Consider the following 288358-nt stretch of genomic DNA (forward strand, 5'->3'; position numbering starts at 1 on the left):
GATTAGCTACAATTTGCCCACCAGCTCAACAGGCCCATGGTAGACATCATCTCCCTGGTCCAACGTTCATCCCTGGAACATCTGGATAACAAAGACACCTATATCAGATTCCTATTTATTGACTTTAGCTCTGCCTTCAACACCAGATTTCCAACAAAACTCATCTCCAAACACCAAGATCTAGGACTCTGCTCCCCATCCCGTAACTAGATCCTTGACTTCCTGACCTGTAGACTGCAATTATTAAAGACAGTGATAACACATCCTCCACAATAATCCTCAACACCAGTGCCCGCAAGGCTGAATACTCGGCCCCTTACTATACTCCTTAAACCTGCACAATTGTGTGACCAAATTCAGCTCTAGATACATTTGTAAATTTGTTGACGCCACCACTGTAGTGAGTCAGGTCTCAAACTACGACAAGACAGAGTACAGGAAAGAGAATGAATGTTTAGTGGCTGTGGAAATAGCGGAGGCTTTAGTCGTGATCTTGCAAAAGTCATTGGAGTCAGGGAAAGTCCCAGAGCATTGGAAAATTGCTGTTGTAACCCTCTTGTTTAAGAAAGGATCAAGGCAAAAGATGGAAAATTGTAGGCCGATTAGCCTAACCTCGGTAGTTGGTGTAATTCTAGAATCCATTGTTAAGGCTGAGATTTCTAAATTCCTGGAAGTGCAGGGTCAGATTAGAACAAGTCAGCATGGATTTAGAAAGGGGAGGTCCTGCCTGACAAACCTGTTAGAATTCTTTGAAGAGGTAACAAGTATGTTAGACCAGGGAAACCCAGTAGATGTTATCTATTTAGGCTCCCAAAAGGCCTTTGATACGGTGCCTCACGGGAGACTGCTGAGCAACGTGAGGGCCCATGGTGTACGAGGTGAGCTACTGGCTTGGATTGAGGATTGGCTGTTTGACAGAAGGCAGAGAGTTGGGATAAAAGGCTCTTTTTTGGAATGACAACCGGTGACAAGTGATGTCCCGCAGTGTTCAGTGTTGGGGCCGCAGCTGTTCACTTTATACATTAATGATCTGGATGAAGGGACTGGGGGCATTTTGGTGAAGTTTGCTGATGATACGAAGATAGGTGGACAGGCAGGTACTACTGAGGAGGTGGGGAAGCTGCAGAAAGATTTAGACAGTTTAGGAGAGTGGTCCAGGAAATGGCTGATGAAATTCAATGTAAGTAAATGTGAGGTTTTGCACTTTGGAAAAAAGAATACAGGCATGGACTATTTTCTAAATGGTGAGAAAATTCTCAAAACAGAAGTACAAAGGGATCTGGGAGTGTGGGTCCAGGATTCTCTAAAGGCTAACTTGCAGGTAGAGTCCGTAATTAAGAAAGCGAATGCAATGTTGTCATTTATCGCAAAAGGGTTGGAATATAAAAGCAGCGATGTGCTTCTGAGGCTTTATAAAGCTCTAGTTAGGCCCCATTTAGAATACTGTGTCCAATTTTGGGCCCCACACCTCAGGAAGGACATACTAGCCCTGGAGCGTGTCCAACGGAGATTCACACGGATGATCCCTGGAATGGTGGGTTTAACGTATGATGAAAGGTTGAGGGGAGATCTAATAGAAACTTACAAGATAATGTATGGTTTAGAAGGGGTGGACGCTAGGAAGTTGTTTCCGTTAGGCAGGGAGACTAGGACCCGTGGGCACAGCCTTAAAATTAGACGGGGTAAATTTAAAACTGAAATGAGATGACATTTCTTCAGCCAGAGAGTGGTGGGCTTGTGGAATTCATTGCCACGGAGTGCAGTGGAAGCCGGGACGTTGGATGCCTTCAAGGCAGAGATCGACAAATTCTTGATCTCAATAGGAATCAAGGGCTATGGGGAGAGTGCAGGGAAGTGGTGTTGAAATGCCTATCAGCCATGATTTAAATGGCAGAGTGGACTTGATGGGCCGAATGGCCTTACTTCCACTCCTATGTCTTATGGTCTTATGGCATGGCATAAAGACAACATTCTCTCCCTCAATGTCAGTAAAATGAAGGCGTGGATTGGAGGATGTGCCCCTGTCTGGATCAATGATGCTGAGGTGGAGATTGTTAAGAACTTCAATTTCCTAGAAGTAACTGTCACCAACAATCTGCCCTGGTCCATCCACATTGACGTTATGGCCAACGAAGCCCACCAATGCCTCTACTTTCTCAAAAGGCTAAGGAAATTTGGCATGTCCACAATGACTCTGACCATCACAGTCTGGTATGGCAACCACTCTACACAAGATTGCCAGAAATTACAGAGAGAATAGTAGGAACTGGCTGATGCTGGAGAACCAGAGATAACAAGATGTGGAGCTGGATGTGCACAGCAGGCCAAACAGCATCAGAGGATCAGGAAGGCTGATGTTTCCGGTCTGGGCCCTTCTTCAGAAATGATTTTTCTGAAGAAGGGCCCAGACCCGAAATATTAGCTCTTCACCTTGTTATCTAAAAAATTACAGAGTTGTGAATGCAACTCATTCCTTCTTCAAAGTTTTCTATCCATTAATTCCATCTACTTTTCCTCTGCCTTGCGAAAACTACCAACATAATCAAAGACACCTCCCACTCTGGTTGTACTCTCTTCTATACCCTTCCATTGGGTGGATGATACAGAAGTTTGAAAACATGCAGCAATAGATTTAAGAACAACCTTTTCCTTACTGTTGTAAGACTTATGAATAATCATCTCATACATTAGAGTTGATCTTTCTCTGTACCTTCTCTGTATCTGTACTAATATATTCAGTGTTCTGTTCTATTATCCTGATGCATTTATGTAAAGTATGATTATGCAGTTAGCATGTAAAACAATACTTTTTACAGTATCTTGGTATATGCGATGAGAATAAGTCAAATCAAATCAAAAACTATACAAGGCATTAGTCAGACCACAGCTAGAATTCTGTGAACAGTGTTGGGTCCCTAATCTAAGGAAAGATATGCTGGCATTTGAGGCAGTCCAGAGAAGGCTCACTAGGCTGAGCCCAGGTATGGAGGGATTATTTTATCAGGAGAATTTGAGTAGGTTGAAGTATAGACATATGAGAGGCAACCTTGTAGAAACATAAAGATTCATGGTGGACTTAGTAGGATGGACATGAAAAGGTTGTTTCCTCTTGTCGGAGAGTCTGGGAGCAGAGGGCATATTCTCAGAAAAAGGTGGGGGAGGGTGTGGGCGCCACACATTTAAGACAGCAATGAGGAGGAATTTTCATGGAATTTTATACTTAAAGGGCTGTCAATGCTGGATTTTTTTCTAGTATACTCAAACTGAGATGGACAGGTTTTCAATCAGTAAGAGTATCAATGCTTATAGGGGAAAAGCAGAAAAGTGGCATTGTGAATTATCAGATCAGAGCTGATTGGAAGGGCTGAATGGCCTACTTCTGCTCCTACATCTTACAGTCTTATTATTAATCTTCAATTGCTTCATCCTGACCTGGGTCTCCTTCATACCATCAGGAATGGGGTTCCTCATTGATCAATTTAGAATTCCTCTGCAAATGAAAGAGCGTACAGCAAGGCGGGAAGAACATTCAGACTTGGGCTGAGAATCTCTGAATCATAGAATCCCTACAGTGTGGTAGCAAGCCATTTGGCCCATCAAGTCCACACCAGCCCTCTAAAGAGCATCCCATCCAGGCCCAATCTCCCACCCAATCCCTGAAACCCTGCATTTCCCACAGCTAATCCACCTAGCCTGCATATCCCTGGACACTTGTGGGCAATTCAGCATGGCTAATCCGCCTAACTTGCACAAGTTTGGGCTCTCTGAGTGGTTTCATGAATGAGAGGATTTATTTTGTACTATCAACTGTGTATGATTGAGAGCTAGAATTTATTATTTGATTTTTTTTTCATTTCCATTTGGTCCCTGAGGTCTATCCTTGGCAGATATCGAGTAAGCACCCATGGGGATAGCAGTGGGATATGAAGGAGCATGACATAGAGGATCCATGTGATGCATGAGTTTGCATGGGAGTAGGTGGAGGTGAGGGGATGTAATTGACAGGGACTAGAGTCTAACAACTTGTAAGACAAATGAAACAAAATCCTGGAGAACTGAGATATCAAGATGTAGAGCTGGATGAACACAACAGGACAGGCAGAATTAGAGGAGCAGGAAAGTTGATGTTTCAGGTCTGGACCCTTCTTCAGAAGTGAAGAACTGAGGTGGGCTTTCTAATCAACTGGCCTTTGCACTTCTCTACTTCCATGGCTGCCTACAATCTGCTGCTGAGGTTGGAACACCTGACTCTCTCCTGCTTCCGCCACCCCAAAGAGAAAGTTGAGTCTAAGAAGGCCTTCTAAACTGAGGTAAATCTGATGAGTCAGGAAATTTCTGTCTTGGCATCAAAAATCCTGGCTCTCTGTGATTTTGAAAGTTCATGGACTTTATTGCCTTTATTAGTACAATAAAATTGTTTGACTATTTACTTGTGTCTATTTCATAGACCAGCTCTATTGACTCCAAAGTAAAGTTATCAGTGTTTGAATGTTTGGCTGTCATTAACTGATAAATTATATGCTACAACTGGGTATCTAAAGACAAAAAAAAGCAACTTATAAGTTTACAACAGGCACTTTGACATTTACAATGAGATGAATGCATGATGATGTGGATAGACTCGATTGCTGTGTTTAAAGTATGTGGACAAAGAACAAGGCCAGATGCTGCTGTTTTGCTACCTACCAGTATTTATCAATCTTACTTGAGATTGGAAGAAAATTATTGACTATGTAAAATCTTGAAGCTGTGTTCCTCTTGTCTACTTTTAAGCAGGGAAATATTGGCCAAGAAATTCAATAGTGTTTAAAAACAGGTGTAGACAATTACACCATAAGATACAGGAGCAGAATTAGGCCATTTGGCCCACCAAGTCTGCTCTACCATTGAATCATGGCTGATATGTTTTTCAACTCCATTCTCCTGCCTTCTCCCCATTACCATTGATCCCTTTACGAATCAAGACCCGAGCTAGCTCTGTGTTAAATAAACTCAATGACTTGGCCTCCACTGCTCTCTGCAGCAAGGAGTTCCACAGATTAACCATCCTCTGGATGAAGGAATCCCTCTCACCTTACTTCTAAAGAGTCATCCCTTCACTCCCAGGCTATACCCACAGGTTCTAGTCTCTCCTACAAGTGGAAACATCTTCTTCTATTTGCACTCAATCCAGGCCTCTCAATATTTTGTAAGTTTCAATCAGATCTCATTCATCCTTCTAAACTCCATTGAGTACAGCCCCAGAGTCCTCATATGAGCCCTTCATCTCTGGGATCATTCTTGTAAACTTCCTCTGGTCCCTCTCCAATGCAAGCCCATCCTTCCTTAGATATGATCCCTGAAACTGGTCATAATATTCCAAATGTGGAATGACCAGAGTGTTATACAGCCTCATCAGTACATCTCTGCTCTTGTATTCTAGCCCTCTTGAATTGAATGCAAACATTGCCTTCCTAACTGCCAACTTAAGAGAATCCTGAAGTAGGACTGACAAGTCCCTTTGTGTTTCAGATAGCCAAAGCTTTTCCCTGTTTATAAAATAGCCTTCACCTTATTCTTCCTACCAAACTGCATAACCTCATACTTTCACACATTGTATTCCATCTGCCACTTCTTTGTTCACTGTCCTAGTCTGTCCAAGCCCTTTTGCAATCTGCCTGCTCCCTCAACATTACCTATCCTTCCACTTACGTTTGTGTAATCTGCAAACTTAACAACAATGCCCTCCATTCCTTCATCCAGATTGTGAATATATAATGTGAATAGTTGAGGACTCATCATGGATCCCTGTGGGACTCCACTATCACCAGTTGCCATGCTGAAAAAGACCACTTTATCCCACTCTCTGCCTCCTGCCAGTCAGCCTATCCTCTAACCATGTTAATACCTTACCCCTAACACCATGGGCTCTTTCAAAGACCTTCTGGAAATCCAGATAGATCGCGTTCACTGGCTCCCCTTTATCTAGCTTGGACATTACCTCCTCAAAAAATTCCAACAGATTTGTCAGGCATGATCTCCCCTTGATGAAGCTATGCTGACTCATCCCTATTTTACTATGCGTTGCCAAATACTCTACAATTTCATCCTTTTTGAAAGAATGTAAAATCTTGCCAATGACTGGGGTCAGGCTAACCAGCCTCTCAGTTCCTGAGTTCTGCCGCCCTCCCTTCAGAAATATTAGCCATTTTCCAGTCCTCTGGGATCCTCCCTGACTCCATTGATTCCTGAAGGATCACCACCAATGCCTCTTCAGTCTCCTGAGCTATATCCTTCAGAATCCTGGAGTGTGGTCCATCTGGTCTGGGTGATTTATCCACACTCAGACCTTTCAGCTTCCTCTGCACCTTTAATTAGTGATGGCCATTACGTTCACTTCTGCCTCTGAATATTTTGAAGTCCTCATAGAACATTACAGCACAGTACAGGCCCTTTGGCCCTCGATGTTGTGCCGACCTGTCATACCGATCTGAAGCCCATCCAACCTACACACTATTCCATGTACGTCCATATGCTTATCCAATGACGACTTAAGTGTACCTAAAGTTGGCGAATCTACTACTGTTGCAGGCAAAGCGTTCCATTCTCTTACTACTCTCTGAGTAAAGAAACTACCTCTGACATCTGTCCTATATCTTTCACCCCTCAATTTAAAGCTATGCCCCCTCGTGCTTGCCGTCACCACCCTAGGAAAAAGGCTCTCCCTATCCACCCAATCTAACCCTCTGATTATTTTATATGTTTCAATTAAGTCACCTCTCAACCTTCTTCTCTCTAATGAAAACAGCCTCAAGTCCCTGAGCCTTTCCTTGTAAGGCCTTCCCTCCATACCAGGCAACATCCTAGTAAATTTCCTCTGCACTCTTTCCAAAGCTTCCACATCCTTCTTATAATGTGGTGACCAGAACTGTAGACAATACTCCGAGTGCGGCCGCACCAGAGTTTTGTACAGCTGCAGCATAACCTCTTGGTTCCGGAACTCGATCCCTCTATTAATAAAAGCTAAAACACTGTATGCCTTCTAGTATGCAGCTGGTGTCTTTCATTGTGAATACTGATGCAAAGTACATATTGAGTTCTTCCACCAATTTTTTTCTTCCTCATTACTACTTTTCCAGCCTCACTTTCCAATGGTCTAATGTCCATTCTTGCTTCTTTCTCTTACATTTTATATATTGAAAGAAAGCTCTTGCAATCTTCTACTATATTACTAGCTACCTTACACTCATATTTCATCTTCTCCCCCCATTGCGTTTGTAGTTATCATCTGTTTCCCAATCTTCCAGCTTCCAGCTAATCTTCACCACACTGTATGCTTTTCCTTTTGCTTTTATGCTGTCCCTGACTTCCCCCGTCAGCCATATGAGCGCCATCTTCCTCTTAGTTCATTTCTTCACCTTTGGGTTTTTTCACCATTTCTGCTGTGTCTCCTGAATTACCCTCAGAAACTCCTCTCATTGCTGCTTCACCGTCTTCCCTGCCAGGTCCCCCTTCCAATCAACTCTGGCCAGCTCTTCTCTCATGACTTTATAGTGACCTTTATTGCAATTGCAGTACCGTTTCATCTGATTCTAGCTTATCCATCTCAAACTACAGGGTGAATTCTATCATGTTATGGTCACTGCCCACTAGGGGCAGCTCCCTAATCAACTCTGCCTCATTATACATCATCAAATCCAGAATGGCCTGTTCCCTAGTGGGCCCTACCACAAGCTGCTCCAAAAAAAATTTTCATTTACATTCTATGAATTCCTTTACTTGAGATCCGCTACCAACCTGACTTTCCCAGTCCATCGGCTCATTGAAGTCCCCCATGATCATTGTAAAAGTGCCTCTTTGTCATGCCTTTTCTATTTCCTGATTTTTTTTTCCTCCACATCCTAACTGCTGCGAGGTGGCCTGTACAAACTCCCATCAGGGTCTTTTTCCCATTGCGGTTCCTCAACTCTAAGCACATAGATTTAATGCCTTCTGACTCTATTATTTCTTGCTTTCAGTTTATTTCTTTGCTAACTAGGTCACCCCCATCCCCTTTGCCCATCTGCTTGTCCTTTCAATAAAGGCATGCACCCTTGGATATTTAGTTCTCAGCCCTGATCCCCTCTGTGATACCCACAACATCTTACTTGCCAATTGAAATCTGAGCCACAAGCTCATTTACCTTGATTTGTACACGGTGTTCATTTTGTTTAGGTTAAAGCCCTATCCACAGCCCAAGTTATGAGATTCCAGTAATCAGCAAGACTCTGGTCCTGTGACTCAGGTACTATCCATCCCATCAGAACAGGTCTCACTTTCCTCAGTACTGGGTGTCAGTGTTTGATGAATTCGAATCAGTTTCTCCCACATCAATCTTTCAGTTACGTGTTTACCTCTTTAGTTTTGTTGACTCTGTGCCAATTAGCTTGTGGCTCAGAGATTATTATCCCTTTTGGCTTCTGCTTTTTAATTTAGGCCTTAGCAGCTCAGCAGAAACTCTTTCCTCTTTCCATCTATATCAGCGGTACCTGCATGGACCACAATATCTGGATCTTTCCCCTCCTACTCCAAGTTCGTCTGCCACGCGGATGAGATCTCCTAAACCAGAGCACCAGACAAACCAAGCAGGGGCCTCTTGATGCTGACCACAGCGAACAAAGATGGCGTGTGGCTGGGCTAAGAAGCCTAAAGCACAAATACTTTGCAGACTGCTGGAAGTTATCTCCTGTGGCTGTATCTGAAGTATTGTCAGTTGAAACTCTGTAGCCTTCCACTGCCCAAGATATCACCACTGAGGTAAGAAATCCAGGACAGGTAAATAAGCATAGAAGCATTAAGGTTTGTCCAGGCTGTTTCTTAATTATTTGCTCTAAATCTTACAGACTTTTGGAATTAGTTTGTTAGATAAATAATGTTTTCACTCATTGTTTGTTACTAATTACATGCACTGGAATTAAGGAAGACAAAGAGATATCTGGAGCAACAGCAGTGGTAATGATTGTGGGACAGATTATATAGGGAATGGGAGGGATTGTTCACATGAAGTGTTCGTCAGTCAGGAGCTGCCTGTGGGCTCCAACAGCCATAGCAATGGGAGTTGATGCTAATCCTCCTTCTCGTCTTCTTGCTGCATGTCTTAGGAAAATGGCCAGAGGAGGCCTTTGTCTTGGTCATGAAGTCTGTGACACCATTCACAGAGATTGTGGCTGTTCTGCGACCAACCTTTATATCCTTGTGGTTGCTGTTAAGATTTTTGACTAACAAACATCCATCAATCTCAAATTTAAGATTTAAAATGAACCCCACATCAATTTCTATTTGTAGATGAGAGATCAAACTTCCATTGTACCTTGTATGAGGACGTTTTTCATAATTTCACTCCTGAAATGTCTTGCTTTAATATTTAAACATTTCCCTCTTGTCTTAAGTACTCCAGTTAGTTGAAATTGTTTCTCTCAGTCCACCTTGTCTCTTCCCCTTGGTATTTTGAACTTCAATCAGATCCTCCCTTAATTTATCAAATTTCAGGGAACATTATCCTAGTTTGTGATTTTTTTTTCCCATCTAAATTAACCCTTGGAGTCTAGGTCTGGGAAACATATGCTGCTTTCCTCTAAGGTTAATATATCTTTCTGAATATGTGCTGTTAAGAACTGCTCACAGTATCCAGGTGGGGTTTGGCCATGGCTTTTTATAGCCGAAGAATGACTTCTATTCCTTGTATTTTATTCGTCTAGACTTAAATCCAACCTTTCATTAGCTTTTCTCATTAGTCCTTTGCCTTAGCATCACATTTTAATAATTTCTGTACATGGATTTGTATGATCAGCCGCCAATAGCTGAAAGCAAGCAGGCTGTTCAAGGAGTGGGATCTTTTTCTGTTAAGCACAATGCAGGATGGGAATGGAGAAAATTCTAAGCATTGTATGGAGTCTGCCCCTGATGGTGTAGATAGCCTTGGTTAATTTCATGAAAGAGTAATGAACTGCAAACTATGACATGTTGTCCCATTGGGGAACATTACATCCTCCACAATCCTACTCTCCACTTTGACTCTCCTTTATTAATCTGAATTCGCTGCACTTCTGACCTCTGTAAACATTTCTCCCGATATATGTTTTAGTTTACCGCATTTGTTTTAAGTAACCTCGGAATGACAAACACCTCACCTCAAGTGAACATAGACAAATTGGCAAAATAGGCATTTGGACAGCAGAATAAAATGAATGTAGGGAAAATGAGGAGCGATGATATCTATTCAATTTTAAATGAATACAGTAACAGAGAGACCTGGGATGTATTTACATTGCTCTTTGAAAGTAGCAGCACAAGTTTGGAAAGCTGCTAAAAAGTACATTGGATTCGACTATAGTGAGAGAAGATAAAAAAGAAAGGAAATAATAAATGTTTCATAAATAACTGGTTAAACCTCAACTGAAATTTTAACATTGAGACTTATATGCAGCAGCAGATGTTTGCAGATCAGGAAATAAAAGATTTGAGATCAGACTTTCCTGTGCCTTTTGACCCAGATATGGCAATAGCATCCCACTTCTGGATTTCCCAATCAAATAGAGTGGCCAGACAGAGTGATGACTCATACCTCTTTGTCAAAGGAGTTCTGTTTAAAGGGACCCTGGCAATTCTAATTCATTAAGTGTCCAGGTGCCAAAACACATTAACTTGCTGGTTTGTGATGCAGTGGGAAAATTGACCACTCACCATAGGTCTTGGACATATTCACTGAAATGATACTGCTGGCACTGAGGTCCACAGAAATATATTATTCATGGTGACTGGGAAGAAGAGACCAGCATTTGTAGGTGACAAGGTGTAGAGCTGGATGAACACAGCAGGAAGGCTGATGTCTTGGGCCTAGAGCCTTCTTCAGAAATGGGGGAGGGAAAGGGGGCTCTGAAATAAGTAGGGATAGAGGGGTAGGTGGATCGAAGATGTATAGAGGAGAAGATAGGTGGAGAGAGACAGACAGGTCAAAGAGGTGGGGATGAAGCCAGTAAAGATGAGTGTAGGTAGGGAGTTAGGGACGAGATACGTCAGTCCAGGGAGGACGGACATGCCAATGGGGCAGGATGAGGTTAGTAGGTAGGAGATGGGGGTAGGGCTTGAGGTGGGAGTAGGGGATAGGTGGGCGGAAGAACAGGTTAGGGAGGTGAGGACAACCTGGGCTGGCTTTGGGATGTGGTAAGGAGAGGGGAGATTTTGAAGTCCAAGGGAAGCTTGTGAAGTCCACATTAATACCATTGGGCTGCAGGGTTCCCAAGCAGGAACCCCATCTTCAACCATTAACCTCAACCCAGCCGCTTGACCTGTCCATCCTCCCTGGGCTGACTATCTCCTCCCCAACTCCCCACCTACACTCACCTTTACTGGTTCCATCCCCGCCTCTTTGACCTGTCTGTCTCCTCTCTGCCTGTCTTCTCCCTTATCCATGGTCTATCTGCCTCCCCCCCTCCCTATTTATTTCAGAATCCCCTTCCCCGCCCCATTTCTAGAGAAGAGTCTAGGCCCGAAACATCAGCCTTCCTGCTCCTCTGATGCTGCTTGGCTTGCTGTGTTCATCCAGCTCCACACCTTGTTATCTCAGATTCTCCAGCATCTGCAGTTCCTACTATCTCTGAAGCATTTGTAGGTAAACGGGTATGGCTGGAAGTCATAGAGGTGTTAAGTGGTAAGAATGTACTTTGCTTCATTTTATTTGTGCTGGCATCATAAGCTAACATCCATATTCCACCAATGTTTCTAGGGACTTCGCTACTTAAATCAGGTAAAACCTGCTGTAATTGTAATCCCAGATAATGCGGATTTTTAAAGAGAAATAATCTTGAAGATTTCAAGTGATGTGACTGACTATTTCCTTTGACAGCTTGTTCCATTCTGGATTGATACTTGGGAAGAAAAATTGTTGATACACTTCTGGAATGATAGAATCCCTACAGTGTGGAAGCAGCTCATCAAGTCCATGCCAATCCGCCAAAGAGCATCCCATCCAGACCCAGCCCGTCCCTGTAACCCTGCCTTTCCCATGGCTACTCCACCTAGACTGCACATCCCTGTAACCCTGCCTTTCCCATGGCTACTCCACCTAGCCTCCACATCCCTGGACACTATAGGCAATTTAGCATGGCCAATCCACCTAGCCTGCACATCTTTGGACAGTGGAAAGAAACTGGAGCACACAGGGAGAATGTGCAAACTCCACACAGTCATCTGAGGGTGGAATTGAACCTGGGTCCCTGGCACTGAGAGGCAATATTATGAACCACACTGAGCCACCATTCTACCCTGCAATAAATAGTCTTTGCAGATTGTGTGGCTGTGTACCCTATGTTTTCTCACTGCTGGAAGCAACAGATACTAATTTGTAATAATTCTCACTAGTCCATTCCATATTTGATAGAACATTATCTGTCTACTTTTCTCCCACTTTTTCTGTAGTTGTTCCCATTTCAACTTTGTGATTAAGGCTGTGACATTGCTGCATTTCACATACTGATCCATGTAGAATCATGCTGCATCTGTTTGGATCACTTCAATCTTATTTATAGCTCTCACCAGATAAGGACTTCACAAACATGTTGCATTCTCCAGAACTGGACGAACAAACCATTGATGAGCTATAAATCTGATATTTTGGTTGCACTACCAAGATGTTCATTCTTAGAAATCCAAGAACCCAACTTCCTTAGATGTTTTGCACTGAATGTAGAATCAAAGTACACTGGAATTATTTTTTCTTCTATGTGAATCACTGAGGTCTGAAAGCGGAAACCGACGCATTGGCACACTGAGCAGTGTGTAGAACCTCCAGCGGCTGTGCATTCAAATATTCAGGCATTTTAGAGACAACGCTGTGTGGTACCATTACTGAAGATTATATTTCAGTGAAAATCCCTGGTAAAATTATGCACTGATCAGGGAATTTATTACAGAACTTTTTAAGTTGTTGTTGCTTATTCATATTATGTATCATTTTCTGACATTGAGTGCCATCGCCTATTAGAACTGCAATTTTTGCAGTTTCAGAAGATTAATTGCAGAGGATGGATATAAACTTAAGATTTTCCTGATTATTTATCCAGAAACAGCATAGAGATAAAGTGCCAAAAGATTGAAACCGTCAGTTTAGAAAAAGTGAGTGGCATGTGTTGTGAGGATTTATAACGTATTTTTATTACTTGGAGGTCTTGGGTTTTAAAGTAAAGGAAAATGAACTTTAGTTTTTCAGGTATGTGCAGATCTGACTAAGTAATTTTGAAACAAAAACAGAAATTGCTGGAAAAGCTCAGCAGTGATGGCAGCATCTGTGAGGAGAAATCAGAGTTAACATTTCCACTCCAGTGACCCTTCCTCAGAATATTTGAGCAGAGTTTAAATCAGTATTTATATTAGTTGCGTGATTTCAGCCAAATGACTAACAGGTCAGATGGGCGTATAATTGCTGACTTGAGTTTTATGAAACAGAGAGGGGGAGGGGGGGAGGTGAGGGGGTGGGTGGGGAGGGATTAAAAGCATATGTGGGAAGAAGTCCAAAATAGTAAAGTGCTGTCATTAGCAGTGTCCAAGCAAGCAGTCAGGCCTTGGAGAAGTCTTGAGATGCTAAGAGGTCGCTGAGAAATAAGATCCAGAAGCAGAAGGTTGTGGGACTGTTAGAGAGACAAAGTTGTCGAAAACATCACAAATAAATAAGAATGGGCTGACTTAGCAGGTTTGTTTTACGAGCCCTCGGGTGTTTACAACAAGACCCCAGGCAAGGTTCCCAATTTGTTACAGTTCCAGATGGGACACCACAAATCATTAAGCTTCCAAACATGGAGAGATAAATTGGTTCTCCTGGGTTATTCAACTGTCCCCTCAGTAGCTGGCAGCAAGGTTAATGTCAAATTTCAAAAGGATCCCTTCCTTTGTGAATACCTTTCTCCCAGAACCAATGAACTTATGTTTAAAAAGCTGTCAATTTAACCAGGTTTCTTTGAATTGTCAAAAAAGACTCAATAATTACTAAACATGAGAAGAAATAGTAATGTAGCACACTTACAGAATTGACAGAGGGGAGTCCTCTCTATATTCCAATAGTAGATATGCTTCCTGAGTACTTGAGAGATAATGGGAACTGCAGATGCTGGAGAATCCAAGATAATAAAGTGTGAAGCTGGATGAACACAGCAGGCCAAACAGCATCTCAGGAGCACAAAAGCTGATGTTGCGGGCCTAGACCAGCCCAAAATGTCAGCTTTTGTGCTCCTGAGATGCTGCTTGGCCTGCTGTGTTCATCCAGCTTCACACTTTATTATCTTCCTGAGTACTTCATTGGTTCTAATGTGCATTAGGGAAGGTACCATATGATTATTTGTTTCTTGTTTAAAGGAGAGGAGTTTTCTGGCAGCTCTCACCCCCTGGCAAAAGACCTTCCTTTAGCCATTGGGATAGAATTTCAAAGTATCCTATGCAAAGGCTGGAAGGGACGCCTAATCCTGGATAATCCATAGGAATAGAAATAGACTATTTAGCCCATTGAGCCTACTTTGCAATTTAACGTAATTGTAGCTGATCAAATATTTCAATACTCAATGTCACTTCTTAGGTCAGTTGCACTACCCTGGAGCAAGTCTGGTGACCTTTCATTGCACTCCCTCTATGGCAACAATATTTTTCTGGTAGTCTAGGTCATGTCCAACCAAGACGCTACTAGGCTGAAACAAGTCTTCAGTATTCATATAATTAACCTTCCTAACAGCTTGCTGCACTTGCATTTAATTCATGTGCGTGATGTATTGACAAGAACATTTAGATTCCCTTGTACAGCTACACTCCCCAGCTTCTTGTCATTTAAGAATTACTTTGCACATCTGTTCGTTCTACTAAAATGGATAATGTTACACTTTTGCACATTATACTACATCTGCTTTGTTCTTGTCCATTCACTCAGCTTGTCTAAATTCTCCTGATAAAGCTGAACATCTTCCTCAGAACATACATTCCTGCTTAGCTTTGTATCTTCTGTAAATTTGGAAATATTACATTTGGTTCTCCACCTCCAAATCACTGATACTTATTGCAAAAAGCTGGAGCCCAAATACTGATCCTTGTATTACCTCATAGGTCACAGACTGTGAATGACCCATTTACTCATGCTCTTTTCCCTCTGTTAGTCAATGCTTAATCCATGCCATTGCATTACTTGTGAGGAATTTTATCAAAAGCTACCTGAAAATCTAATATCTTTCTCAATTCTTTTAATAACAGCCTGACAAAATTCCAACAAGTTTGTCAAACATGATTTCCATTCACAATCCATGTTGACTATGCCTCAATCAGATCATTTAGATAAAAATGACCATTTATCATGTCCTTTATAATAATTCTAACATTTTCCCTATTTATTACATAAAGCTGACAGATCTTTAGTTCCCTGCTTTTTCCCTTTGCTCCTTATTAGATAGTGGGGTAACCTTTCTGCACTTCAATTCTGCAGGAATCATTCTAGACTCTGAAATTTTGCAAGATGATTACCAATGTATCATTATCTGAACATCCACCCCCTTTAACATATAGGAATGTAGAATAGGTCACAGGGACTTCTCAACTTGCAGATCTATTATTTTTTCCACAACTTCGTGACTAACTTCCCTTCAACTCTTCATTCTTCCTAAGCACCGAGTCATGTAATTCTGGGGGATTTCTGGTATCTGCCTCAGTGAAAACACACAAAATAATCTCTTATCTCAGATTCTCCAGCATCGGGAGTTTCCACTATCTCCAAAGTAGTCACTTAGCCTCTGTACCCTTTCTCTATTCTCTATTATAAATTCTTCTGCTTTTAAATGGACCCACTTTCATCTTAGTGAAACATTTCCTTTTCACATACCTGTAGAAGATTATAAAAGTATAATTTTATGATTTTTTTTGCAAGATTGCATTCATATTCTATTCCTTATCAGTTTCTTGTTGCATTCTTAAAAACTTGCCAATCTTCTCAAAACTTTAAACTTGCCAATCCTCAGATTTATAACTATTTCTGGCTACTTTATAAAATTGTTTATTTTTATGTCATACAGTCCTCAACTTTCTTTGTCAAGCATGGTTGACTGAAGGAATATGTAGTTGTTGGAAGTTATGTAATAGTTCTGTCCATTGCCTATGTACCATCATGACTTTTAATGTATTTCCCACATCTAATTCAGCCAACTTATGGCCCCATGCTTTTATAATTTCCCTTTGTTAAATTTAATAGTATCCCACATTCCCAGCATCTTGGAAACTTCGTGAACTTTTGTAATTTGACATGGCCAGTGATAAATGGTATACCCACCTCAAGGATAATAGTATAAAAGGGATTTACTTTTGTTAGTCCAGGCCAAGGATGCTGTCAGATTTCTGAAGGATTGGCAGGAAATGAACTGTTGAAACATCGATTAATTGTTTCTGGGAGAGCGAGGCTATGTGTCCGTGTTCTAAATGCCCTCATGTCATACAAGCACCCGGACATTTACCACTAATAATTCCCACAACTGACAGCATCAGTGAGGTGCCAGGTGAGAGTGATCAGTGTAACTGTTGCTTTTTGGCACCACTGGACTTGATACAAATTTGTTATCATGAAAATTGTTATAAGTGTCACACTGATGCTTTCTTTTAAATCCCCAGATTACTGTTTTTATTTTACAATGAAAATTTGAATTATGCAGTTAATTTCACAGTTCATATCATTAGAACAAACTATCATATTTTTGATTGTATGGAGACTTTGTTGTTACTTTGGTAATGCCTCAGGAATTTTAATTTCAGTTATTACTATAGTGTGTAATCATTCCATTCCCTTAAGAGCAACACACATCCACCAAATGCTATTCATTGTCTGAAAATACTGAGCACAAATTGGGAAATACATTTAATTGTGAACATTTCCAACACAACATGACCAGAAAAATGGGTTTCATAATGCTTTATTGACTACTGCTTTAGAATATAAAAGCAACAAAAGAATAAACTCAAGCTTTTAAAACACAAGGAAAATAGAAAATATTTGGCTGAGGAATTCAAACACCTGATGGTAATGCATTTGTTTGTTAATAAGGCACACTAGTTTAAAAAGTCTTGTTCTTTAACATGCCCCAGACCAACATTGAGTTAAAACAATGCTGTCCGAATAAAATGGCCAAAATAGATTAGCACAAGTTTGGATCTTAACTGACATGCTTTACAGGCCCCTATCAATAGCAGACAATCAATCAATATTTTGGCCTTGTTACAGCATCATTAAGTCCTTCTTCATACAAAGAGAAGCAAATAAAAATACATTAGACCTTTGCACTATCTGACACAAAGTGACGCGAAACCCTTCGATTTTTTTTCAAAGAACTCCCCCACTTCTAACTGGACTAGAATGTGTCTTGCGAGTTAAATAATATTTTATTTAAATACATCTACATTCTTTTTTTTTTACTTAACTGGGCTACAAAAGACTATACAGAGAAGCCAGACTCAGTAGCCAAATAAAGGTATTTTGGAATAAAAGGAATCTCAAAATCTCACCATTCCCCACTCTCTTCATAAGATAATAAAATATCTAAAATATATACTTTTGGAAAACTCTTTCTTGCTCTTAACTAGTGGTGTTACCCTGGATACTTCGTATGTTAATAAAAGGTATATTTATATATATACCTCATTAGTAGTATAAAGGAACTAAGTTGCTTTAATTCAAGAAAGGGTTACTTTAGCATTTTCTAGCAGCAGTATCCATTTTGTTGGAAACCAAATAAATCATTTTTTTAAAAAAAAGTGTGCTAAGTAAAATGCAGGGAATTTTCCTGAAGGTTGGAAATTAAATCCAATATGGAAAGTCTGGGAACAGAAGGCAACGTTGGCCAATAAAATTATTTTTAAAAACCGATACTGAGTAATGCCTGAAGGTTGTAAAGTTTTATTTTTCTGAATTTTAGGCACACAAATCCACTAAAGGGAACAATTTGCTCAATGGTATCTGCAGGTATTCAAAAGCATTATTGAATGAAATAACAGGAGTGCTTTCTTCAGTGTGGGAGTGTTGCTGTTTCCTGCCTATGTAAAACAAGTTATGACTTGATCTTACAATCCAAGTTTAATTTTAATAGCTACAGTTTCTTAGCATTTTGAAGTGAGCTTACTGTCCTCCTATTAGTGTAACTGGAAATAAGGTCCATTCCTCATTCTTTGCTTGGTGCTTCCTGGTACCTACTGGAGTATTGGAACTGGGAAGCAGGTTTCAGGCAACCAGAACTCCTGTATTTGGTCATTTCTAGTGAATTGTACACCCTTTGTCAAAAAAAAAAATCAGGTGGAGGAAATTAGGCTGAATTTTTGCTTTTGGGACAGAAATCTGGAGCCCCATCCTGCTCCCAAGGGAATCAACCGTAGTCTGGGATTTTGACTGGAATGCCCTCTTAATTGGCATGGAAACACATTTCCTGTCCAATTAAGGGCAGTGGGCAGGCTCTTGAATCCGGAAGACGAGAGGGTCTCAGTTTCAGAGGAGCAGTGCCTGTAATTAACAGCAAATAACTGAGCGGATGCTTCAATATGGGTGACCTTGTGGTAACAATTCTTTTAAACATTTTGTGTAAAGCATCCCGGCCATTAGAGTGGAGATGGAATCTTTCTGCAGAGTGATCTTTGTTTGCATCCTTACCCAGGCAGTTAGAAAGGGCCTATGGATCTGTTTGGAGGGATTACACGGTGGTCTGTTACTAGGCCCCACTACCAGGCAGCTGGAACTGTCCCCATCAATCCAGGAACTGCAACTTTCCAGCTGGTCTCCATTACCCACCCATAACACTTTATTAAGCAGAATTGGTTTCCCATCTTCTGGGAGTTACCATGCCCCGAACCCAGGAAAGGGCACATTTGCACTGGGAAATCGACATTTGGCCAGTGCAGAAATCTTTCGGCCCTAAATGTCTCATTCCTGACCTTGTTCGGGTCTGGAGTCCTGCTCAATGTTGTGATAGATTGTACAATCAGTTTAAAATCAGTGATAACTGGATATTCTGGTGAGATTCTGAGAACAACAAACAAAAAGGTGAGACTTGCAAAAAGCAAAAAACAATTGCTGTCTGGATGTCTAGAATGTGCATAAAAATTGAATGTGCCTCATTAGGTTTTAATGAAGGAGCAAATTAGTTTGTTTCATTAGCTCTCTGGGTCATCAGAGCTGAGTAATAAAGGCAATACTGACATATGGAGCAGCTGCCTTTCTAATATCATGATACTGTAAATGGAGTATCCTGGCAAATGAGAAGGTGACAAAATGCAAAACGTTAAAGATTGATCGATTTTAGTTCATCTACAAAATGGTGCCTTAACCAGTTTTCATTAGTGTTTGTGGTATTTTATCATTTACATGCAAGCAGTACAATGTGGGACTTTCTATTCTATAGACAGTAGCAAGTGTTAAAAGTAAAATGGCCAGAGCTGTTACCTAAAACCCCATATTAATCCGCAGCAGTTTCAACAATAATTTTCCCCAGGTTTAAACTTTGAATGTAGCTCAACTGGATATCAGGCTGTCTTCAGCAGTTTCTTTTGGTCAGCCCAAAGCAATGGGGTCACATTATGCAGGTTTTACTGAGTATCACGACACTATTTAAAATTGACTTTTTCTCGAAAGCCTTTAAACAGGCCATTGAAACACTGCAGCAACATTATTACTTCCTACTATAATATAAGATTTCTTCCATTTCTTCAACAGCATTTAAAGAAATTGATAAAATTCTGTGGTAAACCACATGTATGCTGCTGCACCATAAAAGCCATGAGCTCATAAATTTATATTAAAACATAATATATATACACACTATCTAATTTGTTACACAGAACCAAAATATAACATCACTACTACCCAACTACATTACCACCTCAAATCAGCTAGGAATTCTCTTTAACATGATAAAAGTTATTAATATAGCACTTCATGCCAACAAGGCCTGCTTTGGTCCTTGTTCAAAAATCCAGCATATGGCTGAACGTAAAGCAGAACAGAGAAAATAAAGAGCATTGCAAAGGAAAGTGAAACTTAGTCTACCCGTTGAAGGCACCACTGAAGGTTTATCTTCTACTTAATGTCATACTTAATGTCCTTTTATTTCAGTCCCCTTTTTTTTAAAAAGTGATAATAATTTACCCTCAAGGGACTGTATAATGCTGCTGTGGTGATTTCTTTCCCTTGCTTTCCCTTCCTCTTTCAACTTTATCAATATCAAAACCCAAGAGATAAATCCACGTACAGTTTCTTCCATAGTCTTGTGGCACCAACCTGGGATAATTAAAACAATTCCATCAAAGTCAACACCACCATCAACCAGTCTGAAGCTGATGAAATTCAGCCTCTAAGTAGCCAAATTGTGAAAATTAATAAGCTAAAAGTCAAATTCCAGTCTCATAGCCGACAGTACAATTCTTTAACATTATAGTTCTGGACTATCCCCGCAGAGGAACAATTTGTATGAGTAGGTCTTTCCAGCATCATACACAATTCTTGGTAACCAGTTAACAAACTACAGGCCTAAGTTTGGTTATTCAGTAAAAGGGTTAAATGTTGACTAGTATTATTTACATGTACTGTAATCCCGTTAAGGCTGATTTTCTTTCTTGAAGGCACCAATAGGCTAGATAACTGGAGTGAATAAGTCACATGAACCCTTCATAGTATTAACATCTCAAAATCTACACATTTTTCTGCTTTGTAGATGTTCACATTCAAAATGTTCAAACCTTACGGACGGGAGATTTTTAAAGCATCTGTTAAAAGTAAGGCTTTTTAAAAAGTGTTTCCATAACCAAAATGCATGGAACTGTTTCTACCATAGGTTATTAACCCTTAAAACATGCATTTCAAAATATACTAACAAACAGAATTTTCTAAAACATTTGCCTCTCTTTCACATAGCTTTTGGTGTGAAGATTGCTGAAGTCCTAAAAAAAAATCCATGTCAAACTATGTTTTGTTTTCTTCATAAATACCAGTGTATTCCTTCACTATGATAAAGTCTTTGTTAGAATATCCTAATAAGTTTGGTAGAAATCATGTAGAGGAACTTGAAAAGTTGCTGTAGGAAATGCCTGTGGTACGTAGCCGGCGTATCCTCCATAGGCAGCCACAGCAGCAGCAGTGGCTGCGTTCTTCTGCAGTGTTGCCACGGTGGCAGCAGAAGCAGGAGCTGCAATCGGAACGTAACTCGCTCCGTAGAATCCAGCCGCGGGAATTCGTTGGATATTGGAGGCCATTGCATATACTGGAGTTATTGGCCGAGTCTACAATGAAACAAAGCACATGATAGCATTGCAATATCATTTTTTTTAAAAGAAAAGCTATTAATAACAATCTAAAAATGAATACTGATAACAGGAAATGATAGAATGGTCATGACTATTCCTGACCATGTGGATTTTAAACCAGCTCATTGCTTCAATCACAGGACAAGTATATTACAGTTCCTATTATCATCCTTTCATTCATTGTGGGTGTCATTGGCAAGGCCAGCATGCATTACCTATCTGTATTTGGCCTTAATCTGAGGAGGCCATTTCAGAGGCCAGTTAAGGTCAACTACATTGCCATGGGTCAAGGGTCACATGAGGGCTTGACCAAGTGAGGATAGAAGATTTTATTCCATAAAGGACAAGTATAAACCAGTTAGGTTTCACAGTGATTCACAGCTTCACCACAGAGTCAGAGTCGCAATCATACAGCACAGAAACAGATCCTTCAGTCCAACTCATGTACGCTGACCAGTTTGACCTAGTCCCACTTGCCAGCATTTGGTCCATTGCCCTCTAAACCCTTCCTATTCGTGTACCCATCCAGGTGCCTTTTAAACGTAATTGTACCCAACCTCCATCACTTCCTCTGGCAGCTCGTTCATATAAGCGTCACTCTCTACCTGAAAAAGTTATCCCTTAGTTCCTTTTAAAATCTTTTCCTTCTCACCTTAAACCTATGACCTCTACTCCCCCACCCTAGGGATGAGACCTTAGCTATTCAATCTATCCATGCCCCTCATGATTTTATAAACCTCTGTAAGGTCACCCCTCAATCTCCAATACCTCAAGGGTAAAAGTCCCAACCTATTCAGCCTACTGAGACTAGCTTTCAATTCTGGAGTTTATTAACAGAGTTTAAATTCCACTAGTTTCTGTTTAGAGGTTTGGTAGGTTTCTGGACCAGGGCCAGTGAGATTTACGTTATATTACCATCTTCCTGTGTTTCTACTCTGCTCCGGGGGGGCACTGGATACGAGTATGAAGGAAAGACTCCCGACATTATAATTTCCCATCTTTAGCACAAGGTAATAATCATTCACGAGTGTCCATTCTTAGCCGTTTCTCAAATAAAACACAATCCTTCCTTGGCTGGCTCCATTTTAGGCTAAGCAGCCCACAAACCAACTCAGCAAGTAAGGAGTGTTAATCACGGAAAGCTATACAGAAAATTAATGAATATATAGTGCTTTAGGAAAGTACACGTTTTTTAACCTGAAATGGTGGGGGCGTGGAAACTGATGGTATGATAGTTGCTCCATTTGGATCAGTTTGCACAGCGATAGGATTAAGAACATGCTCCATTGGATGCATTTTGCTATCTTCCATTAGTTTAGTGCCTGGAGCTGCCTGAAACACTTGATATTGGGTTCCAATGGGAGGGATGGCTACTGAAATCAGAGAAAAGTACAAATTAATAATCTGTAATCACACATTTATAAATTTGAACGACACTGTTAAATAGTCTGAGGTACTTCTCAGGCACATTATAAAATGAAATATGACTCTGAGCCATTAAGAAAATATTACATTAGATAACCAACAGCTTGGACAAAGATAAGTTTTAGAGAGTTTATTAAAGAAGAAAACAAGGTAGAAAGTTGGTGCTGGTCTCAGGGAAGATCTCAGTTGAGTGGTGGGTTGCAACCAACATTCCTTGAAGCTGCACCATCTTCTAAAGCCCCCATAGACTGTAGGAGCACTGCCATCTGGAAGCTTTGCTGCTCGGCTGTGGAAGAGAGAGGAGGCTGGTACTCATCTTCTCAGAGAGGGACCTGGAGGTCCTCACGAACAGGGAGGCAGAGAGGAGAGGAGTCCTTTTCTTGGAGGACTGATAGGGAAGGCCATGTCACTGTAGCATGCCAGTGTGGTCAGATAGATATTGACAGCCAGGTCAGTCCCCCTCTCCAGGGTGCAAAATCTGGGCAGCAGTACCAGAAGGTCAATGATCTTCTCTAGACTGTCAGGGTAAGTGCAGTGCTATAATCTCTGCTACCTCACGCCTCTCTGCATCACTGCACCAAACTCCCATCAATGCTTCTGCTAACAGCTTCCACTACATGCAACACACTTCCTCACCTGATTTTGTTACCCCCCCCCCCCCCACACACCACTAACCTCAATGCTCTCCGCATGGCCTCCTAGTTCCCTCAGAACACCTCAACACCTTTGCCCCACATGCACTGACACTAATCGCCATGTCAACTTCATTTGGTACTTTTCTGTCCATTACAGGAGAAAAGTAATGGGCGGGGGCTGGTTGGGGAGAGAAGGGTTGGTCGTGAGCTGGATATCCATATCCTCACCCCAAGGATTCTGGTTCTGGCAGGAAAAGACAGGGACTGCTCCTGCAGGGATGCAGAGACATCTATGTCCCGACACCTAAGTGAGTAACACTGCAACAGTCACATTAACCAGGAACTGTCAACCATAACAACTAACTAATGGCTGACATGCCTTCTGCCTCTATCTTCCAGGCGCATCCACCTTCCCAAGGATTATTCTGTGGGAGAAAGGTGAGGGTTCCTCCATCTCCCTGACGACAGTGCAGACATATTTGAGAGAACATCGTCTACAATTGTCCTGGCAGCCTCAGCAGCACAGATAAGGACACCTCATTGGGTGCAGGGAGGGTATGCACATTGATTCCAGGCACCAACAGTTCTGCAGAAGGCGGTGATAGAGGGAGAAATGCCCGGTGCCGTTGGCAGTTGGTGTACTTTGGAGACCAAGCAGCTGCTAAGACCCCCCAGAAGACCCTGTGGTCTGGACAATCATGAACCTGATACAGATACATAGGGAGGAACAGCAGCAGCACAGGCAGGTAACAGAAGGCACTGGTTTTCGGTGCAGTAAAGCAGCATCAGTGCACTGTGTGTCATTATGCAGCTGCAGCAGTGCAGCTAGTCCTGCAACTGGCCACCTGCTTCAGGCTGGAGGCCGAACTGTTAGGGTCTGCTGGAGACTAACAGAGTCCTAGAGTTCTTGTAGCATGGAAATCACACTTTTTCAGCAGCTGGCTCATAGCCTTGTATGCTGTGAAGTTTCAAGTGCTAATCTAAATAGTTCTGAAATATTTCAAGTGCTCCTGTCTCTACCACCCTTTTAGGCAGTAAGTTCCTAAATACACAATCTTCTGGTAATTTTGTTTTTCTCAAATCCCCTCTAAACCTCCAGCTCCTTACCGTAAAATTGGTTGATTCCTCCATTGAAGAAAAAAGTTTCTCTCGATGTACCTTTCTATGCCCTTCAGAACTTTGTGCATCTCAGTCAGGTTCCTTAGACTTCTCTGTTCTAAGGAAAACAACTGCAGCCTGACTGACCTCTGTCAACAGCTGAATTGGTCCAGGCCGGGCAACATTGTTGTGAATCTCGTCTGCACCGTCTCTGGTGCAATCACCCTTCCTATAGTTGGATGTTCAGGACTGCACATAGTAACCTACACGTAGCATGCCTAACATTGTTATACACAGCTTCATTACCTCATTGTTCATATTCAATGCCTTAACCAATAAAAGACAGGTATCCCACATGCCTCTTAATCCTACAGATCATCAATGTACACTGCAAGGGATGCAACATCAAACCCTGTGTTACAGCACTGCACATAAGCTTTCTGTCGCAAAAAAACACCCTTCAACCATCTGCTTCGGGAAAGTAGGACCAATCTGAAATGAGGAATTAAGAGGGCTAAAAGGGGTCATGAAACATCTTTAGCAAAATCCCAAAGCCTTTTATTCGTACATATGGAGCAAGAGGATAACTAGGGAAAGGGTGGGCCTACTCAAGGACAAAAGAGGGAAGTCATGCAAGGAGTCAGAGAAAATGAGTGAGATTCTTAATGAGTACTTTGCGTCAGTATTCACCGAGGAGAGGGACATGATGGATGTTGAGGTAAGGGATAGATGTTTGATTACTCTCGGTCAAGTTGGCATGGTGGGGGGAGGGGCTAAGTGTTGGGTATTCAAAAGGCATTAGGGTGGACAAGTCCCCAGGTCCGGATGGGATCTATGACAGGTTACTGAGGGAAGCGAGAGAGGAAATAGCTGGGGCCTTACCAGATATCTTTCCAGCATCCTCGAGCGTGGGCGAGGTCCCGGAAGACTGGAAAATTGTTAATGTTGTCCCCTTGTTTAAGAAGGGAAGCAAGGATAACCCAGGAAATTATAGAACAGTGAGCCTGACGTCAGTGGTGGAGAAGCTCCTGGAGAAGATACTGAGGGATAGGATCTATTTACTTTTGGAAGAAAATGGGCTTATTAGTGATAGGCAGCATGGTTTAGTGCAGGGAAGGTCATGTCTTACCAACTTGATTGAATTCTTTGAGGAAGTGACAAAATTGATAGATGAGGGAAGGGCCGTGGATGTCATATACATGGACTTCAGTAAGGCATTTGATAAGGTTCTCCATGGTAGACTGATGGAGAAAGTGAAGTTGCATGGGGTCCAGGGTGTGCTAGCTAGATGGATAGAGAACTGGTTGGGCAACAGAAGACAGAGAGTTGTAGTGGAAGGGAGTTTCTCAAAATGGAGAACTGTGGTGCTCCACAGAGATCCATCTTGGGACCACTGTTGTTTGTGATATACATAATGATCTGGAGGAAGGTACAGATGGGTTGATTAGAAAGTTTGCAGATGACACTGAGATTGACAGAGCTCAATCCAGACAAATGCGAGGTGATGCATTTTGGAAGATCCAATTCAAGAGCGAACTATACAGTAAATGGAAAAGTCCTAGGGAAAATTGATGCACAGAGAGATCTGGGTGTTCAGGTCCATTGTACCCTGAGGGTGGCAACGCAGGTCAATAGAATGGTCAAGAAGGCATACGCGGTCAGACACTGCTGGTTGCTGGACCTGCTTGCCCATGCAGGATGCGGTGCTAGTGCACTGGAACATAATCAGGATGGTGGCGATGACTCCCTGAAAATACAGTGCTAATGTCCACAGGTAGATGGGTGGGTACAACTGGTGCTAACAAATCTTACCCATTACCCCAGTTAGTCCAGAGAGCAGGATAGAGCTTGGTGGCTTGTTTATATGAGAATTTGGTGAGATTGCAACTTATGATTGATCTGTGAACAAATTATTTGAGAAACACGAATAAGATGCAGCGAGATGCTCTCAGCATCAAGATAGGCATCACCGAATAGGCATCACTGACCCTATTCTGGCACTCATCTTGCCACCGCCCGGTAAGATCCCTGCACTCAGTTAACATTTAAGAGTCCATTACAACTCTTGTCAGAATTCATTGGCTGAGCTACAGTTCCTCCAGAACTTTGTTTCTTGAACATATATACACACAAAATTTTTAACAGGCTGGTAAATCAGTAAAAACTTTACAAACATTGGAGGTTAAATTCAGCATGTGTAGGGGTTGAATTGGATCAGCTGCCCATTATATCCCCTTCTGCCTTGACACCTAGATTCACTGCTATCTAATTTTCACCCAGTCTTTGTAAATTGTCACTGTCATTAAAGTCTGTAGTTTCTCAAAGGATTACACAGGATTATTTTTAATTGTTTACTTTACGTTGATTAAAGTTACACAATTTGTTTTAACCCAAAGTGAAATGATTTTAGTCAAGGCTAACTTAGTGAAATCAAATGGGAAAGTTGCTAAGGTACTGTCATCTAATAGTATGATACAGTTTAATATTTTATTAAAGAATGAAAGGAAACAGACAAACATAAAAGAAGAGTCAAGTTAGATTGAAATAGGAATATGCAGTCTGTTGCAACCAGGATTTAGAGGAACGTACATTGATTAGAATGGCTACTGTGACTTAAACTTGCTGATGCCATGCTTTCCTGCAGTTTGCAATTTTAACCTTTTCATAAGAATAGCCCATATAGGCATTCTCCCAATGCAACGTGCATCTTCTTTGAACATACAGATTAATATCTGACAGAATCATCAGGCTGTATTGCAAATTTAATCTGAAATTCCTTGGTCAGTGCTTCTGGCAGTCAGTGAAGCCATGGACAAATGAGGCTCAAAAAGTTACATGAGTTTCATTTTATTTTGTTTACCTATGATCCAAGAGGAGCAGGGCTCCCTACCCCTACAGCCTCACTCCAGCCAACCCCATTTCTAGCCGCTTGACTGCCATGAACCATTCTTTAAGGTTCATTACAATGGCTCTCTGACAGTAAAAATCCTTCTGGTCAGCCAGTGCTTCCTGCAGGATTTCAGCAGGAGTTAAAAACAATCCTAAACAGGACTGGACCAATTCTTCCAACTGTTATGACTTGGTACAACGCTACCTTAATGTTGGTGATCCAAGTTTTTGGAGTTCAACAGTCCAACTCCAAATTGCACCAACATTAAAATTGTAAACATGTTATCAGTCTGTATCCTTTATTTCTGTTTCCTAATTCCATTACAAAAAAAAAAATTGGCTTATTCATTACCTTGCAAAAAGCTGAGTAAATGTGGTTTTAAAAAAGTAAAATACTTAAGAACTTCACCTGGCTTTAGCAGCAACTCAAAAATTTCCAGTTTCTCATTGTTTATTGGAATTATATACATCCTACAGGAATATTTCAAAATCCTATAGGTTTTCAAGGAGAACTCGAAAACATCAGCTTTGCATTCATATTTTTCTTCCTTTTTCCTAGTTGTCAAGGCAAATGTTTAGCAAAACATTTCCTTTACTAACCTGCACCAGGTTTCATAGCGACTGGACTGACTGTAGCCAGATCTAAGCTGGGTATCAGTTCATACGCTTTGTCCTGTTGCTTGGCCTTCCCTTCATGATATCTGCTGTAAATACCTCTGCCTGCAGAATATCCACCCAGGTACGATCCTCGAGGTCCTGCTGCTCTGTTGCCAGCTGCCCCTCTACCTCGGCCGCGAACAGTGCCTGCTTTAAAAAGAAAATCTAATTTTAAAAATAGGGCTATTAATGTATTAACGTGTTTTAAAAGCTACCAGAATTTTGACAGGAATAGAAATAGGCGATAGGCAATTGTAAAAGACCTCACATTGGAGTTTTCACATTTGAAGCGAACCAAACAACACAATTACGTTTGGCATGTTTCTGCAGGATAGCAGTTAGTACTAAATAAATACAATGGCCATCGGTCTCTCAAAGGAGTGATGGGGGCATTTAAACTGATGAATTAACAATTTGCAAACATTAAAATATCCAAATTAGTTTCAAATAAGATATGTTGTGGAAAAATATTGAGTAGGGTTCAAAATCAAACATGCAGATCATGATGTATGACCCAGTTACGGTAATGCCAGCAGTGCTCAAACTATGTTGACAGCTCATCATGTTGATGGCATCATACAACCCAGAGTTAAATGCATTGCCAAGAGGCTGCTTGCCTCAGCAGGGGACCAGATTTGTGTGAAGTAACATTACTTTCATATAAATTCTGTACAGACTGATAAAGTTCAAAAATTTTTTTTAGTTCTTTTAATAACTGAAAGAACAGAACAACAATTGTTCATATTTAAGGCATTTACTGTAATAACTGACTAACAGCACTAGTAGCTAAATACTAAATTTTATAGGCAACTTGTACCTTAAACCACACAATGGAATATACCCTTCTCCTTAGCCTGATCAAAAAAAAACTACTTCACAGCAATATTTTACACTATACTTATACTGACACAATGTTTTCCTTGGGTTTCTCCTGTTCTGTTCTTTTCTCTGCCTGGTAGTTTGAAATTTTACAACTGTCTTTCACTGTGGGGTTTTCTTTCAAAGACTCTCCCGACCCCAGGCAATGTAATCCTTCCAGTCTCATTTAAATTCTCTACTAAGTTAGTCTTTTCAATCCAGGCTGGAGCTCTCACCTACTCTGAACAAAATTGGAGAACTTTTTTGGTCTCTATACTCTACATTTAGTCCCTGCACTTTATCTCCTGGATCAAGAAAGTCTAAAAAAGACTACCTGTGATATTCTAGGAGAACTTGTTACCTTATCTTTATGCTGGCTGCCTGTATATTATTTTGTTTTAACCTGAATCACATGGGCTTTGTATCTAGGTAGAAATGTTTTCTGGCAATTCTTGCAAGTTCAACTACATTCAATCTTGTAAGCAATTTAATAGTTTAAGGCATATCTGTTTCCAATGCAATGTTCTCAACACCATTTTTGGAACTTTGAAGTCTCAGTCTACATTGTGATTCACAGAGATGCCAAGGAAGCTCCCAAGGAAAAGTGCCTTGCAATTTCATTACAGTAAAACAACACAAGCTTATCCTCTTTGGCACACTTCAAATCAGATCATATGACCCCTTCTGTTTTTACCCTAAATTTAGAGGCATAGTCTCAAACATAACCTTACAAATGTCATATATTTGTAACAATTTAAAACAAGCCTACACTGCTTAAAGCCCAATGGCATATTTTAAAAGGAGATGGATCCTGGCTGCTGCAAGTGACTGGGGAAGGCATTCTGAGCAGGACGGTATAAATGGTGCAGTAGATCACAGCAGGTGCCCCAAGGTTCTTTGATACAACACTGAACCTCTTTATGCAGGAATTGGATAGGGGCAGAGAGCCCTTCTACTACAGAAGGCCCTCTGAACAGATACTAGGAAGACAGTGGGAACAAATAGACATCACTGTTAAGACAAGGAATCTAGCTCTGAGACTTTGAATGTAGTGGGAAAAAGTTTAAGGAATTCATATTCATTATGAATTCATTACGGCGGCACAGTGGCTCAGTGGTTAGCACTGCAGCCTCACAGCGCCAGGGACCCGGATTCGATTCCAGCCTTGGGTGACTGTCTGTGTAGAGTTTGCACGTTCTCCCTGTGTCTGCATGGGTTTCCTCCGGGTGCTCCGGTTTCCTCCCACAGTCCAAAGAGGTGCAGGCTAGGTGAATTGGCCATGCTAAATTGCCCGTAGTGTTCAGGGGTGTGTGGGTTATGGGGGTGGATGGGTCTGTGTGGGATGCTGCAAGGGGTGGTGTGGACTTGTTGGGCCGAAGGGCCTGTTTCCACACTGTAGGGAATCTAATCTAATCAAAATATCAACATCAAGATTAGTGAATGGAGTTTCAAATGTCATCTTCACACAGACAAATCACTAGGCGCACACACTGCTTAATTCAATCACCTGACATTCACTATCAAGCATAACTCCTATCCAGCATCCATCTCTCACCTCAGCCTCATATATATGGCGCTGTTGCAAGCCTCGCACCTATATCTCACAATTTGAACAGATTGCCAGCCTTTCAATTCCAGCAGATGTATCATCCAAATCACATTGCACCACAGTCACTGACACTTTTCCTCTCTTTTGCAGGTGGCACATTACCAAAGGCATTAGTACCTAGTGGAGAATGAGCATATCCTCACCCACATGAACGAAACTGAGACGGTGATCAAAAGGAATGGCCACAAATGAACTTCCTATGGCCAGCTGTGGAGCTGAAGTTATCCAGTACAACCACAGAGAATATTCCCTCATCCCTTTAATGAATTCTTAGAAATCATAAATATGGGAAAGATGCATTGCTAACTATGTATAAACCACTGAGAAGGTTTCACTTAGAACTGCTGTAGAGACTACGCAGCTTTTCTCATTAGTTGGAAAATGAAGGGCTAAGGTTAGAGAATGTCCCTCACACAACCAAGCAGTTGTGCTTTTCTCCTGTATTCGCTGGAGTTTAGGAATTTAAAAAAATCATCTCATCGAAAATACAAGATTGACAGGGCTTTACTGCATTGACACAGAGAAGTTGTTTCCCTTGACTTGAAATTCTAGAAGATGGCAGCTCAGTCTCAGGGTAAGGGATTGATTATTTAGGACTGAGAAAAAGAGAAATTTCTTATTCAGTGAATCTTTGTAATTCTGTCACTGAGGAATCTGCATTTCCATCATTGAATATATCCAAGGCAGGGATAGATATTTTTCAATAATAGCAGGGAATTAAGGAATAAGGAGAATAAATGGGAAAATGAAATGAAGGCAGAAGATTGTCTATGATTGTATTGAATACTGGAAAGTCTTGAGGGGTCAGGCGGTCTGTTCTTTTCATGTTTTACAATTTCAATATATCTTGAAATGAATCTAAACATATATTCATTTATGGATCGTCTATGTTATCCTGAAAGTGAATGGATGGATACATCCTGCAGAAAGCCCTTTACTCCTCTTCCTTGCTCTGCCAGCAACTTGTCTATTTCAATGCTGCATTGGTCCATCTGTTTCTCATTTGGTAGGCCAAAGGGAATGGAAACCCATGTCCGGAAGTAAGCAATCTGACCAGAAATCTTGAAGTCAAAAGCAAGGCCATCTCCTGATGCGACACAACTCCATCAACTTCAACTCTAAACAACTCTTATGAACTGTGCAAGCTATGAACTCTCTGACAAATACAAGAAAGTGACATGAACAAGTATCATGGTCATAGACCTCACCAAGGCATTTATAACTGTGAGCAGACATGGACTTCCAAAAATCTTTGTAAGATATGGATGACCATCCAACTTCCTGGCCATAGTGAAGCAATATCATGAATGTCAGCATGGACAGTCAAACAACTTTTCATGTCCCCTCTGAAGCTCCAGTGGTTTGAAGTGGGGATGTGTGATGGCCCCAAGCCTATTCACCATATTCTTCAGCATCATGCTACAACAGGCAGTAGAAGACCTTGAGGAGTGAGGTTATGTATGGCTCTGAACTAATGGAGGTCTTTTCAGTCTCAGGTGTCCCCATGGCAACACAAAAAAACTTCATGAACTTCTTTTCACTGTTGACTGTGCTCTTACAGTCAGTTAAATCTGCCATGTATGACATTATTTTTTCTAAGCTGGCACAACTGTTTAGACTAAAAACCAGTTTAAAGTAAAAGTGAACTGCTGCATCAGCCTGCACCGCAAGCAGAATATAGATCACCAAACACTGTCTTTGAGAGAACCAAGCTGGAATCAATTTATCTATTTGGAGAGTCTTGTTTGACACTGCCAATGGCAAGCAGTTCGACAATTGGCTTTCAAAAGCAAACAACTCTATAAACAAGTGGGGGCAAATGGAGTCTCAGAGCTCAGCTAGAAATCAAAAATGTAGAAAGTCAAAGTCCTCACCATCCTTCTGTATAACACTGAGTCGTGGCTTGTAGACCAGTTACATATACCAAATAGAGCATTTCATTCACTGTTACCTCTGCAGTGTCCTCAAGATCCACCAGAATGACCACTTTACAAACATTGAAGCCCTGGAAACAGCCAACATCCCAAGCATCAAAAGGTATCCTCCTGCCAAGCCAATTGCTTTGTATGGGCTGTGTTTGAATAAACGAGTCATCTGTCCAAGCTTATTTTGTACAGAGGGCCCATCACTGGTAAATGGGGCAGAGTGGCCCCAAACAAAATGCTTCAAGGACTCACTAAACAAGTCCCTCTCTGTGTGCCACATCAGCTACACTAGTGGTGAGGTCATGATGTGGGGACACACTACATCAGGAGTGGTATAAACATCAATGGGACTGAGTGAAGACGCAGAGAAAACAAGGAGAAGGACATATCCAAATGTCAGCAGCTACAATGCTTTCACTTGCACCCATAGAAGGAGAATTTGCTGGTCACAGAAAGGCCTGGCAAACAATCGACAACTGACCAGTACAACCCTTCTCAAATCTTCATCTGTGAAGAACTGTTAAGTAGAAGGCACTTTCCTGCTACTGAATGTATGTGCAGATGCATGAGGTTAAGGGAGGGAGTTGGCTGGAGCAACCAGGCCAAAATTAGCACTGTTGATGCAACCATTTTCTACCATCCCCACCCCCCATCATCCCCTACTCTTCCACCAACTACAAGGGCCTGATTGGCCTGGGCAAGCTCAATCCTTTTACCTTGGTTTCAAGGTCCCATCTGTGATTGTAGGTGCCAGTCAACCGCAGTACTGGAGGGGCCACCATTTGTAATAAATGCTGCTGGGATTGAAGAGCTGCTTGTCCTCCAAAATTGGTCAGCAGCTCTTGGACGCAGGACCGTCACCCTTAAAGAGACAGAAGTCTCAAAACCAGGCAAATAATTGGTCAATGGGCTAAAACTACATCAGAGCCCTAGAAACAGCCTGCCAGAGGCTACTACTGCTGCCAAACAAATTCAGCTGTGTGTGTGCTTGCCATGGCCATCATTTTGGAACACAGCCTGCAGCACCAAACAGTAGGTGCAACAGAGCTGAACTTTGTTGCCTCTTATAATATAAATTTTATAAATGCTGAGGGGAATGAAAATAATTTGGATGGAATGGAAATTTAGCGTAATAAAATTACTGATAAGCATGCAGCATTTCAACAGTGGAATATATAAAACAAATCCCTGGAATACTGCAACTGGTTTCTTTATTCACTGTAGCTAATATTACATTTTCTTCATGAAGATGCACAGCATGTCCTTGAAAATGATAGAAATGTGGCATTGTTAAAAGGTAGCAATTAGAAAACTGCAATTCATTTGTAAAGGCAAAATGTCATGGATGTGCTGTGACAGAAACACATTTTAAATACAACTCAAGTTATTCGTTATATTCCGTCCTTGGCAAGCAGGTAACAAGGAGATTTGTCTGGGTCCCCTAATAGTTTAGCGGGGTAATTGAATTCTACATCAGGGCTGCCAACAATTTTGACTTTGTTCTGCTTTATTCTTGGCTTTGACAGATTTTGACATTCATCAACCTCTGCTCAACTTGCTCTTGCTGCAGATCCGTGTTGAATGCACAAGTCAGGTTTACCACAGCACGGAAAATGTGTCAATGTCTTCATCAGCTGAATTTTTATTAGTTTATTTTCTGGAAATGTGCTAATAGATAGATTGAAGTTATAAGATTTAATTGTTATCCTGGATTGTATCTTTAACGTCAGGTAATCTACAGTTGTTCAGGTCATTTGTAATCAACAGTCTGAATAAATGACAGAAATTGCTCGAGAAGCGGTTTCAGATCTCCAGGATCCACAGTTCTTTGTTTTACTTTAGTCTGAAGGAAAGGGTAGTTTTATTTCTGAATTTTTAAGATTGTGATATTTGTTGCTGGACGCTCATCTGATAATAGTAGAAATCTGTTTTGATTGACACTTTAAACATTTTTTACTGAATAAATAGCTTTGTGTTGAATTCTTCCTCATCTTGACTTGCTGCTTTCTTATACACATCCTTTTATAGAGTCCCAACTATTTCCCAAAACCTGCTGGAGTCATTAATCCATCTTACCAGCTGTCTGAATCATTTCTTCTACTTTTAAAGCTTAAAAGCCCACATTTTCCCAGCCGAAGGTGCTACAGAGCAACCTAGATAGTTGCAGTCTTCTTTCTAAGTGTGATGCTTTGTGACCCACACAACATGCCTGCAGAGACTCGGATGTAATTTCTTCCAAAGTCAAGACAATATCAATTGCCTGAGATGTGTTCATACTGAAGAACTATTATTCCAAATCTAGCACCAAGGTGACGATTTTGCCTGGGCTGCTATATCATGGCCCATATTGAGGGGAAGAGCAGAGAAATTATTCTTTATGTAACTAAATGTGTTTGGTGTTTACTGCCAGAATTTTCAAGACGTGGTTTGAAAGTCCATGTTTATAGCTAACCTGCACTTCTGTATTTATGATAAGGGAAATTTTATCTAACAGGACAGTTGATAAGTATCACTTTCATTAGCATGAAAACAGTAGGAGTTCTACTAGGAGGGAAGGAGAAGGTGATAAAGGGAAAGTGTGAAATGAAGTGAGAGGAAGGAAGGAAAAACAGTGGGAGAAAGAAGGAAAATATTTTCCAGAAGCAGCTGGAAAGGAGCATGGAATGGGACAAAGGAGAACTAATTGCTACATACCCATGTTAGAACCAACAACATGCAAGTATTATGGATCAGGCTAGGCCCCGTAAAAATATATTAAGAAGTTAGTCCAGCCCCTAACGTTTTCTTATTTTAAAGGTAAATGTGAGTACTGGTGTTCAGATGCAATTCGATTGGTCAAACTACTCAACATTAAGCAAAACGCAATTTATTCAAACATTACATTAAAATACAACAAAAGAAAGAGGAACTTGGAATAACAACTCTTTTGGAAAACTTAACAGAATAACAGATTAATTTACTACTAAATAGTTACTGTTCCAATATACTAACTTCCCTCAAATACAGTCTTGACAAAAGGCAAATTCAGAAGCCAGATTGTCTCATATGTATCAGAGATAATGGGAACTGCAGATGCTGGAGATTCCAAGATAATAAAATGTGAGGCTGGATGAACACAGCAGGCCAAGCAGCATCTCAGGAGCACAAAAGCTGACGTTTCGGGCCTAGACCCTTCATCAGAGAGGGGGATGGGGGGAGGGAACTGGAATAAATAGGGAGAGAGGGGGAGGCAGACCGAAGATGGAGAGTAAAGAAGATAGGTGGAGAAGGTGTGGGTGGGGAGGTAGGGAGGGGATAGGTCAGTCCAGGGAAGACGGACAGGTCAAGCAGGTGGGATGAGGTTAGTAGGTAGCTGGGGGTGCGGCTTGGGGTGGGAGGAAGGGATGGGTGAGAGGAAGAACCGGTTAGGGAGGCAGAGACAGGTTGGACTGGTTTTGGGATGCAGTGGGTGGGGGGGGAAGAGCTGGGCTGGTTGTGTGGTGCAGTGGGGGGAGGGGATGAACTGGGCTGGTTTAGGGATGCAGTGGGGGAAGGGGAGATTTTGAAACTGGTGAAGTCCACATTGATACCATATGGCTGCAGGGTTCCCAGGCGGAATATGAGTTGCTGTTCCTGCAACCTTCGGGTGGCATCATTGTGGCAGTGCAGGAGGCCCATGATGGACATGTCATCAAGAGAATGGGAGGGGGAGTGGAAATGGTTTGCGACTGGGAGGTGCAGTTGTTTGTTGCGAACTGAGCGGAGGTGTTCTGCAAAGCGGTCCCCAAGCCTCCGCTTGGTTTCCCCAATGTAGAGAAAGCCGCACCGGGTACAGTGGATGCAGTATAGCACATTGGCAGATGTGCAGGTGAACCTCTGCTTAATGTGGAATGTCATCTTGGGGCCTGGGATGGGGGTGAGGGAGGAGGTGTGGGGACAAGTGTAGCATTTCCTGCGGTTGCAGGGGAAGGTGCCGGGTGTGGTGGGGTTGGAGGGCAGTGTGGAGCGAACAAGGGAGTCACGGAGAGAGTGGTCTCTCCGGAAAGCAGACAGGGGTGGGGATGGAAAAATGTCTTGGGTGGTGGGGTCGGATTGTAAATGGCGGAAGTGTCGGAGGATAATGCGTTGTATCCGGAGGTTGGTAGGGTGGTGTGTGAGAACGAGGGGGATCCTCTTGGGGCGGTTGTGGCGGGGGCGGGGTGTGAGGGATGTGTCGCGGGAAATGCGGGAGACGCCCTTGACCGCGCCCTCCATCCCCACCCCTGTCTGCTTTCCGGAGAGACCACTCTCTCCGTGACTCCCTTGTTCGCTCCACACTGCCCTCCAACCCCACCACACCCGGCACCTTCCCCTGCAACCGCAGGAAATGCTACACTTGTCCCCACACCTCCTCCCTCACCCCCATCCCAGGCCCCAAGATGACATTCCACATTAAGCAGAGGTTCACCTGCACATCTGCCAATGTGCTATACTGCATCCACTGTACCCGGTGCGGCTTTCTCTACATTGGGGAAACCAAGCGGAGGCTTGGGGACCGCTTTGCAGAACACCTCCGCTCAGTTCGCAACAAACAACTGCACCTCCCAGTCGCAAACCATTTCCACTCCCCCTCCCATTCTCTTGATGACATGTCCATCATGGGCCTCCTGCACTGCCACAATGATGCCACCCGAAGGTTGCAGGAACAGCAACTCATATTCCGCCTGGGAACCCTGCAGCCATATGGTATCAATGTGGACTTCACCAGTTTCAAAATCTCCCCTTCCCCCACTGCATCCCTAAACCAGCCCAGTTCATCCCCTCCCCCCACTGCACCACACAACCAGCCCAGCTCTTCCCCCCCACCAACTGCATCCCAAAACCAGTCCAACCTGTCTCTGCCTCCCTAACCGGTTCTTCCTCTCACCCATCCCTTCCTCCCACCCCAAGCCGCACCCCCAGCTACCTACTAACCTCATCCCACCTGCTTGACCTGTCCGTCTTCCCTGGACTGACCTATCCCCTCCCTACCTCCCCACCCACACCTTCTCCACCTATCTTCTTTACTCTCCATCTTCGGTCCGCCTCCCCCTCTCTCCCTATTTATTCCAGTTCCCTCCCCCCATCCCCCTCTCTGATGAAGGGTCTAGGCCCGAAACGTCAGCTTTTGTGCTCCTGAGATGCTGCTTGGCCTGCTGTGTTCATCCAGCCTCACATTTTATTATCTTGTCTCATATGTAGTTCTCCAATCCAGGAGGAATGAACATCAAAGGTCAATTCTGAGAAAGAGAGAACTTCAGTTTTTTTAGCTGCAGCAAAGAGAGATGTTGCAGCTTTCTCCGCAACTCTAGCAACTTCTGCCACTGAAAACAAAACCTTTAAAAAACCTGGTTCTGAGGGTAGGAGAATGACCACACCCATTCAGGCTGCTTCTAATGTTCCAACTTTGCAAAAAAAAAACCCAAGGCCTCACAAGCTGTTCATCTTCCTATAGACTGCTTGCTAACTGTCCCCCAATCTCTGTCTAAAAGAAACCAGAACAAAACACACTTCTTAAAGCCATAGTATAAGCACAAATAAATAGGTAGGAGGTCCTGATAAACAAGTTACACAAGCAACAAGCTAAACCTTTAACAAATTACTTTGGAGGGTGGTAATACTGGGATTATTACCTAATCCATATTAATTGGCATAGAGACAAATGGATCAGGGAAGTAAATATATGGCTGAGCAAAAGAAGAGGTTTCATTTAATAGGAAACTGAAACCAGGGCTGGGATAGGAAGGAGCTGAAATGTGCTTCACCCAGACCAGGCTAGGCAAAGGTCTGAAAAAAATAATTAGGGCTACAGAAAGGATTTTGAACTAATGAAGGGAATTGAATGTTCAGAATTTACAGCAAGAATGACAGTAACTTATAGATATCAGAATGGTATGACAGCAGAGAACAAAGTAATAATTGTTACAAGATAACTTAATACTCCAGGTAATGAAAGATTTTAGGATGAAATAATGAAAGCCTGTTAAAAGTAAAAGCAAGCGTGATGAAATATAACAGTGTATTAAATGGCTGGTATAACAATGCACAGAACAATAGGAACAAATGTGTGGCATATCAAAAAGTGTTTCAAAGGCATGTGAGCAATGGCAGAGGGGGAGGAAGGGGACACTGACCTGAATAAGTTCTTAAACATGTATAAATGTACATAGCATTAGCAACAAATATGTGAGGGATAAACAAATTCATTTCAGAGTGTGATATTGGTATCTCAGATCCCCTGGTCTATCCAAACTTGCCAATAATTCCCCTTTTAAATAATACTCTTCCTTTCTGTTTCTCGCACTGATGTGTGTAACTTCTCATTTAGCGGCATAGTGCTGCATCTGCCATGTGTTTGCCCACTGATTCAGCTTGCCTAAATCATCTTAAAGCCTTCGTGTATCCTTCTCACGACTCACAATCTAGCCCAGGTTTGTGTCATTTCAATGAGATCACTTCATATCCTTCCAAATTCCAAAGAATACCCACTTTTGGAATACTATGTGCAATTCTGGTCACCCTGGAAGGATGTTGTGAAACTTGAAAAATGTTCAAAGATGATTTACTGGAATGTGCCAGGGTTGGAGAGTTTAAGCTATAGGGAGAGGCTGGAACGTCAAAAGCTGAGGGGGCGACCTTAAAGAAGTTTATAAAATTGTAAGGGGCATGGATAGGGTAAATAGACAAGTATTTTCCCTGGGGTGGGGGAGTCAAAAATAGAGGGCATAGGTTTAAGGTAAGAGGGCAAAGATTTAAAAGGGGCCTATAGGGCAATATTTTCATGCAGAGGGTGGTGAGTGTGTGGATTGAGCTGCCAGAGGAAGTGGTGGAGGCGGGTACAATTGTGACATTTAAAAGGCATCATGGGAATATGAATAGGAAGAGTTTAGAGGGATGTGGGCCAAATGCTGGCAAATGGGACTAGATTTATCTGGGATATCTGGATAAGTTGAACTGAAGGGTCCATTTCCTTGCTGTACATCTCTATGACTCTATGTCTCTAATGCAGATTGATTTCACTGATCTCAGTTTCACATCATGATCAGTACAAGGTTGGAACCTGCAACCTCTAGGCTATTACTGCCAGTCTTTTAAGGACTGCACTATCATACCCTCATAAGCAGCAAGTGTGGAAATTTCCAATGCAATGGTCATAAAATGAGCCGCTAATTTTGTCCTATAATTGTACCGATAATAATAAGAAAAGCAAGAAGTGTAAAATATCCAATTATTTCAAAATTGCTTTAACTAAGCTGAAAAAATAAACATCCATACTATACTTGTTTTTGTCTGGATATCTGAGATTTTTAAGCCATTATATATTTAAGATTAATCGGTAATATCCTGAATAGAGCAGCAGTGAATACAGAAGAGTTTTTGGGCCTAAAAGTCCATACACTTCAATCTTACCAAAACTGAAATATACCATTGCTAATGGTCCAAGATTCAGATCTTCCCAATAGGAAATCTATTGTTTCTATCCTTACTAAATACCTTCAGATATAAACCACAAATATTTTAAATATGTACCTCTTTTGTAAATTTAGATGCAATATGATAGCCAGGATACAATGGAAACAAAAAATGGGGGAAAAATATAGAACAGGCATGTGGCTTGTGATAAATTGGTTTAAACTAAGTCAGAAAAGCCACATTTCACTTTATTGCAAAATATTCAATTTGTTCAAGTCATAATATTATACTAACCTTTGGCAAAATATTCTCTGTTCGGACCAATTAGTGTGTTGTAAGGATACCCATAATAGGCTAGTGTGTAGGGATCACACGAGTAAACAATGTTTGCTTGAGGTGTTTCTGTTGGTCCCCCTTTTGCTGCTTTCTGGTAACGACTATATTGCTCTTTGTCCACAGGCTTGGCAAGGGTTACCTCAATGTAGGAACCTTCAAGGTCAATTCCATTTAATTTCTCCATGGCATGGACTGCATCTTCCCTGGTGGTGAAGTGAACAAAAGCATAATCGCGAATTTTCTTCACTCGCTCCACACAGCCAGGATTAAACTGACTAAAGACCTTTTTAATCGTATCCTCCATGGTTTCAATCATCAGATTCCTCACGTAAAGGATTTTAACAGTTTCCATCACATCTTCGTCAACATCTATCTCTGGTTCAGCCCAGTCAACTGCAATTTGGTGACCCCACAGCTGGATTCTCCCAGGCATCAGTTTTCTTCGTGCCATGGCAGCTGCTCGGTGACTTTCATACTCGACAAAAGCAAATCCTCGGTTCTTCATCTTGTCAGCTGCACTGGCATAGACAATCACATCTAACACACCTTCTGTTACTTTAGAAATCTCTTCTAAAATCTCCTCTCTTTTTTTCATTTTTGGAATGCCCCCAATGAAAAGTCTGCAGTTGTCCACACTGCTGCAGACACCCAGCAACCTCCCAGGGCGAATCTCGTAGTTATTAAGCTCTCTGACAGCTCGTTTGGCTTCATGCTTGGCTGTAAACATGACAAAGGCATAACCTCGGTTTTTACCATCAAAGTCCATCATCAGGCGCATCTCATACATTCGTCCCACTGACTCAAAAACAGGGACAAGCTCATCTTCATAAACATCACGAGGAATTTTGCCAATAAAGACCTCACACCCACGGGGTGGAGGATGTCCCTCCCAACCAGGGGGAGGGCCACCATATTTACGTTGGCCATTTTCTTGAACCATTGTGTAGCCTGTACGTTCCAAAAGTGCAAGCAAGGTAGCTTCATTAGGGGCACCAGCAACACCTTCATGGGCTTTAGTTGAAGACATGTTGCAAGAATCTGTACTCATCATGGTACTGGAGTCTTCAGCTGTCATTCTGTCAAAACCATCCAAATTGTGCTCAGACCTGAAGGCAAACAAGGGAAATCTTAGTTGAATGCTCCAACAAATGGACATTACTACAATGCATTCTAACAATAGAAAGATACCTCACAGCCAACATAGTACTGTTGAAAATGTGGTCAATGCTGTATTGTAGGGAAACTAAACAGCAATTTGCACACAGCAAGTTTCCAAAAAGCAGTGATTTGATAAATGACGAGATAAACCATTGTTTATGCAATTCAAATCAAAAATGTCACAATTTGAAAATGCCAAGGAACATTCAGTACTGTGACCATTTGATTTCCGATAATACATGGCAATTGTAGGAAGAATTTATTTTTAAATTTTTCAAATTTGGTTTCTGACATCATTTTGTGAAGAATTTGAGAGTTTTGACCATGGATGCAATGTATATGTGATATGTCCCATGTAAATTGAAAAGATGAGTGTGCAATGTAGTTAGAATGGCCAGCTATTTGAAACAATCTCTGGTTTCAGATTGTCTCAGGCCAAATTGCTCTTCTGATTATGGAAATTACTTGCTCATCCCTCCTAGCAACAATTGTTATGATGGTGGCTTTGGAAGTTCTATCACAGAGCAATGGTTGGCAAAATGAATTTGGGTAGAAACCTTTTGTGGGAAAAGGGGAACATTTTCTGCCAACACTTCTTGCATGGTACCTCTACATAACTTATTAGTGGCCTAACATAACCATTAGTGCACTAGTCTTTAGCAAATGAATACAACACAGCAATGACTACACCTTAAAAAAAAGTGCACATCATTGTGAAGTGTTTTGTGATCCACTGAGGTTGTGAAAGGTACTATATAAAACAACACAATACCATATAAATGGTTATTGGATTGTAACGTTAACTTGTTTCTTTCTCCATGGAAGCTACATGACATGCTAAGTGTTTCCAGCATTTTTTACCTTAATTCCTGATTTCTAGCATTTGTAATATTTTGCATCAACATGTTATTATCATCCTAAAACGGTCTAAAATATAAAAATAGGATGTGACATATCCCCTTAACACAGCACTGCACTTGTTGTTTGATGTGATATTCATTATTGGAACATAATGTTACATGAGAGATGGCAGATTAAACTTGGACAAAGAAGATACTCGTCATGATCAGATGGCGTAGGGACGAATTTCCATGTTTGATTGGAAGTAGCGTCAGCAAACAACTTCATATGCTGCCTAATTTTCCTTTCAAGCAACTTCATTGGATGAAAACTGGGTGGACAGTCTGTTACAGCCCATTTTCCATTTGGCAATAAGTGAACAATCGCCCCACTGTATATACTTGAGTGTTTTATGTATCTCATTAGCTACTCCTCAGTTCTGATGAGTGCTTCACTTCAATCAAAACAATTTTCTTTTTATTATGCCATCATAGGAATAGGAAAAGCTGATTTCCTTGTTCATGTTTCTTAACATGAAGCATTTCCTTGCTTGACACTTTGTGTCTTGGGTATGATCTGAGTTTGGCAATAAGTTAGAATGGCAAACAGAAAAAAGTGAGCCATTGTTTGAAAAACATTCTTATTGCATTTTGGAAGAAACCATTTTCTCACAAGCAAAAATACTGAAATACTATATACTAAGTGGGCACCCGGATTACTACATTAATAGGATGTTAACACTCGTCTGGAGTTGGAAAAGTTCATTGATTTTGCTTCCAATTTCCACCGTGCCCTCACTTCCGCCTGGTCCATCTCTGACCCTCCCTTCCCTTCCTCAACACCTTGGTTTCCATTTTTGGGGATCGACTGGACACTAGTAGCCACGATAAACCCGCTGACTCTAACAGCTACCTGGACTATACATCCTTGCACCCTGCTTCCTGTAAAGACTCCCTTCTATTCTCCCAGTTCCTCTATCTCCATTGCATATGTTCTGATGAGGCCAACCTTTACAAGGGAGCCTCCAAAATCTCCATCATCTTCCTCAACCAATTATTCCCCAGCTCTGTTGTTGACAGGGCCCTCACAATGGGATCTGTACTCACCCCCTCACTTCCCTGCCACAAAAGTAATAGGGCTCCCCCTTATCCTCACCTACCATCCACATCCAGAAGATTCAGATGCCATTTCTGCCACCTCCAGCAAGATAGCACCGTTAGACTTATTCCCTCATTTCCCTGCCTTCTGCAATGACCATTCCCTCTGGGACACCCAGGTCCACTCTTCCTTCACTCCTAACAACCACCCCCAAACAACCCCACCAGACTGTCCCCTGTAACCGGCGAAGGTGTAACACCTGCCTGTTAACCTCCCCCCACACCCCCCCAGCTTCAGTAGCCAAGGCCCCAAACTTACCTTCCAGGTGAAGCAGCACATTACTTGCACTTCTCACAATCTACTGTACTGCATTCATTGCTCACAATGTGGTCCACTCTACACTGGGGGAACAAAGCGTAGACTGGGTGACTGCTTCACAGAACATCTACGTTCGCCCCACTAAAAAAGTTCCTGAGCTTCCAGTTGCCAGCCACTTTAATACACCATGTTCCCTGGCCAACATCTGTGTCTCAGGCTCACTGCAGTGTTCCAGCAAAGCTCTGCTCAAGTTGGAAGAACAGCACCTCATTTTCCGCCTGGGGACCCTGCAACTCTCCAGGCTCACTATCGAATTCAATAATTTTAGGGCCTAAACTCTCCCATGTCCTAGCCCCCAGGCCAGGGTATCGCAGTGGCTTACAATAGGTAGTGTGTACTGGCAGACTAACAGACCACATTAACAACTATTTACCCTCCTAGTCAGATCGTCATCCACAACTTTGTGTGTCAACTGTTCTTCACTCTCTTTGGGCTCTAACCTCACCTATTGTTTACTCCTGTTTGAACCCTCTCCCTACCCCATCTTCTGCATATAAACTGACATTTTCCTAGCTACCATCAGTTTTGAGGAAGGGTGACCGGAGCAAAAGCATCAACTCTGATTTTTGTTCACAAATGCTGCCAGACCTGCTTAGCTTTTTCAGCACCTTCTGTTTTTGTTCAGGATTTCAACTTGCTGATTTTCAATCCCCTACTAAATCATAACAAATCTCAAAGTCAACATTTCAAATTCTACATGTACACAATACAATATTACCTTTATTTAGTTTACTATATTGGCATTTTCAACATGTCTATCTTTATGAATTGCTTACACCTGTAGTTGAAAGCTACACAATCCGTAATGTTTCAACAACACAAAGCAGGCACAGGCAGTACTGAACATTTTCACAGCATGGAGTCTAGTTTGAAACTCAGAACACTAAATGTTGTTATATTATGATATCAAAGTTAATCATTTGCTTTAGTGATAATGGGAACTGCAGATGCTGGAGAATCCAAGATAATAAAATGTGAGGCTGGATGAACACAGCAGGCCCAGCAGCATCTCAGGAGCACAAAAGCTGACGTTTCGGGCCTAGACCCTTCATCAGAGAGGGGGATGGGGTGAGGGTTCTGGAATAAATAGGGAGAGAGGGGGAGGTGGACCGAAGATGGAGAGAAAAGAAGATAGGTGGGGAGGAGAGTATAGGTGGGGAGGTAGGGAGGGGATAGGTCAGTCCAGGGAAGACGGACAGGTCAAGGAGGTGGGATGAGGTTAGTAGGTAGGAGATGGAGGTGCGGCTTGGGGTGGCAGGAAGGGATGGGTGAGAGGAAGAACAGTTAGGGAGGCAGAGACTGGTTGGACTGGTTTTGGGATGCAGTGGGTGGAGGGGAAGAGCTGGGCTGGTTGTGTGGTGCAGTTGGGGGAGGGGACGAACTGGGCTGGTTTTGGGATGCGGTGGGGGAAGGGGAGATTTTGAAGCTGGTGAAGTCCACATTGATACCATTGGGCTGCAGGGTTCCCAAGCGGAATATGAGTTGCTGTTCCTGTAACCTTCGGGTGGCATCATTGCCACAATGATGCCACCCGAAGGTTGCAGGAACAGCAATCATATTCCGCTTGGGAACCCTGCAGCCCAATGGTATCAATGTGGACTTCACCAGCTTCAAAATCTCCCCTTCCCCCACCGCATCCCAAAACCAGCCCAGTTCGTCCCCTCCCCCAACTGCACCACACAACCAGCCCAGCTCTTCCCCTCCACCCACTGCATCCCAAAACCAGTCCAACCAGTCTCTGCCTCCCTAACTGTTCTTCCTCTCACCCATCCCTTCCTCCCACCCCAAGCCGCACCTCCATCTCCTACCTACTAACCTCATCCCACCTCCTTGACCTGTCCGTCTTCCCTGGACTGACCTATCCCCTCCCTACCTCCCCACCTACACTCTCCTCCCCACCTATCTTCTTTTCTCTCCATCTTCGGTCCACCTCCCCCTCTCTCCCTATTTATTCCAGAACCCTCACCCCATCCCCCTCTCTGATGAAGGGTCTAGGCCCGAAACGTCAGCTTTTGTGCTCCTGAGATGCTGCTGGGCCTGCTGTGTTCATCCAGCCTCACATTTTATAATCATTTGCTTTAATGCTTTCTATATGCTAAGCAAAAAATCAACAGGCTAAAAATTAACGCAAGCTTAAAAAGTACAAATTAAACTCTTCATAAACAGTGATACGTGTATTCAATTTTTAAGATCAGTACCTGTGTACAATGATACTTAATATAGAGCTCCTATCATCAGACTGAAACTCAAAAGGCAAAACTGGGTGTTCTCATACAGAGTCCTGTATGCAGTAACACTGTGTACTTTCTGCATAAACAATAGTTCATGGTGAAAATTAGAGATAAGAACAGTTTTATTAGCTTTTGTGCAAAATGGTTCACGGCGTAGTCATTTGCCTATAGGTCACCAGATGAGGTCTTTGTTGCTTCTATGTTGGTTGTTCCACCACATTTGTGGTCGTCTGCCCACATCTACTTTCCATAAATTTGAGGTCATCAAAAAGTCTGCTTTTCCTGTCCTTAACTTGCACTAAGCCTGGTTCATCACTCAAAATCTCTGATCAGCATTTGCTCCTGGTTAAACAATTTAAAATATTTTTTTAAAAAATCACTTATTAGACACAGACATGATGGGCCAAACGTCCTGCTCCTGCACTGTTACCATCATTTTGAATTGGGTCCTGCAAAACATCTGTGCTTCTCTAATTCTGACCTTTACAAGTTTTCCCAATTTTAATTGTTCCACCATTAGTGATCCTGCCAAGGCAATAAGCTCAGAAATTTCATCCCTAAACCTCTCCAACCCCATACCTCTTTAGAAGCTGCCCCTTTGATGAAGCTTTTGATCACTGGCCTTAAAGTCTTATGTATTTGACTGTCAAATAATACTTCATATTGCTTTTGAAACATGTTTTGGAATGCTTTGACATGTTAAATGTTGTTGTTGTAAGATTTCAGCACACACAAAACTTCAGAATATCCCATCTATCCAAGTAGCTCATTAAACACTCGTGAATTAACAAGGGTTTGGTGTCTGCAACAATAATTACTAATTGAGTTCTTTTAGGGGCAAGGGGAGAAAATCAGAAAATAAATCAATTCAGTGAATCTGGAAACAGAATGGTTGGAGATTCTGTAGAGTTCTTCAATTCAATGAGCACCACCATTGATTTTCTGTTACAGGAGAGACGTTTTGAAAATTATGATAATGACAACTGAAGTCTTCCAGTAATAGGTTAATAATACAACCGCGCAAGTAAAATTTACTAATGCCCTCGGGTAAAGTATTTATTAAAAAATGAAGGATTTCAGGCACTTTGATTTTCCTCTACAAGTTTTGCAAGTAACATAACATTGTCTCATGTGAAAGAATCATGAAAATATTCTGGTATTATTTTATTAAAAGTAGTGTCAAATGAGGTGGCTGATATGACATTGTGCAATGGGAAGGACCTCAAACTAAGGAATTATAACTATTCAGCATGTCGAAAGCTTCTCCCACTATTTATCATAGCTGATCAAACACAATGCCTTTTACTTGCTCCATTCCCATTATCCTGTACACTGCTGGTAATCAGTTATTTACCTTAAATATTCAATACGCAAAGAGTCACCCTCCATGCCTTCCAGTTTTAGGTAGAGTTTTGAAGTGTCATACCTATTACTACCAGTCACGTAATGAGCTATATTATTATTTAGTTATGAAAGGTCTCCAAATAAATGGGGAGGCAATGGCCTAGTGGTATTATCACTGGCTGTTAATCCAGAGACCCAGATAACGTTCTGGGGACCCAGGTCAAATCCTGCCACAGCAGATGGTGGAATTTGAATCCAATAAAAATCAGGAACTAAGAATCTCATGATGACTGTGAATCCATTGTCAATCATCAGGGAAAAACCCATCTGGTTCACTAATGTCCCTTAGGGAAGGAAACTGCCATCCTTACCTGGTCTGGCTTACACATGACTCCAAACCCACAGCAATGTGGTTGACTCTTGACTGCCCTCTGGGCAATCAGTGATGGGCAATAAATGTTGCCTGGCCAGCGACGCCCTCATCCCATGAGTGAATAAAGGAGAAAAATATAATGGATTATTGGTGTCATTTTTATATTGTTATTGGGTGGATTCAAATCTCCTCCCACAACAGCCCCTCTCACAATATGTTTCAACGGGTTGACTAATACAACTACACCTGACAGTGATCTGAAAGTGGCAGGGTCGGGTTAATAGTTAACTATCACAAAGGTGCTACAAATCCCAAAATACCTGTGAGCAGACTGCGGCTATCAACCAGCAATAGGAAGTTACTATCACATTAACCAAATGTCATTCTTGAACTTTTGCAAGGGAATTGATTTAAGAATTGATCAACCACATATGTCCTGAATTTCCATCAAAATTGTCCCCATTTCCCATTGATGGAGGGTTTGGCTGGAAATTCGTGGTGGTTGCGGAGGGTTGCAGTATCTCAGGTATTCTACTGAACTCAATTTGAAGTTACAACAGGAGAACAGTCCAAACCCTCAGGAAATTCTGTGTCACTGTTTTATGCATACCCTGGGAACTTAAACATTATTACAAAGGTCACCTTTTGATGAGCAAACAGGTCAGTATCACGTTAAAACAAAACGAGAGTTGATACTCCATGTATCTAATAGTTTATTTCGAAAATGTAATAAATATTATTGCTATTTTTATTTGATACAGCTGTTATATTCAGATCTTAATTTTACTGCAATTTAAGAAGACGCATGTGAGCTTATTAAGTGAACAACTTCTGTACAAATTTTCTTTATTTGCTGCGCAATGTGGTGAAATAACATTATCACATTATAATTAAATCAACCTTATCAAGGGAAAAAATAAAATCGCTGCTGCAATGAAAACACTGTTCTCACTTCCAGTGACCTCAACAAAACCTTTTTCAAGTTCTTCCAAAGATGGATAGAAGTGACCTAATACAATTTTTAAAAAGTGCAACCCATTTAAAACTACATCTTATTGATTGGTTCTCCTTTGCATGTGTAAAAGGAAATGGTTGTGGAGGAGGATCAACATAGATAAATGCTGGCCAAGCACAGATGTGATTTCAGAAAGGCTGAATTAGAACTCTTTGTACAGTGATATGAGATTCACTTACTTGCAATCTTTCAGTGACAAGTAGTAATTATTATTATCTACCATCTCTGTGTGCTGTTTGGAAGAGTGGTTGACATACAAGTAATCTCATGAACTGAACTAACCTAATACAAGGCCAAAACAGATCAGCGTGTGAAAGAGATAAATCCTTTAATGTTTCGGGTGGGAAACTTCACTACAGCTGGCAATGGGCAAACATAGCAAAACAAAGAAAGCTCCTTCTTTATCTGGGTCTGCCCCATAAAAGGGGCTTCTATCCTGTGTGCAGGTTCTAATGAGCCTCAAGGACTAAAATATCTCCATCCTGTAGGCACTCAGGAGACGTATGGTAGCCTGGTTGTAACAGTCGTGGTAAATTAGTAAAAGTATAACGAAAACTCCAGTTAAGGAGTTCTGAGCGCCTATTATTCAGAGACATGTAAAGCACTGTCGAAAGCACTGGCCCATTAGCAACCTTCTTACTCGCTGTTCTGCATGCATGAAAATTCAATGCTGGTTTGGACATAGAAGGCTACATTTGGTGACAGGGGACAAAGGCCAGACTTCATTTTGGATTATCATTCAGCCAGATATCAAAATAGTCCGATTACTTCCTATAATTGAAACATACAGATTCCAGCAATGCACATTAACACTTTGAAGCAGATGGCACATCAAAAGGTCACAAAAATAATCTGCAATATTACAAAACATTGCGAGAAAGCTATAACTTAGTTCTTCAAAAAGTAGGGAAGTCATAAGCTCACTGTGCAAATGAACCCAGGAGAATATTAACATAGTTTTCTAGGCTGAGATTGGAGTAACCTCAGAGGTTTGTAATATCATGAGGAGCATGGAAAGGTTGAACAGCGAAGGTGTTTTTCCAACGGTCGAGAGAGTCCAAAGCTAGAGGGCATAGATTTAGGGTGAGAGGGAAAGATTTTTAAAAAAAGGATCTGAGGGGTAACTTTTCATGCAGAAGGTGGTACGTGTATGGAACGAGCTGCCAAAGAAAGTGGTGGAGGTGAGTGCAATTACAGTATTTAAAAGGAATTTGGATGAGTTTATGAACAGGAAGGGTTTAGAGGAACATGAACAAATCCTGGCAAACGGGAATAGGTCAGATTGGGAATGTGTGGTCTGTGCGGACAGGTTGATCCAAAGTGTCTATTTCCATACTGTATAACTCTAACTGACTTTTACTCATAGGCTTCCTGAATCTGTCAAACGAGTACAAAAGTTGGTGAAGATTTCAGAGACCAGCGTACAGTTGTTTTTCCAATGTGGCTGCCATCTAAAGTATAGTACAACATGCCACAATTTTGGATATTCTCCACAATTTCTATACATTTCTGCATTTGCTCAATACATAATATGCAAACACACACAGAGCAGGTGTAGATCATTCAGTCCTTCAAATCTGCTGGGTCACCTGATAAGATCAGATCTATCCTGAACACCCTTTGTCTCCCTTGTCAGTCAAGCATCAAACACAATCCTTAAAAGTACTCAATATCGCAGCCTTTGATGCTCATTGGTTAAGAGAACTACGTTATCTAATGACCACTGGAGAGAAAATAACTCTCCACCTTACATGGGAGACCTAGTACTTTAAAGTAGTGTCCCTTAATTCTCATCTTACTCTCAAGAAGAAACATTGTTGTAAGATAAATACTGGTAGGAATCTGGTGGTATGGATTCCTCAAGGGCTATGCATTATTTATTATGTTTTATGAGTGCCCTTGTTATTTCATCAGGTTTATCAAATGAATAACAGCGGTAACTAAGATAAGAAACACCCAAGTGTGATTCTTATCTGTGTTAAATCAGTTGGTGCTAGGTTGTGCAGCTCTTAAAAAAATGCATTCTGAGGAAGGGTCACTGGACCCGAAACGTTAACTCTTTTCTCCTTCACACATGCTGCCAGACCTGCTCAGCTTTTCCAGCAACTTTGTTTTTGTTCCTTAAAAAAAATACAGCTCAGTTCGGTACAAAAACAGAAGTTGCTGGAAAAGCTCAGCAGCTCTAGCAGCATCTGTGAAGAAAAGATCAAAGTTAACATTTCGGGTCCAGTGACCCTTCCTCAGAACTGACCTGAAATGTCAACTCTGATCTTTTCTTCACCAATGCTGCCAGACCTGCTGAGCTTTTCCAGCAACTTCTGTCATTGTTCATGCTTTATAGAATCCGCAGTTCTTTCAGTTTTCAGTTCAGTTCAGTGCCTGGTTTAGAAAAATCCACTACAGTTCTCACTGTTCGTTGCTCTACAGAACTGCATGCTGGAAATGGGTGTGCATTGATATCAGGCGGAGAGAGAATCAGGCTGCCTGACTTTTGTCAAGGTTCATCTGTGACTAATTGAGATACACAAGGCCCCAAGCAAGAAAATCAATATCTTCAAGATAGTAGGGGAATAAAAGCACAAAATTAGAAAACTTTTTTCCTCCTATGTTAATATATTTGCAATGCAAATGGGTCATGCAGGAATTCAGTGCTCATTTAAAAGTGCCCAAAGGGCAACTGCTGTATCTCAGTACTTCTTGTATGATGAGGAGATCTTGCTTTTCTAGCCATTGGACTAGACTTTTATCATTTTGAGGAAAGTTCAAATAATGTTTGCATTAAGATTCAAGATCATGACACATATGAATATCAAATATACTATATATTCAAATGAGGTACAGTGCACGATCTCTACAATGACCTTGAGGTCTCTTTAATGTCACAGCGCTGCAGGAAACGCAGATGTCACATTCTGACTGAAAAGCCAGAGATGGTGATGGTCTACTATTTGCTACATTAGTAAACTCAAAAAATATACTTAATTCCTAGCTTATGCTTAAGATTGTCAAAGGATTAGACATCAACCATTCTCAATGCTTCATATGCATTTGTCAGTGGTAATAAAAGAATAAGTACTACAATTAGTCTCGTAACGGTACAAATCAGTCAGAAAACAAACCTATTTAAGGATCTACATTGAACAAAACATGAACAAATCCTTGCATTTTACAAAATTCTTGCATTAGCAACATTAGAATACTCAAATACTTGCATTAAGAGTTTTTATTCTAAATGTTTGTAGAGAGGGCTTTGACCAAAGGAAGCAAGTAGATATTGTCAAACTATTAGGAAAATGCTCTTACATACTCTTGATTAGGTGGGACTTTAACAGAGACCTCCTGGTTCAGAGGTAGGGACAATATAACCATGCCACAAGAGCCAGAGGGACTTAGTACATATTTTTTCTCCACTACAAAGAAAGCCCCAACATAGCCAATTGAATATGTTTATAGAATCATAAGGGACACAGATAAGGTGAATTGCAAAAAGTCTTTTCCTCACAGTAGGGGAGTTCAAAACTAGATGGCATAGGCTAAAAGTGAGAAAGGAAAGATTTAAAAAGGCCAGAAGGCTGGAGTTCAAGTCCCACCCTGCTCTCGAGGTATGTAATGTTCCAGGATACAGAAGCTACAGGTGTGTCAGAAGTGGAAGTAAGCAAGGAGGGGGAATTGCCCTTTTGACAAGCAGGACATAACAACACTGCATAGAGGGAATATTCTGGGACTGTATTATAAACCCCCAAATAGCCAGAGGGTACTAGAGGAGCAGATGTATACACAGATTGCAGATACCTGTAGGAATAATATTGTAGTTTCGGTTGGACATTTTAATCTCCCTGTATTGACTTGGCCACCCAGAGTGTAAAAGACCCAGACCGGGTGGAATTTGTTAAATGTGTCCAAGAAAATTTTCTAAGTCAATATGTAGATGACCCTACTTGGGAGGGTGCAACACTGGACCTCTTCTTAGGAAATAGAGATAACAAGGCGTAGAGCTGGATGAACACAGCAGGCCAAGCAGCATCATAGGAGCAGGAAAGCTGACGTTTCGGGCCTAGACCCTTCTTGAGGAATGTTGGGCAAGTGACTGAAATGTCAATAGGAGAGCACTTTTGATCCAGCGACCATAACTCTTAGTTTTAACATAGTTATGGCAAAAGATAGGTCAGGCCCACAGGTTAAGGTCCTGAACAGGAGCAGGGCCAATTGTGGGGCCATTAGGCAGGATCTAGCAGCAGTCAACTGGATGAGTTTGTTTGAAGGAAAAGAAACAACTGGCAAACGGGAGGTTTTTAAAAGTGTGATACCAAGAGTCTAGGGACACTATGTCCCCATTAGGGGAAGGGAAAAGCTGGCAGGTTTAGGGATCCCTAGCTGGTGACAGATATTGAGGCTTTGGTCAGGAAAAGGAGAAGGCAGACATTGGGTTTAACCTATCAGGCTCAATCCCTAGATGACTATAAAAAGCGTAGAGCCTACTCAAAAGGGAAATCAGTACAGTAAAAAGAGGGTATGAGATTGATCTGGCAGATAAGCTTAAAGATAATCTCAAAAAGATTTTATATAGTTATATTAAGAGTAGAGGGTTGCCAGGGAGATAATAGGTCCCCTTAAAAGATCAACAAGGCCATCTATGTGTGGAGACACAAGAGATGGGGAGATTTTTAATGAATATTTCTCCTCTGTGTTTACTGAGGAGGGAATCATGGATGGTAAAGGAGAAAAGGGAAACAAGTGGGGATGTTTTGGATCGCATGTACATTAACCAGAGAGGAGTGTGTAACCTTAAAGTGCATTAAGGTGGATAAACCCCTGGGCCTGATCAAGTCCATCTTCGGTCATTATGGCAGGCTAGGGAAGAAATTGCAGACATTCTTGCTTCACCTTTAACCTCTGGTGAAGTTCCAGAAGGTGGCTAATGTTGTTCCATTGTGTAAGAAAGGTAGCAAAGGCAAGCCAGGGAACCTGACATCAGTGGTAGACAAGTTATTGGAAAGAATAATCGAGGGACAGGAGTGACTAACATTTGTATAGTCAAGGTCTGATTAGGGATAGTCAGCTTGGATTTGTGTGCAGGAAGTCTGACAAATCTTCTAGAATTTTTTCAAAGAGGTAACCAAGAGGATGAGACAACAAGGTGTAGAGCTGGAGCAACACAGCAGGCCAAGCAGCAGAGGAGCAGGAAGGCTGACATTTTGGGCGAGACCCTTCTTCAGAAACCAAGAGAACTGATGAGGTAGGGCAGTGGGTATTTTCTATATGGACTTTAGCAAGGCCTTTGACAAGGTGCCGTATGGCAGGCTAGTCATGAAAGTTAGGTCACATGGGATCCTGGGAAAGCTAGTTTTGAATCCAATTGGCTGTCTCGATGGTAGGAACAGAGGGTGACGGTTGAAAGTTGTTTCTCGGACTGGAGGCCTTGTGACTAGTAGTGTGTCACAGGGGACAGTGCTGGAACCTTTATTATTTGTTATTTACATAAAAGATCTGTACAAGGCATGATTTAGTAAGGGTGCAGATGATACAAAATTAGGAGTTATCGTTGATAGTGAAGGAGGTTATCAAAAATAACAGAGGGATCTTGATCAGATGGGGAAAATGGGCTGAGGATTGGCAAATGCATTTCAATACAGATAACTGAGGTGTTGCACTTTGGAAAGTCAAACCAAGGTAGGAATTATACAGTAAATGGTAAAGTCCGGAGCAGTGTTGTGAGACAGTGGGGCTTAGGAGTACAAGTACTTAGATCACTGAAAGTGGTGTCACAGGTGGACAGGGTGGTGAAGAAGGCATTTACCATGCTGGCCTTCATTGGTTGAGGCACTGAGTATAGGAGTTGAGATGTTCTGTTACAGTTGTACAAGTTGTTGGTGAGTCTGCACTTGAAGTATTGTGTATAGTTTTTGTTTGTTATAAGAAAGACATAGTTAAACTAGAAAGTGTGCAAAGCAGCTTTACGGGATGTTGCCCAGACTAGTAGGCCCGAGTTGGCCAGGATAGGACTTCATTCCTTGGAATATAGGAGAACGAGGGGTGACCTTATTGAGGTATATAAAATCAAGATGGGTATAGAGAGGATGAATGCATACAGAGATTTTCCCCCAGGGAGGGAAATTGAAAACTAGAGGGCAAAGGTTTAAGGTCAGAGGGGAAAAATTTTTAAAAAAGGACCATCACACAGAGAGTGATGCGCACATCGAATGGGCTGCCAGAGAAAGCAGTTGAGGAAGGTACAATAACAACATTTGGATAGGTACATGGATGGGAAGTGTTGAGGGATACAGACTAAATGCAGGCTATTGGAACTAGCTGTGTGGGCACCATGGTCAGCGTGGAGTTTGGGCCGAAGGGGCTGTTTCCATGCAGTATTACTCTTGACTCAATGACTATCTTCGAACAGGTTGATGAGAAAAAGATAACAATGAGATCTGATGGACTCTTGCTACAACCTCTTTGCTCAGTGGTGCAAAAAAGTGTGTTTGCGCCTTTCAGAGAGAAAGTTAAATATCTCAATATCAATAAATTTGGCAATAATTTAAAATTACAACAAAACAGTAATTTGATATAACTGTAAAACTGCAGCTGTCTCTGGATTATGGGCAGTGAGATTAAAGGCTTTGCACATTGGCATACAGTGCATTACAAACTATACTGTATGCAATGTGAAACAGGGCATTGTGATATTGTTAAAAGTGAAAAATAATGAAAATGCAATGGTGCAATTCCATCACAGTTTCAAAAAGGCCAACATGACAGTCAAAATCACTTTCCACAGTAGGTCATACCTGCCTGTTCAAAAAAAAAGTACTGTACTCATGACTCTGTCACACAACAGCAATATAACCAAGTTAAAAAGCGCAGCTAGCCTCTCAGTCCACTGTACCTGTGCTGGTTACACAAATGAACATCCGACTATCTCCTTGTAACCCTGCACATTGGTATTTGAAAAAGAGCAAACTAACTCTCTGTTGAAAGCCTCCACCATACCCTCATCCCCGATCCAAACTGCTCATTCCACGTAGAAGCTTTAACTTAAATCACATTTTTTGCTCCTTTTGTCAATTACTATACAAATGTTAAAGTATACATGTTGCATGTGCATAAAGTACAGTGCAGTCTGTGCTAAAGGTAAATTTAACATCAGTTGGAGTTTAATGTATTTAATATAGGAAAGGTTCTTCTCAGAAATATAATTGGACAAAAAGTGACAGAGTCAAAAGGAGGAGTGACTGGAAAAGACGGTTAAACCATGTGAAAAAGGGATGGATTTTAGGAGGTGTATTAGAGAATTAGATAATGATGAAAGGAAGTATTCAGTCCTAATTAGCTGAATGTCCAGCAGCCACTGGTGGGGAGGTGACAGGGTGGAGGACACGTAAGGAACCAGTTTTTGAGGAATGTAAAGTGCTTGTGGTATCCCTGGAGGATGTTAAGAAGATGTAGAAGGGTAAGATTTGATTTGATTTATTGTAGTCATGTGTACCCAACTACAGTGAAAAGCTTCGTTTGTGAGCAACACAGGCAGATCATAATGAACAAGGACATACAGACCTTAGGGGTGCTTAGACAGAGAGTGAGGCATAGGAGGTTACAGCTGCACAGGAGGTGCACAAAAGCAAAAATCAACATTAACTTCAAATAATGCTGATCTTGTTAGAGAGGTCCATTCAGCAGTCTAATCACAGCAGGGGACAAGCTGTTCTTGAACATTTTAGTGCATGTGTTCAAGCTTCTGTATCTTCTGCCTGACAGAAGTAGTGCAGTAGAGCGTTACCGGGTGGGAGGAGTCTTTGATGATGTTGCCCACCTTTCTGCAGCAGGGAGCCATGTAAACGGAGTCTATGAATATGCATTCTGTATGCAATAATCAAGAACACTTTCCAGTCGCTAACCATTTTAACTCACCCTCATTCAACTCACCACTCCCTTGGTAACAATTGCATCCTGGGCCTCCTCCAGTGTCACAATGACACCACACACAAACTGGAAGAGGAACACCTCATATTCTGCCTCGGGAGCCTACAGCCCGATGGCCTGAACACAGAATTCACCAGTTTTAAAATCTTCCCATTCCTGGCCTCATCCTACATCCAAACTCCCTCTCATCCCCACCCCCTTGATCCAATGCTACATGTCCATCTTCCTCCCCACCTATCCACCCCACCCTTTCCACTGGCCAATTCCTACTACACCCTACCACCACCCTGCCTACCTTCCCCCAGCCCCAACCCTCCTCCCTCCATTTATATCCCAGCGCCATTCCCCTTCCCAGTTCTGATGAAGGGTCCTGAAATGAAATATTGTCCTTCCTGCTCCTCTGATGCTGCCTGACCTGCTGTGTTCCTCCAGCTCCACACTATGGCTCCGACTCCAGCATCTACAGTTCTTGCTCTCCATCCATGGATGGCAGGTTGGCTTCCGTGATGGTCTGGGCTGTGCACACAACCTTCTGCAGTTCCTTATGGTCCTGGGCAGAGCAGTTGCTGTACTGGGCCGTCATGCACCCGGATAGTATGGTTTCTGTCTAACTTGGTGAGGGACCTTATGGACGTGCCAAATTTCCTGAGCTGCCTCTGGAGCAGGAGGTGCTGTTGTGCCTTCCTGCCTGTTGCATCAATATGGGAAGTCCAGGACAGGCTGTCAGTTATCAAAACTCCGAGGAACTTGGCGCTCTCAACCCTCTCAACCTCCACTCCATCCATGTACATGGAGGCATGTTCTCCTCCTTTCTTTCTGAAGGAAACGATCAGTCCTTTTGTTTTGCTGACATTGAGAAGTTGTTGTCAGTGCACAATGAAAGGATTTGATCACAGGAATAATTCTTATTGGTGGAAAAAACACAGGTAAGCAGGCACAGACATGATGGACAAGAAGGGCTTACAGCACTATTGGATATGGTCAGCAATGTTTTTAACACATTCACATTGGTGGAGGCTGAAGAATGGGAAGTCAGACTGGATAACATTGGAATACTGAAACCTAGGAATTCAAAAAGGCATGGCTATGTGTTTCAGCAGCAGACAGGCTGATGCAGAGGTGAAGATAATCAATATCATACAGATGGGTCTTCTTGAAGAGGGGACATATGGTCTGAAGCCCAGTTCAGGGTTAAATAGGCAGCCAAACATTATGAGCAGTCTGGTTCAGTCTAACTGAGCAACTAGGGAATGTTTTGGAATCAGTGACAACAGCCAAAAGATCGATGCAAAGGCTTCAATTTTCCCAACAATTAACAGATGGAACTTCCATTCACCCTGAGTACGTTGCATGACAAGCAGGCAGATAATGCAGAGGCAGTAAACGGCAGAAAGGCAGAGCTGGAAGGGTCAGCAGACATGGTGAACTTGGCACTTTTTGAGCTGAGAGATAGTAAGAATTGCTGATGCTGGAGTCAGAGATAACAGTGTGGAGCTGAAGGAACATAGCAGGCCAGGCAGCAGCATCAGAGGAGCAGGGAAGTTGACATTTTGGGTCAGGACCCTTCAGAAGAATTTGGGACTGCCAGCCAGTCGCAGTCCACTCACTCAGTCACATTGGGCTTTACACGATCCCTGACCTGCATTCAAACCTGCCAAGTATCAAATCAAGACCATGCATTCAGCTCAGCAGGGGTTGCTCACACAACAGTCAGGAAGACTTCATGAGTTTATTTATCTTGACTGTTTTACAACTGTTAAGAGGGTTTTTTTTAAAAGTAGTTTTTGAGTTAGTGTTTATCTTGACAATTTAATGAGCATCTCAAAGATGTGTCAGAATGTTATTGTGTGGCTGAAGAATGGTGAGAGTAATGGGTTCTGGGTCAGAGGACTTGGGAGAGGCACTACATGAAGGGGTGAGAGGAGCACAGTTGGATGTAGAAAGCATAATCAGTGGTATAGGCAAGACATGGAGGCAAAATGGAGGCAAGGAATATATGCAGATGCATGAAGACAAGGTAGTCATAAGACTACTTTATGACTATGAGGTAGTCATAAGGAGAGGAAATGGGGGCACTAGATGGGGAAATCATGTTGAGTGAGAGGTGGCAGGTTGTGTTTTGAGGGATGCATAAGGGATCTCAAAAACATCTCCAGAGGTGGACCAATGTCCCATAAATAAAGCTGGCCTACTAGCGTAGTGACCTCATCATTCACCCTTTTCCATTCTTGTTTCCACTTGCTTCAGGACATGGCAACCCCATTCTGAGGGGTGAGAATACAACGGGCAAGAAATTCCCAGAGTCCTGATTCCCACCTCAAAGAGGAAAATCTGCTCCCATGATGTCATCTATGATGTCAACATGGGATCCAATGATAGATGCTTGAAGGACCGTGGAGGTGGGTCCTGTATATACATTTTATAACTCTCATAATATATTCCTGTCCAGTTCTGGAAACTACACCTTAAGGAAGATGTTCAGGCTACAGGAAGGGTACAGAGGAGACTGGTACAGTGGATGAAGGGGTTCACTTCTGTCGCAAGACTACAGGAACTGGTTGTGAACACACAAAATCTGCAGAGGTGTTCAAATTTAGGAAAGGTTATGAGACCTCAGATGAAAAGTAACTGTTTGCACCGGCAGGAGTGTTAGCCATTAAAAGAAAACACTTAATTGGAAAAAGAACCTTTGGGCAACCAGAAGAAGATTCTTTTTACACAGTAAATTGTTATAATCTGGAATGTACTACAATACTATAAAAAGAGTGGAGGAAGTATATTCATTTGAAACTTGTCATATGAAATTGAATAAATACTTGTTAAATACAAAATGCAGGCTATGAGGAAAGGAGCAATGGTATGGGACTAATTGAACAGCTCATTCAAAAAACAATCAACATGATCACAATGGGTCAAATAGCCTCTTCCTGCACCCTGTGATTCTAAGATTCTATTTAAAGGAGGTGAAGGACCACGTCTGTACATTTGGATTAGGGATGATGATCTCTAACCGGGCTGCAGCCAAACATTACATCTTTGGTTTTTATTTCACTTCCTTCCTTGCACTATGTTCAGTTATCATTATCTACATAATTTAGAAAGTTAGTCAAAAAGTTGGAGAAGTAGAAGCACAATGATCGCTAAGAAAATAAATTAAATATTCTCTCTTTAAGCAATGAAAGAGAGTTTCAAATTACATGTTTTTGTAACAAAACGCTAGTGCAGCCTCATTTGGAATATTGTGTGCAGTTCTGGTCACCCCATTACAGGAAGGATGTGGAAGCATTGGAAAAGATGCAGAGGAGATTTACCAGGATGTTGCCTGGTCTGGAGCGCAGGCCCTATGAAGAAAGGCTGAGGGACTTGGGTCTCTTCTCATTGGAGAGAAGGAGGCTGAGAGGGGATTTAATAGAGACATTCAAAGATGATCAGAGGATTAGATAAGGTGGGCAGTGAGAGTCTTTTTCCGAGGATAATGACTTCAGCTTGTACAAGGGGGCATAGCTACAAATTGAAGGGTGATAGATTTCAGACAGATGTCAGAGGCAGGTTCTTTACTCAGAGAGTGGTAAGAGCGTGGAACGCCCTGCCTGCCAATGTTGTTAACTCAGCCACATTAGGAGCATTTAAACAGTCCTTGGATAAGCATATGGATTATGTTGGGATAGTGTAGGGGGAGGGGCTTAGATTAGTTCACAGGTCGGCGCAACATCAAGGGTCGAAGGGCCTGTTCTGCGCTGTGTTGTTCTGTTTTCCAGACATGAGCAAAATCTGTTTTCCTTTTGAGATCTTCAAACATTACTAACCAAAAACCTAGCAGGGACTACATTTTCCCATAAGAGTAAGTTATTTTTGCATCCTATGAGCAATTTTTGAAGTTTGTGTGATAAATTTATAATTATATTTTGACAACGTTAATGAATTATTAAGCTTTTTAGTTAGGTGTCACACACCTACAAACACTGGTAACTCTTTTCGATTGACAGTTGACCTCACTCTGCAGAGTACTTTGCACCAAGGAAACCTGAAGCAACATCAAGTTACTGATTAACTAGCAGTACCACCATCTGACTTGCACTAATCACAGCTTTCTACTGCTTGAATTTGCCAGTCTGAAGAAAATCACACCAATGTCATATCTGAAAATTGTTCTATCTGCATAATAAAACTGTATGATGAAACACTTTGGACTTGATCCCTGATCTTTGGAACAGGCCTGGCCTTTTGGAAATTCTGAAGCAGATGAGAAATTAGTCAATCGGTTTACTGCTGGGTAGAACTGCACTTTGACGTCTTAGTTGAGTTAATAATTTAAAGAAAAAAAAATGAACAGAATGGTATTAAGGATCCGATTTTAGAAGCAAATATTAACCCTTAAGTTTTATTCATCTGCTCATTCTAATAAAAAAGCAGCAATAGTTCATAGGTTTGCATCAAGAATTAAGTTTACTTTGCAGTTACATTGAAAAATGGACATTGATTGAAAGATACCTAATGATTCTAGATGATATTAATCAAGAATATTATAAAAACAGAGAAAAAAGTATAGCATACACAATAAACACAACTTGGATAAGTTTACTTAGCTGTAAGACTGCATGCTCTTAAGTTCAGATTTGAAAACATGATAAAATCATCATTACATAAAATTGCATCAAAAACTGTACTGATTTAGCAGTTAGGCCTCTACTTATTTAACATTGAACTGAACTCAAAAAAAACTATGGTATAGTACCAGATTATAAACCTTGTTTATCCAATACATGCATATCCATAAACCTGTATCTTCATTATCACCTGCTATTTATCCTGAAGCAACATATCAAACTAACTTCACCCATTAATCTGCCATATTTATATTATGAAAGCAGCCTCTTTTAAAAAAAACTTATTGCGAATTCTTAACTGCAACAAACTGAACAAACAACAAATCGGAGAGCAAGCTCTCCAGCTATTTTCATCGCTGACAGATAAAACCCACTTAAAAACTTATATTGACATAAAAAGTTAAGGAGAAGGTTTTTCGCAGAAAATAAATTAGTTCATTTACCATTATCCTCAGAACAAAAAATGGCATTGAAAACAAATGCTTACTATAAGAAACAACACCATGACCTCCTACCTGATTTATCTTATAATGTTATATTCTACTGTTGCAAAGAGAAAGCCTAGGTTTTGACAAGTGGGGTTAGCACTGATGTCTTGGCCAAACAGCAACCTTTCCTCCAGATCATGTGGATTGTGCAACTCTGATATACTGTAGTTATGTCTCTTCATTGGTCAATAATCCCCAGTGGTTTAAATTCCTGTGAAGTCATTTGCTGAGGGCCATTGAAAAAAAAAGTTGGTGGGTGGGGTTGACTTTAAACTACCTGTTGCTGTAAATAGATAATCAGTTTGAAACTGATAGTAACCCAAGTGTGTAACTAATGGACTTCAGAAACATCAAGTCAAACCCTTGAGAAATGAGAAAAGGGGAATGAAGATTCAACACTTTCGCAATGGTAGCATTTTTTAAAAAAAACAGTTTTGTGAAGGCATCAACCGGGGGAGGAAATTATTCGTATGTAAATAGCCTCACCCTTATACACAGTGCAAACATACATTGGAAAGAATCCAACAAGGAAATTTTTTATATCAAAAAAATTATGATTCTTTAACCACTTTTTGCTTACATTCCACATTCATTACAATGTTCTTTCCTACCTTCATTTTATGCCAGTGTATTCAGTTGGGGAACTGAGCACAAGTCCTGTGTAGCTTCAACTTGATAAATTAAAATGCTACAATGAAACATTCTTGTAGTAAATCAATGAGCTTATCTGTGTGTTATGTAGTTTCACTAATAAGAATTAGTTAAAAACGAACTGTTCTCATTTATAAACTGAATTCAATAGTGGGTAGGGATGGCAAAAGAATGATTCATGTTGTTAAAAACACACAGTCTGTACATAGTGATAGTAAAACGGTATGTGGGAACACTTGGGCAAAGCAAACAGCACACCTTTTTAGGCAGCTAAGAGTTGAAGCAGGCCTAAGATATAACAACATATTTTGTTTGGGACACAAGTCACAATGCTCCTGTAATTCCATCGCCTGCCAAAACAAAAACAAGTAACCTAGAAAACTATACTTGCTTAAATCAAAAATGGTGCATCTAAACCAGGTTGTTACTTAATCCACTTTGAGTGAGGTCTCTGCGCATTATGCTTATAAATTCTGTGTCGGTGTACCTCCTCTTCCACACTGCACCTGAGGAAGGAGCAGAGCTCCGAAAGCTTGTGTTTTCAAATAAACCTGTTGAGCTATAACCTGGTGTGTGAGATTTTCAACGTTGCACGTTTTAAGAAATAGAAATTAATTATGGTGCAGCACTCAGATTTCGCTCAATTTAATTTGAAACAAATACATTAGAATATACGAACATAAAGTATGGGAGGAGGAGATGGCCACTTGCCCTCTCATCTGCTCTGACAGTCCCATTAATGGTTGATCTGATTGTGCTTGTTCCTCCTGTCCTCCATTGCATCTTCCTTGTAGGTTAAAAATCTTGAATATATTTAATGAGCCAGCCACGACAACATAAGAGACATAGGAACTGAAGCAGGTAAATCAGTCCATCGAGTCTGCTCTGTCATTCGATGAGATCATCACTGACCTGATAGAATCACATTACAGAAGTCCTTCAGCCCGCCAACTGCATACTGTGAGAAAATAGCTAGTTCTACTCTTGCCCTACTTTCCCACACTTGGCCCATATCCTCGAATGTAAAGACTAATCAAGCATTCATCTAAGTATTTTGAAAAGGCTGTGAGGTTACCACCTCAAGTATCCTCCCAGTCAGTGGATTCCAGAACCCCATTACACTCTGGGTGAAAACATTTTTTCCCTTCAAAACCTTCTGACTTCAAAGTGTGCCCCCTTTATTTTGACTCTTCAACTAAGCTGCTTCTATCCACCTTCTGAATAGAACATAGAACATTACAGCACAGTACAGGCCCTTTGGCCCTCAATCTCATACATCTCAACTCCACTTTCCTACCTATTCCACCAACCCTTGGTTGCCTCAAGTGGTTAAAAGTTTGTCGATTTCAGCATTGAATATATTATATAACACAGCTTTGACAGCTATCTGTGGTAAAGAATTCCAAAGAATCATCTAAAGGAAAGAATTCCTCCTCATCTGTCTTAAATGTGTGACTGCTTATTCTGACATTATGTTTCTAGTCTTAAACTCTCCCAACATTTCAACACCTAAGAATCTTGTATGTTTCAATAAGGTCCCCTCATTCTTCAATGAGTACAGGCCTAAACCTTTCCTCATAAAACAGTTCAGGACTATCTCCTCTGTACTGCTCCAACACCAGCATGTCTTTGCTTAGATAACGGATTGAAAGTATTCACAAGGTTCACAGTATTCCTGCTGTAGTCTGACTAGTGTCTTATATATAGTTTCAGCAAAAGCTCCCAACTTTCATACTTCATTCCCTTTGAAACAAAGCCAAAAGAGAAACACCAAAGATGGACAACCCTTACAACACCTTTATTCTGAAACCATGCACCCTAATTCTAGATTTCCTCACAAGTACAAACATTGTCTCACAATCTACCTTGTTAAACCCTGAGAATCTTTACATGTTTCAATAGTGTCACCTTTCATTCTCCTTCAATAAGTACAACCCTAACAAAAACAGAAATTGCTGGAAAAGCTCAGCAGGGTCTGGCAGCAGCTGTGCACAGAACTCAGAGTTAGCATTTCGGGTCCTGTAAGCCTTCCTAAGACCAGGCCTAAACCTGTTCAACTAAATTTTCTTCAGATAATACTTTCATCCTAGGACTCAGCCCAGTGAATTCCCCTGAGCTGTATCCAACGTAAATATATCCCTCCTTAAATAAGAACAAAAACTGCATGCAGCATTTTAAGCGCTTTCTCACCAATGCGTGTACAGGTACATCAAGACTTTCTTATTTTTGCCTTCATTGCAGGCATATTGGGGGGGTGCAATAGTCTAGTGGTATTATTGCTGGACTGATAATCCAGAGACCCAGATGACGTTCTGGGGACCCTGCATCACAAAACCAGCCCAGCTGGTCCCTGCCTCCCTAACCTGTTCCTCCTCTCACCTATCCCCTCCTCACCTCAAGTCGCACCTCCATTTCCCACCTACCAACCTCATCCCACCTCCTTGACCTGTCCGTCCTCCCTTGACTGACCTATCCCCTCCCCACCTATACTCTCCTCTCCACCTATCTTCTTCTCTATCTGTCTTCGGTCCGCCTCCCCCTCTCTCCCTATTTATTTCAGTTCCCTCTCCCCATCCCCCTCTGATGAAGGGTCTAGGCCTGAAATGTCAGCTTTTGTGCTCATGAGATGCTGCTTGGCCTGCTGTGTTCATCCAGCTTCATACTTTGTTATCTAACTATTCTAATCCCATTTTCCAGCCCTTAGGCTATAGTTTTGTTTTACAATAGGATGTGTAATGAACCTGCTGTATACAAAAATACACTGGTCTAATCTAATTATGAGACAAGATTAGGTGAGACATTATGTTGGATGCCAATTACCTATATCCCTGTAGGTAAAGCCCCAGTAGTGGGTGTGAGAGAGGCAAGGTGCCACCGTCATTGTATCAATTTTATGCCCAACTTCCTTCTCCCTCCACTGCTAGCATGGAGCTTGGCTCTGTAAAGCTCTGACAAGACTCTCAATACACTAGTGCTAATGGAGCCACTCCATTCAACACCAAGAGCAAGGGAGCTACAAATAGTGAACAAAATTATTTCTTTGGTCAGTGGATCACTAAGATGTAATTCTTGAGGAAAATGAAGTTCTGTCAGTGGACTCATTATTCCTAGTATGTACTGGCTATTTGTCCTTGTGAGCTAATTTCTCGTGGCCCTGAAGATCAGATTTGTTGAAGCAATAGTTCTCAAATTTGGGGGGAGGAGTGAGGGAGTACTCTCTCAGTTGTTTCTTTCTTTGTTTCAATGTAATCAGGTTCACTTTTCAGTTTTCAACATTATTTCAATATTTAGTACCTTTTGTAAATCAAGTCACACTCAAGGGATACAAAAGTTAGCCTTGACTCAGGGGTTGTAACCTCACTGCTGAATCAGAAGGTCACGACTTCAATTCCATTCCAGGATTTCAGTTTATAATCTAGGACAACATTTCAATGCAGCACTAAGTCTTTAGGATGAGATGTTAAACCGATGCCCCATTTTCTTTCTCAACAATTCAACCATTCAAAAGAAGTGTGATGCGGTTATTCTAGTGCCCTGGCCATCAAACAACATCATTAAAAACACATAAGTATTATTAGTATCCTACATATGATCATAATACAAAATAATGACTAGCCAGAGAATTCGAAACATCAGTGACTGAGGGAAGAGATTCCTCTGCATCTCTTAAATACCTCTCCTACCTCTAAAAATGCTTTGAAACTATGTCCCTTAGTTCTGCACTCCCCAATGAGGGGAAACATCAGCGCTTACTCTTTCAAATTCTCAGAATACATCTCAATAAAGATAACCCGTTATTCTTTTAAACTCCAGTGACTGTGGCTGAAGCTGCCCAACATTTTTTCAGAAGACAAAATCTTTAACCCACGAATCAGTCCAGTGAATTTTTCTGAACTGCAAGTGCAGGTCGGTCTTTCCTTAAGTAAGGTGACCAAAGCTGCACAGAGTACTCTAGGTGTGGTCTCAACGTCCTCCATAGTTACTTGTGGCAAGACTTCCCATCTTTATAATCCATCCCTTTTACAATAATGGTCAACATTGCATTTGCGTTAATTGTCTGCTGTAGTTGCATGCTCGTAAGTTTCATTTGGTTTATTATTATCATGTGTACTGAGATACAGTAAAATGTATTGTTTTGCATGCCAACCAGACAAATCATACCTCACATAAGTACATCAGCGTACTAGAACGGACTGCAGAATATCGTGTTATAGCAGAAAATGTGCAGAGAAAGATCAACTCTAATATATGAGATCCACTCATAAGTCTGATAACAGTGGGGAAGGTGTTCTTAAATCTATTGGCCCGTGTTTTCAAACCTTTGTATCTTCTGCCCAATGGAAGAGCTTATAATCGGGGTGGGAGGGGTCTTTGATTATGTTAGTTGCTTTCCCGAGGCAACAGGAAGTGTGGACAGAGTCATTGGAAGGAAGGTTTGTTTTTGTGATGGACTGGTTTGTGATTCACTTCTAAGGATCTTTTTGAAAGGCGATGAAATTATCAATTTTAAGCACCTTAACTTATCCCCTTTTTTGCTTCTCTTTCCTAATGATTAGCTTCATGTGAAAACTAATCCACAGAAATGAATAATCTCCTATCACTGGGAGCAGGACTTTCAGAACTACATCTCATTCCTTTACAGGAAACACATTAGCTTTTCTTAAATTTGTAAACATTTATGGATAATTGTACAGCTGTACATATGGTTCCAACATAACCATGTGGCGTTTGTTTTTACAATAAGCAACAAGCAAGAAATTGTAATATAAAAATCACAACATGCTTGTAACACATCTGTTTTTCTATGGAATATTTGGACAAGTCACCATTTCCCATCTCCCTCAACCACAAAAGTGGTCCCACTGTACTATGAGGTCAACTCAAGAATTTAAAATAAAATTCTGACCTTCTAATCTTTAGGATCCAAGCTCTAACTCCAGCTGTCCCCCATCTCTCCAGTTTTAGAAACAGGTTCACTTAGTGAACCCATGTCAATTCCGTTCTTGGTTCCAACAGATGGCCATGACATGAAAACCTAGTGATTTGTTGACATCTTGCTCACTTACACCAATTGCTTGGTAAAGTGGAATCTCTTACCTCATTCCACAAAACTGGACTCCACCAGGCATTATACCTGGGTCCCAGCCAGATTTATAGTAATTTCAACTGAGCAAGTTTGGGGCTTAAAAACTTTAGTCAGAATATCAGCCAGAAACTTGCTTTTATTTCTCTGTGTGGAAGCGGTCTGATTGGCTGTGTATTTCCAGCAGCCACAACAATTTCACTTTTCTGAATGAGCTAAAGCTGCTGGGCTGGGACAGTTGGAGAAAGGGGTTTGAACAACTGTGCTCGGAGTAGGAAACAGGTAATCAACCACTGCTGCTGGTTAGCTGTCAGATACAACATGGGGTTGCTAATAAATTATTGTACAACTGAACAAATCCACAGCAGAAAATTGCTGCAGCCGTACTAAGGTTTAATAGATGTAACAGACATCCAGCATCACATGATGTAGTATTCTTATCCTTATAAAGAAGAACGTCATTCAGCTCACTGTTTGCATGGGACATGAGAGGGCCATTTGTTACTTCTTAAAGTTTGTAGGTATTGTAAACCTGACTGAAATTAAAATAAATGGGGAGGTCTTAAAATGGTGCATCACTGGGCACACATGTGTAAGGGCAGAAAGACAGAAATACACGTGCCAATTCACCAGCTAACATTTTTTAGTAGGCTTGCAGAAGGAGAGACCAAAATGATGAATTACATGTCCAGAGTACTGAATTAGTGCTTCTGTTTTAGTTGTGGCAGCATCACAGATTACTATCTGTTTTCCAGCTGTGTGTATATGGGCAGCAGTTAAACTAGGTATGAATTACTGAAGTGGTAGTCTTAAAATGGTAGTCTAAAGATGAGATCTACCTTCCAATATAATTAATGCACTGGACAGCCTGCTAATGAGTGTATACAAGGGGAGTGGCCTAACTCCAGATTGTGGTGACTTCATATGGAGCATGGAGAACATTCTTTCAAGAAAGGAATGAAAATTAGCAGCAACAACTTTGTCATGTCCTCAAAAGGAAGATCAGCAACTCCTCATCTCTTAACTTGTACCCAGTGGAAACATATTCACACTTTGTAGAAACATTAGGATATCAGCCAAGAAGGCAATCACTGATAGTTTACACTAGGATGAACCTTACATATTTAACTGTGTACTAATATGAATCGATTCATTTAAATAAAATATAATTCTTGATTTGGACGCAATGCTATTCAAAATTATGAGGGTGGACTTCAGGAAATCATTTAGATGGTAGCTCGGAAGACAGTGGCTGCAAGGACGGTGAGAAAGCTAATCTATTGGCAATAGGAGAAATTATTTGAATAAGATGCTTTTATATCAGTTTTTCACTGAAAGCTTTGACAGCTATGGTACTGCTGATAAATTTTGATCCTGCTCTTCTTCCTCTTCCTTCACTTCTCTCTACCCAAGTGCTGGAAATAAAGTCACTCTGAATAGCAACATTATGCAGTCCTCAATGCATCATTACAAATTTGGAGACACTGTCATAAATATATTACGGTGCCCTTCCAAAACACTCCAGAGAGTGGAACCACATAGTAGCAAGCTGAAAGCCTGCAAAATGTGGCTTTCATTACAATCTGAAAAAGGCTGCATTACCAGCAAAAGATGATTGTTTTCTTGTTCTCCTTCACATGGTCCATGGTGAAGGGGATATGAGTATTTCTCCTGGAGAGGAGAGTTATTAGAGCAATACTGAACAGAAGCTGCACCCAAGCTACTGCCTTCATTTACTGCATCCTGGAATGACCCTGTGACATAGCAGATAAAGGGGTACAGTCACTATGACACTGGCTTGGGAAGAATAGGTGACTCACATATAACTCCTAGGTCACTGAGTTATGAACATTGTTATGTGAAGACTCACAGTGAGTAAGGCATCTTGCACAGTGCCCTCTTGCTTCTCTCTTCTGCTACTTCCCCCTCCTTGCTGCTGTTTCCTTTTATGTACCTCCTCTCCTTCCAGCCACAACTGCCAGAATGAATGAGTAAACAGTTGCAAGGCAAACAGACAGGTACAGGTCCCTGAATTGTAATGAGCTTCATGCACGGTTGTAAACTCCTGTACCGGATGCCTACGGAGGGGTCCAGCAAAATGGCAGTTGGTGAAATTTTCACACAGGAGAGGGGTGCATGGGCTGCCCACTATATTCTTAGGTCCCTGAAAAATGAGAGCGTACTAATTTAGAGGTCCATTTTTCTTAATCACTCAAGCATACCCCAGGGAGGAGATTTCTTTAGAGGCCTGGGAGAACAATATAGTAAAAGGCAATTCACTTTTTGTGCTTTCATAAAGACCAGTGTTAATACATGTTCACATATGGAACTCACCTGTCAGTTTGCTTTAAGAATGAAATATCTAAATGAAGCCGATTAATTGTAATATTCTTGTTTTGCTCTGTCCATTCCTCTGGATTCCTTTGAAGATTTAATTTAGACATTGAAAACAGATGACATCAGCTGGAGAGTTGGCATAAAACAAAGTACTAACCCTGACACACTGAGGAAGCTGAATGAAAAACAGTTGACAAAGTCCATTATATATCACCCCTTCAGCTCTTATTATATTTGGTGTGTATTTAAAGGGCACCATCTTCAGAAATGAGCCCTGGAGAGACATTTTTTTCATTTATTTCTGAGCCTAATGACATAAATAGTCTTCAAACGGATTGTTACGTTACCTGCTCATGACATCATTGTGATGACATCATGATGATGAACATAATGCACATCTGTTTCTCCCCTCCCCCCCAAAAAAATCACTTACATGTAGCTCAGACCCCTCTAGCTGGTTACCCTTAATTATAAAACAGCATGAAAAAATATTTTTAAATAATAAGGGGAATAGAAACATAAATTTAAAAATTCATTGTATTTGATTTTCTCTTTGTCTTCTGGAAGTACTCTAATTCCATGTGCAATAATAACCCTCCAATTAATTACATTTGTAAATATTTTTTTCTTCGACCATGCAGCGAACACCAACGAGTTCTAAGGTTTTTAAGTAGATCTGTAGCTCAGGTTGTGGATACTGTGGTTGGTTCGTTAGTTCACAGACATTTCATTACCCTGCTGGGTAACATCATCAGTACTGTCTCCAATGGAACGCTGTTGTGTTTTCTTGCTTGTTATTTAAACTCTGGGGTCAAACGTCAACCCTACACCAACTGCTAACTCGAACCAAAGACCCCTTACCCACTATGGACAGTACCAACATAAAATACAAAATTCCACATAAGGACTGCAACAAACATTACATTGGGCAGACGGGAAGAAAATTGGCCACAAGGATACATGAACATCAACTAGCAACAAAAAGACATGACCAATACTCACTGATCTCCATTCACATGGATAAGAGGAACCACCAGTTCGATTGGGACAACGCCAGGATCCTGGAACAGGCCAGAGACAAGCATGGGAATTCCTACAAGATCTGGTTAGCCATTAAAGAAGGCCATCAATAAAAACATCGAACTAGACTCTATATACATACACACCACTGAGAAGGAAAACTAGAAATGAGGTAATCAAATCCAATGGATCCCAGTGTTTAAATACCAGGCAGGAAAACACAACAGCGTTTCATCAGAGACTGCACTGATGTTACCCAGCAGGGTAACAAAATGTCTGTGAACTAACAAACCAGCTCGACAAGCAAACCAACCACAACACTAATGAATTATTTGTCTGCAGGAACCACTGTAAAATGAGGCATTAAGGAGCTCTTGATTTTTAGCCTTCATGTTTTAAACTAGCAAAAGGATTTTGGGTTGACAAGTGGCAAGTGACATTCACACCACACAAATGCCAAGTTATGATCATCACCAATAAGTTACAATCTTACAATCTAACCACTTGACATCACTGAATCCCCCATCTATCAACATCCTGGGGGTTACCTTTGACCAGAAACTCAACCGGACTCACCATGTTAACACTCTGGCGACAAGGGCAAGTCAGTAGCTGGGAATACTGCGGCGAATAATTCATCTCCTGACTCCTCAAAGCCTGTCCACCATCTACAGGGCACAAGTCAGGAGTGTGATGGAATACTCCCCACTTGCCTGGATGAGCGCAGCCCCAACAATACTCAAGAAGCTTGACACCATCCAGGACAAAGCAACCTGCTTAAGTGGCACTACATCCACTCCCTCAACCCCCAATGCTCAGAAGCAGCAGCGTGTACAATCTACAAGATGTACTGCAGAAATTCAAAGATCCTCAGACAGCACCTTCCAAACCCACGACTACTTCCATCTAGAAGGACAAGGGCAGCAGACATATGGGAACACCACCACCGGCAAGTTCCCCTCCAAGTCACTCACCATTCTGACTTGGAAATATATTGCTGTTCCTTCATTGTCACTGGGTCAAAATCCTGGAATTCCCTCCCTAATAGCATTGTAGGTCAACCCACAGCAGGAGGACTGCAGCGATTCAAGAAGGCAGCTCACCACCCCTTCTTATGGGCAACTAGGGATGGGCAAGAAATGCTGGCCAGCCAGCGATGCCCACATCCCACAAAAAATGAATATAAAAAAGGATTGGCTCACTTCATGGATTCCTAACATGTACAATAGAGAATATATCCCACTTTCTCTTTCATTCAAATAAAAATAATTTTAGGTAGATGAACACAGTTTCCTTAGGTAAAACTTGTTGTTCATCTTGCAGTGTGTTTCTTTCATTTCTACTTTGTAAACTGCTTTCTCTCATCTTTAGATCCTGCTGGAAGCACACACTGTTCTCTGAGCAAAATGACTGTTCCCAAGCCTCTGGTATTTCTGTGCCAGCTGGCTGATTGTGTTTGCAAAAGTGATGTCGGTTGACCCTCCAATTCCTCCACCCTCCCTTCAAAAGCAGTGCCTCTGTTCTGTCTACTACTTTGTCTGGATGACCTGCCTCCACCAGGAAATGCAAAACATTGGGGAAATTGAAAGGGAAGAGCTACAATCAATTTCTACTGCTTTTTATATGATACACTAATATCCAGCATGGTTTCTAAAAGCAACAAATCTTGAATTAATTTCAGACATATGCATTACATAAATTACTACCTGCAACCGGAACAGAGCTACAATGGCCCCTTACACCCCTCTGCAATGCTGGAAGACATCTGTCTAGAAATAATTTAGCACAGACTCCAAATAACCCCAGCATAACCTAATCTGGAGAATGCAAGGCCCCGCATGTTTTAATATAGCCCTTGGAGGATTGTGTGGACCTGGATACTGCTGCTAGCTATGCTGGGTTCCTATTAACTTCCAGTGGCTAGCCAGGAAATATTACAGTGCTGTAAACCAATGACACATGTAAAGTTACAACTCCAATGGGTGCAAAGCTAATTTGCTCTCTTACTACTATCTGACACTTCTTCTCAAACATATTTTTCATATCCTTTAATGCACCCTTTCTAATGGGCCCACATCCACATCTAATGTACCATTACATCCAATAACACAGCCTGCAGCTCTGCAGATACAAATGATGGAGAAAAGCCTCACTGTAACATCAGCCACTTGAAGTAGCCATACATTGAAGTTGTGAGCTTTCCTCCAATTTCCTCACTTCATAATGCGTTGGATTATTGAATAGACTCCAAAATCAGGGATGGGGTACTCAATGTGTAGTGAACCTGATCCCATTCAAAATAATGTAGATAGTATGCAGATGTTCCGCAAACTGCCAATTATAATTGTCATATTGCATTGAGGTCATAGGCTTGGAATCCTGCAATGAGTAACTTACCTCCTGACTCCTCAAAGCCTGTACACTATCTAGAAGGCATGTCAGCAATGTGAAAAAATACTCCCTCCTTACCATTATAAGTGCAGCTTCAACAGTCTGCACAACACCACATTTACATCTCTATTTCTCTTTCACTCCAACTTACAATTCCTTTGTCTTTTGCACTGGACCTCTACACCATGTGTTCTCCTGGCTCCTCCTCTGCCAAGTATATTAAAACAAAAACACCACTTCCCAAAGGCTTTCAGTTCTGAAGAAGTGTCATATCAGATTCAAAATGTTAATTCTGTTTCTGTGTCCACAGATGCTGGCAGACCTGCTGAGTCTCTTCAGCACTTTGTGTTGGTGGGGTAAGAGCGCTTGTCTGAGGTTTCTCCAATGCAGCATTGAGGCCATGGGGCTCTGATCCCCAGGTACTGATGGGTAAGGCGATGGCTCTCAGCAGGTTCTCTCTTTCTCTATGCTGTGTCCCACAATCCAGCAATGTCAACTGTTACCGAGGGACATTGTCCCCAGAAGACTGCAAGCAAACACATCAAGGTTTTCTTTTGGACTTTGCACAGTGAGTTGCCAGAATACTGCGGTATAAATACAGTGGGATAAAGCTCTTCAGTTAACATTAACTGCACTCTAAGTCGGGGCACCTTCTGATACAAGTCTAGGGGCGTGGACATGATCAGTCAGCCATTCAGGGTGGTGAAAGTCATGTACTCTATACATGAAGGTCGGGAGGCCAATATTGGGCAGTTCACCACCTGTCTTGACTCCTTCTGCCCTACTGGGGTCAGTTTTCCTTTTGGTATGAGGCAGGTACTCTGGGAGATGCAAGTGCTCATGGCATGTGGGGTTAGTGGTGTCGCAGGGTAGGGGAGAGCAAGAATGGAAGATCTTTCTTTCTACATTGCTGGGCATTCCTGCAGTCAGCTGCAACTGTACTGACCCAGGGAACGGGGAGGGCCCAACGTTGGTCCAGACTGGCATAGTCTGGTGTCAGGTCTCTTCCGCTGGTCCTGGGGTAGAGGATATCCCTAGCTGTGTACCACCCTGTCCTGCAGGATCTCCTGATCCCTGCCCACAGAGAGGGGTGCCAATTTCACTTCATTTGCCATTGTCATATGTCAGGTACTCAGCCCTGACTGAGTGTGTTTGTGTGGGTGCACAATGGCCTTTGAAATATGGCACCTGCAGCAGGGATGCTGGCCTGTTCCAGAGTTGCTCAGCAGTGGTGAGTTTTTCCAGTTATGGAGTGTGACAAGATGGGGCTAGAATCAGACAAAGGAGTTTCCTTGGGGTGAAGCAGGTAGTTAATGAGACTGGTTTGGTAAGATACAGCCTCACGGTGAAAGAAATCCACCGAAAACCTAATGTAACTCGTGTTTGCCAAAAAAAGTAAGATCATCCTCAAACTGAAAGGAGTCATTGCAGTCAATAAAGAATGTAGTAGGAAGTAGCTGGGAGGACATAGAGCTAATAGGAAACGAGTTAAGTGTTAACTATTCAACCACAAACAACAGCGTGACTAGTAAAACAAAATACTAAAGAGTACTGATATCTCTAAATGTGTGAAGCTGGATGAACACACCAGGCCAAGCTGCATCTCAGGAGCACAAAAGCTGACGTTTCGGGCCTAGACCCTTCTTCTGATGAAGGGTCTAGGCCCGAAACGTCAGCTTTTGTGTTCCTGAGATGCTGCTTGGCCTGCTGTGTTCATCCAGCTTCACACATTGTTATCTTGGATTCTCCAGCATCTGTAGTTCCCATTATTTCTGATAGCTCTAAATCATTGTTATGGCAGAAGGGACAGCTTTGGTGGCTGTGGAGTATGGCATGTCCTGTAGCCATTCATGAAATCAAAGAAGCTGCGGCTGGAACAAAAAGTGGACTACACTGTGCTAATTGTAGCTTTGATTGGAGACCATATTTTGAAGGGAGTACTCATTCCTCAGAGGATCAGGTCAAAGGAAATGATGGATGACTAATCAAAGTACTCAACAGTTCCACAGGATACAGAAATGGGGTCTCCAGTCGAAAGTCCATGCCAAATATCACAGTGGATTGGGCCAGGACTTTGAAGCGAAGACGAAATGTGCAATCATTCCCTGCCCATACACGTTAGCTCATATGCAGACAATGGAACTCTCCAGGGCTTTTAGCTTAACTTGCACCTTTAAATGAGGTTTTTTTAAAAAATCATGTTTTCATATACTTGCTGCCCTTTCAGTGTTCAAAAAAAAATGAGTGTCCCTGGCATTGTAAGTAGTAATTACTGCTGTCAAAAAGGAAAATCAGATTAAAGAAATTAGAAAATATGGATTCTGACCCCTCTTCTTTATAGCAAAAAAAACTCTTATGAATAAGCAGAAATTGCTATAGGAATTTTGTTGGTGAACCACTGATATAATTTGTTTTAATCTGTTAAATTATTTGTATAAATTACATGATATTTTTTTTCAGCTCCACCTCTCACCACAGATCTCACACCTGCTCCTACCAACTCAGGGGCAATGATTACGTGATTTTATTATTTAGCAGTAGTTACAGTATATCACACAGGTACCGTGAAAGAGGCATGGGATTATATCTCATCTGATGGGTGCTACTAACAATTAAAAGCAGTTTCAGATCTATTCGCCTGTTCATATTTAAAAAAAGACACTTTAAATAACAATCTTTACAGAAATCTGTAAACGCCACCATGACAATCCTGAATAGTAGTATTAGGTCAGAAAATAGTTCAAAATAAGGCATCTTACCCAACTATGAAATAGTAAAATTTGCTGTATAAAGTTCAGATCAAGATGGAATCATGTTGTTTTGTGCCTTTCTGGTTCGGTGAGATTGAGTAGTGAAGGCACCCTGCTGTCAGTCTTGCTTGTTGGCTGAATTCTGTGCAGCCTGGACATTATCTGATAAATGTTAGAATGCTGGACCATTCTTCATGTGCAGACTGGGCTTTAGAGACTTTGAGACCTCAAAACAGCACTGGCTTAATTTCACAGAACCACAGAACTGCTATAGCACAGGAGGTGGCTATTTGGCCTATTGTGTCCGCATCAACTCTCCAAATCAGCAATTTGTTTAGTGCTATTCTCTCACCATCTCCCCATGACCCCTCACATTCATCCTTTTCAGATGACAGTTTAATTCTCTCTTGCATACTTCAATTGAACCTGCCTCTCCTGCACTCCGACAGCACATTCCAGACATTATTCCCTTGATGTGCAATGGCTTTCTTCCGGTTGCCTTTGCTTCTTTCACCAATTAGTCTAGATGTGTGCCCTCACATTTTTGATCCTTTCACGAATAGAAACAATTAAAAAAAATACACTTCAATTCTGCAACATTTACAAGGCAGAATTCTTTTTTAGAATGGACGGTGAAACTGTGGAAAAGAGAAAACAGCAACCATAAGTTGACAAAAATGTTACAGGAAAAAGGGGATTTTTTAAAGTCAGCAGCAAGGCAATGGAAAGAGTTAAAGAAGAGTAAAGAATGTAAGATCTGGCTGGTGCTGCTTTCTCTCCACCCTTGCTTTGGATCAGGAGGTGTGCTTTGTCCTACGCCGAACACTGCAAAGAGGACAGAGCTGTCACTTCAATCAGGTGAACAAATTCAAAATAGCAGAGATAATGGGAACTGCAGATGCTGGAGAAGCCCGAAACGTCAGCTTTTGTGTTCCTAAGATGCTGCTTGGCCCGCTGTGTTCATCCAGCTCCACACTTTGTTATCTCAAATTCCAAATAGCAGCCATGGGCAGGGGGGGGGGGGGGGGGGGGGGGGGGGGGGGGGGGTGGGAGATAGTGGGTAGTAACACTGAAATCAAAGATGAGGTGTTTTAGAATATAATTGTTCTGCCTGTTGTCCAAATGAAATCAATATCAAAGATAATGGGAACTGCAGATGCTGGAGATTCCAAGATGATAAAATGTGAGGCTGGATGAACACAGCAGGCCAAGCAGCATCTCAGGAGCACAAAAGCTGACGTTTCGGGCCTAGACCCTTCATCAGCTCTCTGATGAAGGGTCTAGGCCCGAAACGTCAGCTTTTGTGCTCCTGAGATGCTGCTTGGCCTGCTGTGTTCATCCAGCCTCACATTTTATCATCTTGAAATCAATATCAAACTTTTTTTTAAAAAGGAAGGAAGCCTTTGTACACTCAGATCTTCTTGGGAGAAATCTTTTCCTATGGTCTTTCGCGGGACTTGTTAAATGCCTTCCTTGAAACATATTGAAGATTGTACTATTATAGTATTGCTGCATAATTTTGATGAGACTTGGAAAGATGAGCAGACCCCATACAGACAGACTTTGCTTTCTCTTGGTACTTACATAATGTCAAACCAAGAACATATCCTACTGATAATTCTCTTGATCAAACTGAAGAAAAACAAACATTCATGTACAGGTAGCAGGCTCTATTACACAATAATTACACTTAACTAGCCACAGCAAACTAATTTTTCCTCAGTTTTTACGATCAAAGTATAATAAGTATAATAAAGTATAATAAAAGGACAGGTGGAATTTTCATTTCCAGCAGTGGGTAATGAGATATAACCAATCACCTGGATTACACTAGTCAGTCAAGAAATGAGCAACCCACACGGATTGGTCTGGTTCCCATAGAGATGGAGGAGTCCGAAAAGCCTCGCTCATTTTAAAAAGCAGGCAAATTGCATTGGGATTACTCCAAAGTGGCTCATTGTTTCATGTGCTCATATTCCTCTGGTAGTGCCACATTTTGGCACTCCACGAATGACACAGCTTTCATCAGAGGACAACTATACAGTGGATTTTAGACTTTTGTTTCTTCCCCCATTAATCGTTTTTGATTTGTAGCGATAACAATCCTGGAGAAGATACCATGAAGCAGAAATGCACTGATCCCTCCAAGTTAGACACTGGCACTTTTAGACAGAAAGTAATCATAAGCTGGAAAAGAGCTTATAGTCACTGGAAAGACTAAAATACTTCTAATGCTTGTTGCAAAGTATATGACTGAAATAACCGCCATACTAAACATGAATCTTTTATGCCACATAAAAGAGAAGTTAAAGGGATAACATTAGAGACCGTCCAAAATCAGAACAGGAGGTGCTGCAGACACATGATGAAAGGTAGAACAGAAAGATCAGGTGGTCAATGTCAGGAATGCAGCCTCAAGAACCTGAGTGCAATGGAATTACCTCATAAGTGGTCAAGGTCACCTTCAAACGCCACTCCTATCAACTCTATCACCAGCTTAAGCCACAGTTCAACTCACCACACCATCATCACTCAAAAGCTTCAGTTAGGAATCATACCTAACATTCACATAACTCACTGCACTGTCAAACAATTAGTATTGTCGCAAGCTTCATACCCACATCGCACAGCTTGTATGTTCTGCCAGATATTCAACCAGCACAGCAAATTTACCCAGATCATATGACACTCGCTGACGTCCTTCCCCCTCTCCTGCAGGATAGGCTAATGCATAACTGGTGGCAGCTGGGTCTAACTAGAGGGTGACATGGCATGCCTGGATGTCCTTACACTCATGGAGGAAATAACAGCCATTACTGGGGAAGGGCCATTGTTGAAATTGTGACCACTGACTGGCCTGAATGTGATGAAGAGGATGCTACCCGCATACTTAATCTCCCTTCTCACACTCTACTTATCAGAGAATCACAGAATCCATACAGTGTGGAAGCAGAACATTCAGCCCATTGAGTTCACACTGACACACAGAAGAGCACACCATACAGATCCCTATCCCACAACCTATGCCTGTAATCCTGCATTTCCCATGGCTAATCCACCCAACCTACTCATTCCCTCATTACATACATTCTTCTATCTTAGCAACTGCCGACAATGATTTATGAATGCACTTATACTTTCCTATCTCCCCTCACACAACCATATCCTTTCCCCTTCCTCCTTTGAGAGAACCAAAAACTCCAATCTGATCTGGAGGCAAGATAAAGTGGTAAAATTGTTGAGCCATAATATGAGTTGATTTGATACTCACAGCCACCAGCTCAGATATATATCCAATATATAGGATAATAAAATGTGAAGCTGGATGAACACAGCAGGCCACGCAGCATCTCAGGAGCACAAAAGCTGACGTTTCAGGCCTAGACCGGTCTGAAATGTCAGCTTTTGTGCTCCTGAGATGCTGCTTGGCCTGCTGTGCTCATCCAGCTCCACACTTTATTATCTTGGATTCTCCAGCATCTGCAGTTCCCATTATCTCTTATCCAATATATAGTCATGTCTGCATGTGTTGAGGCTCAGAAATGCCATTGCCAGGGCAGGTGTAAGGATAGCACACGTGCCAATCCAACAGGGGGAGGTCATATACCAGTTCTACTGTAGACGACTCAAATGACGACTGTGATCAACTAGATTGGAGAAGGTGGCAGCCAACAAAATACTTGCTGCCTCCAGAAGCCAGAGTTTAACATCAAGCAGCACACAGGAGTAAAGAGCCCAGCACCAACTTGTCACAGGGTTTTGTGTCCAGTTTGGAACCAGTCTTTTCAGTGTAGAAACGTTAACTCTGATTTTTCTTCAGAAATGATGCCAACCTGCACAGCTTTTCCAGCAACTTCTGTTTTTGTTCCAGTATGGTACTGGTGGCCAAATTCATCAATGGTAGATGATCTGGCATCAGGTTCTATTCCGGCACAAACAGCTTCCACCAAATGATTGAGAGTCTGCTTGAATGGAAGCTTACATTGAAACCATGTTAAATTAAAAATATTACAGGTAAGGAGCCTCTTGGGAACAATGACCATTATGTGTAAAAGCATATGCTGTACTTGAAGTATTTAGTTTAGTCTAACCCTACTGCCTTCAAACTGAACACGGTAGACAATGTGTGTATGAGGCTGAGTTGGCTGAAGGGATCCACATCAAAAGAAACAACAGAAAAGCAGTGGCTGACTTTGAGAGAATTAATTCATTCATTTAAGGCTCAAGTTAAAAATAGTAAAAAGACAAAAAAGGAGAAGCTTATAATGTTGTCAAAAATGTAGTAAATCTAAAGCTAGGATTAGATGGATTTTGGAAATCAGAAAAGGTTGGAGGTGATAGCAAGAACCATAAAAAACATTGTAAGCATTTCTGTACGATATATGAATAGACATATACACATTCACACATATAGAAACCCATGCAGTGACAGGTGAAATTATTTTGGGGAATAAAGAAAATGACAGCAATATTAATCAAATATTGCAGAACTGTCTTCATGGTAAGAGACAAAAAAAACTTCAGAAAAACTGGGGAACCAAAGACTTATAGAAAGTAAGAAACTTAGTGCAATTACGCTGAGGATATTGTTAATAAGCAGAAAACAGTAACATGACATTTTGGCATTTTTGGGCCAGCAGCAATTACGTTGAGGATATTGTTAATAAGCAGAAAACAGTAACATGACATTTTGGCATTTTTGGGCCAGCAGCTGGGTCCTTACAGGATCAAGCTTTGGGCCTCAGCGATTTATAATCCATATTAATGACTTAGTTAGGGTTCTGAACGTAAGTGTCCAAGATTGCTGATGATCAAAGTTAATTGGAAAATGAACAAGTGAAGACATGGGAATAAGCTATAGAGACAAAACAGGCTGGTTGGGTTCTGATGAAGAGGCACGCAAAATGTTAAGAGATAGCAAGAACTGTAGATGCTGGATGAACACAGCAGGTGAGGCAGCAGAGGAGCAGGATAGTTGACGTTTTGGGTCGGGACCCCTCAAGAAGTTGTCCAGCAACTTCTGTTTTTGTTTCAGATTCTCAGCATCTACAGTTCTTTGTTTTATCTCTGGATCATATGGATTTCAATCAAGTTGCTTCTCATATTCAAACCTCAGGTAGACACAAGCCTAGCCTGACCAACCTTTTCTCATAATACAGTCCTCTCTTTCCAGGTATTGGTCTGGTAAAGCTGCTTTGAATTACCTTGGATAAATTTAGATCCTTCCTTTAAATAAGGTGGCCAATACTGCACGTAGTACTTCCGATGCAATCTTTATGATGTCTACAAATTTGACATCCACATGTTCTCTCTCTTCATTTAAGTCATTCATGTAAATTTCAAAACGTTTAAGTCCCAGCACCAATTCATTGTGGCTTACAATTCATTACATGCTGCCAAACCATAGAAAACATTAAGCCTACTCTCTGTTTGCTATTAGCTAGCCAACCTTCAATCCATGCCAATGTGCCACCCTACACCATAAGCTTTTATTTTCCACAAGAGGTGTGGAAAATTATAGCAACAGCCTGAAGAAATCACCTGGCACTTAATCCGTAAGTAGTTGATGGTTTCTTTAAATGGAACTGCGGGGGTTCTTTTTCGTGTTGCTTGCAGCATGTAATGCTAAGTGAAATCATCAGGTAGAGATCCAAAATGCCAGTACCACTGTCAACATCTTGAACTGTCTACTCTGCCATACTTTTCAGAGCCATTTATTGCACGGGGTATTAACCTGTTTATAAACAGGTTGTTCTTGGGTGCTTTATAATGAGAGTTGCGTGCACATTCTACAGACAGCATCTTGGAACCCTAAGGGCATTCATTGCAACTATAAGTGGTCACTGCCAAGCCTGCTTCACCCTCTCAGACTTATAACTCAAAAAATATTGATGAAGCACATTTTGTTCTCCATTCAGGTTTCTGTCGTGGGGCTTGGTTATTCAATAGCCTGGATGTTAGAGAATGCTAGAGAATGATGCTAACGCCACAGGTTTCAATCTCCATACCATCTGTGGTAGCTCATAGACGCCTGCTGCTTGCCTTGGCTCATTTTTAATGTAGCATGATGCCCTCAAGCCATGCAAGCACTGTCTCTCTCTTTCTAATAGAGCAAGACAGCGAGAACGAGCGAGAGAGAGAAGTCTGTAGTCCTGTGTAGACAGCACCCTAAGTTATCATTCAGGCTAAAAAAGTGAACAATACAATCTTCTTTTGCTATTAAACCTTGGACAACAGATTAACCTAATTTAAACATCTTCCTAAATAGATTTAACGCCTGGATGCTCAAGGATTAAATAGCTTAAATGCTTAACTTCTATCCCTGAATTTTGGGATAGAAAAAGCACACAATCTTCTAATATCTCTACAACTGTGTTTTGTGATGTCAGAATTTGGCCTCTACTCTGCAAATAGTTTTACAGACTATTAAGATCTCAAGTCCCATAGGCACTGCCATGTTGGCATTGGAAGAGACCTGGCATATCCTGATTGGAGATGGCAGGATAATCTCTTACTAATGTGAAAAACATACTCAGCTGTCTCTTGGTTCAATTGCAATGTACCAGGTTTCAATGTCTCCAGCTTCTAACTTCTGGTTCAAATAATAACTTAATTAAATGAACTTAGAACCTCAAGGTTTACACTCGTACTTACTGGGTATACTGACATAAGTATCCATAGCATTGAAAAACTCACAGCTTCTGTGTATTTAATTTTAGAATGGCTACGCAACTATCAGCAAAGAAATGGGTGAAAATTTGGAACATCAAATCTTTGCCCACTCTGAGCTGTTGCAGTTTCTGACAGGTAGGGCTAAAGGTGGAAAAACTATAAGAAAAACAGTTCATTTGTGTGTTAGTTCAAGGAACCTGTCAGATCTACAAGCGATTCATCATCAAACATTAACCATATTAATGTGGCACTACCACCAGCAGTTTCCAGTGTACACCCTGAAGTTAAGGAAGGACAAAACACTATGACAAGTCTACTTTTACTTTAAATTATTTTTCTTTTGATAGTTAAGTGCTTAAGACTCTGTGCTAATTTCAGTGAATTATCTTTTCTTGAGAATTATGACCAACAGCAATGCTGCGGTCTAACGTGTTTGGAAGAGGAGTAAGATGTCGCAGATTACACACGAGACTAAGGTTACACAAGAGCTGCTCTGAGTTCACCTCCTGGTAGCCATACACCTTATCTGCAAACAGCAGTGAGCAGAGATTGGTTGTTGCTTGTGGAAACTCTCTTTCGCACAGGAAGCTTGGACAGCAGATGTGTATCTGTTTGACAAATCATAATTTGGGAAGTTTTCTTCAAAGCATCCCATTTAAATCAATAACCTTTTCTATTTATAAAATGCCCCCAGATTATAGAATAACTTCTGAAGCAAGTTGGAGAGCCACAATTTAAAAAAAGAAAATGGATGCCAAAATAAAGGAGAAATTACAGAGGATAAAGGGCTGGGTTTTATGGACAGTCTGAAAAGGAGAGTGACTGGAAAAGCAGAGATTTTCAGAGGATACCTTAGAGTGTGGACCCATCTCACTGAAGACACAAAATGAACAAAATTACACGTGAAAGAAAAGATGCCAGGTAATCAGAAGCCAGTTTGCCCATGGAGACAATAAGGATTGCAGATGCCGGAAACTAGAGTCTGCAAGAGAGAGGCTGGAAGAGCACAGCAGGTCAGACAGCATCCGAGGAGCAGGAATGTCAATGTTTCAGGCCAAAGCCCCTTGTCAGGTCTCAGGCTGAAATGCTGACTTACCGGCCCCTCAGATACCGTCTGACCTGCTGTGCTTTTGCAGCCTCACACCTATAGATGCCAGTTTGCCCGTTTTGATCTTACCAGAAAGATGCCACTAAGCATTTCTATAGCCACGGTGCACTGATCTGGCAATGGCCAGTTTTCTTAGTGTCATATCAGCTGTGATCTAGATGCAGAGCCATTTTGTCTGCTGCAAGGAGGTCTGCAGCCATCACCCAGGCACAACCAGTGATGGGTACATCAAGCAGTGCACTGAAACATGGCTCCAGTCCTTGCAGGGACTTTACAATGTTCACTTTTGGGTACAGTACCCAAGAAAAGGAAACCAGCCTTGTTGCACCTCTTGGAGCACATCCCAAGGTCAGCCCCATGTCTCCCATCAACATTCTAATGTTTCACCTGGACTTTGAAATTAAAGGAGAAACGGGAGTTCCTTAGCTCCTAGACAAGCAGAGGTCCCATGACTGGAAATCCAAACTGAGCAGGCAGGTGGTAATCTGAGGCAAGTGGGACTAGTTTAGTTTGGGATTATGTTCAGCACAGACTGAAGGGTCTGTTTTCGCGCTGTTTGACTGTATGGAACAAAAGTTGAGGCTTTGCACATTTAGATTCTAGCTTAATTCAGGACTCTTCTGCCACATCTCCAGTGTTATGGGGTGTGTGTCAGAAAGAAAGAATGCAGATTTTCAGCCTGAATATTTGTTTGGAAGCGGGATTTGCAAATAAAGGTGTCACCTATAAAAGTCAAACTTCCTACTTTGCTCAACGGTAGCTATGAAATACACGTAAGGAATTCCAAGAACAAGATCATTTGAATATCAGTATATATCTGCTTCATTAACTGTTTCATCACTGGGGAACCACTGGACTTCCTCAGTGACACCTCGTTGTTTGTTAGAGTTATCAGGAGCCTCGGACTGTCTAACCCCTGTATTCAGTTTTCTTTGAATGTTGCTCTCATTGTAATGCTGATCTCACGATGGCAATGACCTTATGTATTGATGACTACTTAACTGTGTAATTGAGGAGCCTACTAATGACTACTATACGCTGTATGCAATTGACATTACAATAGTTAGAGAATTGGCAGGATTTCTGGTGTTCTGTTAGTCTTGCTTATAACAATGACCTCATGGGGTAGGAGTGTGGAGCTGGATGAACACATCAGGCCAAGCAGCATCTTAGGAGCAGGAAAGCTGACATTTCGGGCCTAGACCCTTCATCAGAAAAGGAGGATGGGGAGAGGGTTTTGAAATAAATAGGGAGAGAGGGGGAGGTGGACTGAAGATGGATAGAGGAGAAGATAGGTGGAGAGGAGAGTATGGGTGAGGAGGTAGGAAGGGAATAAGTCAGTCCGGGGAGGATGGGCAGTTCACAGAGGCGGGATGAGGTTAATAGGTAGGAAATGGAGGTCCCCAGCACCTCATTTTCACCATGGATATCCAGTCCCTATACATCTGCATTCCCCATGCCTTAATGCCCTCTGCTTCTTCCTGTTCCGCAGACCCGACCAGTCCACCCTCATCCGCCTAGCTGAACTCATCCTCACCCTCAACAATTTCTCTTTTGATTCCTCCCACTTCCTACAGACTAAGGGGGTGGCCATGAGTACCCGCATGGGCCCAAGTTATGCCTGCCTCTTTGTAGGTTACGTGGAACAGTCCCTCTTCCGCACCTACACTGGTCCTAAACCCCACCTCTTCCTCCGTTACATTGATGACTGTATCGGCGCCGCCTCATACTCTCAAGAGGAGCTTGAACAGTTCATCCATTTCACCAACAACTTCCACCCCAACCTCAAGTTCATCTGGACCATCTCCAACACATCTCTTACCTTCCTGGACCTCTCAGTCTCCATCTCAGGCAACCACTCACACAGCCATGTCCATTTCAAGCCCACCGACTCCCACAGCTACCTGGAATACAGCTCCTCCCACCCACCTTCCTGCAATAATTCCATCCCCTATTCCCAATCCCTTTGCCTCCGCCGCATCTGCTCCCAGGATGAGGCATTCCACTCCCACACATCCCAGATGTCCTCGTTCTTCAAGGGCCACAACTACCCCCCACACCCCACCCACAGCAGTGGTCGAGAATGCCCTTGACCATGTCTCCTGCATTTCCTGCACCTCATCCCTCACAATAACTGCCCCAACAGAATGCCGCTCATCCTCACATACCACCCCACCAACCTTCCGATACAACGCATCGTCCTCTGACACTTCCGCCATCACAATCTGACCCCAACAAAGACATTTTTCTCTACCCACCCTTGTCTGCTTTCCAGAGGGACCACTCTCTTTGCGACTCCCTTGTCCACTCCACACTCCCCTCCAACCCCACCATACCCAGCACTTTCCCCTGCAACCGCAGGAAGTGCTACACTTGCCCCCACACCTCCTCCCTCAGCCCTCCCCAGGACCCAAGATGACTTTCCACATCAAGCAGATGTTCACCTGCACATCCGCCTATGCGGTATACTGCATCCGCTGTACTCGGTGTGGCTTTCCCTACATCGGAGAAACCAAGTGGAGGCTTAGGGACCGTTTTACAGAACACCTACGCTCGGTTTGCAGTAAACAACTGCACGTCCCAGTCGCAAACGATCTCAACTCCCCCTCCCATTCCTTAGACAACATGCCCATCCTGGGCCTCCTGTAGTGCCATAATGATGCCACCCGTAGGTTGGCGGAACGGCAACTCATATTCCGCTTGGGAACCCTGCAGCCCAATGGTATCAATGTGGATTTCACCAGCTTCAAAATCTCCCCTCCCCCCACTGCATCCCAAAACCAGCTCAGCTTGTCCCCGCCTGCCTAACCTATTCTTCCTCTCACCCATCCCCTACTCCCACCTCAAGCCGCACCTCCATTTCCTACCTACTAACCTCATCTCACCCCCTTGACCTGTCAGTCTTCCCCGGACTGACCTATCCCCTCCCCACCTATACTCTCCTCTCCACCTTCAGTCCGCCTCCCCCTCTCTCCCTATTTATTTCAGAATCATCTCCCCATCCCCCTTTTCTGTTGAAAGGTCTAGGCCTGAAACATCAGCTTCTATGCTCCTAAGATGCTGCTTGGCCTGCTGTGTTCATCCAGCCCCACACTTTGTTATCTTGGATTCTCCAGCATCTGCAGTTCCTATTTTCACATGGGGTAGGAGTGCTGTGTGTATACATGGTGACAGCAGAAGAAAACTTGTCCTTCTGCAACTGCAGAATGAACAATATCAGCATGAAACATAAGATGTGGTATCACTTACGGGGCCATCATTTGTTGTCCATCCCTAATCGCCAATGAACTGAGTGGCTTGCTATGTCATTTCAGAGAGTGATTAAGAATCAGCCACTTTTTGCTGACAGTCTTGAGTTGTACATAGGTCAGACTGAGAAGGATGGCAGATTTCCTTCCCTAACTGGTACTGGTGGCTCAGATGGGTTTTTACAACAAATGAATATAATTGTCCTGGTCACCATTGCTGAGACTAGCTTTCAATCCCAGAGATTTATTCATTGAATTTAAATTCGACCAACTGCCATGGTGGGATCTGAACCCATGTCCTGAGAGCTTTAGCCTTGGCCTCCATAACTGTAGAGAAATTTAATGGCTTCAGATCATAAATAGACTGACAAATGTAACATGGCTACAATGTTGATCAGATACAGCAGATTCAGCTTTGTGTCAACTTGATCTTAAGTTATTAATAATTCAACATATATTAAATAACCAATAAACAGATACAAAAAACGGTAGCTATGGACATGAAATTAATATCTTTGGGCAGGGCATTATATTGAAATAGAGTAAATGGGAACTGTAGATGCTGGAGAATCCATGATACCAAGGCGTAGAGCTGGATAAACACAACAGGTCAAGCATCATCTTAGGAGCAGGGAAGCTGACGTTTTGGGCCTAGACCTTTCAGGAGACGTAGCTAGCTGTAAAGCATTGGAAGGGCAAACTAATAATCAGTGCAGAACTGCAGCACCTAGTGAACCGAAATTGAAGGCAACTGCTTAAAACAGGAACTAATAATGTTTATGTCAACAAGCAATTTCAATTCTCCCAACTCTGAATTTACAATATAAATTTAAACTTAAAAAAGGAATTAGAGTGCAAACAACTCTAAATTTTTAAAGCAACACCTGATGTGATCATACAGACTACCTTGCACGCATCCGACTGAACTAACTACTTTCGTGAACATTGTTGTCAGCACCACCCCCGTGTTTTCTTTTGTAAAGGGAGATAATGACTAATGTGGCAAAAATTCCTGACAGACATTTCGTGATCAGAACGGGAACATAAATCAATGTGCCCAACATGCAGATTTCAGGATGTAAGGAAGCATACATGAAGGATGAATTGTGTGGTCTATCATGTTCTACAGATGAGAGCTTTACTGATATTGTACAGTGCTTTTGATCTGAATATAAATGCTAGAATCTACCAAAACAGCCATCGACCCTGACCGCACTAGAGTTAGATTAGATTTTAGATTCCCTACAGTGTGGAAACAGGCCCTTCGGCCCAACAAGTCCACACCGTCCCTTGAAGCGTCCCACCCAGACCCATCCCCCTATAACCCACAGACCCCTGAACACTATGGGCAATTTAGCATGGCCGATCCACCTAGCCTGCACATCTTTGGACGGTGGTTGACAGGTTACTTACCAAGGACAGTGTTTGTAAACCTACACCCACTAAAGGCCACGACTCGGACACCTGGAAAATAGAGGGTGAAAAATATAGCACGCAGTGTTGTATCAGCTTGGGGAAGCCACGGGACCCTACTGCATTTCAACTTCCCTCAGGAAGGGTCCAGAAACGGTTGCCAATATTTTAAACTTCCAGAAACCAGCCCCCGAGGTCTCATTCAGAGTACAGGTCTATCGATCCTGTACAGGTCTGGCAGCATCTGTGCAGAAGAAAACAGAGTTAATGTTTCGGGTTCTGAGGAAGGGTCACCAGGCCCAAAACGTTAACTCTGTTTTTTCCTTCACAGATGCTGCCAGACCTGCTGAGCGTTTCCAGCAACTTCTGTTTTTGTTCCTGATTTACAGCATCCACGGTTCTTTCGATTTCTATTGATCCTCTGTCAGGCTAAAAGGGGAAATGAAACACTAAGCCTGGGAATCTTTGCCCTGATTACCTCTTTTCTTAGGCCTTCTTTGGGTGGGTCACTCTTTCTTTCAGAATGCAACTCCTTCAGCCATTCATGAGCAGTGACATCAAACCAAACTCAACTTCTCTTCTCAGACAACACCCACATGTTAGCATTGAAATGATTAGGAGTTGGAACAGTGGCTGGATTTTTCAGAATCTCTCATTCAAGATGCAGGCATCAATTAAAAAAGGTGCTGAAAATATTCAACAAGTAGCGTCTGTGAACAGTCAAAAAATTAATGGGCAAGGGTTTTGCTGAGTGGGATTGATTCAGGAACCCTTTCCAAGATTCCCAATTCCAGGATTTCTGGGTTCCATTGACACTAAATTTATTTCCAGACCCTCCACTGGTTCTGCATTATTCAGACTATAGTGAACTGGTTGAGACCCTATCTTAGAAAGCCACAATAATCAAGGATACTACTCCATGGGAAGTGGACATGTTTGGATTACCTCTTAAGGATTTGAGCTAGTTTGTGTTACACACTCACAGTCAGCACACCTTTCTCGGCCAGTTTCATCGCAGGGCAGACATGTCCTACTCCTCCACAACGTCCAAAAAGTTTTGCCTGATTTGGAAAGGATTATGGCTCACTGTACCTCAGAGATACCGTGAGCCACAGCCTGAATGAGGGTACCTAGTTTTTTTTTGGAAATGTGGGTTCGAAAGATTCTCTCATAAGTCGCCCATGACAAGGTATGGCCCCCTTAAAGTTTCTTAATTATTCCCTCATTGCAAGAAATATCTCCTCCAATCCCCTATGACCCCTCTTGACCCAGTGCCAAGATGTACCCCTCAAACAACATCGAAGACTTGGCATAACAGGTGCCATGGGCTGGAAGGCTTAGCACACAAACACAATGGGCGACCAGGCCCGATTAGGGACAATGAGTTGAGAGTGGAAGGGTGTCCAGGATAAGGAGGGCGAGAAGGTATGGTAGCAAGTGAAGACTTCAGAGCCTTTTGATATTTTACAAAAGACCTCTAAAAACAGCCCACCCTGCAGCTCACAGCCTGTGCCTGTCTCTGAGCTCATGTTGGCCTGACCTCAGCCGGGATGCATGCCACCACCACCATCCACTGCCCCATCAATGAAGTTCCCACCTCTGGAGCCAGTATTTCCCAAGGTGGATGCATCAACCCAAGAATTTTCCCAACTCCCGCTATCTACCTCAATAACAAAAACTTGGCTTAGCATTTCGTGTTGATTTTCTGACTAAAGGTCATCAACCTCTGTTCTTCTGTCCGCAGATGCCCCCAGAGTTGCTAAAACCTCCTAGCATCTTCTGAACTGGAGTTAGTCTGGTTCTGATTTGGTCTGAATTTAATTCACTGTATCTGACAAGTCTCCATTTTTAAAATTGGTGTGAGAAATTGTGAATCAATAATGACCTTTATCCTAGTTGTAAACGAACTGCATAGCTAGCATGCCATTATTAAATCTCACTAAGTTTCTTATTGTGCAGCATTTTTAATTGAAAGGCTCTTTGTATACGAGGATTTCTGTAGGTTTCCTCTGCAATAAAGTTGTCAGACCAATTTCTGCAAACTTCGAAATTATGTAGCTCAAAAAGCTTTGATAGCACCGTAAGCTACAAAACATACAGTGTGAACTAGCACGAAGCACTGAGAATTAGGAGTATTTTTAACTTTTATGTTACATTCACAATCTGAAGGAATTGACAAAAAGATTAGGATTGTTGCCATATTCTCAAATTAAACAAAAACAGAAGTTGCTGGAAAAGCTCAGCAGGTCTGGCAGCATCTGTGAAGAAAAGTCACACTTAACATTTTAGGTCCGGTGACTCTTCCTCAGAACAGGGCAGTCAGCCCAACAAGTCCACATCGATCCTCTGAACAGCATCACACCCAGACTCATCTTTCTACCCTTTCCCTATAACCCTGCATTCCCCATGGCTAACACACCTCATCTACACATCCCTGAACACTATGGGCAATTTAGCATGGCCATCTTTGAACTGTGGCAAGAAACTGGAGCACGCGGAGGAAACCAAAGCAGTCACAGGGAGAATGTGTAAACTCCACACAGAGTCACCCGAAGGTGGAATTAAACCCAGGTCCCCAGTGCTTCGAGGCAGCAGGACTAACCACTGAGGCACTGTGCCACCTTACTCAACTTCTAAACCCCTTCCCTCTGGACAAACACCCTACTCAACTATTTCCAGCCAGGTACCTGGGCAGATTTTTAAAATACAGACATTCTTACAATATTCATGAGGCTGATATTTCCCAAATTTTGGTGGCATGTCAACTTCAGACAGTGCTATGGAGGGTTTCCTTGTGTGGGCCCTAATGACGTTTCTAATGTAATATTCCGCCGCCCACTTTATTACATATGCTATCTTCAGTAGCAGAAGCTCTTGCTAGTTTTAGGATCTTACTGCATTCATGCTGCATGTGACATATTTAAACCCCATGACAAAGCTGTGTTACTCCGAGGGTCTGCCAATATCGCTCAGCAGCTGACCACCATATAAACGCATTGATTTCTGGTTTCTCCAGCTACTACCATGCACAGGCCCCATTGGACAGCATTGTAGCCAGAGAAACAAGAGGGACTGTAGGAGGCTGGTGGGGATTTGTTGATGTTGACATTCGTGGATGGATGATGCAGGTGGCCACTGCCCATGGTTAGTGCCCAGAGATGTTGGGGAATGCTGGCTAACATGGACACCCAGAGAAAGTGCTAATAAGCCTCTACTACCAGCTTGCTCTGATCTTTATGTTGAAATTGGTGCCAATGGTTTCTGCCCAATTGCTGGGAGAATAACAGCCTGCATACACGCAAGGTGAGACTGGGTAATAGTGAAATGTTAACATGTACAAATAGGGGCCCTTGTTGTTTCCTGGTGAGAATCTCATCTAGCTGTTCAAATCAGAGTCATAGAATCCCTGCAGTGTGGAATCAGGCCATTCTGCCCATCAACTTAACCCTCCAAAAGAGCATCCCACACGGAGCCAACACCCTACCCTATCCCTGTAATTGTACATTTCCCATGACAAATCCACCCAATCTACACATCCCTGGACACTATGGGCAATTTAGTCTAGCCAATCCAACTTGCATATCTTTGGACTGTGGGAGGAAACTACAGAACCGGGAGGAAACCCACGGACAAACACAGGGAGAATGCACAAACTCCACTCAACAGACATTCCACCTGAGGGTGGAATCGAACCCAGGTGTCTGGCCCTGGGAGGCAGCAATGTGAACCAACGAACCACCGTGTCACCCTGCGATGTTAAGGGGAAAATCAGACACTAAGAGAACAATGTCAAGAATCTCAGTTTTTAATTCATATTGTACTCTCCCAACTATCATTGCCCACTAGGCAAATACCTCCCATAGCTTTGGTTCCCCAACCCAATTTTTTTTAGTCATTTATCTTTGCATTATATTCACTCTTACATTTTTTCTTATTGTTATAAAATACTTTGAAACTTTATACGTGTATGGAGTGCTATATAAATACATAATATTCTAGTTGTTTTATGGTGTACAGTTTTTGACGCCTTATCTCAGGAAATGTCTTATTGCCACAGAGGGAGTGCAGTGAGGATTCACCAGACTTGATCCTGGAATGGCAGGATTGACCAATGGAGAGAGATTGGGAAAACTGTGCCGGTATTCTCTAGAGTTTTGAAGAATGAGAGGTAATCACATTGAAACTTACAGAGTACTGAAAGAATCAGACAGGATAGCTGCAGATAAGATGTTTCTCCCAGCCTGGGGACTCTAGAGCCAAGGGAACATAATTTAAAAATAAAGGGCATGCCACTAGGTCTGAGAAAAGAAGAAATACTCAGGAGGGTTGTGAAACTTTGGAACCTTGGAGGGCAATGGGAGCTCGGTCTTTGAGCATGTTTAAGGTAAGAGATTGAGAGGTTTCTGATTACCAGTGATGTACAGGGTTATGGGGCTGGGGTGGGCAGAAGGCATTAACGTGTTCAATCAGCCACGATCATGCTGAATAGTGAATTCATCACTTTAAAACAGCTGCAGGAATATTGAGTAAATTTAGAAAGGAGATAGACAGATGTATAATGAGTAGCGGGTTGAAGGATTATGGAGAGGGGCAGGAAAATAGAGTTGAGGCTGAGACAAGATCTGCCTTGACTGAATCAAACGCTGAATCAAATTCCAGGGGCCTAGCTGCCTCCTCCTGCTCCAGGTACTTACATTCTTGAGGAATTTTTCTGCCAAATCAGGTTCATTAGGTTGATTCTGGAATTGACAGAATTGGCTTACGAGGACAGATCGAGTAGACTGGGACTATACTCATTGGAATTTAGAAGAATGGCGGGGGGGGCTGTGGAATATTACAGAAATTATGAAGGGGATCAGTAAAATAGAAGCAGGCAGGGTGTTTACACTGCTGGCTGAAATTAGAACTGGGGGCATATGCTCAAAATAAGGAGCAGTAGATTTAGGAATGATTTGAGGAAGAACTGCTTCACCCAAAGAGTTGTGAATCTGTGGAAGTCCCTGCCCAGAGAAGTAGTTGTGGCTGCCTTATTGAATGTTTTTAAAGCAAAGATAGATAGGTTTTTGAACAGCAAAGGAATTAAGGGTTATGGTGAGTGGGCAGGTGCAGCTGAGGCCAGGAAATGATCAGCCATGATCTTATTAAATGGTGGCACAGGCTCGATGGGCCAGATGGCCTACTCCTCCTCCTGGTTCTTATGCTCTGATATTCTAAATCCAACAGGGTCACCTGACTGTTTACGTTGATGTCAAATTCAAACTAGGTTCAGGTTTGGATTTTGTTTCAGCAGTTGAGATTGTTTTGCTGACTGCAACTTGTGGGATATAGACAGCAAAACATCAGCTGAGATGATTGAGGGTCAGGAGATGACATCAAAAAGACCCAAAGCAGTTGTTTTGTGCTTTTGTGTAGGACCATTCTTAATTCTCTTGATCCCAAAAACAAAAAACACAGCATTCCTGTTTCATTTTTTGAGTGGTCTCCAGCTCATGTTCCCTGATTTTAACCAAGCGGTACAGAGATGCAAAAGATTGTTGGAAAACTAAAATAAAACTAGGAATCATTCAGACGTAGCATCTTCAACTTCCATTGGATGAAGGAGTGGAAGGGCGGATTAGCAGGTTTGCGGATGATATGAAGGTGAGTCGCGTTGTGGACACTTCTAGGGGGTTCCAGGTTACAGAGGGACATTGATAGGATGCAAAGCTGGGCTGAGAAGTGGCAGATGGAGTTTAACCCTGAAAAGTGTGAGGTGATTCATTTTGGAAGGACAAACTTGAAAGCAGAATACAGCATTAATGGAAAGATTCTTGGCAGCGTGGAGTAGCAGACGGATTTTAGGGTTCATGTCCACAGTTCCCTGAAAGCTGCCATCCAGGTGGATAGAGTTGTTAAGGAGGCATATGGTGTGTTAGCTTTCATTAATAGAGGAACTGAGTTCAAGAGCCGTGAAGTTATGCTCCAGCTATACGAAAGCCTGGTTCATCCACATCTGGAGTATTGTGTCCAGTTCCAGTCACCTCATTACAGGAAAGATGTGGAAGCGTTAGAAAATGTGCAGAGGAGATTTACCAGGATGTTGCCTGGAATGGAGGGAAGGCTTTGCGAGGAAAGGTTGAGAGAGCTAGGGTTTTTCTCTCTAGATCGACAAAGAATGAGAGGTGACTTGATACAGTTGTACAAAATGATCAGAGGTACAGATAGAGTGGACAGCCAGAGACATTTTCCTAGGGTGGAGGTAACTATATTATGAGGGGGCATAGTTTTAAAGTGAGTGGAGGTAGATATAGGGGAGACGTCAGAGGTAAGTTCTTTACTCAGAGAGTGGTAGGGGCATGGAATGCACTACTGGAGAGGGTAGTGGAGTCATACAGTTCTATGTTCTTTGTTCTATGTGTCTCCTTGCAAGTGAGTAATGTTAATGTTACTGGACTATTAAGCCAAGAGGCCCTAGCTAATACTCTGGGCACACTGGTACAAATTCCCCTACGGCAGCTGGTGGATTTTAAATTGATTCCAAAATCTGGAATTAAAATTAGTCTCAGGTGAGTGGTGAGTATGACAACTTTAGTCAACTGTCATAAAAACTCATCTGGTTCACTATGTACTTAAGCGAGGGAAATCTGCCATCTTACCCGGTCTGGCTCATATGTAACTCCAGACACATAGCAGTATGACTGACTCTCAACTGCCCTCTGAAATGGTCTAGCAAATCCTTCAGCTTAAGGGTGATTAGGCATTAGGCCAACAAATTCTGGCCTTGCCAGTGATGTCCTCATCCCATGAAAGAATTTAAAATAAAACACGCAATTGAGCAGTCAGCTTGAGATGATAAATCATGCGACTGAAGTCTGTAACACTCCTAAACAGCTGGCTGTCTGCCATCAGTGTAAAGCCTCAGAGGGTGTGTAGCTGTAAAACAGGTGAATAGCACCGAACAAGAAAGAAGCTGTTGAGAAAAGCTCCTTATTTATTCCAGTCAGAATAAAATAATAAATTGAGTGTGTATCTGGTTACCAGTCATCAAAGGTTGATCCAGTTGAAACTCCTGCAGTGATATTCATTGATAGCCCCACCTAAGAGTTGGCACAAATCACCTTAGTCAGTGCATATAAAAATAAGCCCTCACCATTATGTCGGCAACTGAATTCATTGAGTAATTGGCATCAATTCAAATTCTGGAATTTTCTATGCAGGAAGATGCCTAGCAGCCCGTTTTTAATGAAATGTATTAGATAATCTCAAACGGAATCAGGACAAGTAGTCAGTTCAAAATATTCACAGCACATATCCACGGATTTCTCTTCCTTCATCCTGGTGTCTGGCTGTATGTAGACTGAGCTCCACTTTATTCCATTGGGATCTAGTTGCTATTTTAACCATGGGCCTGAATGGAGCAACTGCTGTGGTTTTTCCCTGGTGTGGAAATAGGAGCCCAGGTCCAGAGGAGGTTCATGGAGGGAGCTGTGTGTTTTTGCTTTCCCCCAAGAATTTCAAGGATTGTGAAGTTAGGAAGGGCAGGCAGTTTCCTCCAGGACCCCGAGGGAAAGTTCAGCACATGCTCACTTCAACCAACCCTAGCACCCTGATTCTAGAACCGGGGCCATAGTCTAAGAATTAGAGACAGGCTATTCAGGAAAGTTGGTGGAAAGTACTCCTGCGCAAAGAGTATTGGAGGTCTGGAACTCTTTTCCTTAGCCAGCCAATGCATATTCAATTATTACATTTAAATCCGAGAAGACAATTTTGTTTATTAAGCAATGGTATCGTGGAATACGGGCCCAAGGTAGGCATATGAAGCTAGGCCATGGATCAGCCACGATCTTACTGAATAGCTTGGGAGTAGGCCATTAGGATCTGCTCTTCCTATATTTCTATGACTCAATTCGGCCTCAGCTGGAGTATTCATCCACATGTTAGAAATGATGTGAAGAAGAATGTGCAGAAGCAAATTTGAGAATGATTCCAGAAATGAGGACCTTCAGTCCTGAGGACAGGTTTGAAACAGTAGGGCTGTTCTTAAAAAAAAAATCATGAAGAGTAGGCTGAGAGGAGCTCTGATAGAAATAATCAATATCATGAAGCATCTGGACAGAGCTGTTAGGGAGACACTGTACCAGCAGCGCAAGGATCTAGGATGAGAGGTTGGAGGTTTAAGGCAATTGGCAAAAAAAAGGAATTGTAACATGAGGAAAATGTCTTCTCACAGCGAGAAGTTAAGAGTTGGAATGCACTATCACAGAGAATCAAAAATGTGAAGGTGTAGATTTACAGTGATTGACAAAAGAAATAAAAGCAAATGAGAAGATAACTTCTCTGTAGAGAGTGGTTAGGATTGGGAACACACTTAGAATGTGGTACAGGCAGCTTCAATGGATACAATCAAAAGGGATCTGTTATCTGAAAACAAAATGTACAGGGTTACGAGGAAAATGCAGGAGAATGGCATTGTGAAACATTCATTGAGAGACCAAATGCTAACATAATGGGCCAAATGGCCTCCTTCCATGACGTAATAATTCCGTGATTCTGTAACTTGTGAGTTACTGCTCCTGTTGTAAGTCAGTTGGAATACGTGAAAAATCTGGACTCTTGAAACTAAATGGAAATTGCCACCGCACCGTACAATTTAAATTAGCTATTAAAGTATTCTTTAAGTAACTGGATATCAGGAGGTAAATATAATTATTACTGTATTACAATGTCTACTATTAACTGCAACTTGGGCAGATAGATACTTAAACATCCATTTGCTGCCAATTACAGCCAACAGTGACATTCAATCAGACTTTGGAAGCAATTATTATGCCTTAATTCAGACCATTGCCACAGACACCAATAAACTTCCCTAAAAGGAGAAGTTTTGTCACGAAGAGGGGAACTCCACAGTCGACAGAAGTAGATTATCTTTTGATGCTGCTCAGGCATTAAAAAGGATCTAGTGATAAAGGGTGAGAATATATAAGTAAGATGGTCTCTAGTTGTGTTTCTGGTCAGTACTGAACTGGGTAATTTCAGCAAGGGTACTTGCTAACATTCATTCATCTTGGTGTTCCTGAACTGCATAAGTTGAGAACACAGTCATGGTTTCCATTTGTGATGCAGTCCAGTGCTGTCTAATGCACATGGGCACATATCCTGGTTGAGGTCAAGATTGAGGTTGACTGTGATCCCCTCACTGTGGAACAAATTACACTTCCTTCATGTTGAGCTTCTCTTGAATGGGCTACAAAGTGATCTTACTGCACCTTAACTGGCAATCATTTTGAGGTGGGGGTGCTTGAATATTCCCGAACATTTTTTAAACAGGGAAGGAATTTCAGCATGGACCACCAATACCTTCTCAGGAAGGAACTAGGACTGAGAAATTTGTACTGGCCTTGCCTTCAACCTGGAGAATGAAAGAAATAAATCTGATGATGCAGTAACTTGGATGAATGAGATATTACTGCAGCATTTTTCCAGATGCCTACTCCTGGTGCTTTGTGGCTTATTTGCTATTTGGAACTGGGTAAGGGATCTTTGAGGTAGTTTGCTGCCATCAATCCTCCTTCATCTCTACTTGGTCATGAGCCCATCTAGTGATTAGAGGTAGAAAATAAACCATCATAGAGCATTTACATTTGAGGCATTGCTCTTTAGGTGACAGATGTTTTATTGCCTGATGTTCGAAGTGCAACACCATTTAGTCAAACATAATTACTAGAAATGTAGGGAGCTGATACAGATTGCTCACTTTGAAAGCTAGAGTAGAGCTTCTACCGTTTATGTTTGACATCGATAGAATAGATGGAGTCAATGTAAGAAGAACATTAACCTCTTCAGAACCATTTCACTCGGCAAAAATTACAACATTTTCAAAAGCAAAATATTGTGGAAGCTCAAAATCTGAAATGAAAGTAGAATGGTCATGATCAGAAAGGCAATTCCATTTCTCTCGCCACCGTTGAATATTTTGAGCATTTTCACTGAACATTTTTATTTGTTATTTCTTATGCGTTCACCCATGCCTATGTTTTCACAAGGAAACACATGATCCTTGGATATAAACCTCAATAGAAAAGAAAATTGCGCAGAATGTAAAAAGTTATCTGGCAGGTTTGGTTACCATCCAAAACAAATTTCATAACTAGACAGTTCCCATCCTCCTGCCAGATGCTCTTGCCTTTGGACAGGCTGAAGAAAGTTTTGTCCTGGGAGAAATATTGACATTGGACTGGGAGCTGGGTTTGGGCCTAATCTCTTAGAATGTTGCCACTGGAGTTAGGAGGAGACCGGAAAGGCTAAGGATTTTCAGTCTTTATGCTGAAACTTTTACAGATTAACTATTTCCACAAAAATTCTAAAAACTCTAAGTTTCGTGAACTGTTACAGTGCTGCACAGTGAAGTAGTCCTTCTGCATCACATGAGTAAAGAATTATATATCCTCCTCACATTCAATTCCCACTTCCTCTTCCTTGAAACACAGTCACTTCTTGCTGAGGTGCAGTCTCACATGCACCAATCACCCTAGATACATGGACAAAGTGACAACATTTGGTCTTGCCAGTGATGTCCAGATTCCACAAAAGAATAAAATAATTTCGATTGGAAGAAATGACAGAGAATGCTGGCGTACACTTGACCACTTTATAACTCACTAGGCTCTTTAGGGTTTCTCAATTTATTTTCTACTTTGACTTGCACTGTTTAGCCTCCTCCTCAAAACCAACTCACCACCCTGCATGAACCTAATGTCAAACCTGGAACTCACTGTAACTAGTACACACTCTCACATTATAAGAGAGTGTCCAATAATGGCATTCAATGAAAGAGCTAAAACATCCTTTCTCACTTTGTACTGGAAATTTATCGTCCATCATGTTAATTGCTGCCTGCATTCTGACATTTTTTTAAGTGTGAATAGTTTTTTACTGGAGGGTAGAGACAACAGACTGTGCTGGCTGCAAGAACTATCTCAGGACTTTGAACTGATGCAAAAGCACGACAGAAATTATAGGACAAATGCTTTTAGCTGAGCTCTATCTTTGCTGGCCCTTCAAACAAAGAGAAGGAAGTAATAGGAAAAAAAGAAATGAGCCATAGGAAATTCACCATTAATGACAAAAAGCAAAACCGGAACTGTAATACAGAAACTGGAAAAGAATGACAGATGAGAATTACAAATAGAAAAATGACAAAGGAGGGATGTGAAAAAAAGTTAATCAAGACAGGAAAATGTAAAAATAATTTCAGGGCTTTTTTTTGGAATTGGAATGGCAATTTGAACCTCTGTCTGAATTTTAGACTTTTTTTGTTTTAATGTTATAGTTCTAATGTAGATTCTTCAATTTGTAACAATATCACTATGTGACAGTCTCAGTATGACAGATCACAGAAAAATCAATTTTTTTAAAAAAATGATCATTTAGCTTGTATAGAAGCTAGTGACCTCTGCAGTGCTGAGAAAGGTAATAAGTAACTGCAGTGTAGATAATGATGAGTTATCAGTGAATAGCTTGTGATTATGGGAGCGATTTCACAAACCAATTCGAAGTACATGGACGTGAAATACCTTGGCCAGAGTTCCTCTGCACACAAAGTGTAATGAAATCATAAATACATTCACAGAACATTTACTATTACTACCACCACCACCACCACCAATGCATGCATTTCCATAGCATTTTTCTAAGTTGCTTTACTGGAATGATGGGTGGCCTTTGGACGGAAGAGCTTTACTGTACATAAACTCGAGTAAAGGTCAATCCCCTACTTTTGGCCAAAAAAAAATCTGAGATTTTCCACATATCTCATGTAAAAGTCAACCCTAGTTCTTCACAGATAACAGATCAACATTTGAGAGTCAAGGTATTATTCCTGTACATAAACGTTACAGTGAAGAAATGAATTCTTTTTCATGCTATTAAGCATCTTGAAATTCTTCATTTTGTGTAAAAATGCCCTCCAGAAAATAAACAAAACATTTACAGCAGCATTCAAACTGAAAATTATTAATGTTGTGGAAAAGGCAAATAACCGTGTGCCAGCAAGAGAATATTGTGTTTTGGAGAAACTGGAGAGACTGGAGAAAGATATCGAACTAACTCCAGATTGCCAAAATGAAAGAATGCCAACAGAGGTGAACCCAGCAAGTGGTCACAACGGGGGGAAAAAAACATTGCTGAGTGGGTACCTGAAAGTCATCAAAATGGAAAATGTGTTAGTCGTGAAGCCATCTGAATCCATGCACAAAACAAATTAAAAAAGGAATTATGGATTTTAAGGCAAGCGCTGGAGAGTGCACAAGGTTCATGAGAAAGCATGACTTAGTACATCAGCAGAGAACTAAGATGGCACAAAAGCTACCTGCTGAACGACTCATTTAGAGATCAATTGGGTTTCTGCCAACGATACAGTACTTTGAACTGTAGCATGAATTTCAGCCCCTCAAAAGTAGTATCCATGTAATAGTCAACCCCATAAATTTAACCTTAAAAACGTCTAAAAATTTTGACTTTTAGATGAGTATACATGGTATTCCACTTTAGGGAAGGAAGAAAAAGTGTTCACTAACTTCTAGGGGAGGTGTGCCCCAATATTCAAATAGCATCTTCCAAAATTAATAGTCCCTTTCCATTTCATCACTTTAAAAACATCTTTAAAACCAGCCTGTCTACTCAGGCCTGCATGCCCAATTATTTATTGACATATGGTGGATGGTTTATGCTGGTTTTGACATCTGCCCATACTGTGGGAGTAGGATGGGCACTGGGTTAGAAGGTGGTGGTCTGAACGCCCAATTTATTTTCCATACACCGCTGACTGAAAATACAAAAAGAGTGGGCTTGTGTAATATCCAGTCTGTTGGGAGGGACCTGCACAGCATTGTGCCTAGACAGTTCAAAGGCATGACCATAAATTGCGGTGCAATGGATTTTAGAAAAGTACAAGAAGCCAGAACTGAAAGAGCTTTGGGGCCTGGAGGAACTTGACAGCGAGCATGAGAATTCTAAAATCAAGATCTCACTGTTTTGGATCCAACAGAATCAGTTGACACAAGTGAGAGAGAACAAAACAGAAATTGCTAGCAGGGCTCACTGGGTCCGGCAGCCTCTGTGGTGAAAAACGGTCCAAGTTTCAGACCCAGGTGTATTGACTGTTTTTCTCTGTTAGATTTCTAAAGCAATTTTTGTTTTATGTTTTAGATTTCCAGCATCCACAGGTTTTTTGTTTTACAACAAGTGATAGGGAATTGTCTGAGTTAGGATATGGACAGCAAAATGGCACTATCACACTATTTCCCCAGAACTGCTCTGACAGTGCTGGTTCATATTTGGAATCCTGCATTCATTTCTGTCAATTCACAAAAAAAAACAACATTCAAAAGATATATTTTCCAATCAAAAGGATACCACCTTCATGAAGTAGTGTTGGACAACCTTGTTGATGTTTGCTTTACAAAAGAACTTACTTTACTTTGAGCATGATGGTGCTTGTGAATAGTATGGGGAAATCTGAACACCATTGGGCGCATGAGTTTTGAGAACAGTGAGGAACTGAGAATGGAGAATAATAGAGTATAACAATAATACAGTAGGGAGCTTGTTTATAAAAACATTTTTAAAATGATGAAATGGAAGGGGAACATGAACTTTGGAAGGCAGTTACTGAACGCTAGGGGTAGTCCTCCCTCAAAAGGTAGTAATTCCTTTGCCCCTTCCCTTATGTAGCATAACTCTCTCCTGCCCAATAATGGAGTACTGAGACTTACACATCTACATTATTCAAGAGTCATGATGAAAACTTAAAACACTGCTAGGCAGCAGGAAAACACATGGCTGCATGTGTAGTGCAAAGTCCATGGAGCTCTCCCCATGTAAGGGCCCAGCAGACATACACACCAACACAAAGCAGGAGAATGACCCAAGTAAACTCTGCCATTTTATACAAACATGGCTGAACTGAACATAAACCCAAATCCACATTCCCACCTACTCCAACAACCACTGAACAGGAGTTTTTACTTACCTGTCTTAAAAACCCAATTCTGCAAACTTTTCAGGAACACTTTCAAAGACTCACAACAATCTGACAGAAAAATAATTCACTTAATCTCCATGTTACATGGTTAACTCTGATTTTTAAAATAGTTACACCTCATTCTAGATTCTCATTGACAGAAATGCCCTCTTCACATCTACTTTGAAACATTTATGAGCCTGGGGAGTCTGGACAACCTCTTCAGTTGCTGCTTACCCTTCTGAATACCAGCAGACACAAACCTAGCCAGTTCAATCCTTCATATGCTGGTAACAGGCTGAATGGAAGACAGTGCATGCTTTTCCTAGGACAAAGCAGTAATGGTCGAGGCGTGGGAATGGTTGATACAAATGAATAAGTTCAGATATTGTGTTGGGTGAGGGACAGCAATGAAAGTTTGCAAGTATGATTGCAACTAATGTAGGGGAAGAAAACTTCCCTTTAAAGATCAAAGAAAAATGTTAGGTTGGGAGCAATCTAAGATGGTATTTGTGGTAATGAACATAAGAAAATGGTCAGGGATTGCCTTGTCGGTGATCCAGAGGTTGCAGGTTGAGAGGTCACAAGGTATGGCAACATGAAAGGATAGCCATGAGGACAGGAAGATGTGCCAGAAGTAGTTTTGGAAGAACAGAATGCTGGTGACTTCAGTGTACATGTTAAAATAAGAAATTGCCAAAATGTTCATCTCCAACAAGGCACGCACAGTGCAGACTGAGAGGATAGCCATTCTGGAGGGAAGTCAGAGATTATCAATTACTCCTGTTCCACTGACTGAATCCAAGGCAATGGTGGGTCAGATGAGCAGGTCAGGAAAGAGGTTGCAAGGTGTAGCCCCTCAAGAATGAAGACGTCAGCTGGGACTGCTAGTCCTAAAGACACGGCTTCATGGGCTCAGAACTTTGAAAATAGCACAAATGGTAGGTGTGGACATATTGAGGAGGAGTTTAAACTTGTCCCAGGGATAACTGCAGGGGAGAATCAGAGCACAGACATTCAGATAACAGTTGATGGGGGTGGGCGGGGGCAAATACATTTCAGATGGGTGAAATAAAAAGGCGTCTGGCCAAATGGCTCGAAGGTGAGAAAACATAATGAGGTGAATATAAAGTATTAATAATAGAAAAAAAAAAGTGATGACCAGGGGAATGCCCAAAATGCATGTGTGAGTGGACATACAGTCATGAATTAAGCAGAGCAGAGAGTAGATCAGGTGGGCCAGTCATAAAAGGGGAACAAGTCAGCCCAGCCTTGGCAGTAGATTTTAACTTGGGCCATTCTGGTGTAAATAAAGCTCTAGCAGTGTCAAAAAGTTGTGCAGCCTCTAAACTGGTGATCTGACTGCCAGCATTTCAGGCCTGCCAAAATTTACCCAGCCATGTAGTCAACAGGATCATAAAAGTTCGGCTTTCAATTAATTTTGTGTGATCTGAAGGAGTAGAAATGCCCATCCTATGTTCTCCAGAAATATTCTATGCTGTTGTCACCATGGTGCAGCCCCTGTGAATGTAATCATCACCCCAATGTAGAGACAGTAAGAGCTGCTGATGTTGGAGTCAGAGCTATAGTGTGGAGAAGGGTCTCGACCCGAAACATCAGCTTTCTGGCTCCTCTGATGCTGCCTTGGCCTGCTGTGCTCCTCCAGCTCCACACTTATCAACCCAATATAGCTGTCTTGCTGCTGGTATTTTGAATCTTGTGAGCTACAGTGGAATAAGCATGTGGGTCAGGCATATGGCCACATTCCTTTAAAACTTCTCTTGAATTTGGCCTCTTTGCTCTCAGGACCCAACTCTGCAAATAAGCACCAGGAAATTAAAACTTCCCTAAGGAGAAGTTTGAAATGGAGGCATGACATGAAATGCTCAAATGTGAATTATTTTTACTTCCAGCTTGGTTGCTCCTATTAGGTTTGGGAGATTTAAATTTTTGTGATTATGTCAGCCACACGAGTTCTCTCCATTCAGTTATAATTCGTTATCACCCATTTCCAATCCCAGCAGTCTGGGTCAATCTGCAATTCCAGAGATAGCTTGTTGTTGTTAACATGAAGATGTAAAATAGCAGCACAGTTAGAGGAAATCCTATCGTGGAAAGGATGCATAAATATCTTGTAAGGCTTGAGGAGGACATATTTGAGAACTCCAAATAAAGCACACATATGTAATAGAGGTCAACTGCAATATTAATTGCATTCATTAGATTCCTGTTTCCAAATGCAAAGTGATCTCAAAATGGAACAGGAGGAAAAATTAAGTGAAATTAAGATAGTGAAAATGAATGAGGAAACAAAAGGAATTGGAACGGTTAAAAAATATTTAAGGAAAAATTACACAAGGAGGAGATATGCAGTTAACCGAATGCCACATCTCTCATTTAAAATTTTAACATTTAGAGCATAGAACATAGAACATAGAACAGTACAGCACAGAACAGGCCCTTCAGCCCACAATGTTGTGCCGACCATTGATCCTCATGTATGCACCCTCAAATTTCTGTGACCATATACATGTCCAGCAGTCTCTTAAATGACCCCAATGACCTTGCTTCCACAACTGCTGCTGGCAACGCATTCCATGCTCTCACAACTCTCTGCGTAAAGAACCTGCCTCTGACATCCCCTCTATACTTTCCACCAACCAGCTTAAAACTATGACCCCTCGTGCTAGCCATTTCTGCCCTGGGAAATAGTCTCTGGCTATCAACTCTATTTCAGCTCTGAATTTGAATGTTTCTACAGGGGAAAAAAAAAGTTGGCTGCAAAGATGGAGAATTAAATGTTGAGAGGCATTGGGTTGAATTTTCTCACAGGCGTCAGGATCATGATGTCAGTGAGACTCACAGGGCAACTTTACTACAAGTAGCCTATGTGTCCACCGTTCAAAGAGGCAGGCTCCCGAAGCTGCCAGGTCAGAGTCAGCAGCTCGGCAATGTCACTGGGAGAGGGTGGGCACTGCCCAGGGAGACCTGGGACTTTGGAACTCCATCAAGTATGTAAAAAGCAATTGAAAAATTTACGGATCAAGGATTGGGTCACAGAGGTTACCATCCCTGTCCTCCCTTTGGGCTGTGGAACCGCTACCAAAGGTGGCTCAGCAGGACACGTCCATTATGTTTGTGGACTCTCCATGGTTTTTTTTGGCGGGGGGGCGGGGGAGTGTCACTTCTCTGTCAACAAACTATGTTGGGGAACTGTCCCAACATAACTCCGATATTTTACTGGTCTCCCATTCTCCACACCACCACCTGAGGCAATAACCTTAACCCTAAATCCTAGTTATATTGCTGTTTGGAAATCAGAAACCTTCCAAATTCTGCCATGCTCACTTTGTAACTGGCACTATAGGCATAGCAAAACACTTAAACTGGTGAACAAAATTTCATTAATATTTGCGTGTCACATCTGGGGACGGTTAAGAAATGCTAGCCAGACAGCGACGCCTACAACCCACAAATGAATAAAACAAAAGCGAGACCACTTGGGGTAAAGCCAGAAAATACACAAGAAACCAAACTAAGAAAATGCAACAAATGCAAAACGTCACATTTCTACCTTAGATTTATGACATTATCCCTGAGATGGAATGATATAATACAAATGGAAGTTCCGAACTGGTTTCATCGTAAAGTTTCTTTTCTTCTGGTTTTTGTACTGTCTTTAAACCTAAGATTTATCCTGTTAAATCCAGTTTCATAATCTGGAGATAGGCTCCTAAATCTCAAGATTATACTTTAACCTACAGGGTCTGTAACTGGACCACAAAATTAGTAATAGACATATCAGAAGTCAATTTGCAGGTAGCAGTTTTCCAGAATCTGAAACCAAACAGCTTGGTACTTAATGTCCACAAGGGCTCTCCCGGTTGCCTGTCATTTTCATGGAGGCCCCAGTAAAATAACATATGCTAAAAAGCGACTTTGAACAGCGTTTAAGATATTTTCATTGAAGAGTTCCTTGCTGAATTTGGCAGGATACCAAGAGAACTCCAGCAAAAATTCAGGACGCACCCCCCCCCCCCCCACCCCCGCCCCGGCCCCCCAGTATAAAAGCTACTGCCAGGCATATAATTTTGCATTTCAGGGAAATCACAGTTGTTACAGTGCAGGAGTCTATTCGTATCTTCATGCTTGCACCAGCTCTCCAAATGAATAACTCAGTAAGTGCCACTCTCCTGACTTCTCTCTGGAACTCTGCACATTCTTCCCTTTGAAATCACCATCTAATTCTCTTTTGAATGCCTCAATTTAATATACGTTAGATCCCTTCAGAAATATGTGGTAAACATTATGCAATTTTGATTTTATGGTAGTAATTAACTTGATTATATTGAACTGTCCACAGTTGGCGTTACATATAGCTATCTTCATTACACTTGATGGCAATGGAAACTCATGTCCAACTTTATTTACTTTTCAGTATATGCTCAATGAAATTTAAGCACAAAAATGCCACCAGTAAATAGTTTATAATGATTTGTATTATTTTAAAAAAATGCTGGTGGAAAATGGCTCTTCATACAAAACTGGCAGGGCCCTCACATTGAATTGATCACCACTGAGAGTTTCTGCCAAATACACTGATTTGCAGTGTCTAGATGAAGACATTAAAAAAGTAAAAATTAAGTAATTTTCAGGCTAATCGGCATCTTGTCAAAGCCGTTAAAACAATTAACTTTTTGGATTATTATTTTTTAAGAGAAGACTCTACTTCATAAAGATGAGAAAACATATGAACTTATTTCAACTGTTTTTAGAAGCTTACAAATGCCTCAGTAAAGTAAATTATAATCTTTTATTTGTAAATGATCTTCCTGACTCATCTTCAAAACTGTAACAGAACAATGGCTCTGCAGAACTGTTAAATGTAGAAATGTTGGTTCAGCAACTGACCTTCACAGCCGCGTGAAGCCCTGAATATACTTTGGTTGCATTCATCCCCTCTCTTTATAACTGAAAGCTTATTAACACAAGAGCTTAAAAATGACCAGGTGAAACTAAGTCACTACCTTTGGTGTAAAGACTTTACTGACTTAAGCATCCCTTGTTTGCAAGTAAAATAAATCAACTCCTATTCCCAACCTTTTCTGTTTGTTTGAGTATCAACCAATGTTGGATACATTATGGCAGTGGTGTATCACATACAATGCAGTTGTACAATTCATAGCATTTTACAAATTTTCAGTAAGTGGGTATAAGACAGTCTTATGTGGAACATGTTGCTTCCTGCAGTCACAGGAATGAGAGAAGAAAAGAACTGTTCAAGGATAAAGTGTAGTATGTAAGATCAGATAGCAAATCACCAACAAACCTAAATATATCAAGTGATGACATATTGGTGGGCTAGGAAGAATTATGCAAAACCTTCACTCAGGAAATGAGATAAATTGGAAACAGAATTTATATTTTCATGGACTATGGGAGATTAGGTTTAATAGTCGGGTGCTTCTTTTGCAAGGAACTAAAAAGTACACAGAGCTTCGTTACAAATATGGACAGAAAAAAGCTCCTCTCTACTCTGCTGAAACTCAATGGCCTGACATTTCCATTTGGTTGCATTGGTTTTTCCCCTAATTCCTCAAAATTTGCCAAACCAGTGGCAAAACTCAATGAAATTTATACAAAAATGTCACGGGTAAATAGTTTTCACAATGATTTGTTCTATTTTAAAAGAACTAGTGGAAAATGGCTCTGTATACAAAACTGGAAATCCTCTCAAACTGAAATGATCACCATTGTGAGTTTCTGCTAATTGCACCGATTTGCAAGTCTCTGGATGAAGACTTTAAAAACTAACTTTTTTTAAGGATAATAGACATTTCGTCAAACTTTTCAAAACTTTTTTTTTGGATTACTAACAAATTCACTATAGTACAGCAAATGATACTAATACAACAAACAGTGGCACAATTTTTGAAAAGGTTTATTTTCTCAGTGCCAAAACAAGAGAGGCACTGGAGTTTGTAGGAGATGTGATTCCCTTGAACCACAGTCCAAACAGGTCCTTGATTCTCAAAATCAGAAAAAAGAAAACTGTAAAATTATATTTCAAACTCAGGTTTAAGGAAACATCTTGGACACCACAGCTGTGTACTTTACTGCCTTCACCTGTGAGACAAGATAATGGCAGGTTGCTAGGAGAAAAGCAGCCAATCATGTCCTAACCCACATGTAAAAAAAATGGGCAGCAGCTCTCCTGACAAGGGGGTAGGTGTGAAATTTGCTTGATGTAATCGCCTCCTCCGCAGTGAGAAAAGACCACTTTACCACAACTGAGTAAACCAATTCCTCGAATTTGCGAGGCTCTTAGAATTGAAGCATTGACTGGCAGAGGGATCAAAGTCACAATTTGAAAACAATGGAAAAATATAAAGTAAATAAAAAGTCAGTTTGATTATTTAATCTCACTAAGGATTACAGGTGACGACGAATATCGCAGAGTTTGCAATTTTCTGAACCCGGGCTAATATAGTTAATTATTAGCATCTTGTTTCCATTTGCACTTTTAATAAATGTGGTATTTATTGTGAATTTACTGGGTCTGATCTTCAATGGAGTCACGTTCGCTGTCTGGTCCCCTCTTCCTGGTTTACAACAATCACCATTGTGTTATCTCATTTCTATTTGCCACAGTACATTTTTAAGAACTGTTTGACCAGTTCTGCCAATACACAAACGACAAAAGGCATTAGCTAATGTAATGTGAAGCAAAACACAAAATGTTCTGCATTACGATAAAAATGAGCTGATAGTAGTCAGGGTGCTCTTTATGTCCCCAAGACAAAAACAGCAAAAGATTGTCGTGCTGTTAACACTTGTTTGCGGGGGGCGGGGGGGAGCAAAGGCGGGCAATAAGCAACGTAGGCAGCTGGGTGCGAATGGATTAGGTTTGTCCAGAATGCTTCGCGGTAACATTAACAGCTGAGCTACTTTGAAGTTCAAAGGTTGAGAAGTGCTGTTTGGGTCAGGTACTAACGAGCTGCTGGGGTCTGTGGAAAACTTACACCGTTGTAAATTTACACGTCCAAGGAAAGGAAGGAAGGAAGGAAGGAAGCAAGCAAAAGAGAGAGAAAAATGAAAGAACTGATTTAAGTTCATAGGAGCCTGGAAACCACACTCACCGAGCATTTCACAGCAGCAGGCTTAGAACTGACACACTCACCAAATGTATCAACCAGAAGTAAACTGTTAATAGCTCAAGAGCAATACTTTCAAGAGAATTTATCAAACTTGTCAGCCGGACATTCAACAAGTTACGTGAATACTTACGTTGGGAGAAACGTCAACTAATCAGTTGTACTCACAATATTGAAGATTACGGTTAGTTTAATTCTACACAGCTATTTTCAGCAACCTCCTTTGTTTTTATATTGCTGCTTCAGTTTTTACTGAATCTAGTTCGCAAGTTTTCGAACAGATATATAAAAATAGAGGTAGACATGGGCGGTAAAATCTCTACCTTCAGCAAGGTGTATTCTCCTCTCTCAGTCCAGTACGGCAATGGAATGCCCTTCAGACTCATGGCTGATTGCTTCTAGTTAATGTTTCACTAGACACAAAACAACTCTCCTGTCCCACCCTTAGAGCAAACAGCTCCACCGAGTACAAGGTGCACAAAGACAGACAAGAGGGAAAAGGGGGGAGAAAATAAAACGAGCACACAGTGTCAGTGACTGCTTACCACAGCGCCATTTCAGAAAGAATAGTGAAGAATCTGTGGAAAATTAAAATTCAGAAACCAAACTAAAAATATCACTGAACATTTTAATGAATATTGAATTAGATTTTCTCAAATCCTGGTCTGCTGTGCAAACTTTTAAAAAAGCAAAATTGAAGAACTAATTTATACAATTAGTCAACATAAGGCATGACAATTTAGCTTCCATAGGTAATTCTCAGTTGGAAGAGTGCAACATGTGCCAAGTTCTACATAAACTGAGTATTTACTTTTTTTCATGATGTCTTATCAATTTCGCACATAAGCACTCGGAAGAAAGAAACAGTGAAGACAGTAAAACATTCTTCACATTAAATCTTTACTTCAGAAATTAATTGCTGTTTGCACATTAACCAGACCAAGTGATTTCTGTGATTGTATAGTAGATACAGATATCCCACAACATAGGAAAGAATTTTGCCAGGGAGCAAACAAAACTACAATAGGTCCAGGTGAGACACTGGAGTGAAAATGGGGAAAAACTACAGTGACGTTACTTGGAGTTGCTTTACAGTTACCTAAATGGTTTACTGACCCAATAATTGTTGATGGTTGAACATTTGAAGCACCGTACATCACAAAGTCAAGACTAAATTCTATTGCAGAAAACTATTTCAAAAAACATTGAAGAGTGATTTTTCACTAGAGGACTGAGACTTAATCTAGCCACAGTGCTTGGGGTCTTTGTTCAACACATTTCACACAATGATTCTAATCTTTGACAGTCATATTGGACTGTAAAATTTGTTATATGAATTTTTGATGAATTCAGAGCAACTTTCTTCAAATATCCTACAGCATTGTGCAACATAATGAAATGACCATTTTACAAGCGTGAAACAGAATGCTTGAATTAGTGACATTCAACAGTGATGGCAATAAAAAATGTTACTTAAAAACATTATAAATGGAAAGCTCATACCTGTGCTGGCCAGACTGTTAATGCATTAAGAAATCTGTGCAAGCTGCTTCACTCTCCTCAAGTCTATACACAAATCTTAATCAGCAGCACTAGGAATTAAGGTACTATACTGCTAATCTGTTTAACTAGTGTAGAAAGGGGAGGCACTTATGTATTTAGCCTTTGGTTGTCAATCACTGATCATTGCCATAAAAAGATAACTGATTACTGAAATGTGAAAAAAGGCCACAAATACAGGTTTATCACAATACTAAAAGAAAGAAAACAACAAGCAAAAACTTCAAATAGTGTGTAAAATTTGAATTACTTTTTTCTGCTGTCTTGTTTTTACTGAGAGAAACACGGGCTCAGTATTCAGATCCAAATGGCTAGTTAAGTGGAACAGCCCAGGAGAAGGAAAGAGGTAGAAATAATAAATGAGATCAGAAGTCCACTCTCAGTTTGTCCTCACATGTATGTAAGTAAATGTATGTAAATGATTAGAGTTATGAAGCCAGGCCCCAAGTTGAAGTTGTCTAATCTAGCACCGATTGATGCATTGAGTATCAACTACGAGGAAAGATTAACGGTTAAATGCAATATAATCTCGAAGGTAGACGGTCAACAGAGGATGAAGCCTCATACATACATGAAGTACTCAATTTATAAATAAGGCAAATTTAGAATATACCAAGATACTGGCCGTGGGCTCTGAAGAAGGGTTAGTGGATATGAAAAGTTAACTGTTTTCTCACCACAGATGCTGACAGACCTGCTGAGTTTTTCCAGCAATTTCTGTTTTTGTTTCTGATGTCCAATGTCCAGCACCTGCAGTTCTTTTGTTTTAAGACGGACGAAGATACAGGTTAAACCAATAGATAGAGTAAGTCCCCATCACCTTATTCTCAAGAAGGCTAGGGAGGGAATATATGCAGGTATGGACCTTTGCAAACTGTCACAAAGCGATCAGCAAGCACTGGTAATGCTCTTTGGCACAGGAATCAAACAAATGTAGATACATAGAATCTTCATAGCACAGAAACAGGCCATTTGCTTGTCCAGTCCATGTTCTGCAAGAGCAGTTAATTACCCCAGACCAGGCCTGTCCCTATAGACCTGCTATCCTTTCCTCCTCAGTACGTGATCCATTTCCCTTTTGGAAGTCACATTTTAATCTGCCTGATTGGTTTTTAAAGACTGTACATTTCAGATCATAACTGCTCAATGCGTTAAACATTTTTCCACATTTTGACTGATTCTTTTGCCAATCACTTTAAATCTACATCCTCTAGTGGTGGTGTTGGTTAGCTCAGTTGGCTGGATAGCTGAGTTGTGATGTAGAGTTACACCAACATCAATTTCCACACCGTGAAGGATTCTCCTTCTCAACTTATCCCCTCCCCTGAGGCATGGTGGCCCTCTGGTTAAACCACTATTAGTCATCTCTGTCTAATAATAAAGCAGCCCTTAGTCCAGCAGGACTATGGCAACTTTACCTCTATGCGCTTGTTTCTTCATGATTTTTGAATTCCTGTTATCAAATCTCCTCTTTCTCTTCTCCAAGGAGAACAATCCTGGCTTGTCCAATCTAACCATGTAACAGAAGTCTTTTATTCCTGAAATCCTTGTGATGCTTTTCTGCATCTTCTCTAAAGCCTTCATTTTCTTCACAATGTCTGATGTGCAAAATCAAACTGAAATTAAATGTAAGTGGAACAAAACTACTTCAGAGCAGTTTTCTATAAAGGTTCATCATGATTTCTTTAATGTTGTACTCAATTTATTGTCCTTATTTGTACAGCCCAGAATCACATATGGCACGACATTACTGTCATTTGGCCAACTTTATAGTTATGCCCTTCTTACACTATGATCTTCAATGGCAAGTCTATTATGTTGCAGTTTATCAAACATCTTTTAGAAGTTCTTTTACATTAATTGCATAGTTCATCAACCACATCTGCTATTTCATCAAAAAAGTTAGTTTAATATTATTTGTTTTCAGAAAATCCTTAACGGCTTTCCAAGTACTTAGATGAGGGGGAATTTCTCCAGCCAGAGGGTGGTCAATCTGTGGACCTCATTGCTGCAGAGGGCTGTAGAGGCTACATCATTGAATGTATTTAAGACAGAGATGGATAGGGTCATGACTGGTAAGGGATCAAGGTGTAAGGGAAGAAGGCAGGAGAACGGGGTTGAGAAGCATATCAGTCATGATCGAATGGCAGAACATACTCAGTGGTCAACTGGCTTAACTCTGCTTTAATATCCTATGGTCTTATGATTGTACTGTTAATTTTGACCAGGGTTATCCTTTCTCAAAGCTTTCCCACCACTGGAGTTAAACTGATGAGTCTGTACCTACTGGGTTTTCCCTTACATTTTTTAACCACAGGAGTGTACATTTGCAATTCTCCAGTTTTCTCAATTTGGTCATATCCGCTGTCCTCATTTTTAAAGAGGATTCTAAGGTCATAGACCGTATCTTACTTTCTCCTTTCTTCCTTCAGAATTCCTTTTGGTTCTTTTGATAAAAACAACATAAAGTTAGTCTTGCTAGCCCCTCATCCATGATTACTGGATCTTAGCCCATCCAGTATATCAACTATCTTTCATTATAACTTTGGCAGCATTTACTCCTTGGTAAAGACTGATGCGACATATTCATTTACTACCTCAGCGATAATTTGTATTAATAGAGCAAATTTAATGTGAAAATTTCCCTTTCAAATAGATAAATATTTTGGTGGCAGAGGTTCTGGTGAACACAATCCTAGTGTAACTGCCTGCAATCATATCCAAAGCTGTTTTTAAATTAGAAATAATGTTTTGAATGATCTGCCAAGCAAAGGTAATAGAGAGGACATTTGGGGTTTCAAAATGCAGGTTGCTGTCAAAAAAATTAGAGTCCCATTAACATAATGTTTTCACCACCACTGGCTATCTCAAAGTGTTTTACAGCCAATTAAGTACTATTTGAAGTGTGGTCACTATTGTAATGTAAGACATGCCACAACTAATTTGCACTCAGCAAATTTCCACAAACAGCAATTTGCCATTAAGATCATCATTTGCTTTTTTTTGTCATGTTGATTGAGGGGCAAATGTGGGCCCGAAGACTGGGGAAAACACTCCTTCTCTTGCACAGAACATTTGTATTCACTTAAGCACATGGATTTGACATCAGTTTAATATCTTATCTGAAAGATGGCAGCTCTAACATTGTAATGCTCCCTCAGTAGTACACTGGGGTGTCAGCTTGATTTTTGTGGAGCTTGAATGCAGAACCTTGTAATTCAGAAGCAAGAATATTATTAAACATTACTAAGAGTATTACTAACCATGCCATTGTTGGCTCCCAACAAGAGAATTAGGATTGGAGGTGTATGATGGATGAGCTCCTTTAGATTGAGTCTCAATGTACCCAATTCTTATGTTTCCATAAGTTGTGTGAAATAGAATTACTGAGTTAAGGTTTAAGTCGATATTGAAGGTTGATTTAGCTCGGTTGGCTGGATGGTTGGTTTGCAAAGCAGTATGATGCTTACAGTATGGATTCAATTCTCTTCATTAGCTGAGGTTACCACGAAGGATTCTCCTTTTCAACTTCTTACCTCGCCTGAGGTCTGGTGGCCCTCAGGTTAAATCATTACTAGTTGTCTCTCTCTAATGAGAGAGCAGCCCTATGGTCTGCTAGGGCTATGATGACACCATGTAAGTCTATATGTTTCAAGTCATGTGGGAGGCATGGTATTTTGTTCGTCCCAGTGCATATTCTAAAATTACTGGTATGTAGTGTGTCATTTTCTGTTTATGATAACGGCATCACACTTCGTGTTATTTCATGCCTTGTGTCATGTCATGTAGATTTATAGTTGTATTCCTCAAACAAATCCAATTTACACACTAACTCAAATGCCTAACATTCCACAACTAATGGGCTTCTACAATGGAAGTCAGTAAGTCATGATTAGATCACATCTAATTGGTTAAAGGGTCATCTAAAATTTGCCCTGAATATGTAAATAAGGTCAGAGGTCTGATTTCTAGCAATCCTTGAACTTTCATTTTTGGTGTCTGCTACCTCTACAAGGCAAAAAAATAAATCAGTGTTTCCAGGCTGCTAATATTGGTCCTATCACATTTCCGTCACTCTTGATTTCCATATTCACATGCACCCGAGACAATAACTGGCTAGTTCTTTCCACAAATGCAACCTTGTGTAAAACACTTAGCTTTTACAGTATTTTATTTTATATTTATAAGATAGTCGTTTCTTTTCAATCATTAAAATATGGATGGTACTGTGATGATGTGTTGCCAGAGTTTGTAAATTTTATAAATCTGAAATCATTTTTAAAGGGGCTTCATGCCAAAAAAAAATCATTTGTAGCCAATCACTATCAATCTCAGTGTGAGCCTAGAGGTCCAATCTGACCCATGCCTTCATATGGTGGTCAGTCACTAGAATGAAGTTCATTCTTTAGAATACAGTATTGATGCCCAGGAGCTAAAATAACAAGGGCTTCAAGCCAGTGACACCATGATCATTCCAGCCTCCACAAGTTACACAAATGCCTGAAATTCATAACTTAACTCGCATCTTCTAGCCAGTTTATGACAGGCAATTTGCTGCAGTTACCAATTATAGCTGAAAGTCTACTAAAGGAGTAATGGGATTTCAAACTTAGTTAAAAGTGCTACCAGGGTAATATGTTTGCTCTTATGACAAGCATAAGCTTGTAACTAATTTGGTCATGTTTATGTTTTTGGCTTAATTGGATTGAACAAGTGTTGTGGCTGACATTCAGATGACTTAATTGAAACATATAAAATAATCAGAGGGTTAGCTAGGGTGGATAGGGACAGCCTTTTTCCTAGAATGGTGACGGCGAGCACGAGGGGGCATAGCTTTAAATTGAGGGGTGAAAGATATAGGACAGATGTCAGAGGTAGTTTCTTTACTCAGAGAGTAGTAAGGGAATGGAACGCTTTGCCTGCAATGGCAGTAGATTCGCCAACTTTAGGTACATTTAAGTCATCATTGGATAAGCATATGGATGTACATGGAATAGTGTAGGTTAGATGGGCTTCAGATTGGTATGGCAGGTCGGCACAACATCGAGGGCCAAAGGGCCTGTACTGTGCTGTAATGTTCTATGTAAGAGCTCACAGGAAGGATTTGTCCAATATTCACAGGCTGAGGTGTAACCGGGTGCATTGTATAGGTGCACTACACTTCCCAATCACAAGACTTCCTCAGAGCGCTAAAATCCACTCCTTCACTGTTAGCACAGGAATCCTTTCTCAGTGAATCTCTGGGACTATTTGATAAGATGAATTCAGAATCTGTTTCACTGTACCCAATAAACAGATATATTCAGCCAGCTTGTGTGGAAGGAGAAATAAAGGTAGCAGGCAGAACTGAATGACTAACCCATACACACACATTTGGGGATATGGGGGCTGCGGGAGGGTGGTTTTCCTGCCTGGAGGCCAGTTGTACATTCAAATAAGGGCCATCTGAAGGTCTTATCCCACTGATAATGGATGGGTAACTTGTACCTAGGAAGGACTCCAAGCAGCAAACCCTGTGAAGACTGATTGCAGCTTACTGACAGGACCCCTAGTTCTCAAGCAGTCTGCTTGATCAAAGGATCAGGTATTGGTGGAGGTGGGGGTGGGGGTGGGGGGGGGGTGGAAGGGGTGGAATGTGGTCTGTGCAAAGCCATCCTTGTTCTTAATTAACTGATTCACTCCCTGCTAGTGACCTCCCTCCAATCATGCCACCCCCAGCTCACCACACCCACCACTCTACATATATGCATTGGCAATCCCTTTTGAAGACCTTATTGCAATACCTGCCTCCAGTGGTCACCATTTCTTAGAGGTTCTGCTGAGAGCTGCAAGCTCTCATGGGTGGAATTACTGCTCTGTTAAGGGATTAATTTGAAGGGTGGGTTGTCACTGCCCAGGTAACCTTCAGAATGCCTTGGAATATTATCAAGACTCTCAGAGTATTACACTGATTTTCCAGCAATGTCTCAACATCTTTGCCAACATTAAATCCCACCAATGTTTCAGGTTGACATTCTTTGGTTCAGATCATTGTTATCAAATGTTTACAGCCTTTTCTTGTTTTTATTTCAGATTTCCAGTATCTATGGTCTTATATTATGGCAGATGTGGTGTTGTCAAGATTATTTAAGAAAGAAACGGGTCACAAATGCCAGATACGATCGGTCATCTAATGGAGAAACCTCTTCTCCATACTTCCATGCTATTTGATCTCCTAAGGCAGATAATTTGCAAGAGGTCAAATTACAATAAAGAAAAACCTGTCAAAATTCTCCCTTGCTCATAAATGTTTATCATTGAGATGCTTCTGGATCCCTTTCCATTGTAACGAAGGTTTTGGTTCTTTATTGCATTACAATTTTAATGCCATCAGCCAGTCTCTGGTCATGTCTGGATGTGAACATGGATGGTGTTGGTCAACTATTGAACCGGCATCAGAGGCAGGATTGATCTCTTCTCACCCAATATCAAGGTATATGTAGTTAGAGAATGGCTCTAGCTAATGGTCAGGAGATGAAATCCTGAACAATTCTTCCTTTCCCAACCAGGATTCCTGAGGCAATGTGAGGTACCCTGTTAATGTCTTTCCCCATCTGTATGGCTCAAATAATCACTGACTTCAACAGCTGAGTCTTCATCAACGGCAAAGCTCCTTTCTAAAACAGCTCATCAACATTAGATTTTTGTTTTCGCTGTGTGATTGATGGAAGCATTTACTGCCCCATCAGAAACAGATCTGCTCCTTTTGGCAGTAGTTTGTACTTGAGTCTTCTAGTACAGTTATTATAGCTTCCACATAAGTAGAGCCGTAGGAATATAATAAAGATGATGTATCACGTCAGACTCTGAATTGTAGGCCATGGTTAATGTGGGATTATAGGGAGAGGGTGGGTCTAAGTAGGATTCTTGGTGTGGACTCAATGGGCTGAATGACATCAATTTGCACAAAAGGAATTTCTAAGATATTTGTAATTTGTCATTTTAAGTCAACAAAACCCTAAGCAAGGCAATTTTCTTTGAAAGTGATGCCAGTTGCTGAATGTCAACACGAGAAACTATTTATTTCAAATATATCACTGCTGGGAATTTCCGCCTCTTCTTTGTTACTGATTTCATATCAGCTGCTCTGAGACATGGGTGGGTGACCCTTCCATGTCCAATTTGTTGTGTGCTAAAATAGCAGGGTGGAACAGTCATCTCCCAACTGCCACAACACTTGATGAACTGGTTTAAAACGTCCCAAATATCTCTGATCAGAGCTGTGACATCGGTGTCGAGAGACTTAAATTTCACCAAAAAAAAAGCAAATTTCCCTGGCTAGAAAGTGCTTCGATGAGGCAGGCTTCCTTTAATTACAGAAGAAGGAAATCCATTGCTGGGGAGGCCAAAAGAATATGTGGGAAGATGTAATGCAGAAACGGAAAGTTGTTAGTGCGGAGAAACTGGGAGAAAGGGTTAATGCCATCACCAGCACTAGGATATCAGCTTCACTGACAGGCACCGCTCTGACCTCGCAGTCAGGGTCAGAGGTTGCTGGTTCAACTGAATTTAGGTTTAAACAATTGCATTCGATTCTGGCCTCCCTGCTATAGGAACAATGTTATTAAACTCTAAAGGGTGCAGAATAGATTTACAAGGATGTTGCTGGGATTGGAGGATTTGAGCTGTAAGTGGAGGATCTGAACTATAGGAAGAGGCTGGACAAACTGGAACTATTTTCCTTGGAGTTTGAGGGTGACCTTATAGAGGTTTATAAAATCATGGGGGGCATGGATCGGGTGAACAGCGAAGGTCTTTTTCCCTCGGGTAGGGGAGTCCAAAACTAGATGGCATAGGTTTAAGGTGAGAGGGGAAAGGTTTAAAAGGGACCTAAGGGGCAACTTTTTCACGCTGAGGGTGGTGAATGTATGGAATGAGCTGCCAGAGGAAGTGGTGGAGACTGGTACAATTAAAACATTTAAAAGGCATCTGAATGGGTACATGAATAGGAGGGGTTTAGAGGGATCTGGGCCAAATGGCTGGCAAATGGGACTAGATTAATCTAGGAAATCTTGTTGGCATAGGTGAATTGAACCAAAGGGTCGGTTTCCATACTGAACAACCCTATGGCTCTGGGTTAATCTGATGCACTATTTAGATGGCTAAATAAGGCATTTTTTTTCCATAAGACCTGGGCCCGAAACATCAGCCTTCCTGCTCCTTTGATGCTGCTTGGCCTGCTGTGTTCTTCCAGCACTACACCTTGTTATCTCAGCTTCTCCAGCATCTGCAGTTTCTACTACCTCTGCATTTATATCATGCTTTTTCAATGGAACAACATTGCAAAGTATTTTATTGCCACTGAAGTACAGATAAAATAAGAAAACCCAACACTGATCTACTATACAGTAAGACTCCATTAATAACAATACCATAATGATAAAAAATCTGCTCTTGTGATGTTGATTGAAAGGCAAACATTGGCCAGGTATAACTCCCCTGCTCTTTCCAGAAACTATGTCATGGGATCATTAACATGCATCTAAGAGGGCAAACAGCGGTGCTAAAAATAAGCAGGTGCAGTGAGCAAATTCAATCCCAAAAGTCCCTAAAATGCCCAGGGAAATTTAATCATGGGGCAAACAATCACAGAAAAGTTGACCGCATAAATAGTACAGAATTGGTGAGAGCTGCTTCTCCAATCACAGGCTGGCTCTCTTTCATGTTTGTTTCTGATAGATTTATCAGATATTGGGGCTACTAGGGCCTGGAGGACAACCAAGGATGTTAAAGTCAACAAGACTGGATACTGTCCTTAACTTTCCTGGTTAGACATGCTCAGTTTATCACCTATCTGGAATTCTTCTTTCTCATTGGGATCTATCATGCTGAGAGACTCTCATGACCTAATTTCTTAAATATCTGACATTGTTGCTGCTGAATCCCTGTTCAAGTCCCCTCCGGACAACACAGCCATCATCCATGTGTAAATACCCTTCTTAAAATTTACCACAATGCCTTCTGGCCCAAGTTACTCACTCTCAAATTGAATGCTAAATTCTTCCATGTTATGGTCAGTGTTCATCAGGTAACCTTATATTCTGAGATTATTTATTAATTTCGCTTCATTACACATTACCAGATCGAAAACATAGCCTGATCCCTGGCAATCCACAACATGTTGTTCTAGGAAACTGTCCTGAATACATAATTCTACAAAATCTTTCTTTCAGGGGTGTGCTGAGGACAGGAGCTTGTGGATGGTAATGCAGAGGTTGCACCAGGGAACCAAGGCAGGAGAGCATCTGTTGGATGTTCCATCTGTCAGGGTGAGAAAAGTGGAGGAGGGAAAATGATGTTGCAAGGAAAGATATGGGAAAGAAAGCACCTTGTCAGATGGTGTGGGGAAAGGAAAAGCTCCAAGAGGGCAGGGAGTAGGCAAAGCTACAAATGTTAATGGAGACGGAGATTGCAAAGGGAAGAGAATCCCCTTATAGCCTGTCAACAAAAGAATACTGAGCAGTTAACTAGGAACAATGAAAAGTTGAAGTTAGTGGAGTAATTAATTCCTTGCAAATGGAGGTGGATTCCCATGCTTCAGGTTGCATATGTTCAGGTGCTACTCTAAGAGGAAGAAGTGTAGCGGATGCTCTTAAAATGAACATGGTTGTAATTGTTAAGTCTCTAAGTTCTGAGGAAGGATCACTGGGCCCGAAACGTTAACTCTGTTTTTTCCTTCACAGATGCTGCCAGACCTGCTGAGCTTTTCTAGCAACTCTGTTTTTGTTCCTGATGTACAGCACCCGCAGTTCTTTCAGTTTTTATGTTTAGGGTGATTTTTTTGTGTATAGAAGTGTGTGCCATTATTTTGAAAACTCTTTTGTTGATAACTTATGCCTATTGTTTTGTGTCAATTTAAATACTGTGGTATGGAAGAAACGAACTTTCCTTGTCTGTTATGGCTTTATTTACAATGGGCTGGTGAGGAGCAGTATCCTCAAGGATATTCACATAGCCTGGTCTAATTCTGCTTTCATCCAAATAGGTAAGGTTTTGTTGCTATCACCTAATAAGCGAGTTGGTTAGAATGGAAACAAACCCCAGAAAACCAGAATGTAGACTCCAAAATATCAAAACCTGAAGAAAATCTCAAAGAGACCCTTCAAAAAAATAACTAATTTGTGCCCTGGCAAACAGGATCCAGGTTTAATGTTATTTGAAAGACAGTACATCCAATAGTAAAGTACAACATTGGAAAATTGGTCTTGAAGCTTGTGCTTAGTCTTAGAGAGTGGCTTGAAATCTGACAGAGAAGAGAGATGGCTACTCACTGGGCTACAACAGACAATAGCAGAGTAAGGATGTCTGGTGTACTAGCTAACATTTTTCCCCACAACCAACAGATTTAATATTCAATGCTCCACGTACTGTTTATGGTATCTCAGTATCTCATCATTCAAAACTGGCTAACGCAGAAGTCTAACAACCAGATCATTCACTTTTGCTATGACTGGAAAACATAGGGAGGTATGATTCCCACTGCCACTTGGCATAGTAGTTAACCGCTGCCATTGACCACAGGTATGAGCCTTCAGTTGGTGGTGAGGCTGGAGAAGCTTTGGTTGGTTTCTTTAGTGTACAGAAGACTAACAGGAGATTTCAAATATCTGGCAAAGGCACAATAATAGGCTGAATGACCTGCTCCTAACTGGTTACTACTGTGCTGTTTTAATGTTGTGTTTTCTCTCCATGGGTAATATTTGCCAGACTGATTGTTTCTAACATCTTCTATTGTTGTTTGAAGATTTGTAGCATCTGCAATGTTTTGACTTTGTTTCAATCAAATGATCAGTTGTAAGCCAAAAAGGTACTGTGTTTCTGGAAAATAAAGATGATTGGGTGCGGTTTGGCAATATCTCCAAATCTGTGAGGAAATTATTCATAAGCATAATCTTGATATAAGAGCGACTCTATTAATCACATGTAGATGATCTAAAGACATCACTTTTTCTGTTAGTCATTCGTTCACAAAACGATCACGTAGAAACCAAGAACAATGACAACAGTTTACAATCTTTAGGTGTTGTTTGATACTCAACAATGTACCTATACAATGTCTCTTAATGTTTTAACCGATCATGTAAGCAGATTTGTGGAATGCTACTGTAGGCAAAGAGGAACAAATTAAATAACAATAACAGTGGCTTCTTTCGAAACAATTTGATTCTGGAATCGGAAATGCAGCTCATTTCCATATAAGGACCTAAAAGCCATTTTAATCTATTGTCATTAACCCTCGAAAATTTGTCCAACCCAAATTTCAGTCTGGAACGCTTGTGGGTGTCTCTGACGCAGGCCTCCAGGAGCCTGTTCAATGCCTGTGAAATGGATGCACTGAGGTCTAATTTCTAACCTAGTGACAATGGAGAGGCATGCCTAATGTGATTGTCATCTGTCAAATAGAACCCTATCAAGGAATTAAGCATCTCCTGGACAGGAGAAGAGGGAACAGAAAAATTGCTCAAAGACAATTTGTTAGGGGAAAAATAAAACCTCCAGTTTTTGAGAAACTTTCATTTCAGAGTGAAGTCTCATTTGTGTCTGTACTGAGTATTTTAAATCCAGTGTTGCTCCAGTATTCCAGATGATATCTTAAAAAAGTTCAGCAGGTCAAGTGCAGTTTTGGTCTCTTTTTCTGAGGAAGGACACTCTTGCTCCAGAGGAAGTGCAGAGAAGGTTTACCAGGCTAATATAGGGGATGGTGGGTCTGATGTACGAGGAGAAATTGAGTATGTTAGGACTGTTTTCACTGGAGTTCAGATGAATGAGGGGACATCTCAGACACTTAAAATTCTAACAGGATTGGACAGGGTAGATGCAGGGAGGATGTTCCCAATGGTGGGTGTGTCTAGAACCAGGGGCCACACAGTCTGAGGATTTGGGGCAGATCATTTAGGACGGAAATGAGGAGACATGTCTACTCAAAAAATGGTGACTCTGTGGAATTCAATACCACAGGAAATAGTTGATGCCAAAGCATTGAATATATTTCAGAAGCGACTGGACATAGCACTTGGTGTGAATGGGATAAGTTCAGTTTTCATGCATGCTGGATTAATTTTCCAATCCACAAAATACATGTGCAGAAAATTCAACTGACTCTTGTGCAAAATTTTTCCTCTTTTGGAAGAAACTTCATCCTATTGATAATTTTGGCGGAAATGTCATCTCAACAGGATCTAATTTTAGTTTCATATAAATTTTTTGGTCAAGTGATTAACATGGGGAATATCATCTTCCCCCATTTCTTCTGATTTGATTTCATTCATTTTTTATTTAACATCCTTGCACATCTAAGGAACAGTCAGGCTACTAGCCTGTGAATTTGTAGCATTTCTAAAAATCCTATAATATACATAAATAACATACATGGCTTTCAAGTCATAACGCTCAATCCCTTCACAGATTGTATTATTTATGACAGTCACCAGTGAGGAAACACAATGTCATTGTAAGTAGTTGGTAAATTCAACTATCGCAGTAAGTGCAAACTTTCAGACCAGCTTTCTTGTCTGTTAACTTTCTTACTGATCTGCCTCTTGCCTTATTTTACTCAGCCTTAGCCAGTCTCCTACTAGTTCTGATTCCCTCTCTATCAACCCACAACTGATATTGGTCTGTTGGTCAGTTCTGCTGTTCAACCAATTTGGGAAACAATTCCGCAATATTAACCAATAAATCCAGCAGCGATTTTGCTGCTTATATTGTAGGGGCATTTCCACAGTTGTACTGTTTCAAAAGAATACATTTTCACAAGCAGCATTAATTTAAGGATATTATTTGTGGCTATGTAACTATGTAATTGTTTTTCTAAATTGTTTGATTGAAAGTAAAGGGATGACAATTATGCAGATGATCTTCTCCAATAGATTACTTTTACCCTGTAGAATTTCACCACAGGAAATTCATTCATCATGTCCCATCTCGCTGACCATCTTTTACAGTTGTACACACGTGGCAGATCTTTGCACCTCTACACTTGCTAATATTTCATCAATTATTGTTTTTGTCCTATTCTCATTCTTGTTTCCAAATTGTGTCACTTTACATTTCTTCAATAAAAGTTCATCTAACATCCATATGCTGATCTACTAACCTCATTACACTCTCCTGATTCACTCAAAATCCTGTCTCATCATCAAGCATCCTTCCTTTTTTTTAAAACGTACTGCTAATAAGTGTTGATATTTTTCTCTAGCCCAGCTGATTTATATTTACTGAGAGGAGCTTATATTGATAAGCCAATATAGAGGGTGCACATCTGGAGCATCTCCCTATTGAGATGCAGCCGGATGGAGCAGTGCCCAGGACTGCCTTCACATCACAAAGAGAATTCAGCTGACCCTATGGTCTTTCTTAAAGTGATAAATCTCTCCCCTAATCATCAGATTTCAGGTCCTTACTCCAGCCAAGACTCTCAAGGCAGATACAGTTCTAGAACTATTGCCCATATTTGTCTATGAGACCAGTTCAAGTGGAAATATGCTGGGCCCTGACTGCAAGTAGGAAATCCTAGCTCTCTTGCTAACTTCATTGTTAGAGGAAGAGACATCATTACACATTGAATTATGTCATATTCAGCTTCCATGACTGAAAGGGTGGGAATATTTGGAATTTACCTTGATTTTGAATTGTTAAGTCCTTTGCTTTCTTTTATTAATTCATTGCTTCATCCTAAGTTCTGGAATTCTGTCCCTAAACCTTTACTCTGTTTAAGATGTTCAGTTGACATGTCTCTGAGTGAGCTTTTGATCACCTGTCCTAATACCCCTTTATGTGGCTTGGCATCAAATATTGTTTGATAATGCTTCTGACTGCAGGATGATGCATTACATTAAAGCTGCTATGTAAATGTAAGTTTTGTTGTTGTTAATTGTGGAAGCTACTCCTCTCCACCATTGCCCTAAAATCTCAAAAGGAGGGGTTAGGATCTATTCACTTTCCTCTGAGTGAGTCTGTGAGAGCCTCCTGGAGCAGTTACTAACAGTCATGTGTTTTCAGACCATTAAATCAAAAGTTGCTTCTCACTTTGTTGATATTTAGAAATGAAGACTGATTTTTTATGCTACATGATTGGTGCTTTATCCAATATCAAGCTATATTTTGACATATTAAAGAGCACTGAATGCAAAGTTGAAAATTAATATTGTATACCCTTGAAATGTGGTCCAGAGAATATTTTGTGCCTTACCTGGGATTGTTTGAACCTAAAATTTACCACATACAGCTTAGTCATTTACCATAATGTAACCAGAGGAAATTAGAAAATTCCATATTTGAGTTGCCACCCATGAATTATTACAAAATCCACTCAAACTTTCTTTTAAACATGAACAATGCAAAAGTCATTTTGTTAAATTTTGATTGAGAAAGAGACACTAAAAGGTTGATCACTAAAAGAAGCGATTTCTCACTTTCCTTCTCTCCCAAACTGGCAAGAAGGTGAATTAAAATGGGTGAGGCAAGCTTTCAAAATGCAGGTGAAACATTACATTAGAAGAGCAAAAATATGAAAATGTCATTGTGAACTAGAGATCTCTAGCACAAACTGTACCCTCAGCGCACCTGGTCAGGCAGTCAGTTCACAGAAGTAATAACTCTGGCAAGCCATCCAACCAAAAGTGTTCAACCAACATTTCCTCACATTATATTTGACACCATCAGCCCAATTCAATGCTCATTTCTCATCAATGCCACCGCAGCACTGTGTGCGCTTTCCTCCAGGGTGCAAACATGAGCAAAATAACTGGTGTGAAAAATATTTTTCTGCAGAGTACAAGAATAAACTACCTAGGATGAGAAAAACCTATTTCACATTGCCTGGAAAAAGAACAGCTAAATGTTCTCCTATTATTCCTTTCTTTAAATTATCCAAAGTGGATTAACTGCTCAGAGGCTGATGTCCCATCACCAAGTCACACTTTGTTTTCTTGTGCAAAATGCAGTGGCCACAGCCAGCTCAGAGTCAGCCCTCAATTGAGGAGATTCTAATCCCCTGATTATATTGGTAAGCCAGGGCTTTCCTGATTGGTCCAGGTTAACAACCACAATCAAGAATCTCATTGTCAATGAGGTCCACCTGGTTCCAATCACTACACAAAGTTTCACATATTAAGAATGAATGTTTCAGATTGTATATAAATAAACAGAATGCATATCTGGTCATAAGTTGAAGTTTTTTTCAGGGAAAAGTACTTAACGTTGCTTTAAGAAGGGCTCCTTCTCATCTTACCAGCATCTGATTTTCTACTCAATTAATTCTACTAGAAAAGCTGGCCTGGACTTCAAAAATACTACATTGTTGCACATTTTGTACCTCAAATCATGCAGTCGAATTCTGAGCAGACCATCTACAGGACGTTTTTTTAACTTATTACTCTAGCTTTGTTTGGCAATCGTTGTGTAGAGGATCATTAAATGATCAGATATTTCACTGCGCGCCCCATTCTCATGAAGAAACCAACCAACTGAAAACAAATAATAAAGTGTGGAGCTGGATGAACACAGCAGGCCAAGCAGCATCTCAAGTGCACAAAAGCTGACGTTTCAGGCCTAGACCCTTCAGCAGAGAGCAGTTCCCATTATCTCTATCAACTGAAGACAAATAATCATTTGTGATGTTGGCAGAAAATCAACAAGATAATTTCTATATTTTCTTGCTGTGATTAGAAGTGATTAAATTACAACCTGTGCATAGATAAAGAATTCAGAGTTTCTTGCTCACTGATTATAAGTCTGATTGGACCAATTCATTTAGTTATAAGCAATACCGTTATTGTATATTAAATTTGATATGGTTTCAGGGTAAAACACCATTGCCAGCTTGATATGGTCTGTGTATTCCCTATAACTTAATCCTTGAAAATGTGCCAAAAATACTGAGTTATTATTGAGACTGATGTCTTGAACACTATTAACAACACTAACAATTTATACTGGTATACGATCTCAGATTTGTATACTGTCTAGCCTCTGTGCACAGAGAAAAGGTACAGTATTTGCAAGCAGGCTACTGTTATTATTACTGCTAATAATGTTGAGGAAGCTTCCTTAATACTAAGATGTCATATGTTATGATGCCATCTAAATATCTTTCAGAAACACTGTTGGCCCGGACTGGGATCTATGCAATAATTCAACAATGTCTATACAAATTATTACAATAAACAATTATTAAATATTTGGAAATTAGGTAAGAGTGCCAATACCTTTTTTAGGATACCAGTATTGAGTAAATATACATTGGATATAATTAAAACAAGCATAAGGTTTGAATCTTACTTTCTATGTAATTCATTGATTCTTCCATAATAGCATTGCCCAGCTGAGGAACCTGCTGTTATGAAAATCATTATTTAAATAAATGGAATATTAATTTTTCAAAACTTGCAAAGATTGCCAAAAGTAAAAAGGCACGTACTGATTCTGAAGGCCAGGAACTGTCTTTATCCTTGGTTGTAAGGCTGAACCCCGAAAAACAGATCAATAAACAGCAAAACATTCTGGTAAATGTATATTTTGGAAAAGTGATTGTGTGTTTTCGATAAACCCCAAGGTTGAGCGTTAATGCTGTTGTGCCCTTAAATTTTCTACTTTTTCAAGGTATTCCCAACAGCCTGAGGATAGACTGTTCCTGGGCAGTGCTACATTAAACCCTAATATGAAGGTAATGGTAATTCGATGCTAAAGATAATTTTCTTTGGTGTTGAGGTTTCCCTCATTGTACAAAAGCATTAAACCAGTCGCGGTACAAAGTGCATAAAAGGAAGGATAATTTGGATAAAACTTTATTGATAGACATGAAATAAAAAAGTTAGAGTTAATGAATCAAAAACAAATTTACTGGACAAGCTCAGCGGGTCTGGCAGCATCTGTGAAGATGGCACCGTGGCTCAGTGGTTAGCACTGCTGCCTCATAGCTCCAGGGACCCGGGTTCAATTCTATCCTCGGGTGACTGTCTGTGTGGAGTTTGCACATTCTCCCTGGGTCTGCGTGGGTTTCCTCTGGGTGCTCCGGTTTCCTCCCACATCACAAAGATGTGCAGGTTAGGCGGATTGGCCTTGCTAAATCGCCTGCAGTGTTCAGGGGTGTGTAGATTAGTGTTTTAGGGGAATGGTTCTGGGTGGGATGCTCTGAGGATCGGTGTGGACTTGTTGGGCCGAAGGGCCTGTTTCCACACTGTCGGGATTCTATGACTCTATATTATTCAAGTGTGGCATATAATACCCTGTTTCTTTAGATTCGGTGAGGGAAATCAATACAATATAACATCATGTTTGTAGTTTTGTTAAAAAAATCTTCTAAATGAAAAACTGTTTCGAACCTGAACGATAGAGAATGTAATTACTATTCAAGGCATTATTGAGATTGCATCCTCTACCATTAACATTCTGGGATTACCATTGACCAGATATTTAACTGACAAGCCATGTGAATACCCTGCTTATGACAGATCAGAGGTTGGGCATTCTCTACTAAGTAACCATCTAAGAGAATCCATTCTATGATATTTTCCGGTCGTCTGCACGAGTCCAACAACATTCAAGAAATCCAACATCATACAGGACAAAACAGTCTACTTGATCGGCACTCTGTCCACCATGTTAGCTATTCCCTCTCTCAACTACCAATGTACAGGGGCAACTGAGCATGCCATTTGCAAAATGCTCTGCAGCATCTCACTAAAACTCCTGTGACAGCCCCTTCCAAACCCACAACAGAGACAAGGTTAGGAAAATCATGGGAACCCACGGGCCGGATATTAAATAAAGGAACACTTTGGCATCTGACCAGGGAGGGACAGTGCTGCCGAATCTGTGAAAGCTGTGACCAGGTGTCTAGGGGAATGCTGTCAGTATGGGTTGCTGGGCAGTGTGCGGATACATAGAGACTTACAATAGCTGCATAACAAACAAAAACAAAATTAGTGGACAAAGCGTTCTTGTCAAATCCTAGTGAGGACATGGGGACACGAGTCTCAACTACTTGACTGTCCCAAAAGCTCCAAGATGTTTGATCATTCTACTGGTGACATCACGGCTTGCTAATTACTCTCCAAACCATACAGCATCCTGACTTGGCATTACCATTCCTTCACTTTCAATGGGTCAAATGTACGAAATTCTCTTCCTAACAGCATAGTGTGTGCATATTCACCAAATGATATTCAGTGGTTCAAGAAAGTGGCTCACCAGAACCTTTGCAGGGGCTTTTATGGCTATGAAGCTCAACTATAATGTTGTATTTCGTGAATGAGATACCTGATGGAAGTTCAAACCATGGGAACTTGAAAGATGAAGATTATTTTTTCTCTGTCTTGTTGACATTATGGAAGCTCCAGTTAGTTTCTCGTGATGCATTATTACAACGGAATTAAGCTGTAATTATATATCCAAGTTGTTTCATTGGGGCACTATGAAACAAAATATGGCACTGAGCTACATAAGGACATTTTGATGAGGTAATCAAAACATGGTCAAAGAGAGAGATTTTAAAGAATGACCTAAAATGGGAAAGTGCGGTAGAGGTGCTGCATGGCGTATGGAGAGAATTCCAGAGCTTGAGGACTAGGGAACGTCATGCGTAGTCACCAATAGAGGTGTGATTAAAATTAAGGATACTTAAGAGACCAGAATTAGTTAAGCACAGATATTTCAGAGTTGTTGTCTTGAAGGAGTTTACAGACGTAGGAACATGCATTTGGAGAGCTCTGAAAAGAAGGGTGACAATTTTAAAATCAAAGAATCACTTTATAAGAACCTAGTGTGGGTCAGCAAACACAATGGTGATGGATGAATGAAGCTTGGTGTGGGTCAAGACAAACTAAATTTGGTGCGATTTGAGATATGGCAGCAGAGTTTGAAAGATCTCAAGTTTATTGGAGGGTAGAATGTCTGATACCAGCCAGGACTGTGTTGGAATAATCAAGTTGCGAGTCAGCAAAGTCACAAATGAGGATTTCAGTAGCAGATAAGGTGAGATAGGATCAAGTCAAGATATGTTACAGAGGTTGAGAAAAGGTATTCCCTTATGAAAGGTAAATTACTTGACACAGGATCACCAATAGAACTTCACATCCAATAATTATTTTTAAAGAACGGTCACTGTCGTTGTGTTGGGCAACATAGCAACCAATTTGTGTACAAAGGTTCCATGAACATTAAATGAATTAAATAGCTAGATCATTGTTTATGATGGTGTCGACTGAGGGATGAATCTGGGAGAAGCACCTGATTCTGTCTGAACACTAGAATGGTGTTTTAGCATTTATCTAGGCCTTTAGGATAGGGTCTAGACCCCACATCTTACCTGAAAGATGGCACCTCCAATAATATGTGCATAAATCTTGGAAGTGAGATCCCAGAGCCTTTTTGGGTGAAAGTGGTATCAGATGAGCCAAGCAGAAATAGTAAACATCTTTCAAAATGATGGCTTTGGTGCTGGAACAATAATATTCACACCAGTGGAAAACTTTAATGTTTAGTTAACCAATGGTTCGATTAAACCAACCATGGCACCCTGGTACAGGAAGCCTTTCAAGAGACTGAGTTGAGTGGAATGTAATGATAGCAGAAGATTGTTGGTCAGCAGGATAGACAGAGCTCTCTGCTGCCCATAACAGGAGTCCAGAAGGCTGTATTGCTTGCCTGGTTTGGGACATCTGCTTAAGGTTGGAGCAGTACTTGCAAAGGAAGGAAGACCCAGTTCTCATCAACATCGGCGTCAATGACAAAATAAAACTGGGAAAGACGGCTGTGAGAAGTCAGGGTGAGCAGCTGGGACTAAATTTACGAGCAGAATGACAAGGATGAATATTTCCTGAGCTGGGATGGGACAAATAAATTTAAAGGGGTGAATTCATGACTCAAGAACTGATGTCAAAGAAATCAGTTTTGTTTCATGGGTCATCAACACCAGTACAAGGGCAAGTGGAAACTTGGTATCAACTTCATCTGAACGGTGTTGTGACCAGTGTACTTACAAATCATATAATAAAGGTACAAGCTAAATAAGGAGTGAAGGGATCACACAAGAAAAGTTCTGGCAAATCAAAGGGATACAGTGTGGAAAAAGAACAGGGTAATAATTTTGGGAAGAATCAGAGTGGTAGTTGGCACAGAGCATAAGAGTGCACCAGCAAAAAATGACAGAGATTGTAAAATTGGTTTAAATAAAATAATTAAAAGTTCTGTATCTGAATGCATGCATGATTAGCAATAAAATGGATAAATTATTAGCACTGATGGAAGCAAATATTTATGAAGCCATTACAAAGACATAATTGTAAGGTCACTATGGCTGGGACTTAAACATTGAGGAATATCATTATTCAAGAAAGGAAGACAGAAAGCAAGCAATGATAAGCTAGCTAGCTGAACATCTGCCATAGGGAGTTTGCTAGAATCCGCTGTTATTGAGTTTCAACAGAATACTCAGAAAATGATACACAATGTAATCAGGCAGAGTCACCATAGTTTTGCTAAAGGAACTTTTTTTTAACTAAGCCATTCAAGTTTCTTGAGGAAGTGGTAAGCTAGATGGATGGTAAGAAATCTATAAATATGATGAACATGGATTTCCAAAATCCACTTAATGAGGCACCACATTAAAATTTACAATGTAAAATCAGAGCCTAACTTTTAAGTCTGGATAAAGAATTAGTTTGCTGACAGGAAGCAGTGAGTAAGGATAAATGGTATTTGTGTATCTGTAAGCTGTATCTATTGGAATGCCCTGGGGATTTATGCTAGGGCTACAACTATTTATAATTTATATTAATGACTTGGATATGGGACTTAACTTACCCATGACACCAAGGTAGGTAAGAAAGTAAATTCGTAAAAAGAGGTGGAGTGTATCTAAAGCGATAAAGAGGTTAAGTGAGCGGGGAAAATATTGGCAGATGGGCTATGATGTGGGACAATATAAACTTGTCCATTTTGACAGAAACATAGAAATGCTTTATACTGTTTGTTTAAAAGGGGAAAGAATTACAGCATTCAGTGAAGCAGAGATATCTGGTAACTCGGTGAATAAATCTCAAAGGGACAAGTGCAGTTAAGGTAAGTGATTAGAAAAACAAATAGAACTTTTGCATTCATTGTAAGGGTTTTGGAATTTAAGAATAGGGAAATTTTTCTCCTGCTGTACAGGGCCTTGGTGAAGCCACATTTAGAGTCTTAAATTTTGGTTTTTGTATTTGGAAAAAAATATAGTTGTGTGTTTAAGAAGGGAGGGAGGCTAGTTATAGGCCAGTTGGCTTGACCCTTGGTCATTAGTAAGTCCATAATTAAGAATGAAATTGTGAAGTCCTTGCAAGTGCATGGTATCATAGAGCTGAGTCAGCACAGCTTTGTCAAGGGTGGATCATGCTAAAGAAATCTATTAGAATTTTATTGAGGAGGTAACGAGCAAGTTAGACAAAGCAGAGCAAGTCGACATGATCTATTTGGATTTCCAGAAGGGGTGTAATATGTTTCACAGGAGGCTGCGAAATAAGAGCTCATGGTGTTAGGGGCAAGGTACTGGCATCGATAGAATATTGGCAGATTGGCAGAAGGCAGAGTGAAGGATGAAGGGGCCTTTTACAGGACAGTAGCTGGTGAGTAGTCGAGTTCTGCAGGGGTCCGTGTTGGGACCACAACTATTATACATGAACAATCGGGACGAAGAACTGAGGGCATTGTTGCTAAGTTTGTAGATGACACAAAGTTAGCTGGAAGGACAGATAGTGTTGAAACAGGGAGGCTGCGAAAGGACTTGGACAGACGAGGAGAGTAGGTAAAGAAATAGTAGATGGAATATAATGTGGGAGAGTGTGAGGTTATGCACCTTGGTAGGAAGAAAAAGGTGTAGGCAATTTTCTAAACAGGGAAAGTCTTTTGGAAATCTGAAGCATAATGGGACCCGGCAGTTCAGTTAGCACTTAGGAAGGCAAATACAAAGTTGGCATTTATTTCAAGTGGGCTGGGGTACAAGAGGAGGGAGGTACTACTGAGTCTGTATCACGTTATGGTCAGAACATATTTGGAATATTGTGAGCAGTTTTAGTCCTTGTATCTAAGGAAGGATATGGTAGCATTGGAAGGGGTCCCAAGGAGGTTTACAAGACTGATTCCGGGAACAAAGGGCTTATCATATGAGGAGTGGTTGAGGACTCTGGGACTGTACTCAATGGAGTGTAGAATGATGAGAAGGGGTGGGGTCTGACTGAAACTTACAGAATACTGAGAGGCCCAGATACAGTGGACATAGAGAAGATGTTTTCACTAGTAACAGAGATTAGGAGCTGAGGGCACAGCTTCAGAGAGAAGAGACAACCCTTCAGAACTGAGATGAGCTAGAATTTCCTAAACTGAATGTAGTTAATCCGGGGAACTCATTGCTGCAGAGAGCTGTGGAGGCCAAAGCATTCTCGGAATTTAAGACAGAGGTAGATAGGTTCTTGATCAGTAAGGGGATCAAGGGTTACATGGAGAAGGCAGGAGAATGGGATTGAGAAGCATACCAACCATGGTCAAATGGTGGCATTGACCTGTTGGGCCAAATGGCCTAAATCTGCTCCTGTATCTCCTGGACTACAGATTTTTTTTCTTGCCAGTGACGCTCACATCCTGTGAAAGAATAAAAACAAATTGCATATTTTGCCCTACACTATTCACAGTATCCCTGCTACCTAAATGGCAGCATTCGAGAAATTACATCAATGAAAACAGAGCAAGTTATGCTCAAGCCTCCAGTTTTTTTAAACTTGTTGAATCAGAATTTCAATTTCTCTCATTTTAACAGAGCTTTTGACAGGGACAGAACAGAATTCTTACAACATGAGGCAACAGAAAATCTTGCTTTTTTGACCATTGAAATTTGAGGAGAACCACCACAATTTCTAACAGTCTCTGAAACAATTTACACAGAAATCCATGGGGAGAGGCGGTGCTCCTCATTTCAAACCAGTGACAGAGGGGCAGGTTATGGACAGAATAATCTCACTGGCTGTTCGATACTAACAGCAAACAGGAAGCCTGATTAATTTTGATATCAGGCATCATTTAAACAAAGTCTGTAAACACCAGTTTTTTTAAAAAAGCAGTGAAACACAGCCTGCCAGCTCAGGCATCTGCTCCTGAGATGCTGCTTGGCCTGCTGTGTTCATCCAGCCTCACATTTTATTATCTTGGATTCTCCAGCATCTGCAGTTCCCATTATCCCAGCTCAGGGAAGAAGTCAGTTTGCAGGAGGGAAAGCATTTAGGACAGTGACTGGAACTAGAGAACTATAACACTCTGGCGATTTCTCCATAGTGGTGAGCCGGCAGGTGACTTACTTCAGGGGTATCAGTTAAGGGCTTGGGTGAGGTGTGGGAGGGTGCAATTGGGAAACACAAATTGCACGGTTGTGGAGGCAGTGATGAATGTACAGCATTTGTATTCTGTATTCTCTGAACAGGCTTTCTGCAGCATGGAGCCCGAAATTGCCTCAGGTTTTTAAATATGTCATAGGAACCCAATCTGTCAAAGACCTAACTGTTTATAGCGGGAGCTTTAGATTAGATTCACTACAGTGTGGAAACAGGCCCTTCGGCCCAACAAGTCCACACCGCCCCTTGAAGCATTTCACCCAGACCCATCCCCTATAACCCACACACCCCTGAACACTACGGGCAATTTAGCATGGCCAATCCACCTAAGCCTGCACATCTTTGGACTGTGGGAGGAAACCCACACAGACACGGGGAGAACGTGCAAACTCCACACAGATTGTCGCCCGAGGCTGGAATCGAACCCAGGTCCCTCGTGCTGTGAGGCTGCAGTGCTAACCACTGAGCCACTGTGCCATCCTAAAGAAAGGATTCTCAAAACTGAATACACATAGCCTGTAACAGAAAGTCAATGACCATTATTTTCTTGTCTCACTGTAGTTATGCTCCGACTGGAAAACAGGGCAGTAATGATATGAAAAGTCTCTACAGAAGAGCCATATCAGACCCGAAATGTTAACTCTGTTTCTCTCTCCACAGATTCGGCCAGATCTAGTGATTCTCTGGCATTTTCTATTTAAATTATAGAAAATTCTCCTCTAGTTCTACCATTTGGTATTCAAAAATTATAGCTCTATTGGACTTTTATGGATAAACTTTCAAAATCAGCACTAATTAGACTAATTTGTGAATAGTGAGCACACCAATATTGTTTTACCATGGGCTTCACTTTATGGCTAACTAAACAGCAAGATAAGGGAACAAATCATTATTGCTATTGGTGGCAGGTAGCAGGCATATATTCAACATGTTTCAATGAAGTTCCTGAGTCTGCTATTAATACAATCCCTACACTGTGGAAACAGACCATTCAGCCCAATCAGTCACACTGCTCCTCCAAAGAGCATCCCAACCCAACCACCATACCCTATCCCTGTCACACTGCCTTTCCCATGGCTAATCCACCTAGCCTGCACATCCCTGGGCACTATGGGCAATTTTGCACGGCCAGTCCACTGCACCTGCACATCCTTGGACTGTGGGAGGAAACCGGAGCACCCAGAGGAAACTCACGCAGACATGGCAGAATATGCAAATTCTGACAGACAGTCACACAAAGCTGGAATTGAACCCAGTCTCTAGGGCTATGAGGCAGGAGTGGTAATCACTGAGCCACCATGCTCCCCTTATAATTGTGGCCTTTCTCTTTATTCACGCATGGGACGTGGGAGTAGCTGGCTAGGCCAGCATTTATTGTCCGTCCCTAATTGCCTTTGAAAATGTGGTGGTGATCTGTCTTCCTGAAGCTCTGCTGTCCATGTTTTGTGAGTAGACCCACAATGTCATTAGGGAGGGAGTTCCAGGATTTTGACCCATCAATACTGAAAGAATGGTGATTTATTTTCAAGTCAGGATGGTGACTGGCCTTGAGAAGACCTTGCAGGTGGGAGCATTGATTCCTTCTAGCAATAATTTCCTGTTCACTGTTTAATTAAAAAATACACTAATATAAACTTTTAAGGCTTATTCCTGATTTTACACAAAATCTTTTGTAAGGAATTTGTCCTTACCAGGTTGATTATAGATTGGTTTCTTAAATTGCCAAATAAAAGTTTATCATATTGCAACAAAAACAACTCATCTTACAAGAACATACAAAGTCCATGGAATTCAGTGCTATAACTAGAATGTTGTAAATGCTAGTTCTACAGAGATAAAAAGGGTCAACAGAACACATTCATGCACAGAAGGAGACCGTGTTTGCATGACCTATAGGAAGAAGATATTTACCTCATTTCGTTAGACCTGACCTTCTCTGCTCGGCTCCCCATATTCTTCTTTCTCAGATAATAATCCAATTCCCCTTAAATGTCTCAACTGAACCTGCCACCGACACATTCTCAGGCAGTGCATCCTGTTTGATGAAAATTCATTAATCACTACTCTCTGTTACCTGTTACCAAACCAATTTTGCATCCATATTGGTCCCTTTTATTCCACGAGGAATAAGTTTCTTCACAGGTTTGTTGTATGGCACTTTACCGTTGACATTATGAAAGACAGTGTCTAACACATCAACAGTATTACTTTCATCAACCCACTTTGATACCTCATCAAAAAACTCCACTAAGTTACTTCATTATGATGTGCCTTATGATAAGAAAACCATGCTGCCTTTCCTTAATTAGCATGCATTGACTCAAATGACTCTTACTTTTTTCCTGAACTATTGTTTCTAGAAGCTTCAGAACCTTGAGGATTAAACTGACTGGCCTTTATGTACTGGGCTTAACATTTACATTGATTTTTGAATAAGGAACAGTAGTGGTGTAAATGTAACCCAGTTTGATCTTTGATAACAAGGTGTAGAGCTGGATGAACACAACAGGCCAAGCAGCATCAGAGGAGCAGGAAGGCTGACGTTTCGGGCCTAAGTGTCTAGGCCGGAAACGTCAGCTTTCCTGCTCCTCTGATGCTGCTTGGCCTGCTGTGTTCATCCAGCTCTACACCTTGTTATCTCAGATTCTCCAGCATCTGCAGTTCCTACTATCTCTGAACCAGTTTGATCTTTACCCCTTTGGCCACGCCACAGAGTTCAAGGTTCCAGGGAAATAAAAACTTGTATTTGACTGTTGTAATAGTTTACGGAAAGTGGATAAGGAGGCACTCCCATTAATTTGCCAATTATATGCATAAAAGGCACAAAGTTTGAGCACTCGGTTTTGCAACATGTTTAAAAGTTGACATTAATTCATGAGCTTATACATTTCAACCATTCCAAATTTGTAATGATATATTTTGTTGCATTTTATTTAGTTGTATCAGTGGTTGTATTTTTTGAAGTGCACACCAATATACAGGGACAACTCAGGTGACCTTCACTTGCTCTATTAAACCTTAGGACTGAAAACATACATTGAGGAACATATGATAATTGTTCTTCAGACCAGTCTTCATTGATTTCAAACTGGTAACTTTTAGTTCTACAATAAATATATGCTATATATCTTTATATTATGTTACTTTTGGACAGCTTAAGGGAAACAACTTTGATTTGTGTCAAATACTAGTAAACAGTTCATTATAAGTATAAAGGAAATGCGGTGCCCTCAGTATTGCCACTACATGGGATGTCAGATAACGAAATGTGAGGCTGGATGAACACAGCAGGCCAAGCAGCATCTCAGGAGTACAAAAGCTGACGTTTCGGGCCTAGACCCTTCATCAGAGAGGGGGATGGGGTGAGGGTTCTGGAATAAATAGGGAAAGAGGGGGAGGCGGACCGAAGATGGAGAGAAAAGAAGATAGGTGGAGAGGAGAGTATAGGTGGGGAGGTAGGGAGGGGATAGGTCAGTCCAGGGAAGACGGACAGGTCAAGGAGGTGGGATGAGGTTAGTAGATAGGAGATGGAGGTGCGGCTTGGGGTGGGAGGAAGGGATGGGTGAGAGGAAGAACAGGTTAGGGAGGCAGAGACAGGTTGGACTGGTTTTGGGATGCAGTGGGTGGAGGGGAAGAGCTGGGCTGGTTGTGTGGTGCAGTTGGGGGAGGGGACGAACTGGGCTGGTTTTGGGATGCGGTGGGGGAAGGGGAGATTTTGAAACTGGTGAAGTCCACATTGATACCATTGGGCTGCAGGGTTCTCAAGCGGAATATGAGTTGCTGTTCCTGCAACCTTCGGGTGGCATCATTGTGGCACTGCAGGAGGCCCATGATGGACATGTCATCTAAAGAATGGGAGGGGGAGTGGAAATAGTTTGCGACTGGGAGGTGCAGTTGTTTATTGCGAACCGAGCGGAGGTGTTCTGCAAAGCGGTCCCCAAGCCTCCGCTTGGTTTCCCCAATGTAGAGGAAGCCACACCGGGTACAGTGGATGCAGTATACCACATTGGCAGATGTGCAGGTGAACCTCTGCATCTGCCAATGTGGTATACTGCATCCACTGCACCCAGTGTGGCTTCCTCTACATTGGGGAAACCAAGCGGAGGCTTGGGGACCGCTTTGCAGAACACCTCCGCTCGGTTCGCAATAAACAACTGCACCTCCCAGTCGCAAACTATTTCCACTCCCCCTCCCATTCTTTAGATGACATGTCCATCATGGGCCTCCTGCAGTGCCACAATGATGCCACCCGAAGGTTGCAGGAACAGCAACTCATATTCCGCTTGAGAACCCTGCAGCCCAATGGTATCAATGTGGACTTCACCAGTTTCAAAATCTCCCCTTCCCCCACCGCATCCCAAAACCAGCCCAGTTCGTCCCCTCCCCCCACTGCACCACACAACCAGCCCAGCTCTATCCCCAACCCACTGCATCCCAAAACCAGTCCAACCTGTCTCTGCATCCCTAACCTGTTCTTCCTCTCACCCATCCCTTCCTCCCATCCCAAGCCGCACCTCCATCTCCTATCTACTAACCTCATCCCACCTCCTTGACCTGTCCGTCTTCCCTTGACTGACCTATCCTCTCCCTACCTCCACACCTATACTCTCCTCTCCACCTATCTTCTTTTCTCTCCATCTTCGGTCCACCTCCCCCTCTCTCCCTATTTATTCCAGAACACTCACCCCATCGCCATCTCTGATGAAGGGTCTAGGCCCGAAACGTCAGCTTTTGTGCTCCTGAGACGCTGCTGGGCCCGCTGTGTTCATCCAGCCTCACATTTCGTTATCTTGGATTCTCCAGCATCTGCAGTTCCCATTATCACTGATACATGGGATGTCATTTGACTATATAAAAATTCTTCTGTTTACAGTTAAGAGGTTTCCCTAAAGATGAATAAAAAATGCAGTCAGAAGCATAGATTAAGCAAATGAGTTTTCGTAAGTCCAATATCCAAAATGGGATATATTTTCTCTTTAATAGGATAGAGTTGATTTTTGTTTTTAATGCCTGCATGTTTAGAATTATTTGGGCAGATCATAGAAACAACAGCTACAGGGACTAGATGCCAATATCAAAACCCATCTGATATGTGTTCCAGTAAAATGATGGGAATGAATATCCATCAAACTTTGTTCTTGGTGATTTTCCATGAAGGTTTTCCTTTCCACACTACACCTTGGCAATATCTAAAGCCGAAGTAGTGAAATCAAACATCTGGCTAGTGTCACTTATTGAGTTTTTAAAAAATTTTACCGGCTGGTGAAAAGGCTTCTGGCTTATTTTTATGTTACTTTGAGAAATTAAATGTGGATGAGAGATACACCCTCCTTCAAGAAAGAGATATCAAGCATCTCACTGACCAGGCAATCAGATACTGAAGAACAGATCATCGAGTTTTCCAAAGGATTATGCATTACAGCTGAAAGATAAAGAAATAGTAGGAACTGCAGATGCTGGAGAATCTGAGATAACAAGGTGTAGAGCTGGATGAGCCTGATGCTGCTTCGCCTGCTGTGTTCATCCAGCTCTACACCTTGTTATCATAGCTGAAAGATAAATCCAGCTTTACATCATCTTGAGGTATCAGAAAGGGATATAAGGAAGGAACTTGTAGTAGATCATTTCAAACTATTTTATGAAGACACTGTTAATTTCTACAGAAATATGGTAAGTAACCTAGAAATTAACAAGGCTTTACAAATAGCAAATAAACAGAAAATCGGTGTGTTGTAGTGCAAAGTCAGACAATGAAAATCAGATAGAAGAATTTCCTAAAACTTCCAACAAAGCCAAGGGGCTCTTATGTATAGCAGAAAAGGCCTGTGATCTGAACGATAACAACATGATATGCAGCACATCTAGCACTGAAGTGTCAACTTCAACATTTTAGTCTTCAAATCTTGAGTGGAGGTTAGAACCCACAATCTTTTGCTTAAAGGGATATAAGCACTGATTTATTGGTATTTTGTGAAAACAAAAGATGTGAAGAGATTGTACCATTAGATCAACACTATAAGAAACTGCACTTTGAGAAAATCCCTCAGCTGAAATTGCATAGCCTTGAAGGTATAAAAAAAGGACTTTAATAAATGAAGGTGATCTAGGGTTTGGACCAGCCATTAATGTTCATTACTTCAGATAATTTGATATTCTTAAATAAGGGACTTAAGTTGAGAAGTCAGAATGCCTGCAGTGAGAAAACTGCTGAGTGTCTCAGGGCCCTTCTGTACTTAACTGGTTCCGGAAAAAGAATCCTATTCTCAAAGTGTAGGGCCCAGATTAATTGGTGGCATGACTGCCATCTTGGTAGATATGATGATGCCAATCTGGACTGATGCAGCAGCTGAGAGACACCATCATGATATCCGTAAGACCGTAAGACCATAAGACATCGGAGTGGAAGTAAGGCCATTCGGCCCATCAAGTCCACTCCGCCATTTAAATCATGGCTGATGAGCATTTCAACTCCACTTCCCTGCACTCTCCCCCGTAGCCCTTGATTCCTTCTGAGATCAAGAATTTGTCGATCTCTGCCTTGAAGGCATCCAAAGTCCCGGCTTCCACTGCACTCTGCAGCAATGAATTTCACAAGCCCACCACTCTCTGGCTGAAGAAATGTTGTCTCATTTCAGTTTTAAATTTACCCCCTCTAATTTTAAGGCTATGCCCATGGGTCCTAGTCTCCCCGCCTAACGGAAACAACTTCCTAGTGTCCACCCCTTCTAAACCATACATTATCTTGTAAGTTTCTATTAGATCTCTCCTCAACCTTCTAAACTCTAATGAGTACAATCCCAGGATCCTTAGCCGTTCATCATACGTTAAACCCACCGTTCCAGGGATCATCCGTGTGAATTTCCGCTGGACACGCTCCAGGGCTAGTATGTCCTTCCTGAGGTGTGGGGCCCAAAATTGGACACAGTATTCTAAATGGGGCCTGACTAGAGCCTTATAAAGCCTCAGAAGCACATCGCTGCTTTTATATTCCAACCCGCTTGAGATATCAGTCTGGGATTAGAGGCAAATCCCTATTTTCTGCTGACCTGGGTCAGAGGAGTGTGACAATATAGATGGTGTTACCCAGAGACACATTGAGAATATTTGAATTGTCTTGCCTCTGGAAACCTGCATGCATCTCCCTCTTTTGGTGAATGCCTTAATTGATGCAGCACAACGACGCCATAACTAGCAAGGGAAATTCAGAGCCTTATGTATTTGTAAGAAGAAAGCCAGGGGTTTAATTGAGAATTTGTAGCAAGTCAAGTGTACTCAGTACAAAAATGTTTCACAAATTAATGAATAAGCAGGAATGTACTGAGCAACTTGAGTCATAATTCTCAGAACTGGGAGGGAAAGGAATTTTTTTAGCTACAATTTTGTTTCCTTTACAGACAATATTTATTATTTAGCATTTACAAAGATCACCCAGAATTTTATAATTCATTTTTCGGGTAGATACAGGAGAGATAATTATTTAATTTTATTGGTTTAAACTATAAAATCAGATTTTAAGATTCAAGTCTTAACATGGTTATCACGGTCATGAAAAATGTTTGAGGCATTTTAAGTTTGGGGAAGGGAGAAAAGCCTTTCCAACAGTAGTTTTATAAGTCACATGATGAGACATTTCAGTATATTTATGTCATCACATTGTGTGTTGGCCAATAAACAAAAAATAGTTTGCCCAACAGTTTTTCATGTAGATGGTGCCCTCTTAAAAAAATCAGTAACATCTTGAAGGAGACAACAACAGAATTTGGTGCAAAAGTGTACATATTAACTCACGAAAATGTACTTTGTAATGATCACGCAGCCAAAGGACTTGCATAAAACAAGGATGTTGTGAGAAATTTACATTAAGTAAAAACTATGTGAATGAATTTTTATATATGTATATCAGAAACAAAAATAGCAATTGCTGGAAAATTCAGCAGGTCTGGCAACAACTCTGGAGAGAAATCAGAATTAACGTTTTGGGTCCAGTCCACAGTTCTTATGGTTTTGAATTATATTATCCATTGTTTTAATTCTTTGTTCAGTAACTGTGCCTGAGAAACAAACTATTAGCTATCAAAGGGAGATTTAGCACTGCAAAGTGACAGCCAGACACTTACTTTTCACTCTAACAATATCTAGCATTTTTCACTTTTGATGCCCTCTATGTGTACTGTTATCAAAAGAAGAGCACGTGCAACTTGCAAGGTTTAGATTCAAAATTACTTAAGATTTAGTGAATCTTGTGTTTATTCAAATTATGAATACTAATAATTGTAAATCAGGATTTTGTTTATGGAGTTTAAAATCAGTGATAGTGCATTGTGGTAACTCCATCTATCATGTGAAGAATCTAACTGCCAGGTCTAAATAAAACTGTTATCCGTGATGTACTATGAACCTCAAAACCAATTTTTGTGTCTGTAACTTAACAATGAGATGTGAGGCTGGATGAACACAGCAGGCCAAGCAGCATCTCAGGAGCACAAAAGCTGATGTTTCGGGCCTAGACCCTTCATCAGAGAGGGGGATGGGGAGAGGGAACTGGAATAAATAGGGAGAGAGGGGGAGGTGGACCGAAGATGGAGAGAAAAGAAGATAGGTAGAGAGGAGAGTATAGGTGGGGAGGTAGGGAGGGGATAGGTCAGTCCAGGGAAGACGGACAGGTCAAGGAGGTGGGATGAGGTTGGTAGGTAGGAAATGGAGGTGCGGCTTGGGGTGGGAGGAAGGGATGGGTGAGAGGAAGAACAGGTTAGGGATACAGAGACAGGTTGTACTGGTTTTGGGATGCAGTGGGTGGAGGGGAAGAGCTGGGCTGGTTGTGTGGTGCAGTGGGGGGAGGGGACGAACTGGGCTGGTTTTGGGATGCGGTGGGGGAAGGGGAGATTTTGAAGCTGGTGAAGTCCTTTGCAGAACACCTCCGCTCGGTTCGCAATAAACAACTGCACCTCCCAGTCGCAAACCATTTCCACTCCCCCTCCCATTCTTTAGATGACATGTCCATCATGGGCCTCCTGCAGTGCCACAATGATGCCACCCGAAGGTTGCAGGAACAGCAACTCATATTCCGCTTGGGAACCCTGCAGCCCAATGGTATCAATGTGGAATTCACCAGCTTCAAAATCTCCCCTTCCCCCACCGCATCCCAAAACCAGCCCAGTTCGTTCCCTCCCCCCACTGCACCACACAACCAGCCCAGCTCTTCCCCTCCACCCACTGCATCCCAAAACCAGTACAACCTGTCTCTGCCTCCCTAACCTGTTCTTCCTCTCACCCATCCCTTCCTCCCACCTCAAGCCGCACCTCCATCTCCTACATACTAACCTCATCCCACCTCCTTGACCTGTCCGTCTTCCCTGGACTGACCTATCCCCTCCATACCTCCCCACCTACACTCTCTCCACCTATCTTCTTTACTCTCCATTTTCGGTCCGCCTCCCCCTCTCTCCCTATTTATTCCAGTTCCCTCTCCCCATCCCCCTCTCTGATGAAGGGTCTAGGCCCGAAACGTCAGCTTTTGTGCTCCTGAGATGCTGCTTGGCCTGCTCTGTTCATCCAGCCTCATATTTCATTATCTTGGATTCTCCAGCATCTGCAGTTCCCATTATCACTTAACAATGAGACCCTGTTTTGCTGGAACAAAGAGATTTTTGTATCAATTTTAAGTACTTTCCTAAATTAATGCCAGAAAATAATTACTAATTAACAAAAAAAGTAAAAGCCAAGTCTCTACCAGAAGTATTCAAAATATTTTTGTTCATTTTTATTGGCACCAAAGTATGTTCTTAACTTGTTTACATCTTGCTATTTCATTTGAAGAAAAATTTTTAGGTAGAACTAGTTTGAAGTAGAAATGAATTCACTGTGGATGAAATTACTGAATAGACACAGCACATGACTTCTCAAACAGAACAGGATCTATGAGAAGCCACCCTGAAGTAGGGGTTGAGACTTGAATTAAAAATAAATAAAAGTTAGAATACTCTGGTGGGATTAATGATATTGTTTCATACTGACCAAGATGGACTAAGGTTTCATAGATGATCTTTGCCAAATTCGCTATCTTCAGTGATTTAGTGAAGTTAGGGGTTGGAGGCTGAATGCAGGAATGGTCATCATATAGCTACAAATTGAGGGGTGACAGATTTAAGACAGATGTCAGAGGCAGGTTCTTTACCCAGAAAGTGGTAAGGGCATGGAACGCCTTGCCTGCCAATGTAGTTAACTCAGCCACATTAGGGGCATTTAAACAGTCCTTGGATAAGCATATGGATAATGATGGGATAGTGTGGGGGAGGGACTTAGATTAGTTCACAGGTCGGCACAACATTGAGGGCTGAAGGGCCTGTTCTGCGCTGTATTATTCTATGTTCGATGTTCTATGACATTTGGATTCGTACTCTGGGTTAGAGCAACAAAAAGCACCAGCAGCATTTCTATTCCTCATCAGAACAGTGGTTTGCTGTTTACAAGTGCAGACACACATATACCCGAAGACAGCAGAGCCAAACTCGACTGTGATAACCCCCTTAGCCAAATAGCCTGAAAGCACTCACTCTCCTAGATGATAACTGATCACTTTTGTAAAGTCCCACCACCCAACGGGACCAAAAAGTGCACAGCTGGTGGGATGGGAAAAGAAAATTCTTCAATGGATATCTGTTCTTCCTCTCTTGTGATTTCTTGTGAAATTATCTGATACACATTATAATTGGCAGACCTGACTGGAATATTCGCTCTCAATATATTTTTGGAACAAATCCAAAACAAAATGTACCGGAGCACCAGCAGATCTGAAAGCACAATAAAAACAATTTCACTTTGGATTTCATCTGTAAAATAGCACAACTACAAAACTGGTTTTCACATCCCAAAATGTATTGCTACTGTTTTCCAAATGAGTGATTTATGATTAATCCACAGACATGGTCTCACATTTCAATACCATTGTTTTCCTGAAGTAAGTACCCAAGACAGATCTAATTAACTAGCCTGTGCAATACAATAAGAATTGTATCCACGTGGAAATGAGGCTGCTAAAGGCCACAGCAAAACACCAAGATGTAGTTTCAAGCATCTTTAATGAACTGAGTGGCTTATGTATACTGTGGGGTTGCTAATGTAGAACTGTGTACACAACATCCTCTCTTGTAAGAGCGCTCAGTAGAGGTCTGACAAAGTACAGTTCCCAATCTTGCTGAGTCAGCAAACAGGCTAGACAGGAATTACTGGTTACAAAGTTTTTCTGTCAACTATGTTGATTGCCACACTAACATTTTGCTGAAGAGATTATTGTAAAACATGATTGAGTGATGTAGGCTAAGCTCATGTCTAGTTTTCAACAATTAGTTCTCGTTCCAAGATCAGAAATTATATATATATATAGATGATTAAGGATATTAAGAAACCTTTACGGAACCTTATACAGGACATGTACATCACTGACTGGCCTTAGTGTGGCATTCTAGGCACATCAAGGTGCGAAGGTGGCCTCGAGACTTCAAAGTCAATAAAACAGGTGCAGAACAAGTGTGGAATTCAACAGTTTTTATTGGTTAAAAACTTTATCCCTTTTCTCAGCACATTTAGCCACATTACATAAATAAAAGCAAAATACTATGGGTGCTGTATGTTCCAAATAAAACAGAAAGTGCTGGAGAAACACAGCAGGTCTGGCATTGTCTGTGGAGAGAGAAACAGAGTTACACTGTGATTTTGATATGACCCTTCTTCAGAACTGGAGATTGGGCATGAAATTTTAATGTTAACTGTGTTTCCGTCTCCACAGATATGTCCCATTTTCCAGCATTTTCTGTTTTTATTACAGTTTTAGTACATGTCACACCTTCAGCACTTGGTTTAATATTCACTTACATAAAATATTCTTCAGGCTCCTCCTAGCTACAATCCTCCTTCCTATCATTTTGCTCCTCCTCAGACATGAAGCTGCTGAAATGGAAGTTGCAATAGGAAGTGGCAGGACTCCATTTCCAAACTGTACCCATTCCAGGGAAATTCCTACCCTCACTTTGACAACACCCCTGACAGAAAGGATTGTATGGGAATCTGTAGGTCCAAACCTGTGTTCCCAAATGCATCAACCCGTATGATAACACATTCGAGCTTCAGTGAATTTCACTACAACTCTCCCCACATACTGTGTAAAAGCAGATTGCTGTGGATGCTGGAGATTCGAAATAAAACCCTAAGTGCTGGAGGAACACAGTAGGGGGTCTGGCAGCATCTGTGGAAAAAGAGAGTTAATACTTCAAGTCCAACTTTTGAGCTTTCAGTTCTGAAGAAGAGTCAGATTGAATTCAAAATGATAACGCTGGACTGAATCTTACTGTTTTTAGTAACATGTGAGTGTGCTGGAGTGATTCTCACTGTGAATCTGAACAGGTTTCTTGCTGTATCTTCTTGAACTTTCTACATTAATTGGCATTTCCACCCTTATGGTAAGAATTGTGTTTCACTTCCAGCCTATTTTATCGCTTGCTGTTTCTGGACCAGCACACCATTCAGTGGAGTCTGCCCTAAGACCAGGATCTCTTGCAGCTCCATGGAGTGAGGAGGCTGGCACCAAGCTTCTCTGAGAGGGACCTGGAAGTCCTCATGGATGGGGAGGTGGAAAGGGGAGGAGTCCTCTTCCTGGAGGACTGCTAGGAAAAGCCACATCACCGTAGCATGCCAGTGTGGTCAGACATCGACAGCCAGGTCAATTCCCTCTCCGGGGTGCGAAGTCTGGGCAGCAGTACAGGAAGATGGTCAATGATCTTCTCTGCACTGTTAGTGTAAGTGGACTACCCTGCTCTCCACTACCTCACTCTTGTCATTGGCCCCACCTCCCAACAGCAGTTATCATCTGACACTCCATCTGATGTGACACCTTCCCTCACTTGCTCTCTTTACATCACCAACATCACTCTGTGTTTCCTAAGTGCCCACTCCCCACAGACTTCACCCTTCCCCACGTCATCCACTAAGCCATGTACATGCAACTACAACTACCTACCTGTCCCGTCCTTTCCCCATCTCCCCTTGCCCAAGACCCATTTCCCCAGTTGCTGACAATGCAGGCACAGGGGCAATACGGCAAGTTGTGCCAATTCTGTGAATGATACCTGGCTGGAGGTGACGGCTCCCTGAAGACGATGTGCTGATGTCCAAGGTGGAAGGGTAGATGCAGCTTGGTGCTGGTGGATCATGTTCTGTTCCGAGATTTTTCTCCCCTGGGAAAGATAGAGGTCATTTGAAGGTGGCGGCAAGTTGAACCTGCCAAGAGCTCAGATGACAAGTTGTAGAGCTGGATAACACAGCAGGCCAAGCAGCATCAGAGGAGCAGGAAAGCTGCCACTTTGGTTTCCATGTTGAATTTGTGTGGCAAGATCACAACCTGTGGTGTTTGGGCTGATAACTTGGCACTTAACAAGGAATGTGAATGCCAACTGGAAACTCACTGCTGCCTGGCAAGAATCATATCATGCTGCTTAAGAAAAGTGTATAAGATGCAACGAGATGATGTCAATGTTGAGAAGGACCTCAGTGAGCACCTCACCTGATTCTACCCTTATCTTTGTCATCGGCCATGTCACTCTGAGACCGGCAAGACTCTGCTCCCTATTTCTCTTTCCACAGATGCCGCTAGCAGTGCTGAGTTTCTCCAGCTCTTTTCTGATTTTCTCCCACAAACTGTGCCTCTTGATCGTACGGCTCAAGTTATCTAGTTATAGAATTAAAAACACAGCTACAGAACTGAAGGTACAAACAGTGCTTTTTGTACAGAGGTCTGTAGTTAACAGAAGGTGGTCAGGCACTGTATTGCAATGCTCTGTTGCTGTAGTTTAGTAGTTTCTGAATGATCTATGTTGCTGTGGTATCCAGTGCCGGAGATCACTATCATTACATTGCTCGTATACAGTAGGTGGTGACTTTGAAAAAGTTGCCGCTGACATGTAGTTTGATATGTTAGTGTATGCATGTCTCAGTTGTTGTACCTTCCAGCTCTGGGGGTTGGTGAATGGTGCCAGTTTTAAGAATGAGACATTAAATTAGAATGTACAGGGAGTTAAAGACCACTTTTGATTCTTATGTTAAATGTTGTAGACTCATCATGTGATTTACTCATGAGTGATAAATAGAAGGATGTGACCTATTTCATGGTACCAAAACAGAAAGCGTAACATAACCAGCAGTGACTATCTCAAACTATTGTACAAAAGTAACGTGTTTCCATGTGTATGTTGCTGATTCAAGGGTATAATGATTAACCTTGTACTAAATTTATAAAAGAAGACACAGGCCAGTTGCTGTAGTCAGTGTTTGATTATTCCTTTGTTTTTGTGAAAACTCCATGATAGCCAAAAACTGTAAGGAGTAGCTATCTAGGATGAAAGACACGTTGCTTCTGATCAATAGGACACTAATATCATGGACATTCAGCTGGGCATGAGGTGTGACAGAATCAGGGAATGGGACAGAGCAGAAAGAGGCCGTTCAGTTTGTCATTTCTGTGTCAGCTCTTTGGTAGGAGCTATCCAATAAACCCTACTCTTAAATTCTTTCACAAAAGCCTGCAAAACAAATTCTCATTCTGACAGCATGTTCTGGAAGACATAGTTTCCCAATTTGATACCTCTCAGTGGTGCACTGGGAAGTTTATAAGTCAGCATTTTTTTTAACATGTTGTCAGCTACCGTTCTCATAAACCTGAAGAGGAAAAGGAATGAACTTCAAGCAATGCTGTTGATAAACTACCCTAGTTATTAATTTGTCGAAGGATGAGAACGGGGGAAACAGAGGAAAAGGTTGTGTTTCAGCATTTGTTCTGCATTGATTCACTAAAAGGAGTTTCCAGAGACAAGATATTTTAATCAACCAGCCCAACTAATAATGCACAGAAGCTATATGTGGTGTAGTGAATTTTTCAGGAGGTAGCAGAACATTGGTACTCAAGGGACTTATTGCATGTTAAGCACCTTGTTAATGGCCAATTCAATTCATCAATATTCAACTTTCTATCTCACCAACCACAGCAAACAAGCTAAATATTGAGAAATCTTGACATGGAAATCAGAGTGACTCCCCAGTGGCTTCAGCTGACCGTGTGCATGCTTGAAGTGCCACATAGCCTACTTCTGCATCTAATTTCTACGCAGTGGGGTCCCCAGGTTTCCAACAGGTTCCTTTCTGGAGTTATTCAAATTGTGCGCAAGTCAGAACACAATGGAAAGCAGCTGCTCATAAGTACAAGAAATGTTTGTGTATCAGGTCTTTGAAATTATAACCAAGTATGGGATCACATTCCTAAGTACGCGTGTCTGTAAAGTGGATGTTTGTAAATCAGGTACCCTCTGCACCTGTGACATACTCTGCGTGGCTCTTGTTTTAGTGATTACAAACCTGAAAGATTAATCTAATTTGCATCAGTCATTACAAATTTAAGAATTTACATCTTTGTTTGTGGTGATGGAGAGGACTGTATTTTTAAAAAATCTATCACATTTAACTGTATTTAAAATAAGTTGTTGAACAGACAAAATTCAAAGAACAGTGTCCGTAATCAGTCACATATACGTTTCACTCAAAATATGCTATCGTTCGCTTGACAGATAAATTCATACCAGAACAAAGTCAATGGGTAGAATCCTACAGGGGTGTGAGAGATGTGGCCTATGGTGAAGTTTGTGCAAGAATCAAATGAGAAGTCTGACAAGGCCTATCTCAATGTTAGGGGCATCTTCCTCCATCTTTGGTGCTTTTGAGCAGCAGCAAGGCAAGTTTCTAGCTGGAGGGCAGGGAAGCAAAGGAGGGTGGTGATAACAAGATGGTGATTTAACTCATGGTGAATAGGGGGATGTGGAAAAGCATCAGAGGATGTAAAAAGCTACCAGAGTGGAGTTGATCACGGTTACCACCATCACAGCCTCCACGGGGGAGTGTGCAGGAGCAGAGTCGGCATCATTAAGGTGTAAAGGGTTAAGAGGTCAGAGAGGACAATTGGAGGTGAAGTTCAATTTGGGGTGATTTCTCATTGGGCAGATGAGTAGAAATGGGCTGAATGGGTTGTGTGAGGTGCAAGGTGCCCAGAAAGCATTGTGGGGGGTGGGGGGAATGGGTGTACCTGGTGACTCAGCACCAGGTGGAGACAACTGCTGATGGTGTCCAACCCAATCTGTGATCCCTGCCACCATTTGCCATTCTCTAGATGCAGAATGCTGCTGAAAAAGTGACTGAGACAATGTCCAGGGTGGGCCACGTCTGTGTCACTTAATTTTACTCATTCATGGGTTGAGGGCCTCACTGGCTATTTATTTATTACCTAAACAAAAGGCAGTTAAGAGTCAATCTCTTGCATTGGGTAAGGAGGGCAGTTTCCTTCCCTAAATGACATTAGTGAACTAGATGGGTCTTTCCCAACAATTGGCAATTGTTTCATGGTCATCATCAGACTCTTATTTCCAGATTTTTATTGAATTCAAATTTTACCCTCCACCATGGCAGGATCCAAACTCAGGTCCCAGAATATTTCCTGGGTTTTAGGATTGAAATTCCAGCAATAATACAACTAGACTATTGCCTCCCTCTTTGAAAGGCTGAAGCAGAGGATCTATGTCTTCTGGACTGTAAACTATTGAAAGCCAAATATATGAAGCATGCATTTGCATTCTCCAGCCACCTTCAGTTTGCAAACATTCTTCACACGCATTCAATGAATGTTGAGCGAAGGTGCACATGTCAAATGTCACTCAATGGCAAATTGCATCATGCCATTGGTGCTAGCGAAAATAACATTCCCATCGCAGTGATACACTTGACCAAGATAATAACTGAAATGGAGCCAAATGCTGGTATTTAAGATGATCCATACTTCGTGAGAAGTTCAAGGGTGTCATAGGATAAGGGGAACATTACTGCATTTCATCTCATGTAAGTATGATGATGGTTTCTAATGAATTTGTTGGTATTTGGAATGGTTGGCGTGGGTCTGGAATGGGAAGGGAGTTAGAGCATATCGATCATTCCCTTTTGGATGTAGTGTAATCAGTCACTCAGTCGGCACAGCATCTTCACTGAGTTGGTCCGTGAGCTGCAACCAGGGCCATGGTGCAGCAGATGAAAGGACTGCTGATAATGTGATTCCAATAGATCAGGCTGGGGAGTATAATCCGGACACAGTGTGCTAAATCATTCTGGCATGCTGTGCTCTATAGATTGGAGCAGGCAATATGACAGATACGAAGGAACTAGGGGAGTGGGACCACTCAACGAAGCAGAAGGATGAGGTCACTGAACTGGAGGAAGTGCTTCTCGTGGATTGGCAAGTGAGTATCAGCTACATCAGCTATATGTCAAGGGCAGGGTGGTTTTATGGCTGCTGTGCCAGCACTTCATGGTGAGGGGTAACACTGGATTGCCAATGCTTGTCCAAGTGCAAAGCAGCTTTTTAAACAGGGCGTGAACACCAGGGAAGCTGGTCTTTCAATGGATATCCACTGCATAGCAGGTTGTTCTGGGGACAGTGGGTAATCAGGTGCAGTTGCAATCAGACAGGATGGATGCCAGAGGAGTGGGATTGGTAGTTCATCTGGTGCCTTTGGTAAGGTGAAAGAGAAATCTCATTGGGCCTCAAGACTAGAATCTCTTCAGCATATTCACACAACTCACAGCCAAATAAGTAAGATTCAGCCATCAATGCTTTCCAGTTCAATATGGCTCTTCTTCCAAGCTCTGAATTGGACTCATATTGGATTTGAAATGTTGGTTCTGTTTTTCCCTTCAGAGATGCTGTCAGATTTTCTGAATTTCTTCAGCATTTTCTGTTTTTTTTCACACCTCCAGCATCCACAGTATTTTGCTTTTATTATATAAATATTGATTTTGTTTCCTTCTGAAATCCTCCCCTATGTCTGTCCCAGAGAGATTTTTAAGGTACAATCCCACGTGCACTTTTGGCCTTCTGGTCATTTCTAAGTGATCCTATACAGAGGATGTGGGAAGTCTGTTCACATTCTCTAGTCAGTTCTGTTATGAAGCATGATGTGATATGTAATCTTGAACCCCTGGTCTTTATAGGTCACTGATTATTAAAGAGGGGCATGAATATTCCTTGTAATGTAAGGATGAGTCACATCTTTACTTTCGACAGCAAATAGTTAAATCTAATTGCGCCTGACTTTAATCCCAATTTTAATCCCAGTTCTGTCCAATCATGTGGAAAATTGGATATTTTGTTGCCGTTCCAGTTTTTCTTCATTGGTATTTTTTAAAAAAAAGGTGTATAATTTTAAACAAATCATAGGCAAGATGATGCAATGATGTTTCTTCATAAGTAGCATAATCTCACCAAGGCACCTTTATGGCACCTTTACATGGCACTACAAGTTACTTACTTGACAGCTTTTGGAATCTATCATTACAAGAAACTGACTCTGCATAAATATCAAAGAACTCAAAAGTCAGCTAAACAGAGTTGTTCAGATTTGCAGATGGATGAATAGCAGGTGGCTGTGCAGCAATGGGGTGCTTTTGCTGACATTACTCAGGTCAGTCCTTCAGGGAGTTTTATATAACTATAGCTCAGTCTTCAAGCAGAGACCCCACTTCTCAGTCTGAAGAAAATTCCACACTGTATTACCGCATACTTTTGTGGTGTGACAAGGATCAAAAGATTAGAGATAATTTCACTTAATTCCAGCTTTACAATGCGTTTTGAGTGGGAAAGCATTGGCTAGTTAGCTTTTTTCAGTAATGTATGAAAATTTAATACATTCACTGATAAATGTGTTTGCTGCTGAATTTAAACTGGATCATGATATAATCCTGTTAAAATTACAAACAATAAACAATTAAGTATGTTGTCTTTCATGGTCTGTACAAATTCTAACACAAACTCTCAAATTATATGTTTACTCAATTAAATATGGTTTTGTTGTGGTCCAACATCTGCCATAATGTTTAGTGAATGTTAATATAAGAGCATGGCTCTTCAAAGACTAATTGTAAATATGCCTGTGATTCCCACAGTAGCAGTCCTATATTCCGAGTGCTGGTGCTTGCCAGGGCTTGCAAAATTCCACAGGCACAATGGTTGGCATGAATATTGCTTGAACCAGTGCCAAGGTGGTGGTAGTGGAAGGGGAGGTGTGGAGGAGGTTGGTGACTAATACCTATCTACTGGTGAAAGTTGTGAACCGAAAAGAAATTTTAGCTAATTTCAACATCACCCAAAACGGCCACATTAGGGAAAATAATAAACACAAGTTTTCATTCCAAGAATATAAATGGCAACTGCTCAATATCCAGGCTCTGTTCATGATCAGCAGCGAAGGTACACAGCATTCCACCCTGACATGTAACACGCTTGGCAGTCTGTGCTTTGGAGAACTGAGTTTTCTAGATAGCTCATGTACTTCCATGAAGTGTTGTTCTGCAGGTGGCTACAGATGGTGAATGGGCCTTAGCCTCTGATGCCCATGAGCTATCCACACACTTGCAACTGCAGGCACCCGTAGTCTATTGCAGTCTGGCAGCATCATGTCACTTCTCCAGAGGATGTATGCACAGAGGTAGAGTTTTCAGAACATGGCCTGTGAAGACTCAAACATTTATTAAGTTGATGTTTTCCTGTGCAGGACAGCCACTGGTTCCTGGAAATGTGCCCTGATGGTGATGTGTGCAGTCGATAATTCCCTGTATATAGGGATGCCTGAAATGGCTGTAAAACCAACAGTGTGATCAATCTGGATCTTGCAGTTCATTACAAAATTGGTAGGAATGTCTAACCTTCTAAAAGTGGCACCTGTAACTGGCTTGGTGTAGAAATGCATGTCTGATTTTATTTTTATTAAGTTGAATAGAAATAAAAAGCAGTGGAAATGTAAGAAGAGTTGATGACAAGCTACTACCTATTTTGCATCATTGCTGTCAAAAACTTGCCATGTATGGCTACAAACAACACCAAAAATTGTTTTCAAAGAAGTGTTCTTGATGGTGATATCAGCTTTCTTTCACCCTCTCATATTGTGCCCAGCTGATTTATGTGAAGGTACAAGAAAAGTACAACTTCAACATTCAAACGCCTGGTTCTGTTACCACTGTGCAAAGCTAACACAACATGAGCTGCAACTGAATTTTCTTCACTACCCTAAGGGCTCTCTACACAGTTGTAAAGTCTTCAATGGTGGTCCCACTGGAATCGGTAAAGACAGAGGATTGAACTTCAGATCTTCCTGGCCCATTAGAAATGGTATTACACAGTGCAGTGTATTTCAAATTAACTTCGTTCCCAATGGCACTCTTTGAGCAGAATCTTTATTAACCTGATTTAGTGACTATTCCTTAGTTTAGCAAATTTGCATTTAAACAATAGCAGCGGCCCTGAGTTCAAGATATTGCTATGTTAACGTGGCTCCAGCATACGCCAGGAATTGATGGTAATAAGTGATGCAGGTCTCTTCATCCTGATATTACACTCACAGCAATAAGGTTCATATTGCACATCCTGCTGAACAGGACACAGGTGACATCATCACAATGCAACCTACTGGAGTCAGCAAAATGCATTCCCAAAAGAAAGAAAATACCTACAATCATTTTGCCCACATGTTTACCATCTCAGAAAGACTAAAGATTCTACATTAAATAACATTTCCACAACATTGTTAAAGGATGCCTTTTGTAATTTCAACAAATAAGCTGAATTTTATGTAGCTTTAAATATTCACCGAGAGGTATGAACACTGCTTCTTGAATGGATTCAAATCTTAAAGCATTGTTTCCAACTCACAACATGTTCACAGTGGCCTCACATCAAAACAAGAATGAACAATCAATCCCTGGGTGTCACAAAATAAATAGGAATGCCTTTGGAACAATGTGAAATTGCAAATAACAATTCTGCACCCATTTTTTTGACACATAGTGACATTACCCTTTCTGCTCACCTTGATGATGAAGAAATCCAAAACTGACTCCAATATGCCAGTGCTTCCTTTGGATGTTTGAAGGACAGAGTGTTTCAAATCTCAGAGCTCAAACGCAGTACCAAGCTCAGAGTTTACTGAACAACCCTGGCCCCCACCCTCTTGTAGGCATCAAAAACATGGATGATGTACAGCAGACACCTTATATCATTGGAGAATTATCACCAGCGCTGCCCTTGCTAAATCCTACAAATCTACTGGCAGGGTAGATATACCACTGTAAGCTTCCTCTCCCAGACCCGTAAACCCAGTATTGAGACATTAGTTATGCATGACCAGCTGTGATGGCTGGGTCACCACTGTCTGCTTGCCCAACACAAGACGCTGTACACCGAGCTCCGCAATGGTAAATGATTACTAGGAGGGCAGAGGAAACACATTAAAGACATCATGAGTCTCCCTAAACAAATGTAACATTCCCACCAACACGTGCGAATCGCTTGCTGCAGAACACATGAATGGGAAAACAGACCTCAGCGAAAACACCAGCCATTTTGAGCGTCACTGAGAGAAGCACATGGTGGCTAAGCACAGGGGAAAGAGCGCCCCGAATTCAAAGTGTCCCCACCTTCCCTACCTGACAAACACCAGCTGCCCCTCCTGCAGCTCCAGCATTTAAATATTCCACTACCACAGGAACACCCCCAACCCCACTCCTCAGAGTGAAAGCAAATCATCCTGGACCCTGAGGGACTGCCAAAGAGGACGTAGCATGTTGTTGACCTGCAGCATTTCCACCTATTTTATCTGATAGGGAGAAACAAAAACAAATACAAGTTTGTACCTGCTCCATTTTGTTTTAAAAGCTGCTGACAGAAAACACAAATACGCTGTCAGTCACATACTAGGCAATTATGGCCAAGAATTTAAATCATATCAATCTGATGAGAATTTGTCAGTATGGTTCTAATTACATTTCAGTTGTCTCATGAAGAAATCAGCCTCTGATTTTACTGGCAACTCTTGTCTTATTAAAGTCACATTCAGTGACAATGAAGATGTAGAGTTTGGCCTTGAGCTGGTGAAGAAAAATGGAACATACTGCTAAGGGAAGGGAAGTTGTTCAGAGAGGATGGAGGTGTAGGAAGCTGGGACTCGCAGGATATGCTGAAGTAACATTAGGAGAAGATTCAATAGAGTCAAAACAAGGGACACAGAAAGGGTGCTGGAAGAAAAATGTAGTGATCTGGTTTTGATGATTTTTCAGGTAGAAACAACCTTCATTCAGGTCTGAGGTGAAGAAGGTTCCAACAGACCAGTTTTCACTTGGGTTCCTGTTTTGTTGCTTACCATGTGTCAGGACTGATGTGAGGGCTGTCCTGTTTCTGTTCTGTTGGTGCTTTCCTCACCTCAGACCAGGCTGGAGACTGCTGAAATGTAAGGTAAAGTGACTGGTGCCTCACGTCTGCTGTCAAAAGACCATTGCTGACCTCCCCCTTCTCAATGCTACTGTATGAGAATGAGTGAGTGAATGAGAGTGAATGAGGAAATCAGTGCAAGAAAGAGAAAAGGAGGAAGAGTATCTGTGTGAGGGTGAGGGAGTCATGTATAGGACTGAATGGCAGCAGAAGACAGAGGGTGGTTGTGGATGGTTGCTTTTCTGAATGGAAGCCTCTGACGAGTGGAGTACCACAAGGACCAGTGCTGGGTCCACTGCTTTCAGTTATTTTTATAAATGATCTGGATGTGAACATATGAGTATAGTTAGTAAGTCTGCAGATGATACCAAAATTAGAGGTGCAATGGACAGCAAAGGAAGTTACCTTAGAGTACAATGGGATCTTGATCAGATGGGCCAATGGGCCAAGGAGTGGCTGATGGAGTTTAATTTAGATAAATGTGAGGTGCTGCATTCTGGAAAGGCAAATCAGGGTAGGACTTCTCTCATTAATGGTAACGTCCTGGGGAGAGTTGCTGAACAAAGTGACTTCAGAGCGCAGATTCATGGTTCCTTGAAAGTGGAGTTGCTGGTAGATAGGACAGTGAAGAAAGTGTTTGGTATGCTTGCCTTTATTAGTCAGTGCACTGAGTATAAGAGTTGGAAGTCATGTTGCAGCTGTACGGGACATTGGTTAGGCCACTTCTGCAATAATATATACAATTCTGGTCTCCCTGCTATATGAAGGATGTTGTGAAACTTGAAAGGGTTCAGAAAAGATATTGCCAGGGTTGGAGAGTTTGAGCTATGGAGAGAGGCTGAATAGGCAGCCGCTATTTTCCCTGGAGTGTCTGAGGCTGAGAGGTGGCCTTACAGAGGTTTATAAAATCATGAGGGGCATGGATAGGGTAAATAGACAAGGTCTTTTCGCCAGGATGGGAAAGTCCAAAGCTAGAGGGCATAGTTTTAAGGTGAGAGGGGAAAGATTTAAAAGGGACCCAAGGGGCAACCTTTTCACACAGAGGGTTGTGCATGAACGGAATGAGCTGCCAGAGGAAGTGGTGGAGGCTGGTACAATAGAAATATTTAAAAAACATGCAGATGTGTGTATGAGTAGGAAGGATTTAGAGGGATAGGGCCCAAATGCTGGCAAATGGGACTAGATTTATTTAGGATAACTGATCGACATGGATGAATGGGACCGAAGAGTCTGTTTCTGAGCTGTGTAACTCTATGACTCTATGAGAGAGAAAGAGAGAGAGAGAGAGAGAGAGAGTTTGTGTATGTGTGTCTCTGTGTGTGTGTGAGAATCGTGACAGGGAGTGAGTCAGACTAACACAGATAGAAAAACACACACAGAAACACAGACACATATAAACACACAGAGATACACAGACACACACAAACATACACACTGCTCAGTGCAGGGGCATTCATACAAACAGACAGCCTTACTTTCCTTCAATTCTGCCTTCCACAAAACCTATATCCACCATGGATGTACAATCCCCTTACTTGTCCATGCCCCATTAGCGTAGTCTTAGTGCTCTGCATTTCTTCCTGGAAGAGATACCTGAACCATCCCCATTTACCACCATCCTCCCCTCCCAGGTTGAGCTTGTCAGTGCTTGAACTTTAACTCCTTTCACTTTCTACAGGTCAGAGGGTTTATGCCTGTCTCTTTGTGGGATAGCTGGAACATTCCTTGTTCCAGTCCTTCTCGCATCACTTCCCAAAATTCTTTCTCTGGTACATTGATGACAGCACTGGTACCCTTTCTCATCCAGAATTAGGAAAAGATGATTAATTTCACTTCCAATTTCCGCCCTGCTTTGACCTTCACCTGGCCCAACTGCTCCCTTGCCTCCTCAGTGTCTATGCTTCCATTTCTGGGGATCGGCTGGCTACTGATATATACAATGAGCCCACTGACTACAACAGTTACTTTGACTGTGCAACCTCACACCTTACTTCCTTTAAGGACTCCATTCCATTCTCCCAGTTTCTCCATCTCCGTTGTATCTGCTCTGATGATACCACCTTCCACAGGGAGGCCTCAGAAATGTTCACCTTTTTCCTCAACTGAGAATATTCAATCATACTCCTAATTTGTGCCTTGTAGACGGTGGGCATGGACTAGGGAGAGAGGGATGAGTTACTTACCATGGAATCCCTAGCCTTTGACCTGTAGTCACAGTATTTATATCACCAGTCTTAATCATAAATTTGTTAAGGATTTTTATGTCCAACACTATTCTAGACTATGAATTGTTTTGTCTTACATCCTACTCGAACTCCTATTTTTTAAGCATAAATCATTGCTCTGACTATGTACCCCTCAATAAAGGTGGATAGATCCTCTCTGTCCACTCTCTTTAGACCCCACACAATTTATGAACTTTATTGGTCAGATTATCAAAACATGATAGCAGTTTGGACTAAAGTGTGGGCTAATCGAAGGTTTTTTTTTCATTTTGTTCTACCATTTACAGTTAAAAGGATCCTAAAAATTATGTGTCAGCACTAAAATTAACTAAGTTTCAATTTGAAATGAAGCTTGCCAACAAAATAGCACTCCCCGCTCACGCAGTCTAAATGCAAGTTTTGTATTTTTGGATTTGTATTCTTCTGAAATGTCCTGATGAGTACAAGATGAAAGCTTTGATAAAAGGTTTTTAGCCCTGTTAGGTTTTGTTGTTCATCTTTTGTTAGCACTGCTCAAGAAAATGTAAACCAAAGTTTAGCAACGACACTTCTCATCTGTGTGTCAGGTTTCTGAGAAAAAAAACTAAGCATGTAAGTTGGCCAAAGAAAGCATTTGATAAACAATAAACAATAAAGACTGGAGCAAATTAAAAGGCCATAGCTCAAAATTTTGATGCTTGAAACAAGGTGTTATTTGTCTCTAGGGAACCACTAAAAGCAATGTTCAATGGACTTTATCAAATGAAAAAGGAATTCAGTGATGTGCATTGTACAGTGAGTGCACCAGATTTGAGAGAAACATCAGCATGTATGTCATGATGTTATGTTAAATTGATACTATGACAGGACGAATAGTCAGGACAAAAGTGTTAAAAAGTAGAATGTGAAATAAACATAACAGAGTGATCCGAGAATGAATCAGAAATTCAAAATTTTAAAGTCAACCTCTAGTAATCAGGCTAAGTAATATGAAAGATTTTATAGGGTTTAATGTCAAAAAAATGACTTTGCAAAGCCATTACTGACTCCTAAATGAATTTGTGAAAATTAGTCAATAAAATGTCTTTGGTGATACATTATGTTAATCTAGAAGAAATATTATACATAAATCAACACCCTTACAGATTCAACTGGAAAAAATTAGACAAAGTGAGAGACCAGATCAATTTCATGATGGACAGTGATATGATTGAACAAAGTTACAGCAGCTGGGGCTTGCCTATTATGATGGTGTCAATACCAGATGGATCATCATGGTTGTGAATAAATAATTGCCATGTCAATGGCACTACAAAAATGTACTTATTTCCAAATCCAAGATTGGAAGACTATATTGAGAGGATTGGATAAGCATAGTTCACTTGCAAAATTAACTTATTAAAGGGATATTGGCAAATTTCATTACATAGAACAGTACAACACAGGAATAGGCCCATTGGTCCATCATGTCTGCTATTACATATAGTGAAATGAGGTGTTTAAATTCCTTTGGGTGAAAAGTTCAGTGCATTAACTAAAGGGTTAGAAGAAAACAAATGCTGATACATAGTAGCTTCAGCCCAGTAACTCAGAAAGACAGAACCATCTAGAAAATCAGGCAGTTTGTAGATTCAATCAGAGATCAAAGTTGCTATTAGTTTAAAGAGTCCAGGTTAGTTTGGGCTGAAAATAAATCTCAAATATTTTAAAAATTAGTGAAAGAAAATCTCCAGAAACAGAAGGTTATTGAAAAGATAAGCTTCAGGAAATAAGTTAAATAATAAGTGAGCTGAAGTACCAGGACAAGGCATTAATTAAAGGAAATAGCATTAAGTGAATGCAGGAATTTACAGGCACAAAGCTGAGGTCAGAGTGTCTGTCAGGTTGTTATTTGAGGTAAAAGGGTTGAATATTTATTTTGATATTTGTATTAACATCATTTCAAGCATTTCTTGCATAATGCAACATAGTTTATTTTGCTTCTTCGTTTTGTGTGTCATAAACCTTTATGTTCTTTTCTTAAAGTACATTGGCAGCCTCTTGTGAATATGTTCAGGACTGACCATCACAGAAAACAATTAGCACAAGTTGAATTTATGGCCTATCAAGCCAGGTCTTAGTCTGGGATCTGACTTTCCCAATATTATAATCAGCTGGGATCATAACAATGTTTGGGAGTTGAGAAGGAAATCAAGGATGCAGATGATGGGCATTGTGGGCAAAAATGAGTGAGCTAAAAGCTAAGTATTTGGGACTTTCCTGATTGATTAGTGTAATTTAATATTGCTGTTGAACCTTGGCAACAGCTTACATGCAAACTATGTTTTGACAGGCCTTTTCTGTCGTTGAAAGTTTTCAATCTTAGCAAAGCTGGAATTAGTAGCACCACTTCCTCTAAACAAGGGGGAAAACAACACCCAGTGACTCCTACTTTCTTTTATTAAGTGTCTTCAAAATGTGATTAAGGTTTGAAAAACTGAACTTATTGCTAATTCAATTCAATGACTTTTATTAGGTGGGCAGTCTTGATTCTGTTGACTGTCAATGTCATTAAGTAAACTGTTCACACACAATTACGAGATGGTCATTTAGATCAATTACAGAAGGACTACTGGAAACATAAAAGGTAAATCCAACCAAGCAAGCAAGAGAAAAGAAATGAAAGCAGTTGCCAAAAAAATTTATTCCATTGGAAATCTGTGTGCTGAAGACATGTTTACAAAACTCTGTTGCCCACTGTGATTCTATTCTGACACATAAATAAATAAAGTTCTTACATAGTGTTTACATGACCAGCTGAAGAAAACCTAAATGGAAGAAGGAACAGACTTAGGGGCACCTCTCCAACACCTATCTCTACCACAAATCTAGTGCTCAGCTGCCTTGCAGGAGGGAGATTTCAATGCCTCTCTCTCAAAATGGAATTTTGACTTGGTTTCCATATGTAGGAGCAATCTCAATTTCTTCTCAATAAAAACAAGCCAGCTCTTCTCTAATGAAAGCTTGTCTCCCCATGAAATATTACCTCTGTATTCTCAAAAGGATCCATCCTTATTTATCTCCTTTTCCTCATCCACTATCTGCTTCTTAATAGCTATCCAGAAACATGTGGCAATTCTGTTTATCAATCAACAGTGGTCAGTAGGACTTTAAACTTCGGAGTTGCGGGGGAAGGGAAAGCGAAAGTGACAAGGGAGTATGGAGTTAAATGGAAAGATAAGTGACAGGATAGCATGTGTACAGGTGGGTTTAAGCTCGAGGCAGACTAGGAATACAGCAAAAAGGAAGGATAGCTTAAGACATCTTAGGATTTCCAATATCTCTAATAATGATAAGAAAGTTAGCATTAAGGCACTTTACTTAAATGCTCGTAGTATTCGCAACAAAGTAGATGAATTAACAGCACAAATCATCTTGAATGATTATGATGTGGTAGGCATCACAGAGACATGGTTGCAAGGAGTTCAGGACTGGCAGTTAAACATCCAAGGATTCGCAACTTATCAAAAAAACAGGGAGGTAGGCAGAGTGGGCGGAGTTGCCCTGTTAGTTAAGAATGAAATTAAATCTATGGCACTAAATGACTTAGGGTCAGAGGACGTGGAGTCTGTGTGGGTGGAGTTGAGGAACCACAAAAAAAACCATAATGGGAGTTACGTACAGACCTCCTAACAGTGATCGGGACCAGGGGTGCACAATGCACCGGGAAATAGATAGGGCATGTCAGAAAGGCAAGGTCACGGTGATCATGGGGGACGTCAATATGCAGGTAGACTGGGTGAATAATGTTGCCGGTGGATCCAAAGAAAGGGAATTCATGGAATGTTTGCAGGATGGCTTTTTGGAACAGCTTGTGATGAAGCCCACAAGGGAGCAAGCTATTTTGGACTTAGTGCTATGTAATGAGCCAGACTTTATAAAAGATCTTAAAGTAAGGGAACACTTAGGAGGCAGCGATCAAAATATGGTAGAGTTCAGTCTGCAGTTTGAAAGAGAGAAGGCAAAATCGGATGTAATGGTGTTACAGTTAAACAAAGGTAATTACAGGGGCATGAGAGAGGAATTGATGAAAATCGACTGGAAGCAGAGCCTACCGGGGAAGACAGTAGACCAACAATGGCAGGAGTTTCTGGGTGTAATTGAGGACACAGTACAGAGGTTCATCCCAAAGAAAAGAAAGATTTTCCGGGGGTGGGATTAGACAGCCATGGCTGACAAAGGAAATCAGGAAATGTATCAAAGAAGAAGAGACAGCCTATTAAGTGGCCAAGAGCACTGGGGTATCAGAAGATTGGGAAGGCTACAAAAACAGACTATAACAAAGAGAGCAATAAGGAAGGAGAGGATCACATATGAAGGTAGGCTAGCTAGTAATATTAGAAATAATAGTAAAAGCTTCTTTCAATATATAAGAAACAAAAGAGAGGCAAAAGTAGACATTGGGCCGCTCCAAAATGATGCTGGAAGGCTAGTGATGGGAGAGAAGGAAATAGCTGAAGAACTTAACAAGTACTTTGCGTCAGTCTTCACAGTGAAAGACATGAGTAGAATGCCAACAATTAAGGAGAGTCAGGGGGCAGACTTGAGTATGGTAGGCATTACAAAAGAAAAAGTGCTAGAAAAGCTAAAAGGTCTAAAAATTGACGAATCTCCTGGCCCCGATGGGCTACATCCTAGAGTTCTGAAGGAGGTGGCTGAGGAAATAGTGGAGGCTTTGGTTGTGATCTTTCAAAAGTCACTGGAGTCTGGGAAAGTCCCAGATGATTAGAAAATCGCTGTTGTAACCCCCTCGTTTAAGAAAGGATCAAGGCAAAAGATGGAAAATTATAGGCCGATTAGCCTAACCTCGGTAGTTGGTAAAATTCTAGAATCCATTGTTAAGGATGAGATTTCTAAATTCTTGGAAGTGCAGGGTCAGATTAGAACAAGTCAGCATGGATTTAGTTAGGGGAGGTCATGCCTGACACACCTGCTAGAATTCTTTGAAGAGGTAACAAGTAGGTTAGACCAGGGAAACGCAGTGGATATTATCTATCCAGACTTCCAAAAGGCATTTGATAAGTGTCTCACGGGAGGCTGTTGAGCAAGGTGAGGGCCCATGGTGTTCGAGGTGAGCTACTGGCTTGGATTGAGGATTGGCTATCTGACAGAAGGCAGAGAGTTGGGATAAAAGGCTCTTTTTCGGAACGGCAACCGGTGACGAGTGGTGTCCCGCAGGGTTCAGTGTTGGGGCCGCAGCTGTTCATCTTATATATTAATGATCTGGATGAAGGGACTGGGGGCATTCTGGCAAAGTTTGCCAATGATACGAAGATAGGTGGACAGGCAGGTAGTATTGAGGAGGTGGGGAAGCTGTAGAAAGATTTAGACAGTTTAGGAGAGCGGTCCAGGAAATGGCTGATGAAATTCAACTTGAGCAAATGCGAGGTTTTGTACTTTGGAAAAAAGAATACAGGCATGGACTATTTTCTAAACGGTGAGAAAATTCGTAACGCAGAAGTACAAAGGCATCTGGGAGTGTTGGTCCAGGATTCTCTAAAAGTTAACTTGCAGGTAGAGTCCATGATTAAGAAAGCGAATGTAATGTTATCGTTTATCTCAAGAGAGTTGGAATATAAAAGCAGTGATGTGCTTCTGAGACTTTATAAAGCTCTAGTTAGGCCCCATTTAGAATACTGTGTCCAATTTTGGGCCCCACACCACAGGAAGGACATACTAGCCCTGGAGGTGTCAGCAGAGATTCACACGGATGATCCCTGGAATGGTAGGTTTAACGTACGAAGAACGGCTAAGGATCCTGGGATTGTATTCATTAGAGTTTAGAAGGTTGAGGGGAGATCTAATAGAAACTTGCAAGATAATATATGGCTTAGAAAGGGTGGACGCTGGGAAGTTGTTTCCATTAGGCAGGGAGACTAGGACCTGTGGGCACAGCCTTAGAATTAGAGGGGATAAATTTAAAACGGAAATGAGGAGACGTTTCTTTAGTCAGAGAGTGGTGGGCTTGTGGAATTCATTGCCAGGGAGCGCAGTGGAGGCCGGGACGTTGGATGCCTTCAAGGCAGAGATCGACAAATTCTTGATCTCACAAGGAATCAAGGGCTACGGGGAGAGTGCAGGGAAGTGGAGTTGAAATGCCCATCAGCCATGATTTAAATGGCGGAGTGGACTCGATGGGCTGACTGGCCTTACTTCCACTCCTATGTCTTATGGTCTAACAATATTGTTATGATGGCAACAAATATCTTAACCTTAACAATTAAAGCCCCAGAGAAAATTCTTCATCCCTCTAACTTTAATGTCTAATTCAACTCTCACCTTCATTCAACTATTGGTGGCTTTGCCTCTTGATCTAAAATTCCTTCTTTAAACCTCTCTGCTCTCTTCTCTCTCATTGTTTAAATTCACCCTGAAAACTACTTCTGGGCCAACCTGCTGCTTTGGTCATTTCCATTTGACTTGAATCTTTTCACCCATGCCTCAAAAATATTCAATGACTCTGCTTCTACCACCTCTTCTTGAAGAGAATTTCAAAGACTCAAAACACTCTGGAAGAAAATAAAACATCCCATCTTCTCTCTTAAATAAATGACTCCTTATTGTTAAACTGCAACCCCCTAGTTCCAAAAAGAAAGTATCCTCTCAACATCTATCCTGTCAAGACCTCTCAGAATCATATATAGATCAATCAGGTTGCCTCTTACTGGTGTATACAAGTCTAACCTGTCCAACCTTCCTTCAAAAGACAACCTGTCTATTCTAGATATTTGCTAATAACTTACCTCCAACATGTTTCCATCTTTCCTGACATTAGGTGGCCAATTCTGTGCACAATACTCAGGCTGTTGTCTCACCAGTGATTTGTATAGCTGAAGCATAGTCTCCCTACTTTTGTGCTCAATTTGCCTCACTGTGAGTTATAATATTCTATTAGCTTCCTTAATTATTTGCTGTATCTGTTTACTAACTTCTATGATTCATGTATAGCAACATCCAATCCTTCAAAGTCTCGGAGCTCTGTAATCTCTCACCATTTGGATGCTAAGCATTTTTTCGTTCCTGCCAAAAAGGACAAATTCATATTTCCCTACATTATAAACTATTTGCCAGATCTTTATCCAATCTTTTAACCTTTCTTTATCATTTTGTAGCTCTTATGTTCCCTTCCCAATTTATTTCCCTATCATCCCTTGTGTCATCAGCAAATCTGTCAACCATACCTTCCCTCCAAACACCCGAAACATTAACTCAGTTTTTCCCTTCACAGATGCTGCCAGGCCTGCTGAACTTCTCCAGCAACTTTGTTTTTGCTCCGAACATTTAAGTAATTTGCATAAATTATGAGCAGTTGCCATCCTATCGCTGATCCACATGGGACATCACTTGTTACATCTTCCTAACAGAAAAGATGCCTACTGTCTGCTTCCTGTTGGCTCGTCAAGCTTCCATGCACGCCAATATGTATGAGCTATACCATGAACTTTCATTTTCCACCATAACTTTTGACATAGTTCTCTATCAAATGCCTTCTGGAAATCTAAGTAAAAGTCCCCCAATTCCCCTTCTCCACTGCAACAGTTACTTCCTTAAAGAGTTCCCACAGATTGGTTAAATATGATTTTCCCTTCCAAAAAACCATGCTGATTCCTTCGCCTCCGCTGTATCTGCTCCCAAGATGAGGCAAGCCACTCCTGAACATCCCAGATGTCCTCTTTTTACCATTTCCATTTTTCCATTTCCTACCTATTAGTAGGTAGGACCACCTCCTTGACCTGTCCGTCTTCCCTGGACTGACCTATCCCCTCCCCACCTCCCCACCTATACTCTCCTCTCCACCTATCTTCTTTTCTCTCCATCTTCGGTCCGCCTCCCCCTCTCTCCCTATTTATTCCAGTTCCCTCTCCCCATCCCCCTCTCTGATGAAGGGTCTAGGCCCGAAACGTCAGCTTTTGTGCTCCTGAGATGCTGCTTGGCCTGCTGTGTTCATCCAGCTCCACACTTTGTTATCGTGGACAGAAGAAAATTAGGTCAAGTTTACAAGGGCTTCAGCTAAAGAGCAACCATTTCATGAAGTTAAACTGAGCTGTGCACCATTCGCATATGGACATTTTAATGCTTTTTTTGGTCTGGTCCTTAATTAAAAATAAGAAAAAGAGAACTTGCATTTATATAGTGGCATTCATGGTGTCAAGACGACTTGAAGGATTTTGCAGCAAGTGCAAAGTAAATAGCTTAATGTCTATGAGATCAGGTGCAATGGAATTTGGAGCAAACAAATTAAAGCTTCTGTTAACAATTTTGGACACTGATATTTGACAATGCAATTTCACTCATAAGTAAATGTGGATATTATGGTGATCTGAAAATGGATAGCAGAATTTACAGGATTGTTTGATTTAAACGCTGATTCATTTTTTCATTAGCTATCCTGGTCTTAATCTGGTTAAACAGACCACACGCTCCATCTGAACTAATTCATTCATAAAGCAACAGGGTAGTGAATGTGGGTGAGAATATTGTGCAACCCTTGAAGGGGAGGCAATGGCCTAGTTGTATTATCGCTGGTCTGTTAATCCAGAGACCCAGATAATGTTCTGGGGACCTGGGTTCAAATCCAGCCATGGCAGATGGTGGAATTTAAATTCAATAAAAATCTGGAATTAGGAGTCTGAAAATTCTAGCTATGCTAAGATTGAGTTAGGCGGGGGAGGGGAAACCCTCATTTGCTTCACTAATGTCTTTCAGGGGAGGAAAGTACCATCCTTACCTGGTCTGGCCTCCATGTGACTCCAGACCCACAGCAATGTGGTTGACCCTTAACTGCCCTCTGGACAATTGGGGATGCTTTGGGGATAAATGCTGGCCTTGCCAGTGATGCCCTCAACCCATGATGAATTTAAAACAAAGATATCTTACCACATAATTAGGACAGCACAGTCGCTCAGTGGTTAACACGGCTGCCTCATAGTGTCAGGGACCTAGGTTCGAATCCAGCCTTAGAAAACTGTCTGCGCAGAGTTTGTACATTTTCCCTGTGGGAGTGCAGGTTTCCTCCCACAGTCCAAAGATGTGCAGGTTACATGGATAGAGTAAGGAAATGAGTCTGGGTGAGATGCTCTTTGGAGGGTTTGTGTGGACTTGTTGGGCCAAATAGCCATTTTTCACACTGGGAATTCTAAAAAATATCTATAGTGGATATAGAAATGCTAATGACATATAGCCTCGAAGCAGAAGAAAATAAAATGCAAAATGAATATCACTCTTTTCGCTGAATTTTTTTTGTAAAGTTGCAAAGATATTTTACCAACAAGTTAAGAAAAATGATAGCTAACTGCATTTCCCCGACAGCAATTGGTTGAGAGCCAATTGAAGATTACTTCGAACAAATATTTCAGTGAGCGGTGGTCAGATTTCACCGTAGATATCTTACCCTGAATTTTCCTTGGTGGCTATAATGTTGAGACACGTCTATATAGCTTATATAAACAGTATATAAATCTGCCCTTTATTATATCACCATACTGACTATATTACTTCATTTCTACTACGTTGTTGCACTTGTTAGTAAACTAAGTAATGTTTTTCAGGCTCATAATAGATACTCAATTTCTGTTCAGCACCAAAGTCCACTCTCGTACAGAACTCTCACCCCTTCCAACTGGAATGCTAACATTATATGTCCATCATTTGGCAATGCGGCACTCCTACATTGAAAACAATATACTTTACTATACTGCGATATATTTATCGCAAATGTTTTGAACTCTTTTGGGTCTGCTTGCTCAACAAAGTCACCATATCATTGTGGAGCAGGCTAGATGAGCTGAATTGCCTACTTCTGTTCCTAGTTCTTATGTCATTATAATTTTTGGCTTAGGTTGTAAGATATCAACCTTATTAAAAATAACGGATGCAGTAAATTAATAAGATTCCAATGCTTAGTTTGTAGCCTTCTAGTTCACAAAATAACAAAGACTTAAATCTGAGGCCATGTCTACAAAACAAACTGGAAGCCTTAGTAACTGCTTTTTGAAGACATTTTATGAGCTGATTCTGTTTCAATCTTTGACGTGCCAAATGTGAGAACATAGACTAAAACTAACCCTCACTTCTGATTACCTTCTCTCATTCACATTGGGATGACCATGTCACTGGTCGACAACAACCACTTACTTTGCTTGGTTTCTGCTACCAATTCTGTTGCGCTTAGGGACTGTCGGAAGAATGCTGGTGCTTGTCTTAGGCAGTAATGAAAGACTCAATGATACGCCTTTTCTGAAGGAAAAGGACCTCATAGTAGTTACCTCGCCTTCCCTTTGCGACCTGTTCCCTCACTTTTGTCAGGACTCAGCTCAACGTAAGGCCACATGGATCTTGGGACCGTTGTGGCTCCTTCAAACTTTCAATTCTTTTGGGTTTGAGCAACAGTCACACAGAAATAGTTCTCAAATTTCCTGTGATTATAATAATGAGCTCTGGTAGAAAATGTCCCATCAACAAGAATGAGGCAAAAGAACAAGATATGCAGGTAAAGGAACATTGCACACACAAGAGAATTCCTCAAGAAAGTATTTTAGTATTAGATTGCGATCTTTTATTGCTCTTGTTCAAGGAGTTAGTAAAATGGTTTTGCTCTGTGAATATTTTTCTCATCTATTTATTATAAATATGTAAAATTGTGAAAATTAAAACAGGTCACAAGATAACAAAGTGTGGAGCTGGATGAACACAGCAGGCCAAGCAGCATCTTAGGAGCACAAAAGCTGACGTTTCGGGCCGAAACCCTTCATCAGAAAAGGGGGAGGGGGAGAGGATTCTGAAATAAATAGGGAGAGAGGGGGAGGCGGATCGAAGATGGATACAGGAGAAGATAGACGGAGAGGGGGAAGTGGGGGGGGATAGGTCAGTCCAGGGAGGATGGACAGGTCAAGGGGGCAGGATGAGGTTAGTAGGTAGGAAGTGGAGGTGCGGCGTGAGGTGGGAGGAGGGGATAGGTGAGAGGAAGAACAGGTTAGGGAGGCGGGGACGAGCTGGGCTGGTTTTGGGATGCAGTGGGGAGAAAGGAGATTTTGAAGCTTGTGAAATCCACATTGATACCATTGGGCTGCAGGGTTCCCGAGCAGAATATGAGTTGCTGTTCCTGCAACCTACGGGTGGCATCACTCTGGCACTGCAGGAGGCCCATGATGGACATGTCGTCTAAGGAATGGGAGGGAGAGTTAAAATGGTTCGCAACTGGGAGGTGCAGTTGTTTACTGTGAACCGGTCACAAGAGTATGTTTTGGTAAGAGGAGCATCTGGGAAATATAGTTACAACATTATTCAGTTTAGAGTATTTATGGAAAAGAACAAAGAATAATCAGAGCTGAAAATACTCAGCTAGAGGTAAATTCAATATTTCAAAAGGACTCTTGCTTAAATAAGTCAAAATTAAAAATTTCCTAGAACAGAAATTGAGCCTAAATAATGCAACCCCTCTTTGTAAACTGCTTTCCTCTACATCATACACCATTTTTACCTCCAACATACAAGATGATCAGAGGATTAGGTAGGGTGGACAGTGAGAGTCTTTTTCCGAGGATGATGACTTCAGCTTGTACAAGGGGGCATAGCTACAAATTGAGGGGTGATAGATTTAAGATAGATGTCAGAGGCAGGTTCTTTACTCAGAGAGTGGTAAGGGCGTGGAACACCCTGCCTGCCAATGTAGTTAGCTCAGCCACATTAGGGGCATTTAAACAGTCCTTGGATAAGCATATGGATAATGATAGCATAGTGTAGGGGGAGGGGCTTAGATTAGTTCACAGGTCGGCGCAACATCGAGGGCTGAAGGGCCTGTTCTGCGCTGTATTGTTCTATGCTCTATGTAACAACACTGGCTTATTTAACTGTGGAAAATTTCCAAGGTATGTCCTGACATCAAAAAAGCATGACAAATCCAATCTGGCCAGTTACCAATCTATTAGACTACGCTGAATGGTCAGCAAACTAATGGAAAGTACTATCAATTGTGCTATTAGGTGGACATACTCAGAAAAATCTCTTCCCTGGGTTCTACCAGGATGACATAGCTCTGTACCTCATTTCAGCCTTGGTCCAAACATGGATAAAAGAACTGAGTTTCTCAGATGAGTGTGACAGCCCTTGAAATTAAGACAACATTTAAATAAATGTGACATCAAAGAAACTGAACAAGATTGAAGTCAATGGGAATCAGAGGGAAAATTCTCTGGTGGTTGGACTCATACCTAGTACGGATGCTTGTGGTTATTGAGGCTGATCATCTCAGCTCCAGGACATATCTGCAGGAGTTCCTCAGAGTAGTGTCCTCAATCCAACTATCTACACTAGTTCTTCAATGACTTCCCCTTCATCATAATGTCAGAAGTTGGGATATTCAATGATTTTTGTACAATGTGAATCCCATTCATACTTCCCACATGCAGTGAGAACTGGAGACTATCCAGGCTTGAACAAATAATTGGCAAGTAACATTCATGCCATACAACTGTCAGGCTATGATCATCTCCAGCAAGAGAAAACCTGACCATATCTCATTGACAGTCTCTGCAATGCCATTGCTAAATCCTTCACCATTAACATTTCGGGGTAACCATTGACAAGAAACATAACTGGACCAGCCATACGAATACCACAGAGTTAAGAACAAGACAAAGACGGAAAATCTTATGGGAATGTCTCACCTCCTGACTCCCCAAAGCCTGTTTAGCATCTGAGAGTAACAAGTCTGCAATGTGATGGAATATCCCTGTCCTCTGGATAAAAAAAACTCCAGCAACATTCAAGCAGCTTGACATAATCCAGGTCAAAGTAACTGCTTAATTGGTATCCCTGCAGCCCAGAATTATAAATATTCATACTATCCACCACCGCGTGAACCATCCTTAAGAATGCAACGCAGCCTCTTGTCAAGTCCCTTTCGACAGTATGGTCTAAACCTCCAACATCTCCCTGCAAGAAGAGCAAGGGCAGCCTCTTTGAACAACAAAAACAACTTGCATTTAAACAGTCCCTTTAACCGCACTAAATATGGCACTTAAAGGAGCATTATAAAGGAACTGATGACAGCTAGCAGTTTAGAGGTATTAGGGAAGTTTAACAAGCATATTAAAGGAGGAAAGAGCTAAAGATGGTACAAAGGTTTTGAAAGGGTGTTCCAGAACTTAGGTCTGTGGAAACTGAAAGTATAGATGCTAAAAGTGGAGAGACTGTAATTAGGAATACATGACAAAGTGGAAATTGAGAAGCACTGGTATATTTGAGGGTTGTAGGATTGCAGCAGGTTACAGAGATTGGGAGAGCTAAAGAGGGATTTGAAAACAAGGATAGGATTTTTAAAATCAAACTGTTCCTTGACCAGGAGCTAATGTGGGTCAGTGAGCGCACAGGTCAGAGCAGAAGAGGACTTCCTGGGAATTAGGACATTGACAGCAGAGTTTTGGTTGACCTCAAGCTTACAGGCAATAAATTGTGGGACAGAAGTCAGGGGTTTGTCCGAATAGTTGTGTGCAGGTTATAAAGATACAGACAAGGCTTTCAGCAGCAGATGAGCTGACACAGGGGTGATGTTGATCAAGGTTACAATGGTGGAAATGGTGGCTTTGGTAACGGTGTCAATGGGAGAGTGGAAACTCATCTCAGGAGCAATTGTGACACCAAAGTTGCAAACGGAATGATATAATCTCAGACTGTTGCCAGGGAAAGGAGTTGAGTCAAAGACGGGCAGTGGTGGAGAAACTCAGCAGGACTTACTGCATCTTTTGAGAGAAATACAAAGTTAATGTTTTGAGTCCAGCAATCCTTTGGCAGAAGTGAAAATAGCTGGGCAAGTGTGGCATTTATGCTGACAACGGGGTGAGGGACGGAGACTGAAAAGACTACATGGAGATAATGTCCAGAGAGACACAAAGAGAGAGAGCGAGAAAAGATAGTCAAAGAAAGAGATTGCTGATGATATGCCAAGAGGGTGATAAATGCTAGGTATGGTGCAAGCGAGAAGTTTAAATGGTCGAAAATTATTTGGCTATGCTCACAGTAACCACTTAAAACAGGAACCTGGTGATGTGGTGTTGGATCATAAACATGGAGGATAAATGTTTGTATTCTGAAATTGTTGAACTCAATGTTGACTCCTGATTTGAGTTGGTAGCTTAGCAACAGAGTTTGAAATGTGGACTGAAAACAATGGCTTCTATATTCCCAATGTTTAACTGAAGGAAATTTCTATTAAGTAGCTGTGTCACCTTTGGTTGGAGTCATTTATATAAACATATAACAAGTAGGAGATACAGTACAACTCAAACATGTTTCACCATTCGTTAAGATCATAATTAATCCAATCCAGACTTCAGCTCCACCTTCCTATCTGTTCCATTGAAGCTTGACTCCTCTTTAGTTTAAAAGTCCATCTATCACAGCATTGAATAGTACCAATGACTCAGTTCTCAGAGTTTTCTGGAGTGGACAATTCCAAAGATTCCTGACTCCTTGAGAGAAGTAATTCCTCCTCATCTATGTCATGGCACCTCATTGTCTTTACAACGCTTAGGAGTGGGAAGAGGGAATGAACAGCTGAGGTTCACATTCCTGACCACTACCTTATGACCTCTGGCAGAACGTGCCCATACATGAAAATATCAGGTGAATGTAAAATTATGGTTATCTGGCCCAGTAAGTGTAGGCAGCACTGGTTTCGTTATCTGAAAAATAACCAACTGTTCAAGGTATCAGGACATTGAAATAAATTGAAGCAATTTGTCCTTTTTAAGCAGATACAAAGTCTATAATTACAATTGCTGTTAGCTTTCCTCTGAAAGAAGTTCAAATATGAAACTAAGACACTACATTCCTGTCGTGAAAGTAATCATCTAAAGTATTGAGGTCATCAACAGAAAAACAAACAGATCAATACTGTTTTTTAGTAGATAAAATTTTGAACGTTTAGGCTGTTGTGTTAGCAGTTATTAGTAAAAGGTTGTGTACCATCAAGTTCCTTGTGTTACCAAATCCTCCCGTCTCTCACTTACAAAGGCCACATTGTCTTCAGAGGCCCACAGAGAAGATGTGCCTGATCTTGGCAGGGTCTAGGTGTACCGAGGTTTATTTTGTTGTGAATTTTTTTTTACATTGGCACAGAAACGTGAGACGGCAGTTATAATTTTATTTCCTTGTTAACCCTGCTTCTCCTCTCACTCAGGATTGACTGTGAACTCTCATTAAATACTGCACTAATGCTGACATTCATGGATGCGTTGGAGTTAGCAAATGTGCAGAGATCCACACTTCAGTCTCATTAAGATCTGTGAAATGTATAATCATGGTGACTTTTGTTATTTCATATTGGAAAGTAAGCTTTGAAATTCAGAGTGGGACAGTGTTTCTGGCGTGGAAAGGATTTGGATCAGCTAGTTATTCAGGATCTCTTTTCCTTCTGTTTCATTCTTCTTGGATCCATGTCCATATTTCACACAAGATACAGAGCTGTGAGAATGATTCGAACTTCGTAATGTCCTACCTTTACCGGGGCCTATGATAAATATGTCTGCATTGAAGCAGGTATGCTCTAAAGTATGTTAGGCTTTGATCGCCAGTCTCATGACAGCAAATAATCACAGAACAATTGTTCTGTCAGAAGCATGGTAACCAAGGATTAGCAGCAATTTGTTATTTGTAAATGATTTTTCTGCTAATACGTCCTTGCGCCTGACATATGGCAACAGCTTTTCCAATATTACTGGTCTCCCATACAGAGAGCTGTATATGGCAAGGTTATCTGGTCTCTTACAATAAACGATGCCATTATCAGTGATTCCCAGTTGTGGCATCTCAGCATCGCATCCCATTGACATCACAATGTCAATTGTGCATGAACAACTGCCATTTGTCACCACTAGCCTGTGTTTGAAAATAATAAAATTCACACGTGCAGTGAATACAAATAAATGCAGGAGGGCAGGCACGTGGGCCATTTTCCCAGGGCTTCAATCTAAAAAGAAGTCAAACTCAGTACCAATTCACTACCAGGGATCATGTGCCTACCCCTGCACTGGGAGGCTTGAATTAAAGTCCCACCCGCTCCAGAAGTGTGTGATAGTAACTGAACGGGTTGGTTAAAAATACTTCCTTTTGCCACAGACAGCTACACCACAAAACCTATTACATGAATAACACGTCCAAAAGGTGCTTCACAGAAGCATTATCAAACAAAGTATGGCACTGAGCCAATACACGGTGGCATTAGGTCAGCTGACCAAAAGTAAATAGGATGCAAGTGAAGTCAAGAGATGGTTTGATGTAGACAGTAAATTCCTTGGGTTAAGGTCTAGGAAACAGAAGGCATTGTCACCGATAGTGGAGCAATTGTAAGTGGGGATGCACAACAGGCCAGATTTAGAGGAGCAAATAGAGTTTAACACAGTATTTGTTCAAACAAGTGTGATCGCTGAGTTACTTCACTAGATTCTCATTAGTTGCTCTCTCATTATTCTTCCATACCTCTCAGTTCAATTGGCAAGAAAGCAGCTCAGTATCAGCAGACAAGGAGTCGAGGACCTGCCTCTGGGCAGAGCACAACAGAAGGTGATGATGAGAATCCAGCCACAATCAAAGTATTAGTATAAAATCAAAATGGAAATGTACAGAGCTCAGCTCTTCAAGATTGGCATAGGATTCCATAATTTTTAGTGGCACAATCATAACTCAGGAAATCGACCAATGACACATCAACCCAGGCAGCATCAACAAACTCTGTTGGAGATCATAGTCAAGCCTGATGTGCATAATTTTTAATATCAGTTTCTGTGCCCTTAGGCATCATCTCTCATTCAACTTCCCAACAGGAAAATATTGATAAAGTGTTCATTTATCAATAACAATTTATGTCAGGCAGTGTTATTAACTGATCTAACTACAAACATAATCAACAAGAAAGCTTCCATTCTCAATGACATTTGCAAACTATACCTATCATAACTTATTTTTAATCTCCGTTCTGCATTAACAGATCTTCTAAGCAGCAACTGGGCATTATTTACATGAAACCTGTATCCTTGTACACGGTTTGTAGAACAACAAAGTTGGGCTCAGGTTCCTCAGCCAAAAATAATGGGCCCTGTCAAATGTCTTCGGGTTGCATTTCAGCATTGTCAAATGCATGATCAATTCATCTTTATCTGTGTGCAATTAAACACTGGCATACATCAGCAGGCTGAAGAACCAATTTCTGGGCCATAAATGCTATGTAGTATATTCAAAGCCACAATCTTATAGTGTACTATCCAAACAATATTCCTGCTCATTTGAATCTGGCAATGAACATACTGCTCTCTTTTTATGTCTTACCTCACGTTATAATTCCTTGTCACCTTTATTTCGACAATTCAGATCACTTAATCTCTCCACTGCCCACTCATTCTGAAGAATTTCTTTCACCAAGCTTTTGATCTACCTCCCTAACTTCTCCGTGGAATTCTGACCTCCAAGTTTTAGGATCCAAGTTGCAGCGGTTTGGTACAATCAGGTTAATAACCGCAAAGGACACTCATTTAACAAATAGAATAACCACAAAAGGGAAAGTTTCTAGGAATAAGGTGCCGATCTTTAGGGATCTTGAAAATCAATTTTTCTTTTAGCTCCAAAGTTGACATTGCTTAAGGTTATAAAAGATATATTATGTTAAAATTGCATTCTTTTTGTTGGGTAAAATAGAATCAAGGTAATTTGATAAGACTGCTACATAGAAATTGCCATCAGTCTCAAAAATTGAGATGTTCATCTGTTGTTGCATCTCAAAGAATTCTTTAGGAGGCAAGTGAACACTGACACATGGGACTCTGACCCTTTGTTAATGTGGTTTCTCCAATCATCATTATTGGTTGACAGCACTCATTCTGAATTCTTCTATGCATTTGTTGGGTGCTGATATTAATCTGTTCGAAAATAATCCTATAATATTTTCAAGATACATTACAGTTTACCATGCTGCAATTCAGGCATTTTCTACAATCAATGCACATTCAACAGCTTGAAGAAGGAGGTTTGATTTTCCCTAATATCTTTAAAATAAAGATTGGTTGTTGATTCCTTGTGTAAGTTACACAAGCATTCATATTTGTACAAATAATACCTCACAGCAACCTCCAACCCCCAGTGAGATGTGCAGTTGAGAGCTGTGGGTTCAAGTGTTTAAAGAATTAAATAGAATGAATGGGTCAGTAATATGCTGCATAAATGCCTGATCTCTTTTCTATAGCTAAAGTCTGAGCACCTTGATATGCTGAGGCAGAATGCTTCATTAACATACTTAAATGCAATTGGAAGATGTAAAATTCACTTTCATAATGCTGCACTAGTTTCTGAAAGTCAACAGAACTTTGAAATGCAGTCGAATTGAGAAAAGAAATGATTAAAAGCAAGAAGGCAGAAAATGAACAGAATTCATAGCCTGCTCAAACTTTTGCTAATATTTCAGAGACGGGTCTCACCTGAAATGTTAATATATTAGGTGAGATCTCTTTGCTACTAAAATTTTCATTTTCATGCTTTAATGGGGTCTGATTTCCAACATTTATTGTTCCACATTTTCAACTGTGTTTTTTTTTGTTATCTTGCAAACAATTATACTGATGGTTAAAATCAAAGTAATAGGGCAAGATAGAGACATTTGCTCCTCAAAAGAGAGCTAAAGGTATTATTTTGTTTAGATAGAAAAGTCATACTTTAAAGTTTATTCTACATTTTGCTGAGTCAAACAGTCCAAAGTTTTGAAATGAAGTTTTTGTACCAACTCATATAATATCAAATCTGTCTATCAGTGCCTTTATGAACATCACAGATCACAGCATATATGTCAATCTGGCATATAAAACAACACCATTTTATAAGCCACAAAAGATGAGCTTTTGGATTACTTGCTATTTATTTCAGACATGACTGCCTGTACTCACATTAGTAGTCAGCCTCAATGTTTCACTCAATTAACTGGTGTTTTACTTACCAGTAACTTATAACTTGGTGCAAGATACAGACGGTGCTGCGAAAATGCATGGGAGTTTAAGATATTCCATGCAGTGAATGAACAAAATTCCCACCTACCCGCAAATAGCTCAATTTTACACTTATCATGTAAGTTGACCTCTGTATTTGGAGGATTTTTCTGAGGTTTTAAAGTTTGACTTATATGCCAACATCTACGGCAATCTTGTTAATTAACTTGCCAACATCCTTACGTCAGGTTGTTTGTACCTATGCACTCCGTTCCTAAATTATTCACTGTTACCTTGTATTAAACAAAAGGACCATAATTAATAATGCTAAACATATTAAACTTCTGAAGTGTTTGGCTTGATTTTTAATTTTATCTCCAATCCAGCCTTTACATACTGCCTAACCTTTCCACTTCTTTACTCGGCAACCTGCTGTAATGTAACAGGGCAATATTTTGTCAGTTCAGTGACATTAAAATCCTCTGTAGAACATAGCAGTTGCTTCCTAATCCTTGTATTGTTTAATACTTAGGAAGAAGCAGAAAATTAGTTTCAAAGCCATGAATCAATTTTGCAAATAGCTTCTGATATGGAATTCTAAACTTACAACTGCCATATCTACATTAATAAAAGTTGAGCAGTGAATTCTTCTAAGAATTTACTTGTAAAACATGATATAAGATCTTGGTCTATAAGGGAGCAATTAAAGAGAAAAATACAATAACTAGGAATCTTGACCTACCTCTTTTTAAGATTCAGGACCTCAGACACCAATTGTCAGCTGGTTCATTGCCACTTAGTGAGAAGTGCAAAGGGTTTGGCAGCATACAACCCACATCTTCTTGTTTTATCAAGGTTAACCCAGCAACGAGTGCCCAGAAACTCCCTGTAATGCTATTTACTGCAGAAAAAGCTGTCTTCTTTGTGTGCGCTGAAAACAACACTTCGAGAGTACTAAAAGTGTAATGAATTTCACGAACCTTGCAATTAGACCTACTTAATCTAAAATACCTGATTCTCAGTGACCTAAGCTGCACATTCCATGGGGGCTAAATAGCAGCTCAGAAGCTCCAGCTCTCCGAAGAAAAGTTCCTTGCTAGTCTTAGAGTGCGAGGTATTATTCTCGTAAAGCTTGTTTTCAGCCTACTTGTAGCTATGCAGCAAAAAGCTGCCACCTTATTGTAGCCCAAACTAAGATTACGAGGTTTAATTCACTATTTGTTTAGTCTCTCTGTCGTTCTTCTCATTCCCTTCCTCCTCGAACAAGTTAGGTTTTTGTCTTATAATGCCCTGCCCCTGAAGTCACCAAACCAGAATTTTCCTGCAACACTGGCAACTTCCCGTAAATCTAAATTGTAATTTTATCCTGTTCACTGAGCCTTTATTGGCTTAAGGCCAGTTTAACATTCCAGTTGAGGTAGGAGCACAGATACTTACCTTTTCTCTAGTGCACAATGATTAAAAAGGGTGGATTGAAGGAGAAACTGTGAACATTGTGAAATTTGCTAATCGTGCTGGCCTAGAATGGCAAAGACAACCAGTCACCATGACAGAAGCTGAGGGTAACAATGTTCCATGGATTAATAGAGAGACCTGCAAAACCACAACACAAACAACAAAATGCCCCAGCAGCACTATGATACAGGAAAAAACTTGAAGGAAGTCATACAGTCTTGTGACCTCCACAAAACTTAAATATACATAAACCTTAAATACATCTTACCTTGGCTACTTTCAGAACACGCGTTAGCTGAATTTTCAAAAGAATGGGATGACGTGTTCACTTAAGTTGACAGACAAGAATTTTCACAAGAGAAAGGCTGATCTCACTTACCTGGGGCAAAACAAGGTTTGGATTAAAGCTGGCAAGGTGCGTCGCTAGGAGAAACCCATGACCTTTCTGATGTGTTCAGAGCATCATTCAGCTCATGAATCATTCAGGAACAGGTGGCAGAAACGTTTTTTCCCCTGTTTTCTGTGAAATGTTCAGGAATCGCGGAAGAGAAAAAAAAATGAATAAGCATAAGAGAAAATGATTCTTTTCTTGAGTTTGACACTCTCCCGTACAAGGAAATTAAAGCATAGAAAAAGATTGTCCCTACCCTTATGTTTTGCAGAACCTGTTTGGAAAAGGGTTAAACACTGAATCAAACCCATCTAAAGTTTATAGTAAACTTGTATTGACCAATCAGGATAAAGTTTATTGCTTGTAACTAAACAATTTGAAACAGAAATTTGATAACACCAGAAATGAGAGGTGCCTGTCAAAATCCATATTTGCACTGTGATAGGTTTCAAGAACTTTTATCATCAAAGAAAATAGGGCAGGAAAGAAACAGTGTTACAGTTAGAATGTTTTCATTGAATAGATGGCCTGTGTCATAGTCACTCTGCAGATGACACTCTCAATCCCATCAAAAGAAAATAAGCATAATATGAGGAGCAGTAGGTTATTCAGTCCCTTAAACCTACCCCAACATTCAACAACATCCTGTCTGATCTGTCCCAAGTCCCACCTCCTTTATTGTGCCAGTTCCTCATAGGCCTCATCTTCCTGATACTTCAAAAATACAACCATCTGCTCTTTAAATATATCCAGTAATCTCACTGTCACAACTTTTTCAGGCAGATAATTCTGGACATTAGAATCTTGTATGTTTCAATCTGTTCATCCTCATTCTTCTAAACTCTAATGAATAACGGCCAAACCTGCTTCACTGTTCTTGATGATCATCCTCTTCTTTTCAATAATCAGCTTCATGAATCTCTTTTGAATCTCCTCCAATGTCTAACTTTTTTAGATACAGTGACCAAAATTGTACATATTACTGCAAGTGTGGCCACACCAACAGCCTGTGCGGTTATAATAAGACTTCCCTATTTTTAAGCTTCAACCCCTTCACAATAAAGGTCAAAAATTCGATTTGCTTTTTTAATTACTTACAGCACCTGCATGCTAACCATTGCGTTTCATATACAAGAAAGCCCAGTCCCCTTTGTGCTGCACTTTTTTGGAATTTCCCTCTATTTAAATAATAGTCTGCCTTTTGATTCTTCTGACCAAAGTGCATGATTTCACATTTTCTGACATAAATTTCCATGTGCCAAACTAGTTGTCAACAATAGTCAACACAGAAGTCAGAACGGGAACCTAGTTACCAACACTACTGCTTTCAACAAAAATCACCATGCACCAACATCTCAGGGAAAGCTCCACTGGCTCTGGCCAAACCTACAATAAGACATTGGCATCTGACATGTGACAGGCGTCCAGGACCATCATGACATATCTTCAATCCAATTACAGTGCACTACTGCACCTCAACACTGTTCCTTGGGCATTCATTACTAACTAGCATTGTGAAGCCATGGCAAGTACACTGTGCTCAGGGACACGCACAAAACTGATGGACTGGATCAGGTTACCTGCTTGCTCTCTGAACACCCATTCAGTTTGAGTCTACCTGGATGCTCACAGCAGCCTTGGGCTGCCTTGCCTTTATACACCTTACACAGGAAGACAGGGCTGTCTGCAGGGCATGGTAGGTAGTCAATAGGGTGAGTTTGCTAAGATGCAGGAAGAGATCTCATTAGGCCTCACAGAGAAAAACCCTCTGTGAAACCTGACAAAAAATGTAATGTTTTCCCAGCAGTTCCCCTTTACATTCCCTGCTTGTTATATCCTCAAGGAATTCAAATTTTTTACCAGGATGCTGCCTGGACTGAAGGGCTTGTCTTACGAGGAGAGGTTGACTGAGCTCGGACTTTTCTCTCTGGAGAGAAGGAGGAAGGGAGGTGACCTGATCGAGGTGTACAAGGTAATGAGAGGCATGGATAGAGTCGATAGCCAGAGACTTTTCCCCAGGGCTTGATTGACTGCCACGAGGGGTCATAGTTTTAAGGTGTTAGGAGGAAGGTATAGAGGAGATGTCAGAGGGAGGTTCTTCACCCAGAGAGTTGTGAGCGCATGGAATAGTTTACCAGTGGTAGTCATGGAAGCGGAGTCATTAGTGACATTTAAGCGACTGCTGGACATGCACATGGACAGCAGTGAATTGAGGGGAATGTAGGTTAGGTTATCTCATTTTTGGATTAGGATTATTCCATGGCACAACACTGTGGGCCAAAGGGCCTGTACTGTGCTGTACTTTTCTATGTTCTATGTTCTAATTCAGCAAATTTATGAAAAGAGATTTTGTTTTCACAAAACCACGTTAACTCTGTTTGATTGCATTAAGTGTTTTCTCAATGTCCTGCAATTGCATTCTTCATAATGGACTCCAGCTTTTTTACAACGAACAATGTCAGAATAACTGGCCTATAGTTTCCTGTTGAAAAGGGCATCACATTGATGGTTCTCCAATCTGCTGGAGCCCTTCTGGATTCCAGTGACTTTTAGAATATTTCGACCAATGCCGCCACCATCTCTCTAGCAATCACCTTTAAAACTTTTGGATGCAGGCCATCAGGTCCTGGTAACCTGTCTGTCTTTGATTTGTGAAATACTTTGTCCCTCACAACTGACTCTGTTAGCATTATCTGTAAGTGTGTGTGAGTGAGTGAGTGAGTGAGTGAGTGAGTGAGAGAGAGAGAGAGAGAGGGAGGGAGGGAGGGAGGGAGGGAGGGGGAGAGAGCGAGAGAGAGAGAGAGGGGGAGAGAGCGAGCGAGAGAGAGAGAGAGAGAGACAGGAGGGTTTTATAATAGGATTAACCTTTTAATTTGTCATGTTATATGCCAATAGTTTATATCTGTTTACCTGTAGTTACAAACTAATTACTTTATAATAAATAATCATTCTTCTTTAGGCATAGAACATTGGCTCATACTTTCTATTAATTTTAGTCTGAAAGTGAGTTAAATTGGGATACTCTGTATAACTTAAAAAACACTATAACATTTCTTATGACAACAAGAATAGTTGGGGTCAATTTATGCATGTGGGTTATAACATTACAAGACCGTTTATTAAACTGATCTCATTACATTACCACATTTAAAATTGCCTGTTCCACGGTAGGCTCTGCAATGTACTGCTCTAAGGAACAATCTAAATGCATTCAACTAATTTGTATTTCATGTTATCCTTGCTCATCTGATTTGTCCAATCAATATGCAGACTAAAATTCCCCATAATAATTGTAATGCCCTCTTATGTGCCTTCATTATTTTCCATGTTATGCTTTGTCCCACAGCGAGACAACTCTTTGCAGGCATGTTACTGACTCTTGACCATGACCTCTTCACCTTGTGACTTCTTACCTGCAAGCAAACTGATTCTACATAACAATGTACTGCACCTCTATCATTACACACCACTGCGCTGATAACCTCCTTTTCCTTCTTGGGGTGCTAACAATGCTTGTTCTCTAGACACTAAATCACCCTCTAAGCTTCCACTTTGGCAGAAAGCAAATAGGCATACTGAGCTTGAGAAGTGCCACTAGTCATAATGGTGTACTCAAACTAATCAGCTCCCAGGGCGGACTCCCTTTGCACAGGCAAATAAGAGGGAAGTCCTGTTGAAATCCTCTCTGCAATATTGGTTTGCCTGAGGCAAAAACAGTTCAACGCAGCTTAGTGGGGACACAGACCACATTCAAAAATATAGGAATTTAAAATATATTTCCCTGAATGTGGAGGAACGTTCCTCCCAACCCATACTAAAAGTACACAGACCTCTGCAGCCAACATTACAGTACTATCATCATGTCCTCTAATCTCCCCTTCTTGTGTACCAGGAATATTTGGATTCACCAGAGGGGGTTGATGAAGCTTTGGATTTAATCAGCTCCTCGCTAAGAGAACAGCTCTCACAGCACACCACTTGTTGTCTACCTCTCTGAAGTGCCAGGCTAGGTCATCTATGTAATGCATCTAGGTGATGCATCTTGATGTGGAGTTGTACTTATGGATCTTCTGGTACAGAAACAAATATACTATCACTGAGCTACATCCTGATACGCAGACCTACAAAGATAAGAAAAGTTGGTCGCGTAGTGAACAGCAAAGAAGGTGACCTCAGAGTACCAAATGGGCAAGTGGGCTGAGGACTGGCAGAGGCAGTTTAATTTAGATAAATGCAAGGTGTTACATTTTGGATAGGCTAATCAGGGCAGGAGTTATACACTTACTGGTAAGGCCCTGGAGTGTGTTGCCAACAGAGAAATAAAGAAAGAAAGCATTTAGTTAGTAAGAACATAAGAAATTGAAGCAGGAATAGGCCATCCAGCCTGTCAGGCTTGCTTTGTCATTCAATAAGATCATGGTTGATCTTTTTGTGGGCTTGGTTCCAATTACTCATCCATTCACCATAGCCCTTAATTCCTTTACTCTTCAAAAATCTATTGCTTAAAACATATAATGAGGTAGCCTCAACTGCTTCACTGGACAGGGAATTGCACAGATCCATAATTTCTTTGGGTAAAAAAAGTTCCTCTTCAACTCGTACCTAAATCTGCTACCTTTTTTTTGAGACCATGCTCCCTAGTCGTAGTTTCACCCACCAGTGGAAATGACCTCCCTGCTTCTATCTTATCTATTTCCTTCATACTTTTATATATTTCTATAAGATCCCTCCTCATTCTTCCAAGTTCCAATGAGTATAAACCCAGCATACTCCCAGTCTACTCAATCTCTCCTCATAAGCCAACCCTCTTAATTCCAGAATCAACATAATGAATCTCTTCTGTACCCTCTCCAAGTGCCTGTACATCCTTTCTCAAGTAAGGAGACCAAAACTGTAAAAAGTACACCAGGTGTGGCCTCTCCAGCATCCTATACAGCTGCAGCTTGACCTCCATGTTTTTAAACTCCATCCTTCTAGGAATGAAGGACAATACTCCATTTGCCTTCTTAATTACCTGCTGCATCTGCAAACCATTTTTTTGTGATTCATGCATGAGGATGCCTAGGTCCCACTGCACAGCAGCATGCTACAATTTTTCACCATTCAAGGCACAATCCATTTTGCAGTTATTCCTACCAAAATGAATGACCTCACATTTACCAACATTGTATTCGAGGTGCCAGAACCTTATCCACTCACTTAACCTATTTATCTCCTTCTGCAAACTTCCAGTGTCCTCTGCACTCCTTACTCTACCATACATTTTAGTGTCATCTGCAAACTTTGACACACTACACTTGATTCCCAACTTTAAATCATGTATGTAAATTATTATCAATCATGGTTCTAATACAGATCCCTGAAGCATGCACTAGCCATTGATTACCAACTAGAAAAAACACCTATTTATCCCCACTCTTTGCGTTCTGTTAGTTAACAAATCCCCCACCCATGCTGATACATCATCCATAATGCCATTCAGCATTATCTTTTGCAGCAGATTTTTATGCAGCATCGAGTCAAATGCCTTCTGGAAATCCAGATACACCATATCCGTTGTTCTCCGTTGTTGCCTATGCTCATAATTTCTTCAAAAAATTCCAGTAAATTAGTTAAACATGGGATAATGGGAACTGCAGATGCTGGAGAATCCAAGATAACATAGTGTGAAGCTGGATGAACACAGCAGGCCAAGCAGCATCTTAGGAGCACAAAAGCTGACATTTCGGGCCTAGACTCTTCATCAGAGGGTCTTCGTCAATGAGTTAAATATGACCTGCTTTTCATGAACACATGTTGTGTCTGTCTGATAGGACAATTTCTATCCAGATGTCCCATTATTTGTTCCTTGATGCTTGCCTTTATTCGTGAGAGCATTGAGTAGAGGATTTGGGAGGTAATGTTGTAGCTGTACAGGTCTTTGGCTAAGCCACTTTTGGAATAATGCATTCAATTCTGGTCAGCCTGCTAGAGAAAAGGTCTGTGAAACTTGAAGGGGTTTGAAAAGATTTACAAGAATGTTGCCAGGGTTGGATGGCTCTCATTGGAAAGCTCTGTCCTTAGGTTTCTCACTGGGGCCATTAGTTATCCCTTCTCTCCAAGAAACCAAATCCTGAAATGGGTCTGGCAAAGCACATGGGGGTCCCTAAAAATGTAAGAGATATGTCTTTTCCCAGGATAACAGGGACATACCTGCATGATCCTCTGGTGATTGTCACACATTAGTAGGGCATTGATGGAGTGAAAATCTTCATGACTGACAATGGAGTGGGCTGTCAGAAAAAGTGATTGAAGCAGGACAATAGCAACATGTTAAAAACATTTGGATAAGTACATAGATGGGAAAGGTTTACAGGGATATGGACTGAATGCGGGCAATTGGAACTGGCTGAGAAGGCACCATGGTCAGCATGGATCAGTTTGGGCTGAAGGGCCTGTTTCCATGCTGTATTACTCTGTGCCTTTAAATGCTTCTTCCTGTTCTGATGGAGAATTCGTACCTGGTACAGGGCAATCATATCTTGAACTTTGGAGATTCCAGCAATCCATGCAGTCCCCTTACTAACTGAATGGTATTCCTTGGTGCCCAAACATGTCATGACTTTTATACAATGCTATGCTTGGCTCGAGACCTGCCACAAAAGTGTCTGGGCTGAAGCTGTGAGGGACGCCGGAGTATGTTTCAAGGTCATAGTTGTCTTGACAGCAACATGCGTAGTGTGACAACAAAACCAATATCTTTGGACAATAATTCACAAAGGGAGTTCACTGTCTCTCTGAAGAGGGGCAGGTCCCAACTTTTGTCACAACAGAGAAAATACTGCCCATGTGCAAATGATAGCCCACACCCAATCCCACCCAAATCTGGCATCTGTCATTTGCATGGGGGTGTGATTGGGAAAGCGGGGTGTAGTTTGATCATCTGCGATTCCTGGAGGCAGCCAACCCATTTAAATTATTTGCTGTCTTTGTTCAAATCTGATTCTGGAGTCCCTCGTGTCTGAACCCTACAGTGTGGGAATTTTACTGGGTAAGATCAGACCCTGTTCTTAGTGTATTTCTTTTCAATAGCCAAAGCTCCCCCAGGAAAGCTGAGGTACCACTCCAGGTATAGTCCCAGGGCACCCTGGGGGGGGGTACAGGATCCTTTTGGGGTGTTCTCAGGAATCCTTGGGTGGGTGAGGCATCATTTTTAGATTAACTTTGGTGACAATTGTGTAAAGGTCAGATAAACCACTTGGAAATACCCAAGCTTTCAAGGGCTGACCTGTCAAGAAGTGACATGAACGTTGACAAGTGTCAAGACTTGTCAAGAATTTTCAAGAAGTGTCATTAAGTGACAAAATGTGTTTTTCTAATGAATAAGAGTGCTTTTTTCAATAAAGTACAGTCTACAAGATAGAACTTTAAGTAAGCAAAGTACACTTTTCTCAAAACTAATGATGCTTACAGATATTCAGTGTAGGCATGGTAGGTGAAAGGGAAAAAGTTCTGGGTGGAAGTAGTCACTAGGTTAGCTTGGGGTATGCGTAGAGTACATTCAGTTGCATGGGTTAACATGGTGAGCATGTATGTAGGGGCCGCCAATCCACCCAACCTACATATCTTTGGACTACGGGAGAAAACTGAAGCGTCCAGAGGAAACCCACAGAGACACAGGGAGAATGTCTATTTGGAGTTAGCATGGTTGCCCAAGGGTGGAATCAAATCCGGGCCCCTTGCATTGTGGCGCAGCAGTGCTCACCACTGAACCACTGTCCTACCCATGGTGTGGCACTTGTCATGTTTTATCATGGGGCTAATAGAAAATGGAATGGGCAACAAAATATTTCAGTCAATTGATGATACAACAAGCTGATCAGTCTACTGTTTTGCCAGCCTGATGACTTTGCTGTCTGCTTACATTCTGCAATATTGGAAATGAGCTACTCCCTACCTTACAACCAAGGTTTGAGGACCTCTCTGATTCCCAATCTCCAGGCTAAACAGTCAGGATGAACTTGCTGAAGGAAAGAGCAGCTGCCCTGCAGTCATTTCTCAATCTGGTTTGGTGGTCCTTAGGCCGGGGGCGGGTTCTCCAACTCTCAGGGATAGGAAGCCTTTCCTCAAACAGACAGCCAATCAGAGGCTGGCACCTCTCCAAGTACCAGTAGCGCCAGTAGGAACAATGGCCACTGTCTGTACTGCATTTGGTCAATGAGTTGAGCGGCAATTGATAGGAACTTTGTAACAATTTGGGGGCAGGTACCATGAGGGTGAAAAACCTTCAGGGAGCATCTACCTGATGGACCAAAGGAAGGCCACCACTACCGAGCATGGGCTCATGCAGGAAATCTGTTGAACTGGCCACTTGGTATTGGTACCTTATCCCATCAGTTAAATGCTAGTGATGGAGAGATGAGGTCTTTAAGTGCACTTAAGGGTCACAATTGGTCCATTGTGGGTAAGCAGTTCAAGGGAGAGGGGATGTAGATTGCAATTGGGTATATGGAGGGGTGAAAGAGGGTGGGGCCTGATGCCCTGGGTGTGATGGGTGGTACAAGCAACGTAAGAAATTAAGGGGCTTAAATAGTGTTAACAGTATAGTCCACAGGTGGGTGCATCTCAGGGTGTTGGTTGATAGTCATCACAGGGTTTTGAGAGAACTTGCCATGCTCGCATCTCTCTGTGGAGAGTGATCGTGGACAACTCCCTTTATGATGCATAGAAGCCTGCAAGTTCAGCGATGTCCCACAGCATGGTGAATGAACACTGGTCTCTAACATGAACATTCAGTAAAGAACGAATGTAAAAACACAATCTTGTTTCTTTCACAATAAAGCAAAATCCCTAAACTCCTTACAACCACCAATACGTTAGAACCATAAGCTGTGCCAGCACATTCAGTTCTCTGACTACACTAGCCACAACAAATAATGATGATGCATGTGTGTATAGAGTGAAACCAATGTACGGAGTGAAACTAGTCATATTTATGTTTTTAAAAATTCTGAATACTTATGTTCTTAGAATCCCTACAATACAGAAAGAAGTCATTTGGCCCATCAAGTTTGCACCAACCCTCCATTTCCCATGACTAATCCACCGAGCCTGCACATACATGTGTACAATACCTTGGCTAATCCACTAAACCAGACTTCTTTGGACTGTGAGAAAAAACTGGAGCACCTGGAAGAAACTCACACAGACATGGGGATAATGCGCAAACTCTGCACAGACATCCACCCAAGGCTGGAATAGAGCCCATGTTCCCGATGCTGTGAAGCAGCAGTTCTAACCACTTTGCCACCCTGCCTTCCATAACAGACTGATAATGAAGTTGTAGAGAAGCTTATAGTGATGCAGATGCTCCCTGTCTGTCCAGGATGCTCTCTTATATCCAGCCACACTTGCTCATTGTCAGCTGATGGTGGGTTTCACCACTGAAAACCATATGTCTCCATGGCTTTGTCACATTAACTTTTAATCTGTGCCATTTGGGGGCTGGGTCCCAGCACAAGAGCGGAAATGTCTTTCACTTGTGGTTCCGCTGTTAAGAATGCACATTTCAGAGAAATCACTCTACAGTAGTCATTAGTAGAAAGTGTTTCCACATGGACCTTAACTGAGAATGGAGTTGAGCTTCCAGTCAACTATTCCTGTAGATAATTCCTTGGGCTGACAAGTGACAAGTAAAATTTGTGCCCTATAAATGCCTGGCTATAACCATCACCAATCTAACTGCCACCCCTTGACATTCCATGGTGTTATCATCCTGAATGCCCCACTATCAACACCCTGAGGGTTATTATTGACCAGAAACTCAACTGAAGTCATCACATAGATACAGCAGCTACAAGAGCAGGTCAGAAGCTAGGAATACTACAGCGAGTAACTCACCTCCTGACACCTCAAAGCCTGTCCACCATCTACAAAGCACAAGTCAGGAGTGTGATGGAATACTCCCAACTTGCCAGGATGCACACAGGTTCAACAGCACTCAAAAAACTTGACACCTTCCACGACAAAACAGCCCACTTGACTGGTGTTACATCCACAAGCATCCACTCCCTCCATGCTCAGTAGCAGCAGTGTATACTATTTTCAAGATGCACTACAGAAATTCACCAAAAATCCTCAGACAGCACCATACGAACCCATAACCACTTCCATCTAGAAGTACAAGGGCATCGTGGAAACACCATCACCTTCAAGTTCCTCTCCAAGCCAGTCACCATCCCAACATGGGAATATATCACCATTCCTTCACTGTCACTGGGGCAAAATCCTGGAATTCCCTCCCTAATAGAATTGTGGTCAACTCATAGCAGGAAGACTGCAGCAATTCAAGAAGGCAGCCCACTACCACCTTCTCAAAGGCAACTAGGGATGAGCAAGAAATGCTGGCCAGCCAGCAACGCCCACATCCCACAAATGAATAAAGGGAAAGGAAAACACACTTTGATGCAGCTGATCTCCACCCAATCATATTTGCATGTCTCACATGTATATGTCATATATCATATATATGACTTGACTGTATCATCTAAGCATATTCAAACTAATAGATATGACTATATTATCCAATCATATTCAAACCAATTCCTGTCATGATATTATCCAATCACATGTGCACATCTCCTAGGTGCAGTATGTACATTGTGATTAACAGTAAACCTGCCCTCCAATGGTCTATGCTGGCTGCTTTTCCTGTCATGGAAATTCCAGCACATTCCAAATTCCTGACTTCTACCACTTTAAGGGACAACGGCAGTAGATGCACAAGCATATCACCACCTGTGAATTCCTCCTTCAAGTCACAGATCATCCCAATGTGAATTATATTGCTGATTCTTCACAGTCACTGGGTCAAATTTCTGGGATCTCCAGCTTAAAACTCTGTGAATATATCCACACCACATGGACTACAGCAGCTCAAGAAGGAAGGTCACCATCATCCTCTCCAGGGTATTAAGAATAGCCCAAAAATTGTCAGCCTTTCAGTGATACCTATATTTCAATGTGCAATTTTGTGTTATGAAGCAAAATTTTGTGCATTGTCTTTTCATCAATACAAACATTTTGAATTATAATCACTGTAAGTTTAAAAATAGCATGAAATTCCAGTGACACAGTCTTTTATCTTGTCTAAAGGATTACTTAATTTAACACATAAAGCAAAGAATTAATGGAATTTTGCTGGAGTCTCATATACATGTCACCATACCTCAATACTTCTAAAATTGTAGTTCAATCAAAAATAGGCATACTATCAAAGCCCTAATGCTATTTGTTACTAATACATACTTTAACATGAAGATACATGCTGTAAATACACTGAAGGCCCCCTTTTTCTGGGACGTTTATTGTACAAGGTCACTGTAGTACTTGAGGAAGTGACATCACGAGGTTAGTTATTTGCTTTCAATACTTGTTAACGAGATTGTGTAACCCGAGAAACCAGGGGCTGGTCTTCTGAAATAATCATAGAATCACAGAATGATACAGCATGGAAAAGAGGCCATTGGGCCCATTGTGTGTGTAGCAGCCTTTCAGAGATGCTGTCCAGTTAGTGTTTAGCATTTTAAAAACAGAAACTGCTGAAGAAACTCAGCAAGTCTGGCAACACATGTGGAGAAAGAACTTGAGATGGCATTTTGAGTTCCTTTCTCAAGAGAGGTTGCCAAACTTGCAAAGTTAACTCTGCTTTCTCTTCATAGATGCTGCCAGGTCTGCTGAGTTTCTCCAGCACTTTCTATTTTTGTCTCGATCATATACAGTCTGCCTTGCAGTTAGCATGTATATTGTTAGGGGTGGAGCCTGCCCAGGCCAACATGTGCCAAATGAGGCAGCTGTATCGGGTAACATTAGCAAAGCTGCTGGGGCAAGTAAACGAGGCTGAACACAAAAGGGGTTAAAATGGTATCAGAGACAATGGGAACTGCAGATGCTGGAGAATCCGAGATAACAAAGTGTGGAGCTGGATGAACACAGAAGGCCAAGCAGCATCTTAGGAGCACATCTTTTTCTGATGATGGCCTAGGCCGGAAACATCAGCTTTTGTGCTCCTAAGATGCTGCTTGGCCTGCTGTGTTCATCCAGCTCCACACTTTGTTATCTTGAACACAAAAGGGGATTTGATACAAAAGGATATCTTTAATGGTCATATTCTTATCCCAAGCAAACCTTTGGTTAAAAAAACAATCTGATCTGATTTGGGGCGGCACGGTGGCTCAGTGGTTAGCACTGCAGCCTCACAGCGCCAGGGACCAGGGTTCGATTCCAGCCTCGGGTGACTGTCTGTGCGAAGTTTGCATGTTCTCCCTGTGTCTGTGTGGGTTTCCTCTGGGTGCTCCGGTTTCCTCCCACAGTCCAAAGATGTGCAGGCTAGGTGGATCAGCCATGCGAAATTGCCCGTAGTGTTTGGGCCTGCTTCCACACTGTAGGGAATCTAATCTGTATGTACTCCTAGTTGTAAATGAATGATCACAACTCTGATGGTGTTTGAGTTACTGAGTGTTGTAGCTCCTATTACATTTTAAGTGTGAAGACAGAACTGGTAGACATGTGGGAGGTAATACTGTTGTGGTGCTAAATTAGTAGCTGAAATAAAGTGACAGACATCGGTTGCACATGAGGCACCTGAGGGAGATGGCTGGCACTTCATACCCCTGCTCCCCACCCCTTTCTACAGTGGCAGCCTTAAAATCAGAACTCTCAATCATAGAACCATGAAGTACTGAGTATGCAATCTGAGACCGAGTGATGGCCCTGGGCTTCAGAAAGCTATCTGAGTGTCTTTTCAATATGGTGCCCTGACGCTGGATTCCGGAAGGTCCTGGTGGGCTTTGGAAAACTTCTTGCCCATAAAAAGTGGATTTTTCCCACACATGCACATCTAATAAGCTGGTAACAATGTAATCAATGCGCAAAGCGGCCCCATCCCTCAGAAGTCCCTCCACTCCTGGTCTCAAAAAGAGTCCAAGTTAGTCCAAGGTATTTGGGTGCCAGAAACAAAGTAGTTAGTAAAATAATGGTATGGCCAGTGGAAGAAAACTGATAACTTAACATTTATACGCAACAGTTTATCATGCTGCAATAACAGCAATTATTAGAAAAGATCAACAGGTTTGGCAGCATCTGTGGACAGAAATCGGGGTTAACGTTCCAGGTTCAGTGACCTTTCCTCAGAACTCATGAGCTTTTCAAGCAATTTTTGTTTTTGTTTCTGATTTCAAGCATCCACAGTTCTTGTAGTTTTTACTTTGGCATGCTGTCTGGATATCTCCTACCAAAAAATTGCTTTAGATTTCTACAATTATTAAACAGGCTATTTCAGTAATTATGTTGTACGTGGCAAGGTGTCAGAAAAGCAAATGAACAAATAGATGGCTCAAAACAATTTGTTAGCTAGCTGTCGTAATTAAAGAGATGCATTAGAATTTATTTGTGTGTTTCAACAGGGAAACTGGTTTAATGTCTCATCCAAAGGACAACAGATTAACAATATAACATGATCTCAAAAACCTATTCAGACACCTCTGCAGCAGGTAGCACTGGACTCAGTCTCAGATTGCATACTCAGTACTTCATGGTTCTATGATTGAGAGTTCTGATTTTAAGGCTGCCACTGTAGAAAGGGGTGGGGAGCAGGGGTATAAAGTGCCAGCCATCTCCCTCAGGTGCCTCATGTGCAACTGATGTCTGTCACTTTATTTCAGCTACTAATTTAGCACCACAACAGTATTACCTCCCACATGTCTACCAGTTCTGTCTTCACACTTAAACCTCAACCCATCCCCCCTCTCTGATGAAGGGTCTAGGCCTGAAACATCAGCTTTTGTGCTCCTGAGATGCTGCGTGGCCTGCTGTATTCATCCAGCTTCACACTTTATTATCTTGGATTTTCCAGCATCCGCAGTTCCTATTGTCTCTAGGGTCTGAGTGACTGCTTTTTTACAAATGTTTCTATATCACATTCTCACTGCATTTCAGAACACATTAGCATTATTCTTATCTCAGTTTGGAATATGTTCCAATTAACCTGTTCAGAGACGTTATTACATATCCTTGAGGCTTGGGGAGGTGATGGTCTTGTGGTATGGTTGCTGGGCTGTAAACCCAGAGACCCAGGTAATGTTCTGGGGACTTGGGTTTGAATCCTGTCATGGCAGGTGGTAGAATTTGAATTCAATAAATATCTGGAATTCAGTATCTGATGATGATTATTGTCAAGAAGATCGTTCAAAGATGTTGTTGCACACCTCTGGAGCAGGTGAGACTTGAACATGGGCCTCCATGTCCAGGGAGAGGGACACTACCACCGTGCCAGAAGAGGCCCCTGGCTACTTTTATATGAACATATCTAATATAGTGCAGAGGAGGTTCACCAGGATGTTGTATCAGAGATAATGGGAACTGCAGATGCTGGAGAATCCAAGATAATAAAATGTGAGGCTGGATGAACACAGCAGGCCAAGCAGCATCTCAGGAGCACAAAAGCTGACATTTCGGGCCTAGACCCTTCATCAGGGAGGGGGATGGGGTGAGGGAACTGGAATAAATAGGGAGAGAGGGGGAGGCGGACCGAAGATGGAGAGAAAAGAAGATAGGTGGAGAGGAGAGTATAGGTGGGGAGGTAGGGAGGGGATAGGTCAGTCCAGGGAAGACGGACAGGTCAAGGAGGTGGGATGAGGTTAGTAGGTAGATGGGGGTGCGGCTTGGGGTGGGAGGAAGGGATGGGTGAGAGGAAGAATAGGTTAGGGAGGCAGAGACAGGTTGGATTGGTTTTGGGGTGCAGTGGGTGGAGGGGACGAACTGGACTGGTTTAGGGATGCAGTTGGGGAAGGGGAGATTTTGAAACTGGTGAAGTCCACATTGATACCATTAGGCTGCAGGGTTCCCAGGCGGAATATGAGTTGCTGTTCCTGCAACCTTCGGGTGGCAACATTGTGGCACTGCAGGAGGCCCATGATGGACATGTCATCTAAAGAATGGGATGGGGAGTGGAAATGGTTTGCAACTGGGAGGTGCAGTTGTTTGTTGCGAACTGAGCAGAGGTGTTCTGCAAAGTGGTCTCCAAGCCTCCGCTTGGATTCCCCAATGTAGAGGAAGCCACACCGGGTACAGTGGATGCAGCATACCACATTGGCAGATGTGCAGGTGAACCTCTGCTTAATGTGGAATGTCACCTTGGGGCCTGGGATAGGGGTGAGGGAGGAGGTGTGGGGGCAAGTGTAGCATTTCCTGCGGTTGCAGGGGAAGGTGCCGGGTGTGGTGGGGTTGGAGGGCAGTGTGGAGCTAACAAGGGAGTCACGGAGAGAGTGGTCTCTCCGGAAAACAGACAGGGGTGGGGATGGAAAAATGTCTTGGGTGGTTGAGTCGGATTGTAGATGGCAGAAGTGTCGGTGGATGATGCGTTGTATCCGGAGGTTGGTGGGGTGGTGTGTGAGAACGAGAGGGATCCTCTTTGGGCGGTTGTGGCGGAGGCGGGGTGTGAGGGATGTGTTGCGGGAAATGTGGGAGACGCGGTCAAGGGCGTTCTCGATCACTGTGGGGGGAAAGTTGCGGTCCTTGAAGAACTTGGACATCTGGGATGTGCAGGAGTGGAATGTCTTATCGTGGGAGCAGATGCGGCGGAGGCGGAGGAATTGGGAATAGGGGATGGAATTTTTGCAGGAGGGTGGGTGGGAGGAGGTGTATTCTAGGTAGCTGTGGGAGTCGGTGGGCTTGAAATGGACATTAGTTACAAGCTGGTTGCCTCAGATGGAGACTGAGAGATCCAGGAAGGTGAGGGATGTGCTGGAGATGGCCCAGGTGAACTGAAGGTTGGGGTGGAAGGTGTTGGTGAAGTGGATGAACTGTTCGAGCTCCTCTGGGGAGCAAGAGGCGGCGCCGATACAGTCATCAATGTACCGGAGGAAGAGGTGGGGTTTGGGGCCTGTGCAGGTGCGGAAGAGGGACTGTTCCACGTAACCTACAAAGAGGCAGGCATAGCTGGGGCCCATGCGGGTGCCCATGGCACTGGCCCAGAGACAGGGACACTAGTACCTGCTTAAATATAAAGTTGATAGAGCCTCAGATCAATCACTATTTTTTAATGGTTGGTGATAGGGCTATGTCAATATTTTTATTCAGACTGCTCAGGTCTTGTATGACACACATTTGGAGCAGGTGAGTCTTCAACTCGGGCCTTCAGTTCCAGAAGTAGCGACACTACCACAGTATTCTCTCTAAGCCACACGGATACACTAAATAGAAACATTAGTGGGACTGTTCACTATCACGGTGACACAAGAGCCCTCAAATCCTACAATTTTCAGAAACTGACACTTTGGGCCTAGACCCTTCATCAGAAAAAGGTCTGATGAAGGGCCTAGGCCTGAAACTTCAGCCTTTGTGCTCCTAAGATGCTGCTTGGCCTGCTGTGTTCATCCAGCTCCATACTTTGTTACCTTAAAATTTCTTCTATGGTAAAATTTCTTGTTTTATTCTAGTATCTCCTTTTATGTTTTGATGCCAAATTTTATTTCATTGGAAGAGCATGAGGGCATTTTATAATTATAGAAATGAAAGCTTTTGTTGTTGTTCTTGATCAGTATCCATCAACCCCCTACTGGAAGTACACATGAATAATGATGAAGGGAGAATGAGGCTTAGGCCCGAAACGTCAGCTTTTGTGCTCCTGAGATGCTGCTTGGCCTGCTGTGTTCATCCAGCTCCACACTTTGTTATCTTGTCTGTAGTGTTCCCTGAGATAAAATGACTAAACTCAATATCAAGATCATCCCCAGGGCAAAGCACTGGAAGGAAATCAATGACCAAATCAATGGCCTGCTTTTTAATTCAACTTCTGTTTAACCTCCACAGTCTGGTTCATTATAGTTAACAAGTTAGTTGTAACCTTAGATGAGACTTTATTATCACTTGCAATTATATTTGATAATTTGAAAGTCCCGTGGAGAGGACCTTTAGAAATGTATAGTTTAGTTTAAAAACCATAAATGACAACAGAGCCATATCTTTCCTCGTGCCCAAGAGTTTGCGCCTTGTCTGGTTTTCTTTGATGAAACAAGAACTATTTTTATCACAACATGGAACTGGTGTCAAACTGGAAAAATCACACCATGTCCTGCAGCTGCTCAACTGAATCGACCAGTTCAAAGTTTGGTCAAAAGCCTAAAATGCCGAGTTTTAGTGCCTTGTCTCAAAATCTCAGCAAAGGATCTGGTATTATTATCTTCAGTGTTAAAATAAGTGAAATTAGGCACAAACAGTTCAGCAGTTTAAAGATACCTACTGAAATATAAAACAGTGGCTTGATTCAATGGTTGAGTTAAAATGATAGCACTTTTATTGTATTCATCAGTCAATTTCACAACTACAGTCAGATTGGGGCAGATTGAGAAAGTCATGTGACCCATTCATGACTCTGACGCAGAAGGACGTGTTTCAAGCTCTTCTGCAGTAACCTAGACATATGAACTGGGCCAGGGCTTCTCAGGCTTTGGGCCCTGACTGCACTGGGGGCTGTAGGATGGGTTTCTTGGGGTCATGAACTCCAAAGCAGTGTTGGTTGCTATGGAGTTCAGACTGGTCTCTGATAGCTGTGTGTCCTTTTTAAAAAAGTTTTCAGTTGTCCTGATTGACAGCTTATTTCCGAAGCCCCAGACATGCGTTCCCAGTGATACAGCAATTTACCTGCTCTGCACTCAAGCTTGCCTACTGTATTTGCTGTTTGCAATATGGTGTCCTCTGCATTGAGGAGACAAAATGTGGACTGGACGATCGCTTTGCAAAATGCTTACATTCTATTGCAGAAATAAGCCTGAGGTTCCAGTGTCCGTTACTTCAATACATCACCGTGTTCCCTGGCCAGCATCTTTGTCTCATGCTTGCTGCGGGGCTCCAGTGAAACTCAGCACAAGCTGGAAGAGCAGCACCTCATTTTCTACTTGGGGACCCTGCAATTCTCCGGACCCAACATCAAGTTCAATAATTTTAGGGTCTGAACACCTTCTTCCATGTTCTTTCCCCATTCCCACACCCCAGTCCCTGTCATGATATGGGCTGCTTTCAGCACAGCCCACCTATTTTCACTTACTTACGTGACTAATGTCAGTAGTGGAGAAGATACTAGAGTCCATTATCAAGGATTTTATACCATTTTTCTTAGAAAACAGAATCAAACACAGTCAGCTTGGATTTACAAAAGGAAAATCATGCTTGACAAATTTATTGGAATTTTTCATGGATGTAACTAGGAGAATTGATCAGGGGGAGCCAGTGGATATGGTTCATTTGGAATTTCAGAAGGCTTTCCACAATGTCCCACTTAAGAGATTAGTGTGTAAAATTAAAACACATGAGGTTAGAGGTAATATTTTGAGAAGGATAAAAAATTGGTTAGCAGACAGGAAACAAAGAGTAGGAATAGAAAAGTCTTTTTCTGAATGGCTGCAGTGACTATTGGGGAACCACAGGGGGTCCAGGATAAGGACTGCAGCCGTTCAGAATGTATGTTAATGTTTTTGATGAGGGAACTAAATGTAGTATCGCAAAAATTTGCAAATGACACAAAAGTATGTGCAGGGTCAGCTGTGAGGAGAAATGTTATGTTATAATTTGTACAGGCTGAGTGAATGGGTAAATTCCTGGCAGATGCAGTATAATTTGGATGAATGTGAGATATCCACTTTGGTAGCAAAAACAGGCAGGCATGTTATTATTTGAATGGCTGTAAATTGTGAGAGGGGAAAAAATCCAAAGGGCTGCGGATGCTGGAAATCAAAAACAGAAATAGCTGGAAAAACTCACTAGCTCTGGCAGCATCTTTGGAGAGAAAGCAGAGTTAATGTTTTGGGCCCAGTCGGCCTTTTTAGTGAGAAGATTAGAATACAAGAATAAGGATGACTTCTTGCAATTATATAGGGCCTTGATGAGGCCACACCTGGAATGTTGTGTGCAATTTTGGTTTCCTTATCTGAGGAAGGATGCTCTTGCTATAAAAAGGTACAAAAAACATCTACCAAATTGATTCCTGGGGTGGCAGGAGAGACTCATAAGGAGAGACGGAGTCAGTAAGGGTTGTATTTACAAGAGTTTTGAAGAAATGGGGGGGATCTCATAGAAACCTGTAAACTTTTAACAACACTAGACAGGCTAGATGCAGGAAGGATTTCCTAATGGTAGGAGAGTCCACAACCAGGGGTCAAAACAGAAATTGTGCAAAAACTCAGCAGGTCTAACAGCATCTGTGTATGGAAAGCCAAGTTTTTTTTAATATTCATTGAAGGGAGGAGGGCATTGCTGGCCAGGCAGCATTTATTGCCCATCCCTAATTGCTCAGATGTCAGTTAAGAGTCAGCCACCCAGCTGTGGTTCTGGAGTCACATGTAGGCCAGGCCAGGTAAAGATGGCAGTTTCCTTCCCTAAAGGACATTACTAAACCAGATGGGTTTTTCCAACAATCGGCAATGGATTCATGGTCATCATTAGGCTCTTAATTCCAGACATTTATTGAATTCAAATTCCACCATCTGCCGTGGCGGGATTTGAACACAGGTCCCCAGAACATTATCTGGGTCTCTGGATTAATAGTCCAGCGATAATACCACTAGGCACATTGCCTTTCTGCTCCAGTGACCCTTTTCTTGGAATTGTTCTGAAGAAGGGTCCCTGGACTGTAAGTGTTAACTGTGCTTTCTCTCCACAGTTGCTGTCAGACCTGCTGAGTTTTTCCAGCTATTTCCCTTCTTTTGTATCTAATTTCCAGTATTTGCAGATTTTTCTTGTTTAATATAAAAGCAAGGGTCATAGTTTAAGGATAAGAGAACTGAAACAAGGAGAAATTTCTTCACCTGTGGAATTCACTACCACAGAAAGTGATTCAAGCCAAAACCTTATCTGTTTTCAATAAGGAGATAGATTAGCCCTTGTGGCTAAAGAGTTCATGGGATATGGTGAGAGAGCAAGATTACAATGTTGAGCTCGATGATCAGCCATGATCATAGTGAACGGTGGAACAGTCTTGAGGGGTTGAATTGCGTACTCCTGCTGCCGTCTTCTATGTCACTAAGTCTATGTTTCTATGTCACCCCCACAGCTACACCTGAAGTATTCCCACCTCTGAGGTTGTACATTTGTTCGCTGAGCTAGTGTGTTTGGTTGGAGATGTTTTGTCGCCCTGCTAGGTGACATCTTTGGTGCGCTTCAGTGAAGCGTTGGTGTTCTATCCTGCTTGTAATTTATATGCCTCAGTTTGATGGGGTAGTGGCATCACCTCCGATTCTGTTTCTTACTGGTTTATCCTTTTTATTGTTTATCAGCAACTGAATGCTCTTTACTCCATTGCTCAACAATTCACAAACATCTCTCCTTTCAGATTTTCACCTGGGGAGTCACGAGGGCTGAGGCATGAAATTGGGGTCACACTGGAGAAAGGTGCGAGAAGTATTGAACTAGACTACATGGGAGCGCAGTGCTGAAGGAGTGATGTACTACTAGAAGTCTCTTTCAGGTAAAACATAAAGTCCTGCCTGTCATGGATGTCCACATTCTCTTGAAACTAATCAAAGAAGAGCAAAGAGTTTGCCATTCTGCTCCTATAACATCCTTCAGCTACCAATACCAAAAAGAAGTGTACTTATATTGTAAATAAAAACCAAAAGAACCGCGGATGCTGTAAATCAGGAAAAATAAAGTTGCTGGAAAAGCTCAGCAGGTGTGGCAGCATCTGTGAAGAAGGAAACAGAGTTACTGTTTCGGGTCAGGTGACCCTTACTCAGAACTGAAACGTTAACTCTGTTTTCTTCTTCACTGATGCTGCCAGGCCTGCTGAGCTTTTCCAGCAACAAAATATAGAGCTGGATGAATACAGAAGGCCAAGCAGCATCTTGGGAGCAGAAAAGCTGACATTTCGAGCTTTTCTGATGAAGGGTCTAGGCCCAAAACATCAGCTTTTCTGCTCCTAAGATGCTGCTTGGCCTTCTGTGTTCATAGAACATAGAACAATACAGTGCAGAACAGGCCCTTCGGCCCTCGATGTTGCGTTGACCTGTGAACTAATCTAAGACCCTCCCCCTACACTATCCCATCATTATTGATATGCTTATCCAAGGACTGTTTAAATGCCCCTAATGTGGCTGAGTTAACTACATTGGCAGGCAGGGCATTCCATGCCCTTACCACTCTCTGAGTAAAGAACCTGCCTCTGACATCTGTCTTAAATCTATCACCCCTCAATTTGTAGCTACGCCCCCTCGTACAAGCTGAAGTCATCATCCTCGGAAAAAGACTCTCACTGTCCACCCTATCTAATCCTCAAATCATCTAGCTCTATACTTTGTTGTCTCGGCTTCTTCAGCATCTGCAGATCCTATGAGCTCTGATAGAGCTTTTCATGCAACTTTGTCTTTGTATTTATATTATTGCTGTTTATAGGGTCTTATAATGTACTCCTGTTCAACAGCACCTCAGGATTGAGGAAAGTTTGTTTCCAGCATAGCTCAATGGGCTCTGAAATAGCTGTTAAATCCACTTCATGTTGCTCAAACTGTGGCACATGCAGGCCTGGTGCTGTCTAAAGGGGTTGATAGATGAGATATTTGGAGGTTTGTGCGCTCTCTCTAATTCCTCAGGTTAAGCAAACGGGCATAAACTTGGCAGATGAAATATAATGTGGGGAAAGGTGAGATTATGTACATTTGGTGAATCTCTACAATTCTTTAGTGTAGAGAACTGTCAAGGCTGGGGTGTTAAGCATATCCAAAACTGAGATAGACAGATTTTTAATTATTAATGGAAGTAAGAGTTATGGGAGAAGATCAGAAAATGGAGTTGAGAATGATCAGTCCAGCCATGGTCTCATCACATGGTGGAGCAGATCTGATGGGCCAAATGGCCTACTTCTGCTCCAGTAGAGAGTCATAGAGTTATACAGCATGGAAACAGACCCTTCAGTCCAACCAGTCCATGCTGACCATAATCCCAAACTAAACTAGTCTCATCTTCCTGCACTTGGCTCATATCCCTCCAAGCATTTCTTACTCATTTATTTCTTCAAATGACTTTTAAATGTTGCAACTGTATCCACATCCAATACTTCCGCTAGAAGTTCATTCCACACATGTACACTCTCTGTGTAAAAATGTTGCCCCCGTTTTTTTAAAAAATCTTTCTCCTCCCACCTTAAAAATATGCCCCCGAGTCTTGAAATCCTCCATCCTAAAGAAGACACTCATGCCATTCATCTAATCTATACCCATCATGATTTTATTAACCTTTACAAGGTCACCCCTCAACCTCTTACACTCAAGTGAACAAAGTCTCAGTCTATCCAGCCTTTCCTTGAAACTCGAACTGTCCATTCATGGTAACATCCTGGTAAATCTTTTCTGAATGTCTTCTAGCTTAATAATGTCCTTCCTATAACAGGACAACCAGAACTAGTCACAGTACTCCATTAGAGACCCCACCAACGTGCTATACTACCTCAACATGATGCCCAAACTCCTGTACTCAAAGGTTTGAGCGATGAGGGCAAGTGTATTAAATGCCTTCTTAACCACCCTGTCTATCTGTGGCTCTAACTTCAAAGAATTATGCATCTAAACCCATAGATCTCTCTGTTCCACAACACTCCCCAAGGTCCTACTCTGAATTAAATAAATCCTGCTCTTGTTTGTTCTACCAAAACCTAAAGCTTACACTTATCCAAATTAATTGGGCAGCACGGTGGCTCAGTGGTTAGCACTGCAGCCTCACAGCACCAGGGACCGGGTTCGATTCCAGCCTCGGGCAACCGTCGGTGCGGAGTTTGCACATTTTCTGCGTGGGTTTCCTCTGGGTGCTCTGGTTTCCTCCCACAGTCCAAAGATATGCAGGCTAGGTGACTGGCTATGCTAAATTGCCCGTAGTGTTCAGGGGTGTGTGGGTTATAGGGGGATGGGTCTGGGTGGGATGCTCCAAAGGGCGGTGTGGACTTGTTGGGCCGAAGGGTCTGCTTCCACACTGTAGGGAATCTAATCTAATCTAAACTCCATTTATCAATTCTCAACCCATTGACCCAATTCATCAAGATCTCTTTGAAATTTTAGATAAATTTCTTCACTTGTGCTCTTAATGTGAATGGCACCATGTATATACAGCAAAGGTACACACTTTTTACTTCATTTTTACATTGAATACGTGACAATAAATGATTCAATCAATTCAATTCAATGTCAATCTTGCCTCTCCATGCACCATTAGTTGATGTGAAACACCCTGATAGGTAACAGTGACCACCCTTAAAGTACTTCATTTGCGATGAAGAACAGTGAGTCAGGCAGATTCCATGGAGAGAAAGCAAGCTAGTGTTTCGAGTCTGGATGACTCTTCATTACAGCTGAAGGCCTGATGAGGAGCCACCAGCCTGGAAATGTTAGCTTACTTTCTCTCCATGGATGCTGCCTGACCTGTTGTGATTTCCGGCATTTTTGGTTTTTGGTGTGGATTCCAGCATCGGCAGTAATTTGCTTCTCATTTGCTCTGAAGTTCTTGGAACATCCTGAGGTCATATAAGATGTTGTATAAATGCAAGTTATTTAATGTCCTCCACTCATTTCATGACTGCAGATTTCCTGGCAAGATAACTATCAACTGCTAGCAGAAGCAGCATTCTTCCAAGCACACTAGCTACTCACAACCACATCATCCCAATACCAAAGTGATGTGCAATAAATTTAATGTGAAAAATGAAAAAACATCCTGATTATGAACCATTAATCTTTCAAGAGTCCACCATGAATCATTCACTATGATGCACTTGAAAAGTTAAATTTACCTCAAATTTATAAATCCCTTTCAGACTCTTGCTGTTAGAATGTTAATCTATGTAAAACTATTCAGTTTACCTCATTTAATGAATCAATCATCACATGTTTGCATTTCAAAGCAGTGCTTATTAGTACATTCAATGCAAATGAGATATCCTCGACTACCCCCTGCAGCTATGGGTGTACACAGCAACAAAGGGGAACATACAGAGACACTCTAGCAATTGTTGTTATGAAACATTTTTCAATCCAGTAGATCCTGCCATGTTCACTAACAATGATATTGATCCAATTTACAATGCAATCACACATACCATCAATGCATGAACTCAAAGTGAACATAAAACGTTCTCATTTTCTGTAGAAAGAAAGTAAAGGTCTCCTGATGCTGTTTCAATTCTGAATAACATCTCAGCTTTTAACGCACTTTTAGTTCCTCAACATGTGACATTTAGCACTTGATGGAGTAAGCATGGAGGAAGTGAGAATACATTCAAAGCATAAACACCATGCACCAGAACTGCTTCCTTCAGAATAAATGCTTCCCTCTCTTAAGAATTTGCTTAACCATTTGTCACATGAGGAAAATGTGGTTAATCCTTTGTTTCATATGAGCACGAACAGAAGTTTGGATGAATGCAATATTGCAAAGGGTAATGGAGACGGGCTCCACGAGAGCATTGAATATTCTATATAGAAAAGTTCTGAAAAAGAGTTATACCAGGCTCAAATTTTAACACTGTTTCTCTCTCTACAGATGCTACCGGGCCTGTTGAGTTTCTTCGGCATTTCTCTGTGTTTGATTGAGAACAGTTAGGTCAAGAGGTTGTTATTTTTATGGATAACAGGGATAAGTAAGGTATTGATGGGGGAATCAGCAGTGAATAAGCTGAATCAGGGGCTGAGTCAGATGTGTTCCAGGGATAAAAATAAGTAGCCTCAGTGTAAGAACAGATATGTCATCAGACACAATAAATATGATACCAAAGTTGGAGAACATTCTGGATCAGCTTCAGAAGTTGTTATTGAGAGATGGACCCTTGACATTTATGTAAGTTTTCGCATTTATAGCTCTGTTACTCTCTGTAGATGCTGCCTGACTAGTGGAGCATTTCCAACATTTATTGCTTTTAATTGGAGCATTTCTAATGGGTTTGCTGCTGGATGGCAAATAGACAAAAATAAACAAATGATGTTTGCCATTAAAACAACAGCACATTATCTGAATTTCTAAGATTCAAGACTAGTCCTATGTCTCCCAAATCCCAGCTCCTTCTTCACATCCCCAGAAATATTAAATAATGAAGTAGTCTGGGAGGAAGGTGGTGAGAAATAAACAAAACTGTCAATGGAGAAAAATTATGAAGGAAACTAATGGGGCTAAAGGCAGATAAGTCCTCTGGACCTGATAGGCTGCACCCTAAGATATTGAAAGAAATAGCTACAAAGAAAATGGATGAGGTGGTAGTCATCTTCCAAGAATCCTTAGATTCTGGAAAAGTCCCAGAGAATTGGAAAACTGCCAACGTAACACCTTTATTTGAAAAGGGAGGGAGACAAACAAAGGCAACTGTAGGCCAGTTAGCTTAACATTTGACATTTCAAAAATGCCAGTATTTTCTGAAAGATGTACTTGATTAATTGATTGATTTTATTGTCACGTGTACTGAAATACAGGGAAAAGCTACGTTTACGAGCAGTACAGACAGATCACAGCAAGCAAAGGATGTACAGATCAAAAAGACTTAGAGAAATACAGGTTACATTATTTGAGGCAAGAGACTAATGAACAGTCTGATAATCTGGATGTGAGTTTGCTCGCTGAGCTGGAAGGTTTGTTTTCAGACGTTTCGTCACCATTCTAGGTAACATCATCACCAGCCCAAGGAAACGTAAGCAGATAAATAGAAAGCGGGACATAACACCAGCGCTTCACCGGAGGCTCACTGATGATGTTACCTAGAATGGTGATGAAACTTCTGAAAACGAACCTTCCAGCTCAGCGAGCAAACTCACATCCAGACCCTCAACCTGAGCTACAAATCTTCTCAAAACTCGCTAGTCTGAAAGAAGCAGTTCCTGAACCTGCTTGTGCATGTGTTCAGGCTTCTGTATCTTCTGCCTGATGGAAGATGTTATGACAGGTCATTACAGGGTGCGATGGGTCTTTGATAATGTTTGCTGCCTTTCCACAGCAGCGAGCCATGTAAATGGAGTCCATGGATAGAAGACTAGCTTCCATGATGGTCTGGGCTGTGCACACAACCTTCTGTAGTTTCTTATGTTATACACCTGGACAGTAGCTTTCCGTGGTGCATCTGTAGAAGTTGGTGAGGGACCTTATGGACCTGCCAAATTTCCTGAGCTCCCTGATGAAGAATAGGCATTATTGTGCCTTCTTGGCTGTCACATTTACATGGGAAGCCCAGGACAGGTCATTGGTTATCGTCACTCCAAGGAACTTGATGCTCTTCACTCTCTCAACCTCAGTTCCGATGATGTAGATGGGGGTGTGTCTCCTCCTTTCTTTCTAAAGTCAACAATCAGTTCTTTAGTTTTGCCGACATTAAGAGACAAATTGTTTTCATTGCACCACATCACTAAGCCCTCTAACTCCCTTCTGTATTTTGACTCACCGTTGTTAGATATCTGCCCCACTATAGCGGTGTCATCAGCGAACTTGTAGATGGCATTCATCCAGAATTTGACAACACAGTCATAGGTGTACAGTGAGTACAGTAGGGAGCTGAGGACATATCCTTGGCGGGGGGGTGCTCCAGTGTTGAGTATTATTGTGGAGGAGGTGCAGTTAGCCATCCTCACTGATTGCAGCCTATGGGTCAGAAAGCTGAGGAATCCTGTTGCAGAGGGCAGAGTTACGCAGTTTTGAGATCAGTCTGGAGGGGAAAATGGTATTGAAGGCAGAGCTGCAGTCAACAAGCAGGAGTCTGATATAGGTGTCTTTGCTGTACATATGTTCTAGGAATGAGCGCAGGCCAGGGATATGGCATCCTCTGTGGATCTGTTATGTCAGTGAGCAAACTATTATGTATTATGAAAAAATACATAATAAAATCAAACAGAGTCAGCCTGAATTCATGAAGGGGAAATCATGTTTGACAAATTCATTCCAGTTTTTTGAGGAGGAACTAGCAGGAAATATAAGAGGAAACCGTAGATGGAATATATTGGCATTTCCCAAAACCATTTTAGAAGGTATCACACATAAGGCTAATTATTAAGACAAAAGCCCACAGAAATGGTAGTGGCAGTGTATTAACATGGATAAAGGATTGGCTACTTAACAGAAGATTCAGTGGGATAAAGGGGCAGTTTCAGGATGTCAACCAGTAACTAGTGGAAAGTCACAGGGATCATAGCTGGGACCATGATTATTTACAACATATGTTAATGATTTGGATGACTGTCGTAAATGTTCTATCACTTAGTTTGTGTATGACACATAAGTATGTGGGAAGGCAAGTGGTGAGGATGACACAAGTTGAGTGAGCAGGCAATAAGATGGCAGATGGAACATAATTCGGAAAACTGAGAGGTTATGAGCTTTGGCAGGAAAATTAAATGAGCTGAATATTTTTTAAATGAGAAAAGCTGCAGCGCAGAGGGATTTGGGGGGGCCTTGTGTATGAATTGCAAGAAGCTAGTATCCAAGTTCAGATGTAATTGGGAAAGTAAGTGGAATTGTTGGCCAACATTTCAAAGGGGATATCGTGCAAATATTGGCAGGTCTTGCTAAAACTATACAAGGCACTAGTTAGTTGTTGGAATAATGTTCTGGTACCCTTATCTAAGGAGTATTATACTGGCATTTGAGGCAGTCACAGAAAGTACATTCGGTTGATTCTGGTACGGAGGGATTTTCTCATGAGGAGAGGATAAATAAATTGGGCCTATACTCATTGGAGTTTAGAAGAATTAGTGGTGACCTGATTGAAACATTTAAGATTCTTAGGAGGCTTGACAGAGTATGTTGTAATGCTGCTTCTCCCCGTGGGACAGTCTAGGACCAGAGGGCATAGCCTCGGAATAAGGGGTCACCTATTTCAAACAGAGATGAAGAATTTCTTCCCTTGGAGGATAGAGAATCTGTGGAATTATTTACTGCAGAGGGTTATCGACACTGGGTCTTTAAGCACATTCAAAGTCTAGAAAGACAGATCTTTAATCAGTACAGATATCAAGGGTAATGGAAGAAAAAGCAGGAAATGTGAAATTGAGGATTGGTAGATTAACCATGGACTTGTTGAATGAGGGAGCAGATGTGATGGACCAAATGGTCTCTATCTGCTCCTTTATCTATGGTCTTATGGTTTTACCTCTAACTATTCCACACCTCAGGTTCAAAATGGCCTTCTTCCTCCCAAACATGTAATATCTACTAAGTATTGTGTCTCAAATTGCTCGTACTGTGTTTCCCAAGATGTAATTTTGTGAAATATTGGTTTGATTTTCACTTCAAGTCATCAGGCCTCACATCTGTTCTTTAATGTGTAGAACTCATTGTATAATTAGGTCCTTCAGAATATATATGGGGTCTGATAAACCCAACAAAGTTACAACCTGATGAAACTACAGAATGTATAAAAATCAAGGCCTTAGCTCTGGGATTTACAGATCCAAGGCAGGAAGGATTGTGTCCCTATCCTATCTGCCTTTTCTAGCATTCCAGTGTTCAGCCTGAACTTTGAAAGAAATCTTCAACCTCTCCCAGCTATGATCTCCTGGCTCCCTCCCACCAGTCTTCCTTCCCTCATTCTGATTTACGATCTCCCTTATTGACCTTCAGCTCCTTGATTACAGGGGTCTCTTCCCCTGGGCTTTCACCCACCAACCATGCTGTTTGTTTGGTCAACTCCTGAGCAGTAAATACCTCCATACTATACCATAATGCCTTAACGTTCCCATCACTGGGACTTCAATCTTTGCAGCCTCGCTGAGCCCCTCAATATAGCCCTTTTGTTGTCATACAAGAAGCTAATAGCTATTTGCTAATAGTTAGATTGCATCATCAGTGATGTACCACCTCACTGATATTTACCAGTAAGGAACACCGAGAGGTGAGCTTATATGGGATTGCTTTGTTGTGGAAGCACTAGATGAGGCTCTATCCAAATCCTACAGTCCAAAGAGGATCCAAAATTGGCCTGATCAGTTCAGTTTATCTGACAGATTGAACTTCACCAGAAAAACTGATCTTTCATCTGAGGAGACAATGAAGGTTCCTGGGACGAAACCATCCATTCTCATTCAGTCCAGTTTGTCGATCAGTGTTACCAACTTGCCTGTAAGAAAGCTGGAGAAGTGGGAAAAGGGCGCAGTCACTGCTGTTACCTCATGTCCATGCTGAAGTGGGAATACTCCCCATTTCCACCAAATTGTTGCTGCTGAGTACTGTGCGTATCATAAGAGGGACGATTTTAGAATCATAGAATTATAGAATTTACAGTAGAGAAGAAAGCTGTTCAGCCCATTACTGGGCTGTACCGGCCCCCAAAACAGCTACCTAGCAAACCCCATTCTCCAGCCTATCTCTGTAACCCTCCAAGTTCATCTCTTTCCAAGATATATCCAACTCTCTGTTGAAACCTGCAATGGAATCTTCCTCCACCAATCTCCTCGGCAGTTCATTCCAAGTCCTAACAACTCTTTGAGTGAAGAAGTTTCTCGTCATCTTACTCCTAGCTCTCGCTGATTATTTTGAAATTGTGACCCCTGGCTACTGACATACCAACTGATGGGAACAGAGTTTGCTTCTTTATCCTGTCAAAGTTGCCCATAAGTTTGAACATCTCAATAAGGTCGGTTCTTAATTTTGGAGAATAAATCCAATCTCTCCAATCCTTCCTTGTCTCTAAATTCCTGGTATCATTCTAGTAAGTCTCGAAGATTTTAACATTCTTCCTTAAATAAAGGTACCCAGAACCGAACACAATACCCCAAATGTGGTCTGACCAATGATTTGGAGAAGTGTAGTACCATTTGCTTGCTTTTATACTCTATGCCTCTATTTATAAACCCTATACTCCTAGAAGCCTTCTTAACAACTGTTTCAACTTACCTGGGCACCTTCAGAGACTCAGGCACATGAGCCCTGATGTCGCCCTGCTCCCCTCAAAGTTTGTACATTGAGCCTATATTGTCCCTCTGTGTTTCTTCTACCAAAATGCACTCCCTCATAATTCTCTGCATTGAAATTCATCTGCCAGGTGTCTACCCTCTTACCAACTTGTCAATGTCACTCAGTGGCACCCTTACAATTCACTATTCACCCTATCACAGGCATATTTAGAGATTTTGCTCTCAACACCAATCTCCAAATCATTTACATAAATCTGACAAAGCAGGGATCCCTGGTGGTAACACTACATTCAACTTGTCTACAAGGTAGTTTTCAGGTTATTTTCTGAAGCATCAGAGGTGACTTCAATTTGCCGAACAAAAATGTAAAACCAGATGTTTCAAATTTGCAATTTTCCCACAAGTTATAAATACCGATGAACAAGATGCATTTGTTTTTTTATTCATTCATGCGCGTGCGGCCTTCACTGGCTAGGCCCAGCATTTATTGCTCAAACCTAATTGCCTTTGAGAGGCAATGAGCTGTCATCTTGAACTGTTGCAGACCATGGGGTACACAGACATCCACTGTGCTTTTAGGGAGGGAGCTCCATGATTTTATCCCAGCAACACTGCAGGAATGCTGGTATATTTCCGAGTCAGGAAGGTGAGTGACTACAGATGGTGGTGTTCCAATGCAACTGCATCCCTTGTCCTAGATGGTAAAAGGTTGTGGGTTTATTTTATGTTCACTGTTGACCCTTCAATACAGCTTACTTAACACTGTTGAGCATTGAGATAGCTCTAATTTATTAACCCAGTATCAATATTTTTCCAAGGCAAATGTGACTGCCCTTCCCGTAACAGGCCTGGTCAGGGCAGCTGTCTGTTTGGAGTCTGCAGACTCCATGAGCTTGCGTAGGTTTCCTCCGGGTGCTCTGGTTTCCTCCCACAGTCCAAGGATGTGCAGGTTAGGTGGATTAGCCATAGGGAAATGCAGGGGGTGAGTTTGGATGGGATTCTCTTAGGAGAGGCAGCTTAGACTTGTTGGGCTGAATGGCCTGTTTCCATACTCTAGGGATCTATGAAATCTATGATTCTATGAAATTCAATCCCTCTAGTGGTGAAGGACTAAATTCCATTTGCCTTCTCAATAACCTGTTGCAGCTACAAACCAACCTTCTGTAATTCATGCACAAGGACACCCAAGTCCCTCTGCAAAGCAGCATGCTGCAATTTTCAACCATTCAACGAACATTCCTCTTTACTATTATCCCTACCTAAATGGATGATTTCACATTTATCAACATTGAATTCCATCTGCCAGACCTTTGTCCACTCACCTAAGCTATCTTTATCCCTCTGCAAACTTTCAGAGTCCTCTGCACACTTTGCTCTACCACTCATCCTCATGTCATCCGCAAACTTTGACACGTTACATGTGGTCCCCAATTCCAAGTCATCTATGTAAATTGTAAACAATTGCAGTCCCAACACTGATCCCTAAGGCACACCAATAGTCACTGCTCACCAACCAGAAAAGTGCTCATTTATCTTCACTCTTTACTTCCTGTTAACCAATCCTCAGTTCATGCCAATACATTGCCTGTAATGCACCTTTATCTTAGGCAACAGCCCTTTTTGTGGTGCCTTATTGAATGCCTTGTGGAAATTTAGATACATCACATCTACTAGGTCCCCATTGTCCATTATAATGTCCTCATGGAATTCCAGTAAAAAGTAAGTAAAAACAAAGCCAGGAAACTTGCCTGGTTGTTAGGAGTCCTCAGTCAAATTAAGGGGCACCAGCCTTTGCTCAGGGGCCCTGGGACTAAAGTCAAAGACAGCATCTAATAGCAGTTCAGGCCCTCGCTTGGAGTAATCAGACCCTGGATCCTGTCTGCATAAGGAGTACGGAGCCTAATGGCTGGCAGCACATCACCTGTCCTGACTCTTTCTGCTCTGCTGGGGGCTACTTTACTCCTGGATTGAGAGAGAGGCTGGTATTATGGTAGACTGAAGTGACAGTAAGGACTGCAGATGCTGGAAACCAGAGTCAACAGATGTGAGGCTAGAAAAGCACAGCAGGTCAGACAGCATCCAAGGAGCAGGAATGTCAACGTTGCGGCCTAAAACCCTTCGTCAGGATGGGGAGGGGGAGGGGAGGCCAGAAGTAAATAGAGCGATGGGGGCTGGGGCTGGGAGAAGGCGAGCTGGGATGGTGATTGGTGGGTACAGGTTGGGGGTCATTGTGATTGTTCAGTAGGATGGGTGAACGGATAGGTGGGTAGGAAAATGGACAGGTTAGGTCAGATCAGGGAGGCAAGGAGGAGGGGGAGGAGGGATTTTGAAGCTGGCAAAGTCAATGTTAAGGCCTTTGGGCTGTAAGTTCCCAAGGTGAAATATCAGGTATTGTTTCTTCAGTTTACGTTTGGCCTCGCTCTGCCACTGGAGGAGACCAAGGATGGACATGTCACCAGGGGATTGGGAGGGCGAAATAAAGTGGATGGCAACCGGAAGGTCAGGTTTGTCAGTGCATGTAGAGTGTAGACCGGTTCATGGCTGTACTTTTATTCTCTTCCACACTGACAGGCAAGGGTCTAGTTCTTGAAATGCAATGCTGGACATGAAAAGAGATAATGGTTGTGGTGGGGGAAGGAAGAAAGTACAAAGTGTGTGCATTCTGCCTACAGTTTGCCAGTCTGAAGAGATTGTGGGATGAGGGAGAAGTGGAATGAGATGACTATCGGCTAGTGAGATATCCTCATGATCCACAGCTTCAGTGTTGCCCTTGAAGGATTTCCACACCTGTCTGCAGAGCTCAGGTGGTTTCCTTGTGTATCTTTGAGTACATACTGAGACGTGAAGAAGTGTGGTGAGCAGGACTTGTGTAGAAGAGTAACATCATCTGTAAAGCCAATAATTTTCTGTTCTATTCAAGTCTATGATTTCTTGTACTCCCTGAATCAGTGGGTAACTGATTCTGTGATCCAGCAGAGAAGAAACAGCACATTGATATATTTGTCAGGTCCTCCTGAGGAGGATGAAGATTGTCCTAGCAATGTTGAATATTGAGGAGGTTAAGCTGTTAGGAGCTTTATTGATTTTGGTGAACAAATGCTTGAGCAAAAATCCACCGCATATGTGTTGTTACTGCATTTGAAAACCCCAGTTAGCACTACTAATTGTCATCTTGAAGGCTAGGTGATACATCAGAACGACGGTTTGTATCTTTTAGGTACCAGTACTGGATAATCCCACTAGGAGATACATTCACCTCCCAATATGTTCTATTAATCTATAATTCCAACAATAATTCAATAATGTAAAAAAAACCCTGCCAAATCTATTCTACACATTTGACATTAGATTCTAGACAATCTATTCGGTAAATTGATGAATAGGGAGAAGAAAAAGAAAACATTTAGAGTCTCAATGCTCCAAACCTACAGAATGTAGCCTTAATCTAGTCCACCTACACCAAAAGCACACTTTTAATTCCTAACTTATTTCCTCCTTTCACTAATCTTTTTGGCTTTCCCTGCATGCCACTCCCTAGAGACAGAGCCAGATTTCTGCACATGTCATTTTGATAATACTGACTGTTTGGCATTGAAAGATATTTCACAATGGCTCAATGGCTTACATTTTTCTCTTCCCGTTTCTTGATCATTACAAGACATGTATTTTGGCTATCTGACTTCTCCATGTAAGTTTAGTAACACAACATTGTCGCTGTGATGTTGGTTTGTGTATTCTTGCATTTCAGAGGCAGAAATGGAGATTACTTTGACTACTAATTGTAGGAGTAGATTTCATTTGTTTTGGATATTTTTTCACACATTGTCTTGACTTCCAGCACCACCACTACCTTTTGTTATTGTCATTTGTTGAAGAGACATCAAAAACTTACATTACATGATGAGCTCAGAAGCAAGACCTAACAATGTTGAGTCAGTCAGCAAGTTAAAGACCTTTTTACATTGCAACATTGGGCACGGTTACCTACCATTTATCCTGCATGCTCCCCAGCTCTGTCACACACCAACCCCAATTAACCCCTTTCTCTATGGATAAAAGGGAAGAAGTAATGAGAAGTCTCTCTGAGTTTATTGAAGCAATGTTTAAGTACTGCTGGGTATTTTAGGCCCCAGCACCTTGAAGAAAGTTGCACTAGGACGTGATGACTTCCACTATCTGAAAATCAACCCTCTTGACATACAGTTAATTGTAGGGTGGGGTAACATGGATTCTCAACATCAGTTGAGTTAAAGGGTGCCATCAATCTGTCAAAGTAGCCAATCACGTTGAAGAATACTCACATTCAACCAAAAAATGAAAAACACTATTAATCCAATCACTTAACAATTATGTCGAGAGCAAACAGATGATTAGGCCAAACAATAAAATGTGAGGCTGGATGAACACAGCAGGCCAAGCAGCATCTCAGGAGCACAAAAGCTGACGTTTCGGGCCTAGACCCTTCATCAGAGAGAGGCTCTCTGATGAAGGGTCTAGGCCCGAAACGTCAGCTTTTGTGCTCCTGAGATGCTGCTTGGCCTGCTGTGTTCATCCAGCCTCACATTTTATTATCTTGGATTCTCCAGCATCTGCAGTCCCCATTATCTCTGATTAGGCCAAACATATGGGTTAAGGTCGAGCTGCAATTTCATGTAAAACATCATAATGGAGACAGTTAAAATCAATCCACAAGTATAAAAATTATTTTATTTTCAGGGCTGAATCAGTAGTTCTGATTAGTTATTATTCAGATCAATGTTGGAAACCCAGTGAGCAAGACTATGTTTTTGCATGGGGTTTCTAACAGTGATATGAGGATGGCTTAACAAATCGATCCATTTCATTGATTGCTGGTTTAGGGAGCGTGAGATTGGAGGTCACAATGCAGCCTTTGGTGGTGCAGTGAATGCCGAATCACAATTACAGGATTTCTGTGTTAAACTGAGCTTGTAATAAACCCTGATGTTGCAGTCAGATTGAGAAGGATAATTCCTTTGAATGATGACAATTTGTTATTTTATCTGTTCATGGGAATGAAGGCCTTGTTGGCTAGGCAACATTTATTAGCTGTTACTAATTGCCCCAGACAGACTGGCGGGAGCTCCATTCTTGACCACCACAGTCCTTAGTGCTGTTAAGGCCACCTTAATCTGCTCTGGCCTACATATTACTCAGACCCACAGAAAAGAGATTGACTTGTAACTGCCCTTTGGTCAATTAGGGATTTGCAATAAATGCTGGCCTAGCCAGAGATATGCACATCCCATGATGATTAGCAAAAATAATCCCACTTATTCTGACCCAGTGACACTGAAGGATCTACGATATAATTCACAGCACCAGGGACCCAAGTTCGATTCCAACTGTGTGGTGACTGTCTGGGTGGATTTTGTACATTCTCTACATGTCAGCGTGGGTTTCCCTTGGGTGCTCTGGTTTCCTCCCACAGTTCAAAGATGTGCAGGCCAGGTGGATTGGCCATGCTAAATCGCCCGTAGTGTTCAGGGAGGTGTAGATTCGGTGGGTTATGGGGGATGGGTCTGGGTGGGATGCTCCAAGGGTCGGTGAGGACTTGTTGGGCCGAAAGGCCTGTTTCCACACTATAGGGAGTCTATGATTCTATGATAATTTCAAGTTTGCTTCAATAACACTACAAATTACAGGTAAAATTTTATTGTGGAATAAAGTTTTAGGATAGATCTTTTAAGTTCTCTCCTGTGGTAAGATGCTATGGGTGTAGAACATACAACATAAGCAGTACGGTTAAGATTTTTCAATCTGCCTTTGAGGTAGGGCAGATACCTAAATTCTACCCTATGGTTTTCCACTAATTTGAGGTCATTAGTGATAAAGACTGGTGACAGCTGTGTGGTGTCACACTTGATACATCTGTTGAATTAACAGCGCAACCAGAACCAAACCAACCCAAGGACATCATTAACTGTTCTTTTCATGCAAAGAAAGTAAGTTTTGTACTTGTTCAACTTCACTGTAGCAAGCGCAAGGTGGTTTCAGTAATATTATCTGAAGGAGACATTTAAGATTATGCTATTGTAGGGGTGTGTCACAGAAAGGATAATTACAGAGTCAAAGGCATCAATATTATATTGGAAACCACTGAAGAAATTACAGACAATTTTCAATGAAGTATAGGAATTGCTGATCTCAAGTTACTCAGCATTTTCTTAACAATATTTTGAAAGATTTGGGATCAACCAAGATACTTAGTTTCCTGAACACCTGAAAGCCCACACTGACACATAACTATCTTGGCAGCTTGAAGGAAGTTATTTTAATAATGCAGTTCCGCCCCTTCATATTTTTAGCTTGTTAGAATGCATTAAGTGATTTTAAAAAAAGTTATGCAAGTGCAAAGAGATAGCAGGAACTGCAGATAATGGAGAATCTGAGATAACAAAGTGTAGAGCTGGATGAACACAACAGGCCAAGCAGCATCATAGGAGCAGGAAGGCTGACGTTTTCGGCCTAGACACTTAGGCCCGAAATGTCAGCCTTCCTGCTCCTCTGATGGTTTGGCTTGCTGTGTTCATCAGCTCTACATCTTGTTATCTACAAAAGTGTAAAGCTGTGTGAAATTGTCATTCCACTTCAAACACATGAACAAGTGACAGACCTAGTAACTTTACATAAGAACCCGTGAAAACATTTAATCTCACACTGCAATAAAGGGGTTATTTGTTGCATTTCTTCATAGCAATATGGCTTAAAAACAATTCAGTACATGTAAATTGCTACAGGAATGCTGTTGGATAACCCATCTTTTGGATGAGATGTGTTAAACTGAGATTCCAGCTACTTCTTTGGGGTATGCAAGAGATCACAGGCCACGATTCAAACTATTTTTAGGCTACAATGACTTCTCATCCAACAGCACCAAAGTCAATTGCTATATGTAGGATCAACAAAGCATTAAGGCTAAATGAGCAATTACATTTTAAAATAATTGAGAATAATTGTAAGATGGTGCTAAATGAATGTAAAATCTTTATCAGCATGTTTAGCACTTTTGACATTGTTAAAAAAAAGTCCCACGGTACTGTCGCATTCAATTGTTCCATGTTTGCTTAATTGTGTCTGTTACTATTGATGCTTACTGTGCAACTGATTAAACCTGGGTATGAATTCGGGGACAAGTAAACAAACTGTAAAAAGAGCAAAGCTGGAGTAACCAATTTAATGTACTGTAAATAAAACCTACTACTTACATAGAAACCAGTGTCACCTTTACAAAGCTCCAAGATATTAAATGTACTAACAGGTGTTTCAGGAACATTAAAAAAGAAAATATGACAATCAGCCATGGTAGAAGATTTTAGGTTAGATGGTGTTAGTTTTAACAGGTGTTTTAAAGGAGGAAAAAGGATGAGGTGTCTGGAGGGTATTCCAGAACTTTCAGCCTCAGGGACTAAAGGTACAGCTGCCAGTGAAATCTGGTTTGGACTAGAGACCTGGAATAGAGCAAAGTGGGTATCTTGAAGGGTTGCAGGCTGGAGGAGATTACAAAGATGGGGAGGGGTGAGGCCATGAAGAGATTTGAAAGCAAGAATGGAAGCTTTTCAATCAGGACACTACTTGATTGGGAACCAGTGTAGGTCAGTATGCACAAGAGTACGCCAGGAGAACAGGATTCAGTGCAAGTTAAGATATGGAGAGTAGGGTTTTGGATAATCTGAAGTTCATGGAGGGTAGAATGTGGGACATGAGCTAGGAGTGCATTAGAAGAGTCAAGTCCAGAAGTAACAAAGACATGAAAGTTTCAGCAGCAGGTGAACTGAAACAGGAGTGAGGTTGGGTAATGTTACATTTCTGATCCAGTCTGGGTGACAAAATAAGCAGTCTGATAATTTAGAACGAATGCAAATGTTGAGGGTGTGGAGGGAAGTGTCGCGTGGGAGGGGGGAGTGGGTAGGTAGGTTGAGCTGATCGCCTTCATTGTACATATGAAAATTAACACAGTGCTTTCAGGAGCACATGAAACTCAGAAAAAGGAGGAGCCAAGAATAGCTCCTTGGCTAGCACCAGAGCTAATAGTGCGGGAGAAAGAAGACAGGCCATTGGAAGTGAGCCTTTGGTTACAACTGGGTAAGAATGAAGTCAGGTGAGAGCAGTTCCATCAAGCAGATCTCACTGGGAGCAGGATGGAGGGGACCACTCTGTCAAAGGGGCAGGCAGATATTCATATAAAGTTCAAAGCTATAATGTCTTCAATGGAAAGCCAACCCGATCAGAATGAAAAATAGACAATGAATTTAATCCTGCCTGTATTCTGATTGGTGAATTTTGCTAAAACCATCCCCATTATGTGAAAAGTGCATAGGCATTAATGTGTGTTTACACATCAGAAGAATAATGTTCAAATCAAGTCAAAGCCAAATCTACTTCCAGAAGAGAATACCATATCCCTGCAGGTTGAGACTGAAGAAGGGTCACTGGACCCATAACGTTAACTCTGCTTTCCCTTCACAGATGGTGCCAGATCTGCTGGGTTTTTCCAGCAATTTCTGATTTTGTTTCTGATTTCCAGCATCAGCTAGAGTACTGTGTCCAGTTATGGTAACTGCATTATAAGAAGGATGTGCTCACACCAGAACTCATAGGACAAGATTTACAAAAATGTCAATCACAAGAGGGATGGGACAAGCTGGTGTTCTTTTCCTGAAACAGAGGAGTTTTTGGGGACTTTAGTTCAGGTATTAAACATTATGTGCTCTTGCTAATGGACACTAAAACTCCCAACTAGTTTGTGTTCTGTGTCCTTACTGCCTTCATTGCCTATTCAGAATGGTTTTCAACAGAAGGGAAAACTGAAGAGAACTGGTTCATCAGTCTCAGTAGTTCAGCAGCAATTTTCCATGCTGACACTTGACTTGAAGCCATGAAACTTCAAGGGCCCAGAGCTGGGACTCCCAGGGCCATGCCCACTGAACAATATACCTGCTGATGAAGAAGGTGATGATGTGTCTGGGACATTTGATGCAAGGTATATTTCAGTGATAAATACAATGGCCCAGATCTTTCAAGGGAAGATAGTCACTGTGGCAGCAGAAACAGAAGTTGAAACTTCTTATACGCAATCATGCAGCATGTAATAGCCTCCAAAAGGAGTCCCGAACCCAGAGTTAGAATCATAGAATCATAAAATCCCAAGTGTGGAAACAGGCCATTTGATCCAAATGGTCCACACTGACCCTCTGAAGAGCATCCCAATTAAATCCAACCCCCTACCCTATCCCTATGACCCTGCATTTCCCATGGGTAAGACACATCCCTGAACACTGTGGGCAAATTAGTATGGCCAACCCACCTTAACCTGCACATCTTTGGACTCTGGCAGAGTCACATGCAGACACAGGGAGAACATACAAACACTTCACAGACAGTCGCCCAAGGGGGGAATTGAACCTGGGCCCCTAGTGCTGTGAGGCAACAGTGCTAACCACTGAGCCACTGTGCACAAAATCAAAGATTTTGGAGGGTTCTGAGCAACTTATCTTAAAAGTTACCCAGGATAATCGAGAAGAATTAAACATTTAAAAACTGAGTAACTGTTAGACTCAACAGCTGGGAACTATTAAACCTACCCCACCCCAACTCAACACCAAACCCCTACGTACATCTCCCCACAGACAGATGCCATTCCTGTCTACCCCAAAACAACCAGCACCCCCACCAGAGCTGACAGCTATTACACTGCAGGCAGACCAAGTAGCTTTTGACTCCGTATGGGGAAATCACCAGACAGAAGCTAATAAATGTCAAAATACACAAGCTTCAATTCCCTGGACAGCTTTTTAAACAAACCCTACAAAGCAGATTCCCCGAGTGGCTCAGTCGGCAACTCACGTTCCCCTAATTGTGCAAACAAACAATGCAGAAAAAAATCTATTAGTATTTTTAAAGACAGCCAGACGTTCAGACATCGGTCAATGCTTTTAAACAGCCAAACAGTTGACAACACTGAATTTTAAAGCTTCACTGAAAATGTAGACAATTGTCAAAGCTTTGAAGTAGCCAAAGGATGGCTGAGTAAGACTTCAGTAAATAAATGAATGCAATGAAGACAATTCACACACTCAGCTCTGCATTTCAGAATGGCCAGCCTTTCAATACTGTACGTGGCAGAACAGGAGCATAAGATATAAGAACCGTACTCATGGAATAGTATAACTACTGGTACAGGGTCTTCAGTGGAATAGTAGTAATGTGACTGGACTTGTAATCCAGAGGTTTGAATCCCAGCATAGCCGATAGTGAAATTTGAATTCAATTTTTAAAAAAACAGCTGGTCTAATAATGACTATATAACCACTATCAGTTGTTGTAATAAAAGCCCTGGTTCCCTAATGTCCTTTAGGGAACGGAATGTGGCATCTTTGGCCTACATGTGACTTGAGACCCACAGCAATGCAGTTGACTCATAACCACTCTGTCAAGAAATACAGATGGGCGATAAATGTTTGCTTAGCCAGTGACCCACATCCTACAGAGAAACAATTAAGAAAAACTAGAGAAAGACTATGCAAGCTTCCTATCTGGACAAGCATATGGACGTACATGGAATAGTGTAGGTTGGATGGGCTTCAGATCGGTATGACAGGTCGGCACAACATCAAGGGCCGAAGGGCCTGTACTGTGCTGCAATGTTCTATGTTCTATCTCGGCCATTACACAGTTTCAATTGTCTGCTCTTTAAACCTTGATGGCCCTATCTTTTCTGGTTGAAGTGTCTCCTTACTTTATCTAGTGAAATCCAGAATTGCACTTTATTCAGGGATAATCTACTCTCATGCATCCAAAGACATCTCCACTTCGGCAGAGTTGTTCTTTTCTTGACATCTGGCAAATTGCCAGAAGTAATGGCCTGACAACTATATTATTTAATAGTCGCTTCATCAAATCACAGCATCATCATTTATTGCAGATGCAACTCAGACTACAGCAATTCATAATGATACGTGAAGTAGCAAGACAAAACAGTTTGGAATGACTTATTATATCATTCCTACCTCCAAGCTATGATTCACAATAATTTATGATGCCATCCTGTTGGCTTTCCTAAACCCATCATTCCCCTTGAAATTGTACAAGTTTCCAGCAGCCCTCTTCTACAATAGTTTGAGCAACATTAAGGCAGCAGCATGAGGCTTCCCACTCCAGCCTTTTCCTGCATTAGTGGAAACTGGCAGTGCCAATGGGTACAGGAATCTTGGGACAGGGCTCTTCGTGCCATTTTTAAACCCTGCCCAATGCACTTTGTTCTTGTGTTAGAACCACAAACAATGGCACCCAGTGTTAGGAACAAACACTCTGTGGCTAAGTCTACATGCAGAGTCAGGCTAAAGTTATTGTTCACCAACACTACACCTTTGCCACAAGACTAGAAGGGTTCTCTTTATGATCAGAGATAATGGGAACTGCAGACGCTGGAGAATCCAAGATAACAAAGTGTGGAGCTGGATGAACACAGCAGGCCAAGCAGCATCTCAGGAGGACAAAAGCTGACGTTTCGAGCCTAGACCCTTCATCAGAGAGGGGCATGGGGTGAGGGTTCTGGAACAAATAGGGAGAGGGGGAGGCGGAACGAAGATGAAGAGAAAAGAAGCTAGGTGGAGAGGAGAGTAGAGGTGGGGAGGTAGGGAAGGGATAGGTCAGTCCGTGGAGGACAGACAGATCAAGGGGGTGGGATGAGGTAAATAGGTAGGGGATGGGGGTGCGGCTTGAGGTGGGAGGAGGGGATAGGTGAGAGGGAGAACAGGTTAGGGAGGCGGGGACGAGCTGGGCTGGTTTTGGGATGCAGTGGTGGGAGGGGAGATTTTGAAGCTTGTGAAATCCACATTGATACCATTAGGCTGCAGGGTTCCCAAGCGGAATATGAGTTGCTGTTCTTGCAACGTACGGGTGGCATCATTGTGGCACTGCAGGAGGCCCAGGATGGACATGTCATCTCAGGAATGGGAGGGGGAGTTGAAATGGTTTGCTACTGGGAGGTGCAGTTGTTTATTGCGAACCGAGCGGAGGTGTTCTGCAAAGCGGTCCCCAAGCCTCCGCTCGGTTTCCCCAATGTAGAGGAAGCCACACTGGGTACAATGGATACAATATACCACATTGGCAGATGTGCAGGTGAACATCTGCTTGATGTGGAAAGTCTTCTTGGGGCCTGGGATGGGGGTGAGGGAGGAGGTGTGGGGCCAGGTGTAGCACTTCCTGTGGTTGCAGGGGAAGGTGCCGGGTCTGGTGGGGTTGGAGGGGAGTGTGGAGCAGACAGGGGAATCGCGGAGAGAGTGGTCTCCCCGGAAGGCAGACAAGGGTGGGGTTGGAAAAATGTCTTCAGTGGTGGGGTCGGATTGTAGATGGTGGAAGTGTCAGAGGACGATGCGTTGTATCCAAAGGTTGGTGGGATGGTATGTGAGGACTAGGGGGATTCTCTTTTGGTGGTTATTGCGGGGGCGGGGTATGAGGGATGAGGTGCAGGAAATGCGGGAGACATGGTCAAGGGCGTTCTCAACCACTGCGGGGGGGATGTTGCGTTCTTTGAAGAACGAGGACATCTGGGATGTATGGGAGTGGAATGCCTTATCCTGGGAGCAGATGCGGCAGAGGCGAAGGAATTGGGAATAGGGGATGGAATTTTTGCAGGAAGGTGGGTGGGAGGAGGTGTATTCTAGGTAGCTGTGGGAGTCGGTGGGTTTGAAATGGACATCAGTTACAAGCTGGTTGCCTGAGATAGAGACTGAGAGGTCCAGGAAGGTGAGGGATGTGTTGGAGATGGCCCAGGTGAACTTAAGGTTGGGGTGGAAGGTGTTGGTGAAGTGGATGAACTGTTCGAGCTCCTCTGGGGTGCAGGAGGCGGTGCCAATACAGTCATCAATATAACAGAGGAAGAGGTGGGGTTTGGGGCCAGTGCAGGTGTGAAAGAGGGACTGTTCCACGTAACCTACTAAGAGGCAGGCATAGCTTGGGCCCATGCAGGTACCAATGGCCACCCTCTTTGTCTCTAGGAAGTGGGAGGAATTGAAAGAGAAGTTGTTGAATGTGAGGACGAGTTCGACTAGGCAGATGAGGGTGGACTGGTCAGGTCTGTGGATCTGCCTCTTTTTGTAGGTTATGTGGAACTGTCCCTCTTCCGCACCTACACTGGCCCTAACCCCCACCTCTTCCTCTGTTACATTGATGACTATATCGGTGCCACATCATGCTCCCAAGAGGAGCTTGAACAGTTCATCCATTTCACCAACACCTTCCATCCCAACCTCAAGTTCACCTGGACCATCTCCAACACATCCCTCACCTTTCTGCCTCCATCTCAGGCAACCACCCACAAACCGATGTCCATTTCAAGCCCACCGACTCCCACAGCTACCTAGAATACACCTCCTCCCACCCACCTTCCTGCAAAAATTCCATCCCCTATTCCCAATTCCTTCGCCTCTGCCGCATCTGCTCCCAGGATAAGGCAATCCACTCCCATACATCCCAGATGTCCTTCTTCTTCAAGGACCGCAACTTGCCCCCCGCAGTGGTCGAGAACACCCTCGACCGTGTCTCCCACATTTCCCGTACCTCATCCCTCACATCCCACCCCCGCAATAGCCGTAGAAAGAGAATCCCCCTAGTCCTCACATACCACCCCACCAACCTCCGGATACAACACATCATCCACGGACACTTCCGCCATCTACAATCCAACCCCACCACCCAAGACATTTTTCCAACCCCACCCTTGTGTGCCTTCCAGGAGACCACTATCTCTGCGATTCCCTTGTCCGCTCCACACTCCCCTCCAATCCCACCACGCCCGGCACTTTCCCCTGCAACCGCAGGAAATGCTACACTTGCCCCCACACCTCCTCCCTCACCCCTATTCCAGGCCCCAAGAAGACTTTCCACATCAAGCAGATGTTCACCTGCACATCCACCAATGTGGTATACTGTATCCGCTGTACCTGGTGTGGCTTCCTCTACATTGGGGAAACCAAGCGGAGGCATGGAGGCCGCTTTGCAGAACACCTACACTCCATTCGCAATAAACAACTACACCTCCAAGTCGCGTACCATTTCAACTCACCCTCCCATTCCTTAGACAACATGTCCATCCTGGGCCTCCTGAAGTGCCATAATGATGCCACCCGTAGGCTGCAGGGACAGCATCTTATATTCTGCTTGGGAACCCTGCAGCCAAATGGTATCAATGTGGATTTCACAAGCTTCAAAATCTTCCCTCCCCCAACTGCATCCCAAAACCAGCCCAGCTCATCCTCGCCTCCCTAACCTGTTCTTCTTCTCACCTATCCCCTCCTCCCACCTCATGCCGCACCTCCATTTTATACCTAGTAACCTCATCCCACCCCCTTGGCCTGTCCGTCCTCCCCGGACTGACCTATCCCCCCCCTAATTCCCCACCCGTACTCTCCTCTCCACCTATCTTTTCCTCTATTAACCTTCGGTGCGCCTCCCCCTCTCTCCCTATTTATTCCAGAACCCTCTCCTCATCCCCCTCTCTTGATGAAGGGTCTAGGCCCAAAACGTCAGCTTTTGTGCTCCTAAGATGCTGCTTGGCCTGCTGTGTTCATTCAGTTCCACACTTTGTTGTCAAGGCTTCTCTTTATATTTGTTTCCATTTTCCATTCCTATGGCTCTTCAGACGCTAATTTAGTGAAATTAACAATTCAAACCTCCAGTTTTCTGCAGTAGAGCCAGTAAGGATTGAACTGAGACTGTCCAAACTCATTTCACACAGGACTCCTTTTAATTGCTTATTTGTGAGCAATTGTGCTGTCTTGTTCTAACAGGATATTAGCAACACACCCAGCATGGTAGTTTCCATTCTAAATCATGTTTTTATTTAAATAAATTCAGATATATAAGGCTATCAAAACATGGTAATGAAATGGTATTGAAGTGATTCTGTGATATTTCAATATCATGAAAAGGTGAACTAAAAGATTAATAATTGGAGATAACAAAGTGTAGGGCTGGATGAACACAGCAGGCCAAGCAGCATCAGAGGAGCAGGAAGGCTGACATTTCGGGCCTAGACCCTTTTTCAAAAATGAGGGAGGGGAAGGGGGTTGTGGAATATATAGGGAGAGAGGTGGAGGCAGATAGAAGATGGATAGAGGAGAAGATAGGTGGAGAGGAAGCAGACAGGACAAAGAGGCGGGGCTGGAGCCAGTAAAGATGAGTGTAGGTCGGGAGTTAGGGAGGAGATAGGTCAATCCAGGGAGGACAGACAGGTCAAGGGGGCGGGATGAGGTTAGTAGGTAGGAAATGGGGGTGGGCCTTGAGGTGGGAGGAGGGGATAGGTGGGAGGAAGGACAGGTCAGGGAGATGGGTACGAGCTGGGCTGGTTTTGGGATGCGTAGGGGGAGGGGAGATTTCCGTTGTGGCCTCCTCTACATCGGCAAAACCAAGCGGAGGCTTGGGAACCGCTTTGCAGAACACCTACACTCGATTCACACTAAACAACTGCACCTCCCAGTCGCAAACCATTTCAACTCCCCCTCACATTCCTCAGACGACATGTCCATCCTGGGCCTCAACGACGCTACCCAACAGTTGCAGGCACAACAACTCACCTTCCGCCCCTGCAGCCCAATGGTATCGATGTAAACTTCACAAGCTTCAAAATCTCCCCTCCCCTTACCGCATCCCAAAACGAGCCCAGCTTGTCCCCATTTCCCTGACATGTCCTTCCTCCCACCTATCTCCTCCTCCCACCTCAAGCCCTACCCCCATCTCCTACCTACCAACATCATCCCGTCCCCTTGACCTGTCCGTTCTCCCTGGACTGACCTATCTCCTTCCTAACTCCCTGCCTACGCTCACCTTTACTGGCTCCATCCCCACTTCTTTGACTTATCTGTCTCCTCTCCACCTATCTTCTCCTCTATCCATGTTCTATCCATCTCCCCATCTCTCCCTATTTATTTCACAACCCCCTTCCCCTCCCCCATTTCTGAATAAGGGTTTAGGCCCAAAACGTCAGCTTTCCTGCTCCTCTGAAGCTGCTTGGCCTGCTGTGTTCATCCAGCTCTACACCTTGTTATCTCAGATTCCCCAGCATCTGCAGTTCCTACTATCTCTGATTAATAATTTGCTTTACTTGGGTTTTCTTTCCCTTTTAATCCTCTGCCTTATAAAACCATTTGAAGAAGAGTTTGTGTAATATAGTCTGAAACTGCTTGTTTGTGACATCCTCCTCCATGTCATTAAGCAGTAAACAAGTTTACCAAAATTGAACTCATCTTCCGCTGATGATGTTGTGAATATCCTTCTCTACTTGGCATGGGTGACTTGGACTAAAGCTAATAAAAAGAATGGGCAGCAGCAAATCTATCTGAAGCTTCTCAGGCACACCATTATATTATGAGGAAAGATTGGTTCAATTAGGCCTGTATTCACAAGAGTTTAGAAGAACAAGAGGGGATCTTACTGAATGGTATAATATTCTAACAGTTCTGGACAGATGAGATGCAGGGAGGATGTTCCCCTGGTTGTGTACACCATGTCGGACTGACATGAGGAACCATTTCTTCACTCAAAGGGCAGTGAACCCGTCCACAGAAGGCTCTGGAGGGCAAGTCACTAAATAATTTCAAGGAAGGGGTCATTTTGCTTTTTTTTGCAAGGCACTGAGGTTTAGAGGATCAGCCATAATCAGGTTGAATGGCACAGCAAGCTCAAAGAACCAAATGGCCTACTCCTGCTTCTAAGTTTCTATGTTTCCTAGAAGGGAAGAGACAATTGGAATGGTCATGTTTGAAGGTAACAAAACAATGATAAGGATTTCAGGAACAGATAGGCTGAGGCAGGAGTGCACAAAGGTGCAAGTAGGGTCATAATAAAGATAACCAACAGTAACAAATTCAGAACAAAACAAATCTACTGATCAACTATTAACATCACTACCTAATACTTATTGAAAATAAACCAGATTTATCTTCATGTCCACCTTTACTGTCAATCTTGAGTATTCCTTTAGCTACCATAATCTTCCTAAAAGATGTCTCCCCAATCAGAACAGTTTAGAAGACTGTTGGCTCCTGAGCTTCCATTGAGGAAATTTCTGATGACCATGTTCAGCACTGAGTTCAGAGGGATAGGCTTATTCCTGAAGCATTTCAGTGTGGGTGAGAGCATCTGACAATATGAAGGCCATTATTAGACTTTTTATAACTTTGGGATTTCTCAAATTGCTTTTCAGCCAATAAACAACATAAAATGTTGTTAATATTATGACAAAGGAAGTGGTAAGCTGTCTTCTTGAGCCAAGCAGTTACGGTGTAGAGATATGCTGTTAGGAGTAAGAACAAGAGCACATGGTGTAAGAGATGACATACTAGAAGGAATTTGGGCCAGGAACCCTGAAGGAACGATAACATAGTTTCATGTCAGGCAGGTATGTGGATTAGAGGGGAACTTGCAGGTGGAATCTACTGCCATTGTCATTCTACATGGTAGAAATCATAGGTTCAGATGGAGCTGTCAAAGAAGCCTTCGTGAGTTGCTGCAATAAATCTTGTAGATAGTGCACACTGCTGCCTCTGTGAATTGTTGGTGAGAGCAGTGAATATTTAAATTGGTGGATGGGGTGTGATTGCAAGTCGGCTACTTTGTCCTAAATGGTGTTGACCTTCTTCCATGTTGTCAAAACTGCTTTTGTTTAGATTTGTCATAGTCACATGTGTCGAGATAAGTATTATTTTGCATGCTTTCCAGGCAAACCATACCTTACTTAAGTAATAGAACAGAATGCAGAATACAGTTTTACAGCTACAGAGAAAATGCAGAGACAGAGATCAACATTAGTATATGAAAGGCCCATTCAAAAGTCTGATAAAAGTGCAGAAGAAGCTGTTCTTGGATCTATTTTCAAATGTTTGTATTTACTGCCTGATGGAAGGGGGTATAACCGGGGTGGGAGGTGTCCTTAATTGTGCTGGCTGCTTTCCTGAGGCAGCGGGAAGTGTGGACGGAGTCAATGGAAGGAAGGCTGGTTTTCTTGGTGGACTGGATGCATTCATAACTCTCTGTAATTTCTTCTGATCTTTGTTTTTTCTATTAATTTGTGGGATGTGGGCATTGCTGGCTAGGTCAGCATTTCTTGCCCATCCCTACCTGCCCTTGAGAGGGTGGTGGTGGGTTGCCTTCTTGAATCACTGCAGTCTACCTGCTGTAGGTGACCCACAATGCCATTAGGGAGGGCATTCCAGGATATTAATCCAGCGACAGTGAAGGATCGGTGATATATTGCCAAGTCAAGGTGGTGAATGGCTTGGAGGGGAACCTGAAGGTGACGGGGTTCCCGTATATCTGCTTCCCTTGTCCTTCTAGATGGAAGTGGTCATAAATTTGGAAGGTACTGTCTGAGGATCTTTGGTGAATTTCTGAAGAAGGGTCATCTGGCCTGAAACGTTAACTCTGACTTTTCTTCACAGGTGCTGCAAGACCTGCTGAGCTTCTCTAGCAACTTCCGTTTTTGTTCCTGATTTAGAGTATCTGCAGTTCTTTTGGTTTTTATTCAGAACACATTGTTGGTAATTATCCAGGCAAGTGGAGTTTCCACTATCACACTCCTGACTTGTGCATTGTACATAGTGAACAGGCACTGGGGAGTTAGAAGGTGAATAACTCACTGCAGAATTCCCATCTTTTCAGTTAAGATATTTCTCAAAACCCAAACTGGTTATTCACCCTGTACAGCACTTCTATCGACCTTTCACAAGTGACTTGGGGATTTTGTTATCCCAAACACACTGTTTAAACGCAAGTTGTTATTTTTTGAGAAATCCTCTGTTCTTCAAGCTGTAACATTGAATATTCACATCCCAAGTTGGCACAAAAAGAAAGGGGGAAGGTCGACAGGACACGATTGCAGAATTTTCTCTCTTCTGTTTCTTGTCACCTCGTGTCTGTCATGTGCACTTAAAGATGATAGGTTAGGGATGCCAGTTCTGATCCCACCTGCAGCAATCACAACACATTGTAGGCGTACTAATTTCAGAGCCCCTGTAATTTCCTTGGATTTGAACCAGCTTTTGAAAGCTTCTGAATTAGATACAGTTTCTGCCACACATAGCAGACTTGTTCTGGAGTTTAGAGCCTTTTGACAGCTAAGTTTAACTTCATGCATCATAATGCAATGTCATATGATGAAAATGTTTTCAATGTTGTAGGTAAAGATATGGTTTGTTCACAAAAGGAAAGTGACCATTAAATTGACCAGCACTATGAAATTGGAAAAGCCTTCAGATCCATTTATCCAGTGGATATAGTGCTCTCCTGCATTGAACATTATTGAGATTCAGATTTATTGTTTCAATTTCACCACATGCTTTGATCTTTTCTTTGATTTACAGGTTAGCTATCTGTATAGCAATTATTCCATTACTCCAAAAATCTATAAAGTATTCATTTCTGTTGACACAATTGTTCACTGGAATATTATTAATAAAATTGACAGCTTCTCAGTTGTCAAAAGGACTAAAAAGACTATTATCTTTGAGGTGCTTTTTGATTGGCAGTTTGTTTTCTTTGAGAATGTGATGGACATTTCAAAGATTTCTCAAAGCTATTACATTACACATATGTTCTTCTGGGGATTAGGTGAGTAGACAGGAGGTGATATGGGGTGCATGGGGAAGTAGATTATGTTGGGGAATTTGGAATATGGTAGATATGTACTGTAGAGAACATGAAACAGGCAGTGACCGGATCAGGTATGGACAGGGAAGAGGGGGTAAGTGGGACGAACACAGCTTAAGGACTGAGGGCTAGGGTGTTTCATATTCGTGTACAGAACTGAGGCAATATCTCAGCAATCAGAGCAATCCTTCTAACCTGCTGGCTTTGGAATCCCCATGTCCATTTCAATCTTGGCTCTACATCAGGATACAGAGGTTCTGACTTCAGGCCACCCATGGCACCCCACCATGAAAACCACGCAAGGTTGCAATGTGAGAAAATTTCCCAAACTGTAATTCTCAGCTCAAAGTGGAAAATCTAATCCTTGGTCTCCACTTAAAATCTCACATAGAAAGTGGCATTTCTGATGGTGTAGCTCTCTCCCAGGGCTGTACCAAAGTGTCAGCTAGATTACAGATTCAAATCTTTAGGTGGGGCTTGAACTCATAACTTTCTGTGTCAGGAGGAACAGCTCGACAACTGAATCAAGAAGCAAATGGACAAGATCTTCAGCAGTTGTGCAAAGAAAACATGTAGTCTTGGTTTCTGGGCTCTAAAATCATACAATCATACTGGTCTACAGCACTGAAAAAGCCACTTCTGTCTATCGAGTCTGGGCTAGTCAAAAACAACCACCTAACTATTCTAATCCGATTTCCTTACACTTGTCCCATAACCTCATGTGTCTTGGCATCACAAGTACTGATGCAAATACTTCTTAAATATTATGAGGGATTCTGCGTCTGCCATCCTTAGAGGCAGAGAATTTGAGATCCCCACAACCATCTGGAGGAAAAGTTTTCCTCACATCCTCTCTAAACCTCCTACCTCTTACCTTAAACACATATGGCTCCAATCGTTGAACACTCCATCGAGGAGAAAATTTCCTTTCTGTCTACCATGTCTATGCGCCTTGTATTTTAATACATCTCAACCATGTGCTGCTGCAATCTCATTAGCTCCAAGGTGAAAAACCTTTCTCTTCATAACTGAAACACTCCAGGTCAGACAATATCCTGGTAAATCTCCTCTGCACCGATCTAGTGCAGCCAAATCCTTCCTATGATAAAGGGTCTAGGCTCGAAACGTCAGCTTTTGTGCTCTAGAGATGCTGCTTGGCCTGCTGTGTTCATCCAGCACCACACTTTGTTACCTATCTGACCAGCCTGTCTATATCCTCCTGTAATGTAAGGCAATCCTCCTCACTACTTAGCACCTCACCAATTGTTATGAACCTACAGTTCATAAGTGCTGTAAGTTTACTGATCAACACTCCTACATTCAAGTATAAATTGTTTATATAAGCCACAAACAGGAAGCGCTAAACAGTGTGCAACTACTAGTCATACAAACCTTCTCCAACCATTGCACTCTGCTTCCTGCTACTCAGCTAATTCTGGTTCCAATTAGCCAAACCTCCTTCGTTACCATGGGCTCTTACTTTTGCCATCAGTCTCCCATGCAGGACCTTCTTAAAAGTCTTGCTGAATTCTAAATAGACTACATTGAATTCATTGCCCTCAGCTACACAAGTGGTCACCTCTTCGAAAAATTCGATCAAGTTGGTCGACTTGACCTCCCTTAGCAAAGCCATGTTGACTATTTTTGATTAATCCCTGAATGTTATCATGGAAAAGTCAATGTCAGTTTTTTTCAGGATCCAGGGACTGAAAATGAGAGAAGATTACCATCCAGGTGGTGGAAACTTTGAGCTATTGGAACTGACCCACAGATGGCTCAAGCATAGCATTCAACTTAATTGGGAACATAAAACCACAAGTGCTGGATCGAGTACCCCTTAGAATAAGTAGTTAACCAAACTTCCTATTTTCTTTCCTTTGGGAAGTGAGGGGAAGTTATCAAAAGCTATGATCCATCAAAAAATACCAGTAACAGAAATAAACAAGAATCAAGGTTCATTGACAGGAAAACAGATGGTATTCAGACTGCAGGCTAATTGGACGTGCACTATTCCTGGGTCTAATTTTGGTAACTCAAGGGTCTGAATTTTGAGAACATTGGTAAATGAACACTTGTACAGTTTTAAGTGATTTTGCACTGAAATTAATGACTGTTACTGATGAGAAAGAATTGCACTGTGTACAGAGAATCTAGGGCCTGTGTGTGAATTCAATACACTTCTGGACAGGAGACAAGGATTGTGATATCCAGTTTACCTACTTATATTGATTGAAATGCAGGCATTCCAAGAACTTGGGTGTTGAATGGTGGAGCAGGCTGAAAGTAGGCTGAATGGCCTACTCCTGTTCCTGTTTTCCATGTTTCTACATTGTCTGCTCATTTCAATGATTGTAATGCCCAGGCAGCACTGCTACTCTGCTAATGTCTGGATATGACAATGGATATTGTGAATAGCTAGTACCTGAATGAGCCAAGCTCCAATGGCACCCAAGAAGCTCAACACCATTCAGGACAAAGCAGGGTGCTTCGTTGTCACTTGAGGAAATATCTTTAACTTTCACTCCCTACATCACTGATGCACAGTGGCAGCAATACGTACCATCGAAAAGATACACTGCATCAAGTCACAGAGTCTTCTGCAACAGCACCTTTCAGACTTGCAATCTCCACCATTCAGAAGGACAGAGCAGTCAAATGGGATCTGTTTAGTTATTGGATCATCCTGGTGCCTCAAACGTATGTAAATATAGTTTGGTTCAAGTAAGAGGTGCCTTTGGTTTATGTGGTTAGAGTCAAACTCCACAGTTTGTTTCCTTGATATGCTGCTGTATAGAACCATTTATGACTAAATATACATACATATACTACATAAAAAGTTTTTTTATGAATAAAGTAAATTTTGAAATTTTAATAAAAGCAGGTACATAGTGATGCTAAGACTTGCATGTTGTCCTCTAAACCACTCACTATCCTAATTTGGGGCCATATCATTGTTCCTTCACTACAGTGGGGTCAAAATCCTGGAATTCTCTCCCCAACAGTATTGTATCTCTATACCAAATGGGCGGCAGCAGTTCAGGAAGCCAGCTCATCACCACCTTAGAGGACATTCAGGCAAGGGCAATATATACCACTCAAAATGCCCATAATCTGTGCATGAAAAAAGAAAAGTCACACCTCCTGCTTCTGAAACCAAACGAATATAGACACAATCTTTTCTCAAAATAAGCCCTGCATCCCAAGAAAATTAGGGTAAGGCTTCGCTCAACCGTTTCAAATGCAAATTTTATAGTTTCTTAAATATGGAGAGAAAATTTGTGCATTGTACTCCAGGTACCATCTCACCAAGAACAAAAACAAAGTTGCTGGAAAAGCTCAGCTGGTCTGGCAACATCTGTGGAGGAGAAAAAAGAATTAATGTTTTTAATGCTGTTTTTCTCTTCTTCCTGCCAAAGTGGCTAACTTCTCATTTTCCCATGTTTTACTCTATTGGCTAAATCTATGCCCACTCACTTAAAGTGGTTACAAAGGGATAGGGATATTCTCTTCATACTAATGCTACCTATCCTAGTGTCATCAGTAAATTTCGCTGCCACACAGCTACAAAAAATTGTTGCCCTCATCCAAGTCATTGCTGTAGATTGAAAGTAATGCCATGTGACACTCCATGAGTTATTGCTTGCCAAACCAAAAATGATCAAGTTATCACTACTCTCTGCTTCCAAATAACTAAATAATCCTGCACCCATACTATTATATGTTGTCACTGTCACCACTTTTCTAGTTTCCTTGTGGCATCTTATCAAATGCCTTTTAGAAATCTAAGTACCCAACATATACAGGTTCAATTTGCCCACCTTGCTTGCTACTACCTCAAAGAACTATAATAATTTGACATTTAATAAATGGCTCTAATAAAACTTCCATGCTATGTGACAATGATCAGACAATCTCTTGAATGGGAGAAAATTTACTTCTTGATAATAGTAAACACCAACAGTTATATTGTTATTTCCGCTGCAAAGGAAAATCCCTCTCTGAAATTATTTCTAGTTTAATGTAGGTGTCAGCAGGTAACAGTGAAAGTGATAAATGAATTTTCAATAAGTTATCCATTTCTGTATTCTTTCTGATTCAGCATGTTTAATGTATCTAAAGTAAGGACACAATGTTCACAATGCACAGCAGCACAACTAGCGTCTAATAGAGAAATATAGGTACATATTCAATCAAACATTTATGTTGCACTTTCCACCATTGTTTTCATTATGTCGATTTTCATTTCTCCACACACTATCTTGAAGTCAAACACATTTGTTTTTGGAAAACTAGTTACCCATTCAATAAGTACATCCTTACTCACTGTCCAAGACACACTGTTCCTTTACAAAATAGTGCATTCTGAAAATAACGAAGTAACTTGTGAAACATTGAAAACAAAGTATCAAAGCTAACGACAGTGCACACATTCGAACTTTGCATCTGTCCACAGCATATTTCTCATCCTTCTGAGCTTTGTTGGAAATGCAGACAGCAAGTCATAAGTTTCACATTTATTTCGAAATAGTGTACGTAACAAAATCCCGAGTTTCACAAATAATGCACTAAAATGTACTTTCCATGTAACTATGTCTATGTCGAGAGATAGTAACACTTCTTTTGATCTCTGAAATAATTATTTTGGACACTTCTAATCCTACCAAACAACAGATGAACAAAAACACCCAGAACAATAATTCTGATTTCAAGTGTACCATTAGCAATCAAAATCGAGTCAAAATAATTTTTCCAAGGTAAATGAAATTTTTAGCAAGAGCAAGACATTTGCAAATCACTGTCCCATGTCTGCGTGTTACACTTGATAAAACGGCACAATTGTTTTAAATGAAATGTTTAATATGTGAGGTGAGCTATCTATGCATACTTCCATCACTAGTTTTAGGATGGAATAAACAGATCTTTCCTCTATACATGCTTATTAGTGTTTTGTCAATGCAAAAATCTAATCCACCTTTTTAAAACCCCATTGCACATTACTGACCATTGCGAATTATTCTCCTGTTATGGTAAGCAGTCCATAGTATTCTTGGCTTCAAATAATAGTGCTACTTAATAGCTTAATTAAATGAGGTAGTCAAACTATCCTCAGTGTTTGCTTAAGTCCTTTTCCAACACAATAGACAACGGAAAATATTCTATGGTCTCAATTTGGTTTGTGGAAGTCTGTATAGGACACAGACCTGAGAGATGTTCCATAAGCTGGAAGACTTACTTCAGGGAGTTTACTCAGTCATCCTACAGCACATCCGATGGCTAAGCTCTTTGAAATACCACAGCTGCACTCCTTTTTCTGATACTGGTCCTTAAGTTAAGTCACAGTCACTTTAACATTATCTCTCCACCTTCTCACATGAATGGTAACATTACGCTGGCTTGGAATTATGCAAACATGAAGGTTAGACCAGCAATACATAAAACCACCCCTTGGACATGACAAGCAATGTCTCAGAATGACATGGGCTGTGACAGCTACAAAGTTGCAACATTTCAACTTCAGATTATTGTTGATCTTTGTGCATTGAGGAATGATGCCTATATAATTGCTTTTATCCTTTATTTTTAATTGCACGTTGGTGAATCTTGCCCGTCATCAACCCTAGATATGATGCTGTTGGGAATTTCTGTTGGTTTAGTTTCATAGAACATAGAAAAATACAGTGCAGAACAGGGCCTTCGGCCCTCAATGTTGCGCCGACTTGTGAACTAATCTAAGCCCCACCCCCTACACTATCCCACCATTATCCATTTCCTTAGATGATTCACTCTGACAAATTCTACTCATTTTTAAAAGAATGCAAAACCTGTACAAAAAGTGCATCGGAGATTAATTTAGTTCCTATTTGGGCTTTTAAGAATAATATTCGAAATATTGTGTGCTAGGTAGACAAACAGGGGGCTGGAAGAAAGCAGCAAGCCAGGCAGCGTCTATACAAAAGGAGCAATCAACATTTCGGTTATTACCCTTCTTCAGGATTGGATGTGGGCGTAGGGAGAGCTGCAGATAAAGAGGGGGTGGGGGAATGGAATGGTGGTGATAGGGGGACACTGGAAGTAGGTATCAGAGATAATGGGAACTGCAGATGCTGGAGAATTCCAGGATAATAAAATGTGAGGCTGGATGAACACAGCAGGCCAAGCAGCATCTCAGGAGCACAAAAGCTGACGTTTCGGGCCTAGATCCTTCATCAGAGAGCTCTCTGATGAAGGGTCTAGGCCCGAAACGTCAGCTTTTGTGCTCCTGAGATGCTGCTTGGCCTGCTGTGTTCATCCAGCCTCACATTTTATTATCCTGGAAGTAGGTATGACCTGTTTGAACAGTGGGATGAATCCGGTTGGTGGCTGAAAGGGAGGGTCAGTAGACGGAATGGAAGGGAGGAGGAGGGGCTGGAGAGGGAGCTGGGGGATGGATGGGAAGGTTATTTGAAATTAGTGAACTCAATGTTGAGTCATCTGGGCTTTAGGGTGCCCACATGGAAGATAAGGTGTTGTTCCTCAAATCTGCGTTGGAGGAGATGCAGGTGAAGCTCTGTCTCACTTGAAAGGACTGTTTAGGGCCCTGGATGGAGGTGAGGGAGATGGTGTGTGGGCAGGTGTTGCATCTTTTACTGTTACAGGGGAAGGTACAGGGTGAGTTGGAGTGGTTGGTAGGGAGCGTGGATGTCTCTACTTTGGTCAGACTGTTCCACCAAGCATCTGTGCCTGGCCCGTAATTGCCAACCTAACTTCCTGGTCACTGCACATTTCAACTTCTCCACGCAGCGCCCCCAACTCTCCCCCCAACATGTCCGTCCTCGGCCTTCTCCAGTGTTACAGTAACTCAATGCAAATTTGAAGAACACCACCTTACCTCTGCCTGGGCACCGTACAGCACAGAGGACTCAACACTGACTTCTCAAATTTCAAGTAACCTTCCCACCCATTCCCCAGCTCCCTTTCCATCTCCGCTTCTTCCCTTCCATTCCACCTACTGGATTCATCCCTCCCATCAATCAACCAGGTCATACCTATTGCTGCTGCCCACCTATCACCGCCATTCAGCTATCCCCCCTTCCCCTACCCCTACATCCAGTCCTGAAGAAGGGTAATACCTGAAACTGCTCCTTTCCTGCAGATGCTGCCTGGCATGCTGTGTTCTTCTGGCCTCCTGTTTGTCTACCTTGGATTCCAGCATCTGCAGTTTTTTTTAATTGTCTCTAACCTTGTCTGAAATATCGTGCATGCTTGAGGGCACCAAGCCATATCAGTTATAGTTCGTTGCTACAACAGGTTGCGTGTGTATACACACCGAGAACTGTCGAAACTCAGAATATTTGCCCAGATTATTGTCAATGGACGAGATTGAGAAGTGTTACCAATAGATCACGTCCAATCATGTGCTCCTTCTGGAGCTTTTGATCTGAATCGAAGTCAACAATGAGGGAAACATTGTAAAAGCCCTGTTTTCACGAAGGCAAGCTGATTATGAACGATTTTCTGTGCCATGGTGATTTCAACGTGTCACCACCAGCACCCTCCAATTTACTAACAGTCAATGTCTCATTAACCTGAATGGCAAAACAATACAATGGAAACAAAGACTGTAATATTATACTTGGCTTTTTTAACGTATTTTAACAACCGTGGCCACTCACCGACAAGCTAAACATAACGGCAGCTATTTAAGAACGAAATCCTTTAAGTCAACAATTATGATTTATAAGTCTCTACACATTGTTAAAGAGCCCTACATCATTTGGAAACCGTCACCAACAAGACCATTTTAATATTTACAGTGCAGTATATTCAATCACTGGCCGGATCAAAATAGAAACAAAAGCTTTGCTTGAATAATATATTGAGGTGGCAGATGTACAGTTCTAAACTCAGTAACCCCGCCGCATACTGGAGTTGAGGCTGGTAGGAGCTCTAGCATCAGTAAAATGCAGGACCTGTAGCTGCGATCTCCCACCGAGGAAGGAGCTTCGGTGGGCGGTGGAGAGGTGTCCCACACATGGGTCACGCACCTTTCAAAACTAAGTAAGAAGCAAACTGTAAAGTTGCACTAATGCGCTGGAGTCAAATCAGTCCCGCAAAGGAGGAAGTCCATCGCAATCTCAGTGAATTAGGAAGCGCCAATTATATTATTGTAAAAGAATAATCTGCAAAAGGCGTTGAAATTGCCGTGCATTGTTTTAGGTCCATTGTCTACGTGTAAAAATGTAATGGGCAGAGAACCCCACCCCCAGCCCCCGTAAGAAAAGCTAAATTTTGAATTTGGTTATGTAAAACACCTTACCATCTGGAAAGGGCAGTTGCAGCAACGAAATGAACTGGAGTTATTAAGTCGTCATAACATGGGAAAGAACTGAAACCAGAACTCAAAGCTGTAAAGATTAAAAAAAACACTGTTGCTACGTGCCGTAGATATGTGCAGCATAATACAATGCACTTCCCCAAAACAAGTGGCTTTCTGAATTTCAATAACCTACTTCCATCTGGCAATGACGTTTGGAGATCGAAACAAGAAACAAAAGGCGCAATTTGGATGATTCAGTTTATATATAATGTGGTAACATCAGCAGGGAGGCCGGTCACACTCAGAAACCATGCCTGACCGCCTGGATTTCGGCAAACCCCCTGCAACACCGGCCTGACCACGCCCGGCACTGGGGGCACCGTACACTCTTACCAGGAACTTTTGTCGCTCACATGTTCTCAGGATCTTCCATGGTGACCCTGTGAAAATCTCACCAGCCACGCCCACACAGGAGTGCGTGAGTCCTTTGTTTCTGGTTATCAGTTTCTATGTGGGCATGTTACAAACTGGAAGGACAAGTTCCTGTAGTTGGAATGAAGGCTTATATTGAAGTTCCTGTACTGCAGAGTACGCCGGCAATAAATATTTCACTGCCCGACCTTTTGTCAACCGAGGAAGCCGATTCAATAATGACATGCAAAGTAGAATTGGATTATCATCTGAAAATATTGTTAGCCTTGGCGAAAAAACAGGGGAGGTGAATTTCTCTACCAGAGAGCCAGAGCAGACATGATGGCTCAAATGGTTTCCTCTTGTGCTTTAACATTTCTAAAATTAATCAATGATCCCACAATTTCCAGAAATGAAATTACCGCCGTAATCAAATGGCAAACTGCATCCTTTTGTTTTCTGCAAACATCAATTTTAATGCTCTTTTCAAAGAAAAGGAAGGTTAGAATTCACCTGATGGTAATATTGCCCATTATATTTCTGTTATCTCATGCAAACATGCAAATAAGAGCAGAAGTAGGCCCTTTGGCCTCTCGAGCCTGCTCCACTATTCAACATGATCATGGCTAATCCTCCCCCCACCGCATCCCAAAACCAGCCCAGTTCGACCCCTCCCCCCACTGCATCTCAAAACCAGCCCAGCTTGTCTCTGCCTCCCTAACCTGTTCTTCCTATCACCCCAAGCCACACCTCCATCTCCTACCTACTAACCTCATCCCACCTCCTTGACCTGTCCGTCTTCCCTGGACTGACCTATCCCCACCGTACCTCCCCACCTATACTCTCCTCTCCACCTATCTTCTTTTCTATCCATCTTCGGTCCGCCTCCCCCTTGCTCCCTATTTATTCCAGAACCCTCACCCCATCCCCCTTTCTGAGGAAGGGTCTAGGCCTGAAACATCAGCTTTTGTGCTCCTGAGATGCTGCTTGGCCTGCTGTGTTCATCCAGCTCCACACTTTGTTATCTAGCAATCTATCTAATTCCACTTTAAAAATAGTAAACGACCTCTGCGGTAGAGAGTTTCAAAGTCACACAACCCCCTGACAGAAAACAAAACTGCTTTAATTCCATCCTAAAATAATGATCGCTAATTTTTAAACATTTCCCCATAGTTTTGGACTATCTGCAGAGGAAACATCCTTCCCACAATTTTTGAAGAAGAGTCCAGGCTCGAAACGTCAGCCTTCCTGCTTCTCTGATGCTGCCTGGCCTGCTGTGTTCCTCCAGCTCCACACTGTGTCTTTTCTTATTTAAATGAAGAGTGCCTGCAGAATGCTAAGGTGCAGCATGATCTATGTGTTCTAATGGTGAATTGCAAATGTTTGAATGCAGGGAGACAAAGTGGTTAAGAAGGCTAATGGAATGCTATCTGATATATGAGAGGAATTGAACATAAAAGTAAGGATTATATGCCTTAGTTATATAGGGCATTGGTAAGATCACATCTCAAGTAAGATATGATATGCCTGGATGGTATGCAAAACAATATGTTTTATCTCAGTACATGTTACAATCATAAATCAACCAAGCTGTGATGCACCCAGATAGGATGCTTTCTATGATGCATCAATAAAAATTATGAGTCAATGTGGACATGCCAAATTCCCTTAGCCTTCTTCAAACCCATTCAGGATCTCGTCCATTTCAATTAAGTCTCCCAAAACTCTACCAACCCTACCAAATGTCAGTAGAAACAACTTTTCCTCGTAAGTCAACCTCCTCTGATCTGCCTCCAAATCCCTTCCCTAAATAAGGAGATCAAAGTGACTTGATTTGATTTATGATTGTAACATGTACTGAGATAAAACATATTGTTTTGCATACCATCCAGGCATATCACATCTTACTTGAGATGTGATCTTACCAATGCCCTATATAACTAAGGCATATAATCCTTACTTTTATGTTCAATTCCTCTCATATATCAGATAGCATTCCATTAGCCTTCTTAACCACTTTGTCTCCCTGCATTCAAACATTTGCAATTCACCATTAGAACACATAGATCATGCTGCACCTTAGCATTCCGCAGGCACTCTTCATTTAAATAAGAAAAGACGCAGTGTGGAGCTGGAGGAACACAGCAGGCCAGGCAGCATCAGAGAAGCAGGAAGGCTGACATTTCGAGCCTGGACTCTTCTTCAAAAATGTTGGTAGCAGTAGTTTATCATCCCCTCAAAAAGGAACCACACAAGATGAAAAAGAATAAATCAACAAATAATCGGAGCATCTAAAAAGAAGAGAGCAGTAATTAAGGGTGACTTTAATCTTTATGTTGATTAGGTGAATCAAGTTGCAAAGGATTATCACAACAAATTCATAGTGTGCATTAGGGATGGTTTCCTAGAACAATATGTCATGGAGCCAACCAGGGCCACATTATCTTGGATCTGGTAATGGGTAATGAGGCAGGTTTAATACATGTCCTCTCAGGAAAAGAAAACCTGGGAAGTGATAATAATAAGATGATAGAATTTGGTATTCAGTTTGAGAGTGAGATAGTTTTTTGACTTGATTCGATTTGACAGAAGAAGGTGGAAGATAGCAGCGTTGGGGCGGGGGGTGGTCTTTGGTTATATTGGCTGCTTTCCTGAGGCAGTGGGAAGTATAGATGGAGTCAAATTGATGGAAGGATGGTTTGCATGATGGACTGTGCTGCGTTCACGACTCTCTACAGTTTCTTGTGGTCTAGGGAAGAGCAGTTGCCAAAACAAGCTGTGATGCACCCAGATAGGATGCTTTCTATGATGCATCAGTAAAAATTATGAGTCAATGTGGACATGCCAAATTCCCTTAGCCTTCTGAAAAAGCAGAGGCATTGGTGTGATTTCCTGACTGTAGCATCAATGGAGATGGCCCAGGGCTGATTGTTGGCAATATTTACTCTTTAAGTTGAGTTGGAAACAACTGTGTCTAACTTAAATAAAGGGAATTTTAATGAAATAAGGATAGAGTTAGCTTATGTGAACCAGGTTGATAGGTTAACAGGAAAGCCAACAAGCAAGCAGTGGCAGACATTTAAGCAGATAATTCATAACTCTTAGCAAAAATATATCCTAACAACGAGGAACGATTCTAAGAATGATCAATGGCTAACCAAGGAAATTACAGGGAATATAAAATTGAAAAAAAAATCTTTAAAGAGGCAAAAATCAGTGAAAGCCCTGAAGACTGAAATAAATTCAGAACTAAAGACTAAAAAGATAAATAGGAGAGAAAATATACTACACGGGCACCTGAGAGAGGAGCATAAAATCTGACAATAGGAACTTCTTTAAATAAACAGAATGGAAAAGGCAGACTAGAGTGAACATAGGTTCCTTAAAAAATGAGTCTGGGGAGATGGTTATGGGAAACAAGAAAATGGCAGAGAAGTTATGCAGATACTTTGTATTATTCTTTACATTGGAATACTTTGAGCATCTCATTTTTATTGGACTAACATTTTTTGATGAAGTCTTAATCAGAATGGACAGAGGGCAGTCAGAAAAATGTGTTAAATTTGGATTTCCAGAAAGCATTCAACAAGATACTTCACAAAAGGTTAAGTCATTAGATAAGAGCCCTGCTGTTGAAGGTGGTATATTGGCATGGATAGAGAATTGGCTTATCATCAGAAAACAGTGAATCGGGATATGGAGTTCTTTTTCAGGTTGACGACCTGAGACCAGCAGTGTTCCGCAAGGATCAACGCTGGGGCTGCAACTGTTTTCAATATGTACTAATGACTTGGAAAAAGGAAGTGAATGTACTGTAGTCAAATTTACAGAAGACATAAATATAGGCGGAAAGGCAAATTGTGAGAGGGTTACAACAGTTTAAAGAGAAATATTGATAGGTTAGTAAGTGGGCAAAATTTTGGCAAATGGAATATGATGTGGGAAAATGTGAAGTTTGTCATTTTGCAAGGGTGAATAAAAGCACAAAGTATTATTTAAATGGAGAAAAGCTGCAAAATGCCACATCACAGTGGGACTTGGGGGTACTTGTGCACAAAACACAGAGAGCTAGCACACAACTGCAGTAGGCAATCAGGAAGTCTATTGGAACGTTGGCTCTTATTCCAAGTGGGTTGGAGAATAAGAGCAGGGAAAGCTTGCTGCAACTGTCCAAGGTGCTGGTAAGGCCACATCTGGAGAACTGTGAACAGTTTTGGTCCCCATGATGTAAGGAAAGATATTATTTCATTGGAAGCAGTTCAAAGAAGTTTCACTAGACTGATCACTAGCGTGAAGAGGTAGTTTTATGAGCATTGATTAAGCAGGTTGGGACTCCACTCATTGGCTTGAGAAGAGTTGGAGGTGAACTTATTTGAAACATACAGGAAACATATAGGGCTTGACAGGGTAAATGCTGGGACGATGTTATTCTAGGACCAGACAGCATATTATCATAATTAAGGGTTGCTAATTTAAGATTCAGATGAGGAGAAATTTCTTCGTTCAGAGGATTATGAGTCTTTTGAACTCCTTGCCACTGAGCATTATGGGGGCAGAGTCGTTATGTATATTTAAGGCTGAGACAGATGGGTTCTTGAACAGTAGAGGAGTCAAGGTTTAAGGGAAAATGGCAGGAAATTGGCTTGAGGAATATTGGATTAGTCATGATCCTGTTGAATTGCAGGCCAGGCTCAAGCGGACGAACAGTCTACGCATGTTGCTATTTCTCGCTATTCTCATTCAGGAGTCATTTGACAGCAGTAGAGTTAGCACAGTATTGAGGGTAATCTCTTGTAGCACAAGAGTCAATGACAGCCAGGAGCTGTGTGACAATGAATGCTGATTTGGTGAAAACAACGCAGTTTCGAACCACCTACCTTTTAAATAATAGTTGAATGATGCTGACCCCAACTGTACATGAGAGACAGAAGGAGAATTAAAATCCCACTAATTGGTGGGATTCAAACCCATGTTCTCCAGAGAATCAGAATTTGAGATGACTGGCCCAATAATATTATTGCTTTGTCTGACAAATGATTGCCTTATCTTCTCCCTAGCTCATTTTGCTAGGTATTTTAAAATCCATGTTCACTCGTTACCAATCCTGCTAAGCAGTTTCCTCTCACTTAGTCCAGATATTTCCTCATCAAGTCATTCAGAGATACTATTACACAGCCAGGAGCTATCGTGAGTAGGTTTGCAGATGACACCAAGATTGGAGGTGCCGTGGACAGTGAAGAACGTTACCTTAGAGTACAATGGGATCTTGATCAGATAGGCTGAAGGGGCCCAGGATTGGCAAATGGAGTATAAATGTGAGGGGCTGCATTTTGGAAAGAAAAATCAGGGCAGGATTTATACGCTTAATGGTAAGGTCCTAGGGAGTGTTGCTAAACAGAGACCTTGGAGTCCAGATTCATAGTTCCTTGAAGTGGAGTCCCAGGTAGATAAGATAGTGAAGAAAGCATTTGGTATGCTTGTCTTTATTGGTCTGTGAATTGAGTACAGGAGTTGGGAGGTCATGTTGCAGCTGTGCAGGGCATTGGTTAGGCCACTATTGGAATACTGCGTGCAATTCTGGTCTCTCTGATAGAGGAAGGTTGCTGTGATGTTTGAAAGCGTTCAGAAAAGATTAACAAGGATGTTGCAGCGCTGGAGGGTTTGAGCTATGGGGAGAGGCTGAATACATTAGGGCCATTTTGCCTGTCGTGTCAGAGGCTGAGGGGTGACGTTATAGAGGTTTATAACATCACGATGGGCATGGATAGGGTAAACAGACAAGGACTTTTCCCCTGGGTGGAAGAGTCCAAAACTAGAGGGCATAGGTTTAAGATGAGAGGGGAAAGATATAGAGGGATCTAAGGGGCAACATTTTCACGCAGAGGGTGGTGTGTGTATGGTACATGCTGCCAGAGGAAGTGGTGGAGGCTGGTACCATTACAACAATTAAAAAGCATCTGGATAGGTAAATGAATAGGAAAGGTTTAGAGGGATATGGGCCAAATGCTGGCAAGTGCGACTAGAATTATTTAGGATATCTGGTTGGCATGGACGAGTTGGACCGAAGGCCCTGTTTTTGTCCTGTCCATCTTTATGACTCTATGGCTCTGGAGCAGATGAGGTTTGAACTACCACTACACCGCAAGACCCCTCGGCCCAATTTCTTTTTCTTCTGCTTTTTCTTTTTATTTCCCTTTTTTTATATGCAGCGGTACTCTTATGCACAACTGAATGTTCTTTTCTATTAACTACCACCAATTAATCACTGTGCTCTCCAATTCATTAATTTACATGCGAACCCCATTCAGGACAATGCAGACTATCAAAGATGAGGAGGGGGGAGGGAAGGGCGAGTGGCTAAATTAAAATGTAGTTGGAAGGAAAGATAAAGCATTCTACTACCTGCAGTGCACACCTGGCAGTGACAGCGTTGGTGAACACTATGTGCACCGTCTCCAGGGACACCTGAACACAAACGTAGCTGTGGAAAAGGAGCAGACAATTGGCAGAAATGAATTCCCTCACAACCCACTGGCTGGACCTGTTAATAGCCAACTTAGCTATGCCCAGGAGCAAACCCATAAGGGGGTCCTTCAACTTGCCCGCATCTAGCTGCACCTTTGGGTGACCCAAGATCAGGACCATGGGGCTGAAGTGCGACCAGAAGCACAGCAAAAGATTTTTCAAGAAACTAAAAAGGGGATGCAATTTCCCACAACCAATATACGCATGGCCCATGGACTCCGCAGCGTCACAAAATAAACAGTTTGGCTGGGAACGCTGTGAATCACTGCAATTTCTGGTTATGTGGGATTGCTGTGTGCAACACCCTCCATCCCAGGACCCTGGTGGGAAAATGGGAGGACTCTGGCTTAAAGACCCCACCAATCAAAACCCCTGCTGCCCAGTGATTAAAAAGCATGCCAGGGTGAGCCCAGGCAGCAGATGAAGGGCCAGAAGTGGATGGTGTGCAGCAGCAGCTCGTACAAAAAGCATAGGCATTCCCATGAGGTGGCTCAGGTTGTAGGTTGCGGGCTCCTGAGAGAGATTCAGGAATCTAGACCCGAGTAGACATACGCACAGACAGGATCCCACTGCACACCTGAGCACCCTCTAACTGGTACCCCAAGCGTTTTCAAGCAACTGATAGCATCGGCCATGAGCTGGACATCTACAGCCACCTGTTTCCCAATTCCTGTGGCAGTATCCAGCCCAGACCTTTGCCACCCAGCACGTCCCTGAGTCTGGTCACCTTTGCAGCCACAGTCCTCTCCTCTGCCAACCACTCAAATCAGTGGTAACAAAGGTATGGATTCCTGAGCAGCATTTCGCTAAAGGATAACCACAGCTCCTGGCCTTGGGAAGACCCAAGGTGAAGTACCTATGTTTCAGTCAACGATCAGCTCCTGGTAGAAGACAAGGAAGCGTCCTGAGACAAATAATTGCCTTATCTCCTGCCAGGTTTGTTCTGCTAGTCATTTTGTAATTCATGTCTCTTCTCACTTAATCTAGAAATTTTCTAAACAGCTTGTTCAGTAATGTTATTACACACCTCTGGAGCAGACTTGAACCCAGGCCTCCTGGCTCAGAGGTGGGGACATTACCACTGCACAACAAGAGCCATCAGGCCAATTTACCAGGATACAAACTACACTTTCCAGGTATCACAGTTAGTTGAAAGCCACCCCTGACGTATATTGCCAGAAGTCTATCTCTATGGTTGGAATCTTAAAAGTCCCTGAACGACCTGGGCTATGATGAGAAATGTGAAAGAAGCATGCAGGTAAGTCCAGTGAGGCCTGTCTGGATGTTGTGGGCCACACGCTGCATCTATAACTAGAAGCAATGTTCTTGCCATGGAGCAGTGAATTGCTAATGAAGAGGGATTAATGATTATTAACCACCTTGTTATCCATTTGCAAACCTCGCCCACAGACATAGTCATCCGATATTTGTCAACATCTGAAGATGCCTGTGGCATGTCTCTGATTCACTTGCAGTAAGTTTAGGAAGTATACACCTGCATTGCAGGTGGACTGGCATTTAACACTGAAAAGCTGATGCAAGAACATATTATGTGTGGTCTCGGCTCCCAGCTCACAGACTGGATCTAGGGTGTTTCTTAGCGGTGCTTGCTGGCTCTCGACACACTCACTTAGCATCCATTTGCACGAATGTAGCTTCTATGCCTTGCCATGCGGTGACCGGTAGCACACTGCCACTTCAGGCAGATCCTAAAGGCTTTCAGCATGGCCATACTGACATGCAGTTTCATGTAGGCACACAGACAGGCTGCTTGATGGGAGTTATCTGTCTATTGTGGGCTGTGGTGTAGATTATCGCCTTGCTGTACAGCACACCAAGATGTCAGTCTGAAACCCGCAGCATATGTCAGCTCCCTTTGTGGCAAATACATTGGACATTTATCAACTAAATGACTTTTCTGAAAGTGGCTGGGGGGCGAATATTCGGTACAAGTCAAGGGAGTTGGGGGGTGAGGTGGAATGCTTTCCTTCGGGGCCCTGGTACCATCAATCAAGGGCACAGTCTGTGCACAGCCCAGGGACTTAGCCATGGTCAGTTGTATGCTCAGACTGGTCTTGGTTGGAGTTATATCTGAGCACAGCCCAGGGAGTTAGGCGATGGTTAGTTCTGTCAGGGATCACAAGTAGTCATGGCAATCACATAACTCTGACTGGGAGCTGCAAAGGTAGTGGTCAAGGCTCTGGTCAGCAATGTCTAGGGGCTGTTCATTCAACTCAGTCAGGGGTCTGGGGTAAATACAGTCTTGGGAATCTATGTGTTGATGAGTACGGGGACGATGGGTAGGAAGGATAAAGGGAGTGCTCATTGCAAAAAGGAGGTGGGATAGGCCAGGCTTAGTAGGAAAATCAGAGGCATGTGTGAAAATAGTGACAGTGAAGGTAAAGGGATAAATTCAAGGCTTAAGTCGGGTGTACAGAACTGCTTCAGAGTGCAGTGTTTCATCATTTTCTGTAACTTGTTCAGATTCTTTCAGTGTGAATTCAATGACAGTTAGCCTTTAGGAATGCACCTGAATAGATTAGTTTACCATGCAGTCAAATTACTGTCTTTCCATCACTTTCTATAACAATATTCAGATCTTTTCATTCTTTCTGCTCTTCTCTTTTGTAATGTATCATTTCCCCTTATGATGAGGTCTTCTGGTTTGTCAATAGTCAGAGAAAGGAAAGAGTAACTGAGAGCAAGTCAGGTAAGGGGACCCAGAGGCAAGAAATGGGAACATTTGTCTTTGTAATTTGCGAAAGTTTGAGACTCCTTCTTGTTTGGATGAATGGAGACTGCAAGGGGGAATAACAAACTGACCATTGCAATGTGGTACAGGAAGCCATTCATGTAGGGAATGCAAGAGGAATGGAGTGATAGTAGAGGATAGTATAGTGAGGGAGTTAGACACCGTTCTGTGAAGCCAAGAGCATGAGCCAGAAAGCTACCTTGCTTCTTTGTAGGTTACGTGGAACAATCCCTCTTCCGCAGCTACACTGGCCCTATCCTCCACCTCTTCTTCCGTTACATTGATGACTGTATCGGCGTTGCCTCGTGCTCCCACAAGGAGCTCAAACAGTTCATCCATTTCACCAACACCTTCCACCCCAAACTTAAGTTCACCTGGACCATCTCTGATACCTCTCTCTCCTTCCTGGACCTCTCTATTTCCATCTGTGGCAACCACCCACAAACCGATATCCATTTCAAGCCCACTGACTCCCACAGCTACCAAGAATACACCTACTCCCACCCACCTTCCTGCAAAAATTCCATCCCCTAATCCCAATTCCTTCGCCCTCCACTGCATCTGCTCCCAGGATGAGGCATTCTACTCCTGTACATCTCAGATGTCCTCGTTTTTCACGGACCACAACATCCCCCCCCCAGCAGTGGTCGAGAACGTCCTTGACCGTATCTCCTGCATTTCCCGCAACTCATCCGTCACACCCCGTCCCCGCAATAATCGCCAAAATAGAATCTCCCTCGTCCTCATATGCTACCCCACCAACCTCCGGATCCAACACATCATCCTCTGACACTTCCACCATCTGCAATCTGACCCCACTACCAAAGACATTTTTCTTTCCCCAACCTTGTCTGCTTTCTGGAGGGACCACTCTCTCTGTGACTCCCTCGTCCACTCCACACTCCACTCCAGCCCCACCACACACGGCACTTTTTCCTGCAACTGCAGGAAGTGCTACACCTGCCCCTACACCTCTCCCCTTGCCCCCATCCCTGGCCCCAAGAAGACTTCCAACATCAAGCAGAGGTTCACCTGCACATCTGCCAATGTGGTATACTGCATCCACTGTGCCCGTTGTGGCCTCCTCTACATCAGGGAAACCAAATGGAGGCTTGGGGACTGCTTTGCAGAACACCTACGCTTGGTTCACACTAAACCACTGCGCCTCTCAGCCATGAACCATTTCAACTCCCCCTCCCATTCTTCAGACGGCATGTCCATCCTGGGCCTCCTGCAGTGCCACAACCAGTGCCACCCAAAGGTTGCAGGAACAGCGACTCATATTCCGCTTGGGAACCCTGCAGCCCAATGATATCAACGTGGACTTCAAGCTTCAAAATCTCCCCTCCCCATACCACATCCAAAACCAGCCCAGCTCGTCCCCGCCTCCCTAACCTGTTCTTCCTCTCACCTATCCCCTCCTCCCACCTCAAGCCCCACCCCCATCTCCTACCTACTAACCTCATCCTTGACCTGTCCGTCCTCCCTGGACTGACCTATCTCCTCCCTAACTCCCTACCTACACTCACCTTTACTGGCTCTATCCCCGCCTCTTTGACTTGTCTGCCTCCTCTCCACCTATCTTCTCCTTTATCCATCTTCTGTCCGCCTCCCCCTCTCTCCCTATTTATTTCAGAATCCCCTTCCCCTCCTCCATTTCTGAAGAAGGGTCTAGGCCCGAAACATCAACTTTTGTGCTCCTAAGATGCTGCTTGTCCTGCTGTGTTCATCCAGCTCCATACCTTGTTATCTTGGTTTGATGATTGCTTTGCTTTCCAGCTTTCTGATTTCTGCCTCTATTTCTGCCCGTAAGGCAAATGATACCGGGCAGGCCTTGCAGAATCGTGGAAACACTTCCTGATCAACAAGCATGGTGGCCTTGGCTCCTTTGATAGCACCTAGAACTTCCTGGAAAACGTCTGGGTATTTAGTTAGGACTTCACTCAGGCATCCGTTTTCTAATCAAAAAATGTTGAGCCAATCAAGGTGAATCTTTCTGAATCAATTTCACCCCATTAGACCTGGGCATGAGCCTTTCACTACAATCAGTGGTACCTGAACCTGCTCTTTCTTGTATGAGACCAGAACTCCTTAGTATCCTTAATCTGTGAAGGATCCCTGGTATAGGTTCTCAGTCTAGCCGCAGTCTAGCATAAAATCGAGGGACAGAGTCCAACCTGAATTTTTTTAAAAGCTGGTTCTGCAGTCACTGATACAGCCATGCCAGTATTGACCTCCATTAGAACCGGGTGAGCATATAACCAGACGTTTGTTTTGATTGGTTCTGATTTGGATGTTGCTCAGCAATTTAATTGTTTCAAGCCAGATACAGGTGGACTTTCCAGGGTGTGCACTCTCCTGGGTACCGGCCTTTGAGTTCTCTTCCTCAGTTCAGGCCTGGTGGGACTTTTTTGCTGTCTTGAGTCCACATACTGGCAGCAACAAGAATGGCTTGCCAGCCTGGATCCTGAGGAAAATGTAAGTTGTTTGGCCAAGGCTTGACTTTGTTTTGCGGCTTTGCTGTGGGCTGACTGTGCCTCCCTCTGTTTAGGTATATCCTGAGTGAGGCCATGCAATTGCCTTCACTCAAGAGGTGTCCCCCAAGCTCAGTTGGACTGGTGATGGCATCCACATCCATTGCCCTACCCCCAACTCATATCCTCCACTTGCTGTATTCTCTAAAGACAAAGCCAGTTGAAGTGCCTGTTTGAAGTCCAGTTGAGCTTCAGCTGGTAGGCACTTTTGCATAGTTACACCATTAATCCAATTCTCGTCACCACTGAAATAACTCCTCAGAGGCTGGTTTCCGATTGCCAAGTCACCCTTTGTTTACACATGCATAGTACCTGACACTGGTCTGGCTTCCTCAGAGCTAGCTCTCAGAGTGACCAGATCCTTTGATATTTCTGTTTATCATTCCTGTTTTGGGTCGCTCAGTTGTTAGCACTGCTGCTGCACTGTGCCAGGGACCTGGGTTCAATTCCCCCTTTGGAAGACTGTGTGGAGTTTGCATATTCTCCCCATGTCTGTGTGGGTTTCCTCCCACAGTCCAAAGATGTGCAAGCTAGGTGGATTGACCATGCTCAATTGCCCATAGTGTTCAGGGAGGTGTATGTTATAGGGGGATAGGTCTGGGTGGGATACTCTAAGGGTCAGTGTGGACTTGTTGGGCTGAAGGTTCACCAGATATTAGAGAAGGCAAATGGAATGTTGGCCATTATTTCAAAGGGAATGGCCTATAAAAATAGGGAAATCTTGCTAAAACTATTCAGACACTTGTCAGACAACAGCTGGAATACTGCAAACCATTTCGGGCTCCTTACTTGCTGGAAGACATTTTGGCATTGAAGGCAGTCCAATGAAAATTCATCAGGTTGATTCTAGATATGAAGGGATTTTATCATGAGGAGAGGTTGAGTAGATTGGGAACAAAAACAGAAGTTGCTGGAAAAGCTCAACAGGTCTTGCAGCATCCGTGAAGAAAAATTAGAGTTAACGTTTCGGGTCCAGTAATCCTTCCTTCGAAGGACTACCTTAGAACTGAAATGTTAACCCTGACCTTTTCTTCACAGATGCTGCCAGACCTGCTGAGATTTTCCAGCGACTTCTATTTTTGTTCCAGATTTACAGCATCTGTAACTCTTTCAGTTTAGTAGTGTGGGCATGTGCTCATTGGATTTTAGAAGAATGAGAGATGACCTAATTGAAACATATAAGATTCTGAGGGGCTTGACAAGGGTAGATGCAGAGGGGTTAGTTTTCCTTCTGGGAGACCCTAAGGCCAGAGACACAATCTCAGGTTGAAAGGTCACAAATTCAAAACCAAGATGAGGAGGATTTTTTTTAGGAAATGTTTTAGAATGCTGAACATGTAACCATAGGTAGTAATTGAGGTGATCAGCCTAAATGCTGTTAAGAGAAAGCTAAATAACTATATGAAGAGGTAAAAATAGGAAGGATATGTCAGTATGGTGTGATGAAGCTCATACAGGGTATAAATGTGGCATGGACCTGTTATTCTGAAAGGCCTGTCTCTGTTCTGTAAATACAATATAAACGTGAAGGCCAACAATCTTCAAAGCTTATTGGTAGTAGTTCAGAAAACATTTTATCGTTTTGATCAGAAGGGATTCCCAGACCCAAAGAAAGCAATATAAGGAAGAGAAACTTCCTTTAAAAGGAGAAAAAAACACAAGCTTCTTGGATAGTTCAGTGGTAAAAGTAATGCACAATATCTATGAAATGTTGCAGATAAGGAACTACTCAGATTACTTCCTTGAGCTGTACTGAATTAGCTGGAGAAACTAGTGGCCTATATCTTTGCATATCTAAATATTGAGTGACTAAAAGGCTTGGAACATATGTGATACAACCTGCAGTTGAATAATCTGCAGACTTGTGGCACTCCCATATGTTAAATTGCCATCTGTGCCATGTTTTGGTGGATGCACCAGCAGCCTTGGCTTAGTGGGTTCACTATGAACCCAAGGATTAAGCATGCAAATCCCACTCTGAAAACACGGGTAGGAATTTTGCATTGTCCCCAGATTATGTGAGCAGTGGACGAGGGCATAAAATTTGGCACTATGGTAGTTTTGCTTTACCCATGGCCAGCCCTCCCTACTTACTACCCTTGAGTAAAATAATTCAGCCCTTAAGTACAAAAGTCTTGGCTGACGCTCCAGTGCAGGTCTGGGAGATTGCAGCACAGTCAAATGAACTGTCCTCCAGATGGGACATTAAAAAGAGATCGCAACTCCTCTCTCAGATGTACATTAAGGGTTTGTATGGAACTATTTCAAAGAAAGTTGTGTGAGTTTACTCGTGGTGTCAAGACCTGTATTTATCTATCAAATAGCATCACTACAGCAGGTTATTTGATCATTATCTTTTTTTATGGCAATTTGTTTGTAAATTGGCTACTACATTTCTACATTACAGCAGTGACTATAATGCAAAATTCCTTTATTGGCTTAAAGAACTTTGGGATATTCTGAGGTTTTGAAAGGAGCAACATAAAGGCAAGTCTTTTCTTTGTTCAGGAGTGAGGGGGAAGAGGGAAATTAAAACAGAAAGAGGGCAAAGAAGGAAATAAACATTGAACAATAGCTATTTTTTTTGGGAGCAAAGGATAGATTTGATTTTCCAGTCAGGATTTCTAAATATGTAGCAACTTGCTTTACTATCAAAACTGAACTTTAAACTCCAAAAGGCCCTTAGCTTTCTTTACATTGGTCCTAATCAGCTTCATTTTGCCACATTAAGCAAAGTAAGTTTTATTTTTGTCAAAAGTCTTGCAAGTTTTGTTTATGATAATAGAAGTTTCCTAACGTTTGCTATTAAACAAAGATTTGTTGATATAAGTTTAAGTAATTTTTTCCGTTGCAGGACAATCAGTTGAGCAATTAAACTGCCAAAAGTTAATATGTGACAAGTTATTGCCATAATAGAAGATCAGAAATGCACTTACAAAGCATTTTTTTATTGTTTAATTCAAAATGGTCTACTTTAAGTTGAGTTGTTTAACACCCATTTATGGAAGGGCAAAGATCAAGCTAGCTCTTATGCTGTTAGCATTCACCCCTGATTAATCATTGCAAGAAGTAACATAAACCACTGAAACATGTGAAATCTACTACAACACATTTTGAGGGAATTACATATGAAAATAAAATATTTATCTGTTCAGATCTTTCCTTATATGTTTGAATTGAGTTACCTTAATAGTGTGGGCAAATCAAATCCAAATATAAATAATTACTTAACAATGATGTACATTTGTGAATAACATACACATTAGAGGAGGATCTACATTGGTGGATAGATGAATTGCCCGTGGACCAGGAGGTTTCTACACTCTGTGCTGAGCACTACAGTTGTAACTGGTATTCCTCAGCAAAAGATGGAAAAGAAAGTTCCATTGCTGATTCAGATTTATTGGAAGTTGAAAAAGAATCAAGTTTGAATGTAAAGATCCTACTTTCTAAATAGGCACTCCTCTAAAGGAGTGGTGCTCACTGGAAATGATCAGATTGAAAATCAGGAGTTTCCATGAATGATTTCACCACTAGGAGCACCGGTTGAAAGAAATCAGTCCATTAAAGTCAGGCATGGCTTGTGAAAGACATGTAGGTACAAAATAGCAGTGGTTTCTTTGCACCTGTGAAACTATACTGCAGCTGGATTCAGCGTCTTCTGAAGAGAAAGGAAGATGATTTGAAGGGAAGCCACTAAGAATAAAAACATGTGATGTGAAAATGTCAGTGTTGAACAAAATCAGAAGTCACATGACACCAGGCTATAGTCCAACAGGCCTATTTAAAATCACAAGCTTTTGGAGTGCTGCACTTTGTCAGGTGGAGATACTAACTGAATTTATTTTTCAATGGCTAAGTTTTTGGTGATGTGTTTCAGCACTATTTCTCATAATACAAAATCAGTGATTTAAATAATCACTTCAACATGTAGTTTTTAGCTTGAGAATTAGGGTGATTCATGACCTTTGCGTCATTCATGTTCTGCTCTGTAACCAATAGAAACTTATCTTACATTGCATAGATACACTGACTACTTGTTGATGTAACTCATTCCGATGTTGCAATTGCGAACAACGTTCAGGTACAGGGATTGCTTATTTTTCCAGTCATCAAATTTCCCTGTATTATTTTCTTCTCCTCTCACTAAGCTTCTGAATCCACCACAACCTTTAATTATGGAGTGTGTTTGATATTAAATAAAAGTAAAATTCAATCATGATCATAAAACTGGAGGTTATGTGGGCACATGACTGATCCCAATCTCCCTGATGCTTTCGAGGTAGCGACATGAGTAACATTTTGATTGTAACCAGTACCTCTTAGGACAACAACGACAACAGACAAAAAACTGATAGAACTGTGGAGGCTGGAAGTCTGAAATAAAAACAGAAATGGCTGGAAAATCTCAGCATTGTTTGTCAGTATCTGAGGAGAGAAATCAGAGTTAACATTTCACGCCCAATGACCCCTCTTTCGAACAGCAGACACGTTGGGGTCACCACCACCTGCAAGCTCCCCTTCAGGTCATACATCGTGACTTGGAACTATCCATTCCCTCACTGTCATTGGATCAAAATTTTGGAACTTCAACCTGAACAGCATTGATGTAGTAACACCAACAGCGGTTCAGGAAGGAAACTCATTGTTATCTTAATTCTCAATGGCAATTAGGTACAGGAAATTGGGTGCCTGTTACAAACTCCTTCCAATTTCCATTGCGTTAAAAACATGTGGCGAAGATGAAAATCCTTCAAATTAAGTAGACGAGGTGGCTTCTGGCATGCGTTGAGTTTGCTGATCTCAGGTTTGTTATCAGTGGTGTCATCATCATTGCCTCATGATGAGTGAGCATCAGGGTTCAGAAAGGGATAAATCAGGCGAGCTACTTATTGCTAAACAGTGACCTCTGGTGGAACTTAAACAGATGGCTATTAGTAATTTATCTGGGGCTCTTGTATAAGCACGTAATGGCCACTTGATCAATGTCTTTCAAAATAGTTATCATGTGCAGAATCATGCTATTGTCGGTAGATCACTGAGTACAGCGTGTAGTACGTGTACCCACCAAGCAGTGGAACAAGATTCTACCTAGAGGTTCAAAAATTTATATTGAGGTATTTATATTTGAAATTTATATTAAGATGCCATTTTAAAGAATCCACGTTATGTACTTTGCAGTTAGAAGAATATTCCGGGTAAGATAACCTTGAGATAACCAATAAGCCACATCAATATTCAATTACCATACTTTCAATTAAACATTTATTAAATCAAATTCATTCTTAATCAGAGATAATGGGAACTGCAGATGCTGGAGAATGAGAGACAACAAAGTGTGGAGCTGGATGAACACAGCAGGCCAAGCAGCATCTAAGGAGCACAAAAGCTGACGTTTCAGGCCTAGACCCTTCATCAGAAAATGATGAAGGGTCTAGGCCCGAAATGTCAACTTTTGTGCTCCTAAGATGCTGCTTGGCCTGCTGTGTTCATCCAGCTCCACACTTTGTTGTCTCTCATTCTTAATCATACAATTCAAATACATTACATTGCCCTTAAAAGGGATATAAATTATGAAAATAGTTGCATTTTGGAAGCTGTGCAAACGTGTAAGTTGAAGGTACCATCTTTTATTGACAAGAAAGAGCTTACATAATAAATTCTGATTGATTATCGATATTCAAAATCAAGAAATTTTGTGGAAGTGTCATCATTCCATTTGAATCCCCTTTTGCACTCTTCAATCTAAAAACCATGAAGTTATCATTAGGGTAGATGTGGCGTGCCTTCTTATTTTTCAAATTGTGAGGCATGAAGGTGAAATTTATGCTAATGCAATCAGATTGCGTAACTAAGGGAGCGTAGAAAAATGGAATAATTCTTCGTTCTGAAGTCTGTGACTACAGTCTTTTGCAAATTGTAAGGCAGTTTTTGTTTTTTTTGTTTTTTGCAGTAACGTTTTTGACTTGGCATTCTGATGAAAAGTCACTGACCTGAAACATTAAGCCTGTTTCTCATTTCACAGACGCTGAGGGTTTTGAACACTTTCTGTTTTTGTTAATGTTTGACTAACTAGACACGCAGATGTCAGTACAAAATGGAATACAATATCAAGTTGCAGACTTGCTCGCCGAGATGGCGTGTTTGATTGCAGACGTTTAACCACCTGGCTAGGTAACATCATCAATGTGCCTCTGGTGAAGTGTCAGTGTTCTGTCCCACTTGTCATTTATCTGCAAGATAACAAAGTGTGAGGCTGGATGAACACAGCAGGCCCAGCAGCATCTCAGGAGCACAAAAGCTGACGTTTCGGACCTAGACCCTTCATCAGAGAGGGGGATGGGGTGAGGGTTCTGGAATAAATAGGGAGAGAGGGGGAGGCGGACCGAAGATGGAGAGAAAACAAGGTAGGTAGAGAGGAGAGTATAGGTGGGGAGGTAGGGAGGGGATAAGGTCAGTCCAGGGAAGACGGACTAGTCAAGGAGGCGGGATGAGGTTAGTAGGTAGGAAATGGAGGTGCGGCTTGAGGTGGGAGGAAGGGATGGGTGAGAGGAAGAACAGGTTAGGGAAGCAGAGACAGGCTGGGCTGGTTTTGGGATGCAGTGGGGGGAGGGGATGAGCTGGGCTAGTTGTGTGATGCAGTGGGGGGAGGGGACGAACTGGACTGGTTTTGTGATGCGGTGGGGGAAGGGGAGATTTTGAAGCTGGTGAAGTCCACATTGATACCATTGGGTTGCAGGGTTCCCAAGCGGAATATGAGTTGCTGTTCCTGCAACCTTCGGGTGGCATCATTGTGGCACTGCAGGAGGCCCATGATGGACATGTCATCTGAGGAATGGGAGGGGGAGTGGAAATGGTTTGCGACTGGGAGGTGCAGTTGTTTATTGCGAACCGAGCGGAGGTGTTCTGCAAAGCGGTCTCCAAGCCTCCGCTTGGTTTCCCCAATGTAGAGGAAGCCACACTGTGTACAATGGACACAGTATGCCTTGGTTTGCTGGGATGGTTGGCATCACTTCTGGTTCTATTTTTCAATGGTTTGTATATCAGGTCCAGTTCAATGTGTTTGTTGGTGGAGTTCCAGTTGGAATGCCAGGCCTTCAGGAATTCCCAGGCATATCTGTTTGGCTTGTGCTATTATGGACGTGTTTCCCCAGTTGAATTCATGTCCTTCTTTGTCAGTGTTTATTGAGACCAGTGAGAACTGGTCGTGTCTCTTGATGCCTAGTTGGTGTCGTATGTCCTTATTGTCAGTTTTCTTCCAGTTCAATCTATGTCATGTTTCTCAGTCCTGGCACGTTATTTTGTAAATTATGTTAGTTTTATTGGTTGTGGGTATGGGATCCCTTCCCTTTGTTAATAGCTGTCGCAGGGTGATTATTGGTTGGTGGGGCTACCCTGATACTTAGGGGTCTGAGTAGTCTTGTGCTTATCTCTGAAATGTCCCTGATGTACAGTAGGGTGATGAGTGTGTCTGGCTGTGTTGTTTCTCCTTTCTGTGGTCTATCAAGGAGGTAACAGCAGATTGTGCTTTTTGGGTATCCATTCTTTTTAAAAACTATGTATAAGTGCTCCTGAGATAGTCGGAGCTGCAGATGCTGGAGAATCTGAGATAACAAAATGTGGAGCTGGATGAACACAACAGGCCAAGCAGCATCAGAGGAGCAGGAAAGCTGACGTTTTGGGCCTAGACCCTTTCTCAAAAAGAAGAAGAGTGTAGGCCTGAAACATCAGCTTTCCTGCTCCTCTGATGCTGCTTGGCCTGTTGTGTTCTTCCAGCTCTACACCTTGTTATAAGTGCTCCTGTTCTGCTTTGAGTGATTCCGGGTTGCTGCAGTATGTTGTGGCTTGTTTGAATAATGTCCTGATGCAGCTCCGTTTATGGTGTTGGGATGGTTGCTGGTGTAATTAAGTATCTGGTCCGTACGTGTGGTCTTTCTGTATACACTAGTCTGGAGTTGCTCGTTGTTCTTATGTTCTACCCTTGTGTCTGGGAAGGGTAGCTATTGTCCTCTTCTTCTTTTGTGATTTTTATGCCCAGGCATACCATGCAAGGACTGTGGTAAAACATTACACACTCCATCAACTCCAGAACTCCATCAACAAACACAGTGAACTGGACGTGATACACAAACCACTGAGAAACAGAACCGGAAGTGATGCTGACCACCCCAGCAAACCGAGGCATATAAATAACAAGTGGGACAGAACACCGATGCTTCACTGGAGGCACACTGACGGTGTTACCTAGCAGGGTGCTGAAATATCTGCAATCAAACACACCGACTCGGACAGCAAGTTTGCAACCTCATCCACAACCCGAGCTACAATTCTTCTCAAAACCTTTAAACAAAATATCTCTTTTAAAAAATGCTGACCGTGAATCTGGTTTACCGTGAGTCAGAGGCAAAGGGAGAGGTGTTGACAAAATATTTTGGGGATTAAATTGTGAGAAGATCAATCTGTTGTCAATATATTTACAGGTGTTCTTATCCCAGGTGGGATTATTTATGACCTCTGTTCTGCTGCTGTCTTGCAATTATGGAAAGAAGACAACTTTAAGGGTTGGATATCAGTCACCTCAGCTCGAGAACATCTCTGCAGGTGTTCCTCAGGGTAATGTCCTAGACCCAACCATCTTCAGCTGCTTCACTGTGGGGATATTCAATGATGATTACACATCGTTCACCAGATGGTCTGTGTACAAAAGCAGCAAATCCTGGACAATATCTAGGTTTGGGCTGACAAATGTTAAATAGGTGTTCTATACCTGGAATACACCTCCTTCCACTCACTTTCCTGCAAAAATTCCATCCCCTATTCCCAATTCCTTCACCTCCGCCGCATTTGCTCGCAGGATGAGGCATTCTACTCCCGTACATCTCAGATGTCCTTGTTTTTCAAGGACCGCAACTTTCCCCCCTCCCCCCGCAGTAGTTGAGAACGCCCTCGACCATGTCTCCCGCATTTCCCGCAACTGATCCCTCACACCCCATCCCCACAATAACAACCAAAAAAGAATTCCCCTCATCCGTGCGTACCACCCCACCAACCTCCGGATCCAACACGTCATCCTCCGACACTTCTGCCATCTGCAATCCGACCCCACCACCAAAGACATTTTTCCCTCCCCACTCTTGCCTGCTTTCCAGAGGGACCGCTCTCTCCATGACTCCCTTGTCCGCTCCACACTCCCCTCCAGCCCCGCTCTCCTGCAACCGCAGGAAGTGCTACACCTGCCCCCACACCATCTCCCTCACCCCCATCCCAAACCCCAAGAAGACTTTCCACATCAAGCAGATGTTCACCTGCGCATCTGCTAATGCGGTATACTGCACCCGCTGTACACATTGTGGCCTCCTGTACATCAGGGAAACCCAGCGGAGCCTTGGGGACTGCTTTGCAGAACACCTACGCTCGGTTCGCAATAAACAACTACACCCCCCAGTCGTGAACCATTTCAAATCCCCTCTCATTCCTCAGACGACATGTCCATCCTGGGCCTCCTGCAGTGCCATGATGATGCCACCCGAAGGTTGCAGGAACAGCAACTCATATTCCACTTGGGATCCCTGCAGCCCAATGGTATCAATGTGGATTTCACAAGCTTCAAAATCTCCCCTCCCCCTACCACTTCCCCAAGCCAGCCCTGCTCGTCCCCGTCTCCCTAACCTGTACTTCCTCTCACCTATCCCTTCCTCCCAACCTCAAGCTGCACACCCATCTCTTACCTACTAACCTCATTCCACCCCCTTGACCAGCCTGTCCTCCCTCGACTGACCTATTCCTTTCCTACCTCCCCACCTATGCTCACCTTGACTGGCTGCATTCCTGCCTCCTTGACCTGCCTGTCTCCTCTTCACCTATCGTCTCCTCTATCCATCTTCCGTTCACCTCCCCCTCTCTCCCTATTTATTTCAGAATCCCCTTCCCCTCCCCCATTTCTGATGAATGATCTAAGCCTGAAACGTCAGCTTTCCTGCTCCTAAGATGCTGCTTGGCCTGCTGTGTTCATCCAACTCTACACCTTGTTATGTCATAAACAAGCTTACATTTTAAAAATTGTTTCCAGTAAAACTGGCGGTCTTTCTATCAATTGTAACATTTGACATTCAACAAATATAATGTTAGGGTTTCAGGACCAGTGAAGAGGTCCAGCATTAATTGTAAACTTGATATGCTGTTGAGAACTCCATTACAATTCATTTAACAAAGTGTAACTTTTTCAATGATTTTTACAGTGAGAATGATAACAAATTCTCATCAATGATTTCCATCTGAAGGCAGACTGGGAAGATTCTAAAGTGCATAAAATCAGTGTTAGCTATATCTAGATCTCCACATTTTAAGTGTATGTGTGTTGTCTTATGAACTTAGTACCAGTTTCATTTGAGCAATGATGACAAACAGTGTAATTTCATTATCATTATTACCTCCGAATCCAGGTCATTTTTTCTAAAGGCCTCTGCTCCACCAAAATTAAACTAATCTTCCTGTGCTTCAGCTGATTTATCCTTCTTCCCTTCTTTGAATAACAACTACCATGTTCAGAATGAAGTATTCTGTGGAGGAAGTGTAGGGGCGGGAGAAGGGTGAAACTACACTTAATTAGAAACAAAATAGGTGTTGAAATGAGTGTTTCAGAATTTTCCCACAATGTGGTCTTAATAACACACTACTGGTTAACCAAATCATGCAGTAAGCTTTTTTGTTATTAGTTTGACAAATTAGATGAAATGTTTCTAATTGTTCAGAGGTGACTTTGATAGCAAGGTGTTGGGAGTTTTGGAGAGTATTGGTTTGACCACATGACATGTTCCCAACTACAGTTGATCTTGTGAGAGACTGCCTGGGGGTTTGGCAGTGTTGGCTAGCAACTGGTGCAAATTAACTAGCTAAGTGAGGCCAAACTGGGGTCACCTCTCAGAATGTACAGCGGATACAGCAGGCAAAGGCTGGCAAATCTCTGGAAGTGGCCTCTCAAAAGCATGGTGTGGGTGAGGGAGGAGCCTCCTCCATTTAACCACCCACAAACCTGCTCTGCTTTCTCCCTGGAGCTCCAATCACACAAGTCACTGGGGATACAGGCCTTTCTGTGAATGTGAAGTGGTCCCATAGCTTGGCAGTTGTGGCAATTGCTTGCTCTTAGTGATGATATCACCATTGCTAGATTCTTGGAGATTATCTCAGATGTAAACTAATTTATAATATCTCAGAGATAGTATGAACTGCCAGTGCTGGAGACTGACATAACAAGGTGTGGAGCTGGAGGAACACAGCAGGCAGCATCAGGACAGCAGGAAAGCTGACGTTTTGGGTCGGGACCCAGAAGGATCCAAACCCAAAACGTCAGCTTTCCTGCTCTTCTGATGCTGCCTGGCCTGCCGTGTTCCTCCAGCTCCACACCTTATTATAGTATCTCAGACCTGTTATTTCAGTGCCCACTTCTCCCAGTGGCATGCCAACAGGACATTGCTATGAATTCTCCCATTGGCCCATTTGTGTGCATGTCCTGCATGCCATCATAGATTGCCCGGTGCACCCATAGGTGGTTTCTTAATTGCCTGCTTTCAGTAGGATCTGGCTGTTCAGCTGCCTTGCATCAGCACAGAAGTTGGTACGGAGTCTCTGCATGTTATATTCTTCCATTTTAGTGATGCTGTAAGTACAAAAAAATGGATAATTCTAAATTGTTGCTGGAGACTACAGCAGCAAGAAAAGTTCACCTCTGGTCTGGAATAACCTAGTTTGGTGGCTTTCAAATTTAAATGTTGAGATCACCAGAAAAATATGTGTACGTGTAGGATGAGGAGGAAGAAAAACACAGAGCAACACTCCCATAAAAGGTAGGAGTCTATTAGGTGAGTAATTATTTCCAAACTATTTGCACAAACATAAGGGATTTATCATAGCTCAAAATCTTTAAGGAAAGAGATTTCATAATTTACTCCACCCAGTAGTGAGTGTCAATCGCACCGAATTAACTTTATGCTCCATCCTGATGTGGCATGCATCTAGTTTTCAGGAAACTCTTTATGGACAGACACCTGTAACTCCACATTAGAATTAACACGATTTAAATCTACAGAAGCTGAAGTGATGCTGAATATTCCAGCTCTGATCTTTAAAGCACTGCTCAATAAATATTATCTTTGCAGTCTCTACTTTTAACTACAGAACAGAACATTCCCCCTTTTCTTTTAGTACAACTGAAAGCATGCTGATCAGATATATTTTACACTGTCCTTAAAAGAGACATTTAGTTTTCCAGGAGCCTCTCCAAGGTGATTCTCAGTGCCAAAGGTTTTACTCCTGTGTTTTTCCTTTCTCACTCTGGGAGCTGTTAAACACAGAATAGCCTTTCAGAGCGAGTATTTTCTCCAGAGATTCTTCCTCTAACACAAACTAGTTAAATAGGTCATAGCGATGTTCAGCATGGAAACAGACCCTCCGGTGCAACTCATCCATGCCAACCAGATATCCTGCATTAATCTAGTCCCATTTGCCAGCATTTGGGCAATATCCCTCTAAACCCTTCCTATTCATATACTCATCCAAATGCCATTTAAATGTAATTGTACCAGCTTCCACCACTTCCTCTTACAGCTCATTCCAGACACGCGCCACCCTCTGTGTGAAAAAGCAACCCCTAGATCCCTTTTAAATCTCTTCCCTCACACCTTAAACCTATGCCCTTAGTTTTTGACTCCTCCACCCTGGAGAAACTACTTTGATTATTTACTTTATCCATGCCCCTTGTGATTTTATAAACCTTTTTAACGTCATGCCTCAGTCTCCAACGCTGCACAGACAATAGCCCCAGCTTAGAACATAGAACATAGAACATAGAAAAGTACAGCACAGTACAGGCCCTTCGACCCACTATGTTGTGCCGTGGAATAATCCTAATCCAAAAATAAGATAACCTAACCTACATTCCCCTCAATTCACTGCTGTCCATGTGCATGTCCAGCAGTCGCTTAAATGTCACGAATGACTCCGCTTCCACGACTTCCACTGGCAAAGTATTCCATGCGCTCACAACTCTCTGGGTGAAGAACCTCCCTCTGACATCTCTATACCTTCCTCCTAACACCTTAAAACTATGACCCCTCGTGGCAGTCAATCCTGCCCTGGGGAAAAGTCTCTGGTTATCGACTCTATCCATGCCTCTCATTACCTTGTACACCTCAGTCAGGTCACCTCTCTTCCTCCTTCTCTCCAGAGAGAAAAGTCCGAGCTCAGTCAACCTCTCCTCATAAGACAAGCCCTCCAGTCCAGGCAGCATCCTGGTAAGCCTCCTTTGCACCCTCTCCATATCTTTCCTATAATAGGGCGACCAGAACTGGACACAATATTCCAAGTTTGGTCTCACTAGGGTTTTGTAGAGCTGCAGCATAACCAGGGTTTTGTAGAGCTGCAGCATAAACTTATTCAGTCTATCCCAATAGCTCAAACCCTCCAACTCTGTCAAAATCCTTGTAAATCTTTACTGAACCTCTTCACGTTTCATAACATCTTTCCTACAGCAGGGAGACCAGAATTACACGCAGTGTTCCAAAAGTGACCTAACCAATGTCCTATACAGCTGCAACATGACCTCCCAACTCCTATACTCAATGCACTTCCCAGTAAAGGCAAGCATATCAAATGCCTTTTTCACTGATCTGTCCACCTGCGACTCCACTTTCGAGGAAAAAACTGTGATCCTGCACTCCAAGGTCTCTTTGTTCGGCAACACTCCCTATGACCTTGCCATGAAATGTATAAGTCCTGCCCTGATTTGCCTTTCCAAAATGCAGCACCTTCATCTAAATTAAATTCCATCTGCCACTCCTCAGTTCGCAGGCCCATCTGATCAAGGTCCATTGTACTCCAAAGTTAAACCTTCCTTGCTGACCACTACACCTTCAATTTTGGTGTCATCTCCAAACTCACTAACCACATCTGCTATGTTTGTACCCACATCATATTTATAAATCTTCCTGCCACGTTTTAACTCCTCATCGATTCAACATTTCAACAATGTTCTATCTTATTGCCTCATGTTTAAATGGCCATTCCTGCATGTCAAACCTTAAAGCTTTGCTGCCCATAGCTGCTCACCCTGTCGTATATCCTGTCAAACTTACCTTGTACATGTGTTTTAAGGAATATCAACCCTCTCAGAGGCCATATCCAAAGTAAGCACAGCAAGAAAGGTCACTGAACTTGAAACATTGACTTTGATTACTCTTCAAAAATGTGGCCAGACCCGCTGAGTTGCTCCAGCAATTTAGATTTTGCTTCACATCCATAATAATCAGAAGCACACGTTGAGGTATAAATACTGAATAGTATTTCTTGAGTCCCTAACTCTGTTTTATCCAAGAAGTAAATAGACAGTTTGAAGGATTATTGTTTACAGCCCGACATTCTTTCTGACCATCCTAATTATTTCCATTGGGATTCTGGTCAAAGTGCAGTTCAAAGGCAAGTAGGCGTGGCAAATTGGCTCAAGGTGAACTGTCACAGCAGTGTAGTATCTTCTTGTCTCGGTACTGGTGCTAGTGTCCTATGAAATGAAACTGGCCTTTCCCATATCCTTCATTCAACCACATACTCACCTTTGTAATGTGTTTCTGCTGTGCCACTTAACTCAGGAAATAATCCAGAGATTATAACCTCTGAGGCTTTATGATTTAATTTAGTCAGAGATAGCAAGAATTGCTGATGCTGGAGTCATGAACAGCACAGTGTGGAGCCGGAGGAACACAGCAGGCCAGGCAGCATCAGTGGAACAGGAAAGTTTATGTTTCGGGTCGTGGCCCTTCTGCACCCGAGACAGTCTGCACCCCCATCCCAATTCCAACTCTACACTCAACTCCAGCCCCAAACCCTGCCGGGTCTTCACCAGAGCCCCCCAGTCCTCTCCCTCACTGAGGATGAACGGACAGACCTCAGTAAAGGACTCACCTTCATTCCCCTCCTTCCACACATCAATGAATTCTGTTCACGTTTGGATGCCAAATCCTTTTACCACCGCCTCCACCTCCGTGCCTATTTCTTTAACCATGAATCTAACCCACCCCCTACAGACCCCGCCTCCCATCTCCAACGTACAGCCCGTCCTCCTAGACACCACCCCAAGGCCTCCTACCCTCCCTCAACCTCTTCAACTCCAACTGCTGTTGCGACATCGATCACCTCAATCTCTCCACCCCTCTCACTCACTCCAACCTCTCCATCTCAGAATGTGCAGCCCTCAGCTCCAATCCCGACCGAACCAGCAAACCCACAGATGAAGGTGGGGATGCGCAGTAGTGGTATGGCGCACTGACCCTTACATCGCCGAGGCCAGGCGCCAACTCTCTGACACCTCCTCCTACCGATCCCTCGATCATGGCCCCATCCCTGTCTGCCGAAACATCATTTCCCAGACCATCCACAACCTCATCACCTCAGGTGACCTCCCACCCACAGCCTCCAACCTTCACTGTTCCCCAACCCTGCTCCGCCCAAAATCCACAAACCTGACTGCCCCAGCCGACCCATTGTCTCTGCCTGCTGTGTCCCACTGAACTTATCTCCACTGAACTTATCTCTACTTACCTTGACTCTGTTTTCTCCCCACCCCGGTCCAGGAACTCCCCACCTATGTAGGTTCACCACCCATGCCCTCCACCTCCTACAAAACGTCTGATTACCTGGCCCCAACACCTCACCTTCAATATGGACATCCAACTCCTATATATTGGAATTCCCCACATGGATGGCCTACAGGCCCTCCACTTCTTCCTCTCCCCCAGGCCCAACCTGTCCCCCTCCACCCACACCCTCATCCGCTTAACCAAACTCATCCTTACCCTTAACAACTTCTCCTTCAACTCCTCCCACTCCCTACAGACTGAGGGGGTGGCCATGGGAACCCGAATGGGTCCAAGCTATGCCTGCCTCTTCGTAGGATGTGTGGACCAGCCCCTTTTCTGCTGTTACACTGACACCATCCCCCACCTCTTCCTCCATTACATCGATGACTGTATTGGCGCTCCCACATGGAGCTTGAACAGTTTATCAACTTTACTAATACCTTTCACCCTAACCTCAATTTCACCTGGATTATCTCTGATACCTTCCTCTCTTTCCTGGACCTCTCCGTCTGCATCTCTGGTGACCGTCTCAACACCGACATCTATTTCAAGCCCACTGGCACCCACAGCTACCTAGGGTACACCTCCTTTCACCCATAGTCCTGCAAGAATGTGATATCCTACTCCCAATTCCTCCACCTCTGCCACGTCTGCTCCCAAGATGGGGCATTCCACTCCCGAACATTGCAGATGACCTCGTATTTCAAGGACCACAACTTATCCCCTTCAATGGTCGAAAATTTTCTCGATTGCATCTCTTATGTTTCCCGCACCTCTGCCCTCACATCCCCTTCCCACAACGAAAATAAAGACAGAATCCTCCTTGTCCTCACATACCACCCACCAACCTCCGCATCCAACGTATCGTTCTCCGCCACTTCTGCCACATACAATCCGACCTCACAACCCAAAAGGATATTTCCCTCCTGACCCCTTTCTGCCTTTCATAGGGACTACTCACTCCACAACTCCATCGTCCACGGCACACTCCCCTCTAGCCCCACCACCCCCGGCACCTTTCCCTGCAACTGCAGGAAGTGCCACACCTGCCCCCACACCTCCCCCCCTCACCTATCTTCAAGGCCCAAAGCAAACCTTTCATTTCTGACAGGGGTTCACCTGTACATCCGCCAATATGGTCTATTGTATCCACTGCTATTGATGTGGCCTCCTCTGCATCGGTGAGACCAGGCGCAGACTCAAAGACCGCTTCGTAGAACATCTGCAATGCGTACGTGACAAATGACAACACCTTTTGCTCTCCAACCATGTTAACTCCCTCTCACACTTGCTGGGCGACATGTCCATTCTGGGCCTCCTCCAGTGCCACAATGATGCCACCCACAAACTAGAGGAGCAGCACCCCATATTCCACCGTGAGAGCTTACAGCCCGATGGCCTTAGCGTAGAATTCACCAGTTTTAAAATCTAACCCCCGCCAACATAGCCTCATCCCACATTCAAACATCCCTCTCACCCACCTCCTTGACCCGACACAACATGTCCATCTTCTTCCCCACCTAACACCCCTCCCACTGACCAATCCCCACCCCTCCTTACCTGCCTCACCTATCACTGTGCCCAGCCCCACCCTCCTCTCTATTTATTTTCCAGCTCCTTTTCTCCTCCCCATTTCTGAAGAAAGATCCCAACCTGAAATATCAACTTACCTGCCTCCCTGATGCTGCCTGGCCTGCCTTTTTGTCTCTAACAGAATATAGTTCCTACTTCTGGTAACCTGCAAATGCAACTTCTTGGCCTACCCCTCCTCAAACCATTGATCCAAACATGCATCGTAATGATCAGATCTCCCCTCTCCCTCAGCAAAATCCTTTCCAGCCAATTAAAGATTTCTTTCATACTTCATTTGGGACTCTTTCTCGTGAATACAGTGGATGCTATCTGTCCCTCTAATTATTGAAATCATACAACTGCAATATAATGTTTCCCTTGCCCCTCCACCACCCCTTATTGGACAGTGCAGGATCACATTCTGTGGAGCTGTATTCTCCATCTCAGTTAAATTGCCCTTATTCTGCAAACTTTAAGTCACACTGGCCCAATCTGAACCTGTACCTCTCTATGAGGTTTGACTGAAATCTGGATCAATTGCAGAGATATTCTCCCATCCTTTTGCATATCAGAATATGTCTCACTGATATTTCCAATTCAGTGCAAAGCAGATGCACAGTGTGCTGTGCCATATTTTTATCTAGATTATTTATATTATTTATATCTACTTCTTAATTTCTATTTTTTTCTCACCTACACACTAAATTGGATGAGGCCTTAAAAAGATCCAACAATATTGTATTTTATTGCCTCATGTTTACATGAACCATTACAAGTATTGGAGGCAAAAAGTAGATCTCTTTTTCCCTCTGTACTGAATTCCCACTCTCACCAATTTCATTCATTTTGCACTCTGTTCACTTTTTTTATGATCCCAGTGTTTCTGTTCTGCGCAACAAGAGATACTGCTAATTAAATAACACACTTAATTTAATTCATTTATGTTAATCAAAGCTCTAAACAGCAGTATAATCAATTTTGATTAGAATAATCAATTCTAACATTCCACAGGATAATCAAGTAATTGCATGATTTATTCCTGTTGCTAAAACAGCAACATATGAAATTAACAGGTACTCAAGACCTCTTCTGCACCTACACAGGCTCCAAACCCCACCTCTTCCTCCGTTACATTGATGACTGTATCGGCGCCGCCTATTGCTCCCCAGAGGAGCTCGAACAGTTCATCCACTTCACCAACACCTTCCACCCCAACCTTCAGTTCACCTGGGCCATCTCCAGCACATCCCTCACCTTCCTGGACCTCTCAGTCTCCATCTCAGGCAACCAGCTTGTAACTGATGTCCATTTCAAGCCCACCGACTCCCACAGCTACCTAGAATACACCTCCTCCCACCCACCCTCCTGCAAAAATTCCATCCCCTATTCCCAATTCCTCCGCCTCCGCCGCATCTGCTCCCACATGAGGCATTCCACTCCCGCACATCCCAGATGTCCAAGTTCTTCAAGGACCGCAACTTTCCCCCCACAGTGGTCGAGAACGCCCTTGACCGCGTCTCCCACATTTCCCACAACACATCCCTCACACCCTGCCTTCGCTACAACCGCCCAAAGAGGATCCCCCTCGTTCTCACACACCACCCCACCAACCTCCGGGTACAACGCATCATCCTCCGACACTTGCACCATCTACAATCCGACCCCACCACCCAAGACATTTTTCCATCCCCACCCTTGTCTGCTTTCCGGAGAGACCACTCTCTCCATGACTCCCTTGTTCGCTCCACACTGCCCTCCAACCCCACCACACCCGGCACCTTCCCCTGCAACCGCAGGATATGCTACACTTGTCCCCACACCTCCTCCCTCACCCCTATCCCAGGCCCCAAGATGACTTCCCATATTAAGCAGAGGTTCACCTGCACATCTGCCAATGTGGTATACTGCATCCACTGTACCTGGTGTGGCTACCTCTACATTGGGGAAACCAAGCGGAGGCTTGGGGACCGCTTTGCAGAACACCTCCGCTCGGTTCGCAATAAACAATTGCACCTCCCATTCGCAAACCATTTCCACTCCCCCTCCCATTCTTTAGATGACATGTCCATCATGGGCCTCCTGCAGTGCCACAATGATGCCACCCGAAGGTTGCAGGAACAGCAACTCATATTCCGCTTGGGAACCCTGCAGCCCAATGGTATCAATGTGGACTTCACCAGCTTCAAAATCTCCCCCCTCCCCCACCGCATCCCAAAACCAGCCCAGTTCGTCCCCTCCCCCCACTGCACCACACAACCAGCCCAGCTCTTCCCCTCCACCCACTGCATCCCAAAACCAGTCCAACCTGTCTCTGCCTCCCTAACCTGTTCTTCCTCTCACCCATCCCTTCCTCCCACCCCAAGCCGCACCTCCATCTCCTACCTACTAACCTCATCCCACCTCCTTGACCTGTCCGTCTTCCCTGGACTGACCTATCCCCTCCCTACCTCCCCACCTATATTCTCCTCTCCACCCATCTTCTTTTCTCTCCATCTTCGATCCGCCTCCCCCTCTGTCCCTATTTATTCCAGAACCCTCTCCCCATCTCCCTCTCTGATGAAGAGTCTAGGCCCGAAACGTCAGCTTTTGTGCTCCTGAGATGCTGCTTGGCCTGCTGTGTTCATCCAGCCTCACATTTTATTATCTTGGATTCTCCAGCATCTGCAGTTCCCATTATCACGAACTCAACCAAAATGTTCAGTTGCCTCCATGTAATTCCTGAGTAACTCAGGCCCAGTAGCTACTAAGCTATAATTGCAATTTCTCTTCTTTTTAAATACTATTGAATTAACTGTTTGGAATAGTTTCTGAAGTTCTTCACTTTTTTTATTCATTTGTGGGATGTGGGCATAGCTGCCTGGCCAGCATTTGCTGCCCATCCCTAGTTGCCCTTGAGAAGGTGGTGGTGAGCTGCCTTCTTGAACCGCTACAGTTCATGTGTTGAAAGTTGACCTGCAATGCCATTAGGGAGGGAATTCCTGAATTTTAACTCAGCAACAGCAATATATTTCCAAGTTACGATGGTGAGTGGTTTGGCGGGGAGGTTGTGGAAGGTGGTGTTCCCATGTACCTACTGCCCTTGTCCTTCCGGATGAAAGTGGTCGTGGGTTTGGAAGGTTCTGTCTTAGGATCTTTGGTGAATTTCTGCAGTACATCTTTTAGATCATACACGGTGTTGTTACCGAATGACTGTGGAGGGAGTGGATAACTTGTGCCTTGTAAATAGTTGACAGGCTTTCAGGAGTCAGGAGTTGAATCACTCTTGCAGTATTCCTAGCCTCTGTCCTGCAGTTGTAGCCACTGCATTTATAAGATGAATCAAGTTGAATGTCTGGTCAATGGTAACCCTCGGAATGTTGACCCTGGGTCATTCAGTGATTCTAATGCCATTGAATGTCAAGGGGCTGTGCTTAGATTGTCTCTTGTTGCCTAGCATTTGTGTGACACAAGTATTAATTGCCATTTGTCAGCCCAAGCCTGCATATTGTGTAGCTCTTTTCGCATTTGAACATGAACTGCTTCAGCATCTGATGAGTCACGAATGGTGGTGATTATTGCACAATAATCAGCAAACATCTACACATCTGACCTTATGACAGAGAGGAGATCATTGATGAAGCAGGTTAAGATGGTTCGGATATTTCCCTGAGAAACTCCTATGGCAAAGTCTAAGAGCTGAGATGATGAATCACCAACAACCACAAGCATCTTCCTATGTGCCAGGTGTGACTCTAACCAGTAGAAAGTATCCCCATTGATTCCCATTGATTCACATTTTGCTAGGGCTCCAAATTTCATGTAACTTGTGAATCTACGTATACCAAACACACTGAACTGCTCAACAAAGATGTAGAGAGCGGGAGAGAATGGATCTCAGCAGAGAGATATCTTACCTTGGGACTTGAGGGAGAAAATCTTTAACCTGAACCTCAGCAAGGTACAGTGCATTTGGTGCATCAGTTTCATGAATGAGATGTTCATTGTCACGTGTTACAAGCAGGCCTGTAGTGGGTGCCACTGCTACTGGCTGTGAAGGTGACTCACCCCGCAAACTCATTCATGTTGGTACTGCCTCCAGCCTGAACCAATGAACATCAAACATTTCCCAGTTCATGTCCATGTTTGTATAAGGGTGAAGACTCTCAAACTGTATGTGAGGAGAGAGGAATGCATTGCCACCTGATATCCTTCGGAGATGCACTGTGCTCAGCCAGGAATGCAGGCTTTCCATCGTGCTGCATCTAAATTTTGAATTGTACCTTAACTGCAAGGGGCACTTTCCCCTCACTGAGCAGCTGGTGTGCATCCATGCTCAGCAAATCATGCAGAACAGTTCCTAGTAACAGTCTCTTATTTTGTACCTGTCTCAGTAACATCAACATTTGAGTTATCACTGGAGACCAGGGAATGGCTGCTGACATTAATAGCTATCCATCCACATGTCCAGGACAGACACATTGCTACATGGAATATCATTGAGCAGATCACTGTCGGGCATAAGCAGTGTTTCTGCTGGCAAGACCGCGATGCATAAGCTCTCTTGTACTCTCCAGAACATGTTCACCAACCTCTTCCTCTGAGCCATCAGTGTATGACAGGAAAAATAAGAAGGGCTGACATGAGGACAAACTGCTTGACAAGGGACGAGAAAGAGGGGGATGAGGGGTCTCAGCTGGAGGTCTATCCACCCAGGGTTTTTAGCACGCCTGTGCAACTTTAATGTCATGGGGAAGATGGCAGTATAGTGCTTATCCATGGGGTCGGCTTATCGGGCGGCACGGTGGCTCAGTGGTTAGCACTGCTGCCTCATGGCACCAGGGACCAAGGTTCAATTCCACCCTTGAGTGACTGTCTGTGTGGAGTTTGCACATTCTCCCTGTGTCTGCGTGGGTCTCCTCCAGGTGCTCCAGTTTCCTCCCACAGTCCAAAGGTGTTCAGGCTAGGTGGATTGGCTAAGCTAAATTGCCTGTAGTGTTCAGGGATTTGTAAATTGGATGGGTCTAGGTGGAATGCTGCAAGGGTCGGTGTGGACTTGTTGGGCCGAGGAGACTGTTTCCACACTGTAGGGATTCTATGATTGTATTGCTTTAGGGACACAAGTTCAAGTCCCACCATTGCAACTCCTAGAATTTAACATTCAATTAATCAACTTGGGAATTGAAAGCTCAATTCAGTAATGCTGACCATGACAACTCTCATTAATTGTAATAAAAACGCACTTGATTCTTTAATTAGGAAAGGATATCTCCCTTCCCGTGACCTAGATGTGACTGCGGGCCTACAACAATGTTGGTGATTCGTATCTGCTAATTACAATTGCCATACAAGCCATTCAGTTCAAGGGACAATTAGGGATGGGCAACAACTTCTGATCTTATCTGTGACACCCATAACTCATGGAAGAGTAATTTTATAAAGCTCTTTTTTACAGGTAAATTGTGAAAAGCTGAAGAGAAAGTGGGCAAGGGGGCAGAAGAGGAAAAGGAGAAGGATGCACCCAACATCTCCCTCTTCTGGTTGTCTGAGATGGGTGCATCTGACAGTAATACCAATGAACATGACGTCAGTTCTCCATTCACCAACAAATGCATACCTTATCCACTCAATGGAGAATCACACCATTCTCTTCAGCACAGCACTGAAATAAAAGCCATCACAAAACAAACATCCTGAAGCAACTTTCTCAAACAAACCATTCAATACTCGGAGACATGGATAGAGCAGGGACAGGAATGGTTGTTGCAAGTCCCGGCGTTTAGATGTTTCAGTAAGAGCAGGGAAGGTGATATAAGAGGGAGAGGTTTGGCATCTTAGTCAAGGACAGTATTACGGTGGCAGAAAGGACGTTTGATGAGGACTTGTCTACTGAGGTAGCATGGGCTAAGGTTAGAAACAGGAAAGGAGAGGTCGCCCTGTTGGGAGTTTTCTGTCGGCCTCTGAAAAGTTCCAGAGATGTAGAGGAAAGGATTGCCAAGATGATTCTGGATAGGAGCGAAGGTAACAGGGTAGTTGTTATGGGGGACTTTAACTTTCCATATATTAACTGGAAAGGCTAAAGTTTGAGTACTTTAGATGGGTCGGTTTTTGTCCAATGTGTGCAGGAGGGTTTCCTGACACAGTATGTAGGTAGGCCAACAAGAAGTGAGGCCACATTGGCTTTGGTTCTGGGTAATGTGAGATGTTAATGTGATAACATCCCATTGATTTCTATTCTTCTATAAATTAAAGTTTTTTATCTGCATTTGATTTCTATACTTCTATAAATTAAAGTTTGTTATCTGCCTACACATAGGTATGCAGGCACTGCCCTGAAGCTTCCTGCCCAGCTAGGAATTCAGTGTAAAACTTTTGTAACTCCTTATCTTCCCACACACTGGTATGCAGACACTGTCTTAAGCTTCCTGACTGAATAAAATTAGAATTAAACTGTTTCAAATAGGGTTAGGTGGGGAACATTTGTAAAGGTGTGAGACCTCTAAAGCATGTAACTTCTGTCGCTGACAGAGGGGCCAGGGCACTGACTTTGTTCTAGCCAGACACACCGGCCACTTGAAATCACAATCTGTCCCGATAACAACTTGAAATCGCCTCCTGCCATTAGCAGCCACTTCACTAGCAATCGATACTATATCCTGGTCTTTCATGTTCTTGATGTAATAATTGTTTGGTATCCTATCTTTGTCTGTTGTAGTAATTGTTTCATGTATCATGTCATTGTAAATTGTGAAATTGTTTTACGTATCATGTCTTTTGTAAAGTATAAAAAGCAGGGACTGTCCGCTGCTCGGGGAGAATTACTTGCAAGACTCTGCACTCTGTGCCGGGTTAAGTACAGGGATTCTCCACAGCTTGCACTTGCTTGGTAATAAAAGGATTTGTGTTTTTCTAAACAGGTCAGTGTCTTGTTATTGCAGCAAGTCTGTGGGGGTCTCCGAAAACGAACTTGACACAATGAACCAGGCCAGGTGTTAGATTTGGAGGTAGGTGAGCACTTTGGTGATAGTGACCACAATTCAGTTGAGTTTACTTTAGTGATGGAAAGGGGTAGGTGTATACTGCAGGGCAAGAGCTATAGCTGGGGGAAAGGCAATTAGGCAAGATTTAGGATGCATAGGATGGGGAAGGAAACTGCAGGGGCTGGGTACTGTTGAAATGTGCAGTTTGTTCAAGGAACAGCTAATGCATGTCCTTGATAAGTATGTACCTGTCAGGCAGGGAGGAAGTGGTCGAGCTAGGGAACCGCGGTTTACTAAAGAAGTTGAATCTCTTGTCAAGAGAAAGAGGGAGGCTTATGTAATGATGAGGCATGAAGGCTCAGTCAGGGTGCTTGTGAATTACAAGTTAGTCAGGAAGGACCTAAAAAGAGAGCTAAGAAGAGCCAGGAGGGGACATGAAAAGTCTTTGGCACGTAGGATCAAGGAAAACCCTAAAGCTTTCTATAGGTATGTCAGGAACAAAAGAATGACTAGAGTAAGATTAGGGCCAGTCAAGGACAGTAGTGGGAAGTTGTGCATGGAGTCTGAAGAGATAGGAGAGGCGCTAAATGAATATTTTTCATCAGTATTCACACAGGAAAAGGACAATGTTGTCGAGGAGAATACTAAGGTACAGGCTAATAGAATACACGGGATTGAGGTTCATACGGAGGAGGTGTTGGCAATTCTGGCAAGTGTGAAAATAGATAAGTCCCCTGGGCCGGATGGGATTTATCCTAGGATTCTCTGGCATGCCAGGGAGGAGATTGCAGAGCCATAAAGCTTTGATCTTTATGTCGTCATTATTTTCAGGAATAGTGCCAGAAGACTGGAGGATAGCAAATGTCCCTTTGTTCAAGAAGGGGAGGAGGGGCAATCCTGGTAATAACAGACCAGTGAGCCTTGCTTCAGTTGTGGGTAAAGTGTTGAAAAGGATTGTAAGAGATAGATTTATAATCATCTGGAAATAATTTGATTAGGGATAGTCTACACGGTTTTGTGAAGGGTAGGTCGTGCCTCACAAAACTTATTGAGTTCTTTCAGAAGGTGATCAAACAGGTGGATGAGGGTAAAGCAGTTGATGTGGTGTATATAGATTTCAGTAAAGTGTTTGATAAGGTTCCCCACGGTAGGCTATTGCAGAAAATACGGAGACATGGGGTTGAGGATGATTTTGCGGTTTGGATCACAAATTGGCTAGTTGGAAGAAGACAGAGGGTGGTGGTTGATGAGAAATGTTCATCATGGAGTTCAGTTACTATTGGTGTACTGGTACTGCAAGGATCTGTTTTGGGGCCACTGCTGTTTGTCATTTTTATAAATGACCTGGATGAGGGTGTAGAAGGATGGGCTAGTAAATTTGCAGACGACACTAAAGTCAGTGGAGTTGTGGATAGTGCGGAAGGATTTTGCAGGTTACAGAGGGACATAGATAAGCTGCAGAGATGGGCTGAGAGGTGGCAAATGGAGTTTAATGTGGAAAAGTGTGAGGTGATTCACTCTGGAAGAAGTAACAAGAATACTGAGTACTGGGCTAATGGTAAGATTCTTGGTAGTGTGGATGAGCAGGTAGATCTTGGTGTCCATGTGCATTGATCCCTGAAAGTTGCCACTCAGGTTGATAGGGTTGTTAAGACGGCATATGGTGTGTTAGGTTTTATTGGTAGAGGGATTGAGTTTTGGAGCCATGAAGTCACGTTGCAGCTGTACAAAACTCTGGTACGGCCGCACTTGGAGTATTATGTACAGTTCTAGTTGCTGCACTATAGGAAGGATGTGGAAGCATTGGAAAGGGTGCAGAGGAGATTTACCAGGATGTTGCCTGGTATGGAGGGAAGGTCTCATGAGGAAAGGCTGAGGGACTTGAGGCTGTTTTTGTTAGAGAGAAGAAGGTTAAGAGGTGACTCAATAGAGACATACAAGATGATCAGAGGATTAGATCAGGTGGACAGTGAGAGCCTTTTTCCTCGGATGGTGACAGCTAGCACGAGGGACATAGCTTTAAATTGAGGGGTGATAGATATAGGACAGATGTCAGAGGTAGGTTCTTTACTCAGAGAGTAGTAAGGGCGTCGAATGCCCTGCCTGTGATAGTAGTAGACTCGCCAACTTTAAAGGCATTTAAGTGGTCATTGGATAAACATATGGATGATAACGGAATAGTGTAGGTTAGATGGGCTTCAGATTGGTTTCACAGGTTGGCGCAACATCGAGGGCCGAAGGGCCTGTACTGCACTGTAGTGTCCTATGTTTTATTTTCTATGTTCTATATTCCAAATGTTGATTTCCCCTTGTCCATTTTCCTAGCCCCTGTCTTTTGGGTATCATTGCCCCAGTGCAGCAGGACAATAGTTGGTTGGCTGCTGACTTTTAATGTGGAAGACTGCAGGTGGCCTTGCAAGAAGGTCTGCACAACTACAAGACCTGCCTTGAAAAGCACGTCTCAACCTGGGCAGCAGCAATAGCCTTTCTGATAGCCAGCACCATGGACACAGGCAGAGGGGGGTCGTACAGTGGCAGTCCAGCTAATCTGCTGGAGGGGAGGGTTCTGGATGTTTTTTTTATTAACCTGTTTCTATAATGACAGCAGCCTGAGCTTGCATGGTGGCAAGCTGCGGTCTTGGTGTGACTCTGTACTGTGTGACTTCAGTCTGAGCTTCCACTCCTGCACTCAGACATTGGGTGGGCTTCTCCTTGTGCTATAACAAAACTGCAATGAATGGCCATCATGGTTAAACCCACATGTGTACAAAGCAAGTTGGCCACCACTTCTGCACTGGAAAAGATGGCCTCCATGCTTGACTGTGCAAAGTTGGTGCCAGACTCCATTTTGTTCAGTGGCAGTGAGTACAGTCTTTCTGCAAGGCTTGTCAATGCCTCAAGCATTCCTGGTTGCACATCCATTTCTGCCTTCTCCTCTATACCGACCTTCCAAGTTCTCCAAGTGAGCTAGCTCCTGACTTACCCTATCTCCCATTTCTGGCTGCAGTCCATTCATTCCCATTCATGCCCATTTGTGCCCAAATGCAAATCTCACCTCTAAAGCCTGAGCTTCCTGAGCTTTTAGCTAAATTGGTTCAACATTTTTTGATTAGAAAATGGGTGCTTGAGTGAACTCCTAATTAAATTCTCAGAAGATTTTCAGGAAGGTCTAGGGACTATCAAAGGAGCCAAGGCCAGTTTGCATTTTGACCAGGAAGCAATTCCACGATTCTGCAAGGCCCGCCCAATGTCATTTGCCTTCTGGGCAAAAGTAGAAGCAGGAATCAGAAAGCTTGAAAGTAAAGGAATCATCAAGCAATCCAGTTTGCAGAATGGGCAGCAATGGTAAACCTGATTTTGACTTTTGTGGGGAATTCAAACAAACGGTAAACTGGATAAATACCCAATCCCTTACATATAGAATTCATACTCAAAGCTGGCAGGGTCTGTCCTACATAAAGTTGGGCATGAGCCATGCACAGTCAATAAATGTGGAGCTGGACAAACACAGCAGATCAGAAAGCATAAGAGGAGCAGGAAAGTCAATGTTTTGGGCCAAAACAATACTTACATTTGCGGTTAGATGAGAATTCCCAGAAATATGCTACAATTAACACCCATAAGAGTTTATACCAACATACGAGACTGCCATTTGGGGTATTGTCAGCCTGTGCAATTTTTCAGTAGACGTCGGAGAACATTTGCAAGGTCTACCCCAGGTCAACATTTATCTGAATGATGAGCTAAAAACAGGGAAGACCAATATGGAACACTTGGAGAACTCGGGCATAGTCCTTAGACGTTGCTCCCAGGCGGACATACACCTAAAAAGGGAAAATGTGTGTTCCAGGCATGCAAGTGACCTACTTGGCCTACGGTGTCAACAAGACCATGTTATATCCATTGGAAATTAAAGTCAAGATGATCAAAGGCGCCCTGGTTCCCATTGTCGATACTGGGGCTTCAATTTTCCTTTGAGCTGGTGAATTATTACAGAATGCCCACATGGTGGCTCAGTGGTGAGCACTGCTACCTCACAGTGCCAGGGACCTGGGTTTGATTCTAGCCTCGGTGTAGAGTTTAGCAGCCAGGAATTTGAGTATTTCCCAAAGTCAAATGGGATTTGATATTTAAGAACAGCTCCTCACCATCCATCATCCAATGGTCTGGCAGAAAGAACAGTTCAAACTTTGAAGGCAGGCTTGAAAAAACAGCCTGCAGCTTTGCTGTATACCAAACTGTCCCTGTTACTATTGATTATAGGATCTTCCCTCATGCAACTGCATGAATAGTTCTCGCAGAGTTGCAAGTGGGGAAAAGACTCTGCACCAGGTTAAATCTGATCTTCCCGGACCTGGGATGGATGGTGAACGACATCAGGGACACCAGACTCCGCCAAGTGAGAGAGACAGTTTAGTACAGGAGACAATTTTTTGTGTAAGAACACATGGAAATGGCACTGCATGGGCAAGAGACTTAATCAATGCAGGGTCAGGCTCAGTGATGCATAAAATTTGGGTAGGAGTGCTGATCCTGAACAAGAATGTGGACCATATGAAAGCTGCAAACTCAAAAATGACGCAGGAGCAAAATGTGCCCTGTCCCTGGAACAGTTGGAAAGGCTGTTGGAGCCCATGGGCTCTCCCTCTCTGTCAAGTGTTGAAGAGACTTCTGCACCTGAGATGGACACAGCAGTTCTCGCCGCATTGACGCCTTTGCCACTGGAAGGAGAGTGTATCTCTTTTGAGGCACTCCGGGCACAAGGGGTGAGCTACGACATGTTACACATTGCCCAGATCCAACACAGAGTTGGACGATTCTGACTCAGTGCTAAAATGCCCCAAAAGGCACTACAAGAAAAAGAGCCAGCCTATATCCTTAGTCTCAGAAGGGGAGGGATTTAGTAATTGTAACGAGGTCAGCCCAGTGGACCTTATAGAATATAAGTTCCCTGACTGCAGCTGTTAATCTCATCCAATCAGGGGGCCCTGGCTGACAGGTAACAAAAGGAGTGTCAGACATCCTGTTTACTCTGAGAGGTAGTTCCAAGGGACCTGTACCAGTGTCAAGGACGTTCCGTGTGTAAAATAAAGGGCGACTTGGTAATGGGATACCACCTCAGTGGAGTTATTTCAGCCTGGAAGCATAATCTATAGTCACAGATCAAGAAGACAGTGTTCCAACAGTTCAAGGCTGATGCTCAAAGACAAATCCAGAAGATGAAGCATTTGTGGAGAGAACTGAAAGGCCAAGAAATCTTAAGTCATAAATTTTTTTTAAAGCCGACGAGGTCATCCATAGATTAATGATGAATGGACAAAGTTCCTTTCATTCATATTCATCCTAAGGATTGCAGCCAACACTGGAAAGAACATTTTCAATAACTCCCCAAAGTGGTAGGTGGTATTATCCGTACATTAGAATCTTATGGGTGAACCACCATTGATAGGAGAGCTGAAAAGCAATGGAAAACAATAAAGTCTATTGCATTCCAGCTGAGATCTTCAAAGCTGGTGATATTTTGATGCATCAGGATGCCATTAATTAATTGAGTCATTGAGCCATAACATGTACAGCATGGAAACAGACTCTTCAGTCCATCCCATCCATGCCGACCTGATAACCTAAATAAATTTAGTCCCATTTGCCAGTGTTTGGTCCATGTCTCCCTAAACTCTTCTCATTCATATAACTCAACCAGATGCCTTTTAAATATTGTAATTGGACCAACCTCCATCATCTCCTCTGATAGCTCATTCCATACGTGCAACACGCTCTGCATGAAAAAGTTGCCCCTTTAGGTCCCTTTTAAATCTTTCCCTTCTCACCTTAAATCTATGTCCAGTTTTCGACATCCCCACTCCAGGGTAAAGACCTTGGCTATTTATATTATCTATATCCCTCATGAACAGCCAGCTGCTGCATCAGGCAGCAGTGCAGGTTTATTTCTCCATTCGATTGACTTCCCATGTATTCACTGCCTTTGTCTGTCTTTCTTCTTTTTAAAGTGCTGTTGTTTTCACCTTTTTTCCCCTCAAAGTTCCAAGACAATGCAACAGCTTCTAAAACAGGAATTACTGGTCCTAAGATTCGGGGAAATCAGCACCACACTGAAAATACCTCAAAAAAGGAACAGCTCTTACAACCACAATTTATTTTCCTTCCTCCATCTTACATTACCCAGAATCCTCTAATCCTATGATTTTGGGAGGAAAAAGAAGTCTATCCCCCCACTCCACACACCGCTGCCCCCACTACCCTAAACAACTTAAGAATATGACAGTAGTATCTGTAGAAAGAGAGATAGATCATGATGTGGAAACTATCAAAGTATTGCCCGATTGTCTAATGTCAAAAAAAATTTGGACGAACATTTTGTTGAATCATATATTTTCTGTGGCTTTAGCCTGCCGGAACTTCTGACATCATCTTTTTTCCAGGCAAATCCAAGGAAAATATTGAGAACATCACCAGAAATGTCATTGCACTTATTGACATAAACAATTCATTTGATTCAGTAAATGAGAAGGCTGCAAGGTTTGTGATCCAGAGATTTGAATGTCCAAGAAGCCTCATTACCATTCTGCAATTGCTTCATGACCCAACTGCAACAGTCTTAAGTATGAGAACTGAAATAATCACCTTCAAAATCTGGTCTGGGGTCAAGAAAACATGTATGATAACCCTGAGACTACGTATAATAAGTGGCTATTCACCTTGTCTTGGACAGCTGCCATCTGGGGTCAGTATTAAATGCCGCCTTGATGGAAAACTTTTTAACCTCAGTCACCTCCGTGCCAAAGCTAAGCTGGCTACAAAATGATCTAGGATTGCAGTTTCATTGCCTATTCTACACCAAATTTAGAAGCCACTCTTGATCTCTTAATACTTGCATTATACAATAACATTGGGTTGGATTTGGTATTTTGTGTCAAATTACCGTTCCACTTCTACTTTTTTAAGTTAAGAAAGAGGTCTGTATTTTTGGCAGGGGATTCTGATCCCTGGAATATCACAGGCCCCTTGTCGTGCAGGATAGTTGGGGGAAAATCAAATTATGGCTGGTGTTGGAGAGGTGAGTCCCAGGTTTTGGCAAGAGAAAGAGTGTTTGTATCCCAGCAGAAGAGGGCTATCAGGTACTGTGGAGATAGTGATAATGGGAACTGCAGATGCTGGAGAATCCAAGATAATGAAATGTGAGGCTGGATGAACACAGCAGGCCCAGCAGCATCTCAGGAGCACAAAAGCTGATGAAGGGTCTAGGCCCGAAACGTCAGCTTTTGTGCTCCTGAGATGCTGCTGGGCCTGCTGTGTTCATCCAGCCTCACATTTCATTACTGTGGAGATAGGGTGTGTTCAGAACAGAATCTAGGAATGTAAGGGGTTAAAGGAAGTTGAAATGGGTGTTGTGGCCATTTTAATGATTATTCAGAAGTTAGATTAGATTTTTTATCTTTTAACTTTTGTTGAGTAACTAGTAACTGTAGCAGAACTCTCTGAAGGCTCTTAAAAGCCCGTTTTGAGTTTACATCACCTCGGCATGAGTAGGTAGCAATGTCAGTTATCTTTCTGGCTGACAGCAGTACTGGTGGAGTGGTAGGCACAGGAACACAAATGCTGTCATACTGGTAGGGGCCCAAAAGTTCATGCATCACGGAATTACTGCCACTTCCCTTGAGATAGTCGTAACTTACTAGAGATTGCTGCACGACTGTGAGACCTTCATGCCTCTTTGAGCATGATTATAGTATTTTAAGTTTACAAACACGGATTTCATGATTTCAGTGAGCTTCTCTGTAACGTTGAGACATTAGGTTCAAGGATTCTCACCATTTTCCCTCCTCTACACTCCCACCCCTTTCAAATACACACAAACATTGATAAAAATAGATAATTAATGAATAAATGACACAGTCAGTGACTTGTGTTATGTCCAAGAGAAGAACACTAGGGGTCCCCATAACTTGATGGAACATAGCACATAGGACAGGATGACAAACAATGGACATGCTCTCTGTAATTTCAGTAGAACAACAGTGGGGACCCAAACCACCCAAAATGTAATTTACTGTTTCCGCTATAATTTTTTTCACAATTAGCTGATGTTAGTTGTATGACGATTGTGACTAATGAGGAATTTTCCTGTGATAATGTGATCATCCTTATTTCACAAAATATACAATGTCTCCTCTAGGAATACAACATTTGAGGTATTCAGTGAATTCAGTAATTGGTTGTTCACAATTCACTGAGTGTTGACTATGCCTTTGAACAATTCATGTAAAATATCCTGAATAGTAATAAACCTTGTGAGCATAGAAAGTCATTCGATACCAGTTATGAACAAATAAAGCAAATCACCTATCCCAAAAAATACGTTTCTATTTACTGATCTTAAAACTCCTCTGATTGTTTCATATGAAATGAAAAACATCACAAAATACTAAATGAAGCTATCAATTTGCATTCTTCAAAAAGGCAGTTATCTTCTTAAAGTGAATGGATCTGCCATTTTTGTAAATAGACCATAAAGTTGTGACTTTTCCCCTCAAATTCGTAAATTCTTTAAGCTGTTTACAAAGATTTCCATTTGTCTTCTACCAAATTTTAGGAAGGATCAAAGTAAATGTTGGCATAACTTTACAGTTTCACCATTTCAAGAAATTTCAGATTGTGAACAATTGTAGAACTCCATGCTGGAGTTAAGTAAAATATAGGAATGGTAAAACACAATTGAACAAATTTTTGTGCAAATATATTTCAGTAACAGCATGTATCCATAGTTAATGTTTACTTCAGAAGAACTATACAAGTTGTTTAAGTCATAACAACCACTTGTTTTTACACAGCATCTTTAATATAATAAACTTTCCTGAGATGATTCACAGGAGCATATCACACAAATTTTGATACTGAATCACATAAAAATATATTGACAGATGGTTTAAAGTTTAGACAAAGAGAAAGCTTTTATGACGAATTTTAAAGGAGAAAAATAGTGTCATAGTCACAGGTAAAAGGGGGAAAGTTCAACGGAGATGTGAGTGACAGGTTTTTTGCATAGACAGTGGCAGGGGTATGGAACACGCTGCTAGGGGTGATGGTGGAGGCAGATACAATAGGGTGTTTAAGGGACTTTTAGACAAGCACATGAATATGCAAGGAATGCAGGGATCTAGACCAAGGGCAGGCAGAAGGGAATGGCTTAATTTTGTGTCATGTTTGACACAACATTGTGGACTGAAGGGCCCATTCCTGTGCTATCCATTTTCATGTTCTTGTCATAGAGTCATACAGAATGGAAACTAACCTTTCAGTCCAACTCGTCTGTGCTGCCAGATATCCCAATCTGACCTAGTCCTGTTTGCCTGTATTTGGCCCATATCCTCTAAACCCTTCCTATTCATAAACCCATCCAGATGCCTTTTAAATGTTGTAATTGTACCAGCCTCCACCACTTTCTCTGGCAGCTCAATTCATGCATGCACCACCCTCTGCATGAAAAAGTTACCCCTCGGGTCCTTTTAAATCTTTCCCCTCTCACCTTAAACCTATGCCCTCTAGTTTTGAACTGCCCCACCTGAGGAAAAAGGCCTTTGCTATTTGCCCTATCCATGCTCCTCATGACTTTATAAATCCCTATTAGGTCACTCCTCAGCCTCCAAAGCTTCAGGGAAAAAGACGGAGGTCAGCAGTCGCAGATATTCAGGGAGGAAATTCCAGAGCTTGGAGTTTTTGCAGCTGTAGAAATGATCATCAATGGTAGAATGTGTAAAAGCAGTGATGTTTAAGATGTAAGAATTTGAGAAGCTCAGATATTTTCCAGGGGTGTGTGGTTTGAGCAGATTACAAAAACAGGGAAAGACAGGGCCATGGGAGGATTTGAAAATAAGGGCGAACATTTTAACATTAAGGCATTGCTTAACTGTTGACCAGTGTAAATAAGCAAATACTTCTCCAATAGTGGAACTGTACTTACTGCAACTAAGTACCTGGATAATAGATTTTTAAGGGATCTCAAATTTAGTGGACAGTAAAGAATGGGAGATTGGTTAGAAGAGCATTGAAGAAGTCAAATGTAAAGGTAACAACAGCATGGATTAGAGTTCAAGCAGTAGATGAACTGAGGAAGAGGTGAATGCTGCTGCAATGTATTGGTGTCAGAAATAGTATGCTGTATATACAGAACTTCTTTTCAAGGCTAAATATGACACCAAATTTATGATTCAGCCTTGCATGGTTACTAGAGGAAGGGATGGCGTAGGTGACTAAGTCACATAGCTTTTGGCAGGGAATAAAACAGTGACTTCAGCATCGCCAATATTTATTTGAAGCAACTGTATACTCCCCAAGTAGTGGATGTCAGATGAGTGGTCTGACAATTTAGAGTCTGTAAAGGAAGGATGAGACAGGACCGGAGGAGGGAGTGTTGTTAACAATATCAGTGAATGTAAGAACAGGATGAAAATTTAATGGAAATTAGATCAAGAGAGGAGGAGAGGGTCTTATGAAAGAAATTAATTTAGAAATGACATGACAGAAGATGGAAGAAATAGAGAATGAGTCAGAGTGGGGCAACATCTGAGATAGAATGCTAAGTGGACGGCATCTTGAGGTGGATGAGTAGCTCATCCACATTTTCCTTTCCATGATCAAATGCACCATCAAATGAACAGCAAATGTTATCCAAAAATTTTTCACATATGGAAGGAAGTTTCTCAAGCTACAAAATATCAACACCCAAATTAAGAGCTAGGGTAAGCCATTCAGACTTTTGAGTTTGCTCTGCCTTAAAAATGTTCACTTCCCAGGTTGGTCAATTACACTCTGCCTTTCCCTGCAATTCCTTCAGTTTGAACTAATTTTGAGTGTGATAGTTGTTCACTGGCTTTACTGATACCAATACAAGTGTAGCATCATACTTATATCACTTCTGAGAGTTGGATTGGATGGGCAGGTTTAGTGCCAAAGGGGGTTAACCTCAGAAAATTATCATTAAATGATCAACAGCTTTTCCTGAAACTGTGAACTATTTTCTGGATTCCAAAGCCAGCAATATTGCAATCTGTATCCTTTATAATCTTGATTATTGAAATGAGATAAACTTGCATTCTTCTAAAACTGCAAAAACACAAGCCCAATTTACTAAATTTCTCAACATTAGAATGGTCTTCTGATGCTAGGGATCAATCCAGTGAACTTTTGCTGTACCACCTAATGTCAGTATATCCTTCCTTATAGATGGAGACTAAAGTTGCACATAGCATTCCAGGTATAGTTTCACCAAAGCCCTATACTATAAGAGCAAGACTTCTTTTTTATTTCTGTATTCCAATCCCTTCGCACTCAAGGCCAATATGTCATTTCCCTTCCGAACTATTTGCTGTGTCAGCAGGATAACATTTTGTGTTCCAAATCTCCCTGGACATAAGCATTTATAGATTTCCCACTTTTTAATATATATTCTGCTTAATATTCTTACTACTAAAGTGGTTATAAACTGGACTTGCTACCAAATAAAATCTAACACTTATCCACACTACACTCCATCCACCAACTTGTTACTCATTCACTTAACTCACTCTTGAGTTTTACTCGAAGCTACCTTGTGTCCTCGCAAAGCTTACCTTTTCACAGAAGTTGGTACTATGAGTGAACTTAGATTCATTCCTCTCTGTTACCTTGTCATTATTATAGATTATAAATAACTGAGCCTCCGTTGTCGATCCTTGCAGTACTAATCACAGGCTGACAATTTGAAAATGCCCCATTTATGTTTACTCTTCACTTGGTATCTGTTAACAAAGCCTGTATGCATGCTTATATTTCACACTGTACTCCATTAGCCCTTATCTTCTGTACTAATCTTTTGTGTGCCATCTTTTAAATCCCTTCTGGAAATCCAAGTTCACTATGCCTGTTGGGCCCCTTTATCTATCCTCCTACTTATATTTTTCTTTTTATTTGTTTATAAGATAGGGATGTCACAGGCCATTGAATACCCATCCCTGATTGCCATAGAGAATGTGCTGGTGAGCTGCCTTCTTGAACCACAATAGTTTTTGGGGTGGAAGGACACCTACAATGCTAATAGGAAGGGAGTTTTAGGATTTTGACCCAGTGACAGTGAAGGTGATATAGTTCCAAGTCAGGATGCAATTCTGGTCTCCCTGGTTTAGGAAGGAAGTTGTGAACTTGAAAGGGTTCAGAAAATATGTGCTGTGTGGCATAGGAGAGAATTTGCTGGGTGTGGTATTTCCATGGATCTGCTGCCATGGTCCTTCTAAGTGGTCAAGTTGTGGGTTTGGAAGGTATAATCAAAGGAAACTTGATGCGGTGCTTCAGCAACTGACCAAAATCCTTTAAACTAGCCAAATATCAGAACATTGTCTGACCTATATCGAAGAAATTTGTCAAACTGTTCTGTAGTTCCATTTTCTCTCTCCCTCCTTCCCTGAATAGCTGTGTTATATTGCTAATTTCCGGTCTATTGGGCCCATTCCAGAATCTAGCAAATTTTGGAAAATCACAGCCAGTGCATCCATAAGCACAGCAACTAACACTTAGGGTCATGGAGTCAAACAGTCATAGAGATATACAGCATGGAAACAGACGCTTTGGTCCAAATTGTCCATGCTGACCAGATATCCTAAATAAATCTAGTTCCATGCCAGCATTTGACCCAAATCCCTATTCATATATCCATCCAGATACCTTTTAAAAGTTGTAATTGTACACGCCTCCACCACTTCCTCTGGCAGCTCATTCTGTGTGAAAAGTTGCCCCTTAGTCCCATTTAAATCTTTCCCCTCTCACCTTAAACTTATGCCCTCTATGGACTGCTCCACCCTAGGAAAAAGACCTTGACTATTCACCTTATCCATGCTCCTCATGAATTTATAAATTTCTTTAAGGTCATCCCTCAGCCTATGATGGTCCAGGGAAAATAGCCCCAGCCTATTCAACCTCTCTCTGTAGCTCAAATCCTCTGACCCTGGCAACATCCTTGCAAATCTTTTCTGAACCCTTTCAAGTTCATAACATCCTTCCTAAACCAGGGAGAGCAGAGTTGCATGCCGTATTGCAAATGTGGCCTAACAATGTCCTGAACAACTGCAATGTGACCTCCCAACTCCTTTTAGAATCTTAAGATGGAGGCTACAGATCCTGGTCCTTCAGAGGGCGAAAGAAACAAGGTGCATAGTGCACATCCTCTGGAATGATCTGAAGAGGAGGAAGGTGATGCAACAAGTAGCTGCTCATCAAGGTAGAGGTAACTTTTATTAATTGACATTCAGTTAAGTATCACCAATGGATTGTATCAAAAAGATGCTACTCTTGTACAGCTTCCTTATTTGCGAGATGCATCAACTCTTGCTTGTCATATGGTGATTCTTCACAAAGTAACAAAGTTGTAGCTTATCAATAGAAAAACAATCAATTTTACTCACTATTTAAGTCAAGCCAATGTGATTGTTGTATGATATATTTCATTTTGTTACCAGGTAGCGAGTAGGTTGCCACCTCTGATGGCTAAGGATGTCAAAATGTCACTGATCCAAAGCTTCTTCCTCTGTAGTGGTCAGTTGTAAGGTTTGTGGAAGCTGACATCCTGACTTGGCTTTTGTGTTTGTCTTCTCTTTTACAACAGGAGAAAGATCTGACTTGTGAGTGGCAGCATGTGTTTGCCCAATGGATGAGAGTGACTATCAAGGAGAAGTATCGAATTTCTTCAGGATGAAGGGGAGTGGCAATGGTGGTTGGGAGTGGGACAATGCATAGACAGAGAAAGGTGGATGATCTTACAAAGTAAATGGCTATATGGAGTGACCTTCTTGCATTAAAACCAGGAGTGTGGCACACTGCATCTTTCAATTGGTCCTTTAAATACTGGAATTGAAATCTTATCAAGACAACATATGGCAACACAACTACGGTGAGTTTTGCACTAAATACTCCAGACAGATGCATTGAACTTACTTCCAGGTTTCCACCCACATCATATTGCACCCTTCATTTCCTCTACATCCCCGTTTGCAATGTATCTTGGGTCCCCATCTCTCTACTGTGGAGTTATTCTTAGTCACACCCCATGATGCCTTCTCTGTATCAGTAGCGGTTATTTTTCTTCCTTTTTGCTTTTATTCATTCATGGATGTAAGTATCCCTAGTTGTCCTTGAGAAGGTGGTAGTGAGCTGCCTTCTTGAACCACTGCAGTCCATGTGCTGTAGGTGGACCCACAGTGCTGTTAGGGAGGGAATTCCAGGATTTTTAACCCAGCAATTCTGAGGAATGGCTACATATTTCCAAGTCTGGATGGTGAGTGGCTTGGACCATATCATGGT

At 42.1% G+C, this 288358-nt stretch overlaps 1 protein-coding gene across 12 annotated transcripts; it reads right to left on the reverse strand.

Annotated features, from left to right (window-relative positions):
- Positions 1–16933: 16933 nt before the first annotated feature.
- Positions 16934–238145, reverse strand: rbm47 (RNA binding motif protein 47). Of its 12 annotated transcripts, none has more exons than XM_048532587.2 (6): positions 238030–238108; positions 179770–179910; positions 40113–41260; positions 27960–28166; positions 22510–22685; positions 16934–21288 (listed from the first exon to the last, which is right to left on the reverse strand). In XM_048532587.2, the coding sequence occupies exons 3-6, from the start codon at positions 41227–41229 to the stop codon at positions 21040–21042; spliced, it is 1749 nt and encodes a 582-aa protein (XP_048388544.1). In that variant the 5' UTR covers positions 41230–41260; positions 179770–179910; positions 238030–238108; the 3' UTR covers positions 16934–21039. The 12 variants fall into 12 exon arrangements, with proteins under 12 accessions (XP_048388544.1, XP_048388529.1, XP_048388562.1 ...); XM_048532572.2 differs by lacking the exon at positions 238030–238108 and adding an exon at positions 237637–237741; XM_048532605.2 differs by lacking the exon at positions 179770–179910 and having other exon boundaries at positions 238030–238145.
- Between the last annotated feature and the right edge of the window lie 50213 nt (positions 238146–288358).

The sequence above is a fragment of the Stegostoma tigrinum genome, chromosome 1 (genome assembly GCF_030684315.1).
Source record: "Stegostoma tigrinum isolate sSteTig4 chromosome 1, sSteTig4.hap1, whole genome shotgun sequence".
Lineage (NCBI taxonomy): Eukaryota > Metazoa > Chordata > Chondrichthyes > Orectolobiformes > Stegostomatidae > Stegostoma > Stegostoma tigrinum.

What these genes read in the sequence shown, in the direction of transcription:
- rbm47 (XM_048532605.2), bottom strand. Translation starts at nt 41,229, where the DNA reads ATGACAGCTGAAGACTCCAGTACCATGATGAGTACAGATTCTTGCAAC. An exon ending in CGCTATGAAACCTGGTGCAG is followed by an intron (nt 22,686 to 27,959) that starts GTTAGTAAAGGA and finishes CTCTGATTTCAG; the next exon opens with TAGCCATCCCTCCCATTGGA. An exon ending in CCACGCCCCCACCATTTCAG is followed by an intron (nt 21,289 to 22,509) that starts GTTAAAAAACGT and finishes GTTTCATTGTAG; the next exon opens with ACTCGGCCAATAACTCCAGT.